The following is a 288358-nucleotide window of genomic DNA, read 5'->3' on the forward strand; positions in this document are numbered from 1 at the left end:
CTGAATTGGAAGAAGGTTACATATTTTTGCAAGATCTGTTAGTACTATACTTTCCCAATCGTCTCTCCTAAAGCTTAGTTAATAGATGCTTATGGATAACTTATTATTTTTTTTCCGGGGCAATTCTAAAAGAATGAGAGGTATTTTGGGGGGGGGGGGGGGGGGGGAAGTGCACCAAGCATAATGTTTAATTAATTTCAAATTTAAACTTTCATCTTTGAGTGTTTTGTTCTATTTCTCTGAGGTTGTTTATGTAGAAAGACTGTAAAAAAAATTAAGTAATGGCAAATATTCAAAATACCGTTTCCCCAGCATTGCCTCATCAGCTTTAAGATTATGTTCTGGTTTCGGCTGGGATAGAGTTAATTTTCTTCCTAGTAGCTGGTACAGTGCTGTGTTTTGGATTTAGTATGAGAACAATGTTGATAACACACCGATGTTTTAGTTGTTGCTAAGCAGTGCTTACACTAGTCAAGGACTTTTCGGCTTCCCATGCTCTACAGACTGAGAAGGCTGGAGGTGCACAAGAAGCTGGGAGGGGGCACAGCCAGGACAGCTGACCCCAACTGGCCAAAGGGACATCCCATACCATGGGACGTCATGCTCAGTACATAAACTGGGGAAAGCTGGCCGGGGGGGGCCGCTGCTCAGGGACTGGCTGGGCATCGGTCAGCGGGTGGTGAGCATTGTGCATCACTTGCTTTGTATATTCTTCTTATCATTATTACTAGTAGTAGTAGTAGTAGTAGTATTTTATTTTATTTCAATTATTAAACTGTTTTTATCTCAACCCACGAGTTTTCTCACTTTTACTCTTCCAATTCTCTCTCCCATCCCACCGGGGCCGGGGGGGGGGAGTGAGTGAGTGGCTGTGTGGTGCTTAGTTGCCGACTGAGGTTAAACCACGACAGATTAGGAAGCACTTCTTGCATTAGTTTCATGTTTCAAAGGAGACAGGTTGTCTTCTTTAGAGCTACTTGTTCAAGAAACAATTGTTTTTACAATTTCTCCATTTTACAGTAAGAACATTATAATACATAGTTAAAGTGCAGCTTGCTGTATTTATACTAACCGGAGAAGAATATATAAAATATTCCATTACTTTTCTGGTGCATCTGCTATCAGATCCAAAATATTCAAGAAATACCCCTCAGTGATACATAGGTGCCACCATCATGAACTTGCTGATGAAACACAACGTTTAACTGTCCAATAAAACTGCTTCCTTTTTTGGAAGCAAGACCCTCAGAATACATAGGTCTCTTCAAGCTTGCGTTTTTGTAGAGATGTTGTCCCCAAGTGAACAAGTAGCCCTCAGGATAGCTGAGATCAGTAACAATTACCTTTATGTTTGCACACCTGATCATGAGAACAGAGTTGAAGTACCCTGCGTAGGCAGGCTGACTCAGTGACACAAGCTGACACGTTAATATCCTAAAAAATGGGAGAAACAGTCTGAAAGAGTGTAACACAATTCGGTACCAAGAAGTTCAAAATACTACACTCTGGCACCAACAATTAACTGCACAAATACAGAATGAGGAACAAGTAGTTGCATAGCAGTGCTTCAACAGAGAATACAGGGCTATAGCAGATCACCAGATGCACATGAACAAAAATGTGACGCTACTCTTGAAGCATAAATAGCAGGAGCAGATGTAATCCCAGCATTGCTCTTGCCCAGCACTTGCAAGATCTCAGCTGGAACACCACGATCAGATTTGGGCATCACTAACCAAATAGAGGAAATACAATGAGGATGTTCTTTCAAATTTTATAGAAGAGATATATATATATTTTTTACTATTCTAATCAGAAATTGGTGTTAAGACTATTTCCCACAGTAGACTGAACTGTTGCTATGAAATGTAGAAAAGAATGCCCAGTACTGCTACGCTTCAGAATACAACTTTTTTTTTTTATGATAGGCTTTTGACAACATGCTTGGCATTTCAAACACTTAACGTAGTGGACAAGTGGAAAAGACAAATAGTGTAACAATATGCCCAGCATTTTGCAAAACACCTGAAAATTTCAGTCATTTCATAAAATGTTGCTTCACAATATGATTAATATATGTGGACACAAAGGTAGTGCATTGCGATACAAAGTTTGATTGAAATCCTCTGTGCTACACAAAAACATATTCCCCTTCTCCAAAAAAAGCATTATAATGAAAAGACAATCAGAGAACAAAATTGTTATGTTAGTAAGATTTGCAAAGATGCTTCTCACATCTATAATGAGGAAATACAGCTGGAGAGAGAAGACAGAGGAAGCCGAAATTCTAAAACATCCAGAGCACCTTTTGTTCCTTTTTGTAAACTCTTTGGGTTCTTTCAAGTCATCTATGTCTACATTAATTGAAATAATTTAAGTATATCTACATGATTATTTTGTCTTCAAAACTGAAGTTTTTAGTACATGTCCTACCATCATGAGTCATGACATGCAATCAACAAAGCACGGTTTTGTTGGTTCAGATGTTGAACATTCCTCTGAATCATCTTTCAAGGACACGTGGTTCAAACAATTTAAATTTCTGTGGTTTTATTTTCATGCCCGCATTTTGGTCCTGCAATCCCTTCCATGCAAAAGAAAAGCACAGTCCACCACATAATCTCTGAACTTTCTTATACTTTTTAGTAGCTAAGGTGAGCAGATATCTCCACAGCTTTCAAGGATGCAATTAAGATGAATGATCTGCACTCCCGGCTTGCAGACTGGGTGTAGGCACTTACTTACACAGCTGTTCATGATTTCATATGCAGCTACCAGCAGACAGACTAGGAGGGTATGAGTATGAATTATTTTAAATTATTATTAGGATTTTCAAAAACAAATGCAAACCAATCTAGATAACAGAAACAGTCCCCCTTTTGTTTTCCTCATCAAAATAATATATCTTCACATTATTCCTCCAAATTATACACAGTTGGTGTGTAAAATATATTGAATACAACTGTGGAACATGTAGATTGCAATAAAAACCATCCTAGGTGTAAATTAACTCAATATTTATCTCATCTAATATGCAAATTAAGACAATGTATTCTCATTAACATCGGCTCCATTTCCTTTAAGCTAAACTAAATCTCCAGCCAGAGCAGAAAGAAAAAGAATATCCGTAGTTCTCTTTGAAGCTAATGAGGGTGTGATTAGCCTCCCGCTTTGTTATGAAGTGGCACGCTCAGGAGAACTTACCCTGGATAAAGCACAACATAAACGTACGCAACCCAAAAACCAAAGACATGCTTAGTATGGTACCATATTATGGACTAATAAAATACAAATCAAGAAAGGGTAAACTCCAGATAGCTTCTGAAATTTAAATGTGCAATAAAATGGAAAAGCATTTTCTCCAGGCACACATTTAACAGAAACAGATATGGCATAGACCTTGCTGACGACCCGGAAAGCAGCAAGAGCACTTTTCAGGAGATAGTGCATCTTATAAGCTCTGAAATATATCACTTACTGCAAACCAGTGTATCTGCTGTGTGGAATCTGTGTTAGTATCAACTTGGTTTAGAAGCATTTAGTTTTCTGTTTAGGTTTTAAAAAAACAAAAGAAAAGAAAAAACCCACAAAAACCCTCATCAGAACTGCACTTCTAATGAATGGTGCTGCCCCCCCCAGCCTCCAAAGATTAATGTGATGACTTGGTTGCTCTGCTAACGAGGACAACATAATGTTATTTATTAAACCAGTTTTAATCCATCATTGTCCATAACGATTGTTTTTGATTAGCAATTTGAATTCTAACACTGGCACACGCTACCTGTATTCAGCTGAAGCAATGAGCTATGTGGCTTCCAGCAGCCTTAGGGGACTGAAAGGTAGAAAATGTTGCAATTCAGGATTGTTCTTAATTTCCATATGTTGCTAAGCACTTCAAGTGTCACCAGCATGGTGAGTTGAGAGCTCCCAAATAAAAATATGCAGGGAAAGCAAGAGGTCACACTACAAAATAAAGAGAAGAAAGTTGGTCACTAAAGTGAAGGGAAACAAAAGAGAAGCTCCACCTCTGAACCAGCTCCTCCAGAGAGATGTGACTGTATCAAATCTGATAGCAGATGAGCCCCTAACAACTTTAAGTGCTATAGATACAGGCAAGGGCTGTATAAACACAGAGGCCGAGGCTTCTGCTGCTGGGCTGTGCGAGGGAAGGGAAATCTGCAGGGAAAGCCTCGCAGGGATGGAGTTCACGTCCCCTCACCCTGCTGCCTTCTCTCCCGCCAGCCGAGAAGCTGCAGGGCTGTCAGCTGGGCTGGCCTGGGAGGAAATAGACAAATCCATCTATTTCAGAAGCGTTCAAAACAGCTTCATGTGCTGTTCACGTGGCAGGATTAGCTAGGTACACAGTAGAGCTGTAGCACCCTGGCAAAGGGCTGGTCCCAGGATTACATTTGCGTGTCGTGACATAGAAGGGGGACTATAACACATCCGGTGTCAGCGGTGGATCTACCACCCTTGTGAGAGATGCTGATGCACTATAGCTGGATCTCCCTTAAAGTTTCAGTCCTAAAAAATAGTAATAAAAGCACTCAACTGTACTGCAATGGCACTAACTGATCTGACTTACCCTAATTCCCATCCCCAGGGTGCAGGGGGTAACCTGGAACTGCCAACACCGCAGACTACAGCCAGCCGTGCTTCCTCTGCGGATGGAGAACACAAGGAAACTCGGTGGGAGACCACCATCACGGACCTTTCTGCCGACAGAGCACAACATTTCCTGTTGATTATGGCTCTCTTCATCCTGCACCACATCAGAAACAACTGCTGCAAAAGGGCAAATCAACTAAGCAGACAGGTTTCATGTTCTTTGGGAGTTACCTTACCAATTTCCCACCACCTGCATCATCATCATCATCATTATTATTATTATTATTATTGACAAAAGTTTGCAGTTCAGGTCCTGGGTTTGTTCATCCCTTATCTCTTCCAGAGTTGAGAAGCTAAGAAAACCTGTCCACAAGAAAAAGATTTAGCCAAATTGTTCCATATTGTCCATGCAATAACAATACCTTCTATATCCTTAACTGGGGCTAGATATTACTGGTCTCTTTTACGACCAAGTCAAGCTGAGTTCCTCCAGACAAACCTGTTCAAGTCACTCCAATATATACCCAAAGAGGGGCACAAAGCCCTTGCAGGGGTGTGGGGCTGATTACTGGCACTCACTGTTTCTTAAGATGTTGTCAGGAACACAGACTAGTTCCAGAAACAGGAAGAACTAAGAAAAAGGTATGAAAGAAGCTATGAAGAACTAAGTAAAAGCCATGTACAGCTTTAAAGCCAGCAGAGAGTACTAGCATTTTAAAAACCCGACAGTGCTTTTATGGTTTATAAATCCATTTTGTTTTATTTTCCTTCATCCTATTTGTGGCAGACTCATGTACTCCTACTAAAAATTCTTTTCAATTCCAATGTTTTGCCTTTGCAGTATAATCTTGGGGGGGGGGGTGTCACTTTTCACATTACTGAAAAGACATCTAGTATGTTTTATACTCTCCAGCACCTGGGATAAAAACATAACAATTGAGTGATATGATATTTTTGGGAGAACATGAAGGCAATCTCTAAATGAGATTTGAGCTCTTAGGCAGCTTTAGCGCACTCTGATACTAAACTGGACCAGATCTCACTTCCAGGAGTGATGTGATTTCAAAGCTTGGGCCATTTTCCAATTAAAATAAGGTAACAGGCTGCTTTTTTCCAGGTAACTAAAGGACATGCACAGGTTCTGACTCTCCACATCAAGCTTTTTACCTGGAAACCTCCATTTAGATCTGTTTTCTCAATGCACTTACTCCAAGTTCCCAGTTCTTCCCCTCACCCCTATAATCCCCAAGGCCCTCTCAGAAATGCTGCGCTCCCAGTGGACGTCTCCCTTCCCTATCACTCTCATAGAGCTGTGGCTTCCTTCCTGAGGTCTTACTGCAAACTCTGTTATCAGCACCGCCACCACGAGTCCTTCGCCAGGCACCTGTCTCAGATTTGGGATGCTGACTAGTAATGCCTGCTGTTTTACCATCCTCAGACATTGTGGAAGATATGTTACTGTGCTTTTTTCAGTCCCCAGAAAACTTCCCTTTCAGGAGTGCAGTGACTCCATAAAGCCCCCAGTCACCATGCAGCTGTCCCCCTGGCTGCTCACACAACACGGCCAGGAACCCAGCCCTGTGTTCTTCTGAGCAGGAGCATGCTACCTTGCCATCTTTGTTCCAGAGAAATAGAAGACTTTCTCATGTGAAAACCTCATCTTTTTTACACCTTGCTTTTGCCTCTGCAAACTCATGAAATGTTAAAGCCAAGCATCTCTGGAGAGGGAGCCTATTATTTGACCAGGGCACTAGTTTCACTTAACAGCCACGTATTAAAAGACACGAGCCTTGAAAAAACAGATGAGCTGAACATAAAAAGCAAACCATGCTTATCTTCAGGAAGACGAAATCCAGCCACACTAACACTAGCATATAGTATTGATATAATGCAAACAGACATCTAAACAACATGTTACAGTAGTTTGGAAGCAGTGTGAAAACAGAGTTTGGTGTCCTGTGGAATGAAGGCAGCATGAGGGGAAAAAAAAAAATAATGAGTTTCCTCAGTTCAGGTCAGTACAAACAAAAACTGGATTTCTTGAGGTACCCAAAATTTTGAAAGTTGTCTTTGTTCTGATGTCAAAGTAAAAACTGGAAATTTGTATTTGTTACAAAGCAACACATCTTGCGTATTTTCTCACATTTTCACAGCATTCAGTTGTATTTGATCTGTGAACTTTGCAGAAGCAAGTACCCCAATACAAATGGCACTTAGATTTGAAGAAAAGGATCGCGAAGTAGAAATTTACTAGAGGAGCATGTATGAACAACCCAGCGCTGTCCTGCTCTCTGCTTACATGGTGCACAAGAGTGAGACAGCATTAGAAAGGAACATTAGAATGAGCACCAAAAAAGCATTTATTTCACTGACTTCCCTTGTACCACATGAAGTTCTAAAACATTAAGCAACAAGCTAGAAATAGGTGCAAAATATCTAGAATATCTAGATACCAAACCTATTTAGATATCCTCATGCAGGTATTAGACTCCATTGTGCTGAAGATGAGCACCCCGGCCCAATTCCAGTGCTCTTTGAAATCCTGGCTGAGCAGGAGGTTTGGCACTGCTCTCATGAGTGGGTGTGTTTTAACTCGGGAGTTTTACCATCTTTCCAAAGTGTGTATTTCCAGAAGCACAACTTCTAATTTACTTTGGAAGTGAGTTTTTTCAAATATTAAAATCAACACTACTGAGTAGCAACAGGCAAACAGGAGTTATCTTTACATAAAACCAGGGTTTTTTTGACAGACATAATGGAAATTAGCAGTTGATATGCATGCAACATTATGTATTTTGGCATTAAGGAAGCCCAAATCAATGTGGAAGTAATAAGCATTTGTATACAAACAACCACACTTGTTGGCTTATAAAAATGACAGGTAAATAACTGAGCGCTCCCTTTTCCTGCCCTTATAAAAATCACAGAGATCTCAGAAGACAATTTCTCTCTTGAATTCTTTTTATTTAATGTATGACTAGAATAATAGCTTGCAAGAAATAGACTGATCAAGCTATTTGCCTTTAAACAAGATTTTCCTGTATAATTAACGGAAGTCTCCTATGCCCAGACATCATCCTATTAAACGTGACATGAAATGTAACCAATAAATAATTAAGTCTCTGATTAGTTATAAATAAAAGATCAACAATATAACATTTTAAGAGCCATACGCAATCGATTATCAGAATTAACTAGTAGTTACTGAAACTTAGCACATTAAAAAATTAAACTAAAAGTGCAAACAGAAAAAAAATCTATTTGGAAAGGGTATAATTAAGGAATTTCTTTCATCTTGTGCAACCGTGTCCTGTATTCCATATATTTCATTCCTATATAAGCATTTGTTTCCTTGGCTAAAATGATTACATGCTGCATGTTATGAATGACATGATGTAAGTGTCAAGTTATTCACATCTCTAAAACCCTTGTTCAAAGAATGCACTTTAGAGTAGTCAACATTTCAGTACACAAAAATATTTTTCAGTAATGCAAGTGGTTCATTTCTTATTAATTGTTCCTGTCACAATAACGCCAACAGCACTGACATGTTTTCCTGAGTAAACACTGTTCGACAGACAGGCTAGAGATATTTTAAATACTCCCTCACTATTGGTCACAAAGGCATTTCATATGTATTTCTAAGCATTCACACTAGCAAGGTTCAGTGTCTAGTGTTTATTTCACTGAGGCAGAGCACATGGAGAAATCTCCAGTGCTGACTGCACACACAGTAGCTAATGCGTTGTATCACACAGCAACTTGTATTCAGTTGTTCTGGAAAACAGAGTTCCAGCATCTATTAACCCAAACAGTATAGATGTTTGCAAGGTGTTAGGTGGAAAAAAAACCCCAACATACCAAAATGGGCATTTTGTTTTGCAAGAAAACTAGCAAAACAATGAGTTAAGTACTTTGGTAACATACTTGTTCAATCTACTGACAAGATACAACAAAAATGTACCTTTAACTTCTATTATTAGATAGCCTATATTAAGGAACCTTATACTAAACAAGGCTGTTTAGATCTGCTTACGATATATTAATTAATACAAAATTACACACACAATTATCACTCTCTCTCCTTCCATACTTCTGCAACCAAAGGGAAAAAAAAAACCCAAAACAATGCAAAAGGAATGCAAAAATACAGTACACGGTGTCAAGCATTCTGATAATCTGCTGAAGGGAGAGGCTGCAGTGCAGACCTCAGGCTGCAGGAAGTGCCTGGACCTCTCTCCTGGGGCAGGGACAGGCAGCAGACCTGCCTGCAAAAGGTGTGCCCAGGTCGAGGACCTCCTGCAGCAGGTGGCTGAGCTGCAGGACGCGGTGAGAAGGCTGCGTAACATCAGGGAGGCGGAGGAGGAGTTAGATAGCTGGTTCCAGGCGGAGAAGGAGTTAGATAGCTGGTTCCAGGTGGAGAAGGAGTTAGATAGCTGGTTCCAAGTGCTGTCTGCAGTGGACCCACAGCCTATGGCCAAACAGCCAAAAACTCCCCCACCGGCACATGCAGAAGGGAGCAGGGGGGGCCAATAATGCAGAAGAATGGACGGTTGCAAAGGCAAGGACCAGCAGGAGGAAGAGGCTTCCCCTGAAGCCTGAGGTGCCCTTGCAGAACCGCTTCACCGCTCTGCAGGCCGAAGAGGAAAGTCCTGTCACACCAGGAGAAGCACTGACGCTGAGTAATGCAGCCTGATCTGCCCCCCGTGTAACAACCAGCACAACTAAGAAAAGGCAACGGGTGATAGTAGTAGGTGACTCTCTTCTGAGCGGTACGAAGGCACCCATTTGCCGACAGGACGCACTCTCCAGAGAGGTGTGCTGCTTACCAGGGGCTCGTATCAGGAATGTCACCGAGAGGCTACCAAGCCTCATACAGTCCACTGACTATTATCCGCTGCTGCTGTTTCACGTGGCACCAGTGACACAGCCAGGAGCAGTCTGAGGACTATCAAGAAGGACTACAGAGCCCTGGGAGCGGCGGTAAGGGACTCTGGAGCGCAGGCAGTTTTTTCATCGGTCCTGCCGGTCAAAGGGAAGGGGTTTGAAAGGGCCAGTCGAATCTGGCGAGTCAACAAATGGTTACAGGACTGGTGCCACAGCCAGGGGTTTGGCTACTTAGACCATGGGACTCGCTTTGAGAAACCTGGTCTACTGGGGGCTGACTGGGTCCATCTGTCAGAGAAGGGGAAGAGCATCTTCAGTCATAGGCTGGCCAAGCTGGTGAAGAGGGCTTTAAACTAGAGATGCCGGGGGAGGGGAACCTCAATCCATCCCACTCCTACCAGTTTGATGCCAGGGCCAGCAATAGATGCCCAGAGCCTGGAGAAGGAACACAGGTCAGCAGGAGAGCGCCTGAAGAGCAGCACAAAGGAACTGCAGCCAGTAAGACAGCTTCATCGGGGGCCCAACTTAAACGCCTCTATGCAAACACAGGTAGCATGGGGAGTAAACAAGAGGAGTTAGAGACGTGCGCACGCCTGCAGGGCTACGACCTTATTGGCATCACGGAGACGTGGTGGGATGGCTCCTATGACTGGAGTGTTGGGATGGAGGGATACGGGCTCTTTAGGAAGGACAGGCAGGGGAGACAAGGAGGGGGTGTCGCCCTCTATGTCAATGACCAGCTGGAGTGCATGGAGCTCTGCCTGGGGATGGATGAGGAGCCAACCGAGAGCTTATGGGTCAGAATTAAAGGGAGGGCAGGGACAGGGGACATTACAGTGGGGGTCTGCTACAGGCCACCTGCCCAGGAAGACAGAGTGGATGAGGCCCTCTGTAGACAGATAGGAGCAGCCTCACGCTCACAAGCCCTGGTCCTCATGGGGGACTTCAACCACCCCGACATCTGTTGGAGGGACGACACGACAGGGCATAAGCAATCCAAGAGGTTCCTGGAATGCGTCGATGAGAACTTCCTTCTCCAAGTGAGAGGGAGGCCAACGAGGAGAGGTGCTACGCTGGACCTTGTTCTCACCAACAAGGAGGGGCTGGTGGGGAATGTGAAGCTCAAGGGCAGCCTGGGCTGCAGTGACCACGAAATGGTGGAGTTCAAGATCCTTAGGGCACCGAGGAGGGCGCACAGCAAGCTCGCTACCCTGGACTTCAGGAGAGCAGGCTTCGGCCTCTTCAGGGATCTGCTTGGCAGAGTATCATGGGACAAAGCCCTGGAGGGAAGAGGGCCCCGAGAAAGCTGGGTAATATTCAAGGATCACCTCCTTCAAGCTCAGGAGCGATGCATCCCAACAAAGAGGAAGTCAGGCAAAAACGCCAGGAGGCCTGCATGGGTGAACAAGGAGCTCCTGGACAAACTCAAACACAAAAAGGAAGCCTACAGAGGGTGGAAGCAAGGACAGGTAGCCTGGGAGGAATACAGAGAAATTGTCCGAGCAGCCAGGGATCAGGTTAGGAAAGCTAAAGCCCTGATAGAATTACATCTGGCCAGGGACATCAAAGGCAACAAGAAAAGATTCTATAGGTACATCGGGGATAAAAGGAAGAGGAGGGCAAATGTGGGCCCTCTCCGGAACAAAACGGGAGACCTGGTTACCCGGGAGACGGAGAAGGTGAAGGTACTCAATGACATTTTTGCCTCGGCCTTCACCGGCAAGTGCTCGAGCCGCACCGCCCAAGCCGCAGAAGGCAAAGGCGGGGACTGGGAGAATGAAGAGCCACCCACTGTGGGAGAAGATCAGGTTCGAGACCATCTAAGGCACCTGAAGGTGCACAAGTCCATGGGACCCGATGAGATCCATCCATGGGACCCGAGGGAACTGGCGGACGAAGTTGCTAAGCCACTATCCATCGTATTTGAGAAGTCGTGGCAGGCCGGTGAAGTTCCCACTGACTGGAAAAGGGGAAACATAACCCCCATTTTTAAAAAGGGAAAAAAGGAAGACCCAGGGAACTACAGGCCAGTCAGTCTCACGTCTGTGCCTGGGAAGATCATGGAACAGATCCTCCTGGAAGCTATGCTAAGGCACATGGAGGACAGGGAGGCAATTCGAGACAGCCAGCATGGCTTCACCAAGGCCAAGTCCTGCCTGACTAACCTAGTGGCCTTCTATGATGGAGTGACTACATCAGTGGACACGGGAAGGGCTACAGATGTTGCCTATCTGGACCTCTGTAAGGCCTTTGACACGGTCCCCCACAACATCCTTCCCTCTAAACAGGAGAGGTATGGATTTGATGGGTGGACTGTCCGGTGGGTGAGGAATTGGTTAGATGGTCGCATCCAGAGGGTAGTGGTCAACGGTGGTCAATGTCCAGATGGGGATTGGTGACAAGTGGCGTCCCGCAGGGGTGCGTATTGGGACCGGTACTGTTTGATATCTTCATCAGTGACATAGACAGTGGGATCGAGTGCACCCTCAGCAAGTTTGCAGATGACACCAAGGTGAGTGGTGCGGTTGACACACCTGAGGGATGGGATGCCATCCAGAGGGACCTGGACAAGCTGGAGAAGTGAGCCTGTGTGAACCTCATGAGGTTCAACAAGGCCAAGTGCGAGGTCCTGCACCTGGGTCGGGGCAACTCCTGCTATCAATACAGGCTGGGGGATGAAGGGATTGAGAGCAGCCCTGCCGAGAAGGACTTGGGGGTACTGGTGGGTGAAAAGCTGGACGTGAGCCAGCAATGTGCGCTCCCAGCCCAGAAGGCCAGTCGTATCCTGCGCTGCATCAAAAGGAGCGTGGCCAGCAGGTCGAGGGAGGTGATTCTGCCCCTCTACTCTGCTCTGGTGAGACCCCACCTGGAGGACTGCGTCCAGCTCTGGAGCCCTCAGCATAAGAAAGACATGGACCTGTTGGAGCAGGTCCAGGGGAGGGCCACAAAAATGATCAGGGGGATGGAACACCTCTCCTCTGAAGAAAGGCTGAGAGAGTTGGGGTTGTTCAGCCTAGAGAAGAGAAGGCTTCGGGGAGACCTTATTGCAGCCTATCAGTACTTAAAGGAGGCTTATAAGAAAGATGGCGGCAGACTTTTTAGCAGGGCCTGTTGCGACAGGACAAGGGGGGATGGCTTTAAACTAAAGGGGGGTTAGATTTAGACTAGATATAAGGAAGAAATTTTTTATGCTGAGGGTGGTGAAGCGCTGGCACAGGTTGCCCAGAGAGGTGGTGGATGCCCCATCCCTGGAAACATTCAAGGTCAGGTTGGACGGGGCTCTGAGCAACCTGATGTAGTTGGAGATGTCCCTGCCCACGGCAGGGGGTTTGGACTAGATGACCTTTAGAGGTCCCTTCCAACCCAAACTATTCCATGATTCTATGATAATTTATTAGGTGGCCTGCCATGTTCCACATCTAAATTGCATGGCATCAAAAAATGATAGGAGCATCAGCCACAAAAGAGGACAGTTTTAAGTTAGATGGCCTATGTGCACATGACTTGAATACTACTTGTATTATTTCTGTATCAACAAGTTTGGTTATTTTCAGGAAGACGAGATTCTTTTCTTTCAGTAGTTGAAGTAAATGCAGGACATCAGCATCTGCAATTATACACGCACATAAATGGACACCATGTATTAATAAGCTACAACATAACTGAAGTGATTTCAGCTGAATCTAATGCACAATAATCAGTATGCCACATAATTATCTAAAATCACAGTATCAAAATCAATGAAGAAGGAACAGTAACTTTTAGACAAAATAAATACACACACACACAACACACACAAAGTGGGGCTCATCATTCTTTCATCTAAGGACATGACCTAATTAATTCCATCTTAACAATAGAAAATATTTCCTGTAAGAAAAAACATCTTTGCATAATCAGATGATGTTAGAATTTCTATTCCTTCTCGCTGACACAAAAATGACCCATGAAGGCAGCTGGAGTTTCAGTGCTGCCATGAATAGTCAACATCCACACTGTTGACTAAATGCAGTCAACTATTTTGACTTAATTTTATTTATTGATCCTGATATTCAAAGGTTATGATGCTATGTATAGTATATGTAAAATATGGTCTTCCTTAGTGCTATTTCTGCACACAACTGTGAAGCAGAACTAATACATTTCACTGATAAATACATCAAAGGGAGCATGTCTAAAGCAATAAACATCTCCTGTGGTGGTGATGTTTATGCACTACAGGAGACATTTTGCTGAGTACGTATGTCCCTTTGATGTAGTTATCATTATTATAATGAAAGCATTAGTTGATTTTATTGCTTTTTAAACACCGCTGTTGTCCACCATAGCTCCATTAAACATAGCTGCGTTCATTAATGAAGTGAATGGAGGGATTTTCATTTAGGTCTGGATGAGTTTGTTGGTAGAATGGCTATCATACCATAAATCCAGCTCTTCTTCATGGCCTCCTTATTCTAAGGTTACCATTGGGAATCAACAGATTTGTGTTTACACAGAGATTCATATACAACTTACATCAGCAGACCGACCTTGAAAGTTCTTGTAATTCTGAAAGATTCACAGAACTGAATTAATCAGTGCACAGAGAAACTCATTCTGGATTCAAATTTTTGTATCTCCCTGAAAGAATTCCCATGAAGTCCCCATTAATTTCTGTTTAGTAAAGCTCACCATAAATACAAGCCTAGTAATAGGTTTCTGATTAACCAGAAATAAACACTGAATGTTGCAAAACAGCCTTACCACAATAATATATGGAGTGTGTGTCCCCAAAAATGCATGCTCACCCATAACATTTTGTGATCAAGTATTTTTGCTCAGACTTCTAAAATTCCTGTACTATGCTCATAGTCAGGACTTCAGGAATGATACCTTCAGCTTCAAAGGAAGGAAATTTAGAGCTAGCAAAGTACACTTCTTTCTGCAATTGGTCCTAAGTTTTTCTTCATGTAAAAGTCCAGAGTGTCAGCGTGAGCAACCTTCTCATTCTGGAAATCAGTTGCATAATGAACACGAGATTCTCTATCCTGAAGGATGCTGATAAACATCAGCACTAGAACAGGTTGTTCAGAAGCTGAACGTTCATCCATGGAAGTTTAAGAGTCAAAGCTAGATAACAGCTGTACCTGACCTGATCTAGTGGCTGTAACAGTTCCCTTTCAAGCAGGAGGTTGGACCAGAGAACTCCAGAGGTCCCTACTGTGACTCTATACTAAAGACATAGCAGTCATCCAGTGCCACCTTCTTTAATGAAAAAAGATTTTCACATGTGCAATAATGTAAGCCAGCTTCAGAGGATGCTCTAGGAATATCTTGATTCTTTTAGATTTTTTTTTTTCAATAGACACATGTGAAACTGTACAGAAAGGCAAACTGCAGAACCAGGGCAACATATAATAGGAAAAGACATAAGTGCAAAATTAAGAAAATCCACCCAAACGGATGCCCTGAGTGCATTCCAGAAAAATCTTGTAAAACCATTTCTTGGGGAGGTCAACTTTGCAGGGACGACTGTAATTTCAGTACATGTCTACAGAGGTAAATATAGTAGAGATAGCATAAGACATTTTTGGCAAAAACAATGCTATCCATCACAGAAGTTTGGAAATTACTGTTACTAGGTTAGAAACAAGCTAGAGTTATAATTAATACTTAATGTTGGAAATTGGTAATCGACTGCAGCTTGGATGGAATTTACTACCACAGAGTTCTAAATACTTAGCATTTCAAAGCAGAGCACCTGACAATATTTAATTTTTTTTTTTTTTAAGAGAAATTAAAACACTCAACAGACAACATAATTAAACATTCTGATGTACAGGTCAAAGTGAATTTACAAGCATGTTTCGTAAAATAAATTCATTATGTAGAATAGCAACACAAATAACTTTGTATTTACAGTAATTGAATTGGAATTCTTTGTAAAGAATTCTAAATATTTCCTGATTAGACACTATATATTAGAGAACTGGGAGGGAAAATTAATGCACTCCAGGCAATATCCTCACAGTCTAGCTTCAAGACATTCCATAGTATACTCCTTTTGTGTGTCCCTGAGAAGCTAATCAGGGCTTTCTTATTACAGTCAATTAGGAAAGCGCTGCTCCAGATAGGTAGTTTTCAAATCAAGTTTGCCAGAAATTCTCTAGACAGCTTCTAACTGCTCTGGAAATGGGAAGAGTGTTAGAAATGCATCAAGTGCCAATATCACATGCTTCCTTGATGCATGCTTTAAACAAACGTCACCACCTGATATTTGCCAGAAAATCTTAGGTCAGTTATGGTGTATCACTCCAGTCCCTAATACCGCCTCTGTTTTCCATTAAGCTATTTCTTGGTGCACATGGAGAATGTCTCATGAAACATATGGGAATTTGAAAAGTTTGTTTTATTTGGAAAACTAGATGAATAGGAACTCAGTTACTGAGTCTTCCTTAAAAAAGGATCCAACTATTTGCAATTGCCTGTGATTTGTGTCCTGCAGATGAAGGAAGTATTAGAGGAAACTACATTAGTCCATGGATCCAATGAAATGCTGCCAGAAGGTACTGGCAGTGAATGAAAATATGTTGTTGGAAAAGGAAGATGTCAAAGGCAAATTAAGCTGTAAATTAGAGTCAAAATAGGGCAAGGTCAGCAATGCAGAAGCAAGCAGGTGTTCAGTATGTGTAAGACATATTATTTAAAATTCAAAAAAGTAAAAGTTTGTATTGTTTTGGTCAGGTTCCAGGCTTGCCCAGGTTTTACAGATAGGTCATAGACTGCCCTCAGGTCCCATGAGATGCAGGAGTTAGATGAATAGGTGGAAGAGAAGTATATGGCCCTAACGATCCCCGTAAGAAAATACTGCAGCGCTATCCATCATGCTCAGATTGCTGAATCAACATTTGAGGAATTCTTACTCACCACAGGGCAGGACCTCGACTATTGCTCAGTAACAACCTCTGCCAGGGGTGTGGGGCACGGTGCCAACAGCAATATGTGAAGGAGCAAAGGGGAGAGATATAAGCATTGGGCATACTTTGAGCCACAACGGCATCTCTCACACTTCAATCTGGGACTTAATCCAAGTTATTTAAAAACTTGACAGAAGAATGGGACAGTTCAGCTTGTGCATGATATGCTATATATCTCCCTGCATTGCTCAGTATCATGGGAAAAAAAAAAAAAACAAAAACCCCAAACCCCAAACTATTTATGAGAAGGAATGTGAATTTTCTTCTTTAATATTTCAGCTGCTTAGTGGGTATTACATATGACCCAAAGAAAAATATATAGGATAAAGCTGGGTGAGCATTCTCCAGAAAAGGAATTCTGTTGGTGAGAAAAAGCCTAGTTGCTTCAGTCAAAATATTTCAGAAGAACATACTGGTTTTGATTACTTTTCTGTCAAAAATGTTTTCCTGCTCCACACTGGATTTTTCAGGAAAAAAACACACCAGTGCTACAGGCATTAACTTCAATCCCAGGAGTAGGATGAGTCTCGCGACGTGATGGCTGTAACCACAGGCAGGCCAGCTCTAAGCAGGTCACATCCTCATACTTTCACAAAAATTCCGACTGGGAGCTGTGTGGACTTGTGCAATGCTGCATTTAAAAATCCATGGCAGGATGTGGTTGCACAATCAGAGTATACTTGCTGGATCCTTTGTTGTGGTGGTTGTTTTAATACATTAATCTTCTCCAGCCAACTGTGATCTTGCATTATCAATCTTTCATTAACATATCCCCTTCTTTCTGAATTTTTTTTTAATACAAAGATTAGTGCAGCTGTGTCTCATCAGACCTCTTGTGTCTTTTTCTGGGGCTTTGTAAGGGACCCTGATTAAAGACTCTCTCAGCTGCTGTTCTCTTCTGCATTTTTCTTTCCATGTTGCCACTGAATATTAAGAATCTTATTGTTCCCTTTTGTAATTATGTTAGCACTTAGGCACTTTAAAGAAAAAAAAAAAGTATTTTTTACTGAATGCTTCCTCCCCACACCTCACCCACCCCCTGCTACATTTTTAACTGAAAGCCATTTGAAAATGCAACAGCATGTTTATAGAAGCCTCAGCAGAGTACATGGTTCTGGGTTCTCCTCTGCTAACATCTGCTGATCTCATTGTTTTCATAGATTAATCTTCCCTAATTGAGTCGTACATTTTAACAGAGCTTCCATTCAGAAAGAAAAAACTGTGCACCTTTTGCTGTGGTGTCTTTTATATCTAGGTGCAAGAGAAGACAAGCTTTCAAGTGCAAACAAATTGTAAGACAAAAGCCGTTATAGTTTCTGCTGATTAATAAAACCACTGGCCAGGTAGATAAAATACAACTTGAAGATAAGCCATCTAAAAAGGTCTGAAAATTATCCTATTCTATTGCAGTCTTATTTTTAACCGAATTGTTGACTTACAGCCTTCACCTACTAAATACAATTATCTAGTAAGCGGAAGGTACTGGAGATACATTAGACTCTTTAAAACTTATTAACTTTTTGGACATGTATATTTTTCTTAATTGGTACTTTCATAATGAAGTACCTCTCAAAATTCAGCAATTTTACGCAGTGAAGTTTTTAAAAGCCTCAGAAGCACCGCAGTTTAGGGATCTTTTTCATTAATATCTACAGACTATCTGGATTGCGCTTGAGAACTACATAACAAAACTTCTCTTTTTTGTAAGTAACTATTTGTAGAATGCAGATATTTTAGTTCAATGTCATTACAGAATGCCTTATAATTATAGGAAAGAAAATTAGAAGATATATTTGTAATACAAACTGCTAACTACTTTCAGCTGGCAACACTATGTCCTTGCATGAAAATTATGCTATTATATTCCATGACTGTGCATGAAGTGTAAAGCTCATGGTTCCTATAAGAGACAAAAGGTGGGGAAAAAAATAAATACAAAAATGATTTGAGTTGCCACAGAAAATACGGCTAACATTTGCTTTCTTTGATCTTTTTGCTCCCCTCTCTACAACAAGGCAGAATGCAAAATTATATTTAGCCTTTGCAGATATTTCTATTTGTCCAACCTCTCTCAGAAATAACAGATGATTCCTAGAAAGGCATTTTAATGTGACAAACCTAAGAACAAGAGATCATGTAAAGAGGGCTAAAAACAGGGTTCATTTTCATTTCAGGGATGAGAACATGTTAATGTCAATGAGCATTTAACAATGCATCTGGTCCTATACAGAAATACCAGTTCCACAGAATTCTAGCCAGGAATTTTATCAATTATGTAGGATCAGAATTTGAATGGAAGGCAACAAACAAATTTTCAATGCTCTAACGTGCTCATGGTATAACATCTCACTTGCTACTTTCTTCCACCATTGTGGCCAGATTACATCCTCAAACACGTGAGAAATATCTAAATTAATTATAAATGAAGATGCACACAACCTTAAGAGTAACGTTTAGCTTCTCCACACAGAAATTATTTGCTCTTTTGATATATACCAAGAATGTCCCTAGAAGAATTTGGCAGCTATTTTGAGCAAGATGATGATTTATGCACTTGTTCTTATCAGGTTAAAAAAAATCCTTTAACATATAAAATTTGCTTTGGAGATTTCTTCTTTGCATATGCCAAACAAGTAATTCTACTTGTAAATGGACAGCGATGCGCCACTATTATGAAATGTATAAGAGAAACTATCAACAAAACAAGACATGATATTAACTAGGAGAGAAGACGGCAGCTGTAATTTTCTGTGCTATTCCTGTAAACAATGAGCCAAGAACAAAACGCCACTGGAAAATAATTTTATTCACTTACATCCCTTCCAACATTCAGTCTTTCTTAGTACACCTTTCTTCATATTTTCCACTAAATAATTACTCTATGGGCCACCTATTGCCCTTGATGTCATAGGGAGTTGTGTGCACAAACTGAAGACAATGTATTGCTCTTCATATCTACAGTTATTTCTTCCAGCTGCATAAGAAGCTATTTTCTAGACTTCACTATAAATTCAAGGAAAAAAACTTGAAATTTACTATCTTGTCCTGAGATACCTATGAAATGTATGATAGTTTTTACAATTCATAAAGTAAAATAAGGATGATTTACAGCATTCTGCAATGGCTGATGACAACGAAGGACATCCGCAGCACGCTGTTCTTGTACAATAGGCCATAAAAAATGCTGCAAGTCATCACTTACTAGCCTGCCTAGCGGTCCTCCCAGGAAGGGAATCAAGCCACCCTAGCATCCCTGTCGTTGTGGGAGCCGTCCCTGGGAGGAGGGGATGGGTTTTAATTTCAGTAGGTATTAGTTTTCCTGCACCTCACAGCTCAAGAGAACTGGCAGACTTTTCACACGTTAAGTGTTTAACTCCTGTTCTCTCTATGCTTCTAAATACTAACACAATTTGGCTGAAGCTACAACTACAGCTGCAGTTTAAGGGTTTTTCTGAGATTACTCAAGAAACGATTCAGAAACTAAGTACTGTTGTCACACTGTTACTGGCAAATTCAAATTCACTGCTAGGTTCAAGAAAAGGGCCCCTACTAGGAGAAGGAACAATCCAATATACTCCCATACATGTCACGAGGGATTTTAAAATTATTACATCTACTGTCTTCACAAAGCTGTATTTCTTTCTTGACATTAGAATGAAGTGTCTACCGTTTTCCTGTAGAAATAATTTGTATGAGGGCACATAGACCAATGGACAGAAATTACTTAGGTTTTATTAGATCTAAACTATCATAATAGGGCACAGTCACATTATTTATATGATCAGGGGAATAAACTCTCTTTTCATCTTTCCATGATGCTACCTCCAGAGCTATGCCAACCATAGCTACCACTGTCTAGGCATTTGTCCCAGCTACCAGAAACAAGACAGAGACTAATCTGACCAGAGACTGAGTTCTGAGAGTCCTCTTCTTCCCATACAGTGTAGCTGGGAAAGAGTCACAAAGCGATACCATCTTTTTCGATGGTTTTGAGAATTTGGCTGCCCATAATGGCAAAAGAAGAGAGCTGCAAGAAGTGTCTCCAGCTTTCTGAGGGATTCCACTGGAGCAGGGCTGCTTCGCAGGGCAACGTCTGGAGGAACAATCAGTCCTACCTTAGGCAAATCATCTTTCACTAGCTGTTCACTAGATACACTACCTACTTACCGCATATTATGTTATTGGTTGGGCCCTCCCCAATGTCTTCAGGACTCTTTCCTCTCCTCTAAGTAGCTATTTCCAATCTTGTAAAGATTCTACATTTAAATTCCTTAAATCCTTTTAAAAAGTTTTACTTTAGACATGCCACAAAATCATTACAAATAACTGATAGTAATTTATAAAGCCAATGGCAAGCCTGTGCCTTAAGAAGTGAATTCACTACATGATCTCAATACAGCTGAGTTTTCAGCAAACAAAAGAATGTGAGAGAAACACCCTGCTAGGAAATACAGACAAGTCCTCATCGTATGGGGACAGTGACAGGGGTAGTAGCAGAGGAAGTCACAGTTACCCCAGGAGCTAGAGCTCACTCTCTCAACCTCACCAAGTGAAACAATTCTTTCTATTCATTGTCTTCCTTCTTGGCTCAAGGGAGGAAGGATCAGCATCTTGAATTATCATCTAGAATTTATTTTAATCGAGATTATCACAGCAGCATATTACCCATATGTATAAAAGGAATTTTCACTGTTATAATTACAAGACTGGAAGCCCAGAACAGCCATATTCCAGTCTTAGCTTTACTACAGACAAAGTGAGTTACCCACCATTTCTCCTCTGTTTCTCCATTTGTAAAAAAATAAAACAAATAGTAAAATAAATAGCCTTCACTTAAAGTCCTCTTGCAAATTAAGTAATGCAAGGGTTAAATAGCTAATATTTTACTGAGCTTTGAAAACAATGTCTGACGATCTAATGCTTTCCTTCCTCGACAGATGGCTTAAAAGAAATCTGGGAAGCCTTACCCATGGAAAAAATTACTAGCCTTAAGAACAATTCATATAACAGATATCTGAACACATGGCTGCCTTTCAACACTTATGCTGAAACTAGGAATAGGATTCAAAAACCAACATCCTCTAGAAACTTCTCTCTTTACAAAGATCCCACATTACATCTTTCTTCTCCCTCTCCTCAAATGCAGTCTTGCCACACTATTTACTAAGCTGTTATTTCTTAAGTGACTTAAACAAAACCAACATCTATATTACTTTAAAATTACCAAGCAGTATTTTAACATTTTATAAAGATAAGAACTTACTAATATGAATGGTCTCAAAGTATTAAGATCCTTAGCAGAGTAGATAAACTTTTTTCAACAAAAACTACTTGGGCAAAAAACATAAGAAAATGCCTCCACTCAATATTTTCAAAAAAGGTCAAACTTTTGCAACTCCTTGAAACTAATATTTCATTCAAAATTAAATTCAGGTATATATTTAAATAAAATTATTTCAATATAAACAGCAGAAAAACACCAAGAAAGATTTCCATTTAATCTCCTTTGTTCAATGTTAAACAAAATCCTTTTTCAATTCTCAAAACTATAAAACAACAATGATGGTAATCTGCCCAAGGATAAAGCATTTGGGCAGGTATTTTCAGTAATCCAAGCCTTATCATTCTCTTATTGCGCTCACCCTTAAATTTTTCCAGTCACTGCCCTGTGCCCAGTCACCAGGTATGGTGCAATCATTCCCATTCCATCTCATGTCCCATACCCCCTATGGATACTTAAATCCCCTTAAAATTACAATAATAAAGCAATCCTATTTGCTATTCATAAAACTGATTGCTATCTTTCCCTACCTGGTCTGCTGATCTTTGATGGTCATATGAGTGGAAAGCATCTTCTTCAGGTGGTCAGGAAACATCCAACACATGGGGACCATCACTGTAAATAACAATCAGTGTCTTAAAGAAACCCACCACTGTTCTGGCAAGAGCATCGAAAGATAGTAAATTTTGATAGGGGTCAGGGCTGTGCCGGAGGCAGTTCAGTACAATCGGCTGTTAAAATCACAGCTAGTTCCAGCTCCTGATGGCCCCAGCAACTCTCTGTACACACTTCCCTGCCTGCACTTAGGCTCTGAGGGCTCCTCAGGCCACTGGCTCTTTGCCCGTTTTCCAGCCTTTTTGAGTTCCTGAAGCCCCAGGCAGGTGCATCAGCCTCTCCATGCCATGGCCTCTGGAGGATCCTGAAGTCCACCTGATCTCTGTCCACTCACCTGCATCAGCAGTGAAGCAAACATCCCTAGTTGACCATGGTGACCTCAGGCCACCCAAGGGAGACCCCCCCGACTCCTGCCAGGTAGTGTCTGGATCTGCCTGCCACACAGCCCAAACCCCAATATCACCATAATCAGAGCAGGACAGACACTCATCTGAATCCACTGTGGGACCCCTGCCATACCCAGCAAGAGGTAAGCACACTGCCAAGTCACCCATCCCATGCATTCATCCCAGCGCCTCATCACACCCACAGCCGTACAGCCTAAACCTTCCCATGCCTGCCGATATCCAGGGACCACTGCACTAGCATATGCTGCAACTTAACTTTCTTCCCAACACCTTCACCTACACATCCCCAAAACATTTACTGGCCTCCTGCCACATACACCATTCCTGTCTTACATAGCCCAGAGCCTTGGATTTTACATACTTGGAAACTCTCAAACTCTGATGTACACTTATGCAGGGCCACCCAAATAAACACAACTCTTGCAACTCCTATCTTACAATACTACTCGTTAGTCAGGAACGCTACAGAGGTGGAGATTTAGGTAAGGAAAGTTAAAGGGATTTTAGTTGCTGTTTTACTCCCCAACAGCATAAGCTTTAGTCAAGTGGATACATTGTCATTTGAAGGGACTTTCTTCCAGGCACAAGAACACAGGGTTGTTTCTAGTGATAGCATAGTCAATAAAATAGGTAGATCTGGGGACAGAGTAAGCTCGTAAGCTTACCTATGCTTTTGATAACACTTCTTTAGAAATAACTGGCCACGTTCTGGACCCAAAGTACATGGGCAACTGATACAATAGCAAATTTATCCACTTAATTATTTACTAAAACAGCACTGTATGACATCCATGTGTTCAGCTTAATGGATAACTTGCCATTCCTTTCCTCATTCTGACCTCGATCCAGTACTACTCCACATCTTCTGCTAGTCATTTCCAGCTGTGGCCGATTATAATTAGGATGAACCTAGCATGCTTGATTTATATTTATTTCCCTCTCTTATCTCTTTCATTCATGTTTTTGCGTTAATCAAAGTGTTGCTATCATTTGGAGACACATCAAATCTTGACTTCTTAAAGACCACCTAAAGTGGTCTGTAGCTCTGCACATCACAATGACTTGAAAGGCAGAGTCTTTTGAGGGGGTATATCATTTGCACTGTCCATTGAGTCTTGTCAGCTAAATGCTTCCAAGAAAGACGAAAATCTTCAGTTTCCTTTAGGAAAAGGGATATTAAGGCACCGGATATAAGACCTCCATGAGCGCTTATGTATGTGTCTGCCTGCAAACGAATTAAATTATGATAAAATTCCTTTAGTGGCTGCTTTACTCCCCCCAGAGCCCTTTCTGATGTGCCAGAAAAATAGGAGATTCCTTTTCAACACTTTGCTTATTCCCTAGCAAGAATAATAATAAACCTTGCAGCAGGTGCTGATTATAATATATGACATGAAAATGATGCATATAGTATAGAGAAGACCCATCAGTATTACTGCTATTGGAAATACTGGTCCTTCTTCCCATGTTCCAAGCAAAAGCAATGCCCGTTGCCTGGGAGTAAAAACTATCTTACTGCATTAGCTTTCCTTTATCTGTGCTTATTCCCTTCTTTTCCTTTCCTTCCTCCTCGCTCTCTGGCATATCAATATGCACTGCCACCTTCTTTTCCATATCCAAGTTCCCAAAAGTTTGGTCTGAGCATAATTTATTTCAATTCCCAAGCACTCTCAGCAAACAGATAACAAGCCAAGGGAGTTACTGCACAGAAGCTAAAGGACAGAAAAAACCTCCATCAAGCCACACTGTACACACAGAACTGAATGACAGTTAAATATGCATTGTAAATAGACTTTTTCCCTTCTGCTACCCTTGCACAGTACGATAAAAACCACCAGGAAACGGCGGAACTAGAAATACATAGTTAACTCTACTTTGAGACATTTCTATTACTAAAAGATATCCAGGCAACATTTTCCCATGATAATTAGTAGCACAAACATCGGTTTGGCCATCATGCCATCCCCTTTGTCTTATCCAAGGCCAAGGTCCCCTTTTTCTTCTTTTTAGTCCTTCAATATTTGACTTTCAGCATTTTTGAGTAGCTTGAGGACACAAAACAACTTCTCAAACAGAAATATTGTAATTGCTATAAGGCTAAACTGTATTGGTGCCTGCTTTGTCAACAGGTGCCAGAAAACACAAAGCTGTTGGTATACAGGGTGCCAAGTCCAAGTGACCTGCAAATGCCTCTTCTGTTAGAGCACCTGTAATTCTCATGCACGTTCAGTCTGGCGAAATGGGCAGATACAAGAGGACCTGATTCCAGCACAAGGAGCAGTGCCTCTGTGGGAGGGGCAGGGGGTTGAAGGGGAAGGTGGGGATGGGTAGGTCTTATCTCTTCACAAATTTTCTAACAGAAATAACCAATGTGAAGTATTTAATGTAACAACTCAACCTGCCACATCACCACCAGCTTTAGAAGGAAAAGCAGCAGAGTGACTTGTTCTGCATTCTTCCGTGATGATCATTTATCAGAAAATTATTCATTGTTATTTTGGTATTTCTAAGTGAAAAAGAATAAAAGGCCAACATCACAAAAGAACAATGACACCATAAAAGGATTGACCAGCATCAAAACTGTAATCCCTGATTTAATTAAGTGAGTCTTATCAAAAGGAATCGTCACTTGTTCCCAATACTGCTATTTCTTCAGATAGCCATGCACAAAAAAAAGGGAAAAGAAGTTCGGCGTGTCAGCTGTGTATGTCCAAGAAACAGAAAACAGACACTACTGTGGGGACTTCTAACAATAAATACCTAATACCAAAGGGAAAAATGGAGGCATATAGATTCAGAGAATAAACAATCCCCTGCCCTTAGATTATTGCCCTAACTGCTCCATATCCAGAAAAATGAATACCCTCTGACATGTGGATTAAATCAGTAGGAATCCCTCAAGTGTAAAACAGGGTATTCACTGCTAATCTCACTGAGATGGACATGCAACATGACATCACTAATCTTCAGGGAAACAAAGCAGCCACTGTATTAAGCCACTGAGGGAGTGCAGAAATCATTCATTTAGCAGACACGGCCTTCTAATAAATGTAAAGCCAAACTGTGTTTAATGTGTTTAGTGTGACCTTTAAAATACAGAGTTGCCTAAGAGTGGTCTATTGCACAGATTTCATTGCAATTAAAAATTTGTACATCATTGGGAATACAGAAAAATACAACTGCTATGCAAAGTCAAGGTATTAAATTCTCTTGTACTAGAAATCACATTATATTTTACATTTATGTGACATATTTCATTCCTTAGCCATATCATAAGCCTATGAAAATCTTCCCATTACATTAATGCTGTACATCTCCTTTACCATGATGTGCCTGATTAAAATACCACTATATATACTTTTTTTTTTCCCTTTTCTTAAAGGCCTAATCCCATAATACTTTATAAAGATCTTATTAGGTAGAGATTGAGCTCTTTTTTCCCCAAACCTTTCATCTTATTCAGTTTGATTAGGGTCATGGGGCCAGGCTCATCCCAAGTATAATTCCACTGTAGTCAAAAGAGCTACACCACTGATCATACCAGACCACATAAGCAAACATTTGGTGCCCTACATTTGGCAATACAAAAGGATAATGTCATATTTATTCAGTTTTCGGTCTGAACCATATTTTGATATATCATTTGAGATGCTAATGAGTCAAACAGCCATTTACAAGAGTAAATATTCCAAATATAACACGCTACTCAAATTAAATCCCTATTCTTCGTACTTTGTCCAAATCTTCCAATCATTTCAGTAAACACTTTGGATATGATGTGCTGCTTAAGCTCTCAGGATGGAAATTATCTCATCCAAGTTATTTTAACCAATCCGTCTGAGACTGTCTCGCTGGAATCTCCCTGTCTGCTTAACAGTCAGTATTCACCAGCATCATCTTAAAGATCTTTACCTTCCTACCACTTATGCAGTAACTTTACAGGAAGTTACAACAAGTTAAAATTGTCTAGTTCTACATGTACCAACCTCTATTATGTGTCATTTGAAACAATGTCATCTAAGGACAAAAAACACTGAGCTACGAAAGATCAACAGTGGGTTTTTTTATCTTCCTGCCCAATAAATCCACAACTCTTACTCATTTGGAATGAAAATGAAAAAAAATGGAAGCTTAAAGGAAGAAGGGATGAGAAAACTGTAAAAGTTCTTGGGGCCATGCTGTTTCTGAACTGCAAATATTTATAATTTTTATCTCATCATATAAAACTTGGACTTCGAGATCCATTCTATTTAATATCCACTTTTAGGAGGTCGATAGTCCCCATTCACTTCACATAGTCCACGTTTACTGCTTTCTCATTCTGTTAATAACAAAAAGGTGCCACAGATAATTAAAAGCAAACTCAGTCCCAGCATTCATTAAGGAAGAAAATATGATCTTCTGAAAAGCTGTCACATATAATAAAGCAGTGTTATCTGCCTGGAGTTACACTGATTTCAAATGGATAAGTCTAGAGGAAGAAATCCACCAAAATGCAGTTAAATTAGTTGCTGTTTTACAAGGGGGAGCTTAAAAATGCAGTAATTAATTGACCCACTGTTCGAGACAATTTCCCTATAGTTAACAATGACTCTTGCAAAAGATGAAAAAGACAGCTCTCTTTCATTTGAAAAAAGGCTAATGAAATCAGTGCAAACTAACATTGCCAGTCTTTCCAGTATATACGAAGCATAAAGCAGAAAAACAAAGAATATTCATGGGCTGGGATAAATTCTGAACTAATTTTTATCTATGCAACTTCACTGCACCTAACAGCATTATTTCAAATTAGGACTGAGGTTCTCCCAATACCCTGACATTTTGAATATTTAGCCCCAGGCCCATAGTTACCTGAGTGGAGAACAGTGTAATTTGAAATTAATTGAAAAAGTCATTTTAGTGCTGGGGATTCAGAAAAATATATGGGTTTATTCACTATAAGAACATTTTACTTATTTATTTATAACTCTGAAACAGATTGTGTAAAAATACCTTGAAACATGGTTTACTAACCTATCTGCAATTGCCTAATTTGTGATGCATAGACTTGCTAATAATTTTAACTATTTCTCAAAAAAATAACAGAAATGGCACGCATATTCCAAAGACGTCTAAAGCCTACAAATACATACAGGCATATTGTATAAATGCTGCCACTACTGCTTGCACAACCTACAAAGCACAACGTGAACATAGATCCATTAGGATTTGAAAGGAGAAACACGTGCATGGCAGTGCCCCACAGAAGGGACCTTGCTCTCACAAGAACAGAAGAGTATCGAATTATGTAAAGGGTACATATAGAAAGGAACACTGCATTCCCAAATGTCATGATTTGAATGACAATGCAGATTTTGGAAAATGGGAAATACACACAGTACACAAGATGTGAGCACACTGAAAGTTTTATGCAATGGCAAAATGGTGCCCTCGATCTTATTTCTTCCCTTCCTGATGATGCCTGACATTTAGTCAGCACTTTTGGCTGCCACTGAATATTGACCCGATAATTTCAGAAAACTTTCAGAAACTCCAATGTATCTCTTTCTAAGCTGTAATTGTTCACTATCAAGTAAGCATAATTTAGACTATTTTCCTCTAGATGCATTACCCAAACTTATACATGCTGAAGTTCATCTGCTACCTTTTTGCCTGCTCAGTTCTGTGAGGTCCTCTGGAGTTTCTTGTCATTAATACCGTATTTGATGACTCAAAAGAGTTTCATGTAATCTACAAAATTGGAGATTTCAGTGTTCACTTCGGTCTCCAGATCATCATCTTGCATAAAATCAGTACCAATCTCTAGCAGCAGAAGACTGACTCTTCTTGAACCAAGAAGTGACCATTAAGATCACTGTTTCTTCTAAGTCAAGGACAACTGATTTTTTTTTTTTTTTTAGCCTTTAGCGTGTAATCTTTTCAAGAACTTTTTTTGAAATGCAAATATATTATATGCCCACTGAATCCTTTTTATTATCATACTTTATTGACATCTTCATGCAACTCCAGCAGACAGCAGAAGAGGATTTCCCCCAAGAGAAGTGGATCTTGTCCTAGCAGACCAAATTTATTCATCTGCTTAGTGATTTTATTCTTTAGATGAACTCTACCATCTCATCATGGACAGAAGTTGTGCTTATCAGTCCAAAGTCCCTCTCTAGTGCTCCACCTAGAGCCTATCTTGCAGCTTCAATGTACATTTCAAAAATATTAGGACTGGAATCAACATGGATGGAAATTCTGACTTTGAGCCAGCCTTGACAGAAAACTTACGAAATACAGGCTTTGCAAAATGCCTCCTGTTATTGAAAAAGAAAGTAGAAGACTAACATTTGTTTAGTGCAATTTTCTTACAGTTTATAAGCACCTAAAGATTTCAGATCAAAAGTAGACCCTAATGAAGAATGCAAATTTCACAGCTCACAGCTGTGAGAAAAATACCAAGTGTGAACAGCTTATAAATTTTGGAGTTCTCTAAAAACTCTGGTTTTCTCCCTTAAAAACGGCCCTACTTCTATGAACAAGAGGATGTACACTGAAAAAAAAAAAATCACAGTTTCTATGAGGCTTTTTAGAGCTATGCTAAGGATTTTTATAATATTCTGATTCAGTGGTCAAGAAAGATCAATATATGTTATTTTGCAATTTATTTCTATAAATTTAAATTATATTGACTGATTAATATCAAATATCATAAAATCCTCCTAAAACAAATGTAATTGGGTTTTTGGTAGGTGTTTGGGGTGGGGTGGGGTTGTTTGTTTTGATTTTTTTGTTTAAGTCAACAAACATACCCAAAACAAAAAAAGGAGTTAAGGCAAATGCCAATACACTAGACTTACATTCTCACGTTTAAATATTCTGTTATTTATTCCCCCCTTCCACACACAGTACACATTTTAAAAATTATGTCAATGGATTTTACTTGAACAGCTTTATTAAAATATGTAGATAACAGTTAATGTCCTTTTGGTGGGAAATAGCTGTGGTATATGCACTGCTGGATCAGATCCTTTAATCAAACAAAAAATCGTCAGAGATTGTTCCAGTTAAGGATTAATTGCGCCAACTTAAGTCAGACAAAATATATTTTGGCATTGCTTCTGACAGATGAAAACAAAACAAACATTAGGGATCAGCTTGCAGCTAACAATATGCAAAATTAAAGAATATACAAATTTTAAACTTTCATGGGAGTGCTGATTAGCTTTTGTTCTAAAAACTGCAAAGAAGAGACTTTGCTGTTAATCTTGTTACGCATCCACTTAGCAAACAGAAACAAGGATCCTTAAAAACCCTGCTATTCAAACAAGATAATAGACACTGAATGAATACTGTTAGTGGCCTATGCAAAAATGGCTTCTTTTTTTTATTGAACAGAAGTAAAACAGTAAAAAACTCAAATTATCTCTAAAGTCATGTATGACTCTGTAAGCTGATTATAATGAAGTATAAGGCCTATACATATTCATTTGAAGGTTAAATTCTCAATTTTTCAGCATGTTGCCATCTCTGCTGAGCGCAGTAAAACAATAGCTTTCATTGTTTGAATTCACATGTTGAATTCAAGACACAGTCAGAGATAATCCAAACATCAATCTGAGTTTTCAGATTTTTTAAATTCTGGTAAAGGAAAAAAGACTTGTTATTCTTGATTACGTTTATTCCACATTTTTCAGACTCATTTATTTTTTTCATGAAAGCAAAAGACTTCAACAGCTGATATCTTAAATGCTCTTCAATAAAATGCATGAAGAATAAACAGAATGCATGTAGAAATATTTTAAATTTGAGTACCTGAATGAACTTTGTATACAAATAATAGGTTTAAAAATATAATCTACTGTAAAACCAGAATTAACTAGCATCCTACTGATGACGAATATTTCAGAATATACTTTTCTTTGTTAAAAGCCACTTCTTGGCACTTTGGAGAGCACAGGTCTTAATTGCTAAACAAAAATTGTTATCAGACTGAACTGTATGCTTTGCAGCCTGGCTCCTCAGTGCCTCACAAGAATGCTGAGAAAATAGCTACCTATCACACCTTTCATAAACTGTTTAGCCAACAAGCCTCCCAAATTGCTTATCTTGTATTGTTATTAAAAAAAATCCAAGTACCTATAAAAATATCTAGATTTTCTCCTACAGATTCTCTCTCCTTCTCACTCTACATTTTGTCTAGGGCAGAAGCAGCTCATGACCATGAGAACTTCACTATGTTGCCTGTCCCTCTCTGTGTTTTTGTTAAGCTAATCTGAACACGTTCTTTGTTTCATAAATGACAAACGAGTTCTTGCATGCAATAACACTTGCATGAAAGCAGCCTTAAAATAGATGTCGGTTCTGTGAAGAAAGATTAAGTTTGAGGAAGCACAAATTCTGATGGAAGCCGTCTGCTCAAGGTCGGAGCCCAGAAGAAAGAAAAGCATCTAACTTAAGTTAAATGTATTACAAAACCAATAAATAGCATTTCCATGGTAGTATATATGGTAGCATAACTAAATTCTTTCACGGACTACAGTTAGAAGTGAGGCAACTTGGAATTTTGTCTTTTATCAGACAGTCAGGAAAAAAAAAGTGACAAAGTTTAGGCCTAAGAATATTATAGCAACGCCTACCACACAGGTGAGCAAGCCCTGCCATCCCTGCCCAGCTTCCTGGGGCTTCCAGGTCCCCTGCTCAGAACAATGCTCACCGATGAAGACACCCTCATCTTCAGAGTACAATGGCACGTGCAGAGAGTACTGTTGGAGTACAGTTCATTAAATGGATTATTTGTCCATTTTTAAGTAAAATTATAGATGAATACACAACAGCCTTCAGTAACAGTTAGACTGTAAAGTACAAAACAGATCACGTTTTAATATATTTAACTTCAAGATATGTAAATTTATATCAGGTCACCAGAGCACATAAGATCAACTGTTACTTATCTCAGAAAGATATTGTGCAAGTAGATAAAAATAGAGAAACTGAGGTACAGAATGCCTTAAGTGATTTGTAGCTGATCAAAATGGAAACCTCTGCCCGAGCAAAGATGTACACGCGGTTCTCTCAAGTTGCAACTCATCATTCCAGTCCACAAACAGTCCCTGAAAGAGCCGTCTGTCCCGCTGTGAACTAAGTCAGCCAAATCTCCACACAGATTAATCTCGACTACCACACTTCAGATGCCAGTGGACATAAAGAAATTACAACAGAAGAAAAAGCAATAAATGAAGTGTACGGGGCTAGTAATTAACGTAGGCTCCCTTTACTTCAGCTACGTTGGGGTTTTAGGGTGGGGTTGGGGTTTTTTTTGGTTGTAAACTACATAATTTCCTTACATTTAGACAACGTGAGTCAAATTCTATTGCTAACTCCCCAGTGTTAATGAAGGAAGACACACTTTTTTGAAGCTGACATCCTTATTATCCCCTTATACTCTGTTTACTCAAATACAGTGATGAAGCAAAAAATCGCAAGAGTATGAAAGAGGGAGGAAAAATCTAGGAGATAAGAAAACATTAATAAGATTGCAAGGCAGTAACAGTGGAAAAAAACACTGAAAACAGTATCATGTGAGATAGGTTTTATGTCCAAAGGTGGATTATAATTTTAGATTTTACATCACTTAAAGATACAGCTTGCTTTTACAATCTACCCGCTTCCCTGTATAGCTATGGAAAGGCTTCTCAATGTCAGACCATTAATCTTATGACCCTTAAAACATTTCTTTGTTTAAAACTATGAAGAAAGACCTTCACTCAAGCACAGTTGCAATCAATAGAGAAAACATTAATCACTTGAGAAGTGGTGTTTTGAGACTCATGAAATTGAAATGAATCACAATATGAAAAATGCAATTATTTTTAAGGGCTTTGTTTTGTTAACATTCAGTCACTCAATCTGCTCTCTTTGCTTATGTGTTCTTTGAGGGGGGAGAAAAGTGTTTAACTGTTGTTTTGGTGCTCAGTACGTGCTCTCTCCATCCCCGGGTCTGCCTCCCCCAGTGCCACATCGCGGCTGCCTCAGACACACCTCACCTAAACCGACAAAAAAAATTGCAGGCTTAACGACACCATGACAGTGGTCTCATTCCCATTGTTATCTTTCAATCCAGCACCTCAGTTTAATCCCACACACAAATAATAATAAAATTTCCCTGTGGCATGACGGTATGATTATCTGCCCTTCTGTGGGGTTTTTTTGTTTGTTTGAAAAGGCTCTGCTTTCATCAGAGGCCTACTAACATGTGCATTCAACCTTGTAATAAGTAAGGAATTTACTTGCTGACTACTTATTGACCTATTAGCTTTGAAAGGCCTGTTTACCTAATAGGTCTGATCCTGCAAGGAACTTAATAAATTAGTGTTCAGAGTAATGTGTCAGTGAATCAGTTCACAAGTACAGTTTGGGACAATGTCGTCGTTTAACCCCAGCTGGGAACTAAGCCCCACACAGCCGCTCGCTCACTCCCCCCCAGTGGGATGGGGGAGAGAATCGGAAGGGTAAAAGTGAGAAAACTCGTGGGTTGAGGTAAAGACAGTTTAATAGGTAAAGCAAAAGCTGCACACACAAGCAAAGCAAACCAAGGCATCCATTCACTCCTTCCCATCGGCAGGCAGGTGTTCAGCCATCTCCAGGAAAGCAGGGCTCCATCACGCATAACGGTGACTTGGGAAGACAAACGCCATCACTCCGAACGTGCCCCCCTTCCTTCTTCTTCCCCAGCTTTATATGCTGAGCATGACGTCATATGGTGTGGGATATCCCTTGGGTCAGTTGGGGTCGGCTGTCCCAGCTGTGTCCCCTCCCGACTTCTTGTGCACCCCCAGCCTGCTCGCTGGTGGGGTGGGGTGTGAGAGGCAGAAAAGGCCTTGACTGTGTGTAAGCACTGCTCAGCAGTAACGAAAACATCCCTGTGTTATCAACACTGTTTCCAGCACAAATCCAAAACACAGCCCCATATTTTCAGAAATTGATCAAATGTTTTACCTATTTTACTTATGGTAGATAACTGAGAATAGTTTTATGCAAAATGAGAAATCAATTCTTTTGATTAAATTATTGTTTTACATTCTGGTAAGTCATGAACTGGTTGGCAAAGTGGTCCAAGAAATGTCTTGGTTTTTATCTAGTGCAGAAACATCAGGTTGTAATCAGGAAGGAAAATTTCACTTTTCTATTGTGACGGTGATTTTGCTTGCAAGAGAAGATGACTACCTGAGTGCCTTTCCCCACAGAGGACAAGATCACATGCATTCCTGGCAGACCAGGGCTTTCCTTTTAGGCAACAGCAAGGCTCTGGGGTCTTTTCTAGGTGGCAGAAGATCTGCCTAAGATTCTTAACATCAGAGGGGATTTCAATGGACAGAGCCTGTCCATACTGAATGAAAATTGTGGTGACACCATCAACTCTAGAAACCACCTTCACTACCTAGGCCACAGAAGTTGTGGTGAAAGGTGGGTTGGTTTTGGTTTTTTCCCCCCTCCCACTATAAGACTTAAAACTGATTGCTTGAAAATAAACATAACAAGTGGCTTAAATTTTATAGCCAAAAATGGAGACTAACATAAACAGTGAGCTCACTAAGGATAATTTGAGAGGAATGCTCTTTCCCGTCTAGTAGAGAATTTCAGCTTTTGATGACAAATATGAAAAACCCCTTGCACTGTAACAAAATTTAGTAACTGGGTGTTTTTAAAGTCTTCTAACAAAATGGCTTTTAAAGCTGTTTACGTACATGTAAAGTTCATTTACGTGAAGAACCCATGTTCTATATAGAAGGACCATTTCAATGAAAATGGAAAAATACATATTTTTTGTTAGTTCTGTTCCTGGCAAGGCCTTCTACCATACAGTGCCTATATTTACCCTCTGCTACAAAATTAATCAAAGAACTTAAGCTGAATCCTATAGTCCTTTCTCATACTAATCTTCTCTGTAGAACTCGCCTAATGACTCAAACTCCAGTACGCCAATTTGAAACTTTCATCTCTAAACACCTATGATTTAACAGTACAGAAATTTGACTGCAAACTCCAAATACAGAGCACCTGTTCTGCTATAGCTGTTTTCAGCTGATGTTTTTCAATTCCATTAATTTCAATATATTTAGATTTCATTTCTCCAGAAGAGGCAAATTCACACACATGCAGCTATGTAAGTATTTTTGCTATAGACGTCAAAGGAATCTTTGCAAAATAATGTACATATTTGTCCCTCATTTTTTGATAAGCATGCCTTTTTTTACATATAGTGCTCAATAAATTCTTAATCTCCTGTGGCTGTACTGCAGAACCCTCCCTTTTATTCAACAGGTCAGTATACAGAACTTAGGATTTTTTTCACTCTTTTGCTGTCAGAGCTTACAATGGATTTATAAAAGAACATGTTACATTGCTACAAAGCTGCATTTTCTAATTTCATTTACACATCAAAAAGTCCCACGTGCTAAAGAGCGTCACAGCTAACTAGAGGCCAAATATGGTCACTGAACTATGTTTATCTTTTGCTAATTATTTTCAAATGACATTTAATGGAAATACTTTATTTGTTTGCCTATTTTTGTCTCATTAGCAACACATGTAATTTCAATTAGGTTAATTAACTAAGTTCCACCAACCAGGCAATCTCAGTCATTTATTCCTTGCAAAATTTCCTTCTTTTTTGACAAGTCAAACAAAGCTTTTGTTTGGAGCAAGTTTGTTGGTGATGGGGAGGGGCTTTAGGTGGGGGATGGTAACAATTGTTGTATTAAACACAGTGATTTGATAAAGCCTGGTGGTGCCAATTCAGTGTACCAGTCATCAAATAAGAAATGCAATTGAGAAGAAGGAAAAGGAAAAAGTTGCCATGAGGTGTAAATAGAAAAAATCCACAGGGGAAGAAATGATGCAAAGGGATCACCGATGAGAGAAAATTTGATCATGGTGTGCTTTGCTGTGTGAAGGATGCTGTTTCTTAGATAAGCTGCAAACGAAAGTTTAGCAAGACATTTTGCTTTATAAGTAGATTGAGGGCAGTGTGGAACACGTAGCACAAACAATTTCAGCTTGGAATTAAAAACAAAAAAAAAATCTTTCATTTGCTTCACCATTTCTCTGTATAATTTATAGTACCTAACACATAGCTATACTGTCCTCTGGACTTGTTAATCAAAGTCACATTTTGTAAGAATTGCTTAATGCATGTGAATACACCAAAGATCAGGTCAGAAGAGAAGCGATGGGCTTCTTTTATCTGCAAGTTTTTAACCTCAACTATAAACCAGAAATAAACATCTCTCACTGTTTTCTATAGAGCTGTGTGAAGCTCAGCATTACTGATATGTGATATTAATCTACATACAGATAAGAAACAAGCACAGAAAATAGCAACAATACTTAGCTAGTGAGTAGATACTTTAGAGATTTATTTTTTTCCAGACTAATACCTAGTATAACTGGGATTTGATATACATTTTATCAAAGCCACATTCAAATAGGGATTTAGACAGAAAAGTCTATTTGTGTTCTTTTCTCTAATGACTAGACAGCAGCAGTTTATGTATTCTAAAGTCACACTTTCATAATGGAAACCTTAAGACAGATCTGAAAGGATCATGTGATTAAAGCAGGATAATAATTTAAAGAATAATAGCCTATTCACTACTCTGGATGAATGCACAAAATTTAGGCTAGGACATAAGCCCTGTACGCTATACAGAAGCCCAGATTGAAGACATTCAAGAACTAAAGTGTATTTCAACAACTGTTCATTGACTGGGTTCCACAATGCATCCCAATTCTGTACAACTCTGCACAAATATATCTAAACCAAAGTTTACTTTTTAAAGAAAACATTAAAACAAAGAGGCATTTGTTTCTTTGGCTCTTTTCTTTCACGCCCAAGGATGTATCCACACAAACATTCAGCTGTCCTTTATTTTTAATGAGCATTTACGTGGGAGCAACTCAGTACAGTTAAAAGTTTTCAGAAAGCTCTTAGAACAGACGGTAGCTTTATGCCTACTTCAACATAGCTAAATACTGTTCTTAATTCTAGTTGCCGTTTTCATGCTAACCAGGTAAATCTGGGTAACACCTGAATAAATTATATTCTACTCAATGACAAACTAGCAGGCCAGCATTCTGCTTTTTTTTCCTGGAGTTTTTATTGATTTCTAACTTGAATAACTTCCATTGAAGACTATGTTTATCTAAGACATTATTAGGATGAGAGGTAAATTCCAGTTTTATCACCTAATCTTGAAGTATAACAGCATCACGGGTGCAATTATTTGCTTTCTTGATGTTAGTTTCTTTTCTGTAATTTGCAGAAGAAAGGGCAGTTGGGTGTTTGTGGCCATGCCTGGAAAGTATTAAACAGTGTTTTAGTAAGTTCAGACACTCAGCAACATGGAACTTAAAATAATGAGGAAAAGTCAGTTATAAAGCTTTGGTGAAGGGGGATATTCTGGAAACATGCCATCCTCTACACGTAGTCTGATCACTCTGTATGCATCTTAACAGAAAAGGATATTAGTGGATAATCCTTTGGTTGGGATCCATTCCAAATTTACAATATCAAGTAACTCAAGTTGGTGCAAAACTGTAGCCTTGGGGATTATCTCAAGAGATTTGATTGAAATTCACTTTTCTAGAGAAACTTCTTAGCACAACAGTCTGGCAATCAAATATAATCCAGCCTTATTTTTAACATCTCTCACCTTGAATTTTTCCATGCTCCTGATAGTCTTGCATTAAATGGTCTACAAAGTAGGAATAGTAACCTATACATATGATCTTTAATTTTACTAATCCTCTGTTACAGCCCAAAAGACCAAAAATGCCTTATTTGATGCCACTGTATCTTTGTTGAGCTTTTTCAAGCACTGTGTGCCACAGCATATACTGGACTTCTAACACATTTGTTAGAGATGCAGTAAATTCCAGTATTTTTCCACTATGTTTTGTGGAAAACAATATTCTAACGGAGGGGTGGTGGTTGTGGTGGTGTATCCTTCTTTCTCCTCCTCCTCCTCACTTCAGTGCACTAAAATGTTACTATGCAACATAGTATGGTATCATAGGATGTGATATCCTATGGTGAATTAATGTGTTTTACTGCACTTCCACAAATGCAGACCAGCCTTTTAATAAACAAATAATATGCCAATACTTACTAAAATATAACTACATATTTTATCAACAAAACAATTAAGTACTACAAAAAACAAGGAAAGCATCAATCTGGAACCATTTGGATCAAAAAGAGTGAGATCTCTACATATATGACGATGCCAATGCAGGATGGTAACAAAGTTATAATGGATCCTTTAAACTATTTTTTTCTATTACTAATGAATTATAAATTAATGCAATATATGAAAGCAATATCTGCTAAGAACATTATTCTCTCCTGAAAACATATCCTAAACTGCATCATTTCTTCATTTCAAAGTCATCCTAACCTAGACTACAAATGCTCGCATTAAGTATAAGGGGACATTTATTCCTTAAACTGATACCGACTAGTTCAGCTGAGTCTTAGATCCGCTAAGCATCTCAAAAGAAGAGTTAGACCCTATAAAAGCTTGTACCAGCTATTATGCATGTAGATAAACAGAGATACACACACAGAAATATACAAACAAGCAAACACTGATCCTCAACTCAAAAGCTCCAAGAATATTTTAACATCTCCTTTAGCTATAAATTTAGATGTTTAACTTTGTAATTCTCCTTCCTCCATTCATGCATTGCTGGTCTCTTCCTTTCAAGAGGACATAGCCCCAGTAGAAGATACTACTGATATATTTTTCCTAACTCCTGTTGTCAAGAATAAACTTGCTCTTTTGACCTCAATTATGCCAGATCTCTGAAATGGCTCTATGAGAAAAATCATTTGACTGGCCTTTATCAAGTGGTCTGAAATCTGCATCTGAATAGAGCTTAAACAATATCTTTCCCTAACCCATGTCATTAAATACTAAGCCATTTTTTCCTCTAGTTACAGAATGTTAATTATTGACATAACAAATACCCCAACCAGAGACGGTCTTCAAGATGCGTCAGGTTTTTTTGACTCATTCAACATTCCTTTCAGTGAGAAATCTTTCAGTGGAATTCTTCATATGATAGGAATTTTAATTATTCTAACTATGAATTTTATTTCAATTGAATGGCAGCTGAACAAAGTGGGTTTGAGTTTTAGTTATACGTATTAGTTGTTAAAGGTTTAATTCTTATGTCAATAAGGCTTAAAACTTTCCCATTCACTAGTGTTCCTACACTAAATTTCTTTAAAATGTTAAATGATTGTAACAATGTCAAATAAATGCATCCTCACAAAAATACACAAAAAAGCAGTAATTTTCAATGGCATTATTATGTAGAAACATCACACTACTCATCAACAACATTTTAAGAGCTCACTGAAATAATAAAGTGGCTACAGTTATTTCCATTAGAAGGTTTATAAATAATATCGGCTGTTTGGTACATTAAGAGAGCACAACTGTGTAATAATTGAAATGTCAATACATCTTCCTTGTGAAAGTTTCTACTTCTAAAATCAGGCAACTGGCTTACTGTAGGAAGAATGTGCAATTCCCACCTCCTCCTCCTGCCTCAACATTTGAACTGTAAAGAAGAAAAGAAAAAAAAGTATTATTACACACTTATTTGTGTACATACAATCTCTTTAAAAAACGCACACACACAAAGTTAGAGCCCTTTGGGCTTATTTTTCTTAACTTTTTCATTTTGAATCAATGGCAACCTAAAAATGGGGAACAAACAAGGCAAAGTATAACTTAGATAATTGTCAAAGTCTGATAAAACTAAGCCGCTCCAACAGCATAATAAGAAATCATGAAGTATCTAGTCCATCAACTCTACTGTTATAAAGAGGATCTTTATTATGCTGAAATCTTTATTTCCAAAGAGTTTTCAGTTACATAAAACACATTTTTCATGAACAATTTGGAAGCTGACATTCTAGGGAAAAATAAGAGCTTTTAGATACTGCTTTCTCTAGCTATTTTACTGATACATCTTATCATTTTAATACTAGCAGATACTCCTTCAGAACCCCTTGGACACTGTATAAAAACTTACTGTTTATGTAACTTAAACAATAATAGTTTTCTGTCAAAGACCCAAATCTTTAGCTCAGGTTAGAAGAATACTGTGCTGAAATTTTCCACAGCAAATCTGAGACACTAGAAAAGAAAAAAGTTCAATCCCATAAAACAGGCTTGCACTGCTATCCCAGTACCTGCTCTTCAGTAGACTCCAGTACCCTTCTGCACCCAGATGACTGGTGGAGATTTTTATGGTAAAAACATGACCTTCATCCTCCTCAGCTCCTCTACTGTGCCCAACTGACACAAGGTACTGTGTACTGCGGTTTATTACTGATGAGTTTATGAGTTCCTATTATTTACCCCTTTCTTCCCGAGCCAAACCTCTCAGGTTCTGATTAGCCAGAGGATGTATTGAAGGAAAGGCAGTGGGATTTTTTTACTGTGAAAACCAGGTCTGATTGAAGTCTTCTTCAATCTCAGATATGCTGAGCAGATAAGGGCATTTTGTTCACTGAAAACTGAAGAGGTTTTTTTTTAAATATGCCAAAATGAAGTACTCTATATTTTTGTGACACCTAATCAAAGTCCCACATCAAAGTTTATGAAGGAGAGGAATAGGTAAGGAGGGGAAAGAAGGTTCATTGTTTAATAGAGTGCTCTGTCATGGTATGAAAGCCTGTTAAGTCATTTTCTACATCCAAAAATCTGTCAGACAGTTTTAAGAGTAAGATCTTATGTAGCTGATGTCCTAATCAAAATTTCAGAATAGCATTTAAACATGAACGTCTGCAACAGTATAATATGAAGATCACACAGATATATATTTTCACTATCTCACTTACCAGTATTATTACTGCTCTTTGTAGGCTCGTTCTCCAAATATGATTCATAACAGGAAAGGTCACAACAGAAAAAATTATCATAACCCAGCATACTGATGTGAGTCCAGTCTTCAGTTCTGTTAAATCTGTTCTATTAATTAGACAAAAATTTGCTTTATTCTTATGCAAATTTCCTCTGCATGAAACAATTTTCAATTAATGTAAATTTGGCATTGTTATCAGTGCAAGTGGTCAGAAATGCATCTTTCCCACCTAGAAAACAAATGGCACCACAATGGCACAAATGAAAATGGAGAAAGAAAAAAAAAAGTCAAGAAAACAAAACAGAGTTTGGCAGAAAACTGGTGATTCAATGACAGGCAGAAGCCACTGGTAAACAGAAAGATGCCTGAGCTTGCTGTTTGATGTTAAGCCATGGTAAAGCACCAAATTTGTGCTGTATTGCAGCCCCAGAACTGAGACTACAAAAGAGCAGCTTACAGATGCTTGTGCATACATCTTGCATATCTTCAGCTACATCCAATACCTCCTTTATCCCACATCTCATTTGCCTGTGCTTCAGGGCTTCCAGTAGCCCTGGAAGGGATCACAGAGCCAGTGCTCTCACACAGGAATAACTTCACACTCCAATAGACCTTGGACAGGACACAAAGGCTAATACTTGCAAAAATACCATCTCTTTAAAGCTAAATATTCAGGAACTGAGTTTTGCATCATCTGGCACATCTGTTTGGATGTATTCTAAAAAGTGATACTTCCTGATTCATACTGACACTTTCTTTGTGCTCACGCAAAGAGTGAAGGGTTCTAACAGAGGGAGCTATATCCAGATCTGAACAAAATTTTAATTAGTCTGACAGCTTTGTATAAATTACAACTGAAAATGTTGGGGCTATCAAGGAAATGATATTCCAACTTTTTATTTTTAAGAAACATACAATATATTTTCATCCTCCAAACTAATTAGGCTGATAGTTCAGACTGCAAAATACAGCTGTTTTCTTGACACCTTTAAGTTCAGCTAACTCTGAACTCCATTTCATTGAACCCTTTCCACGCTTGTTTCAATGGCAACAGACTGCAAACACAGAAAAATACCCACTTTAATTAACTTTTACACCTTTCCAGGGGGTGTTAAAAGAAAACCAAGAGCTATTACAGAGACAAAGCAAATGAGCCTTCCAGGCAGTGAAGGCTATTACATTCAATTATTTGGCAACACTTCTATTCAAGACTAACAATTTCAGAGACTTATGTTCTTAATAGAGCAGACTAAAACTCTTCTGATGAACAATTTTCCATCAGAAACTGCTGATTTTCTGGATCAAAACATTCTACAGGAATGTTTACTCCACTAAAACTTCTGATGGAAACTGGGCAGGCTAGCTAGAGGGCTGGCAGATCAGCTTGAAAGCCTGCCCACCAGCCAGCCAGGCTGGCAGGAAAGCAGGCAGGCTGGCTGCCCAGCATGTCCTCTGCCCAGTTTGCTAGGCCCCCTCCTCTAAGACGTCAGGCAGGTTATGTATTATAATAATATTTATTATTAAATTAGTCAACATTTATAAGAACAAAACACAATACTTCAACCTTATTAAAAAGAAATTCTCCAATAAGGTTGGCATGAAAAGATGTCCCATTTTTTCAGAAAAGTAGTTTAGAAATTTTCTTGTGTGAGGAATATTTTTTTTTTGGTTCTGATTCAAAACAGTAAGAAAAAAAGTGAAACACTGGAATTTCTGCAGAATAGGAGCTCCAGGTTTGAACCATGTTGAGCTATACACAAACAACTCCATATTCTAAAACAGAAGCGATGTATAGCTATGGTGTTTCTACAATAACAGGCAGAATTTGAAGACAGTTCTTGCACAATATTTCCTTTACTTTTCCAATAATGTAAGGAATTTATTAATTTGGCAAAGCTTAAGGACTTACGAAAAGCGTTGCTCTCTTTTCTTATTCATTCTGAACTGATACATTTTTTAAAAAGTGAATTGTTATCTTTATAACCACCACAGGTTACACTGGCAGGACTTGAAAAACACAAATTCAGATAGGGGAGTTAAAACTCCTTTGTTTCTGACAGTCCCTAAAAAGCATCTGGGCTACTTATTCACATGACCAGAAGCACATGTCTGGCAACCAAACACAAGCACCAATTGTCACTACATACACAAACAGAATGAACCATCTGACAAGAATGAACTTAGTACATTGTTTCTTGACAGCAGTTACAGTTCTGATGTCCAGCATGAGTGAAGAAATAAACCAGCATGAGTGGAAAACTGCATATTTTCGTCATGTGAAATGCACATCTAGGACGTGCAGACTCTACATCCCTATAAAAGACACCCCCATTACCTGCCAAAGGGCTAGATATCACTGTTTAACTTAATAATATTCCTTATTTAATTATACTGGCAGGAACAAACTTCTACACTCAAAAATCCTGCTCACACTTAAAATTACAGTAACAACTTAAATTCCTGAAAACTTTGTAGAAATTGTCCCTAGAATAACTGCACATAAAAATTCCAATGATGAATAAAAAGAAGTTACTCCATTATTGCTTACTTCTTTGCAAACTTTCAGGGAAAGTCTGCATTTTGTTTGTTTAGTTCTATGGTGCTGGAGCCATACTGTTATGTAGGTTTTGGACATTCTCTTACACAAGATCTATTTCAGCTTTATTACGTTGTACAGGTGAGAGCCATGAATAAACTAAACGTAACCAAGAGGATTCATAGATATGCTTCCCAAGATACCTTGCACCACTGGTAAACTATTTCTGCCAGAAATATAATGTCTTTTACCAGTTTGATACTACCATTATGATCATCTCTACAAACATTCAGCAGCAGCAGTAGAAGCCTGCATTTAAAGAACTAAAAGTTGACTTGGAAATGACAAAAATCTGTTTTGGTTTTTTTTCTCTGCTGAAAACCTCTTGTTTCCATAATCTTCAGAAGTCAATGCAATCTATGTTCACAGCATTTAAAAATAACTTTGCACTTACCACATCTAGCATTTTTACTCCCTGCATTGCAAACACTATACATAGCATGCATGAACTCACACTGGAAAGTAAAGGTGACACAAGCACAATGACGCAAACAGGACATATAGATTAGGGAGTATTTATAGACCACAAAAAGAAATACCTTGCCAATATTGCTTGACCCATGAGGCAAGGACAAAACTGAAATTTCTTTGCCTACATATTACATACACAGATTGACTGAAATATATTCTACCCCTATAGTACCCAAACACAATGGAAAAAACAAAAGATACTGCTAATATGGTGGTTCTGCCGTGTGCCACATACTAAAAAGATATGGAATAACAGAGAGAAAATACCTTCTTGCAAGTACTAACTTTGCAAGAAGTAGTGTTGGTGATTCACATAGGGAATTATTCACACAGTTCAACTTAGAGCCTTATAAATTACAACAGAAAGAACTCCTAAATTAGGTATTTTAAACCTGCAGCTAAAAAGGTAAATATTTCCTTTAAGTGTCCTTCCTCTGAGTCAATATTGATTCAAGCTTCTCATCACAACTGTATTATTTTTATAAAATAAAGCTAACTCTGGAGTTAATAACAATCAGGCTTCCAGAACCTTAGGAATAAATGTCGTGAACATTTCAAATATCAAGAGATTCCATAAAACTGAGTTTGTACTGGTTTTACTTCACTTAGTAAACCTAATTTACCCAATATGAACTAATGTATAACTTCACTGTGCGCTATTCAACAGCTTCCACTAGATGCAAATACTAAATCTCATGTCACTGTTTTCAGTTGGTACGACGGGGCAGCAGGATGCTCCAGTCGTTCCACCTTGTTACCAGGTGTATGAACCTTGCACAGATGACGAATACCAGCTTCACCCCAGCAGAGGAGCTCCAGAGGGCACTCACGAACCCCACCATGGCTGCCTGGGCAGACAAAAAACAAGTTCCTGTTCAGGAAACCAAAAACCAACCAAGCTGTTCTGAAAAACTTCATGTGAAGCACATTACATTGCTAATGTCTGCTTTGTAAATGAAGTTGAACCAAAGTTACAGGGTGAAGTCTCAAGCTTTCTTTAATGTGAAGTTTTACTTTGTTTTTAACTACAGTACAGAAAGAAGGCACGATAGGGAAGATGGCTTGCCTTCTCACTTGTGAAGTCTTTAGATAAGGCAGATACAGTATTTTTCCAAAGTAACAGAAGGCCAAATCCTCCTTTCTTCACCCATGTGAGTGAAGTCATGACACTTGGGATTTTTTGTGACTGCAGAAAGCAGAATTTACCCAGAGCTATCCATTTCAAAAGCTGTTTAGCTAATAAGGTTTATCTCCTCCCCACTCCATCCCCCAGTACCTTTCTTCACCTAGAGATCTTAAGTTATCTGCAGCAGATCCTCAGGCGATGTAAATCGCCATAGTCCATATAAACTAGTGGGACTTTGACAGTTGATATCAAGTGATCATCAGCTATAAAATGCACCCTAACTTTAAATCTTGCACTGTCAAACCCAGGAAGCATTTGGATAAGTTTGTAAGATCAAGGTCTCTAACAATGGTCCATAAGTTTAAGTCTCTGCTTTTCCAATAGATTTCTAAGCATAAGTAGACTTTCACAGTTAACTTTGGTAAAAAGAGATCATGAAAACTCAATTAATTGGTTGAGTTACCTGACAAATTACATCACTTGCTGTTTTAAAAGTGTGTATGATTTCTGGTCTGGTACATCATTAGTTAAAGTGCTATAGAGCGTATAACTGTTGGGCATGACATGAAGGAAACAAAATCAATCAGATTTAGCACCCAAGGCAGTCCGTGAGGCAGTGCCAGTTATCTGAACTGAAACAATGGAGTTTTGTGATTAGAATTTTACTGATTAAGCTGCATAGGGAGCTCTTGTGGGTTTCTGTCTTTCCTTAATCCAATATAAGTTTTATTGGCTCATTACTGCCAATTAGGAAAGACTTAGCTTTAAAAATTTATTGAATGCTGGTGAAGAACAGCACAAAGTCTTATGAAGTGCAGTATTAATTAGATGTCAGACTCCGAGTAAACTCAGATAATGCATAAACAAGAGTAAATATTCATGTTTTCCATAAACTGTATTATAGCATCATAGCCATAACACAACACTTTGCTTATTATAGAATCATAGAATAGTTTGGGTTGGAAGGGACCTTTAAAGGTCATCTAGTCCAAATCCCCTGCCGTGGGCAGGGACATCTCCAACTAGATCAGGTTGCTCAGAGCCCCGTCCAGCCTGACCTTGAATGTTTCCAGGGATGGGGCATCTACCACCTCTCTGGGCAACCTGTGCCAGTGTTTCACCACCCTCAGCGTAAAAAATTTCTTCCTTCTATCTAGTCTAAATCTAACCCCCCTTTAGTTTAAAGCCATTCCCCCTTGTCCTGTCGCAACAGGCCCTGCTAAAAAGTCTGCCGCCATCTTTCTTATAAGCCCCCTTTAAGTACTGATAGGCTGCAATAAGGTCTCCCCGAAGCCTTCTCTTCTCTAGGCTGAACAACCCCAACTCTCTCAGCCTTTCTTCAGAGGAGAGGTGTTCCATCCCCCGATCATTTTTGTGGCCCTCCTCTGGACCCGCTCCAACAGGTCCATGTCTTTCTTATGCTGAGGGCTCCAGAGCTGGACGCAGTCCTCCAGGTGGGGTCTCACCAGAGCAGAGTAGAGGGGCAGAATCACCTCCCTCGACCTGCTGGCCACGCTCCTTTTGATGCAGCCCAGGATACGATTGGCCTTCTGGGCTGGGAGCACACATTGCTGGCTCCCGTCCAGCTTTTCACCCACCAGTACCCCCAAGTCCTTCTCAGCAGGGCTGCTCTCAATCCCTTCATCCCCCAGCCTGTATTGATAGCAGGGGTTGCCCCGACCCAGGTGCAGGACCTCGCACTTGGCCTTGTTGAACCTCATGAGGTTCAACACAGGCTCACTTCTCCAGCTTGTCCAGGTCCCTCTGAATGGCATCCCATCCCTCAGGCATGTCAACTGCACCACTCAGCTTGGTGTCATCTGCAGACTTGCTGAGGGTGCACTCGATCCCGCTGTCTACGTCATTAAGATGATATTAAACAGTACCAGTCCCAATACGGACCTCTGTGGGACGCCACTCGTCACCGATTTCCATCTGGACATTGACCACCGTTGACCACTACCCTCTGGATGCGACCATCTAACCATCTAACCAATTCCTCACCCATATTACTAAGGAAGCATTTTATTTAATCCCCAGTTTTAGGGCTCTTACCTGAACTCATTTCAGTACAAAGCAAGGAGCACATGGGGGACTCACGGGGGTTCCACCACTGCATTGCTGGAGCCATCCACTTTCAAAAGCAACCTCTAATCAAACCCAGACTAAAGTGACAAACAGGACTTACTGACTGCTGTTCTGTGAGCTAAGTGAACCCAGTAAGTATTTTCAGACCAAGGTCCTAAAGGCTATTACAGAACAACCAAGACAGCTGATGCTAATAAGAACCTTTATAGAGGCTGGTAGCAACACAGAAGTCCATGACTGAATAAGCAGAGATAACCTTCCTTGTCCCACCTCCTCTTAGGGAGCTCATCTTGCCATGACTTATGCCACACCTGATCTATAGATTAGATGACACTATTAATCCTTAAGACTCAGAGAGTCATAATTTATTTTAAAGTTTTCCATCTGAGCTGAATTATCCTGTGTTTCCTCATGCATGCAAGGTGAAACTGGGGGACTAGAGAATGAGTATCTCTCACGTTTGTCTAGCACAGTATGTTTTTCTGATTTTAGATGGCTTGCTTCCCTGTCATAATTCAAAATGCATTTACTTAAAACAAAACTAAAATACTTGTAACCTTAAAATGACTTAAAGCCATTTTTTTCTTCTTTTATATTCACCTGAACAAGCTTCACTGGGACACTACCAGTATTGTTTCATTTTCTAATGATGTTGCTTCCATGGAGGTTTTTTGTTGTTGTTGGGTTTTGGTTTGTGTTTGTTTTGTTTTTAAAGGAGCTCAACAAAAAAAAAAACCAGATACAGTTATGACTAAGTATCAGTAAACTAGTTTTGTATCTAGCATTTAAAGTGTGTAGGTTAACGTAAACTATGACAGAGGTTGAAGTGCATTACATTTGGAGAAAGACCTCCAATGTTCACCACTCTGGCTTTTAACACATACAAATTCTCGACCCCTACATAGAATTATTTTATTTACTCATCAACTAAAACACGTCTTTGGCATATTAGACTGGATTTTATTACTCTCTAATGTACAGTAATAAAGACAATTAACCAGTTAGTTTGTAGCTAATTGGAGAAAAAAATTTTTTTCCCCACCCGAACACCTGTTAATTCCCCCACCCCTCCCCACTCCGTGACCTTTAAGAAGTCCCATTAAATGGAATTGCTCAGGAACTTTCTGATAAACCATTTTCCATTGGGGAAAAAACAAAAAATTAAAAAAAAAATCAATTTGGAAAAAAGCTATCCTAGAAATGTATTTATGGACACCACTTTTATCTGTAAAATTCTTCAGGCTCAAAGGGAATTTCTAGTCAAAAGTCAAAGCCCAAAACAACCAGCAACACAGCAGTTAGGTTATGATATGATCATGCTTCCCAGCAGGAATTAGAATCAGCATGTCTAACATTTGAAGTGTATGTCTCAATCAGTGGGCTTATTGACTTTCTGTGGCTTTTACTATCTGCCTTTTCACTGACAGAGAAATTAAATTAAAGGCTTATTTTATCTTGATGTAGAATAAAAAGAATTTAGAAGTTATCCAAAATCTTGTTTTCTAGCCACCTAGTATTCACTGAATGAAATGCTGACAGGATGGTGTGAATATTACTTATTATCTATATACTTTTTAATATAAACTCTTTCTATGCAAAGATTGAGTAGTAAGTAAATTCCTGCACTTCTCTACTGAAGGAAGACTATTTTGAAAAATTATTAAGAAAATTGGCCAAAAAATTTATTTCGCTTTTTTCTTAGGGTATGGGTCCAAGGAAAAAGAAAAAAAAAGCAAAACAAAATTAAAAAAATCAAACCCCCCCCCCGTGTATATATGCTTAATCTACACACACACATACATCCCCAAATCCTTACTGGGGGGGGGGGGGGGGGAATCTTACTAACTTAGAAAAGTAGTCCCAATAAGGTTAATGAACAAGAACTACACATGTGTATAAGGGCCGCTTGCAAAAGCAAATCCATGTACTGGTCTGTAGTAAGAAGCTTCTTTCCTTTTTACAGTGTCATCCTCTGAATATTAGTGACAAGTAATACAAAGTTTTCTGGATATATTAAAGGGCTTCTCAAAAGCAGACCACAATTTATAACAACATTAAGCATAGCTTTAGAGTGTATATGGAGTGCAAATGCAAATGTCACATATTTCAGTTTGTAGCACCATCTCATGAATTTGCCATATAATACAAACACTCTGTGTTAATGAAAATGAGACGGTGGAAGCTCATAAGTCTTTTATTTGTGTTCTGTCATTAAACTGACTATCAACATTTGTAAAATCCCCAGAAGCACAGCTACTAAGATGTATTTATTATCAAGTAGTGTTATTTGTTCCATAATTTAACACTGAAGCTAGATTTCTAACAATAAACCCCATTTTTTCAGTGGTTGCCTCCTCCACCACAGCTTCCCCTAAAAAGGAATCTGTTTCTCTGAGATGTCACATGCCATACCACAGTCGGAATAAAAACTTTCCTGACATGCTTAGGAAAAAAAGAAAAAAAGAAAAGAAACATTTAAATATCCCTACTTAAAGATTTCTCATCTACATAAAAAAATACACGTGGCCTGAAAAACAGTATGTGTATATACAAATCCTTATATACAACTTGAGTCCTTCTGACAGGTGCACCAGGTCTCCAAGGAAAAAAACTTTCTAATATTGGAATGTTAATGCAGAGAATGTCAGGGGCTGAACAAAACGGGCTGTAAAGAGTAGGGATTAAACTAACCTCAAATACATGGCAGTGGGGAAAGGCTGGTTACCTTGACCATTTCTAGGTTTTTACTATTTTTTTCTTCTCTTTAAAGCAATGACTTTTTCATCATGCAGGTAGCTGGAAATTCAAAAAGTACATCAGAAATAATCTCTTAACGCTGTCTATAGGAACATCCAGGCTCTGGCTGCAGAGGCAGTTGTCCCCACACATTCCCTGGAACCTGTCCTCAGAGGGTCTGTCCAGGCTGTAAATAGCAAAAGCAATATTGTCCTCCAAACCAATTTTAGCTCCAAAATTTTCCACAGCTCCCTGGATACTTTCTGCCTAATCTGCACCCTGTGTCAAACTGGTGATTCAATTCATACCTCCGAGGGTACAGGAAAAAAATCCTGTTGTGAAATCAGAGATGGATATGCATTTCTAAGGAGTTTTATATTAAGAAGGAAAAAATTGTCATCCTTTAGGCCATCCTTTGATCAATTTATTCTCCAAGCACTTCAAGTAAATTTATCTGACCTTCTCGTTAATTTTGTCAAACAATAATTTTGTACGACGATGGCTTCGCTGCTCTTATTATTTCATCCTCTGGAGTCAAATCTTGTGATCTCCATGCAGAAAAGTCTCATACGGGATTCTGAGAGTGTTTGTCCATACAAGTGTTCCAGAATTTTACACAAAATAAAAGAAAAAGCAGCGTCACAAACATTACCATAGAAACAAACTACCACAGACATAGTTATTATAGGAGAATGAAAAGGAAAAGCTAATTTATAAAGACAACTCACAGTCTTCAGTCTGTTTAACAGACACAATGCTAATAGAATAGAAACAGATTTTATTAAGCACTGAACAAATGATCAAAATAGTATTACTACGCACTTTATTTAAACAGGGGCAACTATAATTGATATGAAGATCAAATAAAGAGCCTGATTCTGCAACCTTCATAGACCTTCAGTAACATCCTCCTGCTTAAATTCACCACATCATTTCATATCAGCCTCTGATTTCTTTTTGCCTGTCCTGCAATTTTCTCCATGGCATCCTCTCCATACAATGAAGATGAAAATGTGATTCCAATAAGTCACTAAGACTAGGGGCAACAGACCTTATCTAGAAGTATTTTTCAACAGTGCAGCACTGTGCTCTCTTTGTTTTAATCTCCTTTTATAGATATAAAAATACTACTTTCCTCAAGAAAGAGAAACAACTCTTACAACCTAATTGTCTCAGATATAGACATGTCTAAATTAAGGACACAGTAACAGTGATGAAGGTTTGTCCTTCCCTCTGGCAGCTTGTTATTCCTATCTGCATCTTCAAAGAAAAAATAGCTCCAAGTAAGAACTATAAGGAAGATCCAGACTAAATTCCACTTGTTTCAAGATTGTGCACTGCCTTGAACATCTTCAGAATTCCATAAATTCATCCTAATAATGAACTTGCCACTGAGCCCTTCTGCAAATTCTAGAAAGCTACACACCACACTCCTCTGTGGAGTCTACTTTTTTCCTTCAATGTCCTGACATTGACCTTGATATGCATGTGCTGATAAATTATTTCCAAACCCATTAAATGATGAATTTTTTCTTACAGCTGGGCATTGAAAACTTGAATTTTCACACTAAACTATTATTTTGGTGAGACTAGGATAATGTATTTTTAAAAAAAAAAAAAAAAAACAAACAACAAACTCAAGACAGAGAAATGTTTTACATTACTCTTATTTTCACCAACGAAGTCAATTTTAACTTGGGAATGAATGAACATTTTCAAGAATCTTTAATGGGTCAGGAAGTTCAGTTGTGGATTGTATTTCTCTGAATGCACTCTATAGATTTATCATGTCTTAAGTATTAAATATACTTCAAATACTTGGCAAAAAACATTCAACCTCTCAATAACAGCAGAACTAAAAATACAAATCTCACTGATTTAGCAACTCTGGTGGACCAAATCTTTCTGTTCTCCTCCCACTGTTGAACATATATGTATTCTCTAGTTTTATCACTGGATAAAGGAAAAAAAAAATGAAGAAACCAAGGAGGAGAAAGCAATATGCGCTATTCTCTACTTTTGGAAAAGGTAATATTTAAATCTTGATACATAGGTCCTGTTTCTAAATAAGGCAGTGCTTATATGCAACAGTTAGCCATGAACTGTACAGAATCATGATAAGTAACTGAATGTTATGAAACAGACACACTTTGTTTATATTTTTTAAAAAATTCATGACTCTATACCATTTTGTTTGAGATTTTGTACACTTAGAATTTGCATTTGTACTTAAATCTTTTCCTATAACAGATTCTTTTCAAATAATGCTTGTTTGGTACAAGTAACTTAGAAAATAAGGGTAGAATGAAGACCTATTTATAATGGTTCCAATTTAATCCCAACAACAGATCCTTTCAGCATGTAATTCCTCAAACACTGTAATTTCAATATGCTCATAACTATTAACTAGGAGAGCTACAAGCCATTTTAGTGTATAGACCATTTTGGGCATATCCAAGAAACAAGCAAAGCTAAAGGTAGACATTTAAAATACATACATAAATAAATAAATGGAGATGCAGAAGATGGGTGCATATTCTCCCTGTCAGTCCCCCCATCACATCCTTCCACATACTGCTTGCCTTTCAGTCCCATGTTTTAGATCTGCAGTCTTCTCTTCCTAGACAGAAGCAGTATTGATGAGGTTCAGACATAGTTTCCTCACCTTTGGGAGAGAAGACTTCATGCCATGCTCTTGCTACAGCCTTGGGACACTGTATTCAAGATGCTGAAATCCCAGTGGTCCATTAACTGACGTGCAAGAGATTAGAAGGCGTTTTAGGTATAAATCTTGCACATTATCATCTCTGATAAAGTGATGAGGGGAGAGAACAAGCTTTTAATTGTGTCTCCCTGCCCCCTCCCCAGTCTTATCATCATTCTACCGTAAGACAACACCCAATAAAATACATTTTCCTTTTGGCAGGCTGCAAGTTCAGGTCTTTCTGGAAAAAGAGAGATTACAATTATTCCTCTTTATAGGTAACTGAGGCCTTGATTCTTCATACAGCTTTCTGCAGACTGCCTCCTTTAGTACCTCCTGCTACCTGCAGTTATAAAAAGAGATGAGAATTCCCCAAGCCTCTTATTGTAGCAACACTTCCACAATGATTGGGGGGGGGGGGGGGGGGGGGAGGGGAAATCACAAAAATTACAAAATAAAACACAGATGTGTGATACCCAAATTCTTATATGGTCTTAAAGTGCCTGGGAGTGAAATTTTTATTACTCTCCATAAGATCTTGTATAAAGTTGCTGGTTTCTGCAAAGGACCCAATTAGATCTTTCATCGACTCATGCTGAGAGAACACGGTAATCGAAATCATGAGGGCTGAGACAGATTAACTGCTATGCCCAAACCTTGCTTTCAATTGCACAGATATCTACCTTATTATCAAGTCTCTGGTACTGAAAAAGCATACAGAAAAAATACATGTATGAAAAACGAGAACACGATAAAGGTGATGATTTTGTGATGAAACATATATGTACATGTATGTGTATGAAACAGTACCAAATAATGATTTTTTCTTTTTGCTTCATTACTATGCATATTCAAATATTTAATAAACTTTAAAAAATGAGTAAACTGATGAACAACTGGATAGTTAAAAAGGATCAGTATTCATTGCACAATAAAATTTGTCAGATCTTTGGATATGCTTGAATTGCAACAGACTACTGCAGATACTGGCATCTGACATAGTAAACTGCTCATTGACATAGTAATTTTTTAGATAATTATAGCATGGGTTACCAAGATCTTACATATGCTGAGTTAAATAAATCCCTGTCTTGACAGATGGGTTATAGACTGCTCTCTTTTGAGGCTGAAACGGCCAGTTCTGGACTCCTTGCTGGCGGCGTCTTTGCCCTCTTCCAAGCCTGTGGTGTGGCAATGCTGCACAAAGCACCGCATTGGCAGTGCAGGACCACAGCACCAGCCTCCATTTGAGAAGGGCAAACAGACAAGGGGGGAGGAGGAGAGACATGTTTGAGACCAAAAATTAAACCAGCTATGAAGAACAGATAAAAATGTAAGAATCAATTTCAAGGCCTGCTCTTCATAAACTAGACAGTCCTCCAGTATAACTCTGCTGGTTATGCTTTAACTCCCACTGAAGTCAACAGTTCAGACAGCACTGCTTTCTACGTTTCACATACTTCCTGTTAAAAAAAGAAAGTGGGGAAAGTGAACGTCAAAAAAGCAGCTTACTGATTCCTCAACATACCACCAATGAATTTTTAATGAATAAATTTTGAGTTTGTTCTCCATGCTGCAGAGCTCTCCCAACACTCACCTTTTTTAAAAGAAACAGGAAACAGAATTATATTACTATTTCCTAAGACTTTAAATAATAGAAGAAACCTCTTTCACTTCAAAGTTTTACAAATGCGTATTATATTTTTAACAAAACCCTCACATTTTATACCATTCCTTCTCATTTATATTGTCAGATGCACCGTGGCATTAGGCTTAAAAGCTAGACAGTATTACTGCTCCAAAGGCAGCATAGCAAACAAGAAAAACAATTAAATTTTGTATGTTTACAAGTGAAAGTCTGCTGTAAATAACCATGTCAAGCAGATCTTGCTGTGGGAAGGTGGGATCAGAATATTGATAAGAACTGACTGTGAGAAGGAAGGAATAGCGATCAGCAACAGACTACAGAAGGCAGAGCTGAAACAAGAGAGAAAACTAGATTTAGCCAAGCTATGGGATAAAGAAAAATAAAGGGAAAAAAAAAGTAATAAAAAGTAAAGAAATCCTAGTAAACTGGATTAGGGGTGGCGGAAGGTGATGGGGCAAGAGAATAGATCACAATTCTGTGTTTTTCCTGCTGCTCTGCATTTCCTCTATGGTTTTTGATCTTTCTTCAAATGTTTGATTCCCCATTTATCATCTCATTTGCAGTAGACTGCTTCACACTGCCAGCACTGAATCTGGAATATCCAGACTGGAGGAACTTCCAGCTCTATCAAGCCTTTTAATCTACAATGGGAGAAAAACTATGCATATGACTGCCTGCAAGACCTAAGAAACAAGAACAAAGCCAACCAAGACCATGTCCCACTTTGTATCCTACACTGCTGAATAATTGTCATAGGACTTAAGGAGTATTTCCTCCTTAGGCTACTAATCCAAAGATATTTCTTTTTCTCTGACCATGCCCAATGCTGAAAAGCATGCTAACCTGCCAATATCCACCACTCCAGAAGTGAGAATATATCAAAGTACTTTCAAGTCCTCAGGGAGAAAGTCCCCAGCATAGTTAGCCCAGTGTTATGGTTTAACCTCAGTCGGCAACTGAGCACCACACAGCCACTTGCTCACTCCTCCCCCCGCCCCCGGTGGGATGGGGGAGAGAATTGGAAGAGTAGAAGTGAGAAAAACTCATGGGTTGAGATAAAAACAGTTTAATAATTGAAAAAAAATAATAGCAATAATAATAATATAATAATAATAATACACAAAGCAAGTGATGCGCAGTGTAATTGCTCACCATCCGCTGACCGATGCCCAGCCAGTCCCTGAGCAGCGGCCCCCCCCGGCCAGCTTTCCCCAGTTTATGTACTGAGCATGATGTCCCATGGTATGGAATGTCCCTTTGGCCAGTTGGGGTCAGCTGTCCTGGCTGTGCCCCCTCCCAGCTTCTTGTGCACCTCCAGCCTTCTCAGTCGGTAGAGCATGGGAAGCCGAAAAGTCCTTGACTAGTGTAAGCACTGCTTAGCAACAACTAAAACATCGGTGTGTTATCAACATTGTTCTCATACTAAATCCTAAACACAGCACTGTACCAGCTACTAGGAAGGAAATTAACTCTATCCCTGCCGAAATCAGGACACTCAGTCTTTCTAATGTTCTCATTTCTCTCTCAAGCGTCCTCTCTTCAGAGTAGAGAGCATCGAATCAGTGATGAGTGTGGCCTTATTAAGAGTAAGGAAATGATAAAGTAATAGGAAATAAACAATGCCAAAGAAGAGCCAGACTGCAAGGTTTCCACTTTGTTAGCCTATTCTAGCATTTAGAGATAATACAATAATACAAACAGTAGCATTCATTACTAAATGTTTTGTCAGTAGAGTCATTTAAAATAATCACATTTTACCTTTTTCTTTTTAATACTCATAAGGGCTTTCATAGCATAAAAGAACTCCAGTTCTACTCAAATCTTACACTGTCTGATAAAAAAGCCTCTCACCATGAGAAAGAGCTGGCCATAGCTCATTCTCTAATCATTGTCTGGCATTAAGAGTTATGAGAAATCAATTATAATCACTATTAAATAAGGGGGTCATCATCAATATGCCAGTAGCCTTGACAGAAAAGTGTGTTAAGAGCACAATCACTAAATATCATTTCATACAGATCTCTCTCCTGTGATCCGTATAAATGTGGGAAGCTGAAGGACGAAGGAAAACAAGCACTACATGAAAGACTACAACAATGAATAAAAGCTAAGTTGATTTAACAATACCTAATATGACAGCATCACTACAATTATGATATTCTCCATAAATGAAGAGGAAAGATCACTGGAAGCTATGCAATCATTTTGGTAAGTTTGCAAATCAAAATAATCCAGGAATTTTGATGTCCAGAATTAAACATCAAATGGCAGTGTCTAAAGCATCACACAGCTTTGGCCAGCTAGACTTCATTGAGAAGTTTCAATTTGGTCATTTAAACTTGCATATTTTTTTTCCTAAAGCTTCACTAAAATAGATATTATGTATTATAATCTGTGTGTGTGTATGTATACACACATACATATATCATGTACACACACACATATATAACAACTGCTGCTGAACAAAAAGGGTGACTGGAAAATACAAAACAACTGTGGCCTTTATCTCCCCCACCTGCCCTCCTCACCCACTGTCTCATATTACATTTGCTGCTAAGTTTCTTCATAGAAGCCAGGCACTAAGCTTTTACCCATTCACAATAGAAATCCATATCATTTCACCGGTAAAATCAGTTTTTGTTCATCCTACAGTTCACAAAAACCTTAAATGGCCATTCCAGAATATAAAACTATGCCATGTGCCAACAGTAGCATCTTTAGTAAAATAAATTAGTTTATTTTAATATCAGGCTTATACTTTCACTGATATGCTACTATAAATTTGAAGTCTTGAACCTGTCCCCATCCAAGAATGCACCTTCGGAAGAAAACAATGAAAACCAAGGAATCATAAAGAAATAAAAAACTCAAGGTCTTTATTTCACTTCAACTTTTATTTCCAACATACTGTTCTGAAGTGTTGCTGGATTTTTTGGGTTTGGGTTTTTTTGGTTTGTTTTTTTCATGGGGTTTTTGGTTTTGTTTTCAGAGTTCAAACTACTTATACAGATAATGAACTGAGCAACTAGCAAAAAAAAAAGTCACAACTTTTAAGGAACATTCAATTCCTCTGTATATATGCATGTCAGCTGACCAACAGATACCATGAGAAAGCCTAGATAATAATTGTGATTCCTTTTTCTGCTAGCAGGCCACCACAGTAAATATTTTTCTTCAACATATGACCTAATACAATCATGCTGTTTACCCTCCTCTTGGTATTATACTGATGTGATAGCTAACACATATGTAGCTTCTTCTCAAACTTAAGTCCACCACTTTTCAAAACTTATTCTCTGGAATAAAATCATAGTTCATGACAACCTAAAGGTACTTTCTCATACCCCTAAACAACAGGAATACTTTCTGCAGTTCTGCCAGTAGACTCCTACGTACATTCTTGATGTTATTGTCTTGAGATACAACTTTGTATTTGTAGAAGAAGCCACCCTCAAAAGACAACAATTTAATTGCAAATAGCAGCACTTGTAGTGCCAAACGTCTTCTAAGAAAAGCAGGATTGAACCAACAGGTGCTGTCCTTCTATTTGAATTCTGGCTTTTGAACAATTAGGATCTTAAAGGACTAATTCTTACAAGCTCCTCCTGCACAAAGAAACAGCAAAATACTTCTGTGCTCATTTGAATCTGAAAATGGAAGCATATTTGTTTATATTCAGCAAATGAATGTTACATCCTTAGTATTTGACAACCACTGTAGCAGATTAAATGGTCTGTGCAACAAAATGTACCTGCATTCAAAGTCAGTAGAGGGAAGGATACAGGAAAAAGATAGCCGCAGGATGCAATGACAGCCAGACCTAAAGCACTTTGTTTATTTGAATTTCTTCCCAACCATCTGTATCTTGTCTTTACAGAGTAGAAGTATTGTCTCATTTGCCCTTGACGAGATATAAATTAAGAAATGCTGCTAACACCGTTCTTTTTAAACAATTGCATAGATTCTCATTTCAAAGGACATTTTAAAACCATTCTCCCTTACAAAACATTAGCATATGCTTCTTAAGTGCTCCTGAAATAAAATTTGTATTGATACAGTCACATAGCATTATTCTGTCTACAATAGCTAGTATCAGCTGCCTTGTTGTTAAGACTTGAATCAGAATTTCCTTTCTGCAAATGTTTTCTCTCTAGGGTATATAATTTTACCTCTCAGCCCTCCTGAAAATTATAAGGTAATCTAAAAACATCCTCCACTCCTGTTCCTCGTGAGCATCTCTCTTCCACCAGCCCTCCTTCCAAAAAGGAAATCAGCATTAATTCAATAAACAGATGAAAACAAAATTCCTGGTTTCTTCTCAGTAAGTACAAAGTTTGATTTTTAATCAATCAGCAATGAATTAGCAGAACAAAAATGAAGGCATTATGTACACGTTATAACTTTTTTTTTCACAAGCCCTAGTTAATAACAGTAAATCTTGAAATGTTACTGTGTCTCAACATGCACAACTCCTCACCTTGAATCCTGTAACGTCTATCATGGCCTCACTGTTAGAACTACCATCTCTACAAGCATGTGAGATCTTGCATTTAACCAAGTCAACTGATCAGCACAGCATTGACAATCATTTTGTTTTTAAAATTACCTAGTGTTTCACGTTCCGAGTATACAGTTGGATTGATTAAATAAAGGTATCCATATTCATAATATTAGTTTACAAGGCAGGGATAAAAACAGATATTTACATATTTTTAGACCAACCTCTATTCAACTAAAATTCCTATAATGGCTCATGTTGGCTTGAATTAAACTTCTATTTCCCCGTAAGCTCTGGTCAGAAGGGATTTTGTTTTCATATGTTGCAGAATTATGCACCTATAATTACTTTAAAATCTTACATAAATAGGCTTAATTTCAGAGTCTCAAAAGAAAACAAGAGCGTATTATTTACCACATATTTCAGCAATAAATGGAGGTAAGCGCAGATTCTGCTAATACTGATTTAGGATTTTGGCATTTCTATAAAAAAATAGGATACTCATTTAAAATAGGCAATTTCCCTTGGTTTTTGTGCCAAGCATCAGAATGGAGTGGACCTGCTACAATAAAGGCAATGCTGAGCAGAGATTCCCCTCCCCAAATTTACGTTTAATCATACTTGACTGATTGAAATGAGCAGCCATGCTATTTAAAAGAAATAAGAAGGAGCTGATAAGTACAAGAATAGTTAAGACAATATCCATTTGGGAACAGAAAACCATATTTCTTTAGAACAAAGTGATTTTGTGCTGTAGATTTAACCTGGATGGGAGAGTTATGCAAGACTTAGACTTAATAAACAGGAGTCTTTCATTGGGATGAAGAGACATGGAGTCTTAACAGCACAGGACATGTGAACCGTTCCCCATTATCTACCATACACATCACATACGCCTTTGAATCTGTCACGTAAAGCGAGCTCCTGCATTTCCTGAACTACCCCACTTCTACACAGTGCTAGGGCCATATTGATTAGCGATAAAACTTTGCAAGGACAGCTAGCAGAATGCAGCAAATGTAAATCAAATCAGCAGGACTACTTCTGATCCAGTGGAAAGATTCCTATTGAGCCCATTTTGCAGCTAGTAAGGCCTCATGTGAGCGAGACTCCTCTTTAATTTCATGCTTAGGTGATGTATAAACACACCAAATTCTTTCATTCATGGTGGCACATCTGCTGCCTCAGCAACATGCACACCTTTTCAAAATCAGAATTTGGAATACTGAATTTATCTTCAAACACACTTTTTTCTAAAATATCCGTATTACAAATAGCATCGATGTCTGAAATATCTAATTACCATCACATTGATCCATAAAGTTCACTGGAATACCAAGGCTTAAATTCAAACACATCAGCACAACAGGTGAAAAAGTTTATGCCAAACTTGACTCATGGCATATTTTTGAGAACATTACAAATGGCAGAATAAAGATATCAGAGAACCAGGTCTATTCAAATTTCAAAGTGAATTGAAAGTCTGCAGTTCTCCAGATGAGCACACACATACAAGCCCAGAACACGTGAGGATTCCACCACACTTCACACATGCCCACTCAGAAATACCAAACATCTCTTTCTTTAATGATAATGATCTCAATTCTAGACTATACAGTTATTCCACAAAAAATTAAGCAAGGCACCATACAGAGTAAACAACTGGTCATCTTGCTAGGAACTTAAATGTCTAAAGCTTTGTTTTTCTAATCTAGTTTCACTATTTTGCTGTTGAAAAACTCAGTTTTCATTTTTATAATTTTAGTCCAGATGGATTGCAGGCTTGGATAACAACATAAAACTGGTTAATCAACTTTCATGCCATATTTATGCTGCAACAGGGAGATTTTACTGTTGTCTGCAGTTTACCAGTGCATACTGTGGAATACAGCCAGTGTTTTATGTACCCTTAAAATTGCAAGCTGCAGCCCACTTTGCCGTCAGTGACCCTAAGCCTGCTACTAACAACAATCTCTTGTCTTTGCCGAACATAGATTCAGTTAAATTTAATTAAAAAAAACCATAACACCCCTCCAGCAAGCAGAATTATATTTCAGTCAAATTTATGACTTCACAGTTCTACTGGTTATCTTGTGTCAGAGAGCCCAGTTAAAAGTCAAGAAACATGTATTTCCTAATTAATTTGTTATGGCATCACTATCCCCATTCTTAATGCAAGTTTTTGACCGAATAAAGAAATTCCTTTTACAGAAACTGCAGTGTAACTGTAGCTCTGATTATCATATTTTGACAATAGTGCTGCTTTGGTTTTACTGGAGTTATTTTCCCCAGTATGCTGAAGGACTTATATGGAAAAAACTGTCAAAAGCTGCTATGGCATTCTGTGTTTTATAAATCACTTGTGGACATTTATGGCAGCAAGTAACTTAGTAATTAAAATCAAATTCTATGGCTGCTGAGAAAGTCAAGACTGATAGCAGACAACAATTAACAGCAGATATTTGAACCATACCAATTACATATAGCTTGCAATTAAGATTATTACTCATAAATTATAAAGTATAATGTGTTTTGCCTAATCACATGACCAAGAAGCAGAAGAGTGGGAAATTACTCATATTTCAGCAACTGGCTTTACTGCACCACCATCACTTAAGCATTGCAACCAAGTCAGTTTACCCAAAACTACAAAGGCAATACCAGTGGACTTAGACCAATGCATTCAATTAAAGTTTGCCCTTAATAGCTCATTCCACCTATACATGAAATCTGGGCAACATTAACTTATCCCACATTGTGGTTGGGGTTTTTTGGGGTTGGTTTTGGTTTTGCGGGATATTTTGTATCTTTTTGTTGGGTATTTTGTGGGGTTTTTTGTTTGTTTGTTTTACAATGTAGTGTAGCACAAATCAAGTTCCTATGGAGATTATATGTGGTACATAACATATATTATTTAGACTAATAAAAGTAGAATATTTGAAGGTTTAATGTAATACAGAAATATGCTTTATTTGTCATAAAACAAAGGTAGTTTATTTCATTAGCTTAAAATACAGAGACAATTGATACCTGTCACAGTAGGCACCACAGTTTCTTCTCCCAGTAAGAAGCATTCTACCATTCCCAATGATAAAAAATAAAATTAAAATCTTATTTATAGTTTAAAAGTAGTTGTAACATGGGAGGCTATAAATTCATCAGCAAAGCAGGACTAAGTATTATCTGCAGGTGCCCTGGATTAGTTTGATTTTAAGGAGAATGGAAAGCACAAATAACCTACAACCACGGGGTGGGGGAGGATCATCTGAATTGGCTCAAAATTTGGAAACATTACAGTGAGTTCCAGCAGCAATGGTTTAGCAGAGTACAAATGAAGTGACTAGAAGAAATACCTTCTCAGACAATTACAAACTACTTTAATCACATGGCTCTGAATCTTGAAAGGGATACATTGCTATCTACAAATTGCTTAAACCCCTTCCTACAATAGCAGTTCCTGAAATTTCATTTTCCTGCTCTTTTCCTTCCTCCATGAATCTCTTATGTTGCACTTTCTAAAGCCAGCTGAGGCCAGTTCATAGTCTCTCAATAGCTAATCTGAAATTTGTGATATTTTATCGTCACAACTAATTTTGGCCTTTGAGCTTTCCAAGAAGCTGCATCTGTTTATACAGAAACAGTTATTTTCATAACCCCACTACTTTTATTTTATTACATTATGTTTCAGTTTAATATTTTTAAGTACCATTCAATTAGTTGTCGATAATGCCTTTAAAAAAAATCTTAACTGAAAAAAAAAAATTCTTATTGAATAAACTGCACTCTAAGTAATAAAAAGCTGCTTTAAATTCGGTTTATTTATCATCACATCAGCCACCACAAGCAATATCTAACAATCCTCTAAAGTAATAAAACTATGCTGACCTCTAAAAACCATTCCACACTGTGTTTTCATTCTTTCTATAACAATGCACTCAAATGCACAGCAGCAACAATTACAAACACATCTGGGATTTAGTAACATAAACTGCCCTACCACCTTTGTGAGAGCACAGGCCTATAGTGCAGGTCCAGAACTGACTTTAATGAAACGCAGAAATATGCAGGTTGGTTGGTATCAGTAACACGAAGGAGTTGCAAGTCATTTACCTTCCTTATAAGGTAAATAAGCATGGGAAAAATCAGCTCCTTGCTGATGTGCCTACCTTGTTACTGGTACTCGGGTTGACATGGTATTTATAACTGCTACACTGCAGTCACTTTTGGGACAGTAATACAATGTCTAAATCCTCTGACACAAGCAAGAACTACAGAAAGCTTCAAAAGGATGAAAGTAGTGTTAATTTATCAAGGAGAAAGGTCTGCTTTGCAAAAATATTGTACTGAGCCAAAAGGTGATTTGTTCAAAACAACACAGCCTAGGATACTACTGATAGTGGGCTGAATACATAAGCCCTGATCTGTTTTTTAACAGTGACCTCAAAGAAAGGTACACAAATCCCCATAACAAACACTGAAACTAGTCCGCTTCAGCATGTTTTTGTGATTAGCTAATGACCAAAACAAGAACATTAATCATGCATTTATTATTAAAACAAAACATGTGTTTGTCAGAGTTTGAGTGACGATGCTAGAACAAATTAGAAGCTACTTCCACATAGAATCATAGAATAGCTTGGGTTGGAAGGGACCTCTAAAGGTCATCTAGTCCAAACCCCCTGCCGTGGGCAGGGACATCTCCAACTAGATCAGGTTGCTCAGAGCCCCGTCCAGCCTGACCTTGAATGTTTCCAGGGATGGGGCATCCACCACCTCTCTGGGCAACCTGTGCCAGTGCTTCACCACCCTCAGCGTAAAAAATTTCTTCCTTATATCTAGTCTAAATCTACCCTCTTTTAGTTTAAAACCATTCCCCCTTGTCCTGTCGCAACAGGCCCTGCTAAAAAGTCTGCCGCCATCTTTCTTATAAGCCCCCTTTAAGTACTGATAGGCTGCAATAAGGTCTCCCCGAAGCCTTCTCTTCTCTAGGCTGAACAACCCCAACTCTCTCAGCCTTTCTTTGTAGGAGAGGTGTTCCATCCCCCTGATCATTTTTGTGGCCCTCCTCTGGACCCGCTCCAACAGGTCCATGTCTTTCTTATGCTGAGGGCTCCAGAGCTGGACGCAGTCCTCCAGGTGGGGTCTCACCAGAGCAGAGTAGAGGGGCAGAATCACCTCCCTCGACCTGCTGGCCACGCTTCTTTTGATGCCCATGAAGCAGTACTTTTGTTTCAAAGAGTATGTAGGCCATACCAGTTCAGCACAATTCAGCTCCAAACAGGAACAAAACTAATAAACATTTCCTCAAATCTCTTACGTTTCTCACCAGTCACATTGCACTGCTTTGTTGTATTACAGTCTGTCTCTGCTTGTCTTTTTTCCCCCCATTGGTGTTCCACCATTCTTCCATGTCTCTCCCCTTAAAAATAGAAGAAAAAAGTCTTTCAGTGTTTTGTAATTGAAAGCATGCTATTTTCAGATCATTATAGGACTACACATTACTCTCCTCCTTTTGTCTTATCAGTTGAGATAGCTCCTTGCACTGAGGAACCTAAATTTGTGCAAACTCAGCACAAGACCCTAATCATAGAATCACTGAGGTTGGAAGAGACCTCTAAGATCATCGAGTCCAACCATCGACCCAACACCACCACCCACTACACCATGTCCCTAAGTGCTGCATCTACATGTCTTTTAAATACCTCCAGGGATGGGGACTCCACCACTTCCCTGGGCAGCCTGGTCCTATGTTTAACCACTCTTTCAGTAAAGAAATTTTTCCTCACATCCAATCTAAACCTCCCCTGGCGCAACTTGAGGCCATTTCCTCTTGTCCTATCGCTTGTTACTTGGGAGAAGAGACCCACACCCACCTCGCTACAACCTCCTTTCAGGTAGTTGTAGAGAGCAATGAGGTCTCCCCTGAGTCTCCTTTTCTCCAGGCTAAACAACCCCAGTTCCCTCAGCCGCTCCTCATAAGACTTGTTCTCCAGACCCCTCACCAGCCTCGTTGCCCTTCTCTGGACACGCTCTAACACCTCAACGTCCTTCTTGTAGTGAGGGGCCCAAATCCTAGTGACTATCTAAATGTTATTAGCACACACTTACTAAACTTAGCAGCATAATTGTGGTTCAGTAAAGATTCGCCTTCAACTCCAAAAATAAACTCATTAGATGTATCTTTTCCTTGTCTGTGAAAGTTAAAAAGATCAACTGTATGCTCCTTCTGGAAGTCTTTTTGCTCAATGTTCAATAGCAAGAAGCTGGTGAGAGACTTCCAATTCCAGACGAACGGTATTTCCAAGACTAGGATCTGCAGAATTGTTCAACTTTTGATACAGGGAGGCATCCTTGCTGTCAGTTTTCATTTTTTACTGATCCATTAATACTAAGAAATCCTATTCAAAATAACAGAAGATTCTGCCTTGCAAACACCTGTTCTCTTATGCCCCAACATCCTCATTTCCACAACGGCCTCATTAAATCATTTCATAAGAAATTCTTTACAACCTTCCTGCAAAAAGATTTCTCTGTTCCTCTACAAATGAAACTCCTGGATTTAACTAATATTGAAAAGAATAGGTTCCATCATTACTTGATAAGGAATGAGAAATACTGTTTTTAAAGTTTCAGGAGAGTTTCTACTATGGAGTATGCTTGCTGCCAAAGTTTCAGTCATGAGTAGGGGGAGTATGACTATGACTAGTGCCACACAGATGTGATTGTTACAGCTGGTAAATGGTACAGTATATTAAATCTGGCACTACAGAAAACCAAAAGCCATATCTACAAGGCTTAGTGGAATAAGCTATCTTCCTTCTGCTAAAAATCTCTTTTCTAGAATTAGACCAATAAAATATATCTTAACTTTAGTATTGTGTATATTTTAAACTCATATTGTTTTTGTCTTTTCTTTGTTTTTTTATTATTTCTGCTGAGATATTTCTATAATCATGCAGAATATAATATACTTTGTGTACCTGAATGGTAAGGGAGAGTTAGAGAGCTTACTAAATCATATGTACATCTAAAGCACTCTTGATTTTGTAACAAGAAAAAAATTGATACTGTAATTTTACAGCAGTTTCTCCAGTGATCCTTAATCAGCCTTGTAATATATAACTAGATTCACCAAACAATTAAAACCTAAACTCATATACCCAGGCTCCATTATGATAACTATTTTAAGTGCCCAGATACACAGTATTAAGGGTTGTTTCTCCTCCTTCTGTCTGAGAAAAGGGTCAATCCAAAAAAGCAGCCATACAATTGGGAAACTTAAGGTTTTCAAAGCACGGTTCTTACAGGTACATTATATTAAGCCAAACAACACTACAGGTAGTTTCTTAAAATACCCTCTGAGAGTCTAGGTGCCAAACTTTTCCACTGAAATCACATGAATTCTGCTATAGGTTCAAACTAGATTCAGTACTGAACTTTTTAATGGCAACAAGCATATTACAGGAGCATAATACCTAATGTGATGCTGATTTCATTAATCTGAGCACCAAAAATATGATACTTCAGTATCTAGAGTGGAACATTGATGCACAGTCACATACAGAAGTCTGAAAAGCATTGCTATTTGGTTAAGCAGGTTTAGCAGCTCACATTATAAGGAGAGAGAATTAGAACCAGAAAAGAATATAGGACTCCCTAGCGCTGAGGACTAACCGCAACATTTTGGGTGTTTTATAAAGCAGGGGAATTCATAATTAAACACCTCATAAGGAGGAGAATTAGTTGCTTTAGAGCAGAGGGGCTGCCATGGGAATCACCAAAGAACATTAACATGAAATGCTGAGACATCTCTTAAAATCCCGTAACTCTCTAGAAGCCAAATAATTTATTTTGGGATGCAACAAAGTAATTATTTTCAAAAAAAGAGTCATAATTCTGTCAGAATTTTTTTGCAAAACAATGGTAATAATAACAAATATCAATTCCCTTTTATTAAATAACTCAGGATAAGTGCAGAGTGCATAATATTCATATCCAACTTCCAACAATCTCCCAATTCTAAAGTAGAGTATACTAGACTATGCAGTTACTTGAGTAGCTAAGTTATCAGGTTTTGATGCTGAATATTCTGCTGTTTTATGTAAGCATTTATTGTATTCAATAATCACTGTGAACCAAGTTACTAATGGAAATGTCTTCCTTTTCATGTCAGATTTCTAACTGACCAGCAAGCATTTGCATAACACAAACCAGCTGCAAATGGATCATAGAAGAGCCACATACCAACACAGCTCCCCATATCATCTTTTCCTAGATGAGTATGTCAATATTAATAAACAAAAGAATTTCAACTATTTATAACCACTTATTGTCTAAAACGGTTTCAATAAAAACTATGTTGTTTGAATCAGTGGTTTAAATAAAATAAATTTAGCTAACACTGTTAAATCTGTCTCTAAGTTATTTTACCATGTTTTATAGTCCTTTCCTTGACATCAGTGCCGCTGTCAGGCATTAACTATGTGGTTAGTCTTCTGAGACTACAAAGTTCCCCCCAAATCCCTGTTTTTAATTTTAGCTATTTATTACCAGCTCTTTCTCTTTAGCCTGGGTCCATCTTTGCTGAGAACCTGATACAGCCCTTAAAAAATACTGTGTAAGGTCATTGCTGTTTGCAAGTACAGACGCCGTATTTTAGAAGTTCAGCATATAGGTATGGGGTGGGTTTTCATGCTTTTTTCCTGCTTATGTCTGCAGATGGGTCTCAGTGTGCTGCAGATATCCTAGCCTTCAGTTTCTTTGGAACCATAAGCATATGATAATCTGTGCTATACTTCCATTAACTATCCCCGACATGGTTCAGAGTTAGCAAGCACCAGATTTCTTTCACTGCTTTAACCAACTCAACTTGAAAAGAAAAATTATAGTCTAAACCCCTGCTTCACTGCAAAGTGACGAAACTTTCCAGAGGGTTACAGACTTAGAGCCTATTATAACTGTTCCATTATTGCTCCCGGTATTTCCTTCAGTTGTTTTCCTCCTGGTATGATATACAATTCACAGTAGTGGGACTATTTAAAATGAATGAAACATCTATTCATAGCTGCGGGGTCTCCATAAAGCCAATGGTGACTTTTAGTCCTACTTGCCAATGTCCTATGTTTTTACACATACATCTAGCTAGCTAGCTAACGAGATGGGAAAAATTATATTGGAAAAGGAGTAAAATCCAAAGTTTTAGGATTTAAGCCACCATTAAGTAATAGAAATGAGGAGACAATCTTCCATTCAAGTGGAAAGGCCCATATTACGTATTCTTACAGAAACACTTCTGAAACTGCCCCTAAAGCACAGCTTGTTCTTCTCAGCATCAGACACACCTGATTAGATATCAGAAGACACTTCCAGTGAGCCCTAAATTATGTCAGAATTTTTTACAACCCATCTCTCCTCAACATCAAACACACGAATGTCACAGAAAGAGACCCACAGGTATAAGACATACAGTTTGGGGGGGGAAAAAAAAAAAAAAAAAGAAAAAAAATTGAGGTGGCCAAACCTAAGTTGAGGCAAGACCTAGTTAATTCAGATAGGAAGAAGGATGAACTTACACCAACTTGCCTACAGCTATGGAGGGCATCACCTACCGATTTTTGCCAGACAACTGTGATATTGAGGGGTTTGCGGTTTTTTAGGATCCTAATGTTATTAAAGATTTAATAGCTGTAGTATCACATAATGCCTGCTTCTATTTGTGACTCATCAGAAAAACTTCATTCCTCTGTCAGAAATGGACATAACAAACTTTGGTGTTGATATGTCCATACTGTCCTGATCCACGCTTACACCTCAGGCCATGGGAGATGAATTCTCTAAACACATGGTGTAATGAGGCTGCAATTCAGCCAGGAAACCACCCTCATATTTATTGAAGAATGAGGAATATATTTCTAACAAGTCACACGATATTTTCTCAGATATTGCATTTTTAAGTGTAGACTTTCTACTGGCGTAGTCCACACCTGACATGGTGAAATTAACAGCCATGTACAAATTTAAATTGCACACTCCTTTTAAAGAAACCAAAGAGCTTTGCATAACGCATAAGCATAGTCTCTTCTTATGAAGAAACTAAAATTTAAGATACTTAAGCGCCAAGCAAAACATAACCCATACACTTTCTCCTAAATACACCTTGTGTATCTTTACAAATTATGCTCAAATAAAAGGATATTGTACACTTGCAGGACACGTTACCTCCCAGAGCAGAGCACAGCAGAACAGACACGAGGCCTGGGTTCTTAAACAGCATTCCATCACAAACTCCTTCCATGCCCTGCGGGGAGCAACTTCCAATCTGCCTTAAGCACAAGAATGGAGTCGCTCTGGCTATTCTATATATTATTTTTCCAGCATGCTCGGGCTGTGAATGATTGCTTAATATTTTTCTTTCACCTATCTGTTTAGGAGATATGGCAGTGGGGAAAGGTAAGGAAATTCCGTTTTCACTAGAAGAAATCTATTTCAGGTAGTGTCACCAAGATTCAATCACACAAATTTAATTTTATAAATATTTTTAACATCAGACAGTGTATTCTGCTCATTCCTGTTCTCAACTCAATTAAAAAACAACAACAAAGGCAGAGGGCTAAAAAGCTTCAAAACATGAGTTTCACTGTGGCATGGCATCAGTTCTCCTACCTCTGTAAGAAAACTTACAGAACAACTTTCAGAATATGAGATAACATTCTCTCACCTGTTCTTTTTTTTTTTTTCCCTTAGCTGAAAAGCTTCCATGACAAGCAACCTTAAAATAGGTACTTTAAGAAAGATGCATCTTGGTGTGTGTTCGTAGCTCCATAATCGAGCACAGATTTTCTTTTATCCTGAATGTTAATGATCATGGTAGTGCTGGTAACACTAAGTATACAGCAATGCTTGGGAAGCAGGTCTGCTTGGTAGCTAGCATCTGCTATTAAGTACATGAAGAATTTCTATATGTAGAGAAAGAGTCATAAAAAGACATTCTAAGTCCCAATACCAGAACTATAAAGAACGTACTTAATTTGCTTTAAAGGGACTAGTCATATGAATAAAGCCTAAAACATCTAACTCTACAGAGCTTCTAAAATACTTGTAATCTCTGATCAGTAAATAAAATAATGTGTGAAACCAAACCTCTTCTCAATCTTTTCTTATTTTTCATACATATATGGGATTTATTGGGGAATTTCTTTATTCAGAAGATTGTTCAGCAACTTAAAGGATTTCAGAAATAGGACCATACAAAAAAACACTTTAGTATGAAATCAGCAGCATTTTCAAAAGTAGTCATTCTACTTACATAGCTATGAAGCAAATACAGAAATATTGGCTTTGTGTTCTTATGAAATGCATACAACTGTGCATGAATGAAAAAATCATGCCTTAATTCCACACACTTCCAAACCTACCAGTATAAGCAAATACATTTGCTATTTTGGATATTTGAAAGTAGAAAGTGATCATAAATTATCTGAAAACTGGTTTTAGGAGCACCTAGTTGTCCAGATTTTTGTTTTTTGTAACAGTAGCCTCATTTATTGCAGAAACATACCTCACAATACAATATAGTTCATGTAGCACTCATGATAATTCTGTAATAGAAATCAGCTGCTATGATTTCCTGTAGAAAGCATGATACATTATGGATCAAAACCAACTTAAATACTTTCTGCTTTCAGTTAAATGTTAGAGATTTCTGGCACAAGATGTTAAAATTGATTAGTAGACTGTTTTAGAGCACTTTTAACCCTTCTCCTCAAACCAAAAAGCCCTGAAAACTCAAGATGCCACCTACAAACTTGGTTAAATCTAATAAAAAAATAAGACTATTGGCAATGGAGCTTTCATAGCAAAGTTTCCATTTCATTGAAGGTCCCAACACTAAGAGTTGTGGACTCCTATGGATGGCAAAATATACACTACAAAATTTAACAAGTACTCAGCTACAGAGAGGTTATTTCATCCAGCCAAAAGCAAAATGACAAAATGTAATTATTTGGCAAGGAATACACTTCATTTTTACCTTATGGTACTGAATGTTATTAAAAATGTTTTAAGCATCACATTCACCAGATTGCTTTTGAAAGCAAGCTATATAGCGGTATAAAACCTTTACATTTTTACATTCAGTCAATATTTAGCATTCAATCTGAGGATCTCACACCCCCACACTTGCAAACCAGATATTCAAAACTCTTCCCTGGTCAAAATCCAGTTTAAAACTTGGGACCTCCTCCTCCAACTCCCAGGAAGAAACATGCAGAGTAAGGTGCCGTGAACCCCTCAAAATCTGTCCTATCATTACAGGGTTAGTGAGGAATTTTGCAAGTGGGCCCTCTAAAACGTTATTGCCATGTTACAGATAAGAAAACAAAGACAACGAATTGAGTTGCTGAAGATGAAAGTCCATAGAAGAAAAAAACAACAGATAGAGACCTTTATCTTTCTTACATTGGTTTCTGGTTTTGTTTTTATTCATCGTTGCCAAAACTTCCTTCACAGCAAATAAACACATTCTATTGCTTCAGGTTTCCACAGAAATATGTATGTGTGATCCAAATCTCCCAAGTTTTCATCTACTAAGGACTTAACCCCTACAAACTGAAAATAGCTACTACACATTGGAAGAATTATTTAATTTTTCATGTAGAACTTTCTGGTTCCATAGTTTCTGTATCCCCTTCTATTACTTTAAAAATACATTGTTTTATCTTCTTCAACATTTATGTTTCTTTTTAGTATCAAAGGAAGCTGAAATCTAGGGATTTGTAGGAAAAGATTTTTGTTCTCATACAAGCATCAGTGCAGCCACAGGTTTCAGCTATAGCCCTGCTGCTTTTATTTTTCACATTTGATTAAGAAATAAATATGATACTCTCTCTTTTTGTAGGTGGCAAATCTCTTCTGAAATCTGGAGCCATGCTGATGCAAAAGGAAACAAAAGCACTGTAAGTTTATTGTAAATAGACTCTGATTTCCGATTGGTGAGACAGTTCTCTCAGGTTTTAGAACTGTAATTTAACCCACCGGACTCAATAAACTTTGAATAAGATTACATTACAATGAACAAGTAAAAATACATATGATTTGAAACAGATATTCATCAATCTTGAGAGCCTTCATTTCATCTTATGCTCTGTACCATTTAAAATATACTTAATTGGAAAAACTAAATTCCATTTTTAGTAACCATACAGTAATGTATAAAACACTATTTATAGATGTTTTAAAAGTATTTGGAATTTTTTTTATTTTGGATTTTTTTTATTGTATTTTTAAATACAATAAATACAAAAGAAATAATATCTTCTTATATAAAATAAGTTAAGGCTAACTTTTTTTTGCATCTTCTCTACTTTACATATGTCTTGGATCCTTCTGGATTTGATCAAATGGCAAAAATGTCCAAGAAAACATTTGGATTTGCCCTCATTTTTGAGTTTCACAAAATTAAAATTCCATCTTTAAAATTTGCCAATACCACTCAAAATATTATTTATAGCTCCTTTAAGCAACTTTTCATGCCAAACTTACATGGTATGTAAGTTCGCTGTTCGCAGATTTGGTTTGGGGTTGGCATGCCCTTGTCAAAATCTGACATTCCTAATTTCAAGTATCTATAATCTACAAGAGTTTCTCAATAAAGCCAACTTTTAGTAATCATCAAGGTCTTCCCACTTCAACCACGAAAAAACCAACACATTTCTAAAATTGGCAAGAATTACAAAAACTGGTCTTGAAAAAAAGTATCAAAGTATTTAAGATCGAGACCCAACAGTGTTTTGTGTTTGTGAAAGTGAATCAGAATAGGATTTAGGCCACACAATTTCTATACAAAGAGAAACTTCTTGGCAGCCAGAAGAGGGAGCCAAGTATCTGGCCTAGATTCTCCAAAACCTCAGAAGAGGCATTTCTTAGATGAAGGAATTCCATTATAAGATTCCTTATGTCATAGGCTGAAGACCACTGATAAGCTTTAAATGCTTTAATACTTGGTTTGATTTACACAAATGGATTTCCAGCACAGGTATTAACATCCCCTTAGCTGGATGCAATAATACATTATTATTGACTCTTCTCTCTCTAAACAAAACACATCATCTACTGTTTGGTAGCCACAGCTGTTGAACACCTCTTTGTCAAGAGGTCGCTCATTTGTTGGTAATGGTAGTTGGCCATAAATGACGTGACAGGAAAATGCCTCTGTCTGGTGTCGAGAAATAGACTAAGAGCAACTCTTTTTTATGGTTTAGTTGGTAAACTCTTCGCATTATTCTTTATACGTGAATTTGGATTAGTTTCAAAGTCCCATTTGAAGGCTCCATCTACGTGAAAGAAGCAAACAAATCAGTCAAAAAAACCAAAGCAACATTATTACCTTAATTTTCAAACATTTATGAACATTGATTTTTGGCCTGTACTTCAAAAACTAAATTTTAAAAAAAAGTGTTTTTAGGTACTAAGAGTTATTACTGCTTTGTTAAGGACATTAATGTTTATTTAGGCTATATAGACATGCTGACAGCCTATATACATATCGTAGTGTTTAGAGAGCCTAAGACATTGTAGCAGCATAAATGAAATTAAATTTCTCTTCCTGTGTCTCATAAAAAGACCTTTGTTTATGCCACTATCATCATAATTATTTGTAAGCCATATTACTTGCCCAGAAATAACTACATAAGAAAGAAATGAGTACACATTTACAGAGAAGAGCTTCTAGAAGCTTTATCTTAACATTTCCTCACATCATTTGATATGCTTGGCTGGACCTCTGAGTAAAAATAAATTATCACTTTAAGTTTGAAGCTGTACTTTTGTAGTAGATTAAAATTCATGCATCTTTTCATTTGATGACTGCTTCAGGCTTTCTTTTTAGGCAGCTTCAAAAGGGGGAATATATATACACTTTTTAAACGCTGAGCTGCCTTTTTAAGCTGGACAAATACGAGTTACAATGTGCTCCAAGGGAAACAAAAAAGGAGCATGTTAAAAACTGTCATTTGTATGAAGAAAATAACTCCTGAAATAGACATTTCCACATTTGCAGGACAAATTCATCACTATCACAAGCAGACTTTTTAAATATTCTTATTAAGTTTGCTGGGAAAGTATACCATTTATAGCAAAAAATCCCACCTACATTCAAGTTTAAATATCACTTTGCTAAGCATCTAACTCATTATTAGGATCTAATGATTTATGAAGCCTACATAGTCATCGATTTTATCAACAGAAAATTTATTATTTCATTATGATTCAGCAGAATTACTGAGATATTCAATTTGAAAATGCCTACAACCTTCAACTTTGTTCAGAATGTAATTCTGTGCGTAATATTTAGTCATCTGTGCCTACAGAAATAAATTTGGTCAAGAGAATTGTGACATAGTTTATATAGTTCCTAGGATCTTCATTTATTTTGTTAGTAGTATGATTTTTCACCGTAGTAGTTATATCAGTATAGCTCCTGTTCTGGTTCTGCCCCAGTACCAGAATACAGTTTAGTCCTCTGCATTTACCAGAATATATCACTCCAGCACAAAAACTTTTCTATAGAAATGACTGTATCCTTGAATGGAAAAGATGCTACTTTAATCAGGCTATTATATGAAAGGAACACAGTATATGATGTATAGAACCTTGTCCCTAACCTACAAGTTTTCAATTCGTGTCCCGCAGGGGCACAGAGGATTATGCAAGGCATCTGAGAACCAGGGTCAACGACCAAACTCTCTTGTAACAAAATTAAACCCCACTTTCACAATCAGTTTTTGGAAACATTTGGAAAGGTAGATAGGTCTGATTCAGTAGGGATTCATGCACATTCAGCAAAGTATTAAGGTCTGTGAGGAGCAAAACAGGAGAAAAATTCTGAAGGATTGGACAACTGGTAAATAGATATGGAAGGTAAATTGCCATAACAATTTCTAGGTGAATAAAACTTCCAAAATTCTTTTATGCAATATTATTTTTAATGGCAACTAATAAAAGTATTTTGCTTTTTCAGCAGAACAGATGGAAATTTACCATTAAATTGTTTTACAACACTTTTCAGAAGCAGACTTCAGAATTTTACACCAAACACCATTTTACATCACTAGGAAGAGCTGTTTCTTAGTGTTCTACAAAAAAAGCCCACAAAATTAAAATAAATAAATAAAAATACTATTAACTTCTACCACCACTCAAGACTGGTTTAACTACTGTTCGAGCAGACAGTAGGATTGTCTCTGATTTAAAGAACTCAAAATTTACAAGCTCTTCAGAGGAATCACTAATAGATGGCATAGATATCTTACAAGCACAGCAAGGGGACAGAACTATAACACGATGTAAAAAACCAATGCATTCTGTAACTCTTTGGCAGTTTTGTCTGTTTACTGGTGGGATGTTTCTAGGAAAATATTTAGCAAGACACTGGGGCAGAGGTTCTAAGAGTCTCTTCGCAGCATTTTCCTTTCAGCAGAGCTGACGTGCAACAGCCACACAGTGCAGAAGGCAGAGACCTGTGCAGAATTCCCATTGCTGCACATCTAATAGCAATTATGAACCCCACAATTTAAATGGTTAAAAACCTTAAGAAATTCCCAACAGCAACATTTTAAAAAATAAAATTAAGAAATACCTTTTTAATTACCATGTTTCAATTCTCAGGAAAATAAGCTGCCTTCAACAGAATCACCTGACAGAAATTGCAGTCTACAAGCTCCAACGAAAAAAGATTGTTTACCATGGTCAAGATGCCGGACCCTGTTGTATCTCAGCTGCCAATAGCACACAAAGAGCTCATATAATTTAGCTGAGAGCAATTCTTTGATCTAGCAGGGAATCTCCATGTTACTTTCCCATCGTCTTCACAGATTATGCGTGACCTTTTGTTGTTTCGCTAATAACTACTCATAAAATATAACAACATATAACTTAAATATGCAAACATTTACTACAACAATTATAGGTCTGGCCAAATGAAATTCCCCATGCTGCAGTCATGGAATACATGAGCGGGCGTCATAAACCTAGAATCAATTCTGTATGCTGGGTTGTGCAAATAAGCTCAGAACAAACACAAAATCCTCTGAAATTGAGAGATTCAAAGTAAATGAGGCTTTTGGATAACACTGTAGTAGTTTAATGTTCTGATTTTATAAATGTTGAATAGCAGAACAGGGAGAGAACTTGCTCCTGACTAATACATTATCCCAGGAGTAATGAAACAGAACTGACAGATGTGAAAGAAAATCATGCTGATATTTTCTAAAGATGTATTGTTTTTTTCTTAGTAAAAGAAAAATAACAATGCTTCCAGGGACAAGCCAGTTGCGTACAGCCATATTTTAACAAGGTTCCACAAGGACAAAATATCGATAGGACCCAAAAAACAACAACAAAAAAATCCTAAAGAACTGATAAGACAGGCATCTGAAATGGATAAATTAATTTTACTAGGTACAATAAAATTCTCTGCTCTGTACGTCAGACAGTCATTTAGGGCCTACTCCACTGTAGCTCATTAAAGATTTCTACTGACTTCTGTGATCTTTGGTATAGGAGCTGAGATTTTTCTAACTAGAAAAAGAAATCATTCCAGTTTGCACAGATGCAAATTACAGTACAAGGTAGGGAAAAAAATAAAATCAAGACCCTAACGTATCCTTTCATGGCATAAATAACAATTGAAAAGGTTAATCTAGTAACACGGTGCAGATGACTCTTAAATGAGACATTCTCGGGGTTGCTGAAGTTGAAAAGCACTGTGGAAAATTCCAGGACTTGTCCCTCCGTGCTGGAGGAGATCGCAGTGTCAGATTATAGGACAAACTCCATTTCACTGTCATGGTTTAACCTCAGCCGGCAACTAAGCCCCACACAGCCGCTCGCTCACTCCCCCCCAGTGGGATGGGGGAGAGAATCGGAAGGGTAAAAGTGAGAAAACTCGTGGGTTGAGGTAAAGACAGTTTAATAGGAAAAGCAAAAGCCGCGCACGCAAGCAAAGCAAACCAAGGCATCCATTCACTCCTTCCCATCAGCAGGCAGGTGTTCAGCCATCTCCAGGAAAGCAGGGCTCCATCACGCGTAACGGTGACTTGGGAAGACAAACGCCATCACTCCAAACGTCCCCCCCTTCCTCCTTCTTCCCCCAGCTTTATATGCTGAGCGTGACGTCATATGGTGGGGGATATCCCTTGGGTCAGCTGGGGTCAGCTGTCCCAGCTGTGTCCCTTCCCGACTTCTCGTGCACCCCCAGCCTGCTCGCTGGTGGGGTGGGGTGAGAGGCAGACAAGGCCTTGACTCTGTGTCAGCACTGCTCAGCAGTAACGAAAACATCCCTGTGTTATCAACACTGTTTTCAGCACAAATCCAAAACACAGCCCCATACCAGCTACTACGGAAAAAATTAACTCTATCCCAGCCAAAACCAGGACACACTGGCTCAAAAAGCACTGAACTCCTCTTTTTTGGTATATTACCTTGACAATGGTATCTCTGCAATAAGCTATTTTAACACCCTTGTCATCTCTTTTTTTTATACATACTGTACATATTTAGACCTACGTTAACTCATTTTCTATGCTTCCTGCAAGAGCTAGTTTCAAATTTCTGTTAAGAAGTGCCAACCATATAGTGATGCACCTTTTTCTTATGGTACACAATGAGGTGTAGGCTAGAACTTCACCACAAATCACAGAATCATAAACTCATGTAGGCCAGAAAATAACCCCGGAGGTCACCTAGTCCAGTCTCCTGCTGAAAGAGTGTCCAGTTAGAGCAGCAGCTGACCCACATTTTCCTTAGCCTTTTTCTTTTGCTGTCAATGCGCTTCTATAAGACATTATGGTTGCCTTTCACATCCCTCTTTTTTTTTCAGCTCCAGCTGAGCTTTGAATTTCCTAATTCTATCCCTGCATGCTGAGGCAGTGTCTCTGTATTCCTCCTGGGTAGCCCATTGCTGCTTCCACTTTCTCTGTACCTCCTTCTGGTGTTTGAGCTCAATCAAGAGTTCCTCACTTATCCATGCTGGCCTTCTGCCATGGTTGCTTGACTTTCTAAACATTGCAATAGACTGTTTTTGTGCTTTGAGGAGGTTGTCTTTGAGTATCAACCAGATGTCCTGTGTCCCTTTGACCCTCCAGAGCAGTCTTCCATTAAGCCTGCCAAGAAGATCCCTGAGTAAGCCAAAACCTCCTTTCCTAAAATCCAAGCTTGTGATCTTACTCTTACTTACTATATCTTACATGATTTTAAACTCCACAGTCTCGTGGTTACTGCAGGGAAGGATGCCCTTTGCCCTTTATATCTTTGATCAATTCCTCCTTGTTTTTGAGGAGATGCAGCAGAACATCTCCCCTACTCAGCTCATCATTCATCTGCCTCAAGAAATTATCTTCTGCTTGGACCCAAGCCTATTATGCTTCCAACAGATTTTGAGGCAGCTGAAGTATTCCATGGATACAACAGCCTGTGCCTTCCCTACACATGTGAACATTAAAATTTATTTCACTTTCACCAACATTGCATCTCAGTGTCTGTTGACAATACCACCACTATATCCACTTTCAAAGGTGGCAGTGCTACCACCTTGTCCTGTTTGTCCCCACAACAACTATTCAACTGGAGGATATACTACTACATATGCCATCTCCTGAGAGTTACAGAGGTAAGGTCCTACCATGAGGAATGAGTTGAATGATCAGCATAGCAAAGTGGAGAATTAGTACAGTGCATTTTTATTTCCTGTTGGCTTTCACTGCTTATCTTCCTACTTTGGTTGTTAGATCATAACTATGCTCTGATACAAGATGCTATGGCTAAAAGCCAAAGTACTTTCTCATCAGCTTGACCCTCCAACTCATATCTACACAGAAGTAGGCAAGTTGTCCTATTTCACTGCAGTTACAAAAAGTGTGACAACAATTCAGGAAAATAAATACCATAGGAAATTGCTACCTTTGCTTTTAGAAGCAAGCAAAACATAAACTCCATTTGCTCACAAAATTTTTTTAACAGCATAAACAAGAGGCTTGCAAGCCACATGATCTTTCCCTTTCTTTTCAGCTCAAATAAGGAACATTTTTCACTTCTCACTCCTCTTATCTCTTCATGATATAGTGCCTTTTTCCTCCTTCATGCTTAGGCGGTGGAACTGAATGCTGATGAGACAAAACTAGGTGCAACACTAGACAGTCGCTTTCAGTCAGCTTCCCTGAGCTACTACCCACCCAACTCAGGCTATTTTTAGTAACAGGTAAGCCAGATGTACCAAACTGAAATGAGCTTTATTCATATATGCTAGGTTGATCATATCATTCTGTCATTCTTAACCAGTGATGAATAAACAAACATGATTGTTTTGGGGGGACTGGAAAAATAAAAATTTCCTAATAATTTTGACTAATATGTTTCGTCTTTGTGAAAGAGGTAACAGCAGTCATACAACCAAATCCCACTGAAATTCCCTGTTCAGGAGAAAGACATCTTACCGCCAAAAATACCATGATATTTTCAACTACCTTTACCGGAAAGGTCAACAAATATCTATGACAAATATTTTAAAGCTCCTTATATGATGACATAGGCTTCTTAGCTTTCCAACAAATGATAATATTGACAGATTATCGTCATGCCAATCTAATACAGCAACTCACAATTTATGGATGAAGATTCAGTAGAGGGTAAACATTAGAATCTAGGGTCAGATCCAGCTTTCTCAAAGAGAAAAGAGAAAAGAGAAAAGAGAAAAGAGAAAAGAGAAAAGAGAAAAGAGAAAAGAGAAAAGAGAAAAGAGAAAAGAGAAAAGAGAAAAGAGAAAAGAGAAAAGAGAAAAGAGAAAAGAGAACCCACAAAAAAGCCTCCATTGTCTTGATTTACAAAATCACTGACCACACAAGGTTGGTAAAACTGCTAGAGATTTGCAAAAGAACACAAAGATCAAAGTAAACAAACTTAAAATCTTTGGGATTAGGTTAAAAAGCTAATGCAGCATCTTGATCCAAGTATCCAATCAGTAAAGTGTATCTCATTACTTGATGTTAAATATAGAGCATAAAACCCTTTTTTCATTTTTCCAGTCATTTACATTCATATTTGGATACTGTCACAAAGCTCCCATGATGAGGAACGAAAATGCAGGGATTCAGGGGGTTTTTTTGGAGCCATTTTAATTGTGTTAGCTGACAGACTGAAATTGCACAAACTTATATAGGTAAAATGGCTTAGTATCTAAAATTTTAATTTCCAGTGAAGTATAAATACATTGGGAATATTAAGTTTGATATTTTTTTTTTAAATTCATGTTCCAAAAGTAAGCATTGGAACGACTTTAAATACATCTTCAGCCATGAAGCTGTGAATCTGTTTTTAGCCAAAATGATTGAAATTTCAGTTCTCCACTCTGCCAATCAAGTCAAGTGAGGTTTCATGCATTTTAGAGATAATGCAGCCTAAGGTCTTGTGGGAAGTTAGAGTTGGGAGCACTGCAGGTCCTTTCAGTTCTTGATCTTCTTTCTCAGGCCATTTTCACATGTTTCACAACTAGGGAACAGCCAGGATCTCATTCTCACACGCTCATAGTACAACAAACCAAAATGAATGTAGTAATAGTGGTAATAAGGGACGGATGGAGAAATGGACAGGAGGGTGAAAGTGACACATCAAGGGAAGCACATAGCATACTTTGTAAGGTAGCGCAACTCCCGATTTCACAGTGCTAACACTCCAAGTCATGGTGTTACACGGGCTTTAAAGTCTACCTTTCCATGGCTATATAAGAGACTAAATGGAACAAAATCAAGTCTGCTGCAAAAGAGCAAAGCCCCAAAAATCATACTGTGCTACAATAAGATAAACAAAAATTACAATATGCTCAGCATGTCATGTGATCTTTCTATAAATTTATCAAATACTACTTGAAATACTCTATTTTTTTTTTTTTTTTTATTCAAAGCCAGCATGGAAGGCTATTCCAGAACTTCATTCTTCTAACAGCAATGGAAGCACATTCTAATTTCCAGTCTAAATGCATTTATACTTAATGTATATTAATGTGATCTCATAGAATTATATTTAATTTAAAATAATTTTTCTCCAATATTTACTGCCTACAAATTTTCAGAAACAGCAGTCATTTCCCCCTCAACCTTTATTTTGCTGCACTAAACAAGCCAAGATCTTTTTATCTCCTCCAATAAGACTAGTTCTTCATTCCCCTCATTATACCAGTAGCACTTTTCCACAACTGCTCCTGTTTCCATGCCCATTTCTAAATGGACACACAACTACTACCGATAAATTATTTTCTTACAGAAGTTAATAAAATGTTCCAGTAACATTACAAACAAAACCGAAACAACAAACCACCAGTTCTTTACAGAGCTCATGCATCATATTTGGAAACTACATTCAGACATGTGGATTTTAGTATCATTTTCTAAGCAAATCTCAGAATATCATGGTCATATGATATATGGTCATATATCTATGACCATTTTATGCAAGGTGAACCTACCCAGCATAAATGGTGAACCTACCCAGCATAAATTCCTGCAAGTACATATCAATCACCATGACCTTAATAACTCTTATATATATATGTGTGTATGTGTGTTTCTATGTAGAAATATATAAAGGTGCTCAATAGTCCAATTTCTATTCAAACCCTATCTGGAATTCTCAGTTTTGCAAGTGTCCTGGTTTCAGCAGGGATAGAGTTAATTTTCTTCCTAGTAGCTGGTACAGTGCTGTGTTTTGGATTTAGGGTGAGAACAATGTTGATAACACACTGATGTTTTAGGTGTTGCTAAGCAGTGCTTACACTAGTCAAGGACTTTTCGGCTTCCCATGCTCTACCGACTGAGAAGGCTGGAGGTGCACAAGGAGCTGGGAGGGGGCACAGCCAGGACAGCTGACCCCAACTGGCCAAAGGGACATTCCATACCATGGGACGTCATGCTCAGTACATAAACTGGGGAAAGCTGGCCGGGGGGGGCCGCTGCTCAGGGACTGGCTGGGCATCGGTCGGCGGGTGGTGAGCAACTGCACTGTGCATCACTTGCTTTGTATATTATTATTATTGTTACATTATTATTACTGTTATTATTATTTTATTTCAATTATTAAACTGTTTTTATCTCAACCCACAAGTTTTTCTCACTTCTACTCTTCCAATTCTCTCCCCCATCCCACCAGGGGATGAGGGGAGAGTGAGCGAGTGGCTGTGTGGTGGGTCAGTTGCCAACTGAGGTCAAACCATGACAGCAAGGATCAGTCTTCTATGTATGTATTTGATCCACATTTGGAAATACTTCTTGAAATTTTAGGATGAACCAAACAGCTATCAGAACTTGATTTAAAAAGACCTACGTTAAAAATTTTTTACTAGGGTAAGGTAAAACAGTGCGTATGATCAATAGCACTTTCTTTTTAGAATGTATAGCTTTAGATGTACCCTGTAGCATACCTCCAGGACGTAACTTTCATTACAGCTCCAAGCAAGTCAAGATTTAGAAATGTAATAGCTAGCTCAGAAAGGGGGAAAAGGGAATTAATGAAAGACATTTAATAGGCTTGTGGAAGAAGACTTAAGTCACATTTCTTAAGTGTCCCATATAGAGTTCTGAAAAATAAGTAAAAAAGATACTGTTAATATAAGCCAGCATTAGTCAGGTATGCCACTGACCCCCTAAACACCCACCCCTCCAATGACAGTTCCACCTCACATCCTCCTGCCTATGATATCATACAGCCAATACAGTATTCTTAGTTTGCTGTGGGTGCTATCTGAATCACCTGAGAACAAAAATTATTTTCTTCCTGCTACTGACTGGTTCTGGAAAAATAGTTCCCCATATAATTCCTGGGATCTGGTCTATAGGTCAAGAGTTAAGACGCAGGTTCAAACGTGTGCACAGCTGTTACACATTCTACACAGTTCCCTGTTAAACTACAAGGCAAAGTGATTTTGAGAAAGGCCTCCCCTCAAGATGGGAAATAACATGGATATCCCATTGCTTAACAGAAAAGGACTCTTAAATTTCATGTAAGCCAAGACTCTTAAATTTCATGTAAGACGAGTGTACAATGGTCCCAGTAACAGACTGTGAGGAATAACACTGGTCTTCTACTTGATGAAAATTATTTAGGAATTATGATCTGCACTGTATGAAGTTCTGCCAGATAGTTCCCTGTGAATTAAATTTTAAAAGTTATGCCTTAATTAAGCTACATTCCTTCCAACTGGCCTTCTTCCCATGAACCTTAGACAGGAGGGTATTTGTTTGCCTCTGATCTTGAACCTAGGCCTGAAGCAGCTCAAGATTCTTTACGTACACTGTGTATCTCTTCCATATTTACTACGTATGTATCAGAAGACAGCTGAACAATTTAATCTCCATTTTCAGAAACATTGTATGGCTGCTAAAAACATCTTACAAATGGACTTCCTATTGTTTAACAGCTTGCATGAGTATTAGTAGGTTAAGATTAAGAAAAGGAGCTTGAAGAAAATATATTTTAATTAACTGATTAAAATTTAAGATGTGAAGCAAGAGCATGAATATGAATCACAATTCATATGCAGAAGAATTGTCCTTTGCTAAGTACAAATAACATACACAGAAAAATAGTACAAGAGAAACACATATCACACCTCAGCTATTATACAAAGTTAAGGACATGAAAGTAACCTTTTTGGTTTGTTATGCCTTCCTAATTCAATTAAATGAGAACAAAACTAAGATGAGGATTACATTTGCAAAGACATTTAGCATCGTTAACAGTGTCTGCCAGAGAGCTTTTTTTCCTTTATTTCCTTAAAGAGAAAACAAGAGCATGGCCTTTGAAACTTTCTATTTTTTAAAACAGAACGATAGTACTTAATAGTGAAAGCCTGTACAACAAAATTTTAAACCATAAACAGTTTATGAATTCCATTGATAAGGAACTCATCTAACAGGATACCTGCTTTTTCCACAATGGCGTTAACTCACATTGCCAAAAGAAAAATGAAAACAGCATCAATATTTTTAGTGCAACCATCTAGCAGTGCCACAATTTCTCATTGCCTTTTTTTGTTGTTAAAAAAAAAAAAAACAACTTGCTCTCTTCCAATGATGTGTCCTCAAAAGGACTACAGAATGAAATCCAGATTTACATTAATTTAGGGCAAATTTCAGCCCTTCACAGGTACAACAGACAATGCTCTTAAAACACATGAATATGAGTGCACAATAAACTATTACAAGTACACACAGCAAGTTAGCTACTCCACCATGCGGACACTCCCAAAGAGAGCTAACGCACTTCAATTTGTGCACCAAGGTGAGACATCTACATCATCCCTTCTAGGAAAAAGCAGTATGTGTGAGGAGCAGGCTCACCAAGCGTGCTCAAAAGAAAGCCTGAGATCACAGCACTGAAACAGAGCTGTACTGGTGTCTGTCTGCAAGGAACTGAAATTTTGTGTACCAGTCTCAGACACAGCTCCTCCAAGCATCTAAAGCCAGTTGTGCAAACAAAAAAATGTCTGTGAAATACACTTAGTGTAAACAGAAACTTAAAAAAAAACAACAAAAAAACCACAACCACACAGCACAACATCCACACAACTACTAGTCACTGAAATGAACAATGTAATTTTTACTAGAGAGGAAAGAGCTGATGAAGACTCCAGACAAAAAAAAAAAAAAAAAAAAAAAAAAAAAAGGATAGCTTCTTGATCTCTACCCTTAATAATTAAACTAGTTAAAAGACTGAAATGGAAGCAATATATCTTTATTTACACCATTTTTCTCTTACTGGCTTATCACAGATTCTGCAGAAGAACATCTATCTGCATATCGTGTTAGCAGTACCCAGCACATTGTCTACAGACAGCTTTCCTGAGTGTCAGCCTCCTCACATGAATCCGACGCTAGCTCTCACTTTCCTTTTATTATACTGAATAGCTTAATTTCTACTGTGTTTTTCCCATTTGTTGAAGATTCCTGTAGAAACCATATTTATAACCCAGATACTTCAAATTAAGTGACATTACATTTCCATTCCTAGGGAACAGAGACAAATAAGAAGCATCAAAGAATTTCCTTTCACGTTATTTGCCATTGTCTCTATCTTCATACTGATGCTCAATTCCTACAGAGTAGGTCGCATATTATGTAATAGCTATGTGTATTTGATAATGTTGTAAACAATCTGTAAAAACCTCATAAAACTTGGTCAGGCAAAACTAGTCTTCAGAAGGTTCAGAACTGGGCTGGTGAGACTGCCTCCCTGCCCCCGCCTGAAAAATCTTTGAAAATATCTAATGGATACTCACCCTTATCTTGCCACACTTACATTACAAGCTAAAGAATGCTTTCTTGCTATTTTATATGAAAATACAGTAAACACCGTAACAAAACCATTCCACCTTTTGATTCTCTTTAGACATTTCAACTGACTACAATGTGTATTTTCAGACTTGCCAGGTATTCCTCATTATAGCAATCACTGAATAAAATTTCGTTTCCACCGATAATGAAAATCTGTTACAAACTTCGTATTCCAGTTAGCATTGCCTACAGCATGCACAGAGAAATGTCCGAGCTAAACATAATATATGCAACCTAGGCTCTAGGAAGATGATGTTGTTGTCTGCCTGAAAAGCACTACTCTGTATTGTCCCACACACCCACACACACCCGCTCCCCTCCCTGTCCTTTATTCCTCATTCACTGTAGGCATTTGTCTGCTGAGAAAATAGAGGCTGACAGGGAAGGTCATTGTGACCAATTGTAAGTCTCAGCATACAAATGTGCCTTTTAGCTGTTGGCTCCACAGTGACCGTGTCGTATTATTGATAAATCCTTGAAAAGACTCTAATGTATCTTCATTTCAGAAAACAACTGCCTTCAAGGTTGCTCCGAGAAAATAAGCAGCCAGAATACTGAAGAATTCTCAAAGTTGGCATTCTCCTGAAGATTAAAAGATAATAACACTTCTATTAGAATCACTCTGCTACGCTGTATTGATCTCATCAGGGAGGCCACTGCAGGTCTAATATGAACAGAGCAGTTTTAGAATTAATCACAGGGGTTTTTATTACGGTTCATAGGGCTCCTCATTCAAATGGCATCGTTTGCAATATTTATGGCCTAGATTGGTTGCCATTATTAAGTGCAAGTGTGCCACATGGTGTCTGGCCTGCTGTGTTAAAACACAAAGTCATTCTTCAAAAGTAAATCTTATCTAAACTATGCACAAAAAGCCAATTACTTTTTGATTTACATTTTAATTTCACATTCAGCTTTCCCCTTATATACAAAAACCTTACTTAATCTTTGTTTTGGATTAACTAGCACGGGCATACAAGGTACACTTCGTAGTTTTAAGTAGACCGTTACAGCATATTAATGCACTCTGCTCAGAAAGATATATATTTGGTCAATGACAAGCTATAATTTCTCCGTGAGAGAAGAAAATGAAAAGGTGGAAGAAATACAGCATCTTGGAAAGTGGACTGGCCACTGATCTTCAAGATAAAACTGACTCATTAAGGCTCTCAACTAAGACTGTGCATTTGAAAATGAAAAAAGTGTTCGCCAATGTCATAGCAAGCCCTTACTGACCAGTTCCAGTAGTAATCTGAGGTACAGCTGTTTAATTTCCATGCTCCCTGCTTTTTCTTTTTTTAAATCTTCTTTGCCACTTCACCTATGCTCACTTAGATCATTCCTGTTTACCCCACCTCAACGGTATTTTCTTGCCATGACGGTGACAGAAGTTTGATCTGAACAAAGGTGAGTGAATATATGCACTCCTGATGCTAAGTTAATAAATTACTTGAAGTCCTGTGAAAATGTTTGTGTGTGGTTTTTGTGGGGGGTTTTTTTGGTTTTGGTATGTTCTTTTAAACTGGCAAGAACCTTAGACAGCACTCTCCTTTTCCTCAATGAATGGCAGGATGATCAAGCAAGCTCCAGGAGCCTGCAAGCCAACTAAACAAACAATTAAGCCCTATCAAGCACACTCAATTTGTTTTACATTTATACCCCTATGATAGTGTTAGCTAACTTACTGTCACATTCTTAAAATCATCCCATACAAAAGCCACAGAAAGAGTGCTGCAAACAGTGGGACCAGGAGGCGAGGGAGCCGATTCGGGCTGGTTGTTGTTGGCTGGGGGGGAAGGGCTGTGGTTTTGTCACTGACTTGACGTCTTCTCCAGCACACATAACCTCTGTGACGTAAGCAACACCAGCATAGCAGAACTGCATCTTTCTTTGTGGAAACTACACAAATTAGTAACCTTTGCATAAGCTTCCATGACTGGCAAAGCAAACTCTGCAAAGACTCGATTATAATGAAAGATGAAACATTTCAAAACGCCTCTCTTACCACCACAGCTTCTCCAGGATGAATAATTCTGACATTTCAGCAACCGACTGGCCTACTAACGAGGCAAACAACAACCACACGCACACGCACACACAGAGAAAAGGCCGCACCTTCCTTTATGCAGTAAAGGGCACCTGCCGGAGGCCACCAGAGCCCTGAGGGCAGCCTGAGCCCTCCCCTGCCCTGTGGAGCCCCCCAGCCCCTCAGAGGCACAGGCCAGGCCGTGGCTCCAGCCTGGGCCACAGCACAGCAGTGCCGGCGCCTGGCCTGGGCTCCCTGAGTAACCTCGGGCCCGACTCATCGCCTCGCTTCTGCCCGACTCCCCTGGGGCCAGTAGCACCACAGGGCTGTCAGGACAGGCACCCCCAGCACAGCCGCTGCCTCACTGCGTGGAGCTCCTCGTCCTGACCACGCAGCTGGGATCCAAGGCTGAACTTCCACAAAGACTAATGGTGAATGCGATGCTTTGGTCAAGAAACACACGGAGGGAAGGAGGGGCCCCTTTTGGCTGCATCTCTCGTCAGCGAAGAAGAGAAGCAGGCCTGCTCTTGAGACCACACTTACGGATCAATGTGACTTGTTTACAAACATATTCCCAGGTGCAGATTTAGGCTAAATCAAGTCAGAAATTACATACAAACAGGGTCCTCCTCTGTAACCGAATCCTTTTTGTCCCATAGAAACACATCCACACTACCATCTGATTTTCCTCCTTTGCAGTTTTTACCAGTTTCTCTTTTATTTACTAATCAGAAATCTGACTGAAAACATTTAGCTTTTGGGATGGTTTGATTCTGAAGTTAAGCATTACTGTATAACCCCCCCAACCCCAAAGTTTACATTCATGCTTCCATCACATCCTGGTCACTCTCAAGTGCACAGTGAAACAGGTTTGGAGAACATGGGAACACCTCAGATCTTTCCCCACACAACAGAGTCTTTCACTAACGGCCATCGGCACTAACTGAATACATGGAACTGGCATATCAGGTTTTAATCATTATCATCATTTCACTAAAAAAAAAAAATCCTTCTGGAAAATTAATTATTTAAATAAATTTTGCTGTTCAAAAGGGTTTCCAACATCCCTGGTAAAGTACGTTGATCATTTTTGTCCTAAAGCTCAGAGTCCATTGACTTTTTAGTGACTTTTGGGCAAGAAAACTGCACTGAGCTTTGCAGGGCCACATAAGGAATCTACACTCCAATTTCCCATTAAATCTAATCATTAACCTATAATAAAATGAATAAGAATTGGTTGTCTAAATATATCTGTTGACTTTAAAATCCTTCATTATGACATTCATTTCATTTGAGGGACTAATTATATGTGGTAAGCACAAACCTAAATGCTTTGAAGGATGGAAACACATTTAATGAACTTAGAGAATAATTGTATTTATCTGCTAAGTCAATGCAGAAGAACAGGTATGCTGCTCCATGCTTGGTTTTCCTGAAAGCACGAGGTATGAAGCAGTAATACGGAAAAGACAAAACAAAAATGAATCGGCAAATGCCTCCCAACGCCATTAAGACTGCAAGAGATATATGGTTACAAGCTTTTAATTCTGTAGACAAAACCAACGCCAAGTTCTGCTGAGATGCATCTGCTTTCCAGTCCCAACCTATTCACAGCATTCCCTGTGTCCATTCAGTCCTTCCAGGATTCTGCTGCGAATCATCTTCACATATTTTTGGATTCTTCTAGACTAAATGACCTGAGAAACAAAATAACCTCTGACTTTTACAACAGTATCATATGCTTGAATACACACACACACTTATTTTCATCTTTCACCTATACTGACCCACTCATAACTTCCATAAATAACTCGCACTGTAAACAACTCTCTTAATGGCTACCAATGAATACATTGGTAACAAAGAAATCAACCCATCTGAATTTCAGCCTGATGGCCAACGACAGTGTATCACATGTTATTAAAGCTGTTTGTTTCTGCTTTCTATGTATTTTCCACACTTAGTGGCTTATTCATATCCTTGTTGATCACTGCACTTAAAAGCCAACCATACAGTATATGATATCTCCTAAATATGAACAAAATCAAAACCGAGATTGGAATACAGAGGTCTGAACATCTTTCCTCTCACAACATCCTAAGACATCCACTTATGCTCTTATTTTGATAGCTAGTGAAAAAAAGTTTTTTGTTTTGCTTTGTTTTGTTTTTTAAACAACTACATATTTTCTGTGTAACAGAACTTCTGAAAATAAGCACTTGGATCACAGCACCATCTTATTTACCCATCCTTACCAGCTAGGCTCCTGAAATAACATATCGACTATCATTCTCAACTATGACAACTTCAAACCTAAGACTCCTGGAGTGAAAGATTAGGAAGCTAATCCATTTTGAAACCTTGCTGCAAGATATTAATTCTTTAAAAAACAAAAGCGATGGATGAATATTATTCAGGTTAAATAAAATCAGAGTGCTAAGAAGAGCTAGCCAGTTTTCAGTTCCAACAAACAGTGTATGAAAAAAACAAACCATAAAATAGGGCACCAAATTGAATCACAATGTGAATTTAAACACATATTATTACTAGATGGTGTCCAGTTTAAGGAGATATTATAGTATTAAATCAGTTATAAAGTTATAATACAGTTTTTAATAAGTTTATTCCTTATCTACTATAGCATGTTTTGGGGGAGACAGCTCCGATAACAGCACTGTTTTCAATATCTTTCCATAACATGATTTTCAGTAATTTGCAGCCTCTTCTGCATGTGTATATGTTTCTACACACACAGTGCATACATCTTGATACACACACATATTAATGCAGTACCTTTTCCACCATTAAATCTAGCTTTCTTGTGTATATATATATATATATATATGAAAATACAGCCTTCTGAAAACCTGCAAGTGCCATATTTAATACCTGAAGTTCATATTTCAGGCTCTATTGGAGTTATGCATTTTTTACTGAAATTGCCTATGCAATACTGTTCAAGTGGTTGTCGTTAATTATATACTTGTATTTATGTCATAATTTAGTATGCACTTGAGAACTGTAATTCAGATTCACTTAGATTTAGTTGCCCAGCTAAAGGGAATGAGACTAATTGGTACATGAAAAGCGTGACACTTTGACTGGGTAAGATGGGAACTCCCAAAAGAGATATAACCAGAAAACATCTCCAGAGGATGTCAGGAAAGACTATTTCAGGCTGAATACATGGAAACTATCCAGAGAATATAAAATAGGGCAGCATGCCTTATTGGGGCAAATTACCCAGTTCCACCCAAGATACAAGTATTCTCTGTGCTTTACACATACTTAAGATGTTCGTTAGAGATTTAAGATGTACACTACCTAGGAGCCACTGCTATGCTTCCTGTAGCTTTCTAAAGGAAGAAGGAAAAACAGGGTAGTAAGCAGGCAGGAGTTCCTGAAGAACAGAAAAAGGAAATACAAGACAAAGTTTTTTCTTACACCAAGTTTTAAATAATGCTGCACTGAAACGGAATATATTTTGACAGAATTCTATTAAACAGTAAAGAAGTCAGCAACCAAAAAGCCCAACTGTCGTGGTTTAATCTCAGTCAGCAATTAAGCACCACGCAGCCGCTCGCTCACTCCCCCCCACCCGGTGGGATGGGGGAGAGAATTGGAAGAGCACAAGTTAGAAAGACTCATGGGTTGAGATAAAAACAGTTTAATAATTGAAATAAAATGATAATAATAATAATAATAATACACAAAACAAGTGATGCACAGTACAATTGCTCACCACCCGCTGACCGATGCCCAGCCAGTCCCCGAGCAGCGGCCCCCCCGGCCAGCTTTCCCCAGTTTATGTACTGAGCATGATGTCCCATGGTATGGAATGTCCCTTTGGCCAGTTTGGCTGTGCCCCCTCCCAGCTTCTTGTGCACCTCCAGCCTTCTCAGTCGGTAGAGCATGGGAAGCTGAAAAGTCCTTGGCTAGTGTAAGCATTACCTAGCAACAACTAAAACACCGGTGTGTTATCAACTTTGTTCTCATCCTAAATCCAAAACACTGTACCAGCTACTAGAAAGGAAATTAACTCTATCCCTGCCAAAACCAGGACACCAACTCAGAGTTTAACTCCTAGAAGAGATCTCTCTCTAGGAAGAAGTGAGCCTTGTGAATTAAGAAGGTATGATGGGATGCAAACTCTTGCCGTAAAAGCCAAATTCTCAATGGCCTTGTGCACCCAGACTTTTGCAGATAGTGACCATTAATTTTACTGTTTAGCTCCCAACAGCCTACTAATGCATACCAGCTGTGACACAGCAGTAAGTGTGAATGGCACTCTCTCTAATAGAGAGCTAATTTCCCCATACTGTATATTTGCTTAAGAATCCTTATTAGTGTAAAAAAATTAAGGATAAGCACCAGGAATGTTGTTATAGTTTGTGAAATATGACTCTCTGCCATAAGTAAGGCATTTACTTTGTTGGTTGACCCAGATACTATAACACTATAGAACCAACCTAAAGGACAGGTATGTCACCATTTTTTCTTGAGGTTATTTTATAGATAAAACGGTGAGAAACTGCAGAACAATTATAGATGCACCCCTTCAAAATACTTTCTTAATTTTACCTGTTTTCTATCATACGTACTGCCTTAGAAACTGCACGTGGCTTCCTCAGCTCGAGTAAATCCATATAGCTCTGTTCTCTATAATGATTTTCAAATCACCAACCAAAAATTACTTTTAGGCAGAAGCTGACAGGCAAAAATCAACCCCTCATGGACACATTTTTATTTTACTGTCACTGAAAGAAATAGGAACTTAACAGTAGTAACTGTTGAAATATGGCAGATAAACACAACTTCTCTTGCATCAAGATACCCTAAAACAGCACAAGCTGCTGAATTTCCATCTAGCATAGCCATGACTTACAATAAGTCCACAGGCAACAGCATCATCCTATGAGGAATTACTAACAATACGGTGATGTTTAAGTAGGAACGCATTCAAGATATATTTCTAACTCTGAGCAAACCTTGTTAGCTCAAGCATTGTGGCAGAATAACACAGAATCCCGATCAAAGCTGAGTCACAAGAATTCAGAACAAGTATCTTCCCAGACCTTCTGGTTTTGCAGCCACTCCAGGAGCGAACCTGGGTTTGCTCACTGTTACCAAACACGTTCCCATGGCTCTGAAAATGTAACAGGGAAACGGTTTGAATACTGCAAGTAGCAAAAACTTTCAAAGTATTAGAGCTCTTTGATCCTAGGCACTGTCAAAACACATAATGAAAAGGCAGGGATGAGCAGATCTGCTGAACCATGCTTAAAGATACATGTATATGCCAGTGCAATGATTAGATATTTTACCCGACAGTGTTAGCTACAAGCCAGCTCTGTAGCTCTCAATAGTTCAGGCCTTCCGCGCAACCATCTAAGCAGTTCAGGCATAACAGGTACTATTACAATTAGCCTAGGCCAACAGTGACACATGCACAGTCACTGCTCAGCTGCCTCTGCCCACCCGTAAGCAGCTGGGAAACCAAAGTGCTCTCCAAAGCACCAGTACCACAGCCTAACACTGCTTTGTCTGAACTGGCTATCTGCCTCTTGTGCCATCCTGTCCCCTGCCTCTCTTGGGTGTACTTCAAGATCCCATAACTGAAACACTGTTTGGCAAAACAACAACACCCCCCCACGCACATGAAAATACCCGGAGTTAAGGTTAAATTTCAAATGTGGAGTTAACCCCCAATTTCTTCCCAGCAATACTGTTTCAAGGAAAATATAAAATATTGCACTAAAGAGCATCACATGCATACATCACATTCTTCCATGAGTTATCTAGCTTTGATTTTGGTGAAAAAAAAAAAAAAAAAAAATACAATTGTGGACTTCAAAGTCAATGACCACTTTTAGACATACTTAGAGAAGGAAGAAATCCCCAGAATAAGTCATCTCCAGTCAACTGACAATGCACCATTTCAGAAAAACAGTTTTAAACTGTCAGTGATCTACTTATTAGATGCCTGAATAATTCCTTGAACAGAGGAAAGCCATGCATGACTACATAACAGATATAAAAGGCAGATAATAGACGGACTTCCTTTTGATGGAATCTGATTGCTGGTTTCTATAAATATGAATATATATTTTTGTGATACAAGCAAATGCAAAACGTGACTTAGCCTCCTAGTCTATTCGAAAATGCAAAGGTTTTTCACAATGAGAAAAAGTCTGGACTGTGCCTTGAATGGAATGATGAACTAATGCCTCAAATCCCTATAGTGTAAGTCTGATTATATATTTCTAACTCCAATTCAGGGTTTTAATATGGCAGAGATTCACTGGGAATACATGGACTGAGATTCATTTTCATTTTCCTACTGGGAGGTGTTTACTGCAGAGAAGCTCACTTTTTTTGTATTGTACATTGACATTCTCCCTAATTATTTTTGATTCCCCATGCCCTCATCAAGTCCCTGTGATCTTTGTCTAGGGACCACATCTAAAACCCCAGTCGTCTTAATCTTTTAGATCAAAGTGTGGACTGAATACAATCAAAGTCAAGTTATGGGATAAACTATTTTCAAAGCTAAAATTGTAAATAACAGGCAGGAGCGTGTAGCAGGGGGAGGTTACATAGCACTTTTCACCTGAAGAACATGAGACTTTCTCTGTGTATATTACTCCTTGTTAACAGAGCCATCACTGAAATGTAAAGACCACCTGATTAATCCCACAAATAACAAGTCAGCTTTAGAGAAGGGAGTAGAGATACTTGGAGATGGCTAGAGGTTAATTAGACTTTTTATCTTTGCCAACTCACAGAAAATTTCAAAACAAGACTCAATACCTTGGCTTAGAAATTAGATGCACTTTTATTTAGGCTGACAGCCTGCCTGTTCACCTTCCAATGAAGAAATATACTGACAAAGATATTTTGATGCTTATCAAACTCTTCCCACAGTTTCCATGGCCAGAAGCCGCTAAGAAAACCCAGGTTACTGCAGTACAATGACTATACGATACCTCCCCTGTGGCCCACCACACACATTGCCACAGAGCATCAGTGGGACCCAACACATTTACACTAAGAGTACAGACATTTTCTACTCGAGCTGCTTAGTGGCTTAGAAATCTCTCTCCAGCATGCTCTACTAGACCATGCAGGTGTGCCTAGCATAACTCAGGTTCAATTTATCTGAGGCCACTAAACCCATGGTGTTCATTACCCTGAGTACCTATCATCCAAGCTGAACATTAAGATGTTTCTACATCAAATCAACTCTCAGTCAAGCGCAAAAGGATAAAGTCTCCACTACCTGTAGTAGAGCTACATGATTTCTACCAGATACAGATTTGGTGCTGCTGCTGTAATTATTAGATCTTCTTTATATGCTCCCCAATTCACTCTCAACCTAACCCTACTTCCGAAATCAATTATCACATCCTAACACAAATTTCTAATTAGTAGAGATGGGGAAATTGTTATATTCCATCTACAGTTCCTGACAACAGTACCACACCTACTTAATTTCAGCTGCCCGTATTTCTCTGGTATAATGAAAAGAATTCACACACAAGAAATACTGTGCCTATTCAGTGCCTAGCTGCATATGTCAAATTATCAACTGCCAATTCATACTGGTTGAATTCCTTTCATCAGTGATAATGAATCACTTCTGTTAGCATATGGTTACACACCATGTGTCTGACTATACTTTTGCCCTCTGAAAAATTATCTGAAGAGCTATTTACTGAAGTTTTAGATATGGAGAAATTCAACATTAAAAATTATTGATGCCCACCATTATCTGTTTGCATACACAGTCGGCAGGCTGGGCATGGAATGTTCACATAGCAGCAGTAGATTAGTATTTTTAAACTATTTCTATTATTGATTTAACTACTTGAAGCTGCTGGAAGCAGAGTTCCTGTCACAGCTGTTAATGCAAAAGGCATTAGGGAAAATCCCTGCTGTGAAGGTGTGCAAAAGTGTTCACACATAAAATGGTGAGATTTCACTTTTCATCAGCATCATGTACAACCAAAAATCCCAATTTTTATTCAGTTCAGCTAGATAAGAAACATGAAAGGATAAAAACTACTATTTTCTTTTTCTCATTTACTTTAGTAATACTGACTACCAGATAGTCACATTCCTGGTCAACTACCAGATCCTGCAGTCTACCCGAACTGAGTAGCATTTTTTTTCAAGTTGTTCCATTAAAGCTAATGCAGCTGCTTGCAGAGCAGGACTATTCAAAGAGAGGAAGGGTTATCAGTGTAGCTCTGTATGATCACAAATCCATTAACAAGATCCTTAAAAATGAAGAAAGTAGCTTTGTCAGAAGTTGGAAGGGACCCGACCCTACAACACTGTTACAACAGCTCTTGGCCAATGCAAAGGTGTCCTGATTTTGGCTGGGATAGAATTAATTTTCTTCCTAGCACCTGATACAGTGCTGGGTTTTGGATTTAGCATGAGAATAATGTGATAACACACTGATGTTTTAGTTGTTGCTAAGCAGTGCTTACACTAGTCAAGGACTTTTCAGCTTCCCATGCTCTACAGACTGAGAAGGCTGGAGGTGCACAAGAGCTGGGAGGGGGCACAGCCAGGACAGCTGACCCAAACTGGCCAAAGGGACATCCCATACCATGGGACGTCATGCTCAGTACATAAACTGGGGGAAAGCTGGCCGGGGGGCTGCTGTTCAGGGACTGGCTGGGCATTGGTCAGCGGGTGGTGAGCAATTGCACTGTGCGTCACTTGCTTTGTGTATTCTTCTTTTTTTAATTATTATTATTTTACTTTATTTTATTTCAGTTATTAAACTGTTCTTACTTCAACCCACGAGTTTTCCCACTTTTACTCTTCTGATTCTCTCCCCCATCCCACCGGGGCAGGGGGAGTGAGCAAGTGGCTGTGTGGTACTCAGTTGCCGGCTGGGGTTAAATCATGACAAGAGTGCAAATTAGGTTCTTAATCAAGTTAAATTAAAAATTACTAAGTAAATAAATGACTTCCAGACAATACGAATCAAGAAGAAAAAAAATCCACTTAGTTTTAAGTTTTGTCTTCTCTGCAGCTTAAAATTCATTCTGATTGAGGCTGGATGTAGACACATAGTCTAAAAGCTACTCTAGAATAGTTCCACACTTGGCACGTCTGTCTTTGAATACGCCCTCTCTTAATTAGCTATTCTAAAATAACTCCTGTGTAGACAAGCTCTTACAAGGTTCATGAAGGAAACACTTCCAAAAGTGTAATGATTTTCAAATTCACTGATGGGCATTACGTCTTTCAGTTATTTTTCATGTTAGTGCATCTCTATCCTAAGTGATTATTTCATTGATGCAAACAAAAATTAACATATTGCCATGAATCAACTTCATTCATTGCCTTGACAATGTTGCACTTCAATTCTGTAAACACTTGAAAACTAAAAGTGCAAAAATTTGGAATTTGGGGAAAAAAGTTCCAAAATATAAGCAATAGGCCTAAGTATTAAAAAACAAGTACATACCACTCTCACCACACAAATCCAGACGTATTTCACGTGTTCAAAATAGGAAGGTAATTCTCATATGTAAGTGCATAAACCTGACCTATAACTACTTCAGAATATCCCTGCATACTGGATATTTGTATGTGTTTCTGCACTGTGATTAGCCACTGATTAATGTGCTAAACTACTTCAACTAGTTCACCAACATCTAAGCATCTGTAGCTCTGTTGACTTCAAAGGCATTCAAAGCATCAGTAGTCACACTGGAATGAGGGGCATTTCATTACCTACAGACTTCAAAAATAATACTCTGAAAAGCACAGGGGAAACACTGAAACAAGTTGCCTTTTTAAAACATTACTATTCTATTCTGGTTTTATATACAAAATTCCTATAATAAACTTAATGGTTCCCTACTAAGCTGCTAGCATGCTTTTTTTAAACCCGCTTGGTCTATGGGTCCAACTGATTTGTAAAATGTGTCCATTGCTGCTTTCAAATACATATCTGGCAGAACTGCAAATTTGAGGAGAATGATTTTTTTATTTGAATTGAAAACAGACAAATGACAAGAAAAAAATAAAATTAACCAGAGCAGAAATGAGATAATTGCACAAATTCAGCTACTAATCAGGGAATTTATTATACTGAACTTTGGCCTGTAGAGATCCAAAAGTCTAAGGATACAGCACAAGTTAAACACAAAAATTGTCTGTTTGCATGCAATATTTCAGTGGCGCTGATCAGAAAATACTGCTTCTGAAAAGCAGTATGACTTAGATTTATAGTGCAGGAGAGAGATGCTAACATACCTGCTGAACCCATGGCTCCGTGGGTATGCCACTGTTTGACAGTCCTATTGTTCATTATACTCATTTTCTACTTCAGCAAGCAGCAAAATTTTATGAGATCCACCCCCATAGATGTTTGTTCTCTGACACAATCTGGTCTACAGTTACAGAACTTGCTAAATATGATTATTGGCTGAACAGCAAGGGGAAAACAGAAATATTATAACCAAAATGCTAACCCTAGTGATTCCTCTTCTGTCCCCCCCAACAATAATGTCAGTATAAGGCACTATCATCCAAACCCCACAAACTCTACAAACAGAGAAACAGAAACCAGTAAATTAATGAGTAGAAAGACTGTTTATTTAGTTATATTTGAAGATAGCACATAGATGATATTGTTTTATATCTTTCTCAAACAGTAGTTGGGCTTTTGTCTGTTTTAAGCAAAGGTAAAAATGGTTGTAATTACTTAGCTGTCAAACAGTTGCATGGGTGTAAATGGGGACAGAACTATTCATTCCTGTTGGGACCCAAAGCTTAATACCTGTAATAACAAATGTCTGATAACATACAGAATACAAAATAATTTTTGGTGCAATGCCTTCATTTATTATTTCTGTATATAACGTTTCTGAACAGTCTGGTCTCATCCTGTAAACAAAATTATTCTCTGCTGCTGCTGCTTTGCCCCTCAGAGTAATTTAACTGAAAGCAGAGCACTGTCCCCTCTGTCCTGCTTCCCCCCCCCAGTTACTTTTGATAAATCCGAGGCATTTAACACCCTGGATCAAGCAGGTGTATTTGTCAGTGATCATTCTCCCTGCTGCATTAAACTGCATCCTTTCATCAGCAAACGTTGCCAAACAAAGCAGTACTCTGACAACTTCTCATTCTCCTCTCTAAGCATATTATAAAGGGTTACATCTTAAACCAATTTTACTGTTATAGATTTAGATTGAATCTGCCTCAGTAATGTTGTCCCATTCTGGGCTGATGACGAAACCTGAGCTATCCATATGCTTAATTGCACTCATAAATGGAGCTCTTAACAGTCTGTGGTAGTGATAGCGTTACAGTTGCTGTTTATGGAATTGTTCTCTAATTTCCTTTTTTGTAAACTGAAATATTTTTTCCTAGGACTTGCACACGTTCTGATAGAGAATGGTATTTTTCATGAAATGTACTTGGCCTGCAAACAGCAGCAGAAGGGAAAGGGAAGGCAAATGAGAAATGATGGAATGAGGTAAAGAAAAGGTAACTGTGTACCCAACCCGAGAGGAAATCATTCTAAGTGTGATCTCAGACACAACCAAGATCCACAAAAGGGACATCAAGTTATCCGAGCACCCAAGGAAGCTGTCTGGGTCCATTCATCTTGTGGCAACCTCTTTCCAGACAAACATTACCTGCCAAATTCCCTGCTAGGGCATATCCCAGTGGTAGGAGACAGTACACAAACCACAGAAGAGATCCACACTACACATTGCTCTCAGTATCATGTCAGCAAGGGAAGGATTCAGTTTTGTGAAGAAACATGGAGAGACAAATGTAATGATCTTTGTTCACAAAGTGATTCTTTAAGGCAAATTATTCACATCTGGGATAATTCAATGGGGAAATACACAGATCTATATGGGCACCAAAACTTTCAGACCGTATAATTTATGCTTTCTTAACATTCATTGACATTAAAATCTTTCTTGACTTGTTGCTTGCTTTTTTAATCTTCTCCCTGGTGTACACACAATCTGTAATATCGCCTATGAAATTTCTTAAAACAGCATTTTCACTGACACTTTGAAATTACTTTCCCATTTCAAATGGGACTCAAATAATTTTAAAATGGCAACAAAGGTTCAACAAATAATGAAATAAATGATTCACTTAAGCTAAACCATTATGCCTCAGGTTAACAGAAAACAAAATCGCTAACTGGAAAAACTGTTCTGGTTGCAGAAGGCAATCTTGGAAGATATTATTTCTAACTCACTAAAGTGAGCATGACTGGGTGGCTTAAAACACTTTATGAAAACTTTTTTATAAAACACTCATGTGCAGACAAAGAATTCTAACTCCTGAAAAGCAGTCAAAATCAAAATCTTTACTGAATTGTTTCATCTGATCGAAGTGCTGCTTTCAAACCTTGCAAAAATTAAAAACAACACAAAACAACAAAATAGATCTTTCTCTCTGCTGTATGTACAGCATACATCTGTCCTCTTCCTCCTCACTATACCAATACAGTATTTTATCAATTTGGTTGTAAATACATTCTTTACAGGTGATGATTTTTTACGGCATTAATGATTTTTGGAAGTAAGATCTCTCAAACTATGTCTATGGCATATCTGATTCAGCTACATATCTCACCATAAGTACCACTTGGCCAGAGGTGATCGGCCAGTACTGTTTTGCAAGTATAAACACTAATACTAGCAAAAGTCTACTCTTCATTATATTGCAGCACAGCTGACAGGAAGGTTATCTGCTATTTGCAAACTGGTTAAAGCCCCTCACCCTGTCACTGCAACTGTGAACTGTCAAAAGGATATAATGATAGAAAGACCTTCTGTATGCTGCAGGGAAAGTATTTTAATCATTTATAAGCTGGTCAATGAGGTTTAAAAGCACTCAGACATGCATTAAAATGTGTCTGAGACAGGAGCTTGAAGTCAATTTTCAATTGATTCTGTCTAGCAAATGCTGCTTAAGTAAGAACCTTAGTCTTTTTTTTTTTCCCCCCTCCTTTTTTTCTTCCTCCCTCCAGAAGGCAAAAGCTTAATGAGAAGGATATCATTCCGGTTTACACCCTGCAAAGTATGTAATTGCAATATTTCAATAATCATTTTTACGTGTGTACCATACTTGAAGTAACAAAGAGTTTAATTCCCTAACAAAGAGCTGAGAATTACATAATACAGTGCACAAGCTAGATCATAAAAATCGCAAATTATCATTGTTTCACTTAAGTCTATTTTACCTTGCAGACTTCATGCTCTTCTACTGAGAAAGAACAAGTTAGGCAAAATCAATTTCACAATTTTAATATATAAAGGAAAAAAAAAAAAAGAAATCTGACTACAGCCCAAGAGGTTGAAGTCGTATTGATTGTGCTGTTTTTCACAGGAGTGTAATATCAATTCTGTCTGCAATTATTTTGCATTACTAATCAGCTCATTACAAGCCAGTAAGACAATGTTAGTTTATGGTACAATACACTTGTGGTTCATTTGCCAATACCAATAAAATTTGACAATGTATCAGTTAAAATTTTTTTGTCATTTATGATATCTATAGAGGCTCATTTGCATATCTGCTTTATTGATAATGATACAGCTACCAGAGACGGTAAAACCATGTTGCACATGAGGAAATACGTTTACAAAAGAGGAAATGTCTTTTGGACTGTAAACTAAGCATCTGTAAAGCAACAAGGAATATCCAGTTAAAGGTGCTTAAATTGAATAAATATTCAACTAGTAGCCTAGTTTTAGTATAATACTATATATCTTAATACTGGGTCCATAACATGCAAAACTCAGGCACAGCCACTGGAATTGTTATCTTTAATAGAAATACCAAGATTGTTAGCAATAAAAATATGACCTATGACACTGCAAGAGCCACATGATATGACCCTTCAAGATCCACAAAACTTTCAGAGCATTACATAACAAAACTGTAAGCAGCATCTTAAGATGGTTGGACAAATTTAAAATTTCTTCATAAATGTATAATCTGTACAGTGCAGTTGGGTTTTGAAGCTTCAGGCATACTTCAAATATGCTGAAATTTTCTGTTTTGTTTTTCTGCAGTACTATTTGCTCCATAATAAAGTATGCTATCATTTAGAATACAAAGGAGAAGGAAAAAATGGTATATTGGGTCCCTGTTTATTTCTATAAACCATAAAACTTATTGAACAAAAAAAGCCTCTTGAAATTTATTTCAACTAGTGACACAGAATATGAAATGTAAGGACAAGTAGTCCACCACACAATGCTTATTAGAAAATAAAGCATATTTTTTATTTTTTTTATATTTTATTTATTCTCCCCAAAATATCAGTTATGATTGCAGAGTCATTTTAGCATGAGGTTTGTATTTAGAATTTTCAAGAATTACTCTGAGGCATTAAGACTGACAATAAAACTTAACCTCAGTTCTCTTCCATATATGTTGAAGTTCTCAAATACCTTTTTCAGTATATATTATTTTTTCTTCAGCATTTCAAATTTGGTTCACGGTATGGCTAGCTATCTTTTGAGAAGCAATTACTCTATAATATTTCTCCTTATTGTCTACTCAGGTTTTATTTATTCCACTGTACTCAGATTTGCTTGTAAATGGTCCTCATCACTGTAACACTTTGCAGTTTTCCAAATAATGTATCTTCATAACAATACTCTGAGTCAGGAAGGTAATAGAGAGATATACAGAGATTAATGTAAAAAATGTCTTGGATAGCATAGTCTGGTGTACATGTCAAGTAGGACTGCTATGTGCACTTCACACTGAGTAGAACTACATGTATACCAAGCTCAGTCACAGTAAAGAAGACCCAGCAATATTGCTAGTAATACCCAGAATGTCTCAAGCCAGATATGACCCCAGAAAAACCCCAAACACACACACAAATCTGAAGAGTCTCATGCTTCAGTAGTCAAGTTCCTCTTCTTTTCCAACAGCCTGCCTACACAGCCATTTTGCAATGTCTATTCTGCACTTGAAAGTTTTTTCCTACATTCTGAAATAAGGTCAAGTTTAAGTAGACAGTACTAAGAGTTGCAAAAGCTAGACTCTGGCAAGTTTCAAATCTCTGCTGAAAAGAACAGGGACATGAAAGGCTTTCAAGAAAAGGCCAACAAGCACCTATTTTTTAAAAAAAAAAGTAATCTGTTTTCCTAGCTTGGTCCTAAAAATATGTCTGCATATAAATATGTCCATTCAGCTGAAGTTTTCCAGAATGGTTCGATTCAAAGCTCATTCCCAAGCAGATGAAGACAGATATTTATCATGGGAATTACTTACAGCCTCAGTAAAGGGCATCTTTATCAGTACAGGCTGTGTATTAGGCTTGTTTGAACCAGATTAGCTGTATGTCAATAGTTTTGAACACTCACGTAACAACTTAAGGTTTTATACTAAAATTATACTACTTTCTTCATTCCTTCTTCCATCTCTTTTATTATTTTTTACAAACACCTACTTTATTGCAGCATCCTGCTTGAAAGTGATGTGTAGTGAGGAACACCTTTGGTTTTCCATCAAACTAAGTAATTGGGATGCCAAAAACATTCACCCAAGTTCAAACAAGCATCCCAACTCTTAAAAGAAGATAGAAACCACACCTTTTCAACCTAGCACGTTGCTATTATGGTCTTCAGACAAAGCCATTATTCTTAAGAATATGCCACCAGGCATTTCTTTGGAATTTCTGATCATGTGCCTGCCACTACTAAGGCATACTATTATTGTGCCATGTAAGACTAACTTCATGTTTTACATTATAGTTATATATTTTAATATTGTAAGATTATCTGCTAGATATTATCCTTATTAGATATTAGGCAGTGTATTTATCATACTTAAATACTTCACAGTTACCAACTCTGAATGTATTTTTATCAATATATACAAGTGATAAGCAATACAGAGTACAGCAGAAATTCAATTGAGAACCAACATTACCATCCATTTCAGAGTTCCTAGCATTTTTATCCATTGTGAAAGGTGATTTGCCCTGAAATGAAATGTTTATCTTGGATAGTCTACCTCACAGCAGTAGCCCTTCTAAACACTCCGTGAAAATACTTCCAGATATTATCTCACTCTTATTCCCCCTTCTTCCTTCTTTCCTTCCCCTATTAGATTCTAGGCAGAAATATTTGTTCTTCCTGTTCTGTGCTCGGTGTGGATAGACTGCTGATGTGAAGAATTCCTGTTCTGTATATTATACCATGCAAGAGGCACCCTGATGTTTTTCTAACACTGAACTTCATTCAGCACAGCAGTACCAACAGACTAGCTAAAATACCACTGCTTGACAAGGAAAGTAGGACTACGGTAACAGTTATGTTTAAACTTGTTTATGCTCAATGTTCAGAGAGAGAGAGAGAGATTCAACAATCTAAGGAAGCCTTGTATAGTATCATCTCATTAGCTTCCTTTTAAACAATAGACAGCACCTTCATCTTTGCACAGAACTTAAACATTAAAAAAAACCTGCTGCATTAAAAAAAACGCCTTTCAAGGACTGTTTGCATTGTTGTGAGCAATTGAAATATTACATTTACAGTGTAAATAGATCTAATCACTAAACACATGGCTAGTAACACCCACGCTTACCAACTATGCCAAAAAAGAATTTTTTCCACACAGATTTTCACAGTAAATGATATATTTGTAATTTTCACATTTTACTGACTATCTTGGACCTGATTTCTCTCACTGTCTCCTTTGCACCGTAAATCTTGGAGTACACATCTATAATGTAAAAGGCACAGGGCACACAAATGATCCACGAGAAGGTAATCCTCACTCATCTTGCCATTTAACGTAAATACACCAAGATCCTGTCTGTATTATGTACCTTAGGTCTTTATATAGCACCATGACAATAAAATAGTACAACAAAGAGATCAGAGCAACTAAATTCACTCCAGATCTATGAAAAAGGTCATTTTAACTTGATCATAGTATATCAACTGGAAAGTCAAAGTTGGTCAGGTGCAATGCTAACCAGGCTTCTCTGTGTAGCAACCATAGAAAATTGGCACTCTTTAGACTGGTCTATGATGACGCTAGAAATAATATTTTTCCATAATCAAAATAAAGACTACAGTCTAAACGCAACAAGCAAACTCCCTGGGCAGTGGCATTTACCTTTGCTATAAGCCTACCTTATAATAAAATGGAGAAAAATTAATTTTGTGTTGAGAGGTTTCCATATGGTGATTCAGTTTTAAATAAATTCTAATATCACAATAGCTGCACCAATGTGATTCATCAGTGTGGCCAGCACAGCTGGAGTCAGAAAGAACAGACCAGGCCTATGAACACAGCAAAGCACTGTCATCACTTTTATGAAAGGGTGAAATGTAGACAGGGAAGATCAAGCTGACACTCTCCAAAACATTCAGCCATACCACCCCTAAAGTCTCTTAAAAGAAAACAAATTGTCATGGGATAAGAGAGTCCTCACAGGGCAGGAATAAAGTGATGCATTTTCTAAATGGGAGGAAGAGTGTTACAGCAGTCTGGGCTAGTCAGCAATGTTCACTAGGAAACAGAAAAAAGAACTGGTTAGGTAACAAAGTTCTTGGTAAGTTGCTAAGAAGTTACCAAGGGTAGTGCACACAAAATTGCAGAAAGCCCTCCCAACACCTAGTGACTGTGTGATAAAATGGCAGATGAAATATGAAGTATAAGTAAATGAGGAAAAACCTTAATTTTACACTTAAATTATGGGCTAAGTATGAATACTAAGAAATGAGCACTTGGGGTTAAAACAGATCGAATTCAATGTTCCACAACAATGACAAAAAGATAAATCAAACCTTAGAAATTATAAGGAAAAAAGCTACTAAATATCCATGTGCAGTCATATCCTGAATACTGTTTACTGTTTTGTTCCCCCATCTCTAAAAGACTATAGATTTTCTAGACACACAAAAAGGTACAGAGAAGGGCAGGAAAACTAACTAAAGGTGTGGAACAGTTTCAGTGTGAGGAACAGCTATATGTATATGTGTATGTATGTATGTGCGTGTATGTGTGTGCATGTATGTGCATGCACATATGCTCATATACACACACGCATATAGTAAAGTGTCTTCTGACTAGAAGACAGATAACTGGGGAAGGATACGACAAAGATCAGTGAAACCGTACCTAGTCTGACGAAGCAATGATCAGCAGATCCTATCCCCGCAACTGAAAGACTAGTGGCAACAGGAAAAATTTGGTATGTTCAGCATTAACAAACATATTTAACTGTACATCGTCTGAAGAAGTTAAGTGGCACCTTCTGCCCCTGGATTCTAGGAATGTTGAAGAAATACATATTCAAAAATCCATTAAATCAGCCAAAGGAAAATCTGTCAAAGGCCGTTAAACACACATGCACAGTAAATCTAGTGCAGAAAGTCTCTAAGTCACAACACACGGGCGTCTGGGGGAACACTCTGAGGAATTATCACTACATCTCTATCCTACTCTTCCACAAGCATCCATTGTAAGAGGGCAGGAAGCCTTTGGTATAACACACAGCTGCAAGGCTAGAAATTTAACCAGTTTTCCAAGTTCAGATCCAGACAACCATTACTGTTTCTCCTTAACGCATTTTGTGATAATTCAAGAAAACCACTTCATACAATTAAACATGGTTTCACATTCCATATTCTGTTTTTATTTACAATTCATATGTTCATATATCTGTGCGGGCAGGGCTGCCCACTTCTTACCCAAATAAAGCAGAAAAATGGAAGGTCTAAAGCAATTAGTCAAGCTACACTGCCAGTACTTAAACGAACCATCTGTTCAAAGGTATACAAGACCAGAGTGTTTTTGAGCCATAAGACAGCTCTCTCATTTCTGCAATATCTATCCGTGATTCGGCAATATCCATCCTTGGTTTGGAAAGGTTATGTGTATTGCTGTTTTGTAATTAAACATAAAAAGGGCACTAACGTCATCCTCATGTCACACACATGTAATTTTGTCATAGGTTTCCTCTGGTTTGCAGGGATCTTGTTTTTGGCAGGGTGAGAATGTACATGAACGCTTAAAACAGTGTGGGAAGAGCCACTCAAAAAAACTTTGAGAATGCATTGCGCAAACTGCCATGTAAAAATTAAGGTCAAGACAACAGACTTAACAGTATTTCACCATGGCACAATGAAATTCTTCTTGAATGAAGAAATTTGACCCTGTCTTACCGCTCAACTACAGCTTTTATTTTGGATGGAAAGGGGAAGCAAAGGGTAGGAGATTGCTTTTGTGTCTCCTCAAAAACAGATCTAAAGCATGACTACCTCCAGCATCCAATTCTAGAAGTATTTTGTTAGTACATCACTGACATTTATATATGCCAAGACTGAACATGCTTATTATGACTGTTTATTAGACAAAAGGCTACTAGTAGAATGATAATTAATCAGTTGGCATTGATTGAAATTCTTCATGAAATGAAGCATGAGCTGTTGAAAAATAATTGAATGTAATCATAAAATCCATGAATCATCCATAGAAAGCGCATTTATTAAACCAGAATCCATAACTAAGATATTTTGTCTAGCTTTTTTTTCTCCTCTTTGGATTCTCTCCTGTTGAATAAAAAAGCCAGATGTTCCCACAGCAAATCTGAAAAGAACAGACATCAATTAAATATCCCATGCAATAGTAGAATGAGTTTTGATATGTGACTTATTAATAAACTCAAAGAGCTTTTATAAAGCACAAAACTAAAACCTGGTATTTGCCATCATAGTTCAGGAAAAGCAAAACACTTTTATGTGTTAGTAAAAGTTAGTAAAACAACAGCAGCCTTCAGAAGAAGTGACCGAAATAAGTTTTCATTCTACTCTAACTGAAAAAATTAAAATTAGCTCAGGAAACATCTAGCTATTCTTTCTCAGTACCATTTTCTGATGGAAGAAATACATAAGGCAATGTCACAATTTCAAAAGCATTGACAGAAGTATCCCTTTATATATAGAAATTAAGTTGCTGGTGTGGTTTTTTTTTTAATCTATCATGAACTAAACACTGATACAGCCAAGATGACTAAGACTCCCAGTATTAAAAATTGCAGACCATATTATCATGAAACACGTATTTAAGAATTGGGATTGAGTTTAAAGGTAACCTCATTTTCTGAAGATAACAATCAAGTAATTTATATAAATTCTGCTTTTAGATGTCCTGAGTGAATTGAATTAATTCCCCCTTACACTGATTGATATTCAGGTAAACATGAACTTTGTCCTGACAGAAGCTAAAATATTTGTATTACAAGCAAAATTGTAACCAGTTAATCCTAAATGTAAGATTAGACAAAAATATATCTTTCATCATGTAACTTTATATTAAGCAAACTAAAAAGCTCAATGTTTTAATAGGATTTCAGTAAAAATTTTTGTTTCTGCTCACTATCTAAAATTAAAGTCTTTAAAAAAAAAATACCCACTTTAAATGTGTCATTAATACCATGAAGATGTGAACAAACATAAAAGGTACCAATTTATCTGTTAGATCAAGAAACATGTATCAGAATATTTGAAGTACAGAAATATTTCTGTTGCAGTGGATCACGTATATCAGAAATCTTACTTATATCCTTCTTCTCACGTCCACAGAGAGCAGAGAGTAGTTTAGCAAGTCATAAAAACAATTCTTTCTTCAAACAGCACGTAGTCACAACGTAAAATTGCAGGCGGGACTAACAGGTAAGCAATGACTAAAAACATCTTTCTATTTCCAAATGCATTTCTTCTGGATGAAGAAATATCTTCTTTATGCAACACTAGCACCCATGTTCACTACAGCTAGTGCTACCAATTCCTTAACTGGTATCACTTATTCATGACTAGCCCAAACAGCAAGGCTAAATTATGCAGCATAAGATCTGAACTCTACAAGCATTATTTTAGCATCCATCTGGTAATGCAAACACAGTACTGACCTAGTTCTGCCGAAAAAAACAACTTTGCACAAGTCCCTATGAAAAAAAATATGGTCATTCTAAATGCTTGTTGAATCAGTGGGAAGGAGGGGAAAACACATTGTACAAAAACTTCTTGCAGCATGTGATTCAACAGCCACCACCATCCTCTTCACTATAGGATATCAGCATTGCTCTAAAGGCATTCATCAAGGATGTGTCAAATATGACCAGGAGTAAGATAAACGGGTTACACTATCAGACTTTCAGCCTCCGTTGTCTTCCCAGTACTGTTTTCCCCTGTCAGAAGTACTTATTAAAAAAGTCCTGAGCTTACATGTGCCAAAGGAAACAAATAACAGAGTATGGGGCAGGTTTTAATTATTACATTAAATACAAAAAACACCACAAGAAATTCATTTAAAACACAGCTGAACTCTACTGAGGTAAAATAAAACACAAAGTATCGTATCACTAAATCAACTAAAAAAAGCTTTTAAAGCAAAATTTTCTGCCTTTTTTTTTTTTACAGTATGTCTGTGTTGCTCAGCTGCATACCCTCTTGCATACCCTCTCTATTCTGATGTATACATAAACCTTTAAATAGACAACAAATATTACCATCATGACATTATTTTAATAGGGCACTCAAAAAATATCTAAATTAATACCTAAAATGTGGCACCCATAGAACATAACTAAATTGTTAATTTTTGTTGACATGGATTTTCAATTCCTATGACTTTCTCAAAGAAAGAGTGATTATATTGAACGCAAAGATCTGATTTAAGGCAGACTTGAGGGGAAACTACTGCTTTTGTGCTATTACCAAAACAGCTACAGTGGCAGCAGAAATAGTACAGCAGTTGCTGAAATTTGCTATCATTATGTTATTTAGACATTTCTCTGAGCAGAATGATATGACAGAGTGACTATTGCCACCACTGATAGAGCATCTACAGTAAGATGTAGTACACAATGAGCATAGGCACAGCCTGCATATTACAGATAAAGACAATATAAATGCAAGCTCTAATAATAACCTCTTGTAGAATTTTATCAAATAGACTTTGTTTCTATGCATTATTTATCCACATCTACATTTCAACAAGAATGGCCTCATTCAAATTAATTGAAGCTGTCCTATGGTATATTTGTTAGAAATCAGTATTACACATACCCTGGTTTACGTTATATTCCGGCTTTGTATCATCACAGATATCCAATAATTATAAGTTGAGTTATTTAAAGTAAATAAATAGCAAATAAAGACTTCATTTACTTGTTTAAATCATCAAATAAATGTGGGGGTTTTTGCAGAAGTCTGAGTAACTAATGTACGGCTTTTTTTGGTTCTTTCCCTGCTATTATTTCTGAACCACTGCATTTATTTAAGATGGAGTGTTCTACAATGTTAAAAAATAAAATGACATAGTTCAGAAATTAAAAATTTAACTTGTGGAAGGTGCTGCTATAACTAGAAGCCATGAGGATTTAATGAAAGTCCTCAAAGTTCTTTTAGTATGACAACAGCAATTATTCCTCCTCTTCCTCAGTGATCTCCCCTTTACTTCCACATTCTGTGTATTAAACAAAGCAGCCCAGTCTCGTAAGCAGGTAGGAAAAAAATCCCTACAGGCAACCTCAACACAACCTTAATGGTCCCTATGAAACTCCATTGCTTAGGCCCTCTCACGTTCCCTTCCTGCCCCACCACAAGCAAAAGATTAATGGCTTTTTCCCCCATGCTTTGAGTTTATTCAAGCCAGGCAAATGATGAAGCTGCGAAGTGATTTATTCAATTTCTGACCAACTATACTTGTTGTCCCTCAAGAAAAAAACCTCAGCAATGTCCAACATCACTCAGTTGTTTGGTTGAGCAAATTTGTTAGTCTCTGGTTACGTAGCAGGGGAAAGGAGGCAGCATTGATGGCATTTAAGGAATAGTTCTTATAAAATTAGAACTCCTAAACATCAAATTAAGGACAGACATAAGTAAAAAAAATAAATCCATATTTACAGCTTTTGAAGAACCCATATTAGAATGAAATTATTAAATCATATATGACTTCATACAGTGCCACTGTGCACTACCCTAGATACTGCAGTTGCCTTATGCTTTGCTTGGAAGAGTGAGGGAATCTCTGCGGATATTGCTGCTTAGCTTACCATGTAAGGTACAGCAGCATAGGAGGAGAGCAGGGAACGAGTACTCCTGTGGGTACAGCACAGACAGAGCACGGATGATTACGAGAAGACAAAAGCTGGAACAGGAGAAACAGAGGAGCTGCACCGTGTGCTAAGCAGAGCAGAGAGATGAAGCTCAAAACAGAAGGAGGAAGAGATTTTTATTTGCTGCAGGCTATGTTAGTAGCATGTACATAACCTTTAACTGTAAAACACTAATGTTAGATACATATTGTGTGTGCATGGTTTCACAATAGTATCACAAGTGGGTTAATTTAAGGAAAACAGATTGTGGAGTTTTAAAGGTTTAAGAACACATTGGTAGGAGATGACTACCACACGACTCTTCATAATGCCTGCACATGTGGAAATACTCTGCATTTATTTCCAGTGTTCCCCTCCCTGCAGCAAACATGCTGCCTTTACTTATCTTGCTGCTTTTCCCCTCCTTTCCTGCTCAACTTTTCTATACCCTCCACGACTGGCCTCCCAGTATACAGCATCATTTTCTCCCTCACGTTTCCTCAGGCTGCGCTAAATGGGTGCAGCATACATAGCGCAGGAGGAAGTGCTGCTCTCATTACATTATTTCCAGCCTGACTATAGACATTTGGAACTGAATGGATCTGCTGTAACATCGTACAATACTTTCTAGTCCCAGTACCAGAAAGCCTTATGTATTTCTCTCCAAATAAGACGACAAACTCCTACCGTGTGCTTCCAACACATGAAGGCTAGCAGTCCTAGGCTAGCCCCCTCTGCTTTCACATCAGCCGGAACCATATTGTAACACTGCATCTTCCACACAGAGCAAATATGACCCAAAAGCAGTTTCAATTTTTACACTTCTAAAAGGAATGAATGTCATGATAAATACTACATACACCTCACCATCAACAGTGGCAAAATACAAGCTGTGCTACTTGTGTTTCAAACGGTATCTACACACAGCAGGAGATGAAACAGTAGGAAAGGATGTTTTTCTTTGCTGGTCTGAGAAACCAAAATGGCACATTGGTAACATTGTCCAACTGCAAAAATATCATCCTGTGTTTTATGGAGTGCATCCTGTAGCACTTACTCTGAAACAGCTCTCAGCTGCTTACAGGATGATATGCCCAAACACAAAACATGGGCTTCTGCCACTGATGGTTTTGAATGTAGCCTTAGTAAGGTTTGTCTGCCGTATAATCTTCCCATAGCTGACTTGCTGCACAATCATTCAAGGTAATGAAGGAAGTCCTGACTCCATGCTTACAGCAGTTGTGAAAGCTGCTGCCTCCTAGATAAGGGTATGCCCTCTAGGTGAAGTGGAGGAATTCTGCCTCAAAGCAGCATCAAGGTCCTGCTGATGAAAACAAAGGAATCCTCACTGTTGCTGAAGATTATCTGCCTTCTGCTTAGCTCAAGTGAGGATTTAGTACCATCTTTACAGGTGTCTTACAAACTGGGAAAGAATGTTGTTTTACAGAGCTGATTGTGATCACATTTAAAAATTGTGGGGCAGGGGAGACAAACAAGCAGCCCCTGCATTCAGCAGTGATCATGCACAATGACCAATACTCTTAAAAGACAGTCAAAAGATGGTGTGATGCTAACCTTAGCAATGTCAATGTGGTTACTACTTCTTCCTCCTTTTTATTTTGAAGGCCAGAAATGGAAAATAGTTTTCTTGCAGCCAATGAACTCCGAATCAGAAAAATAAAAATCACATGGTCAATACTATTCATTCAGTTATGCATTTGTCTCAAAAAGTGGAGAATTTATTCCTGACAACAGCAGATCAGATTGTGAAAATAAAAGGCCTAATTCTGAACTTGTTCTCTTTACAAATATATTGCAATAAGAGAACTTTCTCATGTATTTTCCAGTGGTAGCAGTGCTGCTCCCAGCAAAGCAATGAAAGCTGCAATATCAAGCTTGCTGCTTACTCACCAATTTTCATGTCAGAGTCTCATTGGCAAGCGGCCCAGTCACAGAGAACATGCTATTGTAATTAATACTTCTATACCCAAAACAATGTTGACTATTTAATTATTAAAGTACTTCTTCCTAACTAGAAATTTTCAACTAGCGGGCCTGACAGAACTGAGAAAACTCTTCTGTGCACAGGTTTGCTCAAAGAAAGGTTGTTCACTGTCAAATAACTTCAATTCGAACATTTTAAGCTGGCTGTATCCTTAAATACAAATTCACAGTTCCTTTGCCAATAAGAAGCTGATATGAAGCACTGAACTTGTTATCAGGCAATGAGAAAGTTGAAGTCCCGCATCTAGTTCCCAATTTCAGTCATATTTTCTCTCACATTGCATTTTTCATTCCCCAGTTAAACGAAGGAAACAATATTGACAGTATTCATGAACGTTTGGAAAACTGTTTCTGTTCTTGAAAATAAGTATTTGTTTTTGCCTGACAACCCTGTGTGTTTTGGTGATAGCAGGAGAAAAGAGAATTAAATGCAGAAGCAAACTATTAATAGCCAAAAGATTTTGCTTTCAGTGCTTTATGTACCTGCCAGGTAATTTTCAACCTGGGATCCATGCATATAATCAGCATGGAAAGGGAAACGTTTGAGTGGCTAAAAATACCTTAGACCTACTTATGTCCTGCTACCTGTCTAACTGCCAGAAGGTCCTTCTCCCATTCCAGATGGGAGTAAAAGGCCCCTGACTTGCACAGAACCCCCTTGCTATATAGAACAGGATATACAGTCAGGGACCAAAAGCAATCTCCCGTAACAATTTAGCTCAGTGGCAAAAAAACAAGCTAGAATGCCTGTGTAGTATCCAGAATCTTATTTCTTCAGTGCGTTCAAGTATTAAATTAGTTCAGCCTATAAAGGTAGTGGTCACCCGTCACAGTAAAACTGGTGAACAGGTTCAGCAAATGAAGTTGTTCTAATGCAAATAATTCAACTAACTGGCTACTTCTTTACAAGCAAATACATCATTTTAGCAAATTGCACTATTAACCACAGTGCCTCACTCATCCTAATATTAATCTAGAAGAGACTCCTCATTTCAGGTCTCTTTGGATTGAGAAATGCCAGTCACTAACTTAGCTGCCGAACCATTTTGGGTGTTTTTTTCAGCAACAGATAGCCAATGTCCAAAGATCATAGCATTTCAATGATCCTTACTCAGCTCTGCTGCAGCGACAATCAAAGTATGAAATAAAAGTTCTAGATGCTCTTATTAGCACATATATTATACTTACTACATTTGCAAAGGACTTAAACCTACCTAAAACTGTCAACTTCTGCTTTTTGTGTCATTGTGTATTCTGCTGCGCAAGACTATATACAGTTAGGCAGTGTCAGGCACGCAACATCAATTCTAAATAAACAGGAGGTCACAAAGCTCACATTCTCAAAGCTATTATAGAAATTGCAGGCTTCATCCAATCTCAAATCCCAGCGCTCACTTAAAAGCTCTAACCATATAATTAAATGTAGGTCAGCTTAAAAGTGGACAATTCTTTTCAGGCTTTACACAACGCTCTTCAGTAAAGCCTTCAGCAATTCTGTTCTTTTATCTTGGAGAGCTGACAGATCGTTGTCAAAACCAGGGTCTTCCTGGTAAAAAGTTTTAACGCAGAGAAAAAGGTACAACAGTGTAGGAGGAGATGCTTAAAAGAGAATGAATCTCTAGCTTGCTTTCTTCAAAGCTACAATTCTTCCCTTGTCTGAGACATACTGAGGACAAGTTTAACCCAGGGTAATTCTTCTGTAGTCTAATGGCCTTACACCAATGAGTATTTTGACCCAATCTGTCTGAGACATGCCTGGAAAACTAACCTTCTATTTTCCTCATGGTCCTGCTGCACAGAGGGAAATCTTTCTTGTCACTCCCTCCAGCTCTCATGCCTTAAGTTTTGTCCAGAAATTCTCCCCTGACTTTCTTCACCCCTACTAGCCATTCTTCATAAGAGCATGCCACATTAGATTGTCCTTTGCTCTAGTGAATTTTATTCAGATATATACTACTGTAAGTGTTAGAAGAACCTGGCCTTGGTTTTTGGAGTCCTGCTATGGTTTCTTTTCTAATCAGAACAGAGAGAGACTATCGTAATAAATCAATTGCTTGACTTGGGGCAGGTATGCTTGGACAGGTTTTCCACTTTTACTGTGTGTTTTTAAAGCTAAGTAACACAAAATGTACTCAAATTATTTTTCTTAAAGAAAAACCTCTTCATGGGAGATGAAGGAGTATTAGAGACTGGGAAAGCAAAGGAGAACAATGAAACCCTAACATATAGGTAGAAGAAGCCTACTCAGGACAGGAAATATTGTCATGCAGCTTTACAAAGCATAACGCAGCTTGTTTTTCAACTCAGGCTATATTCTTTTTCAAGTTAGATCTATTTTAATCTCAATGGAACTTGGCTCACTGAGGCTTTCATTCACTTAGCACAACTACATCTACTCTAGAATAAATGGAATTATATTCATTGGCCGTACTTCTACATATGAATTGAAGTATGTTTCATACTTTTAGTCATTATACTATTATTGACTTGTTTCAGTGTGAAAATATACTCATTTAAATTCCCTTTCACAGTAACCTATACTTTTTTATCTTTCAAAGAAAAAAAACCAATGTGTTCTTAGTGTTAAGTATTCACAGATATTCATTATCAATCTATTCTAGAAGACATCTAAGCATCTTAATATTTCATTGTGAAATCAATTCATAATTTAATTACTGAAGATTAAAGACTGCCTAATCTAGCTGTGATTTTTTTCAGTCAGTGTAAATAGCAGTGATACACTGCACCATTAAAAAAGAGAATCCAAATCATGGCAATAACTAAGAAACATCATTCAAACCAAAACAACAAAAACCATTTAAATGGACCCCTAAAAACCTCATATTTACACAAATTTTCTAGTTCAGATGTTTTATCACTATGCAATATGAAAAAGCATCTTCTACCCAGTTTAGCATTCAGCTAATTAATATGCCAAGGGAAAAACAAACAAACCAACCAACCCCACACCCAAACCACCAAGGTCCTTTGTACTGGACAATTTTCATTTCCGCAAGGAAGTCCCATGTAATGGCATTATTCAAGATATTTAGAGCCAACAGATTATTCAAGATAAATGAGCTATAACCAAGAAAAGAATCTGGGTTTAAGCACTTCTTTCTCACCCTCCCTTTGCTCCCTCACTTATGTTTTTGCAGGACACGGCTCTCCTTCTCCAACACTAATAATACTGCAGTAAAATTTTCTGCTCTGGATCTAGTGTTATTATAGTGATTAATCCACATTATTTCTGTATTACTCTCTAAACAGATTCTCTGTTTAGAAAACAGAAAACTCTGTTTTCCATGTATATTGGCATGATACAAACCTCTGACATCATCACCAGGATGATTTAACACAGATTCAAACAAACTGCAGCTTAATTTGTTGATTCTTGATATAAATGTCTCTTATTCATTCAAACATACATTATTTTTCCTTAAGTTTTATGTTTTCCACATTTCTTTTCAGGACTTTCCAGAGAGACACGTATACAAGCTTGTATAGGTATACATGCATCATTTATCTCATTCTCATAGTAGCCTGACAATCTGGATCCATCCACAGTATTCCTGAGCATCAAGCTATCACCATGCAAGTACAAACACTCAAAATCCAGCATCACAGTACACGACTGTTAGTAATAGCAGTACAAACACACACTTGGCAAAAGCAAGTATGAATACTAAGAGAGGGGTGAAAATTTTATCCTTCCACTGTAGCAAGTTTTGACAACTTTTATTATTTTAGAATTAGATTCCACCTCCCTCCCCTCCTCATTTTTTCATATTGGTATCAAAATACAATATGGAGCTTTCAGCCATTATGAACTTAGGTACAGCAAGATGTATCGTACAACCTGTGCCATGAGTAAGATACCAGAAGTGACATGTCATGCCTTCAGTCTCTGATATAAAGCTGAGACATTTGGTACAGGTCTTGAACAATGTCTTCTGCTGGCCTCAGAGGAAAAGAGATCAATTACTGGCTCTTCACAAGTTAAAACCCTTCACACCCCACCTCTCCAGCATACTCAAGACAGCTAACATTCTGCTATCTACCATGTCATCCCTTTCCATCCCTCCTTTCCTCAACCACATGTTGAATTGAAAGGATTAAGCTCTCATTTACTTGATTCCCAGCTGGAAAGAAGGTGCTTTCTTCTTCTTAGAAACGTAGAATTGTACATAATTCAAGTCATAATTGTGAGCAGCCCTTTCTGATAAAAAAAGTGTATGAATATTGACATGAAAGACATCTTGTATGTTGAGCTCCAATTCTCCTACTTGCATAGACTCCCACTCACATGAGTGGATGAGAACAGGTTTGCCAAACTGGAGCTGGAACTAAAACAATTCAGTCAGTCCAAAGTGAAATACACAATTATTTATGCTATTACACAACAAATATTTAAATAGTTAGAGGAATATAGGTCAAAAGTACTAATGCTGAACCAATGCATTCTGTTTACTCCTCCATCACAAATTATTAATATAACTTTATGAACAGGTAGTATTATCTATATGCTTAGCAAGCATACTTGTCTACTTGCACAAGTCTTTATTAAAGAAAGCTAGGTCCTCTTTTAATAAAGCAATGAAACAAATTAAAACCATCACCAATTTCTTCCAAGTTATTATTGCCACTGGAAACATAAATGATGAAAAGCTTTCCAATGCTGTTTGTAAATACTGAACTTGAATTTCAAAGTTAGGCACTAATCCATGGAAACAAATCAATGCGGAACAGAAATACTTGTGACATATCCAAACATCATGCAAGTAGCATATGTCTTCTCAACTGCTGTAACATGATTCACAGACTTATAAGAAAAAGCCTTCTTCTATGATGAATATGGGTAACAATTTAAAATATTTGTTATATTACTACTCATGTGCTTTCAATTCTACACTTAAAAGGCCACAGGTACACGTGGAAAAGCTCTGAACACTGAGTATTTGTGAATCCAAAGTTAGCTGAAAGCTGAGTAACTGGCAAGCCAGAGGTAACAGCAGATCTAAATCTTACTTCTGATCCCCAGAGAATTAATACTGAAAAATGTATATTACTAAGAATTGCTAATTTGGGGATTTCTTATTTTCTTTTCTTGGTCCTTCACTATTCTTCATCAAGTATCTTTGGATAAAGACACATTCTTCTTGACAGAATTTAAAAATCTTTCAGCACAGAGCTGAAATTATCACAAGGGCAGTAAATTAAAGTCTTAGATTTTTAAAACCAGAAGGGAAAACCTGAATAGTCAGTAGTGAGATGTACATCTCTTCTTGTGTCCCTCTCCTTTATTTAAGACTGAACAGAATCTACTACAGTCTTTCATGCCTTTTCTATTTACGGAATAGTGTTTGTCTCCTTAGATTCATCCCCTTGGCATTCTCCTTGGGACACACTACATCTGACAAGAAGATAGAAACCTCATTAGTAAAATATTTCAATTTGTGGAAACAAAAAGTCAGGTGCATAGAAAAACGCACATGAGCTGTATCCTTGTATTCTAGCAGCCAAGTAAGCTTCCAGGAAATCTCTGAAACAATTTTTTTTTTTTTTTTTTTTCAGAACTCCTGAGATTCTGTTCAAAGACAAAGCAGCTTTTTTATTTAAACTACTAAATCTTGCATGTGACAACTCTGTTCCCAAGTCTGGCCTTCGTGGTTGAGTACAGTTATGTTTTCCTCTGACTGTTGCTATTACTTACGCTCTTGGAATCTTCTTAAAACTACTGGGAACTTGATGGTATTAGGAAACTGGTTTAGCATTAAGCTTTAACAGTAGAAAAATTAAATTATGATTAGGTAAATATAAACAAATCATAAACTTCACTCCAGCATTAGCTAGTGTGTCTGCCTGCCAATTTGCAATCAATTTTTAAGTAGTCTCACTGGGCCTTTTGCAAGGCACTACAATTTTCCTAATATACACATCGTGTAGGCTGTATGCCTGAGCCTACTAGACAGCACTTGCTTCACTTTCAAGAAGTTGCAAATTTTTTTACTGCTAACATGTATTTGAAAGTGAATTATGAGAGCATTCCCAGATCCCACCATATCTGCATCAGGATGGCATCAAAGCCAGCAACAAACCAAGATAAATAGATAATTGTAGGGTCTCCTAGCACAAGGGTATTATGCAATCCCTTCACATGGACTCAATTTCAGTAGGACATGAGGTGCATTAAAAATGTCTGATTCAGTCTTCAATCCTCAAAAAATAAGAAACACAATTTTGATGGTCTACAAACCAATGAGTGATTTATATTATAAATACACGCTACAAATACAATGGGTGCCACCTGCATTATTGATTTGTATACTTATTCGTATATACGCTCTCTCATCTTAAAAGCTTGAGATCGGTGCATCAAAGGGGAAACACCTTATTTTACATACATCCTAACGTCTATATATTCAATTAACTTGAATTTTCTTAGGGAATGACCAATTATTCTTTCTGAGGACAATCAAAGACTATCAGCAGGGCAGGGCGATGATAACATGAGACAAATATAGCAAGTGGGGAGCCTGTAGCAGAAGCGGAAACTGCCACTCATGGAAGCCTCTCAGGAAAGGCAAAAGAGAAAACTACAGAGATTTCGTGGACCAAAACAACTGGACCGGAAGAACGGATCCATTCTAAAAGGGCACAAAGGTGCGAGGATGATTTACGTATGAGTCTTACTTTAACTTATTTCAGTAGTTCTTTGAAAACATTCTGTGGTCTACTTCCATTACTCTTGCTTAGAATCTGAGACATTTCAGTAGTTTCTGCTTCTCAACATCAAGGAAAAAAATTCTACAATTCTACCTTAAAGTTCTGGTAGATTTGGGTTTCAGCCATCACAGGGAAGAATTTAATTTATTCCCAGGTGTTTTTATAAATACCAAGCTACAATGAGCACAGGATGCACTTAAAGAAGAGTTCAATAAAATGGGGTTCATATTCAGTTCTGCCGGAGTCTATTGATCATTACCAATAAAAGACCATTAACAGAGTCTCCAATTAGTTCTTCAACCCAGCGAAAGCAAATGTTCTTGCCACTGCAAGTGAAGAATTCCTCTGTACCACTCTGTTTGAAGAGCAAAGCACAGAAGTCTAGCTACAAATTATATCATACAGTGTTTGAAGGAGGAAGAAAAGGAAAATACCTGATCTCCAACAGAGAGAAATTTCCATTTTTATTAAAAAATGATTCACCAAATAGTCTGTTACAAGTATTAAAACACCCCAGTATGGACAGTAATAAAATTACTGTTATACAGCAGAGAATTAAAAAAAAAAACCAACCAACTTTTGAAATAACCAGCTATATATAATCAAAACGAAATTATCAGAAATTAAGATTATTTTTTCCAAACTATAAAAAAAAAAAAATTTAAAGAAGTCAAACTAAAGACTCCATTCAGCAGCCCGCAATATTACTGAGGTTTCTGCTTAAATAATGTCTGGGACAGGACTATGGATGCCACCCCCCTGAGAGCTTTAAAAAAACTACCAAATAACCCTGCACAACTCTCTCACACTTAACATTATTCCACGTGTGTATCACCATGGCTAAGCTGAACTCTTTTGTATTTATGAAATGTCAGTCAGTGCTACAAATCAAAAACTTCAATATCCAGCGGACCCTTCCCAGCACAAAACACAACACAGAAATTTAATATAAAGGATCAAAATAGAAAATTAATACTGCTGAATAGTATTGCACACTCCAAATCATTCATCTTTAACACTATGCAATCTCCTTACATTACCTAGGACTGTGATAAAGATTGGACAGTAAAGACAACTGCCACTGTTTTATTTCTGATTTTAAAGAATAAGTTTAATTGAATATTCAGGATAAGAGAAACACTAAAAATGGAACAACCTTCAGTATTTGGTGTTAAGTACTGAGTTTGTCACTTAATATTACTTATCATCTTGTTTCCTGGTCTAATACCAGCATGACTGACATTTTTCCATTTCCATAACATCAAGTCTGTAATGCTTAAAATATCTGGTGAAATACAACACTCAACATTTTCAACTTCTAAGTTATCAGCATAAAGGGAAAATAATGCCTGTGTCATCAGTAACCTTGTATGTCATACAAGGGTAAAACATCCAATAACATATTACCAGGTGATAAGCTGAAAGCCCATTTTCATCCTCCAGAGTCTGGACTTTAGCAACCAGTCCCAGAAACAGAGACCATACAGACCAGTCCTCCTGCCATCATTCCAGCGTTTGCTCCTTGAACTGCTGTCAGTAAACTGTTCAACTTGAGTTTTCTGGTTTGTACTTCAACTGTTAGTTGAATACACTGAGGTATGGCACATTAAACACACAAGACTGACTGGCATCACTCCTTTTTTCATAGCATAATAAGTAAGGTTCCTTTGGAAACTAATAAACATCTTCACCTACTTTTCCCTGGAAAAGGAGCAAGAGTGCCATCCCTGTTAAAGGCTGCTTTCCTATACCTCATCAATCCTCTCCAAGTGGTTTATGGTGCATTTTCCCCTCACCTTATCTCAAGCAGCCTGAAGTAAGCAACTTGTTGGAGGATGCAGATGGCCAGGACAATGGGGGGGGGGGGGGGGAATAAAAGAAAAAGATCATTTTCCTCCCAAAGAATTCTCATTTAACCTTCATGCAGAGGGAAATGCTTGTTGAAGGCTACCGTAGCAGTGTGTTTCACATCCAGCAGCTTATCCTGTAACACAGCCGTGAGCCTGCAGACTGAAAATTTGGTCTCTTGCATGCAAATAGGATCTGGTCCTGAGCAGGGCTGAGTACACTGAACTCCTGGAGACTTCAAATTGCAAATAAGTGAAGCCAGTCTTTTATTTTTTTTTAATATATAGTGCTCCTTAAGGCTTGTTTTCTTGCTAACTCATTTTCACATGAATTCTACTTGTCTGCACTACTATTTGTCATTCAACACCAAATAAGCTGTCTAACCACCTGATACCAGATAACTGCTCCTAAATCTGTTTCAAAACTTTTTTAAAGGGAACAGAAAGCATTTAGAAACTAAAAAGCCTAATAACAGTCTTGTCCTTTGAGTCTACAATCACCTGTGAATGTCCTCCACCTCTACTCCTCCCTGTGTACCTCAAAATGTGCCATTTGTTTCAGAGTAGAAAATTCTGTATAGGAAGGGAGTCTCATGCAGCTTAAAACATGACCGATATGATTCCTTTTTCTCCTTATTCCCCTCCCACCAACTGAGTGTGGCTGGGTGGGTGTCTTAAAAGTGCAAATGTATCAGGAAAAACTATTAGCTAATGCTGTTCACATGAGCTGAGTGAACTTTCACATCAAAGTTTTATTTGTGCCTAACAAAAGAAGTTGAACAAACATTCCTAGCAAAAGCATCTTCTCAGAGTCTACCTCTGAATACCTCAATGCTGTATTATAAAATCTTTATTGTACAGGGATCTTAGTGACACCAATGACTAATTGCCTCCAAGATGAAAGAATATAATGTGACACTGTTCATTTCAGCATACCAAAAAACTCATTTTAGGAAAAAATGGTAGGAAAAGGTGCACCTTGAAACATCATGCTAGAAATTAAATACTCTTCTCCTGGCAGCATTAGGTAAACAAAAATGAAAGCTGAATTTCAACACAACTTAAAAAGAAAGTCAAAATTTATTACTAAGTAATTATTATTACTAAAATAAATAAATAGAAAGGTGTTATGTCTGTTTCAAAGGTCCAGGTGTTCTGTAATCTTTCTCTACTGAAGTCAGACTACTTAAATTTATGTTAGCTGATGACCTAACACAGCTTTAATACTTGTACTGGATTGAAAAAGATTTTTGTAATACACAAAAAAGGCCATTCTGTGTTGATGTGCAGACTCCAGGCATGTTCAGATCAACAGAACTGGCCTTTGTCTGAAACAGGTTTTCATTACTTAATCAGAAATCTGTTAGAATTCACAAACACATAGTAAATCCTCACTACGCCAAAACAAAGGACATTTGTAAAGCGGTCTTCCCTGAGTTCTCCAGCTTTTATACAACAGGTTCCTTCTACTTCATGGTTGTATTTGACAACTCAGTTTCCCACAGTTTTGCTCTTTTATAGATGGTATCCATAATTTCACAACATACGTACAGGTTATAAGGTTTTTTTATAAAGACTTTGCACAGAACCAGGATCCTCTACAAGATACACAGGAATGCACATCTACTCTGCTTTATTGCTTCCAGCCTAGCCAGGGTGAGATTTTATAAGGACTTTAAGAGGAAAGAAGGTGACAAATTGCCAATGAAAGCCAAACAAGATAATATTTTCAGGAATTCCTTCAAAAAAAAAAATCTTCAAAAATATGGGAAGACATTAAACTTTATGATAGGTTTATCATGAAAGCCAGTTTAGTGAACAGGAAAACAAATTGGAGACAAAAAACCCATAGGAAATCCGAACAAAACCTCCTCTCCCAGAGCTAAACAGCTGCCTATCCTCACCCAGGTTATATTTCAGTACTATTTTTAACACTGAATGGCAAAGCAGTAAAAGTCAAACACATATTAACACGTAAACCTAGCTTGCAGCTTTTGGCTTCAGTGACTAAAAAGCTGAAAGTGTTAGAGAAGATGGCCACGTAACGGCAATCAGCATGAATGTAGACTGCAGCTCCTCTCCAATGTGTGCAATAACACAGCATTTCTAAGATACCACTCTGCAGTCATGAAGAAGTGGAAAAATGAGTAAAAATCTTGAAGAGCCTGCGTTGCTGCTGAGCCCCAAAAGCTCATGAAAGCTTCTGTGGCCCAGCAGCTGTGGAGGCCGTTTATCTTATTGAAATGAGTCTCATGGGAGTGCATTTAATTTAAGTCCCTGAAGTTAACAGCATTAGAAGAGACATTTCCTTGATGATTAAAAATTAAATACACAAGTATTTCAAAGCTTTTGAAATAACTTAGAACTAATGAAGGACTAATTGCTTCACTACATGTCTTCATATAATGATGTATAAAAAATTGGTGTCAACTGTCTTATGTCAACTTTTGCATTAGTTACTTACATGTTTTCCATCAGTCACCCCTAGTCACAACTAAAATATGAGAATATCCTTATAATTAGTTTTCTGTTTTAGGGAAAGAGACAAATGAAGGAAGTGTTAAAACTTAGTTGACTTTTTCTGTTACTAAGCTAACACAATTACCACCATCTTCAAAATCAACTCCATGGCTAGTTGGCTAATGGTAGCTATATTGCTGAGGCTTGAGTCACCGTTAGAAAACTCTGGGTTTTAGCAAATATAAGTCCACTAATTTCAATTAGTTCTTGATTATTTTTTGAAATATGATGAGCAACATCTAGTTATTTATCAGAATAATAAATACTGAAGTTTCATTTGAAAAGAAGTCTAACACGTGAAATTAGCAGGCAATCACTAGCCCTGTTTTCATGGAAATAAAGAACAAGCAGGACTAGAGAAAAGGTACCTTTATCACGTCTTTTACATTCCTTACTGATGGGGAAAAGTCTGCATATAGCAAATAGGAAATCAGTATGTAGCAACTGCAGAAATTCCATTTGAGACCTAGTTAATGAGCAAATCCCACGTAAACAGCTGTATCAAATTTTAGTTTCTTACACAAATAATTACCTTAGTTTTAAAAGATATTTTTAAAACAAGCATAAAGAAATTACAACAGCTCTATCTCAGAAGCTTCCCAAATACAAATGAGCAATTACAAGAAAAGACCAGTTTACTAGAAGTAGAGCTGCTGCTCTCTGGCTCCAAACTAACGTTACTACTTCAGCAAGGCTAGGAAGTCAAATCAAGCTGACATTAAACAGATACTGGATAGGCAGACAGAATACCAGGAGCTGTTTCAGAGATAGTCAAGGGGTAGTGCAAGGCAGTATCTCAGGCTTTGAGGCATTCTCTCCCAGCCTTCCAGAGAATGAAATCCTTACAAAAAAACAGCACACAGAACAACAATAGAAAAATCACCACCACCACAACAAATGTATCTGCATATATTAAAAGATAGATGTTTATCTACGGAGCCAAATATATTTTTCTCAGAAATATCTTATTCTAAAATTTTAATTCATTTCTGCAAGGAGACAGTCAGGAACAATACTGAAGTCAGTGAATCTAACTCAAGCCATCTGAAATAAGCAGGAAAACTCCAGACAAAGGCTTCTCCCAAGTGTGTGAGTCCTATGATTTAACCCTGAAAGAGAGGTACCCTGTGGTACTCCAAAATAAACAGTAGATACATTCAAAACATTAGAATTGTTAGAAGTCCCAGAAGTTTATGAGAAACTTAATTTGGTTATTACCCAAGAAAACAGTAGTAATTGGATCCAGCTGTTCCTTAGGCTGCTGAGGTTTATTTTTAGAGCAGAGTCCATGGGGATTACTACAGGTAGTCACATTCCTGGTCAACTACCAGCATAGCCCAGGCAAACACCGTAACTGACAAAAACCAGACACGTAACACCATTTCCACAAGTGATAGGTAGAAAGTTCTCTAAAGGGCACCTGCAGTTGATCACAGAAATGTATGAGGGGAGGGTGTGGTTTTGAGATTAATGGAAACTAGTATCTGGATATCAAAAAACTCCTGACACCTTTAATTTTTTTTTTTTTTTTTAAACAAAACAGCTAGCTTTATTTCTAGTTCTCCAAAAGAGAGTACTGAAGTTTAACTAAGAGCATGATTCCACACAGCAAAGGCATTTCAATGGCAAAGCCAACTCAAGAGTTTTTCAGATCTCTAGCACAAACATTCCTGCCTTTGCTATATTGAAATATGACTTCCACACCTCTCAAATTTCAGTTTGTACATGTCTGAACTACGTCTATGAAATTACCTTTCAAAAAACGAAAGAAAAACCTCATAAAAATATCCTCTCCCTCACCCCCCAACAACACATTGCACTACCTGGAAGATTAACGTGAAAGAAAGGCCTTGAACTGCCAGCCCTGTCAGGCACCATGACCCTGGAGCCTTCAGCATCTCAATACAGGCAGGATTTATAAGACAAACAAACAAGTCAGGCTCCTGCTCCCACACACTTGGCTGCAAGCAGAAGGGCTAGAGCGCAAACCCATCCACTGCTAAGCCACAGCCTTAACCTCCCCTCCAGGAGTATGCAGCCGCATGGCAAGCGTAACCTCAGCCATAGGCAATGAAGATTCCTTCACCCTGTGCCGCTAGCGATGCATCACTCCGGAGCTACACCTATCATTTGCCATATACAGCAGAAGGTCAGTCAAGCACAGCTCTACTTTTGAGTAGAGACAGGTCTAAATGAAACCCTGTTTCTAACAGCATTGAATACATCCTAACCTTCAGTGAGTTAAGATGAGTGCGACGGTACCTCACTTGAAAGAGTCACGGGGCACCTCTCACTTCAGAACGACTTCTTGCCTCTTCAGAGCTTTTACAGATTGCTCCTCAAACTTCTCGAGACTGGATCCTTTTCAACTGCCATTTAATTCCCTGGAATGAAATTGAAATATGATGGAATATGACATGAAAAGGAATAATAAATTACATAATGTGCAATTGCCAAAAGGGATGTGGACACACAGAATCCTGCTGCATAGGTGCTTCTCTTGCATATCTGATCTTGAATCGCAACCTATCCTAGATGGGACACACTCAGTAAGGACAGCCCACCCTGCTCTACAGAATACCTGGATATACTGAAGTCAGCTTTCACAGAAACAGAACACTTTTTCCAAGCTTACAGCAGAGACACTTCTTTCTATAGCGAGAACTTTATTCTCTCAACTAGATGCAAGAACAGAAAATGCTCCATACGTGCACACATACTCCCAGCCGTGTCTAACTGATAAGGCAATAAACATTAGCAAGCAGAGACTGTTTCACTTTTTAACCTATCCCCATTTTATATCAACAGAAAGAAATTTTATTACCATTTGTACATAGAGAAACTTGTGGGCATTAATTTCATTAGACTGTAAGACTTAACCTTTATTGAGATCGTCTTCTCTAAAACATGATATTATTTCACCACCACCTGAAGTACACGAGCTGCTCAGCCGGCATCTTCTGATGATGCTGAATTTGAAACTCTTCAAAAAGGCTGAAAAAAAATGACCAGAGGGTGGGGGGTTGAAGGGTGCCAGGGTCAGGCAGGGGGAAATCCCTGGTGTAGATGACTGAACACATGCCAAGTTTAGACACTTGCATTCCTCAGTCCACTCTTGGTGGTCATTATCTAACATATTTTTGTTGAAGTAAGACTTTAAAAGTCAGAAACCTAATTAGAAAAGCTGTTTTTAGTGCCCCTCTCATCCCTTCCTCATGTACTGAATAAGCTTCCCTGAAAAAAGGGTTTAAGAAAAACATGAAGAAGCTTTAAACACTGAACTCTACCTCTGTTTAGAGCTACAAATCATTCATTTTACCTTCAAATACGATGTACATTCACTGTGAGGGTGCAGTATATAAATCACTAAGAAATACGCTCTTACTTTGCAACTTTGAAATGAAGTCATTTGAATTGCTTTTAGAAAAATATAGTTAGGTTCAGAAGCAAATGCCATTTTAAGATTTGCACGTAAAATAATACTTCTAAGTTAAGGAGCTGAAGTGATTTTCTTTTCTGTTTTGTCTATGTCTTCCTTCTCACAATACACTATTAGCAACCCTGGCCAGGAGCAGCCCATAGCTGCCCATCCCATGGCCCAGTAGGACAGGATGGTGCCAGATATGCACTGTGGACTCTTTGGAGAAAAACTCATAGTTCTTACAGCCAGCAAAGCAGCATATTGGGGCAGTTCAGTTCTTTCAGAAGTAAGTTTAGAAAAAAATCCTTTGAAGTGCAACCTGAGAACTGCATAAAACCACTTCTTGAAAACAACAAAGAACCATAGTTTAGATGTCTCTAAGAGACAGAGCAGCAGTCCCAGCCCTGTCTGCAATTTGTACTTCTCACAGAGCCGGGGAGGGGGGCCGCATGTCAATTCCCTGAGGGGGCACAAGCACTGTCCTCCTTTTGTTTTTTCTATTGAGAATAGGACAATCTAGAACAGAATTTCAGATAAAAGACACTGGTGACAATTCTCTATTGAAAGGAAGTATCTAAATATCAGAAATTTCTTGAATATAAACTCTGATGACTGATGTTGCAACACTGAAGTTGATGAGAGTTTTGACATCTACATTTATGAACCCAAAGTCAGATGCCCCTCCCCCCCCCCTTTTTTTTTAAAGCATGCAAGTCATACAAGTCTTGCCAACAAGAGCTGCCAAAGAACTATGCTGAACCAGTACTGGCTCTACAAAGAGTCCTGGAAACTGTAGATATATTAATCAAAGTGGTTTTCATAAGCTGAGATTACGAAATTGTGGGAGGGGATAATAGGCAAACGGATGTATTTGCTCACTGCTTGACAAGTTAAGAACCTCATAACACCACAGCCAAAATGTCAGAGATTAACCAATCTTTATAAGAAAACCAAGAAAAGGCACTCTTTTGCTCCCTTTTATAAAACTGAAGAGATGTTAATAGCTTATGCCATTAGGATGAAAAGTCAAATTCAACAGATTTAAAAAAAAAACCCCAAAACCAAACATAAACAAGCAAAAAAACATTTCCCTTGTGGCTACCATTTGCTTAGTCAGTAGCAGGTACAATGGAAGCACCATGTTTCATAGGACTCGAAATGACTGATAGCATTTTAAGCTCCACGTCATCTAATGCTGCTCAGAGCTTAGGCTGCATGATGGAAATTGAATGGTTTCCAGTGCCTCATAGTGCCAGTACATCCACAATCACTGCTCATGTAAAAGTGATGAGAAAAGCATTTACTACGTAGCCTGTGCAATAAACCATGTTAAACTGACATACAGTATTTCCACTAGCAAAACTTACTTTCTTATAGTGGAGTGACTTACTCCACCTACTGATATTCAGTAACTTGAATTTTACTACTATATATGAATGAAGGAAGAAACCAATGCATTGAGAGGGATTTAATAAATTAAGCAGGAAACACATCCCCAAAAATAATGCAGTTCACAGATGTTGTAGATGTTGAAAAAAAGGAGAAAATACATTAGTCATTTAACATCATGTATAAGAGTAATGAGATGGAGTTGTGGAAAAATAGATTTAAGATAGATCTTTCAACTAGCCTGCTTAAAAATCACAATAGCCAATACAAGAATTGTCCCAACTTGCTTTGTTTTTAATTAGTAAGTCCTTCCGAGTAAACGGCACCAAATAGGTAATGTAGTTTCACATATATTTCCTCTGAGAACAGTTTCAAAGATCTCTTTATTGTTAAACAATAATTTGGTGACAAAAGATCAAAATACATAACAAAATTATGAATACAGGCTTTTTTCCATTGTGACTAGGTAAAATACAAATACACACCATCTCAAAGTATCCCCCCCCCAAAAAAAAAAAAACAGCAAAGCCCCCCCAAAAAAACAAACTTGCAATATTTTTTCTTTTCATTTATATACCTGAATGCATCTGCTGTCACAATTATTTTTTTTCCCCCCCCCCAAAGAAACATCTGCTCCCTGATGTCTGGAATTATAATCTACAAGTATAAGTACTCACTGTGTCAAGGGACGTAATGTCAAAATCTACAAGTATTACATGATATTTTTTGTGTCCTGCTGTCAAAACCAATAGCTCATCAGTAAATATATCATTTGGATTTTATCAATCCAGCCCTGGTATATCTTTGTCTGCAGATGAGAAAATACTGGCCAAATCCTTGTCCTATGGAATTCATTAAGGACTTTGAGGTTGATTGCAGTGGAAACAAGAGGCCATAGTCTATTTACTCCAGTTTTAGTAACAGTCTTTGCATACACATAATGAGCAAGATTTAGCCTACATTCAAAATTGCCACATTCCACAGTGTTCGCTGAAGTTGATTCATATCTTTACATCTTTCAGGCAAATGAAAAGAGTATTATGCATTTTACCAACTTTTTTGATCCGCAGAAATAAAAAGTGTAATTCCTTATGGAAACAAGGCTACTTTTGTACCATAATTTTAAGAGCTACATGGCCCTGCTGTTAACTAATTCAGGATGCACCCTCATCTGTGTGCCCATACTGGTGTTCTGGCACTTCCTGCAGTAGAAAAGTAACCCCGAGAACAATACACAACTGCAGCTCTGCATTATCCCTCATTCCAGTAATTAAGCCTCATCCTTCCCCTTAATAAATAAATAATGACCTTCAGAAAACTTTAATATGAAATTAAAAGTAAAATGAACACAACCTTAAGGGACATTTCTGCATATACATTTAAAGTTTACTGCAAGACCAAACACAGTAATGTCCAAACACTGGACAATCCCAGTTTATTTGACTAACAAATTATCCTTTTAACAGGAAGGCATATTTGCTTCCAGCAGAGTCACATTTAAGAAAGTCCCAATGTGACATAGTTGTGTGCCCTCAGGTGCAATTTCTTAACCTTTCTGAAGTGCAAAATTTGAATCTAAGATTGTTATTCTGCAATTAAAATATTTCTAAAATAGCTGTCATAATGTATGTGCACAAGGAAGCAACTAAAGGTCACAAGGGCAACCTAAGTTTTTTCTACTTTTTAGCATTTGAGACCTAACTTTTAAAAATCCCGTAAGGATGCAGAGCAGTTTTTTGACCTTGATATTGTGAAGATTTTTCCTAATATGTATTTAGAGTTTGCAAAATACCTATATTCAAGCTATCTTCCACAACACCGATGAGAGGCAAGACTCTCTACATTATTTGAATGCTACTGTATTCTGCAGATAAATGCTGGGAAAAGTGAACAGATCGCATAGCTCCAAGTATCAGATTCATTCCGAGATGAGTACTCTGGAGCAAAATGCCCAAAAGAAGCTGGAACATACCGTGTTGACAAGTGACAGACATTGATCCAGCATACCGGCTCAGAGAGTGGCAATTAAAAGGGCAGACCGACCATCTAGCTGCTACCATTCAGGAGACAGAAGCCTAATTTCCAAAGTTTGGTTTCCAGAACTTCTGCTTCTTAGAAGCATTCAAAACCCTCTTCAATGACTGAAAAGGAGATGTTTTGAGCTTGGCAAGAGACAACAATAATAAGGACAAACTGTGATTCCTGTTCTGCGCGCTCGTGCGGGGACATACGGTTACACAGGGAGCTGCTTTACTCTGCTGAATTCCCTTTCACAGATGACAGTTTGGGGAACGGCAAGGGAGCTGCTACTCGCGCTCTTGCACAGATGGATGGGAAAAGGACACAGCCGACATCCCATACAGCAAACTGAATTAGGAGTTAAACAGAGCCAAGAAGAGGGTTTAATGGTGTTTACTCCCTCCCAGTAAGGGAAAATAGCTGAATTTTAACTCTCAGGCTGAAAATAGCTGAGTGTAATTGAACATTCAATAGCAGTGCTACCAGATAGCTGCCAGGGCTGATTCTCTCCTCAGCCACGCACTCCTGTTTCCCTCGCTGCACTGGGGCTGTGCTGGCATAAAGAGCACAGCCACGCAGAGATCCAGGTTAGGGAAATGATTCGGCAGAAAAACAACTCATCAGCAAAACATTATCAGTTAGTCACCTCCCCGATTTGGCTTAATGTACAACAGTACAAATTCCGTTATCAACAGGAGCGGAAGAAAGTGACAGCATGAGAAAGCAGAAGGGAGAACAGGGGCACGGCTGCTGAAGCCAGAACTTCCATCAGGAGTTATTTGTCCCACTAGGCTTTAAGCTGTACCCTGCTTGGGCCTGCTTGTTTCTGAGCCAGGGGAACTTAATGTGTCTTAACCAGTCACACTGCAAGGCATCACACCCTACCTATCATACACCAAGGCAAAGCACACTTACATGCAACAGAGTATATCCCGTTGGGAGAGGATAGAAGGCTTGCTGGCAGGATGCTGCAGTAACCTCCACCGTTCAGATAAAAAGGACAGGAGACCACCCCTCTTGCAGGGTCCCTTTCATGAACAGGGAAGATTCTGTTTTACAAAGGACAAAAATAAAACAGAAAGACATAACTGCAACCTTGAGATTAAATGGCATGCAAGCTAAGGAATGGCAAAAAACCATGTAGCTATGCTCTAATCATTTCCTACACCACAAGCTCATAAAGATCTGGTAATCCTGTCCAGAATTACTATCTTTCAATAATGCTTCTTGAAGAATGTAACTTTGATGGGTATTTGTCATGATACTCCAGGTCCGTATTCCTGGATGAAAGTTTGCTTTCACCTGTGCTTTTAGATGCCACACTGTGATATTCAAACCTAAACATCCCACAACAGTCAGAAACAAAACACATCACCTTGAACAAAAACTGAGTTTAGGTGATCTTTCCCATCTATATCTACTTAACATCAAGAATTTTTTTTTTTTAATGCTTTGAGCCACCATATGTGTATCAGCTGCATTAATCATACAGTAGTCTTAAAGTTTTAAAAATTGCAATCTGAGCATCCTACGGCTGTGAAAATTAAAGCAATTTCTTAATTCACCTCTCTGACATAATTTCTGTAATTTTTGAAAGTACCTTCTGTTTTGGTAGTTCTGTTCTTGATTTGGTTGTCTGCTGGCAGACCTTGTGCAGATTAGTCTAGTATTACAATACTGGTATTTACACTAGTGCAAACAAATAGCAAAATAGGACCAAGCAGCTGCTTTCTCTTTAGTTCCTATGCAAATGAAAGATAAGAGCTTAGCCATGTTAGGCTCCTTGTTGAATCACACAACCCAGAGTCAGTCTTTTCAAGGTAAAACTGCCTTCAGCTGGCACAAATCCCAGTGCCTTATTCTGGCTTTATGGGGCTTTTCACTGCTACAGCTGTCAAATTAGTGACAGTTCAGTATGGCTTGTTGATGTGCACTCTCGAAAAAGTACGAACAAGGCTGACACCATCTGATCTCATTTTTACTTCTTATACTGTTCTGAACTGTCATACTGGATGTGTGTGTTTCTAACACTTCAGGGTAGTGAGAACTCCACAGTGGGTCTGAGAGGTTCAAGATAAGTTCATTAAGCCAATTTGTTAATCATCTCCACAAATTGTGCTCCCATTTCTTATGAGGCTTCGTGTAATAGATTTTATAAAACCTTAATGAAAATCTAATTAGAGCCAAAGGTCTTTGAAAGATTTCTTCCTTTTTTTTTTTCCTTCTTCCCCCTCCCCCTTTTTTTCCCCCTTTTAATTATGAATAGTAGGAAGAGACAAAAAGGGACAGTAAAGGAAGTGACAGTAACAAAAAACACTTCAGAATAAGCCACAAATTGTCAGCATTTTTCCTTCATATTCATGTGCATCCACAGCAGACAACTTGATAAAATTCTTGATGTTTCTATGTACAGATATTCCACCACAGGAACTGCTATAATGGTAGATACTCGGACAATAGTCACAGCACTAGACTTGCATAGCTCTTCTTCAAACAGGTCAGTCTTCCACACCTGTATGTCTTTAATCCCACAGCTCAATGTATCTTTCTTTGACCAATTATCTCAGTCTTTCCCAGATCCTCATAATTATATATACACACTTGGAGTTAAAGAAGGCAGTACCAATTGAGCTAAACTATCTATAGCTTTTGAAAGGGTTTTTTTCTGGTTTGTTTTGGGTTTTTAAATTATTTTTGGTATCCTGAATACATATATATTTGATACTTTTTGTATTTAAATTACTTCAGAACACGGAAGAAAGCCAGTGAAAACTCAATGGATAAATAAAAATATTACTATTCAAAGATGCATTTCAAGGATGCCACTACATAGCTCTTGCTGTTACTAGCCCCAACAGCTGACAGGACAGCTGAGGATCAGTCCCATTTCAAAGTCATCTTAGTCATTCACCCTTTCCTCCAGCCATAAATTCTGCACCTAGCTTTAGGGTGGATATCTAAGCATGCAAACATATACTGTGGCTCTCAGACTCACTGATGTGGGATACACATCATGTAAGTAATCAAGTTGTTTTTAGGGAGGTTATAAACCACTTGTTAGGTAACTGTCCTATAAGTATATACAGCGCAAAGAGAGTATTTTAATATGGAAAGTACAGTTACACATTTCATCCCCGCCCCCCCAGTTATTCCTCCCACAGCCTATTTGAACAGGTGATTAGCTATCCTGGGAAGAGACAAAGCTGCTGATTGTACCTACAAATTCTCAAGAGATGCCTTCACCTTGCCTCCCCATCAATTTATTAAAAAAAAAAAAAAAAAATTGCAGAGGAATCAACTCAACTCAATTAATTTTACTTCTTAAAGATACAGATTCAGTATCTTTAACATACTGGTTTTGCAAGATACCAGTATTTTGCAATTGATTGAAATATCATCAGCTCAAAACATGAATCACCAATGCACATATGTATGCTATGAATTACGATTACTTCAAATATTTGTAGGTTTCATGTAAAATATGGAGGGGAAAGGGGTTCTATATAACAGAATTCTAACTGCCATCTTACTCAAAAACAGAAGCACAAAGGAATTCTTTTTCAACTCTTACCTCTTTCACTTAATACCTTTGTTTCTAAACATGCAAACATAAAGAGTCTTTAAGAAAACAAATTGGTTTGGGGTTTTTTCATTTGATTTTTTTTTTCCTCCCCCCCAAAAATACACCTGTGTGATACAGGGATTTTGTTTGTTTTCTTTGGAAAGTTTTTTCCCCACCCCCCTGAAAAAGCTATGTTTTTCAGCAGGTTTTAACAATGAAGAAACTAAGCTTGGCTACTAAGTGGACTCTTCAAAATATCCAAATTTGCATTTGTAATACAAATACAGCAGCCTTATTATTAAGTATGAGGAAATAAAGGGAAAAGAGAACTGCAAGCCATTACACCTCACCTAAACAGTATGCAAGATGTCAAAGACCTTGAGGGACTAAAATAATGAAATCAATTTGTACTATGATTCAATAGAAACAAATGACAAATAGTTTCAGCTGAAAAGAACAAACAAATGTACCAACAGGGAACCAAATCCTGAGGTCTTTGTTCAGTCTTAATCTGGTAACTCCCACTGAGATCAACTGACTTTGCTTGAAGATGCGACAAGTTTAAATTGAACAAGGCCGTTAGGATTTTCCCCAAGAATAGACTCTATACAGGAGCATCACAGAGATAGAGCTGTATGTCATACTGGATAATACACTGAATACAAGTTAACAATAAAACACTGTCACATAAAAAGTGAATGCTATTTAGGTCACAGCACTAAGTATGTAAAATAAGCACGATTATCCAAGTCCCATTAGATCTCAGTCAGAGCGCGTGTGTTTTGGAGCAGCATGCTTAGGAGATGGACAGATCAGAGGGAGTTCAGAGAAAAGCATCTAAGATGATAAAAGGTTTGGAAAATAAAGACTGTACTCTGAGAAAACACCACGTTAAGAAAACTTTAGAAAGACAGTAAATGGCAAAAGGAAGTCACTGCAACAAAGTTGTCAAGATTCAACTAGATAAAATTATTTCCTAAACTGTTTCTAGCATAAAAAAGTCACTTGTGCCATGCAGCAAAATATATAACACTAATAACATTCATCTACTGCCAAAACTTTTGCAGTTCAGTGGTAAACTTGTAAATTAAGACTTGGTGTTATTCTTCCCCATCTCACCCAAGCCACCAATACTACAGATTGAGTAATACAACATTTCTCTGGAAATAATGCTACAGAATACCAAGGGTAGCAGATTGGAGCCTACTAACTTCACTTTCTGCCATGCTACCCAGATTTTTAAGATTTATAAAACCTCAGACGTTTAAAACCTCCTTTGAGCATGTTTTTGAAAGTCCAGAATGAACAGACCCATTATGGTAGAATATTATTTGAGTGCCGGAAAACAGAGCCTTACATTTACACTTAACAAGTTCAGTCCATTTATCTCATCAAAAAGGAGTGACTTGGTGTGCTTCGGTGTCGTCACTGTGCAATACGGCACTGCGCCATTAACCCAGGCTAGCTCCAGCTCAACTCCCTAAAGAAACTGCACAGCCATGCCAGCACAGTGCTGGAGCTGAGCTAATTAAACACAGAAAAGGAGGAGGAAGGGACAGAAGACAGACTAATTAGATCAGGAGGAGCATCCCACTGACATATCGATACTGTTTCCTGGACTTTCACAAATCGCTCTGCAGAGAGATGTGCTGCACAGTAAAACAGTAGAGAGGCTCCTTTTCCAGGAATAAAATGATGGGCAATAAGAAAGCTTTCTAATGAGGTAAGAGGAAGCAAACAGGATACCGAATCCAAACAAAAATCAAACTGGATTAAGGCACAGATTTTAAGAGTAAGGGGAAGCAACCAGTGGAGCAAACTACCAAGAGAGATGATTAGAAGACTTCAAGACATGATTTCTCTCCCCCCAAATAGAAATGCAAACTCACATACAAATATCCAGCTGGTCTCAACACAGCTATAACTTACGGACTAAGTCATATAAGAGGTCATAATAGATTTTCTGCACCCTTCTGGCCTTAATACTTACTAACCTAAATTAAAAATGTATTTGATGCTATACTGCAGGTCTGGAAAACATACAATCTTTGTTACGTTGACTACAATCATGGGTGAAGTGACATACTGCTTTTTAAGTGCCCTTTCAACTGAACACAAGAATACAACTTTGTGTGGGAGGAAAATTGAGAACACTGCAATATGCATGACAGGAATAAACAGCAGCTGTCTACACATACACAAAAGCCTATCGCCAAATTACAGCACAGGATACCAGGCTGCCCCCTTTCCTTGCTGTAATTTACTTTCTACGCGTGGTAGCATGAAATGAGGAGGTACTGGAAGACACAATGTTGGCAGTGCACAAGCAAAACACTTATTTCCCTAGGTGCGGATGAAAAATTGTATTATTTATACAGAAGTGATGACACAGAAGGCATTGTGATAATAATAAACTATTTTAGGATATGTGCAACCCAAACAAAACTGCACTACGGCCATACTTTGCTACTTTACTGGAACTTGAGTGGCTGAAGTTTGTTACACCTTTTCTCAGCATTTCAGAAAGTATTCTCTGTTTATTTTGTGTAGACTTATATTGGCACCACCAGTGGGATTTTAATTTGCTGTGCTAAATCAGTCTGCTTGTCAGGTAGCTTTTCAGTCACCAAGCCAAGCAAGCAAAAGACAGAGGAAACTGAGCACCTAACTCCCTCAGGCACGCTAGAAAAAAAAAAAATTCTACTTTTCTGCTTAAGTTAAACAAGGGCTACTACAGGAAGGGCACTGGCCATAAATACAGAGTCCCAAAGCCTGTGCCCTCTCTTTATTACATAAGGTAGGGAAATGCAGTTCTTCCTAATTCTTGACTTGCGTCAAGCAGATGGTTGTACTATGAAAAGAGCAGAACAAACGGTTTTGTTTTCTTAGCAGCATTTTCTTTAACCCACATTCATAAGCGCAAAAGTCGGGAAAGAGCATTCCACACTCCCAAAGGCTGGATCGCTTCTCTCATATTAATCATTCATGTTATTCCTCGTTACTATTTCTAGGTTCAATATTCAGAAGAAATACACTCTTATTGTCTTCTGGAGTAGTTTTGGGGAAAGGTCCAAGTATTTTTGTGGCAATATTTTGTATCCACAAAGGTACAAAACAGAATATCTGCATCATGATTTGTACCTACCGTGTGATAGGCACAAAAAAAACATAGCTTATGTTCCCAAGTGACTGAGTGACAGAATAAGTCCAAGTTTTAAACCTGAACACGATACTCCTAAAGGGAAATCTGTGTTGAAAAATTTCCCATAATCCTGTTCACATAGTATTCAGGATTGGGATTAATTCAGTTTTAAAATTAAATCTGATCTAGGCCTTCTAGTTGCAATTGGTGCTATAGTACACGCATCTTGTGAAACTACTTTCTCAATTTCAGTAAAGGACTGAAGACCTTTTACCAAAAAACAGGTGTTCCGTATTTCTGCGGATGCAAATTAGCAATTTTATGGTTCCTTTAACATTTCAAGTGCAAAACCAAAGGCTTGGATCCAAGGAAATACATATTTTATTAATTTATTTTTACCACTAAATTAAAATATTCCAGATTATTATCCATAAATATCTTTCCTATAATAAAACAGAAGTATAACTAAATCAAGTCCTCCGACAAATCTTGCAAGACCAAAGAAAAATTTCGTTTCAATTATTTTAGGCAAGTGTACAGTACATACCAGATATGCTACACATATATTAAACAAACACAATCAATTTAGAATATGGAATCAGAAGTTTCAGTTTTCCCTAAACAAACAGCCTCGTGGTAAGAAATATAAGCTTTAGAACACTATTAAATATAGCCGTCAAAATACAAAAATAGTAATTCCATTCTCTCAAGTAGGAACTATGTGATTTAGGAAAATAAACACAGACTTAAGTATATGATTTTAGGTACAGACATCCGATTTCTCCAAGATCCATATTTTTAGCATAACCATCTACAGCCTAGAAAATCTACAAGATTCCAGTTGGCACATTTAGGCTAAACCAGCACCACCACAGAGGGCTCAGGCAGCAGTCTACGTAACATTTCATCAAGACATTGGTCTTGAAATTGGACACACAAACTTCTTACTGGCTACAGCTCATTTTCCACTGTACATCATGACTGTTGCCCAAAAAAACCCCTCCACTTCTGACAATACTATTTCCATGTCAATTTTGATCTACATACTGTTGTGCAGTTTCAAAAAAAAAAAAAAAAAACCACAACACACACACCACAAACAAAAACCAAAACCCAAACAACAAACCACATCAAACAAACAAAAAAAACCCAACCCAAACTATTTCCCTTATAGCTAATCCTGTAGGGCAAGATCTGCAACAGCTGGTATTCCTGGGTTTGTTAAAGTCTATAAAGCAAAATAAACCAAAAATCAATACTAAAATGCAGTTTTAAAAGCTGTGGGATAGGAATTTGCCTTTGAATTTATGATGATTACTGTTCCTTTAAAAAAAAAAAAAAAGTGGCAAAATTTTGTTCCTTATAGTTCTGATTTATGTTAAAAGCTGAGAAAAGGCCCAGAATACATATCCAGGCTTTTCTAAGATTCCGAGATGCAGCTTAGATTTGTGCTCTCTTCTGCTAGCAGCACACATTTTCATTTTAATGAAAATCTTACCTATGTGCATTCACATGCATGCATGTATCACGGACAGTTTCCCCTATTTTGATTACATATTTTTCAGTCTTCTGCAAATTAGCAAAATATACACACACAGAGGACCTATATAAAACAGATCCACAAACAGATGAAACTGAAATCTCAGTGAAAATGTGGGAAAAGTTTGACCTGCATTTTCTCCAGACAAAAAAATAATAATTCTCTTCTTATTCTTAGATATAATGTGTACTTATGCAACAGTTTCACTATGATTGCAGTAATTCAGCACTAGAAAGGCAAAGGACCAGCTAATCAGCATTTCTGCTGCTTGCAACTATTCCCAGAAGTAACTTCACACAATGTTATCAGTTGCTACTTTATTAAGTTATTTTAAAGAATACCTGCTGGTACAGTATCTGTCCATTATTCGCAAGATATTTCAAGTAACATATGATGAATATTTCAGTAGCTTTTTTTTTTGCATATCAGAATTTTCATGGAAAGTTTTCTTGACAAATTTTATATACTTTGTAGTATACCATGTATATGCTAAGTACACCTTAAGAAAAAGCTTAGAAATAAACCCAAAAATTTTTTTCAGAAACTCAGTGAAGTGCTTGTTGTACTTCAGGAGCCATAATCTCCATAGGTCATATGAGATGTTATAACAGTCTGAAATGAGCTTCTCAAACTTGATGCGTCATCAAGCTGGAAAACCATTGTTAAGAACAGGGGAAAACACAAAAATGAGCAATCCAGCAGAAAAAGGCATATCCCAAGCTAAACAAAACTAACGTCGTTTGTACCGTTATCAATACTGTATTAAAGCAATGAAGATGTATTAAAACACTGCAAAGGGGGAACAGCAGAAAACTAGATGGACCACAATGGTAAAAGACCGCTACATAGACGTATAGCTGGTGCCAGTTTTTAAAGCCTAGTTTTTAGGTTGCATTGAGCTACAGTCTTACAGATATAGCTCTTACATATGACGGCTGCTCTCTGTAACCATTCAGAAGGTGAGTCACCCCTACACATGAAGAATCAATAAGATCCAGGACTTCACAGCATTATTACATTTTCAATTTCTGTCCGAGTGAAAGTATGTGATCCCATACCCTCTAGATTTTGAAAAGCCATTGCATTAAATCAAAACTCAAAGAAAGCAGATTAAATATAAATAACAAAGTATTTTAACAGAACTTTGAAGGGGGGCAAGAGAGTCTTGAAATTTGTTGGTTTCAGTTGTTCAACCTGTCACTCAAAAGTCTGAGGAGAAATGCAAAACTTACATCAGGGTAGTACTGCAAGTATAGCAACAACACCACAGCAACTACTTAGGTCTGCTAAACAAAACCTGGCAGGAATAAGGAAAGAGAGCACCTTTTAACTGTAAAATGCTATGGAAAGATATAAACCACTTCCACAAGTCAATGTCTCTGGTTAGCAACAATGTTGGTGACTAATACATCAGAATTCTTGGTGGTATTCACTCTGTTACTTTACGAGTTTAGCAAATTTTGCTGCAGTAAGATACTCTTACCCCCATAACAAAATTAGGATCTCATTTTATCTAATTTATCATTTATTTCTTAATTTTCAGGCCAGCTGTTGCAGTTCATAGCAGATAATTCATTGTTCTCTCTGCGTTGTCGAACAAATCATCTTTGGACACTGTTCAACTGTTGCAGCAAAGGCTGCTCATGCTTTAACAGAGTCAGATCTGTTGCACTGATAGAGAATAACCAGATAAAAGGAAGAAACCTGCCTAATGTCTCTGTGCCACTTCAATCCAGCTAGAGAATGGCCAACATGCATCTCTGCAGATTCCTCTGTGGGATGCTTTGAAGCACATTGACTCTTTTAAACATATTCTCTTAATTAGGTGAAACACTACTCCTTATGAGAAATCTCTTTTGAAACCAGGAAGAACTGCTCCTCGTACTCTCACTATAGTGACTGTGTCAGGCTAGTGATCTCCTGTAAGCTCTGCAACACTGGTTTCATCATTTTCTCACTAAAACACTGATTAGGTCTGCATCTGAAGTTGTAATCCATGGGGATCTAGGGAAGGTAGAATAACTGGGAAAAATAAAGAAAGGGAAAAAGTTGACAGAACAAATACTACGGAAAACAGGAGGTGCTCTGCACCCTATGTACAATCTAAAAGCTATACAGAGCTCCAAATTATTTTCACTAGGGTTGATCTCTGAACAATCTTGTGACTGAGCACACATCAAACACAGAGCAACACAAGCATAAAAATATATATTGACAGAATTTTTCTAAGAAAGATATTTCAGGAGGTTGTGGGTTTGGGGGGTTAGGTTTGGGGGGGTGGGGGGGTGGTGTTTAGCAATTCACTTGTCAGGAAGTCTTACACAAGAGATAGTGGTATCACGCATTATATTCTACAATAAAAATTGCCAAAGATTTTTATTTTTAGAGAGGACACCACCTGTTTTGACAAAGAAACCTGAAGGAATGAGAGATTCTGGAGTGCTATATCTATCCCGTCAGAAGTTCTTTTGGGACTAGATTTGAAAGGAGCTTCAGAGAATTAATCTGTAGCATCACCAGATGCTTAGGCAGGAGTACTACTCTGTATGGATGGGAGAACGCACAGGAACAGGATTCCAATACACATAGGTGCTAACATGTCTTTCCTGGGAGTTTTAGACCAGTGAGCCCACAGCAACGCAGCAGATAAAGAGTCTCGTTTAAAATTGCATGAAGGAATTCTGGTAGATAGGAAGAGTCTACAAACCTGACATCCTAATCAACCTGCTCAAGATGTTTTCTATAGCAACTGTTGCAAATAGTAATGAAACAGTATACAAAACAACTGCTGAGCTAATTTCTCCTTTTGCCATGCATCTCGCAGCTGGGAAGATAGCCACACACACAAAGTTACAGCCCTAAGACTGTGCACTACTTCCTCCCTCTCTGCTGCTCCCCTGGCAGATTTCCTTGGGCCTCAGTTCATTTGCTGCCCTTTCACTTCTCCAGCTCCCAGCACCACCTCAGACCCCACGGCTTTCTCTCTGCCGCCTCCCGAGGGCCCCTGACCTCCCAGGTCAGTCCTGCACTCAACCCCTGCCTCTTGTGCGGTTTCTTGCTTGTGTTGTAATTTCCCCAGGGACAACTGACCCACTTATAAACTAAGCTCTCAAAAGGCAAAAGGAAAACTAAACCCACTTAATTTACAGACAAGCTTCTAAAGAGTTTGACAGGAGAGCTGATGAGCGTACGGCACATATTTCTGAACAAACACATTAAACAAGTGATCAGTTCCCATTTCCAGGATATGGTTTCCCTGGTAGGCAGGTAACATGCAGCTGTATCAGTGCTCTCTCGTGCTGCTGGCACTGCAGCAGTGCTAACAGGCTGTATGATATTAAGCAAGGATGGCTGAGAATTTTATGAGATTTAAACCTGAGAAAGACTGAAATGCTACTGATTGGTTCTGGGTGCTTGGTAGGCATAACAACTTCTTTTGTGATTAATTCTAACAATAACTTAGTTTTAGGATCCTCTGACATAAGTGTCTTGGCTGCTACAGTATTAAGTTAGAGATAAATCCAAGGAAGTGTATCTGTTACTAAATCTTTTCTTTTTTAAAAATCATCTTCATAATATTGCTAGATTAAGATCTCAATTTAGAAAGCACTAATGCATCTGGAAATGTTACCATTTTTGTCAGGACACAACAAATGAATTTTATGATTCCTAGAACCAGTTTTGGATAACGGCATACCATATTTTCAGACTGAAATTCTCCAGGTAGTGCACATTAAGGCTGAAATTTTACAGCTGCTTCACAATTTGAGCAAAATTCCAAAAGGGAATTAGCTGTAGCCATCATAACTCAAGACCCTCTTCATCAAGCACAGCCCTTGTGTGCTTGTGCCCATCCTCTCAGATATTCTAATCTGAAAAATCAAAGCTGACCATACAGCTTTGTACCTTCCTTATAGACTTACTGCCCAAGCCATAGCAAAATTATAGCTACAATGAATTCAATGCAAATTATATTATAGGCATCAATGAGGACAGAACTTCAGTCCTGAAATAGACAGAGATTCCTCTAGATCCTGGCTTACTTGTTTTCACCTTTCTACTAGAATTTCTCCCTATATGCATTATCTCTATAACCACCTATATACATTATCTGTATAACCACCAACTATAACAATGCCTTTCCTCCCTTCTGCATGCTGACATCTGGAATTCAACTTTCAAATTAAAAAAGAAAGCGATCAGTGGTTGGGAGAAAACACCCCATATTGAATACAAGAACAGAAGCAAAGATTACTGACTGGAAGCACTATAAATGAAGAGTAAACAAACTTAAGTCTGCATCACTGGAGGCAAAATTAAAACACAGTTGTTTAAGACAGATTCTGGGTGGCACAAACATACTGGCAAAATTCAGCTAGGAGCAAAATATCTGACAGCTTTGACAGGCATTCTCAAGCTGAAGAGGCTGAAGACATTACTAATTGTAGGTGCCCCTGCACCTCTATTGTCATCTAGAGTCCAACTGAATAAAACACCATGAAAACTTGGGAAGCTGAGGCACAAGGGAAGGTTCCTAACTACCACCCTGCAAAGAGGCAGTAAGCTGTCAGTGACTGGCAGAGCTGGTAATTGCCTTTAGATGTTTTAAACCACATCAACGAGACTTCGCAGAGGATACCCATTACAAACCAAGGTAACAGGATCCACATAGGGCAAAGTTAACAGGGGAGAGCACTTTTTCAGTTAAGTTTCTTAAGAACTTACACAATCACACCGCCCGCACCCTCCCTTCCCAGTACCTTCAGAGTCTGCTGGCCAACATTAAATAATCTAACATTACATACCTTAACAAAAGAGATGGTTACGATAAACACTGACGCTTATAACATTTTAAGTGATAAAGATACACCTCTATCTGAACTATCTGCTGTCCTACAGAGATAATAGAACAAAGAGAGAGAACTGGAGAAAAAAGGAAAAAAAAAAATGTATAATTAATAGCTCAAAGCAATTTCTTGTTCAGAGATGGTAAGTGCAGAGGAAGGTTTATTAGGTGAAATTACTGAGGCAGAAACACCATGATGATTAAGGAAATTTTTGGTTTATATCCCATAGTTTAGAGATAACAAGAAATGAAATAGGTAAGGAATGGTTTCTTACATACATTTTCTTACTTATATTTTTATCTATATTTCTTATGTAAAAATAAACAATGCTATTCAAACTTAACATTTGTATTTCTTAACACATACAAGAGATGAGCTGATTTATTATGACAAAGTAGTTAACCGTATTTCAAGGAAAATTAAGTTTCTTCCTTTAGACTCTAATAAGAGGTAACTGAAGTACGAACTGCTGTCAAAACATGCTGACCAAAACATGCTGTCTTTAAATTGTTTTTGCTGCTAAATGCAGGCTTCAAAAGAACTGGACATTCCAAGTACAGACTAGTCTAGTTTGTCCACAAGGTAGAGTGCGATCTAGCCTTTGTTACCTCGAGTTCTGAATAGTCTTCCCCTTCTCCCCAACTGAAATTGGAAACGCGATAGGGATTAAAATAAACAGGCATATTAATTTGATTTCAGTGCAACTACTGAAGTAGGATACTCCTTGTGATACATTTTGGGAAAGGATTAAAAAAAGGCTTTATTTGAAAACAGCAACAAACAGAAACAGTAGTCGCTAACTAACTGCTTTCTCCCTGGCATCCCGGTAAGGTTTAAGTTTCCTGCATTGCACGTTTGTACTTGTCTATGCTCTGACTCCTGCTGTGCCACCCGCACTCAGGGCACAGCAAGCAATGTTAATGTCATCTGTAGAAAGGCTACGTGCTGCCAACATTTAGAGAAGCACTGAAGTCCATGAACAAAACAAACAAACAGGCGGGGGGGGGGGGGGGGGGGCACGAATATCATGTAAAGTAATCGTGAACACACTCTTGAAAAGACAGAACAATAATTATGTGCTACAACCTGTATGAAAAACAGGATCAGTACAGCAAGCCATTACCTATGCATTTAAACCTTCTACTGCCTGAAGTGAGCATGAATGGAACAGGTCATGCCATCGTTTTCAGCAAAATCAGATATTTAAAGTTAAATAAAATTTAGCTTTTTGTTATAACCCAATTCCTTCATGTGCAGAGCAAAGAAAAACTATTTAGAGAAATGAGTGAAGCTTGTGTGATAATGGAGGATCAACTCTGATCACATCTGCCCAACAGTAACAGTCTTATATGAACAGTAGTTCTACAGCAGGAAGATGCTCCTTTCACAATGAAGCAGAAATTGCTAACAGCCTGCTACACCAGTGCTGTACGAGTTAATGCTGCTTACCTGCCAAGTACAAAATCCAATACTTGACGTTCAAAACTGCTAATTTCCAGTTGCGTGAGCACAAAGACATTTCAGTGAGTAGAAGCAAGATGACAGATGTAAGCACATTCTTCTATGGCCTTGGATATTTAGTGGCTCGTTGTGGTTTTTTGCAGGGTATTTGGGGTGGTTTGGGTTTTTCTGGGTTTGTTTGGTTTTTTTGAAAGAACAACTTTGTTAAAAGAACCTCTTTCACTACAGGTTAGATTCACTGACATCCTACAATGTTTGGAGCAGAGCTGAACTACGTTTGGTAGTCAGCTAACACAGTAATGTCAAACGGTCACAGAACCTGACATCAAGCTATGGTCTAACAACGAGAACAGGATTAGCACTGTAGAGGCACACGCAGTCTGTGGGCTCGCTAACAACCCAATTACACATGGATTGCGTGTAATTAGGTTGTGATGGATTCTTTAAGAATATATACATTTGTATCACTAAATGCAAAATAGAAATCCAATTCCATGCATTAAGTGTGTAAAATCCCAGTTATTCATTGACCAGTAGATTATGGCCTTATATGCAAAGTAAGTTATGTTCATCCATTTTTGATGAAGCACAGTAGTCTTTGCACTCTTTCTCTATCCCAGAGAGTGCTGTGGGGCACTGTGTCAAGTCCTGTTAAAAGTCAGTTAGTTAAAAATCAGATTTTTTCTGGTTTTTCTTTCATGTCTGGCTCAGCTTTTTTTTTTAAGGAATGGGTGAAATTTATGCTTGCTATGATTTCTCAGGGAAAGAGATAGTGAACCTTTTCAATGCAAGTAGATGAGGACAGATTAATTACATGGTATAGGCTTCACACTCGCATATTACATGGGGGGAGTTTATCAGCAGGAATCCTTTATTGCAAAGCAGAGATTTCAAAGACCCAACAAAAACTTCTGTTGCCTTAATCGCTGACTTCTGGCAATTGCTTTTTCTCAGATATCAGACAACTGGAGACACAGCACATAAATGAAGCAGAAGAAAACCTCAAAGATCAAGAACTTTTCTATAGATTAGTTGAGAGCCACCAATATTTTAGACTTTATACTTTCTACATTCCTGGCAGGATCCTTTTCTCAGAGTGCAAACACTTCCGCTTTCTCTTCCCAGTGTCGCCAGATGTCATCTTCCCCTGGTTCTCAACTCCTCCTCTTCCTCACAACTGCAGCTTAACTACACCAGCAAATTAATGAATCAAGTGTGTTTCCACCTACTGCTCAAAGCACGTCATCAGACGTAAGGGACTTTTTGAGTGCTATATAAACATTCCCCTTACGAAAAACTGTGAAACACACAACTGTTACTCCAAAGACAGTTAAGGTTTCTAAACAACAGTTACCTACATCATTAATTAAGCATTTAACTAAGAGTAATCGCACCTAAGAATAAATACACTGTTCACACAATGTCTTTCAATTTTTCAGGACAAAAGAGTGCATATGTTACTGTCTTAACTTTAGCCTAAGGAATTATTATATGTGTATGTGCACATACACATTTCCTTTGAAGATACTCTTAAGTTATGATTTGATACCAGGTCTGCACATATCAGATGTGAGGTCAGAAGAGAACAAAAAAATGCTACTTGCTTCTGTACTGTCCCATTGCTCTTCAGTGTGATGTGCACTATATTCTCTTTATTTCACCTGCGGTACTTTCCCTTCACCATACCAGACAGGGCTTTACAAACCTAACATAGTGCTTTTAATGAGTCCTACATGTGATTACAACATGGTCTGTATATAAAGACATTAGCCAAAATTCTGCCTGACTATTTTCATAAAGAGCTAGTCTTTTGTTACGCCTTGTATTTCTAAGCATTTTCCAAACCCTGTGTCTGAAAGCCTCTGGAGACAGAGAAAGCCAACTGTTTAAACACTTGCAAGCATTCATCAATTTGGAAACTGAACATTCCTAAATAGAAATCAATGTGGAAATACCCATTTCCAATCACTATTATTTGTAGCTGAAAGTTGCTTCTGACATCATCTCACCCATCCCTAAATCTTACAAAATTCTGGTGTTAATAGCACAGCACTTTAATGTATTAATCATGTATATACATACGCATGCTTGCCTTAGTTCTTATACATTGGACAGGCAGCCCGCCCTTAGTTGCTGAAGCTACAGAGTGGATTAGCTGGGCAAGAAAATGCATCTAGACTATCTGATCACAGCCTGGATGTGTTGGTGCGTTTCCAAGCACAAGGTAGTTCTAAAACAGTCAAATCTGAATTCCTTAAACACAAGCCAACACCATGCTTTTGAACTGTCACCCAATTAAAATGCAGCTGCTGAAAATTTAATATTGTAGGCAAGCTGTATCACCAAGTGGCTTGACATCGCTGGTCTTGAATTATTTGAAGCAGAGTTAATAGAAGAGGTTTCATATGGTTACACCAGTTCAGCAGAGATCAAATGCCTGTAAATGTATCCCAATTTGCTCAAAGGGCGAGCATTTCCTATCCGCCTGCTGGTTGAGACTGACCACAAGAGAGAACTTCCTCACTTCAGAAGTCACTCCTGCAGTTGCTCGTTTTTATCTTTGCCATATTAAAAACACTTCAGTTCTTTTGACTGTGGAAAAAGAAAAGCACTACCTAGTACTTTAGATAGAACAATAGTTTAAAGAAAAAAAACCTAAAACCCCACAAACCTCAAATATCCCATGACTACATGGGGCCTGAACTTACAACTAACGGCCGGTTTCTGTGCCTCTCTGTACCCCAGGAGCAGCGTGAAGTACTTCAGCACTCTGCACCAAAGACCAACAGCCTGCTGATATCTCACAGAGCAATGCTGGCATGCAGAGAGACAGCCAAACCTGCTTTTTCTGTGGACAAGTCTTAAGTCTTAACAGACTTAATAGCTACAGTATAGAGATCTTTAGAGGCTTGACAAATGTTTGTAGGAATTATGGCACTAACTCTTCCTTTCCGCTTACATCACAGACATCTGTTTAGTTGGAGACTCGTGGCTCGATGACTTTATTATTTCAAATGCATTCAAAAATAGGATAATTGACATTTTACATTGTAACTATGCACCAGTTTGTCATTACTATGCATTTTAATTAACATGAATACCTAAAGCTTGGGATTGAAGAGAGCTAAGTCACATTAAAGTCAATAACTGTCATGTTTCAGTTCAAATTCAGACACAGAACAAAACTAGACATGTCTATCAAAGCTGACATTTCAATAATACTAGTTAAAGAGGATAGTACCAATTCAGTATTTTTAAAGATGCTTGCATCAAATTAAAGAGCAGTGTTCAATATGCCTTAAAAAAAAAAAAAAAATCTTAGGTCAAGTGCAGTACTGGTACACATGAACTAAGTACTGTTAAACTTCACTTAAACAATATAGTCAAGAAGTAAGCACTCCTCTATCCAATTTCAAATCAACCAAAGCTGAAGTCATACAGGGGTTGTAGCTTGGCCATACGTAGCCCTTTCCACACAAGGGGTTCTCCTCTTCCGTAGCAGTGGGGTTAGCTCTGAGCTGCCAGATTTAGATTAAAAATAAAACAAAACAAAAACCCACCACACACACCAACACACCATCTTACGCCTCCTAAAGTGATGCAGGAAGGAATGCTGACTATACGCTTTAGGCACTGTATGTTTACATCTCACCTTTAAGTTGCCCTGACTCAGTGTTCCTTTGGTTAAATCCAAGTACGTCCTTCAGGAAACCCTTTAGCTTTCACTCATGGATAGTGCAATTCCACTCCAGGTAGTTTTTCTCCCTCAATGACATTTTATGAGCACAAATTCACCTCCTACTTACTAAGTTTGACTCTAATTCATGCTCTGTCACAAACGATCTTTAAAGATAACTTGATAACCATGCCAATTAAACATCACAGGAGAAAGACGTATATGCCCTCATTTACTGTTCATTATTTGAAGTTCTATTTGAAAATAGAACTCTTAAAATATAAATTTTAAATAGCAAAATCAAGGAATTTTTTTGTTAAGAGTGTGTTGTGCTATCATTAGGTTTCTCATGAAAATATAACACTATACTGGAGTTAAATTATAAAGCTAAGAAAAGAGAAACATCCAGTGATGGCTGTACGAAATTTTCCATGTAAACCCTATTACGCCTAATAAATTCAGATATAAATTAGATGGTTAGCATGTTATTAAAACATGTAAATGAGTAAATATAACTAAACAAACACCAACTGTGCACTGAACACAACAGGGGAGAAAAGGAGATCAAGGTGGTTCCTTTTAGATTAGGTCTGCAACTTTGTAATGAGACCGAAGAACAATTCTACCTGATATATACTGTCTGGAAAATGTAACAAGCTGTCATCTACCATGCATAAAGTGCCAGCTTCTCTTTTGCCTAGCAAGCTGTAAAGATATAGTCCCGGTACGCACCCCACTAGCTGCATATCCACACAAGATTCCCTCGTATCAGTGCGCTCTTACAGCACACAATTTAGAGAGAACTTTAATGAGCCATTTTGATGCTGGACCTATAAAAGATAATTACAAAAAGAAATAATCCTGAAACATACCAAAATTTAATTCTCTCGTGAGAAGCACAAGAGCGCAGGAGTGCAAGCCAAGAGGGGGTTTATAAAGTAGAAGCAGTATCACAATCCGTATACAGCCACTAACCATATGCTGTTTCACGAGGTTAATAACTGCTCACGCTGTCGATCTTTGCTTATTCCTGTATTTTCTTTCTGCAAATATCTTACCGTATTATCAAAACGAAAAATATTACAGCCAAGTAGTAGTGATGCTGTGATTATGACAGCAGCAGAGGTTCACACTGTGTATTACATTTTCCTCTAATCACTGTTTCTCCACAGTAATAATTGAGGTGTGCTATCTTTTACCATTAAGAAATGGTAAACAGGGTAAACAGATTTCTGTATTAGAGAAAGCAAATGGAAGGGCCCCAGGTATATTTTCCCACCTTTTCTCTTACAGTGAAGATTCATTATCCAATGACATAATCTTAATGCTGTAACTTTCAATAGCCCCAACCTTTTAATGTTCTTTACTTTCTGCTTTAAACTCCAGGTTTGCTGTCCCTGAGCCCAAGTTTTGTTGTGGGGTTTTTTTTGGTTTTTTTGTTTTTTTACTTTCAAGACCACAGAGCATTTTCAGACTTGTTATTATCCATTCTGCTACCTACTTTGTTCAATAAGAGTGCAAATCACTTGCGGGCAGAAAGGTTGGCTGAGAGCAAGATAAAACATGTTCTCCGAGGCTAACTGATTATGGTTTGAAGATATTGTTAATGAGTATCTGACTCTCTGTCCATTGGGTATACTTTAAACATGTTTGCTTCTACCTCTTTCTTAAAATGACAAAATCATCACAGTGCCAGTTAAACACTTACATACTGCAGTGATGGGTGGTACAGAAAACACTTATAAGAGAGATCTGGGAGTTAAGATGTGGATTTTTGTATAGCAGCTATAAAATTCCTTGGTTTTGTATTTCCCAACTGAAGGGAAGTTTGATAACAGCACCAACACATCCTGACAGAAAAATCATGCAACCTTAGCATGAAAATAATTTTAAAAGTAATAACGGAAAGCAAATCCTGCGGGTGGCAAACAGGTGAGGTGTTTTCTTCTAGTCAAACAAACAATGACAAATAACCCACATTTATAAGCACTTCTTAAATAGTTTACCAGGTAATAGCCCTGTGCAATTTGGAGTGCTGCAAATGGAGTTATTCCTCCAAATTCTTCCAGTCAGTCAGTTTAAATCTAAAAACACCTCATGGAGTCCAGATGGAAACCTCACCACCAAGTGACAGCAAAATCTGGGAGTAAAGAGGTTGTCATTGCTGCTTACATCAAGGCCAGGCATAAGGTTAGCAGTTTCCTCACTTCCCAATTAATTTCCTCATAGCCACAGGCTGTCAGGTGGTCTTTGCTTCTTCCTAAGGGAAGACACTCGCTCTCATGGCAATAAGTCTGTGTTCACCGCAAAGCCACGTGTCAGTCACGGATACACCAGAGCTGCCAGGACTGGCAATCCTCTGCTTTCACCAAAGGCTGAAGGAACAGCTTTCCTCCCAAACCAATACTTATTTTCCCTTTTTCTCCAGCTGTTACAAACACATGCTCATTGGGGTATCTGGGCTTACCAGGTGCGCATGTCACCAGCTGGATTAAGTGCCAAGCAACAGTGGGGAGCCTGCTCAGCCACTGCTACCTTAACAAATGCCTCATGCTCAGGCCAAAATCAAATTCTGTTTGATGCATAAAATGGGTGTGTATCAGTGATACAAACTTTTTTTTTCCCTCCATTTAGAAGAATCTAGTCCACTGTTTTGACCTATATATTTTGTTTAATTACATTTACACCATAAGCTTACAATTCCCATAGACAAAATGAAGCTGTAAATTAGCAGCCTACTGTTAATATTCACCATAACTGTGGTGTTCTCTCTTCAGGAAAGGCCTTTAGTTAAAACCCTGTTCATTATGAGTGAAATGTAATCCTAAATCACCAATGGAAATTGAACATTGAATTTTCATTTAATGGTCTTCTAACCTTAGTTGGTAGTTTTCTTTTATGTACACCTAAAACTATAGGTATAGCAGAACACCACCCTCCTAATTAAATATTGGCTTAAAATGCCCTCTACAGTCTTGCATCTTATCAAGACAGACCCTGAGAAAGCCTTACAATGCACAACCTCAGAACCTTTGGGCACCAGAAAGACGCAGTCATTTTCTGTCATGCTATTTTTCACTGGTTCGTTTGCATCACTGTATAATGCAACTCTAAAGAGAGTTAGCTAAATTAACCATCATAACACTATAGATAACTTGTGGAAATGCAACATATTGCCTTCTTTTAAATTAGAATGTTATTTAAAATTAATTGGGTTATAATAGTGACACTGTGCACTGAGTAATTGAGTGAAAATTGCTATTATACAGAGACTGCCATCACTACCTAATTAGTACACTAGCAGCCCCTACTTAAGGCATGAATCTTCTGTCAATGCAAATGCCGGCGTCAGGCAGTTAAAGCGGCCTCTAAAAACCAAGGCAGCACTTCTCCGCTGGCTTACATTTATGCAACAAAACAGGCGCCTTCCTGGTGAAACAAACAGAAAGGGTGGGGTGGAGGGCAGTCAAGTACCAGCAGCTCCGAAGGCCAAGCAGTCAAAGCTGTCTGGGGCGCTCCCCTGCTCTGCCTGCTGCTGTAAGCTCAGCACTCCCAGCTCCGCAGTGCAGCCCTGCCCTGGAGAACTGCCTGCACTTTCTTCCAGCTGCCCACATAACTGTTCTGCCTAAACAGTACCAGTTTTTGACTTAAGCTTGTTTTCTTTAGCCTTGGATCTTCATGCCTGCCCTATGCTATTTCTTATTTTGAAATATCATTTATTCCAAAGAAGTCTGAAGTCCCAAATGAGGATGAAACCACATCATTTAATCTCAGCATTTTTGTTTTGACAAAACACATTAATTCTAATAGCCTGCAAGGAATTTTCAGTGCATCTAGCTCAAAATTATCCAGCTCTGTTTCATTTCAGGGTAGGATAAATCTCCAAGGCATTTAGGTATTTCAGCAAAGCTGGTATTTGTTGGTACTGATCTGGAAATTATTTTTGAGACGCCTGAACTCCTTGGTCTACATAATTGTGCATGAAGCATTAAACGAACTTTCCCTCATCCCACCAAAATCTATCAGTGTTCTCCAATTCAGCTCCCACAGAACTCATTTTAAAGTGACCAATGTTTTCAACAGAAGCAGAATAAGATGCTGGAAAACTCATGTTAGCACAACCTAGGCTCTGCTGGATGTATCAGAGCCCCACAGAGATCAAACCATTTGAATAGCATATTATTATTCTCCAATTTATTTGTGTATTTTCAAAGAGCAGCTTGGACGTTACTTCACATTCATTCCTGCCTGTGCCAAACCAAAATTTTTCCCATCTCAAAAAAAAAAAGCCACAAACTAATTTCATCATCTTGAAGCCAGGGAAAACAAAGTGGAGTGATTTTCACAGGAAGAAAAGCTAATGCATTTTGGAGCATACAGCACTTAATGCCAAAAATACAATACCTCAGATCACTGACCCATTTACTAAGAGTGGTATCAAATTAAATATAAGTACAAAAATAGTCTCATTCCCAAAGCACTTTTTTTTCCAGGTTGATACAGCAGATTAAGCACAAATTCACTTACTCCATTATTCTATCAATATAGCAATTATTATACACAGCAGGAATTTAATCACTCTCATGATATACTCAGGCTGTTCAGACCGCTTGTTGGGTTGACTTCCACGTCGGCTACACACTGAGAAGAGGTCCTGTCACGTCCTTCCACAGGCTGGTCAGTCGGTCGAAAGCAGGGACTGCTCCCACCCCACGCACAGACACCAGCAGCCCCAAAACTAACACGCCTGGCAAACTCATCAGAATGAGTGGCAGCAGGAGGGACAACAGGTTACTGCTAAAACAGCCATGCAGCAAGTTATTTCTCAAGAGACGCGGGGTGACAGAAGGGAACGGTTTCAGGTGACTGACAGGGAGAAGCATGGCTGTCATATAATCGCAGCCTGGCAGGGTGCAGACTGGCCGGCTGCCCTGGGCTGCCTAAAGCATTGCACAGGTCTTCATCCACAGCAAGGATCCTCCTCCGTACCAACACGGCACAAGAGCTGAGCAGGAAGACACACGCTGTGCCTAGCACCACCATGGCCTGCAGCTATTCAATGCACTTCCAGTCACAGACTACCATACTTCAATGTTTTCAGGCAACTCTGTTTTTAAACTATGGAAGAATGTAAAAGCCTGATCCAAGCTGATTAAAAAAAAAAAAAAAAAGCAACAGTCTTACCATCACCTCTTATGTGCTTTCAATCTGCTTATAAAGTACATTAACTCATTTAGATTGCTTGCAGTTTAGTATTTCAACATTCAATTTTTCCCAAAAAATTCTTTGAAGATGCAACCAAGTTTCAACCACAGAAGAATTTTGATCATTTTATAAAGCCCAGTAAAATGAAAGTTTGGTATGGACAAATGCACCCCTGCAGTTAGTGTGGCAAATTTTACTAGCACACAAAGAAAATATAAAAATGAACCCTCGGTCCAAGAATAAGAACAGCGTCATTCAGTTCTTTCATTTTCCCAAGCTTTTCTTTTGTGTTCTCTACACCGAAGAGCAGAAAAATACTAAAAATAAAAAAACCACCCACCCAAAACCACAAACCAAAAAACCACAACCAACCGACCCCACCACACACAAATCAAGTTACACTATTGCAAAAAGAGACAAAAATCTATTCAGTAAACATCCACCTGTAAGTGCAATTAAAATGCCAGATTACTAATTAAAATATGCATCTCAAATAGCTAAATAATTAGTTTTCTGATCTCATTTTCAGAACAGATTTGTTTCCAAAATTTGCTACTGAAACTGCTGCATACCATTCTTCAACAACCAGAAGAGGTTTAGAAAATTCATCTATGTTTTTATGGAGAAAAGATCACTGCCCTTTAAAACCACTGGATGTCTTCTGTGTTAAACCATATGCAAGTATGTCTCATTTTCATCTTCCCCAACACCCTGAGGTCTCCAAACAATCAGAAGAGTTTCAGGGTTTCTAGATGAAGTGTTTCCTATATAGTCAGAAACAGTAAAAAAAAAAAAGTAACTCAGAAAAATGGATTATTAACTTCCAACAAGCTAAATCCTTCATTACATAACAATAAATCATATCATGAGAGTGACAAACAGAATAATTTGTACCTAAAGTATTTATCTACACTAACTCATTTGTTTATCATCACAAAAAAAAGAAAAAAGTTTTATAGCTAATGACTACACAAACTCAACTCAGAACTGTGGGTATGGCACAAATCTTTCTCATAGGAAAAAGACCAGAAACATGAAAACTCACCACGAGGTTTTAAATACACAAACTAGAGTTTTTGCTGGTGTAAATTACTGACTCTAGTGAAGAGCTTCAACAGCAGTATAGCAGACTCAGTGTAATTTCAGTGTAATAAAATTCTGCCAAATGAGACCCACTGAAATGCTAACCAATAGATGTAGATTTATCAAGTCACAGCTGAAGAATTATTATTTTTATCAAAGAGATACTATCAACAGTGATTACATTGATGCTTGATCTTGAAATAGACACCTCTGCTATAAGTACATGCCAATACTGCTTTTATTTTCTAGTCTCGCTGAATATTATCTTCCCCACTGTGCACGCCCCTTGTTTTCAGTTTTGCAGTAGGTTATTTCTGCTCCAGCACAGACCTTAGAAGTCTCTGGTAGCCCCGAAACACTGATCTGCTTGGTTTTGCTATAATAACGTAAGCACCTCTCATCTTATTTACTTGGAAGCTTACTGCAGTATGCTTTATTTCTTCCGGAAATATCATTCTTTTCATTGTTCCTTTTGATCCTACAGGTACGATTAGAATGGTGAAACAGTAGTACATAAAGCGTGCGCGCAACTAAAGAGACTGTCTGCAAAACAGCAGTGCAAAACACCCAGCAACTGCTGCAAGAGTTCTGCAGCAGCTTGCTCTGCTTTTGAACATGGCATTAATTAAAACAACATATTAAGGCTGCTCTAGAGAATCAGTTAATTGATTATAGATATCCTTTCAGAATAAGCTTTAGAGGCTATACTGCATTTCATAATAATGACTGGAAAATGTTAAGGTGCCTATCTGGCAAAAATATGCCTATATATGTATATGTGCATATGAAAACCTTCCTAAGTGCATTACCGTAGCTACTGTTTATAAAACAGGAGCCACGTGGACTGTAAAAGGTAGAATAATGAAAATCCACATGCAAGTCAAGTCTTGTTCTTCTTTATGCAATTCTGAAAGGTCCATCATTAGTGTATCAATCATCCATCTATAAACACTTAAAAATACACATACATAATCAGTAATGATTTGTGGAAATTCTGAAGTAACCCTCCTGAGTGCATCTTTCTTCTGTAACTATGCCTTGGGGCTATGATAATCAGCATGAGAAGCAGAGAACGGATTTAAGAGCTTTCATCTTGAAGCTGATTTGTATTCTTCCACTTACATACAGTTCCTACATAGGTCTGCATCATCCTGCACTGGAGTGCTACTGTAATGCATTTCTCCAGAATTCAAAGCAAATAACCCCACCATCTCCAAGCAAGCCTTCTGAAAAGGTATCGAAGAGCAGAGGACACTGTTGACTTATTTTATCCTCGTTCCCCTGAAAGGTTGCTCTGAGACCATACTCATGTAATTCTTCCACTATACAGGGAGTATTGTTGAGGAAAAAAAAAAACCAAAGTACTGCACAGTAATTTATAATAAATCACTCATGAATCCATCAACTTAATCTTCATTATAATCTATTACTGCAAAGATTTTTACAGTATGACAGAAGACTTACTGGGTATCAAGATTTGCCTGAGGGTTGAATGTAATCAGAAATGGGACAGAATAAAAACACAACTAGCTTGTTAGTACTGCTATATAGAAACATATGAGGAACTCTTAATAATGGTGAAACTCACGGGAAAAGATGGATTTTCTCACTAGCTCTTCTCAGGAAGTCAAGACCTTGCCACATTCAATACATTTTTCAGAGTGATGTTCCCACTGATTTGAGGAAGACATCTGGTTTAGCCTACAGAAAGCTATTTTATTCCCCAAGACCTGCTTTTTGCAAAGTCCAGTGGAATTTAGTACAGTTAATCAGGGAGACTGAAGGACAAGCAAATTGTTTGAAACTGCAAAATTACCTTTTCCTTATTCTTTCAGTAAAAATACCCCTCAAAAAAATCCAGAAACAACAATAGAGGGATAGACACACATGGGTAATCAAGAATGCTAGTGCTTTTGTGAAGCTAGAGTGTCTCTCTTCCTTTCTGCAAGTCACATTCCCTCACAACTGACTAAACCAGGTAGAAACAGTGAAGAACAGAAAACCTCCTTGTTGACACATTATAGATTGGTCCAAAGCAGTACGCTACTTCCCTATCCGATGCCTGAGGACCTACGGTTTTGTGGGATCTTAACATTATTCTCATGTCCTGTTTTTTTAACCTGAACATTTCTTTTGTAGCCCATGCTACATTTGTAGCATGAACTGTCTGCTTATATTGACTAAAGTGATCTAAAAACAAGGAATTACACACACCTACCAAGTCACAGTGGATCCTGATATTTACAAATACCTGGTAAGTGCCATTTGCTGTTGCAAAGTAATTGGGTCATGGATTTCTCCACTTCAACTAAATGCAAAATTAATACACAGATGATGAAGGACAAAGATCAGGGATTCAGCTAGATGGCTGTAACAGTCCATGGCCACCAAAAGGGAAGGTCTGTCTCCTCCATCCCTCGTGGCATCGTGCCTTCCCTAAATCTCAGTGAAGCCCTTTGCCCGACATCAGCACTCTTGCTCACAGCACTCTTCACTGACCTAATTGCACTCATTAACCCAGCAAAAGACTATTTCTTGGGAAACTGTCCCGGTGTGCAGGAGGAAGCATTTGAGGTGAACTGGCTTGCTGAGGGACACTATGGGAGAAATGTCTATAGCACAGGGAGGTAAAAACACACTACCAGAGCATCTCTCAGCCAGGCTGAACCCAAACATCGGCATTCATTCTTGCAAATGAATTACATATAATTTTCAACTAATTTTAATTCTGCAAAAATTAGGTGACTAGTCTTTTGACAATGCATAAAGGGGGATGCAAGCATGGATGAGGCTGAAAACAATCAAAGGAAACAGAAGAATGGGAAATACTGTTTACCACTAGAAAACAGGGAAGAGAAGAAAACAAAATATGACTGACTCAAGAATGAGGATGCCTGAAGCAGACTACCTTTAGTCTAACCTCTTTTAGTTACATGAAGTTCAGAGTTCCCGTTTGTTTTTCTATGCTGATATGCTGCTGACCCAGATGGCCAGAAACACAGCATCAGCTGCAGGTTTGTGGGATAAATTGCAGGCTTATGGCTAAAACATATTCTACAATGTGCTGGAGATTGAGAACTGATGAAGACTTCTCTCTTGCTCATTGCCAAACAGGCCTGGGTTCTCACCTGGTGTTTGTATCAGAAGTGCTAATCACAGAATGGCAGCCAGCATGTTGGAGGTACAGCAGCTATGGGTCGATCTACAGCTGTGATGACAAAGTTTCTTTTCCCCATAGGCTTATAGCTGATTAGTTATTTGCAAATCACTACTCTGTCTGTAATAGTCCGGTACCATTGAGAGAATTTCATTAACCAAAGTATTTTTACTATTTACAAAATAGGCCAATACATTAACATTTCACACATACACTTGAGTCTGCACAAGTATATCCAAACAGATTTTTCATTAGATATAGATCTCTCAAATTCTGTTTCCCTCCCCGCCCCGTTAAATTCTATTGATTTCTTCTTCCACTCTATCTACCACTTCCTGAATGTTTCTGAGCTGTTTTACAGGGAGACATTAAAACCACTGTCAGTTTTCACACATCTGAACCATCTACAACTTCCCTCTTTAGTGTTCAACTTCTTGTTCCTCAAATTTTTATTTTTTTTAAAATCCTCTTGATGTGTACACAGCCTCACCTGTAGATCCCTATCTCTGGGGACAGGCAGGGGTTGTGTCCTTCACTGGCATTCATATCTGCCTCAAGTTTTGTTTAGTTTCCCCCCGCTCCTTCCCCCCAAAACTCATTATATTGCCATGGATTGAGCATTTCTTGGAATACATCACCTCATTCCTATCTGTCAGCCTAGGCTGCCTTCTGCTTAAGACATATGGAGAGGCATTCTTTCTCCTTGAGGGGTGACGAAGCAGACAAGGCCTCTAGTGCAAACTCTCTTCAGAAAAAAATGCTAGGAATTGCATGGCTTCAGAATAAGCTCTGTGGAGCAGAAGTGGATAAAATTGCAAAAGCGCAGACAAAAGCATTTCTCTCCGCTGATCCAAACAATGTTTACTGAAGCCGATGATTGCTATTGCTCCTTAAAACAATTTTTTTTATCATCAATTTTTGCTAATGAAGTTGGCCTGTTGGAGTGGTGAAAGGACAGCCGCTCGGGGCAGTTGACTTCCAATTTGCAGTTGGAACATGTCTCCTCCAGGTATGTGACCAAAGATATCCAAAGTTAAAGAATTCTGCTGCTTTGCCAGCAAACTGATCCAGCCAACTGCTAATCTGTTCTTCAAGATACTATGGTCACATAAGATAACATTCAGAATTCAATTAACCTAGAAGATTTCAACCACTTTTTCCTTCCACCTCACAAATAAAAGTAAACAAGATCAAGTTTTTCCTGACATATTATTCTCACCACATTTGTCGTGTTTCAGGTCTATTTCTTGTCTGAATCATTAAAGTGCCTTGATGCACAACGGATTAAGTACTTAAATAAATAGTTCACTTTTCCTCTAAATTGCAAAAGTGATTTCAATTTTTTAAGCTGTTCACAGAAAACATTTTAAAAAGGTAAACATCCTATTCATTGTGGAAATACAGAATGTATTTTCATGGCCAACTTTCCTAAAAATGTCTATAAATGCCTGTAGTAAAAGACAAAAGTTGTAAAAAAAATTTTTTTTTCTATTCTTGTTTTAAAAGACATAATAACTGTTTCAGATTCAATAGACACAAGCTTGAACTACTCAGAACCACACTGGCAGGTGAGCCAGGTATTTCCAATGACCCCACCAAAAAGGTTTATGCCAGAGTGAACAAGGCCTGCCTGTTTGGACTGTAAACACTCCTGGGAGAAAAAGAGGAGCAGCTCTCACATTTAGTTCATCTGCTGCCTAGAACAAGGAGACCCAGGTAGCAGACTGCCTTACTCCTATTATAACACTCTAATAACAGTCCTTGTCTAGCAGAGTCTGCCTTTAGAAATAATACAGAAATACTTGTTTAGATACTGTTTATTTCAGTATGAAAGATGCTGGCCAAACATTTCCCTTATGTTATTTTTATGCCCCAGGGCAGTCTCCGATGGGGATTGATGTCATTTGCTTGAAATATTTGCTGTAAAATAAAAGATGCTTATTTTTCATCTAGGAAATCCAGCATGAGAAATACAGAGAGGCTGAACTTAGCACTTTCTCCTGTGGCCAGCACATCCTGCTCTCTGACTACACTTCACATGTGGTTTTGCCCTACAGTCTTGCCACAACTTAGAGAGTCACATTCATAATTTCTGAAGTGTCTGGAGCCTAAGTTAGAAGCCTATCACCCTGGGCTCCCTACAGAGCTAACTTAGAGAAACCATCATCTCTAAGAGGCAGTTCAACCCATGGGAGCTACTGACCAACCTTATTTATTTCCACCATCTTCACAGAGCTAGTGGACTCCTAATTTGGGAGGCTTATATAGGTGCTTAATGTTAGACAGAATTAAATCCATGAAGCCAGCCCAAACCAAGTACTAGATAAGTCAACATTAGACCCACTATGACCACAAAGGGATCTCTTCGACACAGTTAAAATAAATCTCAGTGCATAAGTCTGTAAGAACAGTCAATAGGGATCATTGGAAAAAGATCCAATTTCCCCTTTTATAATCCTGACTTGAGTTAAATCTCTTGTTCAAACTTACCCTTTATTGTTCCTGCATTTCCAGCTAATTGTATTATCCCTGGTAAAAGCATCTAGCTCATATCCCCTCCTGGACTGAAAGCAGCACCAGGTCCTCACATCCTTGCACCGGGCACGAGAAGTCCTGGTACATTCCAACACAGGGCTTCCCTTCGGGCCAGGGTCCGAATCAGATGGATGCTTTCAGATGACAGGCTCCATACACAGACAGGCGCTTCATATTTCCAAATAACACAGAAGTGCATCTTGTAATGAATTATAGGTACAGTTCAAGCCTCACAATTACATCTGCATCTGCTCAGTGGTGTTTGCCAACAGTATATCATAAATACTTCATCACTGACTCTAGCAGTCATTTCCACAGTAAAAGTACCTTTGTGCTTTGGGTTGTCCTCATTAGCCAAACTATAGATGAGAACAATCCTTCACCACTTTCTCAAAATATGAGGTTTAAGAAAAAAAAGTTACAAGTCCATTACAATACAAATCCTTACCCATTTGAAAAGGTTGAAATTTTTAAATGCAGTGTCAGTAGCCTAGACCTGCAAGTTTAATTTTAGAAATATCACTAAAATACCAAAAGAAACATTTGTAAGTATTAACATTGAGAGACAGAACCCCTGGAATCAAGTGATGGAGGAAACTTTTTCCCTGATAACCTGAGTAATGAGCTGTCCATGTTGTAGGGAGAAAATGAAACTCCAGGATGGGAAAAGCAAAGTAGATTTGTAAGTGCAATAAAGGAATTCAAAGTCTATTTCAGGTAACAGAACACAAAAAACGATTAGGAAGAAAAAAAAAAAATAGGCCTTGGCTTGAGAATGTGAAATTAGGCAGTGATGTTAGGATACCTCACAGTACATTTTATGTATGTTTCTCTATTTTCAGCTCAGAAATTTCTTAATCCAGGTGTAGCTGGTACATTTCGTGACATCTATAGATCTTCTGAATTTTTTTTTTTTAAATATATATAGCTACCTTTGACAAACATTTCTAAAGTAATTCAGTGCCATTTTTCTCCCTCTAAAACATTAGCTAGAAAAGCAAATACTTTCATAATAACCTCCATCATACTATACAAAAAAACCCGAGGAATTTAATTTGATGAAGACTCACAGGCGTGCAGGGTTGCTTCTCATGCAACTGTCTAGATAGGAGAGACAGGCTATATAACACATATCCAACATGAAGAAGTAGTAACGATACTCCTTACAAAACTGATTCAGTATTTATTGCTGTCATAATACTCCTCAAAGTGAATGACAGGACATAGTTGCTGGTTTTAATAACATTGCCTTACAAGGAAATAATTCCATTACTTCACAAGTATGCTACTTTCTTATTTCTCTTTTCTGCTAGCAAATGGGCAACCTGGAAATGCAGAGGTCTTCTGCAGTAGTAGTAGTAGTACAGAAAAGATCCAGTAACTTGATAAAAAGAAATGAATTAAAGCTAGTATACAGAAAATGGGTAAGTGTATTGTGGTCTAATAGAAACCAATCACTACCTGATAAATCAGTGTGAAAGAAACAAAAAGGTTACACAAACTAAACATAATATGGGAATACAGAGTTATCCTAAAGAACATAAGAGCACTGAAGCGGAACAAGATTATCAGGGATGTAAGGGGAACAACCACCACCAACCCCATGGTAACTGCAGAGGGTATTTTAGAGTTTCAGACAAAAATGAAACAAAGCCAGACATGCAAGGGAGCACACTGATGAAACAAGGGATCCTTACATTTCAGAAGGTACAAAGGCAGCATATTAAGTAAAAATGCAGCTCCAGGAAAATTTCTTCAGTGATATTTCTATAGTATATACAGTATTTCTGTGTTGTTTCTTTTTATTAAAAAGGAAGGAAAAAAAGGGACACCACAGTGATTTGCCCTTAACCCTTTAGAGCCATTAGTGTGTCCTTGGAATACAGTTCTTGGTCTGCATAATACCAGCAATTCAGAGTGATGCTATGCAGGGACCTTTCTCTTATTTCCCCTTCTCTGCTAATTAGACTATTTTTAAAAGCACTTACCAAAATTAATGAAAAGACAAGACACTAACCATAGAGCTATTAAATCTGTACTGAAAAAGCATATACTGTAGCACAGTGGCACAGTCACCTGCTGCACGCTGCTGAGAAGAGATGTGTGCCTTTGCTGTAACTGTACCCAAAACACAAGGAAAAAGTGATTTAGTTTCTCAGAGCCCTGAGCTGATTGTAATATATGGGTTCAGAGAGCTCTGAAAATTCAAGACATTTTCTTAGAGGTCACAATCACATTCATATAACGCAACACAGCTTTTGTTTGTTTAACTTTACTTGTATGTCTTAGATCCCTTGTTTGTCAGCCATAAAAGTTACTTGTGTAACTATAAATTGTAGTTAATATGGCAATTTCCCCAACATCAGACAGGTTTCATTAAATCTACAGGTTTTCTGTAAAATACATAGTGGAAAAGATGATGTTCCACAGTTTGGGGTTTTTTAATGCATAATACACCAAGTACATTGAACTACATTAATTACTCTACAAGCTGTACAGGAATATTAGAGAGGCACTTTTATGAGATACGGTTATTATTAAAACATAACCATATGCATATTAATTACAACTGTTCATTAGAGGACATTCAAAATATTTTTGCTCCAGACCGTGAAACAGTTATCATGGGAAAATGCTTCATTGTTTTTCTAGTCTGCTCTGCCCTAGTGCAGGGGTTACATTTATTTGTTGTCAGAGGCGAGCGCTATTTTCTCTAATGGATTGGCATTTCCAGGTCAGGTGAGGTCAATCTATAACAGCAATGTTTCGGGGGCTGTTACCATGTTATGCAATCAATGCTGGGCTAGTTCACCCTGGAGCCATTCAGGGTTTGGAGACAGAGTTTAGCTGACTGCCAGGAAGAAGAAAGCAAGCTTGCAGAAAGAGATTGATTTCAATAAATGATAAGCTCACACTCACTAAATGCATAACACTTCTAAATCAATTAGAGCAGGGCAGAAATGGAATGATACATGATGTCTGCTAGTAAAGACTTTGAAACTGTTGTTTTCAAAGATTTAATTTCGTTTCTTGATATACTTGGAATAATACTTGCTTCCTCAAAACTAAACCATCCAAGTCCAGGGCAGGAACATTAAGTCACATGAATAGTTTTGACAATTTTCACTGAGACTATTTCTGTGAATGCAAACAAATTTTAGAAGTACACTCAGGCTGTGAGAAAGGTGTTTGCCTTCTTCCCAAATTCTGGTTTCATTTAAAAGAAAAGTAGACACTGTCCAAAGGACTAGGTAGTAGACTCAGAATGCCACAAGTCAATTAAAGTATGACACGACATTCCCTAGATCCAAGCAATTTTATCTCTCCAAAGATCTTCCTTTTACCCCCTGTTCTTATACAGGCTGTGATCGTTGCAGAACTAGGCTAGGAAGTCTTTGTTTTCCTTGAAGGGTGGTTTTGCAACACATGTCTTTCAGATGATGGTTAGGGGTTTTTCCCCTTTTTTTTTCTTTTTGGTAAAGCCTGAACTTTCACACAGACACCAATGCCTAAATGAAATTTCACTACAACTGAAGATGGAAAAGGTTTTCTCCCCTCAAAAGTCCTCAACAAACCAAAAAAAAAAAAGATTTTTCTACCTTTATCTTTGCACAACAGCCAAGACTTCAGGCTGACAACTCTTAGTATATGCTATATAAAGCACCAGCACCCCCATTTCCACCCAATTTCCTCACACTTTTTAAAAAAGGTGTTAAGTAAGATTTTGACCTTCTGTTCACAGTGCTGATAGGCCATGTATCTTCATTCAAATGTATCTCCGTTTATTTCTTAGTCTAAGGAACAAGTTCTTGAGAATAAATGTTAATTTCAGCCCACTTCAAGGGAAGTCAAGGAATTAATAACTTAAATTAAGCCAGAAAGATACTCAGGTCTATATAAAAACTAGATGCCAGAAAAAGATAGAAGCCCCTTCCTGACTCAAAGAAGAATTCATTATTTTCAGCAAAAATCTTTTCAATAATTCCTCTCCTCTAAACATCCTCTATTTTAAATATTTTTGTGCAAAAATCTAGAGACCCAATCCTGTACACACTAAATGACACCTCTCAATCGAGTAGCATTGAAGTGTTGATACCAACTTACCCCGACCTTGTAAAGACTCACATTTTCCATTCTGTTTATAATTCTGCAAGGTAACTTCAATTCCCCAAAGTAAACATCTCAAAGATACATAAATCACTTCTTAACAAACAAATACACTATCATGTACATACAGCTTACTATTTCCTCCATATAGCATTTCCCAGAATGCTTCTGACCTCTGCTTCTTCATCTCGTAAGAGGCCCATAAGAGGCATAAATATTCCTCAAGAAACCAGGGGAGTGTTTAAAACCCTTCAACAGCTACCATGAAAGTAAGAATAAAACAAGCAAAAGATCAGCTGTCAAAATGGTAGAAGACATGACAAGCCAGGCTTTTCATATCAGTCATGAATTTTCTATCAATGAGATACCGCATGAAGTTTACAAAGGTAACCTCAATGCTAAAAAACAAGTTTCAGGCTGACATGACCTAAATGAATTTTTAGGTTTCAGCAGGCACACAATACAATGTGTGCTTCCTCCAGCATGCAAAGGTTAATAAATTCCTCAGTGAACAATCCTAGCATGTTTGCAGAGTGTTAACATGGTGGAAGATGCAGGATATAAGTGATACAAGTACTTTACCTGTTCATCTCACCACTGAGGATCACAGTGTATTTGGAAATATTCTTAGGAGGCTACTAATAAAGCCTGTAATAGTCACAGCACACAACAATGAGGCACTCGTACTCCCTCTTCTTGCTTTGCAGCAATGGAAGCACACTGAACTCATCCGTATTGAAATAAAATGGGGATTTCAGGCTACAGCCTGATCATATCTAGTACAAGTCATTGCACCCTGAAGAAACAGATACAGGCATGAGGAACGAAACGAACTATGGTGCTTGTACCTCTTTAACTGTGCTAACAAACCAAGTGCTACCTCATGCTTCACTGCTGACAAATGTAAATGACACACCTTGGTACAATGTCAAAGTGTGCAAGTCCAAATAATCATAGAATCATAGAATCATTTAGGTTGGAAAAGACCTCTAAGATCATCAAGTCCAACCATTAACCTAGCACTGCCAAGTCCACCACTAAACCATGTCCCTAAGCACCACAGCTACACATCTTTTAAATACCTCCAGGGATGGGGACTCAACCACTTCCCTGGGCAGCCTAGTCCAATGCTTGACAACCCTTTCAGTGAAGAAATTTTCCTAATACCCAATCTAAACATCCCTGGCACAACTTGAGGCCATTTCCTCTCGTCCTATCGCTTGTTACTTGGGAGAAGAGACCCACACCCACCTCGCTACAACCTCCTTTCAGGTAGTTGTAGAGAGCGATGAGGTCTCCCCTCAGCCTCCTTTTCTCCAGGCTAAACAACCCCAGTTCCCTCAGCCGCTCCTCATAAGACTTGTTCTCCAGACCCCTCACCAGCCTCGTTGCCCTTCTTTGGACACACTCCAGCACCTCAACGTCCTTCTTGTAGTGAGGGGCCCAAAACTGAACACAGTATTCGAGGTGCGGCCTCACCAGGGCCGAGTACAGGGGCACGATCACTTCCCTACTCCTGCTGGCCACACTATTTCTGATACAGGCCAGGATGCCATTGGCCTTCTTGGCCGCCTGGGCACACTGCCGGCTCATGTTCAGCCGGCTGTCAACCAGCATCCCCAGGTCCTTTTCCGCCAGGCAGCTTTCCAGCCACTCTTCCCCAAGCCTGTAGCGCTGCATGGGGTTGTTGTTAACCAAGTGCAGGACCCGGCACTTGGCCTTGTTGAACCTCATACAGTTGGCCTGGGCCCATCGATCCAGCCTGTCCAGGTCCCTCTGCAGAGCCTTCCTACCCTCAAGCAGGTCAACGCTCCCGCCCAACTTGGTGTCGTCTGCAAACTTACTGAGGGTGCACTCGATCCCCTCACCCAGATCATTGATAAAGATATTAAACAGAACTGGCCCCAAAACTGAGCCCTGGTGGTTTAGTTCCTTAGTGGAACTAAACCGCCAGGGACCTTCGGGTAATGGACTGTACATATCATCTCCAGGCAACAAGGGCAAGCCATTTTTAAAAAGGAAATTAAAATGCTCACTACAGGTAATTTAAGATTATAGGCTAACACTAAGAAAATTATGATAAGGTTAAACAGCTGATATGACATACTCAGAATTTATCTTCAGAGTTAGTAACTGCATTTTAAAGTGATGCCCCAACACCTGAAAAGATAAAGAAACTATTCCCAAGATTAAAAGGTACAGCCAGAAGGGCGAGCATAAAAAATTTATACCACATAGTTTTGGTGGAGAAAAAAGTGGAAATATGTTAGATTAAGAAAGCAAATGAACACACGAGGGAAAAAATTACTAGTTTTTGCTCTGGACAAATCTGTTTCAACTAAATCTCAGTCTAAAACTTTATCAGCACTGAATATGTGCAAAATTCCACTGAAGACAATAGGACATAGTTACATTTTCAAGTGTTTGTTAGATCAGGGCCTTACCTCCCAGGGAGAACCGTTTGCTCAGCAGTCCAATTGCTTACTGCTGGGTAAGATATTACTTCTTTCCTTTACTGCAGCCGCTACGGTCTCTTTTATACCATTAAGCTTCTGCAAATCTGCTATCACAAATGTTCTGTACCATCCAGCACACAGACGCTGTCATCTCAGTTGGCCAAATTTGGTTTTTAATCAGTACCTCCCAAATACATTCCCTATCATTTTGAAATTAGGAGCAACATTTTTGTTGACAAACACACACACGTGATGACAAATACAAGTTGATGATATAAAATGGTCAATCTGACACCTAGCATAAATCAGCATCACACTGTAAGTCAGTGGAACTAAGGCAAGATAACCAGCTGAAAATCTAGCTTACATGCATATTATGAAAAAAGAACACAATCATAATTCTTCCCTTTCCTGCCCCCCCTCCCCCCCCCCCAATTTGGACTTAAATACAGGAGAAAACTATATTTTTACCACAAGCTTACTGAACAAAATGTTTTCTCTGAAATATATATTCTAGTAAAACTATGTTAGAGTAAACACACTGTAGCATCTTAGAAGAGTTATAGCAGTAGAACAGCTGCCAGATTTCAACTGTATGACCCAGGCAAAACCTTAAGATGCTTTCTTGCACACTGTACCTCGGAGATTTCATAAATTTCGGAATTATTACATTCTTCTTGTGTTTTTCCTGTCTCCCTTGTGCCAGCACTGGCATGTGCATTAGGAAAAAGAAAAACAGAAACCCAAAAAAAAGGTTGCAGTCCTAAAGAACGAAAAACCCACAGTTATAGGGAATGCAAGTAGATTCCAGAAAAGTATCATATATCGAGCCTGGAAATAAGGGGGAGAGGTTCTCAATGTCCATTTATTTTTGTTCTAAAATATGGATATCTGCTGCCACAGAAGTTTCTTAGCTCATTCAGCAGCAAACAAGTAAGGCATCACAGGGGGGGGGAGAAAAAAAAAGCTTATTGTTTGTGCATGTCAACCAAGAACTCACTTCCGAGGGAAGAATGACTTCACGATTAAAACACTGGATGGCGACCCTGGAGACGTGAGTTTAGTTCTTGTCTCTCTCACAGACCCTTAAGCGTGTCCTTAGGCAAGATGCTACCCTGCCTTTTAAATAGAAGCAATATTATCCAGCCTCTCACCCCTAGTCGTCTTCATTTCTGCAGTAGACTCCCAAGGACAGAGAGAGCTCATACTTAGCAGCACTTGGCATGAACATTTCCTGGTGTAGCTTGGGGGACCAGCTCGGGAGCAGTGCAGAAATAAGCCATGTGAACGCACAGTGCTGCTGTAACATCTACCACAGCATCTTCAATCTACCAAAGAAAACCTGGAGGCAGAAGTTTAAGTTACCCAGTTGTGGGAAATCACAGTATCACATGGTGTACATATACAGTTTTGTTTCCTAATCGTGAGTCCTCTTGCTAAGTAACTCTTTTTGATAAAAATTCCTCAGTTACACGAAAAAGATTCAGGAAGGTGGACTGATTATCAAGAGACTCTCTGTCTCTAAGCATGCAGAGAGCTGAGCTTAACTCTGAAGAATATGAATTACCTTATCCATGTAGTGGCCTCGTTAGTCATGCTCACTAAAGATGATTTTCAATAATACAATGAAAATTGAAAAGAGCATAAATAAATTGAATTTCATGTAAGACTGAACACCATAATAGTTGCACTATTAATCTGATCCAACAAAAATGTGAATTTGGATGTGACATCCTGTGTCCATCGCTCAAAAGCAGCAACCATTCATCACTATAAGAAATAGCATCTCTGCTCTAAGTTCAAATTCCAGCAGACTGCCCTGGAAAACTCTGTTTAGTTCTATGCTGAAAATGCGGATTTGCCAAAAAGATGAAGTATTTAATGAAATACATATGCAGTAAGTTATTAGGATCTTCAAGATCTATGTGGAACACATGAAATGCAGGAACACAGTAAATTGATACATTTATCCAGGAAGATTCTTGCTACATCAACCACGTATCAAATTCACTTAAGGGTTAAAAAAAGCCATCTTAAGAAGAGAATATAATAAAATTAATCCTGACCTCATCCTCTACTAACTGCCCTTGTTTTCTCCTATCTTATGGTCTAAACATACGCTCTTATAACTTTATTTACTGTTATTTGAAAAGAAATTTTAAGCCTCTTAAGCTGAGTGCAAAAGAGCACTAAAACTAAATCTTTAAAACTTCAGAAAGAGATTACTATGTAAATATGAAATGTCTTGCTCTAAAATTACATTCTGTCACAGAGCTTATATAAAATGAGATAGGTGTACTATATTTCAAGATTCAAATAAGAATATAATTTCACTTTTAAGGACAGAAAATATATATTGATGTTTTCATATATTATACACATGGGGTGTGTACAGATCCATACCATGTTCAGTGTATTTTGTCAATATAGGACTTATTTTTCAGTGTGTGCTGCTGATCTTTCCGTTAGCATGTTTGAATTCACAAATAAAAATCAAAAGTCAAAGCTGGAACTCTATTCAAACATTGTCAACAAGCTTTGGGGTGATTTAATGTAATGCATACATACAACTAAAGCGTATTATTTGCCATTTAGAGTAAAAGCATTAGAAGAGGATTCATCAGCTTTCCATTAGGAAATAGATTTAATAACCTATCTACCTATAGGATATGTTATAAAATTGCACTAATATCACTGCAACTGCACTGGAAAGAAACACGAGAGAAGGAAAATAGCTGAAGGAAGCTGTTACATCACAGCTTTACTTTTTTATTGTTTTTCATTTGAATTACATACAGTGAAACCAAATGTTTTGGCAAATTTTAAACAGTAAAAAAAAAAATGCTGTGTAATCTTCACATTTTAGTTTTGAATGGGAATGAGCTTTGAAATCCTGAAAATCTCTATAAAATAGAATTTCAGGTCTCTATATAGCTCTGATGATATATATGTTTGTTCAAATTCACAATATCTGAATGGCACTTAGCTGTGTTTTTATTGCAAAAACTTGAGATCTGAGTCACAAGGCACCTTTTTGCAGAGGTGCTGGTTTGGGTTTGGGGTTTTTTTGGTTGATTTTTTTTGTAAATACCATATAATCACTAGCTTTTAAATATTAGGAATAGATTACTTCATTTTCCCTTTAATTTATAGTCTCTAAACTGTACTAAACTGATCTATCCCATAGGAGACCTAAAAGCTAACAAAAAACCTCATTCAGAAGCCGAAGTCCACACAGGAGTGACACAGAGATCCTAAGTAGAAGTGAACTTAGTGAAACTGTTTATGAGTCAATTTCCCAATACTAAAGCTGAGAAAGTGTTTTAGAGGAATTTTAAACCCCCTAATTCATATTTTAGGCTTAAAATATCCCCTTGAAAGAAGGGGTTGGGGGGAAAGGAGAGAGGGAATATTGGTGAGCAAATGACTGCAGCTGCTCAAAAATGGAAAAGCTGTCTTCTCGAACAGTCAGAGTTTCACATTTACTTGACCAAGTTTGAAATACTCTTTCCCATCTCAAAACATTGAGCTGTACCTTCCCCCCCCTCCACTAATGAACTCAATAAAACTAAGAATGACCAGGATTGCCGTTTCCCTTCCCTCTTTCTCTTTCACTCCAAATCCTTGTCATCTGTCTGCATGCGAGCATGCATGCACGTAACCCCCCCGCCCCGTCCCCTCCAGTCTTACACAACTTCAGAAAACATTCCAAAATGATGGAGACAGCGTCTGGGATTTTATTTTGAAAAAGTCATTGAAGCCAAGAAACTGCTGAACTCTTTCTGCAGACGTATTGAAAAAAAAATTTCTACCAAAAATAATAAAATTGTCAAAGCTCACATTTTTGGGAGAAACACTTTCATAAATTCTAACTACAGTACTTGGGAAAATTCCTAGTAGTGTGATGACAAGTTCAGTCAGAAGCTGAAAATACGTTTGGCAACAAAATGTCTCGTAAAGAGCAGACCAGAAAGTTTAACTATCCCTCTTTGCTTCCACGTATTGCATGCCTCAACTCTTGCTCTAAACATCAGTAACCCAACCACACTTCCAATAGTTTGAATAATTTTACATCTGTAATATATCACACACACAAAAAAATAAATCATACAGATGTAAAGAATTTCCTATTAATGACAGGTCATCTTCATAAATACAGTTCTGGAACAACATAAAATCTGAAGTTTCCAAATCTAGGAGATAAAGGACTTCATGGTAACAACTATGACAACCTGCATTTACTGTGTTTCTTTAAGTACAGGCTGTAAATGTACTAGTGAGGATCACCTCAATAGACAAAAGAGGATAAAATACCCTGGTTTTCCTATAACTTTCCATCCTCTTGCCCCTAGTCGTCTTCATTTCTGCAGTAGACGCCTAGGGATAGAGACAGGTCATACTGGACAAGAGGAAGGACTTTATTTCTGTGTTCAGAAATCAGACCTCTCTTAGTGATCTCATTGACAGGGAGCCTCAGAGAGCCAGCCATTGATAGATTTATACAAGCAAATTCAAGAAAGTTCTTATGAAATATAGTCACATGTACATTCATTTTTGCCTTATTTTCAGTGATGGGAAAAAAATGCAAGATCCTTTTATTGCAAAGCCTACTACTATTTCAGATGCAGCTTATTATGGGATTCTTTATTACTAGTTTTTCTGTAGTTGAAGATCAGACTAATTATCTGGAATATATCACTACTCATCTTTACTTTTAATTCTGTTCTTTTTAATGTTTGTTAAATCCTGATTTTAAGTAATCACGTAGGAATGCATCTTTTTTATTATCTTTATAAATACTTTGGATTCAAAAAAACAGAAACAAATTATATTGCATTCTGGGAATTAGGCTAATACTAAGAGAAAATTTGCAATTTAAAATATAATAGTAATTTAAGCTTGTTATTAAAAATTGCTGTAAGAGACAGCTGCACTTCAAGTTGTTTCATAAATTTCATTAAAGCAAGGTGCACAAGTGCTGCACCTAAATCAACCAGATGCTACAGTCATGAGACACAGAAATCTGTTGAACAAACCCCGAATTTGTTGTTCCAGCAGGACTCCCCTTCAGCAGAGCATCCTAAGCTCTGTACTGTTTCATGAGCAATTTGTATAGGTTATTATAAACACGAGCCATTAAGTGAATAAAACGCCTCATTTATTTGTTCATCATGATGATACAATTTCCTCTAGGAAGAATCTTCACAAACAAAACCTGGAATTTTATTTTTGCCTTTTTCTTGAAGCAAAAATAAGGACAAAACAGTGAAGTGGGGGGGGGGGAACAATACCCAATTCAACCACAACAAACATATGTTTTGAAGAATCACCACATGTAAAGGGTTTCCCAACAAATCTAAGTTTTTTAGTTCATTATTCAAATGATATGATGGTCATTCACTACCTCATTTTAGAAATACATATATGCATGTATATAAAAATGAAATTAACACAAAAGCAATGGCATAAAAGGAGATGCATCAATAAAATATGGTACTGACCTACAATCAATTATAAATTTTTTTCCAACTGATTGAAACTTATAAAGCCAGCCTACAAAATATGCGAAACAAGCTACTACAAACCTAGAAACTGCTCAGAGTCAAAAGAATAAGTAACATCCAGCAGGTAGGTAATACACCAATATTAGCAAAAGTAACAGATTTAAAGATGTTTTAGGTACAACATACAGCCCAAAATAGCCAAGTCCAGAGCCCAAGAGTTTACTTGATATGGCTAAAAAAGAAAGAAAAGGGGGGAAAAAAATTAAAAAAAAAAAAAGTCACATTCACCAAGTTATATCTTTCTGAGACTTTTCTTTTTCAAGTCAAACTTTCCAGTCAATGATTAATCAGCTCCAAGCCAGAGAACGCACCTAACTAAAGCACTATCTAAGATGTACCAGTTTGGGGATCAGCGCTTGCTCAGATGATAAAAAATATCTGACACATGCAGAACTGGAAAAATGCCTGAATATTTGTAATATCCTGACAGACTGCATCTACCCCAATACATCAGAATAAAATTGCAACTACAATGTAAGTTTGCACTGAGGAAAACAAAGATTTCTTTTTCCCTTCATTACAGATGCATGCTCTATAAATTCTGGGCTTATCTGTCACCTACAACTCAGTCACAAAAAAACTTGGTTGAGACAAGCTGGTGCAGAGAAGGGCAATTCTAAGCTCCCACCAGCGCATCCCAGAGCTTCAGCTTTGCTAATTCCCCGCCCCCCCCAAGGGTGTAGGCTCTCTTTCCGATGCAGGATACATAGGGTTCATAAGGGTATTGCTTCCTGATCCAAGGAGAAAATGACCTCATCCTTCTGTGCATGGTGATGTACATAGCTGTCATACTGTCTGTCAAATCCCGGCAATTTCATAGTCTCGACAAGAGACAGAAACGCCTTGCAGGCTTGCCAAATGGCCCTCACACAACTCTTACGAGTACTAATTCGATATTAAAGTTTCAGCTAGTTCCAATCTACAGGAAAGGTCATATTTCGAAAACAATTTTATTCTAAATCGGAATGCAAGCTGGAAACGCTGAGGATTCCCCCCCGCCCAGCCACCATCCAGCAAACAGCAGCAATGAAAGGCTATGTTACCCCCAAGAGTTACAAGTCTTGCAAGCTGGACCATTTCACAAAAGTTATTTTGAAGCAGCAGAATTTGAGACACCTTAGCATTGAAGACACAGCACACCATCCTTCCTATTGGTTGGGGGAGGGAGGGAGTAATTATACACTTGTTAAGCATATAAAGGTCAAATAAAAATGTGGATTTTAAGACTGCCATCATACCTGACCATTGCCGCTCATTTGAGACTTCAGGAAAGAACATTTTCTGTAAAATATTGATAAGGCAGACCTTAAAAAAAGCTTAGCAAAAACTCAGTAATATAAGACTAATTATTAAGTATAAATCCAGTAAGGAGAGTGTAGCTTTTTCTCAGAAGCACTGCAGTATGCCTGTGATACTCTTGCCTATTCTGCAACACAAGGGACAACTGCAGCTCAGCTAAACGTATGTTATCTCACATGCTGACAGCACCACAGCTGGAGTAGCAGATTTAGGATCTGTTGGCTAACTAACCACCAGCTAGCAGATCACAGTGAACTTGGTGCTACAAGAACTAAATTTCAAGCACTATCCAAAGCAAGTAACTGAAATTAGTTTGGTGACACCTATAATAGTTATGATCACCCTTCTATTTTTCTGGTAAATAGAGCCTGAGTGGCACTTAAATCTGCTCTATCTTTAAAGTCTTGTCCTAAGGAAAAGACAGAATTTCAGGGCATACAAATAATCTCTACAGATACTCTGGTTACAAATCCTGTGCTCATCAGCCTGGGTGCACACCAGGGTATAGTTACCAACTGCCTAGGAAGATGCTCAATGGAGATGATAGCAGTTACCTCAATTGAATGTAGGTATTCAATGATTTTGTATACAAGACCTCTGTACCTCACTGAAAAAAAGGAAAACACAGATCAAAATGCAAAATTACAATATTCCTAATTAGCAAACATAGCGAATAAAAAAACCCCAAACCCTTGGAATGACATAGGTGTACAGTGAATACTTAGGCAAACCAAAGCGTGTTGTACCAGGGAGGTCAGTCACACAAGCCCAGTTGTCTAGTCTGGCAACTTTTGCAGGAGAGCCTTGATTATCATTATCTGTGTCAGCATGTCAACGGAAAGACCTTTCTATTTTCCAACCACTTTTTGAGATTAGCCTTTTTTCTTAGAGTGTTCCGCTAATTGTTTTTTCTTCACTTGCATCAGCAGCAGACCCAATTATAGCTCTATCTTCAATTTGCAATAACCTCCTTTTTAAATAGCGTAAATCACCTTTTCACCTTTTATTACAGAGATAGCATAAAGGTCCGATAGAGAAATAGTGCAAATCCTAAATTCCACTTTTCAGAAACAGGATTTTATAATTGTTGGTCACTTTCCTTGATTTAATTTAAATCACATTTACATCCTAATATGACCTAGAAGAAACTATTTCACAGTTATAGTTTTCTGTATGTAGTTTTAGGTTTTTAACATTGTATAAACTACCTCCTATTTTTACTGATTAAAATCTTTGGGTTTTTTTTTTTTTCCTCCAGAAGTCCCAGCATCACTGAATCTATCGTCACTCACTGAAAGGTTTTTTTTGGGTTTGTCTGTGGGGTGTTTTTTTTTTTTGTTAAGATAAGTAGGCCATCTATCCTTGGGCATGCAGACTGTCAACCTTGAAAGCTGCTGTATGAGGTTGACTGATACGTATTGGATGCACAGGGATGAACAAACTGGGGCAGTATTTAGTTGGAGTAAACTCCCCAAGACGCTATTAGTTGTGATTTCAAAAAGACAGCTCTCACTTCCACCTGGCAAATGCAATTATGCAACAGAAGCGGAGTTCAACAAAATAAACAACAGCTCAGACCAGCAGTTCACAGAATGACATGCGCTACCTACTTTAAATGTATTTGAGAAACAATGACAATAAATCAAAGGAAAGTGCTTATTCATTTTGGGAACCTGAATCACCAGAAAACCATGCAGTTTTTACTTTAAAAACAATCTTATAACCAGTTAATAACATAACAAACATTTTAAAATACCTTATGTAAGTTGAATCTTGGAGAAAACTGTTAACAATAATTAGTATTATTGAAAAAGAGTTTTGTAAGCTTTGAAGAAAAATGAGCCTTACTGAACTCCACTCAGTACAAACTCTTTCAACTCAAGATAAAAAACCCACTGTACTCACTCGAGAAAAGGAAGGTTAAAAAGGGATAGGACTGAAATCTTTAGGATGCCAGAGGAACTAGCAGGATAGTGCTGCTCTTGCTTTTCAGAGGGTAAATGCTTTGAAGTAATGGTAAACACTAGAAGATGACTAGTAAGGGTAGCACTTCTTCACTGAAGTAAACGAGTTTACACCTGCAGATAATTTGGCTCTAACATGGGAGACTCATTTCTAAAAGCAGTGCATTTTTTAAACTAGTGATAAAAAGCAGCAAGACATTTCATAGCTAGGATTTAGATTGTCTTACAAAAGGCAAAAGTAGTCCTAATGCTTCCCCTTTCCACCTTTGAGCCTTTGTGTCTGACTGAATAGTCTCGACTCCTGCTAGCAAGTCAAAGTCCAAGATCAAGAGACCTGCCAGAGACTGTTCATAGAGCAGGAACTCTCATCCCAAGCTCTGCATTCCCATCTCCGATGGGCTGGGACCCTTTCTGCAATTCAGCCTTCTTGCCCCTCAGAAGCAGAGAGTGCTTCATGCAGCACTTTCTGCTGCCTTCCCTTGGGCCATCAGACAGCTAACCCTGTCTCTACCTGCTGCAGATCTTAGCGGCATCTTTGTAAGAGGAGGACATGGTTGCCAAAGCCTTCTTCAAGTTACACTTTGAATCTGCTGCACTTTCACATCCTTAGGAGGGGAGCATGGCAAATAAAAGCACCTTCAAATAGGTGCACGTTTATAGTAACTAGGAAGAGAAAGATAACAGGAAGAAAAAAAAAGTCTTAAAACCTAGTTTCTGATATTTATCTTGATCTACTAGGAATCACAACTTAATTGCAGCATTAAAACAGTAGCTATGAATAAGTATTTAAATGCATTTTAGAAGAGGAAAGCTAATAGTTCAAACCAAAAAAAAAAAAAACCAAAAAGCTAAACCCACACGTGCTTCCTGGTTTAGCTGGAAAGAAATTAAGCATCTGTCCTGCCACACCTTCTGTTGCAGCCTTACACTCAAAATATGTAGTGACAGATCTGTAGGAGGGAAAATAATCCTGCAGACTCTACCATGAAAGAACTTTATTATTAGAGCCACACCAGGAGTATAACCCATATACACTGAGACTGCTCAAAAGAAAGATTAGTTTAACATTCTAATAACAACTTAAAATATTTCAATTTTGTGAATTGCACTTGGGGGAAGGGGGTGCTTTCTAAGGCATCCTACTCTGTAACAGTTACCTGGATTTCTTCTTCTGTTCCAGGCCAAACGAATGCAAAATTCACCAAGGCAAGGTCTTTAAACCACAGATTTCCCTGATCACTAGTGGGCAGCAGTCACCAGCAGTTTCAATGCAGCCCAGGTTCATGGTAGCAAATATTCCAGGCTCCCTGCTGACTCAGGCAAGCACCAGAGCTCTGGGAACAACCCCTTCATTTTCCTCAGGGGCAGCCAAATACAGAAGGAACTTTTTATTCAACTGCTGTATTGCACCTGTCTTCCTCTCTTTGAAGAGCTTTATTTGTATATGTTATGAAAAGATAAGTTAAACATTATTGGAAATACACTAACAGGAGTATATATTTCTTGTAGCTGAATTGCCTGTACTGGCTATAGGATCTGAAAGCACTAAACGAGATTTCAGAGCACGGTATATGGGAATCAGTTTCTGTGCATGATAAACCAAGATAGATGTTACATTACAACCTGAAAAAAAATATATCATTTTCGCTGCCACTGTCAGTATAATTAATAAATAACACTTACCACACGGTGACATGAAGACAGAAGGGGTCAGCATGGAGAAAGCAACACGAGTGGCAGCAGCACGACGAGGTCTGTCCTCCCGTCTCATACGCGCACACCGCCATCAAGCAGCAGAGAGAGAAAAAAAACAGTTTCTGGGCTATGGTGCCACACTGATTGACTGGCACAGCACACGCACAAGGAACCACAATAAACATTATAATCCAGAGAAAAATCCTGGCCCACTCCATGCCCTCAGGTGTCCTCAAGGAATGACGGCTTCACAGGCATTGCCCTCCTGACGTGGCTATCACTGTGACTGATCTACGTTAACACCTGAGCTGATTAGGACCACAGTTATTACTGACAGGAAGACTTTTGTTGGCAAGTTTCCATACCGGCTTCAGGCAAGAACAGAAACTGTTTTTACCGCCTTTGGAGACACTGAGGTTGCCAGCCGGCAGCAGCGCACGCTGAGAGCCACCTCAGCACCGCAGGTGCGTTCTGGGGAGGCCCAGCCTGGGACCTGCACCAGGGGAGCCACCACCCCACCGAGAGAAACGAGGACCGTGAGGCTGCAGCTCGTCTGACAGGAAGGGCGGGGGCCCCTGCAAACACCTTCATCGAAGGATCACCACAAGTGAAAGGAATTAGGCTTCCCGGCCTTTGGGAGGGACCCAATCTTGCACAGCTGCTAGATAGCACACATGACCCTGACTTGAAATCATGGAGGGAGGGAGGGAGGGAGGGAGGGAGGGAGGGGAGGGGTGGGGTGGGGTGGGGTAGGGTAGGGTAGGGTGGGGTGGGGTGGGGTGGGGTGGGGTGGGGTGGGGTGGGGTAAGAACCCAGCTCTCCCACCATGGCGAAGCAAATGCAAAAGAGGGATTCCAGGCTCAACAAAACAAGGTGTTTAATATAAAAAGCAACAGGTTTGGGATTACTGTCACACCTGCAGTAGCTGTGGCCCAAAGTGAAGTCTGGCTGGGGCTGCGTGGCAGCCTGGCACCTGCACTGGGGGGGCCCCGCCATGCCCTCAGACCCCAGCACCCCTCCTCAGGCGCTGCCGCCTGATGTCCCAGCTGCAACAAGCCATAACAAGAAAAATATCTCCTGTCCACAGGAGCGTGCAAATCACACCAGTCTATCCGTCTGCTATTATTACAAATGCAAACAAAACTGAAGTATTTTGGACATTGCAAAATTTGGGGTAGGTTGCATTTTATTTTGGCCAAATTTGATACAAATTGACAAATATCTTCATCTACCCTTAATCTGTAGTCCTTCAGTAAAATAATTGTTTCTAGTCGGAGAGACATGCTCCAGCTAACACATCCTCCTCTCTTCAGTACACTAGTCAAATAATAACCTAATAATAAGCTAGCGTATATGTATTTGGTTATTTACAGGAAGCACATTCTAAACAGCACATGTCCATAAAATAGACAGCACATTGCTGGTAGCCAGTAAAGACTCCCTCTGTCCAAAAGCCTGCATTTATAGAGAAGACACATCCCCGAGTCATCCCTGTTTCTGTAGTGTTGCAGTAGGATGAAAATCAGTGAAATCCTGATGGCACCTTCTTCACAAAAGCTGTGACAAAAGTAGTTCCTATAACTCTAACGGAGGCTCAGCGCATCTGAAGCAAATAAACTTGGCCATTAGGTAATCATAAATTAGTGGTGACTTTCATAAGTTAGTGATAGCATCGTGGTATATGCAATAAATAGATCAAAAGAGGTGGAAAATCTGAGCCTAAGCAAAGTACTGCATATGCTGTGGAGTCATTGATAGCTGTAGATGAGCTGTGGAGCCAGGTAAGCTTATGGGGTTTTAATGTGTGATTAACTTTTGACTTGTATCAAAAGAAAATTTCTGTCCAAGGAATTTCATCCGTGAATTTTGCACAGAACTGCTTCAGAACTGATGTGTCTGTGTTGTATTTTATTTCCAAAGCTACCTGCACTGTTCCTGTAATTTCAGCTTCCCCTCAGGGGTGCATTTTCTCAGGAGATCTCCCCGGGAGATTTTGGATGGCATAGCGCTCCCATTTTTCCACTTGAGAAATTTGGAAAGACATGTTTGAGTAAATGCAGAGTTTACCATGCACCACGAATAGCACCCTGAGATACACTGCATGACAGCTTTAATTGACATGGCTCAGTTCCTTAGCACACGGAGGTGCATTGCTATCCCTGCATCGCACAACAGTGCACGTGCACAGACAGCGGTTGCCGAGGATGTCTGAAAAGCAGTGTTCCAGGAGGAGGGACTTGCTGAAAATCCAGAAACCACCAGCAGGCCAAGTTCTCAATTTTTTCACTTCCTGGGTCAATGGCGCTCCATTATTTCCCCAGGCCTTATTTATCAGTCTTCAAAACCACTATCCCAGGATGTCTGTCTCTTTCTTTAAACAGCCATCACATCAGAAATGCCAACAGGCAGTAGCTACAGAATGCACAATGTCTAAACAAAAAACTCAGGCCCATAAGGTGAAATCCTAACCGTGATGCTGTCATTCCTGTATTCTTTATCTGAGATTTAGCAGGTGTGCAATCCTCTGTGGTTTTTTTTTTTTAACAGGTGGAAAATGTCATCTTGTCATGAGAGGTTCCATGTAAAACACTCTAATGCTGTATTGCAGTGGTTTATATATCCCAACGTTCATCACCTAACAATGAGATAGAATAGCTTTTTCTATTCTCTGAGCCATAATTTAGTTTGTCAGTTACTGGCAAATATGTTTCAGTGTTGCACCCTGCAAACATGTCAAAATATCAAATGCACTGTATTGTTAATAATATGGTTGCAAGTCATTCACGGCAATTAAACTTGCATTACAATTAAATCTCTTCTGACCATAATGATGTTCCTGTTATGCCATTTTATTATTGCACAGTGAAAAGTACAAATAAATGTATACCTAAAAGAAAATGTAATGAGGTATACTCACTTGTTTTAAGTGCTTTTAAACATTGTCCTTTGGAAATATAAACTAGCATAAAAATATGTGATACAAAGATTTCACACAAAAAAAATATTTCTTTTTTTGTTGTTGTTTATATTTCTCGACCAATATGCCCACTGATTTCCAGTTATATTCCAGTACTAGATATTTTATCTAATAGATATTTTGAGCTTTGGCAGTAAATTTTTAACTGTCATTTCCCAGCTGAGAGAATCAATGAAATTATAGTACTATCAGAATAGCATATCTGAATTCACACACTCAGCTAGCAATACTGCTTTGCAAGTATTATTTAACATTCTGTTGTTTTCGTCTTCATAATCTACTTTCTTCCCGTAATATATTGCTATGTTGCCTACACTAGCAAAAAGCAGGAAATAAATAAAAACTTAGCCAACAAAATTTTGAGACCAAAACTCCTTTTCAGGGGATAAAGAAAACTATTCCTTTCACTGGACCTAATACCAAGCCTTCCTTTCCCATAGTTCTGATACTAGATATGTAGAAATTTCTGGCTAACTCCCATTTGAGAAGGAGGCAAAAGTTACTTTTTTGAGGACTTTTTTTTTTTTACTGGAGTTCTAATGCACTTTACCCCACGTTCTGGAAAGATTAATTCAAACCAAAATAAGCAGAGACAAGGAATACCGGAATGATGGAGGAGATATTGTAGAAAATAAAACCTTTGGCATGCTTAGTCTTAGCAAATCATTTTATTTATTTATAATAAATAAAATGTTATTTATAGAGGGCAGTCATATCCTACTGGAAAAGTGAAACCAAACCCTCCAAATACCATACTTTACAGGTGGAGCTGGAGTCAGTTATGAAAGGAGCTAAGATGTTGTGGCTGCTAGTTATTGTCAGCAAATAGATTTATTGCCCCACAGGGCTTCTTGTAGTTCAGTGTTTGTCCCTTGCCATGATAGTAGAGAGCTGAGTGATGAAGTGGTCATGGTGGGTAACGGAGGGGACTGAGCCAGAATGCAGTTTCAAGGTGAGCTACCTCTGCAGGACAACAGCCAGATGATGTCTTACCTCTCACGTGTAGGTTTCGAACAAAATCTTTTTTTTTTTCCTAAATTGCACTAATTACCCAGTCTTGCCTTGCAGGGAACATTAGTTAGTCATTAAAGCACAGTGGTAGGAATCATAAGGTTGGATTCTCTCTTAACTCTTTCAAAGCTTTATTGTATTTTTTCCTAATCTTCATCTGCACCACTGGAAACAGTATTTTGCTGTCTCTCACGAGGGAGCTAGCAGATAACATGGATTATTGAAATCACTTTCTGAAAACTCTCCAGGCACCTATCTGCATCTGTAGATGTCTAAATGCATTTAAAATCTGGCCTTAAAGTCCTCCAGGTTGGTAAAGCATGGCTAGAGAAGTGCTACAGAGGTGCAAAGTATTATCTCAGTTATTAAGTATACCCGTTTCCTTGGATACAAGTCAGGCTAAATCATGCTCCTTTTTTTGCTATATGCTAATAGGCTTTTGCAAATTAATTAATGAAGGAATTGGGCATACTAAGAGAATTACTTGAATGATGCCTGAAGGATTACGAGTTTTTCAACTTCATTTGCTTGAAAAATTGAAAGTAGGCACAAAATGTCAGGTTGTGTGTCTGAGTCTTTATACTGTACAAAAAAAAAGAAGTAGAAAAAAGCGCCTTTTTTGTTGTACAGAAGCAAGGAGAGTCACCAGAGAGCTTTTCAGCATTCCATGTTACTCCTGTTGCTAAGGAAACTTTCCTTCATCTGTGCTCAGTAAGGCATCCTCAATAATTCCTCCACAGAAGGATGGCATTACAGATCAGTGTCAGAAAAATCAGCTGACAATTAACAAGAAAACTAGTCACTGCAAAGTTTTAATAGGAGAGTTCCCAATTTCTTTTATAAAGCCCAGGATGATTTGTAGTAGTAAGGAGCCTGGAGGAACTATAGCAAGCCTGTATGATTACTCTCATCCCGACAGAATTTCCTTCAAGAAGCAAAATAGAAATGAACAAGAATAAAACTAATCGTTTGGCTTGGATTTTGTTGGCGTTGTCCCGTTAGCTTACATCCTGTACACTCTTGATTGTACTTTCTAAAAGACAAAGCAAAAATCTCCCTCTCAAAAAGACATACGTGTTCTTTACTATCATCTCTACTTAAGACACCTCAAAGAGAGCAGGAAATAAATCATCAAAATTTCTGTACTTTGTACTTTCACTATCTCTACCGCATGTGTCCATTTTCAGTCCATTACACACACACCACCATGGCTTTCAATACCATTACTCACAAAACAAGGTACCACTTATCATGAGAAAGAGAGCAGAGTTGTCTCTTATAGAAATAATAGGTGAGAGTGTGCTACCTAATTTATGTTGTAAGATTTCTTATTCTTTTCCAGCAAAGGTTTACCTGCTTTCATTATATTAGTCTTGAAATGTAAGCCAGCAGCTAACTTTATTATGCCCTTTAATATACATCAAATATTCTAAAAATATTACATTTCCTGGGGGACTTTGGAATCATGATTCTGCCACGTTTCACAATACAGTAAGGAAGGGGGTCTGCCGCTACAGCGGAGCCCAGCACTGTCTAGCTGACCTCCTTTCTCCAGCAGCATTTCATCACAGATACGTCAAGAAGGAGTGCAAGAAATGGGGCTCGTACAGCATGACCCTGCTCTGACATACTTTCCAGAGAAGGCAGCTTCCAGCAATCACTAGTTAGAGAGGATTAAACCTATTGCTTTACCCTGTCCATTTTGTTTAATATTCACTAATGACCTTATGCTCTGTGCTTTTGTCTAATTGCTTTTTAAAGCCATTTGCACTTTGCCTAGTGTTAAAATATGCGTATTATTGGTCCCAGTAGTGTTGCTCTCCTAGAAAATGTGATACAGGAGACAGTAGACCAAATTTTCATTTGATGTATGCTTATGTATGATAAAAATGAGAAAAAGGGAAGACTATGAGACCCTTTCTCTTTCCTTATGGGAAGCAGTGGCTACCTTACATTATGCCACTTGTAGTATTCACTTAGAAAGTACTATGCCTCCTGAAAAGGAGATGAACCTTGTACGCTTTACCCTCCTATTCCTACTCCATGGCATGTCTGTGCTTTATGAGAATTTCTGGTCACACTTCCACCACCTTTGGTAGAAAGTCTATTTCCAGAACAAGTTTTTGTTTTCCTCTTTGAGGCTATTTTTTTTGGCATACAATTCCTACCTGTTCCAGAACTGAGATGAATACAAGTTTCAGCCGAGATATAGTTCACTTCTACCTTAATCACCCAATGTAACCCAACAGTATTCATCCTAGGAGATACACAACTCTAACGCACGCAGAACTGGTCTTTCATCTTCAGATCTGGATGTGGACTCACCTGATGCAACTCAGGAAAAAGGCATACCTTTCCAGTGGCATACTTCCTGAAGAGATTTTACTTCATTTATATAAGGGATTTCGATAATACTATTTTCTTATTCAAACTCCTTTGTTTTCCAGGATCACAAGGTTTTTTCCTTAACAATGTGCATAGCCTTCAGCAGGAAGTCTGTGTATGTGATTTCAAGCCATAAAATGTTCTTTCTTGTTCCTTCTTCATCTCCTGGATGAGAGCCCACAAAACAATCTGGGCACCTCCAGCACCAGTGCGTGACCTATTACACTGGCCTGTTGAAAGTGACCACAACATTACTTCTCTGGAACCAGCCAAAACAAGTCTTACCCAACTGTGGTGTATAAAACTGTAATTCATTCCCTCTTTCCAACAAATTGAGAACCTCAAAGGGAACCATTTCTTTTCAGGTGGCTTAGGTTTTGCTCACAAGACCTTAGTTTTCATCTTGGTTAGCAGTGAATCTGAAGGAATGGAAAACACTAAAGTATTGTGGTATGTCTGGAATATGAAAGATACATTCTGTTGCTTCTTTGATGTCTCATGAAAGAAAACTGAAAGAATACAAATGCAATATCATTAAAACACATTACTAATCCAGCAGGAATGGAGAGGCTTGTGCATTATAAATCTTTGCTCAATACTACTTCAAACTATGATTTGTAATCTATTGAGGAAACTGTCATGAATAATGGGTTTCAAGATGACAATGAATTTTAAACTTCCTTGAATGAAATATGGATGACAATGTTTTACCACCATTTTGAAATACCTTGAAGCGGCAGTTGCTGGTTAGAGAACAAAATCCAAATGGCATGGTTTAGATATACAGAAAAACGGAAGATAATGATGCATGAAATAAACGGAGAAGAATTGAGGAAAATACTGGAAACTGGAAGTGCAGAAAACAGTTTGACCCACCAGTGAGCCTAGTCCTATTTCTATGGAAATGAGCTCATTACTGCTAATTTTTTTTTTTAAGCCCCTAGTTGATTCGTGAAGTGCTTTTTGAATTCCGATAAGGGCTTCGTGAATCACTGAAAAAAAAAAAAAATTTGAACAAAATATCCAGAGTCAAATGATTACCAACTCCCCTACATTAATCAGCTGTCTGAGTACTTTATATAACAGAGCATGCACTAGGAGAGCCAGCTTTTTCCCCTGGTATCATAAGTCTATAATGTTTCGTTCTGCAAAGAAAGGGGATCATGCTTCTGAAATCTAATTCTGGATGGTTACTCCATCCAAGAGCCTATATTAAATAGGAAAGACATCTTTGATTTTTTTTCCCCTGCTGTTTCCATGTTTGATCTGTTTTCAAAATCAGCATCATGAGAATTGGCCATAGAATTGCTTCTCGTTCCTCAGAAATAAAAGCATCTGTGGTATTCATACAAACGATGCTTTCACATTTGCAACCAAGTCAGTATTGGCTGTAGGCACTCCTAAGCAGGCAAGGGAAATGCCGGAGGGCCAAAACACTGGTTCTTCTTAAACCTTCAGGATGCTGAAATAAAAAATCAAATAAAGCAATGGATTTAAATAGCAAGTGAGCTTTATTTGTTTTATAAACGCAGCAATTTTTAAGACTGTCTATAGACATGAACAGATTACGTCTGTGACAGATGTATTTTAACTGAACAATGCTGACTGACTTTACATGTTATACATACAGCATCTACCCTGAACACCTTTTATTAATTCTCTAAACACTTCAGAAAGAAAGCCCTTGGCAAATTCTGTGACTCTCTGCTAATTGGCTTTGTACTAATTTTCAAGGTGTGCATAGGTCATGAGCATTCTCCAGCATGCATCTTGTAACAACGCACTTGCTAGAAATTACACAAAATAAATCTAAGCCTATTGCATGTAAGTGCATTGTGTCTCTTTTCCAAAATCTTTCACATTGTAGAAATGACTCTATATATCATACTTCAAACATGACAAATCGAACAGAAATAACCAGTCCTCATCAGACACGCACAGGCCATGCTGTCCTGCGAATGTGCATTCTGTAAACAGTTATAGGACTCTGCACTGTTAATTGCAAACAATGGGTTAATTGACATTTGAAGTGCAAGTATTTGGATTGGCTTTTAAAAAATATTATCTAGAGATGGATGTACATACACACACCATTCTGCAGTTATGACAGACCTTAGATGATTTTCATTTTAAGACCAACAGGAGGCTGAAAGATAAATTTCATGATAAATTACATGAGGAATTACACTGCTGTAAATAAGAAAAAAATTGACATATATGACTCCACTGAATTGGTACAGATTTATACTGATTTAATTTTTATAGAATTCAGAATTAATTTTGGAAGAAGGTTATAAAGTTATAAAGCATTATGTTATTCAGTTAATAGCATTCTTAATAATGCAAAGACAGTACTTTCATTGTATATATTCCCATACATTTGGGCAGGATGTGAGACACCAAAGCTGCTTTGTTAAAATACTTCCAAGGTTTTCTTTTCGCATCTTGCTTTTCTACATTTCTCAGGGCACCAGAAGCATAAAGAAATCAGCATTTGAAGAAAAACAAAGACAGAGGATTGATGTGGAAAAGGAAAATATCAAAAGCTATTTCTCTTAGCTCTGAAATCTTATGACAAAGTTGTAGAGGTGAATACAACTTTGGAGTAAAAGTTTGTGTGCTCTGCTTATGAAGCACAAAGTGAAGGTCCAAAAGCCCTCTGTTTCTGAGACCTTACACTCCCAGGCTTTTTAACTGCATCTTTATTTTTGACATTATTGAGGTCTCATTTCATTTCCTGTTTCCCTCACAGGAAGGCTATGGTGTAGGATGGAAGAACAAGTTACTATTTCAGGTTATTTAGAAAAAGATAAATAATAACAAAGATTATTTTCTCTTTGTTACTTATTTCCACTTATAGCTGGAAATAATGATACTTCTTCGTATTCAGTTCTTTGAATTCAAGATTATGAAACTCCTATTCAAAAGAAATTACAATATAATAGTATCATTACAGATTAACAGAGATCAGTACTCCCTTAAGCTAGGTGCAAAACAGACCTAGACCAACAGGTAGTTGTCATTCCAAAATTTAAAGGACAGGTAAAGTACAGTAAAATGATAAAAAACAGAAGTATCTTGTTAGTGCTGCCAATCAGAACTGGGAAAAAAATTACTTTTTCTTTATTTTAATTATTTATATGGGGTTATTATAACAGAGACTAAAAGGATATAAAGACAAAGAATTCAAAAAGTGAAAACTGAAATCACTGGGAAGAGAGGGAGATGATCCTGGGAAGCAGATGGAGCGTTTGAGGTGGAAACACTCTAAGGAAGGCTGCTGGAAGCAGTAGTAAGTCAGCACAAGGGAGAATGTCCAGAGAAAAACCAAAAAGTATTGCTGTTACATCTCAAATCAGGCTATGCTCTCTATGCCCTCTCTGATAGTTTTGGTTAGCCCAAACTATCCTCTTTCACAGCTGTGCTTCCTAGCTCCAGATAGACAACTCCATCTCAAGTCAGACTCATCATGGAAGCCCACAAAGTTTTTAAAAAGGTACATGGAGTATTGAGTATTTTAAGTGTTTGTAATATTTAAGCATAAAAAAAATATTGAGCACACTGTATCACTTCATATCGTAAAGATTATGTACAGCATGCAAAGTTGAGTTAGAAGTTTGATTTACAGATTGCACAAATGCTATTTGAGTGACAAAGGTTACCTGTCCTTTCCTTACTGAAGTTCTTTAACTGTAAGTTCTTTGGTATAATTTTGTTTTAAGGCTAAGAACTATGTAATGCAGAAAATTCCAGTTATGCAGCTTCATATAACATATAAGGCTCACTCATTACCATGGAAAACAAGATAGTCCAGTTCTGCTGAAGAAATTTCACCAGCAGAAATCTACTTTGTGGCATCCTACCCAGCACAATACAGTAACTGGAAGAATGGGATCCAAGCACTCTTTGCATGGCTTTTTTTTCTCTAGAAATTTAAGTAGCTGGACCTTATTCTTTTATTTGCCTGCACTTTTCTACTAGTATTATATATTAGTTTGCCTTTTTCAACAAACCGTCATTTGATTGGGTGAGCATCATACTTTTAACCATTTTTGTTTAAGTATTTTAAGAATACTAAATCATTGTCCTGGTTTCAGCAGGGATAGAGTTAATTTCCTTCCTAGTAGCTGGTACAGTGCTGTGTTTTGGATTTAGGATGAGAACAATGTTGATCACACACTGATGTTTTAGTTGTTGCTAAGCAGTGCTTACACTAGTCAAGGACTTTTCAGCTTCCCATGCTCTACAGACTGAGAAGGCTGGAGGTGCACAAGAGCTGGGAGGGGGCACAGCCAGGACAGCTGACCCAAACTGGCCAAAGGGACATTCCATACCATGGGACGTCATGCTCAGCATATAAAGCTGGGGGAAGAAGAAGGAAGGGGGGGACATTCGGAGTGATGGCGTTTGTCTTCCCAAGTCACCGTTATGCGTGATGGAGCCCTGCTTTCCTGGAGATGGCTGAACACCTGCCTGCCGATGGGAAGGAGTGAATGGATGCCTTGCTTTGCTTTGCTTGTGTGCGCGGCTTTTGCTTTCCCTATTAAACTGTCTTTATCTCAACCCACGAGTTTTCTCACTTTTACCCTTCCGATTCTCTCCCCCATCCCACTGCGGGGGAGTGAGCGAGCGGCTGCGTGGGGCTTAGTTGCCGGCTGAGGTTAAACCATAACAATCATAAAAAGTTATATTAAAAAGAAAATGCTTTTGTCTTCTCCTAGTTAAAAGAAATTAAATCATACAGAAACATGAATGGTTCCTAATTCTTTGCCCCTTTTTCTCTCCAGGCTAGAATCTGAACAGGAGGCAAGCTCATATGGGAACCCTCGCTTTGGCCAAACTATAAAGCTGGTTGTGACATGGGCTGAGACTGACATTCTTGTTTAGCTCCCAACAGCGGCACTTAATTTCCTTGAAGGGAGAACGCAGTTGCCATAACGCAGATGTCCAAACCCACAGTTTCCTGATGGCTACAAGTATTCCCTAGTATTATGGCTTACCAATAAACATCTAACTAGCCACACGGCACTAGTTTTGCTTATTTAGAGCTACTAGGTGACATTAAGAGACTTGATGCAAACAGAGTAAATAGCTTCCTAACACCCCTTTTCTAGGAAAGCAAGTGTTTCGTGGGCACTTCATGATTACGACACGTATTGAAAGAGACACGATGCCTGGATAAAGCAACCTTTGTGTTACACTGTGGTTTGTGCTGTAACGTTTGATAGCTCTGCCATCACAGGTCTCAGTAAAGAAGCTTTGGTTGCTTCAAAGAATCATTTAAAAAAAATGTCTGTGCTACATTAACATGCCACAAAAATAAAACAATAGAGCTACTTATTCCCACTGTTAGCCAAGATAACACTACTTATGTATCCATAAAGAGCACCTGCAATGCTTGGCCCATCTGCAACATTCAAGTCTACTACATGCTGTACAATAAGCCAGAAACTCTTTATTAAAAGAAGTATTTCCAGAGATGCCTTAATGGTGTTTCCTTGCTGTATGTATGCAGCATATTATTCTTCCAGACTCCCTTTCCCTCCCCCCCCAGGATAGACACATTCACATTTACATTTTAAAAATCATATAACAATCCATGGCCAGTCAATATAAAACCACCAGAAAAATAGTATCATTGATCCAAATACACAGCCCTGATAAAGTTGGTGCACTGAGTGACTACAGAGACTAAGCAAGCCAGTACTCAAGTGGTTTTCCTTGTAATTGTATTGTGCCTTCTCTATCCTCCTTAAGAACCAAAAAAATACTGCATTGTCAGTCTCTATGCCCTTTCCCTTTGTGGATTAAAAAGCTCTATTGTAGTATATTTACACTTCTTAAACAAGCATGCTGAATTAAGAGCATTTACTCGAAACCTTTTTTCTGTAATACTGATTAACAGTACTTTCATCTAGAAAATTTTAAACACATGTTTTACTTTTCATCATATTAATGTTGACAGACCTCCTTTATCAGTACTTCAATTAACAGCAGGTAAGGGTGGCAAAGTGAGTATGACATGCTATTACTTCTGCTTGATTTAAAGTCTGCTTGTTTCAACTCATAGTTGAAATTGTCTTCTCTCATACATTCCCCGGATTACTGTTTCATGTAAATGTCATTTTTGCTGTCCAAAACATTAAAAAACCCCACACCAATGCTACATAACTACTGTCTCCTTCTGAGAGACATGAGGGAAGCTGTATGCTTTTGATCAAAGACAAGATCCCAACTTCAAAGTAACACCTCATCCGTAAATATATTACACAGTACTCTTAGTAAAGAAAGGGGGACTCCTCGATTTCAAATAACCTAAGGCTAATACTGTGGGATTTACCCACATTCGCAGTTTAATCTTACTCCTCTGAATACTTACAGAAAATTAGACAAAAAGATTTTAACGACCCTGGGTTCTAGTCTCCTCTTATATAAATAAGTCTGATAGACTGTAGTCCAATACTTCATTGGAAGAACACCCGGCTTATTGTGGACTGAGAGAAGAACGTGGAAACATTACAAGTTTCAGAAGCATCAGAGATTTTTTTAAAACCTAAGTCTTCCTTCCTGTGACAGAAAGCAGTGGCTATACGCCTGCAGATGCTCTACCACTAATTTGATTGGGATCTTCTAATATTTTTTTGTATCACCATTAGAGATGTTTTCATTATTTCTTTCATTGCTGCCATCTAGAAAAGCAAAACTAAATTCCAGATTCTCTTCAATGGCTTCATCATTTGAAAATGTCTGGAAAGGACATTAAGTTATTTCATAATATGCTAATCAGCATGGACCACGGTGGTATCAGATCATACAAATAACATTAACTATTTAAGAGCCAGCTACAATGCTAATATTTGCACATGCAAATAAACAGTTTGGAGTGGGCACAGAGGGTTCAGTTTTATCATCAACTGACAGTATAATCAGCAGTGCGAGTGTGCAGATATCACTCTCATCTGCATGTAGTCAAAAGGAAGCAGCCTGAGACACCGAAATCAATGACACTTTTCTGCACAAAACTTTTTTTCTCCAGAAGAAAGAAAAACAACATAATACAGTGATCTAGGTATGCTTTATAAATCCTATTAATTTCATTATGTCTTAAAAAAAAATCCAACTATCTGAAAGAAACAAATTTTGGTTTTCAGAATTTTAAATTCTGAGGTTATTTTAAAATGTCCTGTTGTTTTAGTAAAATTTCTATGTCTCACAAAAGTAGAAACAAAAAATTTCCATTCACCTGAAGTGAATGTTCAATATGACAGAGAACTGTAGAAGCTGTTATTTCTAATTAGGGATTAAAACCTCTTGAACACTCAAGACTGTTAATAAGCTGAAACAAGTCTTTGTTCCTCCCATATTTACTCTCAAGGTGTGCATCTTCTCATTTTCACTAAATGTATTTGCTGCAGTAAATGCATAGCCAAAAGAGCTTGGAGTTCCTTCTCTGGATTTGAAAAGGATCAGTTCCTCCTAGGATTCTAAAGGAATATTTTCACTACCGAGCAAAGTATATTCCTTAGTCAGAAATTTAGCATTACTGCCCATCATCTCCTTCCTTCGCATACCACTTACAAAAGGTTATCATCATGACAGGCAAGAAGGGCAAAGCTCTATATATGGTCTCCAAGGTGTGCTAGGCTTCGTGCATCCACATTGCAGTGCTCAGCTGTCCCCACCTCCCATCATGCGCCCTCACAACCTGCTCTCTAGGAGAGACAGGAACTGAAGCAACTTGCTCGCACTATGTCAGCAGTAATATAATTGCATAATGGATGTTTGGGCTGTACAGTAGAAGATGCAGCCAGGAGTGTACAGCCCCAGCACTTCCTAGCCTCTTCACATCACAAGTAAATGCTTGTTTGTGTTTGCGCTACACATGTGTGTCTGGGCATGGACTTGGGTCCAAACAACAGACCTGTCCAAGGCAAGAGACCTAAGGCAAATTTGACCCAAATAAGGTGGTTCCCCATCCTTTCTGTATCAGCACTGCTAATCCACAGTAAAACTTTCCTCATCATGAAAATGCAGATCGTGTGGCAGCTTTGTTGTTAAAGGTCTGCTGGAAACTAACAGCCACGGAACAAGACAACACAACACAAGCCACTAAGTCCTACAACATTTATATAAAATGTGAACCTACAAAGATGTTCTCAATTTACACAAAACCAGATCAGACACTTTCCAGGACTCGTGCTGTAAAGACCTGACAGTCACTGTGTCATTAGCCCAGAATACGTATCCTTTAATATGCTTGGTTGCATCTTGCCATCTCTATACTATTGTCTTGCAGTGAAACTCCCACAGCTTCTTGACGGGTGAAAAATTAAACAGTATAGCAGGCATAGAGGGAATGTGCAGTTTGTACAAGCTCAGATTTAACTGAAAAGCTAAAGGCATACCTGGAAACACTTTTAAAATATCTAAAATTCATGAATACTTTTCAGTTTGCAGCTGAGACATAAATACATGTAATGAGCATGTAACAGACATCTTACCTCTCCAGCATGGATATATATCTGCTGCTTCACTCTCCCTTGGAAGCAGAGTGATTTAATGTGCTTTGCTTGGCAAGTCACCCTCCAGCAAAATAAATTTAATTTCTGCTGCAATCAAAAGAATTTAAACAAAATCACCTATCAGCTCTCCCTAGGTTCATTTATCCAAACGTCCGTTTCAGTCTTTATTTTCAATATAGAGATATTAAACAAGGTTTGCTTGAGGCAATCTTTATGATTCTCTAAGGATAGGTGTGAAGACTACTCTTAGATGGCCACATCTTTCACATGCATCATATTTCCTGAGTCTATGATTATATGCAGCTCTCTGTGAATAAGTCGCTTTCCCAGTTATGCTCATTTGCATCTCTCTGTCTTCTAAAAGCAAAGGTCTGGCAAAGAAAGGAAAGATAGGGGACTCTCTGTGTTCCCTATGACTCTCCCACCATGCCCTGCACATGCCATAGTCAGAAACTTCCAAATGCATCAGTCTCCAAGTAAACAAGGAATAAGAGTGGCAATGTGCTATGAAGCAAAATCAGCTTTTAAAAGATATATTTTTAATTTTAAGCCTGTAGTTGAAGTTTTAAATAATTGCTCCAGCAAATTTGTAGGCCCAGCCTTGGTGATCATTCGGCGGCAGTGTGGAATTGCACAGGAGCTAGGCATTCTTAATTTCCCTTTCCTTATACTATGGCTCGCTGCTTCATACATCACATATAGTGCATGAAAATCATTGCAAAACACACCCTTTTGCTCAACAAAGTAAGTTTTTAACCATCCTGCTCTTTACACAATATTCAAACCATCAAAGCTCCTGCTACTTAGTTTTGTCATATGATTTATTAACCAATGGAATCTGAATATTTTCCATGAAAGAGAAATTGGAAATCATATTTCTTAATTCAGACACGCATCTTAATTTGTACAAGCAGGATCTGCACACTTATTAATACAGTGTAATAGTGTCATGTGACCATGATTTTTCACTAGTCATTAGTGAAGAAAATTGTCTAGCAACCACTGAATGCTTGCACAGAACAGGTCACGATTATCTTTTCCCATTAATACGCTACTGTCACAATGTTAAAATGCTAAAATCAAGGGCATCTCGATGGATATTTCATAAGAAGAACAAGCTTCTTTTTTCATGTAGATTAACTAAACAAATTATTTATTCCAATCTATTCACATAGATAATTTTAAACAGCATTTCTAATAAATTTTAGACAAATATGTTGAAAATCTTATCTCCTATTTGAAACTGTACAACCTTCAAAACTGCCTAAACTTAGCAGCTCCTATCGTTACACTTGTTCACAAATTTTCAAAAAACCTCACAACAAGGTGCTCAGAAAATACTTATTCAGCAAATGTTTCATGGCACTATCTTAATTTCAGCAAATTTACAACTTCAGGATGCACCATCACATATTTTACTCTAGAAGGAGGGAGGCTGACCTGTCCAGGGAGATCATGTTGTGCAGGTAGCTGGAGGAGGTCAGAGCCCAGCTCTAAAGCAAGGAATTTGAACCTGAAATCTGTCACTGGGATTCTCAGGATCTGGTGTCTGACAACGAATTCAAAAAAAGGTATCATCAAGATCATCAAGGAAATGGGAGGTAAGGCTCTCAGACTTGTAGGATCCTATATCCATAGAAAAAATATCCTCTGAAATCTGGGAAACTGTCTAGGATCTGCAGAAACTGGAGGCTGAGAGAAGTCTGTGAATGCTGAAGTCAGTCAACTCTGTTTCAGTTCAGAAAACGAAAGCTGAAGTAGCCAGGGTTTTGTTTGTATGACTGATTGTTTGGTTGGTTTGGTTTAATACCTATTATTCTAAATGTTCCTCCCACAAAATTCTTAACAATTCCAGGTAACATTGTGAATCATGATGAAAACCTTTCCTAAATTAATTTTCCCCAGAATATATCTACCAAAGTTTGGGATCTCTCCTTCGGAGAGAGACACTATGTTGGAAAAATGAGGTCACTGACTTGTTTTCTAACTGAACATTGGAGAATCATGCTTCCATTGCCTAGGAATTCAATACCAGTCAAGTAATTTTCCCCACCTCTCAAACATCTCATATTCCATCTCGCTGTAACAATGAAATAAGAATGTACCTCACATTTTCCACAAGTATTCTGCATCTGGTTTTATATAATATTTTACCCCCAATTTGGGTTACAATTTAGCTTAATTGTGCCAAATTATCAGCAGGCCATCTTTTGCTTGAAATCTTTTTCTTCTCTCTACTGTCATTTTTACAGGCAGCTCAGCGGATAATTTTATGCTACTGCAGTCACACAAGGCAGATTCTAATATTGATCTGAATTTTCCCCTTGAATATGATTTGCATTCTTAGCCTGATCTATTTTTTTTTCTTCCCATAGAACATGATTTACATTCTTATGTCTGGCTGCTTCATTTTAAAGCCATCTTGAAAAAGTCTCTTTCTAATCATCCTTCTAAATTCATATGGGAATAACTCTTCCTACCAATGCTTAGGAGAGGAAAATCTCAAATAAATTGATGCTATTCTTGCAAACTATAATGACTGGAAACTGTATTTGTTGATGGAAATTAGAGACTTTTTTATAGCTTACTAATAATCTAGCTCTGGGACAGCTAATTACTACGGATTGTCATGTCTGAATACTGAGGAAGTGCATTCAATCTTTCGGCTGGTCTAAATAGGAAAAAAACAGCAAGATCAGCCAAAGACCATCCTTGTGGCATAGTAGTCTCCAGTATAAAAACTTGTTTCGCATAAAGCAAGAGACACGCATTTTCCTCAGATTAAACATAGGTAGGTTGGGGAAAATTAATTTCCCTGTAACCACGGCCTGTTTCTACTTGCCTTCCCTACTCATTGCACATGCGTCAGAGGGGGCACATTCATTCAAGCGTATGAATGTGGCCTCACTCCTTTTGGGCTGTTGGACACCCTCCGGACTTGCTTTTAAGGCTAGCTCCTCTTTCATGAGACACAGAATTGCACCATTCAGATGACACAATCCATTATATCCGACTATCAAAATGAAGGGGGAACCAATAAAATCAAAGTGTTTAAGTCTCATGAATTTTGCCCAAATTTAAAAGTACATCTGGGACAAGAATCATTGACACTTACGTTCTCCGTTGTTCTTCCTAAGTTCGTTCACTCTGCTACCTCAGTTTCTAAAAGCACCTATTTTTTTATTTTTCTTTTAATATGAAAAGAAAGGTGCCTTCTCAAAATTCTTTCTGTTAGGTCTGAGTGACAAAAATTAGTTTACCTTGCTACTACATTGTTATGCCCTTACCGTTATTACATTCATCTTTTTCCACATACTCTTTATTCACTAGAGGTAGTAAATATTATATTTACAGTTCTCAGCTGACATATGACAGTTGTCCAAAAACACTGGAAGAGTAAGAATAGGAAACCACATTTCCCTAGCATTTTTGTAGTAGAAGTATTGTATCACACTGGAAAGACACAATAGGGAGGTTTTGTACTTCACTGTTCTACTTGGTTTTAAGTTTATTATTGCAATGCATCGTATGGAAAAAGGAAACTGTCAGATTTTAGGAAACTCCAGACTCAGGTATACACGCATGTTGCGTGCCTCATCCAACATCAAACATTTGACTGGATCTTGATTACTTAAAAATTCCCCTAAGATGCCAGCATAAGAATTGTAAATATATACTAAAACATCATATTTTGCACCATAAACAATATGATCCTGGGGTTGAAAGCAAAAGACAGTACTAATGACAGAGGTTCATGTTGTTTAAAGTATTACTGGCCAATATACATTTAAGTGACAGGTAAAAAATGGAAAATCTATGGTGTATTTCCTGCTTGTATTAACTGAGTACTACTTTTTCCAAGTCATTTGAAGTTCAATTCATGTTTAAATAAACAAACAAATCATTAGTAAATTTTAATAAGTCTCCCAACTAATTTGAATCATTAACACTCATACAGATGCTTCCACTGAGCTCAATTCCCCATTCATACCTGCCTTTACCCACAAGCAGAAAAGATGGGTGGGCCAGAGAGGAGTTGCAACTCTATACTTTGCAGAAGGAGGGAAATCTGCCCTGGAATAGTGATTTTGTGGGACTGGCAGAATATCTTCTGCATCATCAGAAGCTGCATCTCTATGGTGCTCCTTTCAGTTGTAACCTCTGTCAGGCCTCTCATCCACCAACACTTTGAGTGGTACCATTTGGCAGAGGAACCTGCAAATCCAGAGTGTTTACCTAAATAAGCCACTTTCACTGCAGAACATGCCCCTTAACCAGACCACAAAATTGCAGCACATGTATTTAGGTGGGATTTCTTCATAAAAGAATAACAACTCTGCATTTACAGGACAACTACTTTTGCCATGAAACAAAATATTACACAATGCAAGGTATTCAGAATTTAGTCCATCACTATAATTAATGAGGTGATCTTACACAGCACCGCAATCTACAAATTACACATTTGAACTAAATCACATTTGCCTGTGCTATAATTTATAAGGCTTTGTAACTTCCTAGGCCTTGTATTCGCCCAAACAGAGCTGAAGCCCAAAGTTAATAGCTTAGTGACCTTACACAGTAAGTTAAGAGATGTAGAAAACTTTAGAGGTTGATTCAGATCTATGATAAGACAAATCACTCTCTAGCGAGGCCTGAATTAGCTTCTGGAGATGTCTGTCTCTTCATTGATTATATAGTGAGTGGAGGATGATTAGGCTCCTAACCTGTGCAGTTAGAAGGGACAAACCTCTGGCTGAGCATTCTTGGTCCTTTGCCAAATTGGGCCTTTTAATCTGTAACATATTTTACATCCCCGCTTTATTAATGATCATGTCAATATGCTCAGAGTCTTTACTGAGACAAGAGAAACCAATGCACAATATCAGAGTATGTTCAATGGAGTTTAACTTTTTCTTTTTAAAAGCACAAAAAGAAACATGCAAGTATTTGGCTACAACTACACTACATAACATTTCTCATTGTTTCATATACGTAACTTCTTATTACTGTTGTTCTGATCATTAATCTATTTCTTTGTTGCTGTTATGCTTTTTGACCTGTATTCTCGCTTACGGAAGTCCTTCTGTTCCTTTCTGTTCTTCCGGAGCAGTTTCTTGGTGTTCTTTAAGCTGTAGTAGCCCATTAGTCTGTGCTTTTGTTTCCTGGTTCTGTGCTACCTCTTAGTGGATGGAGGACATACAGATTTTTTTATTTTATTTTATATTTTGAGATGCTTGCTTTCCTCATTATTTTAAGGCGTTAAGTAATTACTCTCCTCTTCTAGCTATCATAACACAATTAATGGGCTGATTTTCTACAAAGGTCAGTCCTTTGAACAGTGTAGTACAATCATGGGAATAGAAATGAGGTAAGTTAGCTACCCTGACTTCTCAGTCTAAAGAAACTGCGTATTTCTGAAAAGGCTTTCAACCTGTTAATCAGATTACCAGAGGGACCTAATCCTCTGAAATACTGATTGCTCCTCGATAGTTCTTTTTTATACTCCATACTGCCCCATTAGTGTCTTTTACTAGAAGTGATGTCATTCAGCATCCTCCATTGTCCAGTAGCACCCTGAAGTAATTGATTCTTTCCTGTGTCCTGTATTTTATCAATGAATATATTACAGAACAGGGTAGAACAGGAACCTAAATATGCACTATTAAAACCAAACAGAAATCCTATCATAAACAGATAACCTTTGGAATTAATTTATTATTAATATAAATATAATATCATCCAAAGTTATATTTTTATTTGTGCCTGTATCATGTAAATATTTGCTATTTGGCACTGGTGTGAAACATTCATTTATTAACAGCTTTTATCAGCTATTTCAGTTCCTTTAAGCATCTCTGGAAGATGCCTGTGCTTTATACAGCTAAGCTCTTTTGTTCATGAGTGAATTCATATGTAATTTTATACATGATTTTTATTTATTTTCTATATCTATATATAAAGATAGATACAAAATACTAAAAGTCCAGCAGCTGCTTACTTTAACCTGGCAATGTAGAATTGCCATTTGTATCGTGTGCATCGGTTTGTTAGGAAATCCAGGGACTCTGGAAGAGCTTTAATCCATGCAGTTGGTAGTCTCAAGTGTCAACACACCTGCATTAGTGGCACACCAATACTTTGCCAAGAATTAAAATACCAAAAGTCTTACAGCACTTCTGAAACCACCACCAACACTGAAGCAACAGATTTGACACTTGAGATTACAATTGCATGAGGGAAAAAACATAAACCTTTTCAAGACCAGCATAATGTAGGAATAATTTCAGAAACAGCTCTTAATTTTATGTGATGCATGCATGATATGCTTACGGATGGAAGATAGGGTCTAAGGCCTCCAATAACTAAATATTCATTTTCAAGATTTTGAAAAGGCTTTCAAATGCTCGAAAGCCTGCTGCCGTTCACCTTGTAGGCTGTATGTAAGCGTCTATGCATTATATAACATGACTATATTAGCAGCCCAAGGGCAGACTAGAAATTGTCAGTTGAAGGAGTGAATTCTCTTCCTCAGGCAAATACATAACTGCTGTTAATATCAGGATTCTCACAAATATGCCACAAGAAAAGGGGTTGACTGGAGAAGGGAGGTGCGAGAGACAAGGCATAGGGTTATCTGTAAGATATGCAGTGATAATTTTGTTCTTGCAAAAAGAGAGAAGAGAGGAGTTAGGAATTACTAGATTAGAAGATGTTTAATAACCTTCAAAGTACGAAAGAGGAGAGTATGTAGAGGATGCCTTCAGTATGAAAAATGAATTAGGTTTGACACATGAAGTGGTTAAGACACTGAAAGATAAGCTATCTTAATTTGGAAAAAGCTATGAACACTGGGTATGTTCCCTAAAAATCATTTTGCTCTGCTCCAATGGTCGCAAACACGCTTCTGGGAGGTGCAGTTAAATCTGTCAGAGCTTCAAATAGTTACCTTCTAGTACTTGGCCTCCTCCTCTCTTACCTTCTCAACGCAGAGCTTGCTTGTTTGCACACATCCCTCACAGAGCAATTTGTTCTGGTTCTGTTCCTAAATTTCATTCATATGACCACAGCCTAAGAATGAGAGGATATTAATTAAACAAGAATATCAGTTCAACCGTTAGTCTAGTACATGAGGTCAAGCAAGGACTCCACATGGGCTTGTATGACCAGAGAAAGACAAAGGAAAAGAAACACCTGGCTTCTGATCTGAAGGAGATTTCCTAAAACCTCAAGAGATTGAAATGAGGTTGGGGGAGCTTATAGCTGAACTGCAACACTGTACTAATGAATGCCATAAAAAATACACAACACAAAGCAGAGGTAGGCACAGAGAGCGTGCAAAGAGATTTTGAAATGTTCTCCAAACAAGCCCCATAATCATGAATACAGAGCAACAGAGAATTTCATATTTAGACTTATTCAAGTTTTCTGAGTCACAAATTAGCACTTTTAAGAGCTTATCTTTTTCCCAATTGACTTTAATCAAGTGTTTCAGAAGCTGGAAAATGTTTTAAGTGAATAGAGCTCTTAAGCAGAGAGCCCAGGGAACAGAATAGCAGCTATTTTGTACTCTCTTTCAATGTTTTTGATTTGCTTTTTTTCTTTGTTGTTGCGTTTTTATGGTTTTCAACACAAGTGAAGCACCACAGCTGTAGGTTTCACAAATAAAAAGAGAGGCACAGGCAGAAAGAGACCCTTGCAGGGACAAGTTCAAGCAAAAATTTAAAATAATTTTCTTGACAGTGTCAAGCTGATCATCTTTTAAGTGTTCACTTTGCTATGATCTCTAATGCACTTCATGTAGACAAGAGACTGATATTTGCCAAATGACAGAATCCCTTTGTTTTCCAATATACTGTATGAAAACACAGTCACTTTTACTTTTTAAATAGTATCTCAGGGAAAAAAAATCAACACACTTCATAATGCATGTCTTAAAAGGGCTTTAGCCAAACAAACTCAGGCAACTCTAGTTAAATTTTAAGGCAAATGGTCTTGGAAAATTTGATTAAAGTCTCCCATGAAACAAACATACCCTGTCTATATCTGTATGGCAACACAGGAGGCAAATCTTGGAGAATATTGCATCATAGCAGGCTCATGAAGTATTTGTTCTCATTATCAAATATATTGAATTGTATCTAAATATGATCTCTTTAACATACTGTCACGAGATCTTTCCCACAGTGCCTTACAGTGCCTATTTAATTATCATCTCACACATCTGTCTACTCTCCCTGTGTCACCTACTGTAAAATAGCACTACCTTCCTCCCCTTTGTTCTGGAGCTGTAAGCCATATGAAGCTGAAGCCATATGAACTGTCTTTCTCACTTTTGCCTCTAAACGTCTGTACAAATTTAATTAATATCAGCAAATAATGGGAAATTAATGCTTGCTACTGATACATAATGTGAGAGCTATCAGCCTACTGTTTGCTCAGTATGATGCTATGTTATGATCCTTCAAACTGAACTAAGCTGATGGGAGCCAGCCTAGGCGCTGATCGGCTGGATGCAAGAAACTGCTCATGGGCTTCTCCGCGCATGTTTCTGTCGGTGTCGTGACGGCCCGCGCTCTCACTCTCTTTAAAATGTGATTCCTCAGAACAACTGAAAACAGCAGCACTGATTGTGCACGTGAGTGCAGCCAGCCCAGCTACTGAATGGAGATCTGGGTCTTGCCTCTGTGCTGCTGCTCGCTCTTCCTCCAGCTGCCTTGTTTCAGAAAGAGCAAAATCCTACCTCCCTTCCTTGGCCTCCTGCACTGACGGCACAGCCACAGGAAGACGGCTTACCCAGAGACGCGGTGCTCACCAATGGCACTCCACATTTATTTCAGAGGCTTTCAGAAGTGTAATATGTGAAGGTGGAGTCTGTCACTTAAGCCAAAATAGACGGTTACAATTTTGGATGAGACGTGACAGGTTTCCACGTGTGCCTAAACGCTCCTCTGTGTGTGCAATCGCTTTCAGCATTTAACACGACAGATCAAGCTCTGCTTGATCAAACTCCCAAACCAAACTCACTCTTTGCCCAGATGGTGTTTTGCCTGACCAAATTATTCAGGATTTTGCCTTAGTCTGCCTCCCACAAAAGCGAGAAAGTTTAGAAAACAGGTTGCATCACGTTTCCACTCATTTTTATGCTACTCGAGCATTACCAGGAAACAACTCCTAAAACTAAGGAACTAATAGTGAAAAATCATTATTATTACAAAACAACGGTCTTCTGCAAACTTACCTGTAAAACTACTTTTGAAAAGGTTACTTTCTCAAAAAATACAGTGTCTTTCATTAACTTCTAGGAATAAAAGTAGGTACAGAGCTGACAAGACTAATGACAAAGCAGTTCAATGCAGTCACAGTGCCCAATGGAGATTAGGTTATCGGAGTTCCAACACTGACTTGAGAAATGTCTTTTGAAGTCATTATGATTTAACAATTAATAGAAAGATTTGTTTGATAGCTAGATGCAGCCAGATTAAAAAAAAGACATTTAGTTCCTATTACCCATTATTTTGACTGTAACAGATTAACAGCATACTTTGAAGCATTTTTATATCCAAACCTGTATAATTGAAAGTGAAAAACTCCAATTCACCAGCTTCACTACATTTAAAAAAGAATACTGAGTTCTCTTTTAATAACAACTGTGCAAATAATCATGACTTTGAACTGAAAGGATGAAAGACACAAATCAAAACCTGGGAATCAGTGATGATCATTTTCTATTTTATCCATTTTAATACTTACACAATATTTCTATGAAGGTTTTCAAATATTTTATATTGCCTGCATTGGTATATATTGAACTAGTTAGTAAATGTTCATCCCACTGAACTCAATGGCAAAAATCTTTTTTCTTTTTGAGAGTTATTCTTTATTAATTGGGTCTCTTGATCCTGACCCTGTTAATTGTTAACAGCAATGGGATCAAGAGACCTGGGACTGTGTCTGATGTGAGTTACAGCTATTGAATGTACTCTGAATATTTCATTATAAGACTTAATTTTGCACCGAGAGACAACTTGAAATAGCTATTAGTTTTTCTTACCTGTACTTCCCATTGAATGTTTAATGCTTCTCTCACTCCTTTCTCCGAAAATGCCTCAAATTCACCCTCCAACTTGTTTTTGAAACTTTTCCTATTTCTGGAAATTTAGAATGGACTGGATATTTTTATTGCACGTTTTGCTTAAAGTGCCATTATTAGATGAGTATTAAAGTTTTTAAAAACTATGGAGATTTTAATATTACAATAATTTATGTATTGGATTTTTCCACTATGCACTCTGTACATATCATTAGATATTTTTCTGGTTTACTACTTTTATTTTCCAAGTGCTTCCCTAGTAGTTGGGAAGCCCAACTCCCTTGTGTTTTTTTAATTATTATTGAAAAAGTAGTTTTGTTGATATGTAATTTGATTGGCTGATTATAGAGGTAGCCTTAATTAACTTTTATCCAAGTTCAACTAGTGAAAGCTAACTTTCCATGGCCCTCAGTAGAAGCTGCACTTTTTTTTCCCCATATAGACCTTGAGAATTACTTTGGTGAATAAGTATGTGCTTTTAAGGAGAAAGAATATGATCTGTGTCTTTGTAGTGGACAGTTTTTCATAAACATCCTAAATATCTGGTAATACGAAGTTGTATATAAATCAGTGTGGGCTGAAAATAATGTCCTGTCTGGCAAGTAGTAGAGGATGTGGAGATACAAACACAAATTTTTCAAATTTTGGAATTGCTTCCCATTAATTAAAATACATTTTTTACTACCTTGTTATTTGTCAACTTGTTAATTATGTTTATATTTTTCTGAGTCAGTCACCACATCTATACATTTCCTTTGAAAGATAAAAGCTGGTCTTTTTTATAAATTTGTTTGCCTCAGGTTTGAAACCTTATAGAAAACATCAAATATTCCAACACTTGACAATAAAATCAGAAGTGGCAGTTTGGAATATTTATTCTAAAATAATCAAAAGAGTTCTTTGATGCATACCTCAATAATTATTTACTACATTTTACTCTTATAAATATGTTTCTTTGCCTTACAGATGCAATGAAAAACTCTTAAAAGATATTTCAAATGAATAATTCAAACAATGGCTGACAATATAATTGTTTATATTTTTTCATGTTGGCACATTCACTTTATTCTTTCAATTTATAAACCAAGTTATCACTCTCTGTGATATTTATAAAAGTTGAATAAATAAAAGAAACTTCGTAAAGATGTCTTGTCTTTTTTTTTTTACACTGTATTTGCTAATCTAGTCCCATTATTTTAGTTCTTTAGTTAAGAGCTTCTGGTACCACTTGTATACCACCTTTGGTGGGATTTTAGCTATACTGAAAAAATACATAAGCACTGGCAATTAAATTGCCTTATCAATTTTCTGCAGCTTATTAAGTTGTTTTATTGTAAAGGAAGATTAGTGTCTTCAGTAGAAACAGGAAAATACCTAAGCAGGAGTCCATGGATTAAAGCTGTGATATCTTGTACGAACCCACCTTCTGAATGAATTCTTAAAGAGATAGAAGTAAATTGAAGTGGGAATGTGAGGAAATGAAATGAAGTAACAAGCTGAACAAACAAGAATTAAAATACTAACATGGAATTGGAAAATCTTTCATATGTGCAGAAGAATCTCTTAGAGAATGAACTAGGTATCTTGTGAAGCAAAACAGTCTTAGAAAAGAAAAATCTTAATAAATCCATAAAAAACAGGACAGCCATAAAGCTACAAAGAGAGATTACAAACTCACTCAGAATAAAAATCTGCTTGGGGCAAAACAAAAAGATATAGGCAGATATAAGAACAAAATAAACAACAGTAGCAAAGGAGCAGCTAGGGAGATAGGAAATGGAGACCAAGACACAGAATTATGGCTCAGAAGGACAGAAAGGACTTTGAAGTCATGAGCTTGGCAGCAGCAGCAGCAGAAGCAGCTCATATAAAAAAGAAAATATGGACGGAGGTGCTTTCACGTCAGCAAAAGCAGCCTCTCCTTTTATCCTTATTTCCCTGTATTGTATTAATGGCTATGGACCAAATTCCATTCAGACTAAAGGGTAATTCCCAAGCCGGGAATGCAGCACACAGCTCCCATAATGTACTTTGCGAGACAAAGCCCACACGACTAGTGCCATCTTAAATTACATTTTGAGTCCGTAACTACTCGAGTTTCCCACAACTATCCCACAGTGCAACACCAGATTTGAGAAATATATGGGCTAGGTTAGCTAGTATGTGTGTGAAGCAGTACAGGCATCCAACAGAAAGATGTGAAGTTATGAATTCATGTTATTCAGAACATAAAAGTAAGATTCAAATTTGACCACTGTAATCATTAAGTGGAAATTTGAATTAGAACAATATCTATGAGAGAGGCTTTTGACAACTGAGTTTTTAACTCAACTGTCACAACAGTGTTACTTGCCTAAAAAAATTTAACAAGTATTTCTGAAGGTACTTTTTCTAAACAAAAGCCTCAGCTTGGAAAAACAGCTTAAGAAAGGCTTAACTCGTTAACTACTGGGAGACAAAGTCATACATTATGGCTATGAAAAAGTTGAATGAATAGTTGAGTTTCAGCAAATCAATTATGATTAAATCAGGATGAAATTTTAAAGGGAAAAAAAAAACCACTACAAAAAAAATTCTCCTGGGATCAATGCCACCTTCCTAGTTTTCAGCCAGACAGTTATGTTTAAAAATATTTTGTTCAGAATTCAGACATCTGCTTTACTGTGTGTTTGTTTTGCAGGTTTTGTGGTAGAGGGACTGGCAAAGGATGAGGTCTGCTGTTTAAAATTCTGGGCTGCCTCTGTCTTCTTTGTTTTCAATTTATTAACTTACTTAACTGATTGAGAAAGATATTTAAAAATTTGCTAAGGTCTCACTGTAATTCCAAATAAAATTAAGTATGTGCTTAAGTACTTAATGGAATGAAAGGAACAGTCACTCTACTATTTGCTTTTTCAGTACAAGTAGACTTGTACTGAACTCAGTTCATTGCTTTTCAAAAAAATACATAGAAAACTTTGTTAATCCAATTAAGGAGCTGAAAGCATGCAATAAGGCAAGGCAAAACATCATCCACAAAATATATAACTTTTTTCTTTTCATTGCAGCAGCACTCCAAGGTGAAAGGACACATGGGCAAAGGTTGGCTATCATTTATAGTACCACTGCATTCTGGGGAAAAGCCTTTTAGACTGTCTTGAGTTCTGAGAGAAAGTAAGTTCAAAGGGCAGAAGGTTGCTTAAATTGATCTCTAACTACTAACACAGGAAAGGAGGAATGTACTGGAGAAAGGGAGAAGTCAAAACAAATCTAAATCAGAGGGATTTATATGTTGGTAGCAAACTAAGCTGCCATAAAACCTTGCCTAGTAAGGGTATTAATGTAAGTGCATGTTGCTCCGTTGGGGAGGAATATGTTCCTCTCTTAAAAGCTAAGAACTTCACAGCATTTACATGTTCTGCTGCTCTCATAAATGATGCTTTGTAGCATTGATTCTGTCAACACTGTTCCTAATCCTGACATTTTCTGACATTTTCCATTTTGTAAAATAAAAAGAGTTTAAAATTTTTAGCTTTGACCTTGACATAATGAACTGATGGATCATAGCAAGGAAATGGAGATAGTATGATCATATTTGTTCCAATCTTTCCTTCTGGTGCTATCAAAACTGCAGATTAAATTACAGTTTTTATCAAAGGTGCCTGGAAAATGGATATTCTTTTCTATGGTGGGGGGGAAAAGTCCCACATACAAATGTTTCATCTTATATTGGGACAGAAGTCCAAATATAAAATAATTCAGGAAGAGTTTCCAGAAGAAAATGCACTTAGGGACAAACAACTGGGTGCATTTTTTTTCAGCTTGCCCAATTTAACTACCTCCCTACAATCTAAATGAATACCCAATTTAAAACCCAGAGAATTTCCTTTGGTGTTATGAATAAACCAAGCTGTTATGCTGTCTCCCGGATAGGCAAGCGCTTGGTACCTTTAATACTTAGAACTTGTTTCCTACTATTGCTAAGCCAAGTCTCATATTAGCTTTGATGTGTTAGAGCAAGTCTTGTGTTGCCAGCAATCACTGTGATCCAGGGCAAGTCACTAGAGTGCTTATGCAGATAATACTTCTCATCAAAAAATAATCATCCAGTTAGGAAGAATTTGGAATAAAATGTTGAGGTATTAAAATGCATACAGTACTAAAAATTGTCTACTCCGTGTGATTCAGGGGCCAATCAAGCCTGATAACAGTCAAAAGGCAGAGGCAAAAACAGTTTCTCTTCTCTCCTTTAGTCCCTCTCTTACTAGTAAAAGCACATCATAAAAAGAGCAGTGACATATAAAAACTTTAAATGAAATCATAAAATGCACAGATGTGATACAGATACTCTTGTTTCTGCCTTCTATTAGTTAAAACAAATGTCATTGCTTGTATTGTAAGACCTGTGATCAATCAGATCATCTTGGCTGACAGCATCACTTCATATAATAGAATCAATTGGCTATGTTATATATGTCTTGTCTTTGGACAATGTCAATAGTAAAAGGTGTAAGTATTGAGAATGGGAAACAAGTTTCTTAACTTGCTTATAATACTGTTTCGTCATCATATTGCTACACATTCTCCTCTTGTTCTGTCTTTACTTCCTCCTTCTTAGAAGATCATCCCAGAAGGGTTTTATGTACTGAAATTTAAGCTTCTGTTATTTTTTAACATATATCATACTGCCTTCACACATTCTACAGATTGAGGAGAACAGTCATGGCCAACACCTAGACAGAACAGGCAGCCAGTCTGTCTCAGTCATCCAGGTTTAAAAGAAGGTAAGGAACCTAAACTGTGTCTGGGGTAGCATCCTTTCTAACAGTATGACAAGCAGTCAGTAACTGAGAGCATAATTTATTCTTTCAAGGCAACATCAGGAACCATAGCAATGGCCAATGATAAACCATCATCCTGTGGGATCTGTACTGCATCTGGTAGCATAGCTTACATATAAATTGGTCATGAGCCACACTTCATCAGAGTAACTTGAAAAAGGTTTTGCAGGGATGTTGATGGACTTACATTTCACCTATAAAAAGGCCTTCCCAAATCACTGTGGCCAAGCTGCCATGAATATCTATTCCCAGTGGGTTTCTGCAGGAAAGAAAAAGGGAATGCTGAAGGCAAAAAGAACTGAATGACAGGGGATGGAGTGGGGAAGGGCAAGAGCTGAGCAAATGGTAAAAAAGAGGAGGTACTACAGGCTAAAAGGTAGGAACGAGCTAGGAAAAGTGGAGGTTAGCAGAGACAGGTGGCTAGTAAGTATGTAACTGGAAATGAGATGGTTGAAAAGGTTTAAAGATTCATGCTGTCATTTTAGCCATTTCGAGTTCTTCCATGGGTTTCTCTCACATCAAAATCTAATTTGGAGGATTAAATCTTGGCTTGGTAACATAGACCTTTCTTTGCTTCTGTGTAAGACTACTTGTCTCCTTCAAATAATTTTAGATAAGTAATGTTTACAGATCCTGTATGCCCAAACAGAAATACACGACTTACGCAGCTTAGGCCAGGCATCCTCTCTCAGTCCCTGTCACCTGCTCCTCCAGCAAGGTGAAAGGAGTGCCCTTCAACTCGGCATGAACCTCGGCATACAGAGCTGAAGGTTGGCAAAGGGTCTGAACAGATGAAAGAGGTATCAGCATTGTAAGTAACTCCCTCCAGAGATGCGTTCCACAAAAACGACCATAACCTTCCAATAATAATAATAATAATCTGAGGCTGAGGTTATCTGTAAGTTCCTTTCATGGAGAAATCTATAGAATTGAAAAACTGAAACAAGGCAAGGATCTTAGAGCCATTTGTCCACTCTCCTACCTCTTCAGACAAGCCCAAGGACAAGTCTGCAAAAGGCTGACAGTGCTGGTTTCAATGTTGCTTATCTTCAGCATGATCCATATTGGCAGTTTAAACTTAAATCTACTGCTTTGTCTTCCAAAGAGGGCCAAGTGCTTTAAATAAATCTCCTCTTCTTGCATTCCGTGTTAGCACTTCATTTTCTCTAAACTGAGTAAAGAATCTATCCTGATTTAACAGACATCTGGGAGAGAAGGGAGTAACAACATTGGTCATGAAATCTTCAGGACTGCTCCAGAATACCTTGTAGCAAATGTCTTAGGTCAGTAGTTTAAACTACATTCAGAACAAAGATAGATTTTTCCATGTTGCATACTGGCCTCTTTGTGTCTTAGTCAAATCTTACTGGAATCAAAGAGAATGACCTGGACTGGACCTTTTGCCTGTCAAAGGCGGCTTCCCCCAGGGAGCGTGAGTGATCTGGAGCACGGCGAACAGGGCGGGCAAACAGGGCGTGGCACGTCAGAAGGGTGTGGCGCAGCAGTTTGCGCGGCAGTTTGCGCAGGCAGGGCGTGCAGGGAAGGCGACCGGGCAAGGCGCAGTCCCCCTCCTGGCTCTAGAGGCCAACTCAACTAGTAGTCGTCGCCCTCCCAGAAGAGGACCAGCTATGGTTTCCACTCAGCTGAAAGCCGTCGCCAGAAGGAATGTGGCGACCCAGACGGAGCCCTCACACAAGCATACAGCTGTCCAGGCCTCCGGCTGCAGGGAGTGCCTGAGCCTGTCACTTGTACCGGAGGGCAGCAGAGGCAACACCTGTATGCGGTGTGACCAGGTGGATGATCTGCTCGGCCTGGTGGCAGAGCTGAAGGAGGAGGTGGAAAGGTTAAGGAGTATCAGGGAGTGTGAGAGGGAGATAGATTGATGGAGCCGCACCCTACCGTCCCTGAGGCAAAGGCAGCAGATGGAGGCTCCACAAGAAGCAGAGGATCCCCTGCCCTCTTGCCACCAGGCAGAAGGAGGGGACCTAAGCAACAGCGGGGAATGGAAACACGTCTCTGCTCGGGGTGCCAGGCGATCCTCCGCCCAGCCTCCCTCACCTTCCCGGTTGCCCTTATAGAACAGATATGGGGCCCTGGAACTTGAGGGCCAGGCAAATGAGGACATAGACGAAGGTCCATCCAGGAGATTGCCTAGGGTGAGGCAGTCAGCCCCACACATTATGACTGCCTCTGCTAAGAAAAAGAGGAGGGTAATTGTCGTAGGCGATTCCCTTCTGAGGGGAACAGAGGGCCCAATATGCTGACCGGACCCATCCCACAGGGAAGTCTGCTGCCTCCCTGGGGCCCGGGTCAGAGACATTACTAGGAAACTCCCTGGTCTGGTATGGCCTTCTGACTACTACCCACTGTTGGTTATACAGGCTGGCAGTGATGAGGTTGCAGAGAGAAGTCCTGCAGTGATCAAAAGGGACTTCAGGGCACTGGGGCGACTGGTTGAAGCATCGGGAGCACAGGTAGTGTTTTCCTCTATCCCTACAGTGGCAGGGAAGGATACTGAAAGGAGCAGGAAAACACACCTGATCAACACGTGGCTCAGGGGCTGGTGCCATTGGAGGAATTTTGGCTTTTTTGATCACGGGGAGGTTTACACGGCACCGGGCCTGCTGGCAGCAGATGGAGTCCAGCTGTCTCACAGGGGGAAAAGGATCATGGCTCATGAATTGGCAGGGCTCATTGAGAGGGCTTTAAACTAGGTTCAAAGGGGGAAGGGGATAAAACCAGGCTCACTAGAGATGAGCCTAGGGGTAGCATGCCAATGCTGGGGGCAAAATAGCCCAGCTCAAGTGCATCTACACCAATGCACGCAGCATGGGCGGCAAACAGGAGGAGCTGGAAGCCGTTGTGCAGCGGGAGAGATATGACTTAGTCGCCATCACAGAAACATGGTGGGGTGACTCTCACAATTGGAATGCTGCAATGGATGGCTATAAACTCTTCAGAAGGGACAGGGGAGGAAGGAGAGGCGGTGGGGTGGCCCTGTATGTTAGGGAGTGTTTCGATTGTATAGAGCTCAACGATCGTGATGATGATACGGTCGAGTGTTTATGGGTAAGGATGAGGGGGAAGGCCAACGAGGCAGATATCCTGCTGGGAGTCTGTTATAGACCACCCAACCAGGACAAAGGGGCGGATGAAGCGTTCTACAAGCGGCTGGCAGAAGTCTCTCAATCGCTAGCCCTTGTTCTTGTGGGGGACTTCAACTTCCCGGACATCTGCTGGAAATACAACACGGCAGAGAGGAAGCAGTCTAGGAGGTTCCTGGAGTGTGTGGAAGACAACTTCCTGACACAGCTGGTAAGTGAGCCTACCAGGGGAGGTGCCTCGCTCGACCTGCTGTTTACGAACAGAGAAGGACTAGTGGGAGATGTGGTGGTCGGAGGCCGTCTTGGGCTTAGCGACCATGAAATGATAGAATTCTCCATTCTTGGTGAAGTAAGGAGGGGGGGCAGCAAAACCACAACCATGGACTTCCGGAGGGCGGACTTTGGCCTGTTCAGGACGCTGGTTGAGAGAGTTCCTTGGGAGACAGTCCTGAAGGGCAAAGGGGTCCAGGAAGGCTGGACGATCTTCAAGAAGGAAGTCTTAAAGGCGCAGGAGCAGGCTGTCCCCGTACGCCGTAAGAAGAACGGGCGGGGAAGACGACCGGCCTGGCTGAACGGGGAGCTCTTGCTGGGACTCAGGAAAAAAAGGAGAGTTTACCACTTGTGGAAGAAGGGGCAGGCGACTCAAGAAGAGTACAGGGATCTCGTTAGGTCATGCAGAGAGGAAATGAGAAAGGCAAAAGCCCAGATAGAACGCAATCTGGCCGCTGTCATTAAAGACAACAAAAAACATTTTTACAAATATATTAATGACAAGAAGAGAGCCAAGGAGAATCTCCATCCCTTATTGGATGCGGGGGGGAACATTGTCACCGAGGATGAGGAAAAGGCTGAGGTACTCAATGCCTTCTTTGCCTCAGTCTTTAACAGGCAGACCAGTTATCCTCAGGGTACTCGGCCCCCTGAGCTGGAAGACGGGGACAGCGAGCAGGATGAACCCCCCATAATCCAAGAGGAAGCAGTCAACGACCTGCTACGCCACCTGGATGCTCACAAGTCTATGGGGCCGGATGGGATCCACCCGAGGGTGCTGAGAGAGCTGGTGGAGGAGCTCGCCAAGCTGCTCTCCATCATCTATCAGCAGTCCTGGCTAACTGGGGAGGTCTCGGATGACTGGAGGCTTGCCAATGTGACGCCCATCTACAAGAAGGGTCAGAAGGAAGATCCGGGGAACTACAGGCCTTTCAGCCTGACCTCGGTGCCGGGGAAGATTATGGAGCGGTTCATCTTGAGGGCGCTCACCAGGCATGTGTGGGACAACCAGGGGATCAGGCCCAGCCAGCACGGGTCCATGAAAGGCAGGTCCTGCTTGACCAACCTGATCTCCTTCTATGACCAGGTGACCCGCCTAGTGGATGAGGGAAAGGCTGTGGATGTGGTCTACCTGGACTTCAGTAAGGCCTTTGACACTGTCTCCCACAGCATTCTCCTAGAGAAGCTGGCGGCTCACGGCTTAGACAGGTGGACTCTGCGCTGGGTCAAAAACTGGCTGGATGGCTGGGCCCAGAGAGTTGTGGTGAATGGAGTTAAATCCAGTTGGCGGCCGGTCACGAGCGGTGTTCCCCAGGGCTCAGTTTTGGGGCCGGTCTTGTTCAAGATCTTGATCAATGATCTGGATGAGGGGATCGAGTGCACCCTCAGTAAGTTTGCAGACGACACCAAGTTGGGCGGGAGTGTTGATCTGCTTGAGGGTAGGAAGGCTCTGCAGAGGGACCTGGACAGGCTGGATCGATGGGCCGAGGCCAACTGTATGAGATTCAACAAGGCCAAGTGCCGGGTCCTGCACTTTGGCCACAACAACCCCATGCAGCGCTACAGGCTTGGGGAAGAGTGGCTGGAAAGCTGCCTGGCGGAAAAGGACCTGGGGGTGCTGGTTGACAGCCGGCTGAACATGAGCCGGCAGTGTGCCCAGGTGGCCAAGAAGGCCAATGGCATCCTGGCCTGTATCAGAAAGAGTGTGGCCAGCAGGAGTAGGGAAGTGATCGTGCCCCTGTACTCGGCCCTGGTGAGGCCGCACCTCGAATACTGTGTTCAGTTTTGGGCCCCTCACTACAAGAAGGATGTTGAGGTGTTAGACCGTGTCCAGAGAAGGGCAACAAAGCTGGTGAGGGGTCTGGAGAACAAGTCTTATGAGGAGTGGCTGAGGGAACTGGGGTTGTTTAGCCTGGAGAAAAGGAGGCTGAGGGGAGACCTCATCGCTCTCTACAGCTACCTGAAAGGAGGTTGTAGCAAGGTGGGTGTGGGTCTCTTCTCCCAAGTAACAAGCGATAGGACGAGAGGAAATGGCCTCAAGTTGTGCCAGGGGAGGTTTAGATTGGATGTGAGGAAAAATGTCTTTACTGAAAGAGTGGTTAAACATTGGACCAGGCTGCCCAGGGAAGTGGTTGAGTCCCCATCCCTGGAGGTGTTTAAAAGACATGTAGATGCGGCACTTAGAGACATGGTTTAGTGGGCATGGTGGTGTTGGGTTGACGGTTGGACTCGATGATCTTAGAGGTCTTTTCCAACCTTAATGATTCTATGATTCTTTCCCATACTTTACAAGCCTCATATTTCTTTCTGGTTCCTAGATGGCAACCAGAAAGTAAAATTTGAGGAAGAGAATTCAAACCAGATTCTACCTGCATTTTCTTAACCAGCTTGGATAGGAAAAACAGTTCTTTAGAGTCATCATATTCCATTTGTAAAAACACAGTATCCAGTGTAATGAAAATCCCTGAGAACTACTTCTCTTTAAAATATATTCTAAGTAAAATTCAATGTCCCACAAAGGAAAAGCGTGTGATTACGTCATGAACATGAGGAAGACAACCACATTGTGTTGTAAACAGCCATGTCAGTGGGAAAAAGCTGTTTGCTTATTTTTATTTTCCCTCTAAAATTGCAACTGTCATGTAAACTCTTTAGTAAAAAGATCAGAGCTAGTCAGTAAAGTGCTAGTCAGAAATGCCAGGCACTGCAGAAATCAGAATTTTAATTTGAGTTTTGAACAGAATGAAGCCTTAACATATCTCTCAAGCTATTTAAATATGGAAAAAATTAGCTGAATGAATGAAAGAAAATAACACAGCTGGTGACTATTTAAAAAGGAAGAGCGAGACTGAGTTTTTGTAAGTTCAAACAGGGATGTTCAGAAATAAGTTCTTATAAACTATGCAAAATCAGATGTTGTACAAATAGAAAACTGTATATCTATTTATCTCTCCAGATCAAGGCTTTGACAATAATTAATCGTAATGAAGGTTTCTCCAAGAAAACTCAAAAATACTTAACTCTGAAAAAGCCTGAAAATGTTTGGTTAAGTTCATATATATATATATATATTTATACACATACATTTGAAAGTAATTTTCTGCAAAGTTCTTCTAGAAGCATCTCTTCTTTCTGTACGATATTTATCTTCACTGAATTATTCTGCAGCGTCTGGGAAGACTAATTTAGGCAAAGAAAATTTCCAGCTAAAACCAACATCCAACTTTTTTGTAGTTTTTGGACTCTAGCAACATAATAGCTACTCAGAAAGTATACACAGCCTGCTCCACCCTCATGCTGGGCTGACTCGCAGCAGCTGTCCAACATATGTCTGTAAGTTCTTGAGTAGTTTATTTTGCCATCAGAACTTTACAAAATGTAAAGTTTTTCCTCTGCAGGCAAAAGACTTAAGTGGGTCAGGATCACCTGACCTGAGCTCCTCAGCATCCTGCACACTTACAATTCTACCTCCCTGAAGAAATGTTTTCCTTTTTATACAGAATCCCAGCATTGTTCAGCAGAATTCATCTGGCAGAAATGATGCATCTAATTTTTAAAAAAAGAGAGAGAAAAAATAAAAAGGAGGTATAATAAACTCAGGAGCTGTGCGGATGAAAAGCTCCAGGCCATTAAGGCACTGATAAAACTGAAAGGCCAACTGATAGTTATGCCTCTGTCCTACTAGCTGTCCTTGCTCCCACTACTGCCAAGACTACCGATAATGCAGTGCCTTTTGTTCTAATAATACACATAATATTTCTCTTTGCTTCATATTTTCACGGCTTGTATAGGTCTGCTTATTTTGATGTCAGAGTCTCTTCTGCAAGCCAAATCATTTCTTTTCATGGTAAACCCTCCAGGCCTTGGCTTGGGATTTTTTTATTAAAAGAACTTCTTTTTTAAGTTTGATAGGTTTGTAAAACTATTTTAATTTCTCTAATTTTCCACTTACTCCTTACAGGTTAGCATGGCCCCACAAAATCCTTTAGTGGTAAACAGTTGGACTAAGTCCACTCTAGATCAGCTAAAAGATGAGGAATGAAGGAGAAAGTTGACTGCTAATTCTCTTCTTCTGCCCCGAGACAGAATTGCAGCCATTCCCTTTCCTGGCACAGGATCTTGCTGGTCCATTGTCCAGAAAGGAAATCAGGACCACACTTGCTGCCTGTCAGCCAAGGACTGCACTTTCCTTTACTGTGGCTGTAGGCCACAGTATATTAACTCATCTTGAAGATGTTAACTCATCTATTCTTTAACAAAGCAGAGGAGTATTACTTAGGAGCCTCCCAAACTAAATGCGAGGTCTACCCAGTCTTCCATTCACCTTCCACGGTGAATGCACGGGTGATTTTATTAAAACCTGTGCACATTTTGAATTCCACCCTGAATGTATTTATCCTTGCCAGTGTTTTTTAAACCTATTCAACAGGTAGAATGTTCCAATACATCACAGCTTTAAAAGCCCAGGTTCCTGTTTTAGACTCTTATTCCTGCAGTATTGAGTCTAATCATTTCCAGTACCACTGAACAACTTAATAGGCTGCAAAAACTTGATAAGACAATGTAATTGCCAGCTTTTATGTATATTCTTAAAATAGCTACGTTCCTCATAGAGGTTGTAAAGGATATAAGTGTTAGCAGAAATAATTAAAGAACTGCAACAATAGAAGCAGATTAGAGAATTATAGCATGCAAAAACTACAAAAAATTCCAAACAAAATGTCCTTTTTCCTTGTCTTGCATAAACAATAATTTCAGATGCTGGCACAAACTACTCAAAACCAGAAAATCTCGTTCACTATGAATAATGAAGATAATATTTACCAGCGCTACAGGAAAAATAGGTATAAAGAACCTTGTATCAGTTCAGGTAATTGAAGCTCCTGAAATGAATGAACTTTATCTTAAACATTTCAGGTATTCAAGCCAGTGGAAAAATACAGTCATTTACTTCCAAATACTGGTGTTCAACACATCATCAGTTAGAAGGTACAATCTTTATTGTAAGTTATTTCCATTCCCAGTGTTAACACCTCAGACAAGACGCCTCCTGTTTGTGTTAAAGACCCAGCCTCTCAATCTAGTGCCATGATTCTGTCTGTAGCAGGTCGAACAGAAACTCATTATTTCAAGTATATCAGATATATCCTCAAAGAAAATGCATGGTAGCTCTCTCACATCTATTTTATACTAGTAATACTATTTGAGTAACTTTAAGGCTCACTTGTATACACCCTTTGGCAGATGCTCCCCTTTCTTATCCAAAGCCAAAAAAGGTCAGCTCCCTTAAATAATACAACTGTGAAAACATAAATAGGATTACAGAACAGTGGTTTTCCTCTAATCTTGACTACTATCAATACAGTATATTTTCTTCTATATATCTCTATCACATTTTAATATATGCTTTGTAGCAATATTGTCAGGAAGTAATATAGGTTAACTTTCAATTATGCATCACATTAAAAAGACAGCAAGGCTTTTTCAGGGCAAACAAAGGGTAAAATAAAAGGATTTGTAGCAAAGTGATTTGGAAGACATTAAATTAATCTTACACTCCAATCAATCTGCAAGTGAAAAGATACTTGACTCAATCTGTCAGCAAAGTCAGGTATCTGATCAACTCAATGGAAATCCTTTTATAAACTCAAGCTATGACGAATACTATAACCTTACTTGAAGAAATGGCATGCCTTATACTCACATGCATGGTAATAGGGATGAAATTTGAAGTCTGAATACCTGATCAAGGCATTTCTTTGTTTCATGAAAGGAATCACTCCATTAAGTGTTTAATCAAACAGCACTGTTCTATCAAAGGATGAGACCTCTAAAATAATGATCTTGAGAACTCCCTGTGGCAGAAAATTTCTAGATTACATGACTAGACAAATTCTGAATATCTGCTCAGTGCAATAAGAAGAAAAATTATCAAATTAGGAGGAGATTTCCGACCAGTATTCCTGCAGATTTCCTGCAGTACAAATTTATGCTGTTGGGATAATCAACATAAAATATTACGCATGTAAGTGCAGCAAAGACAAAGCAAATAGACTACTTTATAGTTCTACCTTTGCTCACCTGAAAGTCCAGGTCAACTTCAAGTTTTTCTAGTACATTTGATAATCAGATCCTTCATTACGTTATGGCTCCAACCGCTACATTACAGAAAGCAATAGGGTCACCTGATACATTAAGGATGTTAAGCTCTTACTTCAATCACATCCAGAGGTTGCAAAACAGCTGCTTCTTAAAAATCAAGCTGTAGACGGAATGACAATACTGCAGTCAAAGCTAGGGCTCAGCTCTATCCATGTTAGCTTTTACTATCAAGTTCAGATACTGCTGAAATCTATTAAAAAGCATCATGAAAAGCAGCAGTCTAGCTGCATGTCTCATTCAAATCCCAAACGGGTTTTCCAGTCCATGCTTTGCTCAGTGGTCCTGCAGTGACTATGGTACTGAATCCCAAGCATTTTCATTTAAAGCTGTCTCAGGTTAGTCCCTCCTGTAGCTATGCTACAAAGTGGGGCAGTGTGACAACAGGGAGCTTCACCATTTTTCCCTTTGAATAATGACATTCCTCCTCTGTAGGAGGGGAAAGCTGGCCCCGAGCCACCGCAGAAGGGTGCGGGGACTCCCAAGGATGCCGCCCTACCGTGTTCCTCCAAGCACCGTGGTGGGTGCTGCCTCTTACAGAGGTGAGAGCCTAACAATCAGCCACTACCAAACACAAAGCCACAACAATGAGGCCGTTTCCTCCACTTCAGCTGCAGCCTAGATGTGCTTCGTTCTGGCAAAGCAGACGTTCACTTCACGTTTGACAATTCTGCTTTTAGCTGGAAGCTGTTCAAAAGACTGCACACAAGAGAAAGCAGAGGCAGGAAAAGCAGCAGGACATAAAAAAAGGTATGGGGACAGAGTTTAAGATAAAGGTTGAGGACATTCTTTCCCACTAAGAATGAGGATGTACTATTCCATATTAAATATATATGCTAAAACATACAACTCATTTGGGAATGAAACCTCACAGAGAGCTCAGGCACTTTAGTGGAAAATGCTCACTGACTCCAGAGCAAAGTTCTGCCTTAGTTATTTTGAACAATAAGGTTAAAAGCCTGACAGGATTAATATTTTGTCAGATGATGTCAATCCCTTGGCTTAGTTTATATTGGAAATTGGGTGAAGAAGGTATGCTAGGGAAATATCACCTTCATTCAATATTAGGAGGTCCTGGAAGCTCACCGAGACACACAAGAGCACAAGCACCTGCTGTGCTTTTCCTGAAAACTTGTCATTTGCCACATGGGAAAAGGAGACAGACAGAGGGAGGGGAGGTGTTGAGTCCTAGCGTGGGTAGTCGTATTGCTGACATTTAGCAACAGTAGGCTGACTTTCATTGCTGAAAATGAGCCAGAAAGGCTCAGAAGAAAGTTTGCAGTATCTGAGAAATACTGCAAAGAGAGAAACTAATATATTAAGCACAACAACACAGCAATTGCTATTTAAATGACAAGCAGATACTGAGTTTGGAACAAGGTAGCTATGGGAACTTCTTCCATTTCTAAGAGATGATTGCAAATCAAGGCCATAGCCCGCTTCTCAGTACTTTTATGAAAATTTGGAGACCAGACTCTCAGCTTGTGTGATGACTTAGTCCTAAGTGAACCCATCTCGATCTACACCATCCAAGAGTGTAGCCTTAGCACATTATTAGATTTACAGAGATAAAAGATATATGTCATGGTGTTAGAAATGTCATTTTATAAAAGTTAAAATGAATAAATAAATCCAATTTCAGAGCAGCTCCTGACCTCTGAAGGGTATTATAGCTGCAGTGATTATGATGGCAAGTAATGATAAAACATGCCAGTAAACACAACAGACATGTCTGAGACTACAAAACAAAAATTCTGTAATTTAAATTCCCCCATTCCATTTTGATACTGTCTACTCATGTCTAAACAGGTGCTCTGGGAAACGATGATACATGAAAGGCCTCTCTGTCTTTGAATATGTGACACACAATGAGACGATATCTTCATGAGCAATTTTTCAGTTCCAGTACTGAAATTTCTATTCCCAGTGCCAGAGAGTCATGCTTACTACAACTAACCACTCTGTTGTCCATCATTTAAAATACAGCTTTGTAGGTATTAAAAACAGACTACCGTTGTTTAGTTTCAAGGCATAATTTACAAAGATTTGTAAACCTGGGTACAGCACAAATGAGTGGCACTCTTCTTGGTTTGATCTAGGTTGATTTATCACGATAACTTTGTTTTCTTTGTTTCAGTTATATGTAGGCTGTTTTATTCATTGTTCATTGTGGACACTGTTCCTGATGTGTGAGCAAAGGTTTCTGAAAAACATCAGAGAGGACCTGAACAGGAAACCTGACAAAATCTGAGATTTTGAAAGCCACGTCTTCCTCGGCTGTAAGGATGCTGCTAGATAAAAACTAGAAAGGGAAGAGCACTTTTTTTTTTAATCTAGCTGGTGAAAAAACACATACACATCTGATGATTGTAGACATTGTAACAGTAACATGGGGTTCCACTGAATTAAAAAAAGACACACAAATAAATCTTTAAATTATTCAAAGAAAGGCACACATAGACTTTAATAAGATACAGCTCTGTTGCTTACAGCCTATGGCTTCCCTCCTCCCCCAAATAAATTTTGGGCTCTTTCTTGTTGAATAGTGGCCATTGTCACAAGAACTCTGCATTAATATTCTCACCATAAGGGCACAACTGTTCTAACAGAGAGCTTGCAGCAGAATAACACAGATCTGCAAAAAAGAGTATCATTATGGGCTCCAATAAGAAAGAAGCAGATGGAAGGATGTTGAAGAAAGAACAGAAAACCGCTGCAAGAAGATAAATTATTTACACAGAATTCCATCTAGGAGCACAAAAATCTTTTTTTTAAAGTCACATTCTTTTAAGCCATTGATTTCAGAAAAGAAACAGAGAGGTGCTGAAAGATAAATGATAGTCTAAAAACTACACACAGTGCACTTAGCAAAATAAGGGAAGAGTAAGGAATATAAACAGTATACAAAAGATCCTAAAATCAACACTCATCTAAGCCATATTTATTGGAATTAGTTTTTCTTCAAAAAATGTACAACTGCTCTTTTATCATAAGCACTTCACATTAATCCAAGCTGTATCTTGGGAGTTTGTTGTGTATGTGCCAACTTTCATATAAGTGAGACATAGTTATTAGGCTTTTAAATAAAATATGCAAAACTCAGAAGATGGTTGAGATCATTTGTGCATTTTAATTGAATGACTACTGGAAAAAAAAAAAGGTATTTTTATCACATCACATCTTAATAGAGCCTCTGGATTAAATACTAATTAATTTACCACCAAAGTTTGCTGTTAATCAGTTGCATGTCAGCATACATTCTGAGTGACATTTAAATTATACAGTGGGATTATATCCAGTCTTGCAAATTACCTCTTTATAAAAGTCAAAGTAAACATTATGTGCTCACTAGAGGTATCATTAGTCTCCTGTTTACTCTCTGTATGGTTCCTTGGATTATAGATTGTCTCAGTCTATAGATATAACACTTAGATCACCTTAGAAAAAAGAAGTTGCAAGTTTTAAGGCTGACCTTTGAAGATCCAACCTCCAATGACCAACCTCATTAACAATTGTCTCATTAGGTTTGTGTGTAGCTGACAGTGTTTCTCCACAGTAGAGACTAAACTGAGCCTCCCACAGAGCACTGAAAATGCTGACGACTCCATCATCAGTACACTGGCCTTGACTCAAGCTCTTAGAAATAGTCTAAAAATTACAGGAAATGACAATCCAGTTGGGAGACGTATGAGTAGAAGCTCACTTTCTATCTTACCTCTGTATGAAAAAATGTCCATCAACTAAAGAGAACAACTGAAGAAAGATATATGAAAACAGATGGACTAATGGGTGGATGAAGCAATTAAAAGAAATAATTTATGTAGTATCTGTAACAGTATCACAAATAGTTACTGTGGTCTTATATTAAAAAAAGTAATAGAAAATCAGTGCAGTAAATAAGCAAACCATTTTGTTGAAAGATGAATAATTGCAACAAGGAAGGAGAGAATTAGTTTTTAGCCTTCCTCATGTTTGAACAGCCTATCAGTATTTTATAAAAATCATAATTGAAGTGTCAGCTCCTTTATGTAATGTAAACTAAGGAAGGAGACTGTATAAGGGGATTGAATCGTCAGACTGATTAAAAAGCCATTCATTGAGACTCAGTGCGTATCATATATAACACCATATATGACAAACATCCATTAAAGCAGAACTTCAACAGTAGAGATAAAGAAGGTCTTCACAGCAAAATTCTAAATTTGTCACAGCACAGAAGAAATAAAATCATAATTTCTACTGAGATAGACAGATTCCAGTGGCCTCAAATTTATCTAACATCTGAAGCAAAAATATGGAAAAATCTTGAAGGATGACTCTCAAAACCTTGACAAATCCTTATTTTTTAGCACAATGAAGAAGAAAACAATGACAGAATATTAGTTCTAAATTACAATTTTCGTCTCATAGTCACACTTTCCAACGATCTTGAACTTGGCCACTAATCTCAAACCAACAACTGACTCTAGGTATAGATTTAGGGTTAGGGTTAGGGTTAGTGTCAAGTGCAATCACAGGGGAAAGGAAAATGTCTCCAGAAGACAAAAACACCCTAAACTTCCTGAGCATCCACATATGTAAGACACATTTTTCATTTATCATGGCAACTGTTAGTATGTAAAACTGCACGCAGATGGAGCAAAAATATCAAGTGTGGAGGAAAGCATGCTGTGTGCAGTATCTTTTCCCAGTTCTTACCTAATTCATGTAATCCTTATACAACCCACAGAGACCCAACCACTTGGAATTTGTGCGGAGGGTTCTCGTGCAGTAGACTCACCTTATTCCTTCTCTTTTGGCTCCACCATCACTGCTCAGCAGAAAGAAGTAATTGTCCTTACACATAGGTGGGAGAGTGAGATAGTTACCAAGGAAACTGGCTTAGTTTGACAGAGATTTGGAAACCCAAACCCAGCTGGAGATGGGAAATCTGAGTATCCTCCCCCAGAAAGCATTTGAAAACTAGATGCAATCTGGCAGCAATTAAAACCCAATTAACTCTTACCTTTCTTCCTTTGTGAATCCATCTTTCATTTTATTAATCTACTTTTTAATAATTCTCTTCTTTGGCTAAGTGGATTCTAAGAAAATAGTAATGAACACACCTGAGAGCCAACATCTAAAAAGGACACACAGATACATCTTTCTATTTAGAAGGATGATTACTCTTCTGTATTCAGGTGAGGAAAGTCCAAGTTGTGCCCCTAGGTACACACGCGGGACTCTCACTTTAAACAAAATTCAATCAACATGACCAAGACCAGAATTTCTCCTAAGGCTGTGTGATGGATGCACTCGACTCTTTAACCAAACTATCAGTAGTTTGGTACAGGCTCCAAAGGCAGTAAAGACCTGAGCCGTGGCCAGGCCAAGAACTTCTCTGGTTCTGATCTGTTCTCTGAGAACCCACAGAGAAGCTGAGCAGCACGGTGAACATCGATGCATATGAGCTTGGAACACCGACCATGTGATTGACACATGAATAGCAGGTGGCTTTTCCAAGACTCATTTATCAAGGAACAAGGAAAGTTGTGGGTACAAGGAGTCTCATGCATACCTTTACCATCGCACGTGATTTGACTACGAGCTAACCACTTTATTCCATAAATACGACAGCCTAAGTGAGCCTTATTTGAGCTCTCCCTGCTAGGCAGCGTGGCTGCATGGAGGTGATCTCCCCTTGAGCTGGGATGCCTCTCAGGGTTGCTCCTGGAGGCAGAGACACCTTTTGGCAATGGCAGGTCATTGGTAAGTGACTGAGAGCATGCTGAATTAATACTAATGAAACATTACTAATCCACGTAGCTATTAAATATTAATTACTATAAATTTTGTATAGATAATTCCATTAGACATAAACCGTTATCCAAGTCTGAGACTAAGATAGGGCCTAGCCGCACCTAAGCTCCATCAGGAGATTAGAAAAGCAAGAGGGTCCCCTCTGAGCCTCGTGACTCAACAGGGGCAGTCTTCCTTACCCTTTTCGTCTCCAGCCTCTGTGTGAATCATTCTAACTTGATTCTAACTCAGTTTTCCTTTGTATGTTTCTTCCATGCAGTAATTAACAGAGTGAACCTTGCCATCAAACTTATCGAACCTTGGCAAACCCCTGTTAAACTTTGTTAAATTCCATCGAATTCATTGAACTCTGTCAAATTATTATTTTGCCTCAATAAAACATATTGCTGCTTCTCTCTTTTGAGTGAGGTGCATTCCACTCATTTGCGACAGGCTGGAACTCAGTACACAGTTCAGTACAGTACATGCCATTGACTACTTGGAGAGGTGCTATAAAAATGATTAAAAGCACCAGGATAGATCCTGAGCTGGTGTAAATCAGTGGCAGTCCCATTGATTTACTCCTAGCCAAAGGAGAGCTAATCTAATTTACACAAGCTAAGGATCTGCGGCCATCACATTTGAAGCGGGTAGCGGAAAATGATACTGCACAGAGGAGTTACATCAGTGGAATGTAAATATAACAACAAAACAAGGATAGGGAGGCAGTTTGAGGTGAAAAATCCAAGAGTAATGGCCGCGAGCTAGACATGAGAAGATCCACTGCAGAAAGTAAAGATGCATTTTAAAGGATGGACTTACAACAGAATCTTTTCCTTGGAGAAAGGACAAACGAATAGTATCTCCAGATGCTTTCCCTAGAAAGTTACAATTGAATCTGAATTTTACCTTAACTCGAATTACCCAAGTTTAAAAGTGATTATAGTTGTGTTTCATGTGGGAATCCATGACTACAATTTCAACTTCACAGAGGGACAGCAGAAAAAAAACCCCATTTTGCACTTATATGGAAATATACACCAGAAAATTAAGGATTTTTTTTTTTTTCAGGACAAGAATCTATGATTTTTTTACCATACTGAGATACAAGAAAGACAATGGAAGTCCCCAGAAAAGTCATTGTTGCAAATGAATAACCAGCACTTTTCACGGTTTAATAATTTTTTGCCTTATTTAAGGAAAAAGAGGTGGTGCAATGAGAGAAAAATGGAGCCATAGCTTTGGTGCAGTGAAACCTTCCCAGCTGAATTCATGAATAGCCTTTCTAAAATCATCTTGAGTGTCACAATTCTACATTTCAGATAATAGTAGATGAAATCTATAAAGGCTTCTAAGCTAAAACCTTCATGAAAACAAACAACAAATTGGTATCATGGAAAAATAAATTAAATTTAATTATTTTAACAGATGCAATTGTCTCTAAAAGGAACTCTGGCTAAACCTTCTGGGATTTCGGTAACATATTATTAAGGTTGTTGAAAACGAAGGTGGTTGTTAGTAACTGCAGTTAACTGATGGGTGAACGTTGCATAATGCCTCCCAGGGATGCCCAAGCCTCGTGCAGAGCAAGCTTGTCCTCTCACACAGCCCTGACCCACCCTCCCCATTGCAGGAGGAAAAGGGCACAATCCAGCCTGAGCCGATGCGGGCAGGCTTCACAAGCTACGGGCTGATTATGCTCAAAGATCCAAAGGAAAACTTTTCCAACAGCCAGATCACAGCACCACACACTCTCTCTGCCAAAGGGACCTACCACATTAAGCACATTAATTTGTTAATCCCCTTTTCCCTAGTGAGCTACTTCACCAGTCACCCTGGACGTGAGGTCTAGCAAGCACTGCTTTTGTGAACCTGTGAGTAACTCAAGTATATTCTGTGGAGCTGCCCTGTTGTGGTAGCAAGAAATCTTTCCCCCTGAGAAATAAAGATAACATCAAATCTGAATTTGCTATGATGCACAGTTTAACCCATCTAGGTGATGACTTGGAGGATGCTTTTTGTATCACTGTGAGTTCTGCTGGAAGTCCAAACTCTCTAGATTTATCTAGTCTCCAGTTATCCAAGATACATAATTTTCCTCTTTAGGAGCATGGGATTTAGAAAGAACATTAATCAGTTTGTTAATAATTATAATTAATAATTATAATTAATAACTATATCTACACATAGTATTTTTCTATTATTTCTCCCCTAGCATTCTGGCAATTCTACAAATATTACTTAAAAGCCTGAAGAAGCCAAGTATCAGGCAGAGTGTCATTCTTCTGAAACTCTTTATTTAGACGGTTCAGTGGTGAGTAAAGGGGAGGCAGAAGAACAGACCTGCATTCCGAATGCCCATCTGAGATTTAGCTCATCAGCCACCCATTGCTGGTGGATCCCAGGAATGGGAAGAAAGAACCTACAGTACGGAGACCAGAGGTCATACTGGCATATACAGTAGCAAAGCCTAAACTATGGCTTTCTACTTGATCTTCTTCTTTTTAATTATTGACTTCCTGTGACAACGATTGTATTTTATCTTTTGTCTGTTCAAATACTTGCAGGTCACTTGCATCTCATTGGAGGAGACTATTTAAATAAATGGCCTATTTAAGTTGAATAGCGTATTATACTTTTGCAGTGTCAGATGCTGTTTCTCCTATTTCTGTATTTCCTTTCTTATTAGACAGTTATTAGTCTGAGTCATATAGGTAGTTAAGATTTTTTTCACATTTCTATAAAGCTATCTATTCATGCATATTCTTATATTATTAATACATTTCTACAGGCTGGCTTGATAAATACAGAAGCCATTTTCTTTGGTTTTTTTCCAAAAGAGTGGCTTGGTTTTTTTCTAGTCAGATTTTGCATTTTGTTTACAGGGTTTACTAGCAGGAAGATAATTTTAAGAGGGTTAACTCTCAACAACTGGAAAGCAGGACTGGAAAAATACAGATACTTTTTTAAAAAAATGTTTCTGTAGAAGCCTGGGCGCAGCAGATTGTACTTCAGTAGACTGAAGCCTGCTTCCATGTATAGCCCAGTAAGTGAATCATATAGAAATAGCACACTTGGCCCTGTTCCTAAATATCAGAGCAATAGCTGACCTATTCCTCCTTCTAGTTCTGCGTATGACTTTCACAGAGGGGTCATTGTTCCTGGTTAACAATTTCTTCCCCTTGGAGATATTTTGTGACTGAATTGAAAAGTCTGATTGACCCAAAAGGATTTTTTCCTCTTCCTGAAAACCAGTGAAGAGGTCTAGAGGTACTACAGAAAGTCTTCTATGAGATGTCAGTAGGAAGCTTTCAGGGTATGACACAAACTGGGACTTGCTAAATAACCAGGGTACCGCTTCCATTTTATCTCAAACTAATGAGTGTTTCACTCTCCTCATTTAGCCATGTTTTCTGACAAGAGTATAATTTGAAGCTGGAATCTGATCTATAATTTGATACATCAACTGTAAATTTTCTTGTTCTTCCCTAAGCCAGCCAGTTAATACTATTTACAGTAATGTCATTGTCTGGCATTGATATACAGCAATATAACACCATGTCATGTAGTTTGACAAATTTTAAATTAAAATTGAGCAGATAGTCCTTTCCCATACCAAGTTCCACTATCATTAATCAGCCACATATTGTTCCTGAAATTTAATTGTTTTAAAACCATGATGTTAATTCAGAGATTTACTGGTGGAGTTTGCCAGCTGGCAAGCACTAGATGAGAAATGACACTGACCTTCAAACGTGTATCTGCCTCAACCCTCTGAGAGACCACCTTTTTCAGATGGAAAAACAAAAAACCCAACTCTTAACTGGGAACAGCCAAAAACCTTGGGAACTGGTCTGGTTCAGTTACCTTTATGAAAAGATCAAATATACTTGTCATACTCCAAGATGATTCTGACTCCAGATTACAAATGAAGACTTCTTTGGTTGGTTCCCAAAGCTAGGCTAAGATGCTTTAGGCTACCCTTTGTCTCAACAGGCTGTGGCACTGCTTCTTTCCTTGACAAATCTGACATGCCTTTCTGGGTACAGGCTCTCTACACATAGAAATGGACCATTGCTGACCTAGACAACACGATTAACGTTGGCCATCTCTTAGGTAATGACAGAAAGTTTTGGAACTGGAGGAGGAATCTCATCTCAAATCAGATGCTGGCCATTAAAAGTTTCAAAAACTGGAAGCTCTGGGATACAGACTTACCAAGAAGTCATGAAAGCCAACATTTCCTACTTAATTTTGAGGTTTGGAGATAGAGACAGAATATTTATTACTATTTGATTCTAATTTTCTGATAGCAACTAGATTTGACTAGCATCCAAGCAAAAGAAAGGTATCTTCCTCGGATCAGGTGAAAAGTACATGGACTATCATATCAATATAAATTTAATAAATCCATTAAGAACTGAAATTATGTGCTGCTATAGTCAAACTGGAAAGACCCTTACTTAAATGAATAGAGTCAATTCATTTATTTAAGGAGGAAATGTGCCTACCATTGCAGTATTAAGTGGGAAATAATTTGTACTCGGGCAGTAGGTTCTAGAATTTACCCACATTCTGGAGTCAGCAACTAGCTTTCAGATTTCCATTCAGTTCCAGTTACTGTACGGTCTTAAGAAAAATATCAATCTTTGGTTTAAATATTTGTTATTATATCATGTTGGAAGTTTAACATTCTTGAAACAGAGAGATGTAATTAGAAACATCTTGAGAAGAGCATTCTTGTTATCAATCATGTCATCTTGAACATGTTTAGAAGCTTGCTGCTGGCACCAGGAATGGATGTTTTATTCAGAAGAATGTATTTAAAGAAAATGACAGCACTTTTCAATTCAACTTTTCTAAAACAAGCAATCTTTCAAGTCTTCCAAGCCATGTGGATTTCAACATTCCAGTGATTAAGGCTATTTTCAATTATACATGCTTTTTCCATTATTTTTTCATAGCTTTAGGGTAGATTTTCCACACTCTGCATGAAGTATTAGACGCACAAATCACTCACAACTATTAATGGAAATTGCACAAACGGTGGAAGAACTGGTACAGAACAAGAAAAACCAACTCAAACCATCAAAAACTTGAGAAAAACCTGTCATGAACTTTGCAGAGTGGATAGATCTGTCTTTCCTGTTTCTCATCTTGCCAAACTGCACACTTCCAACTTCTAGCCCAGGAAGTGAAAATGTCAAACAGCCATAAGAAAATTAGAAATGGTGAGAGTACCTCCGCAGTTTCCTGTCTCCAGGATTTTCAGAAAGCAATCTTTCGGTCTAGATAAACACAGAGATGGATGACCCTGCGTGGTCTACACATGCTGGAGCTTCTGAGTAAGCAACGGTGGGCTCTCCACTTGGAAGAAGAGACAAATATTATGTTCCTGTGTTTCTCTGTTGCCATTTGAAAAAACTACAATTGAACTAGGAGAGAATATGCAACATACTTGTCTGTTTTCATTTGAGTGTTCATTAGAAAAAGAACTGTGATATTTAAACAATGTTTGTATTTTTGTTTTAATCAAGGGAACCGTTAATGAAATCACAGAAACTCACTTCATTACACTTCTCTGTAATCTCTAAACAGATTTCAGTCTAATATTTGTTAGACTTTAATACTGTGAAGAAAGGTGCCATTTTCTTTTAGGTTTATATGACAGCTATAGACAGAGAGATTCCAAGAGTAGAAAGGCTTGAGAAGATGCCATGGAGAATGGTTGAAAGTAAGCCCAAACTCACTACTGCACTCCCCCCCCGATTATTTTTAAGTGCAACAAATGGTGTTTGATTTTGTTGCACCATTCATTTTCTCATAGCATTGTAAATGGACCTTGAGGAATGCTAACCATGTTTGTATGAATTCAGAGTCATCAATCATGCAACAAGCATCTAAGCCAACAATTACGCACCAAGATATTTTGAATTACGATACTGCATTGCGAATCTCTTACTCCCCACATAAGCTCTTTACTGTTGTTTGTAATATGCAGTTTCAAAACTAAGCTCAAATAATTTTGGTTTTGCCCTCAAGCATGTGTGTAGTTCAAAAACATGTAAGCTGTGTTTTGTGACGAAAATTATTCTCCTTTTGAATATTCTCAGCTAGCAAAATATAAAGTACAATTGTTCGGTTTAAGCTGAAGAAATGTATCATTAAGTAATGTACAAACAGCGTTCTTCATTATACTGTCAGAATTTCCTTGAAAGGAATTTCATCACAGTATGATTTGAACAATCTAGCAGAATAATATTAGAGCAATAAACTTTATAAAAGTGTATACAAGTGTATAAAAGTGTACACTTGATAGATAAGTTAGACATCCTGAAAAGTTATTGCCATGTTCTCCACTTAGTATCACAATACCTAACTGCAGCTCGTAATGTTAACTGTTCTGCTGTTTAGTCATTTTTATGGCTCATTGGAAAAATAAAGCTGTCTGGTGTCATTTCAGATGTTTCTGGGTAGTAGTTTGTTACATAGACAAAGACTAAAATATGTAACTTTTATATATACATGATACCATCATTTTTACAACCCAGAGACTTTTAAAGTTAAATTAAGATTCTTGCTCAAGAGCTAGTTTCTGAATCAAACCTAGAACAGCAAAATAGTGAACAAATGGAAAGTTTGCAGCTAGAAGTTATGAATCATACTTCCTTAAAACAGGGTGCATATGTTTCATGATTTATTCTTCTGAAGTTGTCTGTTCTCCGGAATTTTCTTAATTTCTGCGATGTTATTTATTGGCATGGGTTTTTTTCTGCAACCACAAAAATACAGTATTTAAAAACGGTAAGAAAGCCGAGTACTTTGCAACACAACTTATAGACAAAAGGTATTTGGAAAATATTAACCTTTGCCTCTTAAAACACATTACTTTGCTGGCACGTTGGGATTCCCAGGTTCTGCGGGGATAAAGCAAGTGTGCCCGCTTGCAGCCGAGGTATCCAGCTTCTTAGCCCACTCTCTTGAAGGAAACACAGATCCGGAAAGAGCAAGGGAGCCAGCAGCAGGGACACATGGAGCCTTAACAGCAGTCAAAGCTGGAGGAAAGGCTTGACCTAAATTTAATTATTTCAGAGATGACTCAGGGAAGTGAGGAACAGTTTGTGACTTCACAAAATGAAATTTGTCTTACAGCTATAAAAGGTAAATTTAAGACAGGTGTCAAAGACAGTATTCCTTGCCAAGGAGGAGAAAATTTAATTAACTGAGGTCATACGAGGCTGGGGGGGGGGAGAAAAAGAAAAAAGCCCCCAGAACTTTAAAGCAGTCTGGTTTCATACAAGGTGTTTCTAAATAGCTGACCAGTGTTCACTTGGCAGCATTTCTTGGCATAAAAAGATATTTACATGAATCACAAATAATTTATGACTGTAAGTACAGAAAACTCACTAATGTTAAGTGTGCACCTACCTTGCTAGAACTGTAAACGTTTACAAAAACTGCAAAGAAGACATCTGCTAAGCTTAACACATTGGTAGTTTAGTGAAACAGTTTAAAAATTTATACTTACTGCAATTTTTAGTTTATGTTTTTAGTATGATCTTTGCAGGGTTGATTTGTGTTCTTATTTGAGAATTAGGAATATATATATGCTTCATGACATAAGGTCTACTACATAAGAAAATCTTGATAATCACTAAAAAAGAATCTAGATAATATCCTAGCACACACATCTGCTCTTTCCCTTGACACCTCTTGGAATAAGGCTGGCAAAGGAGGTGAGTAACTGCAGCATTCTCGTCTTTGTAACTCGTATGGAGCATAAGCTATAGTTACACTGCAAGTGAACTCTTACTGCATCATATAGTCTCAAAATGAACAGTAATCTCTATTTTTACTTAGGAGAAAACAGACTGTGTATCTCATCTGTTCAGCTATATTTTATTCCCAGCTGCTTTTTATGTCCTTGTTTCAGATAAAAAGATGTTGGAATCTTTCAAGTGCCTTAGAGAGCCCATTTTGTCAACTCTTCTGAAAAGAAGGCTTTCAAAACCGGTGCACTAAAGGGCTAACCTGCATTATGGAGGACAGACAACAGCTCTTAGGTCTGTGCACTACCTCCACACTGACATCTTTCTTGGAAAAAAATTAAAAAATAAAAAATTATAACCATAGCTCATCCCTACAGGTCTTTGAGCATAGGACAAGACATTAATTAAAACTAATCATACAAGAATAAAAGTAGGGCCAATAAGCACATACTGGTTTGAACGTATAAGCTGACCTCAAACAAGATGAGCTAACAGTATCTTAGAAGTATACCTAAAGAAAGTTGTCAGCGCTGACAAGACAGCTGGTAATGATCTGTTTTGGCACAGGTTTACAAAAGCAGTCTAACATGACAGAGGTCTTTGAGAAAGTGCAGATTGCCACCTTCTCAAAAGTTTGCTTTAGTATCACAAAAATTTTCAACACAGACAATTTTCAATGTCATAATGCTATAATACACAGCACCAAACGGCTCTTCCCATTATTATTATTCTGTATTTTAAAATCAAATGTGCAAGAACAGATTTAAAAAATCCATTCCGATGCTAAATAAGCAAACACATTTTTAGAAGTTCAGCTCCCATTCAGCAATGAAGCAAACAGGTTTTGAGCTTCCAACTCCTATTCTCAATTGAAGTTTAGAAATCTTCATTTGTATGCCTAAGCAGGAGCTAAAAATTATCCAGTATCCAGTTATCCAAATATCCAATTCAAAGACCAATTGTAGGTGCCTGCTCATATATGATACATGACTCAAAATTAATCGTGACTTCACGCTTGCCAATTTCAGCCCTCTCTACCATAACACATTCCTCTACCAAATCACTAGCAATTGACAAGAACTAGCAACCTTTTCTTTATAAGAACACATCCATAGTAAACACTATTTTACCCTGACACTGGGGAGCTGGGATTTGCCAGCTAGAAAAGGTATGTTGGTATGCTGTGCCACACAGTATCATGATGCACCTACACAATACTGTGAAACATTTAACGTTTTAAGTAAGTAATTTTGCAGATCAGCATTAAAAAGGAGACGCTCTTATTTTGTCAGAGTTTTGCAGGTTTACCGAAAGGCTACCATAAGCATACTACTTCTAATATGCAAATGTTTTATCTAGGAACCCTTAAGCAAAGATGAACAGTGCTTCTGAGTGGAAACGGACAGTATTAAAGAAAAGGACATGGGGTAACAATATAAGTCACCAAAGGGCAGTCCCTGAAGCTCTGACCCTTCCATTCCTGCACCATTTGGAATTTTTTAATGTATACAGTATGTGCAGACACAATCTCTACAGGCACTTATGAGTACTGCTTTACTTAAAAGCTCTCAGACTCACTAGAATAAACAGGAAATAAAGATTTGACAGTAGGCTTCCTTTTCAATACACACAGAAATTCAACGTAGAGGTTGGGGAAAAAAAAACCCTGTAAGTAGCGTAGGAACAATCGGGTCAGAGGTATCACCTTTAGCTGCAGAATTAAAACTGAGTCTCCAAATATCTGCGCGAGTTAAAAGCCACCTCCTTTTTTATTTTTTCTTTTCTTTTTTTTTGAAAGAAGAAAAGAGAACATTGGCCAAATTGCAGCATGGACATGAACAGATCTAGGATGCACAGAGTATGGTTAGTCATCAGCCTACCACTCAGGAACAAAACCAAGCTTATTAAGAATACTGAATAGCAGAAGAATAAAACAGAAGAAGAAGTGTATTTTTTACATTACTGAAAAAACCTACTTTCCCTCAATGAAAGCTGTCATTAAAAAAATTAGAAATTAAGCATATAAAGATTCCTAGCACCTCCCATGTGTAAAAAGGCTCACTCAGTAATGTACAATATAATCTTTCATTTAGGTCTAGAGTATCATAACAGATGGGGTCCCAGTAGTCAAAAATAAGCATGGTATGATCATTGGCAGCTATTAAACTTATGCTAATAAATAACATTATGAAGTAACATATTATTCCTAACATTGTACAAGTTCATGATGTTAGTTTACACGGAAAAAAATATTGAAAAATTGTACTTTCAGGAACACCAAGAAGGAACAGGATGATGTAACATTTAGGCAAAAGAAATTCCAAGCTCTTTTTAAAATCAGAAAGTTACCATTTGTGCTTACTTCAGAAAAGGCTCTGGATAAGCCAAATGGCACTTTTCTTAATAACCAGCAGCCACCACTCTATATTAATGTGTAAAAAGTGCATTGAGACAAAATAAGGCAGTTATCTTAAAAATAAACCAGCTATCAGTCAGACAAACCCAGGCAGTCGACTTTCTGTCTTCATTTACTTACGAATCTTGTTGTCTCCTTTATTTAACACTAACTGTAGGTCTGCTGACTCACAAGTAAGTTCAAGCTGATCATGCCAGGTGATAGAAGTTTCACGTCTGCTTATTTGGCCTTGGCCCTTATATTCAAGCACACACCTGCTTGAAGATAAGCAATTTGTTTAACATGACTCAAGCTTTATCAAACATTTGAGATTTTCCTTCCCTTCCTATAGTAATTTTCTCAAATAAATATTTATGTTTTGCTGAATAGCTGAGGGCCAGTGCTTATAAATATGTCATTCAAGTGTTCATACAATATTTCTGTATATTTTTGTTATTTTTGTTCTTAATCATTTAATGTGAAAGTTGGTTGGATTTTACTACACATTTTGTAAATGCTTTGTGCTTTACAAAATAGTGATGCAGGCACACTAAAATGTACTTAGTTACAAAGACCACACAAAGTACGGAAGATACACCACCTTTTCTGTTGTCAGTCCAGTTCTTGCTGTCCCTCTGCTTCCTCATGCTCAGTGATGCCATGTGGCTGGGCATAGGTGTTATGCCTTCAGGACCATCCAAGATCTGTTGGTCAGACCGAGCTCTGCCAGAAGACTTAGGACGTGAACATGATAGGGCATTTCCTTTATTATGCAATCAAATCCTGTGGGCTGCATAAAAAGATGCGACTTTATTTTGATTTGAAAAGACAAACCACTTCTCCAGATTCTGACCGCTCTTGGCTGCAGCACACATACAAATAAAACTTGAAGCGAAGGTACATGATTCATGCAGCGAGTCTCTGGAAATGCAGAGGCACTGATTAGTGCTGTGTGCAGGGCCTCCAAAATGCTTAGGACAGGTCCACAATCAGCTGAGCATATTCCTTTAGTAAAATACTACTCACAAGAGTTTAGGAAAGCTGTTGTTACTGCAAGTGCTCGTCATCATGGGACTCATCTAATGACTGCTGAAGTCAGCAGAAATACAGGCCAAGGGCAAGGGATGTTGACTTCATTAAGACTCCCAGTCAACCTTAAAAGATACTCCAAAGATTCTTCTCAGTCTCTTATAATCTTTGTTCAAATAGGTATTTAGTCAATAAATTAGGCTGTCAACTTGCAATCCTTTAGAACGATCACTTCTTTTTCAAACAAATGATACAACAATTTCTTAAAGGCAATTCATACTTGCTTTTATCTCTTGCTACAAGAAGACATGCCATGAATAAAATTAGTTAATTGGAATAATGGAAGGTTGAGATCATTTTTCAGTATTTCTCTCTCTAAGGAAAACACCTTGTAAAAAAGGGTATCCCATATCTTTCTTTTCCTTCCCACTGGAGCAACTTACCAATGATTATAATAAATAATCTGGAAATATAATAAACCCAAACAGTGTGGTGAATGATCACATACCCATTTCAAAGTCTGGTATAGTCTAAACTGTACTGCATCAAACAGGATCATCTAGAAATTATGGAATAAATCCCTGCAGCTCTAGATAATGGTTGAAATTCTGTTGGCAGTAGCAATAGAATATTTTACACTATGTCATGAAACAAACAAGAACACATACAAAAAATATAAGAAACACATCTACAACTGAATTCTTGTTATTCTTGGTTATTCAAAGAAAAGCAACACAATAAAGAAATAGATTTATCCTTAAATAAAGCATTTTACTTCTGAGCTATCCATAATCTTGGAGAATATCACTGTAAGACACATTCAGCACTTGAAGAAACAGAGAAGGAAGCTGGCTGATGAGGTTTAATGATCAATACATCGAAAACTAAGTAAATCCTTCCCATGAAGACAAATTGAAAGCAAGCTAACAACCGGAAATATTGTGGTGTAAGTCTTGAAATCCAAAAAGTGAGCCCAAGTAGTGTTAGACAACCTTATAGGAATACGGAATATTAATCCCCAAACCATCTATAGGCTGAATCAGGACCTGATTTACATCTATGCTAAATCCATTGTTTTCTATAGAATGTTACAGGATTAACCTCAGACTGCATTTTTCCTGGTGAGATATATCTTGGCATTGTATAAGCACATTTTTTAATATAAAAAACCCCCAAAACCCACCAAACTTTTCCTCAGTCTACATGCCCACTTATAAATTTGATCTCTGTTATGTTTCTCATGAAAGCGTACCTCTTTTCAGGGCAGCCTAGCTGACTTCCAGCTTACAGATGTATTTATTGAAAGAAGTACAGCAATAACAACTGTTCTTTTGTCTCTGTGAGAAAAGGCTGCCTAGAGCAAATTATTGTTTATCATTCCAGATACACATTTTATGATCACTGTGTTAAACAAAAAAAAAAGTTTAAGAATAAGGAGCCAATTTAATATCTTCAAGTCCAATCACATCAGAAAGAATCCCTTACTTGTATTTTATGTTGCTCAGTCTAATTGTCAGGTTTTATTAATTTTGCATGCTAAGCTGGAAACGTTAGGCACAGGTTTCTCCTTGGGAGAGCAGCAAAGCTAAAACCAGCACAAGCAACAGAGGAAACCGTGTTTATAATTGCTCTGTTTCTTAGTTGGACTTTGTCAGCTCAACTTGGGTGGCAGAATGACATGGAGAGAAAAAGCTCACTTTGATTTGGAAAAGGTTGTTTGCAGGTGTCAAAACAAAGTCTACTAGGAAACCAAGGGAAAAATTAAATGCTGTGAGCCATTATTGCAGGTGTGTTCTAGTGAAAATTATCATCCTTTTGTTTTTGTCTCAGTAAATATGTTGTGCAGTTGAGGCCAAACGTAGCTTGGAAGGAATTTAAAATACTATAAGCTTACAGTGAAGCTCAAATTTAAATTTCTTGGTCCAAACACACAGATTAGAAATTATTCATCCTTCTCACTGAAGACAGGAATACAATGCAGGCTGATAATGAACAAGCACTGAGGACTAAACATGCAAAAAAAGGCATTTCTGACACTGCATGGATCTAACTTACAGCATTTAATAAAGAGCCACCTTAGAGGCTGTCTGCAAGCAATTAGTGTGCATTGGCAATACATCTCTCCATGCAGAAGAAAACACTTCTGCCATGCTCCAAGGGGCACATCAGTGGCTGCACCTGCTGAAGCCACCCCACAGCAAGCAACTGCCAGGCTCACACTGGCTCCCCTGCCCCAGTGCTGCACGGTCAGGCTCCGAAATGGATGGAGAAGATCACCAGCTTCATGGAGGTGGTCTCTCCGCTGCCCAGCTCAAGTCGGAGCTTAGGTTTGGGACAGAATGACTCTTGCACTGTTTTGATCTAGGACCCATGTTGACTTGAACATGGAAAACAGCTGTTTGCAGGTTTTTTTCAGGGCATTGGCTGGAAGAGTAATTGCTCCTACCATCCCACAGCTAGGCTTTGGATTAGGACAGAGACTGCCTTTTCCTGATAGTTCATTCTCATATGTATACATTTGATGACAACACAGATTTTATCTGAGGAGAAAAAAGATCTTCCAGAGCACTTCAAGATGTGTAATCTAGCCTGAAGTAGTATCCTCTGAAATATCCTGGAATGAGGATTTGGAGTCTTTCATGCAATCAGATTCATATTGATTCAAAAATTATTACATGATGAATGATGAAATTGCTCCTCTGCTCCCTCAGAGCCTGACTTTTTGATAAAATATCCTCATCTAGTAGATCTGTTTTGGGGTTACTGGATGAGGTAGGTGGATTCTTAACAATCTAGGTGACAGTGTGAGAAGTCCATAAAGAAAATAAGGTAACACCGCCGGTCAACTGGACACTAGGTTACCAGTTTGGGGGAAAATAAAACCAATCCAACAACTACTGGAATTATCTTTAGAGAAGAGTATCAGCAGAAATGAGTGCAGAAGGATCAAGGGACATGGCATGAGCATCCTTGGTATGAGTAAGTATGGATTGTCAGTGTTCCTGCAACAGTGATATACTGTAAATGGGGCTGAATGCTAAATGGGGCGCTCTCAACAGAGGAGAGATTTATTAGTCCCTGTGCTGTTGGAAACTATTAATTCTCAAGGAAAATCTGGGAGCATCCATGACTTTAATGAGAAGTGCCCAAGTCCTTTACAATGTCTAGGCTCTAAGAAGGGCCTTTGGAAACTGGAGGAAAAGATGAACTCTACAAAACAAGGCTGACCAAGAAAAAATACTTCTCACAAGGCCAATTCAAAGAAATTGAGCCTATTTACTCTACACAGATATAAAGGGAAGGGAACAGGCTGGTAGGAGCTGAACATGCCAATGAAATATTCTGATGTGAAAAAGCTTCCAGTTTCAAATGTGTATGCCTGTAACCCAAAGTCAGTAAGGGCATGTGTATGCTTCTCAAAGACAGAAGTTATTGTTTCCTCTAGAGTGTTATACTTTGTTCCTACACGTATATAAAAAGTGGTCCAAATGTCATAATATTAAAAATTGTTAATTTAATTTTTTTTCTACGGTGGAAGGCTGGCTATATCATATTTATAACATGCTTTGCCTCAGTAAAGCTCAGACGTCACAAGAATGATTTTATGCTGAGTTGGCTTCCCTAACATCTAGCTGTGGATTGTAATTAAAAAATAAACACAGGCTTCTGTGCATGAAAAATAGAAAATATACTGAATACACTGAGCAACCATTCCCAACAAAGATTAAATACAAGTACACTTTAATAAAATGAAGCATGAGACCTGAATAAACAGGTTCAGAGTTGAATTAAGTTTTAAGTTAAGGTTGTCTTTCTATGTTTGCTTAGCTCAAGATATTTAATTCAGTGCAGCACACATTGACTCTCCAGAGGTATTCATAAGAGCAAATTACTTTAGTTGTCTATAATGCTGAAACTGGAGGAGTTGATATATCACAGGTGTTCCTAAACTCCCTTCCCTAAAGTACACAAAAACTGGAAATCCACTGTCAGCTTCCTTATCTGTACCACAGCCATTGTACTAGCCCAATTCCATAAAGTGTCAACTGACAGCTTTAATTCAAAGTACCTTTTTATAACCTTATTTATAATAAGAATAAAAGAAAATGGTCAGAAAAAAAGAAAACTTCATTTCTGCAACCCACCCTTTCCTTAAAGTAGAAAGAAAACCAGATCAAAGCGTATTAAACAGGTTCATGTCTTTTCTGAACCAGAAACACATGCCAGTGACCAGCAGCCTGTATACTAAACCAATGCAAAACCCTACAACAGCATTTGAAAGGGTATGCAGTGTGATTTCTGCATATTTTGATTAAATTTTTTACTTACTTTTGATATAACAGGGCAAAAATCAAGGTAATCCCCATCATAGCCAGGGCCATTTACTTCAAAAAGCTACATACTTGTAATTATTTTATTTCCTTATATTAACTGGCAGTTTTACATCATATTTTCTACATATCCAGTGATCATTAGGACAGCTGCTAAAGGTTTACTGCTTTCCTAACAGAGTTATCATTTATCTGTTGGTGAGTGACATGTGATTCCTCATTTAGAAAACCCCTGAAATTGTTAATATTGTAGCTGGAAACTCATATGGTACCACCTCAGTGTTGCATTATGGTAGCCACCATAAGCACCACAGCTTATTATCGACGTTACATCTTCAAACACTTTCACTGACATATCAGAAATCACTATCAATAATCTCAGAAAACATAATATTTCTCAGATTACACTGGTACTCTAGCATGTCACTATTAAAACTTTTTTACTTGCACCTGTATTAGAAACATGCATTATGCCCCTATATAGAGAGAACTTGAGACGCCATTTGCTTAGAAAGGATTTTTCTGCCATGCTAATAGCTTTTTGTCATGCAGCACACCAAAGAAAATGATCTATGACAATCGAACCACAGTTACGACAGGTGGACAACCTGTGGCGTATTAAAAAGTGTAGTTGAAATAGCTTTAAAATTTATAGCTTAATTATAAAAACACAATTTAAAGCTCATAAGAGAGAAGCAGAGGTAGGCCCTTGGAAGTTACTTTCAGTTCAGCAAAATTTACTGCAATTAAGATTGCAGAAATAAGCTATAAATAAGTTCAGTAGTACTTTGAGGTCTACATTTATGTCCACTACCTTTATGTATATCTTTACTCATGGCAACTGCCATGAAACTGTAACAGCTCTCTACAGCCTTCTAGGCAGCTGGGCAGTCATTGCCTGCATATAACGGTAGGAAGATGACATTCACCAGGGTTCACTGGTACCCCAGTCACAGAGCGGAGTTGTGGTTGTGCCATGATCCAGCTTTGCAGTAGACTCAGAACAAAAAGGCTTAGTCCTTATGCTTTAAGTTTTTATACCAAATTCTCCACTAAACGCTACAAAAAATGTCATTGTTTATGCAGTATTCATGCAACTGCACAGTATAAACATGAAAGCAGCCAACATCACATTGCAAGACCTAGTTCCCACTGGAGCCTATACTGTTACCAGAAAACGGTTCTGAAAATAGACAAAGCCTTGAATTTTGGGCACCAGCCATGACAGTATATTCCTATCTTCCCATAATGCTCAGGCAAATTAAAACACTGCATAAAATGGTAGATTTCAAACATCCTTACAAATAGAAAGTATTTGAAGTGAAATATCAATAACATTTTCTAAAAAGCAATTGAGTGTCTTGGTTTATGGAGTAGAACCTCGTCATTAGTTAGAGAATCCTCTCATCACTGAGCGTGGGACTTTATGGAGGTTTAGATGAAATCCAAGATAATCTCTGTTGTTTTGCTCCTGAGACATCACAGTTGCTACCATCAGTAGCATTTCAGGACACCAGCATTTTGATGAAAGTGCTTATAACAACATTGAAATGGGCTCTTTTTGCTCAGTAGTAAATACGATGAGGAGATGCAGAATGCAGGAATTAATGTAGGTAAGTTTTTAGGCCAGGGCTCTATAGAGGACAGCACATTGCTTGCACGGAAGAAGAAAGGGGAAAACAGCTACTTATTATGTTATCTGGTTGTTACTTTTTTGTTAAGTTTTTATTTGGTTCCAATTTCAGAAATATAATTAACAGTCCCCAGGCAAAACTGAAGAGGTGGAATACTAATGGCAATTTTAATCTTCAGCATAAGAAATCAAAAACATTTGAATAGCCTACGTACACACATATCCATTATTTAACACTTGAGACTGATCCAAATGTAATATTTTCTTACCACCCAGGTCTCCATTTCTTTCTACAGTAAAATCATTTTAGCAATTCCATTTCTATGCCCACCTGTCCCTCTGAGAGACATTATATTGGTAAGTGTCATGTTTGTAGTGGTTAAGAACAGTAATCTTAAACCTCTGGGGTTGGTTTTTAATAAGTATGGGGCAGGTGGGATATTTCTGTATTAAATTTATTTATTTAGGTTATGGTCCTTACAAGCAAAGTAAAATAATCCTGGAATCCTCATATAAAAGTTCGTGCTGCCTCAAAAAGCTATTTTACTTGCCCTCTTTATTTCTTTCTTTCCAAGGACTGCTCCAAGATTACTACAACTCTTCAATGTTTTCCAGCTATGTTTTATCTTACCTAGCACAGATATTCTGCAAAAACCATCTTAAATATTCTGTGATTTGATGATTCTGTGAATGAACCAGTGAGTCACAGGGAAGGATTAGTTCATGGTATCGTCCCTCATTGGACTCCAGTCATATGCCATATTTTGGAGGATACTATGATATCACATAATAGGTTGTGTATAAAATGGGAGCTCTCCTCTTTAAATTTCACAGCTCGTGATGTGATTTGGGTCTAAGCTATATATATGTGAAAATATACACATACATTTGTATGTATACTTGGTATATTAGCCAGATGCATTTAAACTGATTGCCCAACAGAAAAGTCATCAATTACAGCTAGGATAATGCTCATTTGATAGCTGAGAAAGTACCACTGACCATTTATCCTTCATTTCAGGTTTAAGGGAAGTGTCAAGGGTGACACTGACACCCATCATAGAAGCGAGGGAAGGAGAGGCAGAGAAGATTAAAAAAAAAAAAAAAAGAAACAGGAAAAATGAAGAAGGATAAAAATAGAATAAAGAAAAGAAATGGGAAGTATAACAGCTTCACTGCAGGTGTGAATTGCTGTTCCTTGGTGTTACATCTCAGTAAACAGAATAAATGCTTGGTGGTGTGTGACTGCTTTCCAATCAGTGAGAGCAACGTGCTGTGACTGGTAATGGGTCATCTTTCAGCCTTCCTTTCTATGGGGAAAAAAACCCAATGACAGCAATTATGGTAGACCTGACTGAAAAAAGGACGGCTGGTCCATGCATTAAGTCAGGAAACTCTCTAATTTCATAAGTTAAAATCATCATTACCGTTTAAACTGGGTTTCACAATCGGTGTGACTTGTTTGTAAAAAGTACTATAGACATTAATTAACCCTTTGCCCACATCCTTCAGAGGTAGAAGCACTATCCTTAGCATTCCCCCAAGAGTTTTACTCAGATTGTCATTTATGCCATAATATAATAAAATCTTAGCAGAAACAGTGTGTTTCCTGACAAAGACATGCTAGAGAATCACAGTTAACGATGTCTGCAGGTACTCTATACTCTCAGTAACTATGCAATTTTGCAAAAAAAGGCATTTAAATAGATGAAATTGGCACAAGCATTTACATGCTTTAAAAAACCCTAATATGCACTAACAGTATAAACCATCAGCTACAATAACAAGCATATTGCAGAGGGCCTGATTCCATGGTCCTTGTCCACCACAGATGAGTTTCACTGTCAATATTTTTTATTTCTGGTAACAGCAAATTTATATTTCCTAGTGGAAGGCCACTTCTTTTACCATGGAGAGCTGCATCGTTGCCTACAATAGTTAATGCCATCTCACATTGCCAACAGGTGACAGGAATTCACAAAAAAGAAAATCAGTTTGTGTATTTGATTCCTGCATGAGCCAACTCTGAGGACTCAGAAACTTGAACAGGGATCAAAGGAAGTAGATGTAAGTTTTATCTGAATATTGAACAGTTATGAGCTGTGCTATCATTAGCCATTTCTGATCTGCTCAGAGAGTCCTCACCCCCATTTTTATACTACTTAAGGTAGCAGTTTAATTTCTTCTCTTACAAAAAGAAATTCCAGTTACTGCAGAGTTCTGAATGATATTGAATCAATGTCAAGAGCTCAAGTTCTTTTTCATACATCAGCGTGACAATTGAAAGAAATGGAAATTTCCTTCTTGTGATCTCACCAAATCCTGATCTTGTTCGAGGGCTACAACATTCAATTTTGTGATTTTACTGTTAAGTTTTAAGTCCTTGCTATAGACAAAATAGCATAGCCATTCCCCAAAGCCTACAGAAAACTTGGCAATCACTAGTCTGCTGGTATTAGGGTACTTCTTATCCTGCTGACCAATATTGTCTTACTATTGCTCTCCATTTATGTTTGCTTGTTTTGTTTCTCTGTATCTGTAAAGGTAGACATAGAATTATGTGAAACCAAATGCTATTTTTCCATCATGGTAACTTACTGCCTTAGGTTGCCACCTTAGAGAGAGAAATTGGATTTAAATAATGTCACTTAATGTACCAGATACCATTTATATGCAGTAAAATCCTCCCTTCAGATACTAACTGCCTACTCTCTTTTATAGGCTAACACTTAGCAATTAAGCCACTGAACATCTGGGCTTCCAATCGCTCAGTAATCATTTAAATCAAAAAGAAGATCCACTGAATGCCTCTATGGGTCATAGTGTGGAAGATAAGCCCAAAGCAAAATATCCGTGGCACATACAGAAGGGCATATTTTGAAAACAGCTGATGCCTCTTATTCAAAATTTACTAAAGCAGTGTAGGAAGCTGAGCATCCTGATGATTTATGTGGATAAATAACTTAGTGAGATGCAAAGGTTTGCACATCTTTATTACAATAAAACAACACCTGGTGCCCTTTTGTTACCATCTGCATGTTCAAAATAATTTGGTCAGCATTATTGGCTTGGAAGATAGCCAGCGAGCCAAATTATTCACTAAATGGTGTGTATGAACTGAGGAATTACAAGCAGGTTTTTGAAGTATGCTAACAACAAAACTTTACCACATGTTGCCCTAGCTGACAGCTTAACAGCAGCAGGAACGGAAGGCCTCCATTTATCTATGGAGCTTACTTAATAACTGCTCCTTGATGTACTCACCTACCCAGATTTCCCATAGGAGGAAGAGGACATTGCAGTCAACACTTGTCCCTTATAACTGTATCATCTGTTTGTAAAGCATGTCTATCCCAATAAGGTCTGCATGTCTGCACTTAAGATTCCTAGTCATTTCAGAAAGAAACAAAAAAAAGAAAAAAAAAGTACTAATTAAAGCAACATTTTTTGATGAAGTTTGCTACAGCCAAAACCTGTTCACAGACCTTTACCACGTGGGCAGATCTATTTGGACAGGAGGTTAATGAAATCGCAGTACATCGAATGGAGGACAAGTACTACTCCAAATTCTCATGGAAATTTCTCCAATACTTCTACATTACGAGCAAGCTGGCTAGAACTGAGGGAATCAAATAGCACACCAAGGAGCTACTCATACTAAACAATTTTTCTTCAGAAATTGTGAAAGACATACTTCCTTCTTACAGATGCATTTCAGTCACTTGTTTATTCAGGCATTGGTCTTAATCTAATATGGAAGCTCTTTAGCACTCAGAATTCCACCTATTTGGACTGGACAGATGGAATTTAGGCATTTCTGTTCCTTGGCCACTGTCACTGTCAGAAGCTGTGAGCATTCAGAGGTGCAACTTCAGAAACCACCATCCACGGGCGGTGGTACTGTTCTGCACCTCTCCCTTATGACTGCCGTTTCATTAAATGCAACTTTCAGCAATTTACCAGATTTTCATGGAAATCGAATGCAAAATGGTAGAAAGAGTCCATGAAATGTCATTAGAAACAAAATACTTCACTTGATCTATAAATACTTTATCAATTAGACTGAGGAAAAATCAGGAAGTATACAGAGGTGAGGTGTCCAGTCTGGGATCTGGCATCTGGCTCACCATGGTTGTATTCTCCCTTTTTCCCTACAGGTAAATTAAGTAGCTGTGGAGCAACTCTGACCCTTTCACAACGCAGCCATAGTCAAGCCAGTTTACAGACATTACAGCATCTAAAATTGACTTACCTTTTCTTTTCTAAACACTATTTTTCATGAATTACTGCCCCATCTGCTTCAAAATGCATTGACCTGAAACATGGAATACAAGCTAGTAGCCTAGAAGCAATGTTTCATGTTCATACAAAAAACAGCGTAGTGAGGCTATTTTAGAGTACAGAAAACCAAAAAATCATAATTTGGGTTTCCTTCAAGTGCTCTTCTAGCAATCACTTCATAATAAGAGGTGCATTTTTATATTCAAAATCTAGTCCTGTAGTTCAAAACTTAGTGTTGGCTTATCCCCTGAAGTATTTGAACATAAAAGAGATCTAATATGAAAATTGGCCTCTGTGAATAAAATATAAACAACACTAGATTTTTTTTTTTTGAATTGCTGAAAATCCTACTGAAAAGGAAAGAATGTTGCAATATCTGCCTTTCATAACATGATGTAATTCTAGAAATTTGATGGAATCAGAAATTAGCTTATAGTGAGTGTTTCCCATAACTATGAGCCTTCCTTTATTCATGCAAAAAGGTTATTTACAGTAAATTTAAATGGTAACAGAAGAAGACATAACAACAGAATTCTTGGATATCCTGGGGATAGTTTGCTTACACAGAATTATTTTAATACTCCAACAGGAAGCGAGAAAGGAAGGAAGAAAAAGAGAAATGCTTCTTTATTATTAAAGCATGGCTCCACTACCCAGATGGAGGATGTAATTGAGCAAATCCACAGTTAGCATCATTGTAAGTGGGCTTATTTATACCAGCTGAGGATTGGTACAATAAATAATACATATAAAAGACTTGGATACTGTTGGACTATTCAAATTTCATTGAACTTTTTTTCTTTAGATTTCTAAAAAATACAGAGTGGAAACAAAAGAGCCACAGTCTTTGTTGCCATGATGTTCTGCATAGGAAACTTGTCTCTCTTCCAGTAGCTCCACAGGAATTATATGAAAAAATGCTCAAATCTCTGATCTTCCTTGTTCATTTTCATGAGAACAGACAATGTTGGGGAAATTTGCCAAAGACAGAGTTAGCATTTCCTCTTTTTTGTTGTTTTATTTCATTTTACCCTTTGAAACAAGGGGCAATCTCAAGCAGTGCTCCCTGTCCAACGCTGTTAAATCACGCTGCTAAATACGGTTTGTGCAAGTTTCCAGCGCTGCACTGATCCTGCTGTGCACAGTGCCCACAGGCACTTGCTCTGCTTGGAAATTAAATTCTCTAAACCAGATTAAGGTAAATTTACAAACAGGAATTCACACAACATGAAAGCATATGATTTAGACAACACCAGTCTCTAAACAATTATAAACCCTAATGTGAAATATATAGGCTGAGGAAGAATTCTCAAACTTAAGCAGTTTCAAAATTGCTCAGAAAACATTGCCAGATGTACAAGTAACATTCAGCAGGTGTAACTTGGTCATCTAGGTACAGAATACAGCCCATGTGGGTTCACTTGAGGTTAAGTGGAAAGTCTGGACTCTAGCTTTAGATTAGCGAAAAAAATGTGAGATCTACATTGAAACTGGAAAGGATGTATTTATAATGCTATTTAAAAATCCCCTCCCCCATATTAATTTGTCACATAGCAGTTTTCTGTTTACATCATAGCTACTGACTATTCAAGGCATTTAAAGTTTGGGGTTTTTTAATTGGTCATGTACTGTGTTTTTTTAAAATAACCTTTGGAAAATCACTTTGGAAAGTGGTTTTATGTTTTCATATGAACAACAGTAAAATTTGCTATTATTTCTTTTTTTTCCTATGGTCATTGACATCTGAAGGTTAACTTCACCAAATTTTGTCACTTGGTTTATTGACAGGTCTGGCATGACAGAATTAAAAGCTTGGGTGATTCACTGATGTTTAACATTATCAGACCCAGTGCTGTGTAACAGTAGGGAGCACTTTTTATTCCCATAACAATGACCATGACAACAGCCTGTAGGATGAAGATGAACTGAGAATATGAATGAAGACTTCCAAAAATATTTTTATATGAAAAAGTGTTTGTGTCTTGAAAGCGTACAGTATGTCAAACGACATAGCAAGCACTTCTTAAAACTGACTGTACCTAATACTGGCTTCCACTTTACTCTAAAAAATAAATTTACATTTTCATACTAAAATTGCACCCGATATTCTAAGCACTGCTAGCACTTCATTGCTATCGGTAGGGTTTCTGGCTTCCAGAAAGATTATTTATGGAGATCTTGATAAAATAGGCCCAGGAATCATACAATACCTACTTACTCATGAAAGTAAAGATAATACTATACTCACTAGCATAGGTTTACCTGTGTGAGTAGAAGATGAAGATGTGTTTACAGGATCAAAATCCATAAGCACCTACCACCTACTCGCAAACAGTAAAACCGCTGTGGTTTTTTTCTATTTTAAAATGATAATACCATTCATAAACATATGACTTACATTATAGAACAATGAATCTCTGGTGTCACACTAATTAAAAAGCTAGTATTACATTACTTCCTCAAGGGCTCATTTTATAATTTTTAGGATTATAGCACATTGATTAATTTATACAAGTTTTTAATCCCCTAGTATTTAATGAAGTCTAGGAACTTGGGAGCGTGTGTATAATTTAGATTTGTATAATTTTATTACATAGGAGAAAAGTTAAACTGGTCATGTACTACTTCATGTAGAAAAGTGTCTGAGCACACCAGTTCAACCATCAGCCTATTAACCATTTGCAATGAAAACATTTGAGTCTAAATTAATTCTAGGGTTATTAGATTATTTTTCAGCTTGCTAAGGACTCCAACAAGCATCGCTTGTCTTATGTGCTTGTCATCTGCCTTTTAATTAGCTACTGTGTAACAACTGAGCACAGTGGGAAACTAATATCTGTTCAAGTTATCTTCCACATCATTTAGAGAGCCTTGAAAACGACATTGTCATTATCCTGTACAGCCTCAGATTTACCCATTCTGGCACATCAAGTTAAAATAGCATGCTGCAAATAGAGGTTCATAAATGCATTGCAACTAAACACAATACGAACTAGCAAAATAAATTGTTGAAGACAAAATATTCTACAAAGATAAAATGCTGAATTGTGTTTTAGACTGGTGTCTGGTTCATTTTTACAGCCTCAAAAATGCAGTTCGATCACCTAGGTCAAACTGTTAGACCCCACCACAAATCATAGGCTCACAAACAAAAGAAATTTATTCTAAGTCTTCAGTATATCTTCAGTATACAGTGTAAAAATTCTCAAAAGCTACAGTTTCAGGAAACATAATCCTGAATCTAAAACCAAGCCTTATATATACTTCATGGGGGGAAACAAAACAAACAAACAAAACCAAAAAAAGCCTAGGCACTGAATCTTGAAGTCATGTCTACCCAGACCTTACAGTAGGTCAGGGACAGACTCCAACTCTGGGCATTAATCAAGAAAAATAGAAAATTTCTGGATGCTTAGAGTATATTTTCTGGTCAAGTGATGGCTACAGAGAAACATTACAGAATCTTCAGCCCTCTACAAAGTGTAGATACAAAGGAAGGAAACTGATTATTTAAAGCACTGAAATAAGATTATTACGGAGGTGAAAGGGGCCCACAGTTCTATTTATAATGGCACTTCTAGACTCTGAAATCTTTTCACTTAGGATGCTCCAAGTTGCAAGATATAAAGGGGGGGGGGGGGGGAGAGGAAAAAAGGAGTAAACTTGCACAGTCACAAGTACAAGTTGAGCCTGACCAGTGAATCTTCTTAAAGACAAGATTTATGAACAATCCTTTGACATGTTGCACAAAATTTTTCTTGGTTTTGCCATTTGTTGGTTTTACAGACTAGCCTTTTCAATTTTCTCCTTCTCTTTAATTTGGATTTACTAGATTTAGATGATAATAAGGAATTAAAAAGAGACACATGAATGTTGGTTAAGTAATAACTAGATTTGATAAGCACGTTGGTCTGCACTCTGAGAATTTGGGATTTGCATTCTGCTTCACATCACTTTTCTATTTGCAGCATCTCAACGCTCCCTTTACATAGATGTAACCAACTAAACAAGGCATCTGTCTAGATGGGTATTGACAAAGACATTTTCTGTTGTATTTGTTTTCCAAACAAGTGAGCTAGCATGATATAAACCACTACTTAACACCTTGCACAGATACAACTTAACAACGTTGTTACTCAGGAGAATACCTACAGTAAGATAGGAACAGCTACTGTGTTAGTAAAGGTGGTAAGTTGTCTCTACTATGTGATAAAAGATGTTCCAAAGCCTAATAATTAACCTGGGTTAGCAGACTATTTAAAGAAAATTCCTTTCTGTTCCTATTTTAGAAATATCTAACACTGACAGCAATGCTAAAAATTAGACTTTGGTGCTAAAAAGTACTCAACCATAAAACATTTATCACCTCTTGCAGAGGAAACACCTTTAGATTATTAAATATCTAGGTTTATTTCGATGCATAGTGTAGTGCTAGGCAGAGGTAATTACGCAGCAGGGAGAAGTGTCTCTGTGAAGGCAGTGGGAAGAAAAGGTCTTATTTATTTCAACTCCCCACAATTATATTCATTTTCTAAATGTTTTTGAAAATCTTACTGGCCTGTCATGTTTCCACCTCAGATAGCAGAAAATGGTTAGGAGTATGAGTAAGAGTCATGTTTTTCTTTGACAGTGAGGTACAAGTGTAGAGACAATGGTAATTTTGGGCTCAGTGTCTTGGGGAGCTTAGATACAGCACATGTAACAAGGCTTCCCTGTAACAGCTTTTAATTGTTTTTTAGTACTTTTAACTTGCAATTTTTATATAGATTAAAAATTACATTCTCCAGATATTTTCTCTCTTTTTGCATTTTTCAAATGCAAAATTAAATGCAAATAATTATTTTTCAAAATAATTATTTGTAAGATGGAATATGCAGAAATGATACCTGAGCAATACCGTAAAGCCTTTCATCACCTACACACATTCACAGGAAAGAATCTGTTTCTGTGGTGTAATTTAGCAAATCAGACAGAAGGAGTATCTCCTTGTACACTGCACAAGCTCTCTGATTCAAAAATTATTCAGTATTATTCTTTAGGTTTCCATTAAGAAAGTCCATACATTCTTTTGTAGTGCTATTACCATGACACTTTCAGCATCACTGTAACTCACTATTCTGACTAGTTACCTACCCTTTTGCCTATTTTCCAGCAATGTCCAGTTCATCCCAAATACACAGCACAGTATCTGTTACACATCCTGTCCTAAAAAGCTGTGCAACAGTGTGCTTCATTCCACATGTGCAATCGTTGTAGGATCATTTATTGAACTGAGTGGCTCTAAGTCCACACTGCAGTAATAGCAATAACTAATCCCACGTTCATCAGTTTGAACTAGGTAACCATTTCCCTAAGTGTACGGGACATTACAGTAGCTGACAGTTTCTTTGCTTTAGTATGTGTTACTTAGATTATAACACCTATATAAAGGTAAGTGATACTGGCTCTGATGTTCAGCCAAGACTGCCTAGATACTTTCTGTCATAAGACTCTGCTTTAGTTGCTTACAGGTTTCCACACTTTAATTGCTCTGACTGGCATTTTCCATTCCAGGCTGATGTCTGCCTCAGGCTTTTTTTTTTTTTAAGTTTCAGCAAAAGTGATTCAGCTTTTTTAGAGAATAATTTATGTGGCAAATACATTGTTCTTGCGATGGTAAATTTTGCCATTTTATTGAGAAATTCTAGTACCCTCTGTTTTACAACAGTGGCCTGATGTTTTACATCAAGTAAATGAAGAAGCTGGAATATTTATCCAAATTTAGATAACTTAGGAGTTTGGGGAGAATTGCAGATAGCATGCTTCAAAAAGAGTGAATTGCTAATGCTGCAAATTGAAGCATTCAGAAGTCAGGAGTGGCAGAACTAAGGAATAAGCAGCAGCTTTCCCCTGCATGTAGGCATTGTGCTTACATATCATATAGCCTTGTATTTCATAATTCAGAAGCACAGGTGACTGAATTAAGGTTGCATATCTTGCATTTCCCAAGTTCCAAGGGTTTTGTGTTGGTTGGTTTTTTGCAAACTACCTCATTCTTTTAAACACTGGTTGATTTTGTTTTGTAGTTTGCAATAAAATAGAGCTGAATGCAACATATACTTACTTCAAAATACAAATCTAGGATTCTCTACCTAAACCCTGTTGAAAACACATAAAGGTTTCATGCTAGAAAAACATCTAAAGCAGACACTTGATCAAACAAGCTATTGTTGGGGTGGATTGCCTGGGAGGGCTTGTATAGCTGAGTTTAGTAACATCAGGGATCCTGTCTGAAAGATGTGTTCAGCAGGAGGATCTTTAAATGATTTATGAACAGTTGAATCAATAAGCAACCACTGGTGTTGAAAATGTCTTTTGAAGTAAGGTATCCCAGACTGCTTTTACAGTGTCTGTCTAGAGTCCGAAATAAGGAAGCAGGTTGAAGCAGGAAATCTTTCTTAGTAATTTAACTGCTATTGCCCCTCAGACAAAGGTTCTGTTAGAAGAAAATTGAAGAAAGTGTCATGACAGAAGCTATGGGATCTCTGTAGCACTGGTGGTACAGGAGTTTCCAGTCTGCAGCTGAGAAGTGCTGGTTATTGCTTGTATGGGTGCAAACAGGATTATTTTCAAGAGGAAAATGCCAGCATTTTGAAATGCTTTGATTTTGCAGCATGCATAATTTTTTGCTTAGATTCTGAATAAAGAGTGTTCAACAAAAAACACCACTAAAAACACCAAGAAAACTTCCTTTCCTGTTTCCCATTTAGAAATGCCATAGCCATCAGCTGTGAACTTCAGGGGCTCTTTGGTTGTCCTTGAGATACAGGAGCAAGCTGAGTGCGCTCTCCCCTGAGCCAAGGACTCCCCACATGCACACAATGGCGCAAGAAGCTGAGCAAATTGGTGGAAATCCAAGGCTTTCGGGCTTGTCACTGAGGAGAAGAAAATCTGATGCTTCTAACTTGAGTTAGGTGTCCAAGAGCTGCTGGGTTTACTGTCACAAAGCAGTACACTCAACATGAAGACAAGGCTCTTCAGCATGCAAGATTCCGTATGTGAAACTAGGATCAGGGTCCTAGGCTTCTGGGCTACCAACCTTAGGACTAAGAACCTGGGGCAACCATTATTACAATCTTATCCTTCAGCTGTAAGTTGTGAGAAAGAGGACAGCAAGATCTATCAATGCACATTTCCATCCAGAACAAGGAACTGAAGTCAGAAATTCTTTGTCTTGACGTTCTTCTGCTAAGAACACCCATAAAATCTGCTACCAGAAGTTATATCACTCCACTACCAAGAGTGACAGAATAGCAGCCTTACAGTACTAGCAAATGTGTCATATATTCATGGTTTCAACCAATAAACTGTGACAGACATCCTTCTAATCATTTTCTGAGAAAACACTTGCTCAGTGAAAACTCCTGACCCAACCATAATAATTACATTCAAAGCCATGAGATGTACCAGGTATCTGAACGGACTGTAAAAGTACTGAACCTCACTGACTATCAACTTCACAAATTAAAGATTTTCTCTGATTTTCTTTTTTTTTTTTTTTTTTAAAGGGGGAGATAACACCAGACATCTGGCTGAATTTTAACATTTCTTAGTATGGACTTGACAAGACAACAGATTCACAGTTAATGAATTCAAAGCTTCATGAATATATAACAGCTCCAGCTTTGCAAGTATGAGTGCTACCTCCAGAGAGCTCAGCTACACAGCGGTGATGCTTTGTTTTGTCAGGAAGACTACCCAGCTATGTCACCATAAAGAACCAGCTGATTTCCTTTGGGATCACCACTGGTTCAGAACAGCTCTATCTCGTTAGGATGAAACACACCAAAAACATAAGCAAACAACATAAAGCTGATTATCTTCCCTTTCAATGAAGTTTCAAATTCCTCATGACATGACAGTGATGGATGCAGAGTTTTTAAAAGACCCTGTGGCAAGAATGAAAGCACTCGGAGTATAAAGAGAAAGGAAAAGCTCATCACAGCTTACAGAGGGAAAAAAGCTGGCATACAAAAAAGGGGTCTCTGACTTGATGTCTGAACAATCTACTCCAAATGGCAGATGGATCACTGAAAACAGAGGAGTTTTGTGCTGCCAGCAAGTATTTTTGCTTAAAATACACTAGAATTTGGAAACAATAGGAAATAAACCAGAAGAGCGCAAAATATCATGAATAATGTAGGCTTATGTTATAATTAGGCTGCATGAATACAGCAAAAAGTTACCATAAATATTCACTCTGATATTTATAGACATTTGCTATGGTCACACTGACTCACCTTGCCATTAGCATTCAATAGACTGGCACAAATATTTGTAGAAAGCAATTTAGAGCCATGGAAACAAAACTCCATCTGCCTGGGTATGTTCCCTGAATTGTTCGCAGAACCAGTCATTGTAGAGGATCAGCGCAACTATACACAATACAACACAGACATCTCACTCCTGGTCCTCTGCCACAGACACCACAAGCAGCAAGAGCGCGACCCAACTATGCGTTACCACCATTTGCATTTGTGTTCAGGCAAGTGCCAAAGCATATTGGGACATTGCTATTATGAGATATTCCTAGAAAACTAATTTAAAACAAGTGCGGCAAATTAATAAATGAAGTCAACATGGATTTTGATATCTAGCCTTCACAGAAATTACAATAATAATGTTAATAGCATGGCAGAGTTTAGGACCACCAGATCTAACGGCATTCTTGACATCCCTCTCTCCCCTTTCAGAACAAGGAAAGTGAGAAGGATGGTACCTGCAATACTACTTCTAAATGTCTTCCCTTCAACTGTCCCCTGTAAAGGAGAGATCTTTCACCCAGTACTGTTTATTCTGGACAGCAATGGGTTACACAGGGAGTGAAGGGAGAACCAGATATAGAAGCCCTGTCCCAAAATGTTTAAGCTATCTCTATGTGTACACATCCCTTTACAATGAAAAAATAAAACAGCAACTGTCAACAAGATTATTTTAGAGGAAATCAGATAGCAAAGCATGAGTAATTACCTCACTAAATCAAGTAATCTCTTTTATCTTAAAAGGAAATTTCAAACCTGCCTTTAGCAAGTTTTATTTCAGTTTCCATACCCAATTTAGGTGTAAAAAATGTTTGGTTTTATTTTTAAGAAATGCATAGCAGGACTGAACTCTGAAGACCGTGTCTTGTTGGGTGTGAAGAAATTATTTAAGACAAATTATAGTGCTGTCACACTCATGCCTCATAGTTTAAAATAAATCTTGTCATCTAATTATACAAGAGCTTGAGTTTGTTTAACAAATTTCTCAGAGGTATTTGTGTGGCACTACATTTCCCTTCGCCTTTGATTATAGCCTATCATTTCAGTCTTTTCCCTCTATAGCTTTCTATGTTTTATTGTGGTGTTTAACAGGTTGCATTTATCACATCTCTTCAGCTGGGCTAAAGCAGATAAAACCGTGATGTCTCAGTACAGTTCTTGGCAGTTCACAATTAAAGAATTATTTAAAAACAAAGGCACCTCAAAAAGGGATTTCTGCTCCCAAACTAAGAACTTCAACAGTAAGAAACTGGGTCTCTGAAAACAGTTGTGATGTCCCACCCACAGGTCTACTGAGAAAATTAAGGGAAAAGGAAAATTCCCCTTGTGTTTTAATTCTCATGCTATATTCCCAAAATGTCAGGGCAAACTTGACTAGAATCAGCCAAGTCATGATAATTATTTCAAGAAATTATAGTCTGCAAAAGAATATGTCTCTTCCCTTCTTGCTTATCATTGAAGTCGGATAAGCTCTGAATTGTTCAAGAGTAGTCTTTATTGAGGCAAAAAGATGAAGAGGGGCAAAGAACTGTCAGAAAAAAATTAAGTTAAGCACAGCTCCCTAGGAAGGGCTTAACCAACTTGATGTTATATTATTGAAAGAATTTCATCATCCAAAACATTAAAGACAAGTCTAAAAAATACAGTAACCAGCCTCCATAGGAAATGTGAAGCACTTCAGAAAGTTGGCAAGGGTCTAACTAGGCCTGATTTTGAAAGATGACATCTCATCTCACAGACGTTATTTACTGTAAGCCAAGAATAATATTTATGACTTAATCACCTGATCATCATAATCTGGTTTCTTAGTGACTCATAACTGCAAGTACTTGTGAACATATGATTACGCATCCAAAACTGGAAGGCTGCATAAGGCCATCTTAAAACAGGTCAATTAGAGTTTTCCAGTCCATATATTGCCAAGCTGCAAGATAGGTATTTTCTAGTTCTCTAACCAACCTAACATTACATACCTCTTGAGATCAAACTCTTTCCCACTGGTGGTTCTGGAGATACTGTATCATAGCTTGGTTTATGTGCTCACTAATTAAAGTTACCTTACAAAATGCCTCAGTGTTAAGCTGTGGTTGACATTAACAAGCTGTTAAATTAAATTTTGATGCAGTTTTGAGGCCTCCCCTCAAAACTCAAATGCAAATGTGCCCGTTTCATTAAGCAGTTAGGACCACTGGAGCCTATACGGAAGGGAGTAGCAATTTTAAAAGGGCAATCGTATTTACTTAATTTTTTTCCTCAGTATTTTCTGACTGCTTCTTTTCTCTCCAGTGGAAGAACTGCAGCTGCTTCATCACTTCTTTCAGACAACTATGACACATTCTTATTATTGGATGTATTCTGCAGGTATCACAGTCATGATATCATTGCATTCAACAATATCATTGCTGAATTCTGTAGTTCATTTTATCAGGAATAAACTGACTGTAGTTTTCTTGCTATAAGCTGAAGGCTTCCAGTATTGAAATTTAAACCAAAAATTGAAAAAGAAGAGAGGATATCACAGCCCCACCTGTTTAGTCTGCAGTTTAATATAGCCATCAAAATCAGACTTTGATGGATATATTCACTCTTTCTACTATACAGGATCTAATTCAAGATCTTTTAAAACACCACCTTTATTCCAACACTACTTCAGAATCAGAAGTAACTGCAAACTTTACTTATTACAGTAATTATTAGAACCAGATCCTAGCAACAAAAAAGAGCAAATAAAATCATAAGCAGCAAGCCTTACCATACTACTTCAGGAACTTTGAGCAAAAATAATAAGCAAAGGAAAAGAATATGTGTATTTTCAATAATCAATCATTCCTCAGTAAATTTCTTTAGTTTTTAAAGAAGAATTTCCACTGAAGTCCATCTCCATCTTCTGAAGGAGTGCGAGCCCAGCTAATGACTTTATTTCAGAACAAGAAAGATTTGCCTTTCCACTTTCTGTTCCATGCCGCTCCAAGAGACTTTCTTGTTGTTGGCGGTGATGAAAGAAGCTATTTGCTTGTGACAAGAACAAGAAAATCTTACTGATGAAAAGTGAGGCAGCTTTTTTGTTTGTTTCTCGATTAAATCAATAAAACCCAAAATGTGCCAGTTTCACTTTCCATTTTGAAACACATTGGACAGCTGCAGGGCAGAATGTTATTCCTTCATTATTCTCTCTATTAGTCTTCAAATAATGCTATTTGGGATCAATGATCACCTCAGACATGCTAATATAAACACAATTTGTTTCCATAATAATTGGCATGCTGCTATTTAGTGCATTATAAATGGCTGTATAAATTAATCACAAATTCATACACTGGCTATGTGCACTGCAATTTGTCTTTTCAAAGTTACTACTGTCAGATCAAGTTTTTATCTATTCTTAATTTTAAGCATTTAATTACGTTAGTATTCACACTATAAAACATACAATGAGGTCTTAATTACCATTGCCCTTCATCAGATGAATTAATTTAACTCATAAATCCACTCTCCTGTAGAAAGGAACATCCAAAGAATCACTGTTGAGCTCATGGACTATCTGATGTTTTCTTTCTGTCTAAATGAAATATCCTCACTGTACTCTTACTGGAGTGCACAAAATGTCCATTTGTCATTGCGCTTTTCATTTTTTTCGAGTCAGAGGAATGACCCTTCATCTATTAGTTTATTCAAATGTCACTGAACCTTTTTGGGGATTCTGCCCCATAAGTAATGGTACATATCCTGTAAATCAAACCTGTAAAAACATCTCTGGCCTTCACGTTTTGCTACATTACCCTTTAAAAGGAACCTTTTCTCAAATTATTGCCCTCTGTGTTTCAGCACATTTCACTTCCAGAAGCTGTAACCATGATGGAAAAAAGCAAAGGAAACAACAGAAAGAATTTGGCATTAGCAAATTTTACAAATGGATCTTTGACCCCAAAGTGTCAGACTGCCGGAGTCAGAGCCCAGACCAGACTCTGCACTTTGTCCTTCCCCCAACTGCTGTTCTCTTTTCATCGACTTACTCTACATTCCCATGCACTGACTGACTACGTACAGATTAACCAATTGCAATTTTCACAAGCCACCAGACCATGTTAACACTTCTCTGCATGTTTGTCACTGCTCGTCTGCCTGTGCATTATGAGATGCCTTCACCTTGCACTAAGTTAACATTGCCCACTGCCTTCCTCCGTTCCTTTTAGGCAGCTGCCAAACTTTAGGTGAACTTCCCTTCTGTAAGTGAATATATCCAGGTGCACATTCTCTTCATATACACACCTTCACCTGCCTACTCTTGAGCAGGAGTACCTCGTGATGTCTCCTCCTGTAACAAGGACTGCTGGCCTTCCTGGGCAGGGCTCAGGGCGTACTACTACTCAGTCTTCTGCATCAGCCCAGGCTTAAGAGAAGCTGACTTTTCTAAAGGGACTGATGGAATTATGTCTAAGCTAAGGAAGGGATAAAGATAAGCTTCCTTCTTTTGCGAGCAAAAGAAGAAGAGATGCGTTTCTAATGGAAATAGGGAAAGTTGTGCAAGACCAAACAGAATTGGTGAAATGGATGCAGGAAGGGATTAGGGAGCGCAAAGAAAGGGTAGAGTCTGGAGCTAGCAACATGGTTGCATAACTTCACATATTGGCAGGGAAGCCAAGAGACAATATTGGCAGATAGTGGATGAGAAAGGAAAGAGGATAGGAAAGGACTAATAACTCAAAACTAGCTTATAGTGGCTTAGTCTCCATGCTCAAGATACAGATAGAAATAGTGAACGCAGGTGGCTCAAAAAAGAGCCTTCCATCCAGGTCACAAAAGTGCACTTGTCAGATAGCACAGAAATGTAGAACAAGTATTTCCTCTTGACTTCCTTGTGCAACTCATAAAAAGGATTATCCAATTAATAGAAAGGTTTGTTCACCAACAGGTCTATTCTGCATCACAGACACTCAGCTAATACTCAAAAGCATGTCTAAGAAAGAGGAGAGCAAAATTATTGCCACACAGCTAGAAATCTTGATCTCTGAATGGCGGTTCCATGGCTGCAAGTGAGAGGGCTGCTGAGCCGGGGGAAGTGTGACAGCTTTTCTCCTTGCCTTAGCAGGAGTAATAAAAAAATGTTCAGCAAGCTCTCTGCTCAGTATACATGAGATGTTTTCTCAGTATCACGTGGTTAATCCAGGTGCCTTCATATGAAATGTATTTAAGAGAGACTTTCACTGATGCCCTTACAAAGAACTTCCCTACTTTGAAGTCACCGATCCCATTTCTTCCAAAATCCCTCTAGGCAGCTATTTTGCCTCTACCCTGCTGAGTACTATTAACAGGTTTGCCATTAAGCAAGGGGATTAATTTCTCCCCCAAATAGGAGACATTGATCTAAATTTACACGTAACTTAAGCAGTCAATAAAGAAAGAACGATGTAAACCCGATTCATATTCTGTAAGCCAAATTCATATTCTGCTAGCAAAAGGATTCACTCTCTCTCCAGTGGCTACTGACGGTGCATACGAAAACAAGACTCCTTCAGGTGTCTAAAGTACAGTGATAAGAATCTCCAACCTCAGTACCAAAATCACTTTAAAATTTCAGAGGTAGTTCCTAAATTACTCCAGCAGTCATTATAATCATCCCTTTGCTGTTGGTCTTCAAGAATTTTCAACCTAAGCAAACAAGAAATTCAAGCAACAATAACAAAACCAGTTCACAAATAAAGTAGCCTAGAAATATGTCTCGAATGATCTAATTTTTTTAACTGTGCCAAGTCATTTCCTCATTTACCATTGTTCAGATGCCCTAGCCAGCCATAAGAATGATATAAAGAGAAAGTATCCCCTAGCTATAAACTCCATCCATAGTTAAGTCCTGAAAAGAAAATATGTATACAAATTTTCTCATCATTAAGTCACTAATTACATTGAAAAAAACTGCAACACATTGATTTTTTTTCTTTTGCCCTTGGGGAAAAAGTTTGTGTATAATTACCAGTTCCCTAGCTCTTTACTTGCCCTTTTTTCTTAATAATGAAAGAAACTCTTTCATCTGTTTGCAAAATAGTATCACAATGAGACAGGCTGGAGGAAATATGAAACCCAGTGATGGTTCAGGGCTCTGGAGAAAACAAGCAATATCTATTCCTAACCTCTTATTGATCTATCACTGGCCTTAGACAAACAAGTTAAACATTCAATTAGTAGAAAAGAAATTAACATGCTGTTTATTAATTTGGAAGAGAAAATGCAATGTTGTGCATATTAATTCACCTAATATGCCACGCAACATCTGAACTTCTGTTAGATAAATCCCATCCAGTTTCAGATACTCAGTCCTAAGAGGCAACTTGGGAGCAAAATGTCTTACACACAGGTCTCTGCATATTTGCATTACATAGAAGAAATCTGGAATTAATGATTTCTCAATTTCAATGTCTTGAACCTTGTTTGTTTATCATAGATCGAAGCTGCCTAACTCCTTCATATCTATTAATTTTAACTTGTTTTCCATCCTGTATCTATCTTCCCATACTCCCTCATTCCCTGCTCTTTGCTTTGATCTTTAACTTCTGTCTCTCTTCTGATTTACGCCTGTATTTACAGCCACCGCCTTATAACCCCATTACAAAAAAGCCTCTTCAGCTCAACTACCTATCGAGCTGCCTATCAAACTGCTCTCCTTCTACCCTCAGTCACCAAGTATACTGCCTTACATCAACCGCTCCACATCTCCACTGGGCCACGTCCTCTTCAGTGCAAATGCCACCAGTGCTACCCGTGCCACCTTCCTTCCTATCTCTTACGACAGGCTGGTATCCTTGTAGGGGTGATATGGACTGGATGGGTGGAGTGGACTACAGTGGCTGTAAAACCTGGCTGGATCATTGGGCTCAAAGCATAGCGGTCAGTGGTTTGAAGCCCAGCTGGCAGCTGGTTAGCAGTGGTACTCCACAATGGTCTGATACTGTTCAACATCTTCATCTGGAGCATGGGGCAGAGTGCATCCTCCACCAGTTTGTGAGTGGAACCAAACTGGGGGGAGAGGGCAATATGCTGGAGGACAGGGCTGCTGGGCAGAGGGACCTCAACAAGGTGGACGAATGGGCTGACAAGGACCTTGTGAGGTTCAACAAAGGCAAGTGCAAAGTTTGCCCCCTCCTCCTCTCCATTGCAAGACTAGAAATATAATCTCAATGCATTCTATGCATACTGTAAAAAAAAACCCTACATAAAATTTTCACTCCAAAGAGTGGAACAGACTAAAACTTCTGTAACTGCTATGTAAGCCCCTCGGCATTCTAGCAGCAGTGTTTCACTACTGCTCAATAAAATATGGATATTGCTGATTTGTTATTCTATTGTCTGACCTTGAGAATATCTGATCACCACCCATCCACGCAGCCTGTACACAAATCCTCTTCCAATCTGTTGTGCACTATTGAAGTTAAGAAGTTAAAGCTCAGGCTGGTTAATTGGATGTAAGAAAGAATGGGACATAGAAATCTAAACTCAACATAATTCATTTCTGGAGACAAAGAGGTCAAGCGTGCATTACACTTGAGAGCTTATACAGCTTTTTTGGGTATTTATTCAATATGTTAGTCTGAAGCTTCAATAGGTAGGCAGCATCATCCCATTTCAATGATATGCTAGGAACTGCAGGTACTTCTGGAATTACGCCACAATTCACACTGGACAAAAGACAGTTTTAACACAAATAGCTCTGTCCCACAGTTGGAATTCCAAGTATCTGTCAGCATGAAAGGGAAGCTGAATGAACAATATATGTTTCTTCCCTTGGCCTCCAAGTGGAATTTAAAAAATTATCTAGTTAAAATATATTTATCTGTCTTGCCTAGTTAGTAGCTAGCATTTGAAATATCCCACTTGTTTTTACCCAAATAAGATGTACTACAGGTAGACTAGGCTTGGGGCCCCATTTCACAACACCTTCTCAGTTTTAAATGTTCAAAAAGAGTTCAAGACCGATACTTACAAATGATAAACAAAAGTCAGACTGATTCTGTTAGTCTTTGGTGAAATCCAGCACTCTATTTCATTAGGAAAGTGAGGAAGTATAGAAATCTGACTCCAAAAAGCTAAATACATTCATGTATTGACAAGAACGTTTTTCACAGCAAATGTGGAATCTTTTTACAATGACAGATGTATAATAAAATTTTGTTTGTTCTTTCCTGTTGTTTATAGATGTTCGCTATACTTGTGATCATGCATATTTCACTGCATCACCCTGTTATGAATACTGGGCTGTTTTGAAAAAGATGCATCTGCTCTTCTTAGCCATAAATTGTTGTAACATCCAAGCTTTTTGTTCAGATTTTTTAACTGCAGAACAGCATTTTCCCAGACTCCCAGTTGCGTGTTTCCTTGTAATGTTTTGCTATGCAGCCATTTATTTCATTGCTATGTTGCTAATTCACATTTCCCTTAGGAGGAAGGTCTGAGGACATTTTTGTGAGAATAGATTGTATTAGCTAAATTTGTATTTTTCTCCAGAAGACAAAAAAAGTACTAAAGGTGGTTTTGTGTATACTGTTAATGTTAAGACCATTTTTCTTATGAAGTTCTATTGTTGCAGAGAAGTCGAGTGGTCTTGCCTTAAATTTAGAGACAATGCAGAAACCTGATGGTTTACTCAAAACTGTAATAGTATACACTAGCTGGCAAGGAGGTTTACAGAGTGTCTGTAACAAAGGGCAGCAACATGGAGCTTCAGGAGATCTAAATCTGGAACATTTCAACTTGACATTTCATTTGTTTGTATAATTCACTGTGGAGGATGGTTGAGCACTCAAGTTAAAGCAACACTTAGATTATCACATTCTGAAATAATGAGTAAGAGTAATCAAATTGTCTAAATAATGTGAAGCAGTCTTATTCGGTGCTCTCCTAAAGTAATTGCAGTGCCTAGTTGGTAATTTTCTCAATGTGGTAACCTCACAAGCAACAGAAATCTTTTTTTCATAGTAAAAGCATACATGAAAGGATAACAATAGATATTTTAAAACAAAATCTATTTGCAGGAATATTTATATACTCTCTGTATTACCACCTCCTATTTTTTAGAAGATTGCCTATACAGAACAATTTGGAACAGTTAAATTTCAAAAATCTAACAGTCGTGTTTGCTTTCTGTTTTGCTTTTCATTAGGTTTTGGGGGTTTCATTTCCACAGTTTAAGTCAGTAAGGCTACTTCTGGGTGTAAGAACAAGAAAGAGTTTGAGTGAGTTGGACTCACTATGTGGAAATATCTGCTTGATAGTAATGTCTATAGTACAGGAACTATTAAAAAGAGTTTTGAGAATATTTTATTTACACTTGGGCATGTTCTCTGGGAATCTAACCTTGGGAGCCACTGAAAACCTTGGGAAGGAGGTAAGGAAAGAAAGTTGACCGGTGCAGCTGCTCCACAGCCAGTAGGCACTGGGCTAGCTGGGCTAGAGAGGATGTCAAAGATGACAGCCCATATCCAAGCACTAAAACACAAGGGTGTAATTATTGTCAGAGCATTTTATTGCTACCTCTTATCTTGCACAGACAAAATTACAGTTTGGGAAAATAAGATGGGAGAAAGCAGGAAAGATGAAACTACTTTTGCCTTATGGCAAAATTGACTTTAGTGAAAATGCATTTTTGTCTATGTGATACAAAAAAATAAGGAATAAATGGAAAGTTCAGGTTTTCACAGCTTGGCTGTAGATGAAACACATCTTGTACAGCCATGAAACTATACTGGAATAAGTGCCATTGGGAAGATTAATAACAGAAACAAGTGATCGCATGAGCACTGGAACTAGTGAACCCTGGTTTTTATAGATTTAAATTGTGTGCTTGGATTCTCTGGTGTTTAATAAAGCAGAAGCTTTGCTAGCTTACCTGAAGCCCTGCCTGCTTCAGCCTTTCCCTCCATGGTGGCATTAAACAGGCTTCTCAACTACTCCCTGCCTACATTCATGACATCTTTGGAACTTGCTATTTTTTAGAATCTTATTATTTTGTTAAATTTAGTTCAAGCAGCAGACTGGATAGACAGCCTTCCCTACCCCTGCCCCATACTCAGGCTGAGACATTGTAAGACTTGATTCCTTAAGAAGCAAGACTAAAAAATACCCGCAAGCGTCTTACCATTCTACCACAATTGAGAGGAGCTTCCGTAAACATCTGCCCAAGTAATGTATTATCCCCCTTCAAAACCTGCTTTAACATGCATCTTTTCTACGATGCTGACAAAAAAACCCGACAACGATTAGTTTGCTAGTGTCCTGAGACCATCGCTTATCTCACAGACCAAAAGTGCCTCATTTTTTCCCGTAGTTTTCAGTTTGCCTGTCTGTCCACTGCCTCGTCTTGGTTGGATTTAGACTGCAAATCCTTTGATGGAGAGATCACCCTTTTACTCCATTTGTTTCTGCAGCAAGAACACAATCATCCACGTCTATGACCAAGATACCAGAATACTGTATTCATTTAATTAATAGACAATAATTATATTAATAAACTGACAATTGAGCAGGATACTTGTTAGAATCATACAGTACTCATCACACTGACCTGCTATCATTGATAAGGGACTGCCAGTTGTTCTAATGCACTGAATGAGATATTATTCATATGACAAAAGAATCTATCAAATGACTTTACCAGCCTGCCCAAATTCTAAGAGTGTTTATCCAAAGCAAACCACTGCTTAAAGTTGGCAGACTCATTATTTTTCATATTAATATGTGTACAAACTTGAGGGTTACTACTAAACTATTCTAGGCCTCCCTCTACAGATGGATTGATGATTGCACTTTGATTTATGGCTCATCACGAGGACATTATTCACAAGGCCTTGATAACTCATTTATATCGGTCAGCATGTGCATTTGACTTGACAGAATCATTATCCACATTATCACCAGAACTCACACATGGACCTCTGCCTTTGCTCTGGAATTGATATTGGATTTGAAATCACTAAACACCATTCAATCCATTCCCCCTCAGAGCCATGCCGTGCTGCTCACATTACACTGTAGTCACATAGTATCTAATGCCCACCACATTCTTTTTTACACATCCAATTTATGAACAACACTAACTTCTTACGTCTGTTCTACATTACCTGATATTTGAGATGTTGCATCTGTGTTTAAAGTGTCCAATGGTAAAAGACAAAACCTTGACATTATTAAGCTCTGCCATGCTATCTTTATGTGTAGTGAATTTAAACTTAGAATCATAGAATCATAGAATCATTGAGGTTGGAAAAGACCTCTAAGATCATCGAGTCCAACTTCTATTGCACCTTCAGGGCAAATTGTATTTTTGCATTATTTTATGCAGACCACCACACTCTATGAACTCATACGTAGTCAAACCTTTCCAAATCAGAATAAACATCATTTCTGAAAACCAAATTTCTTACAATCCAGAAAAACCCGAGTTCTACTCTAGCCTGTGAGACTTTGGCTTCCACACTCATAAACACTTCAAACAGTTAAACACTGAAATGGAGAGGGAACAAAGAGGATGAAGGTTGTCCCTCTTCTGCTATTTAACGGATTGCCTTACTGCTTTAGACCACAGGAAAGAACCAGGCATTATAAATAGGGGCTCATAAGCATATATATTTGTTGTTCATGCATTTCATCAGAGAGCCTAGTAAAGGTAATGTTATCTTTAAGCAGTTAGCAGCAAGAAATAACTAGACATACTTATTTCCCTTTCAGGCATTATTCACATTCTGTTACCAGCTATTCAGTGCTTAAACAGGAATACAATCAATAAAGATTCGAGAGATCATGTGAGAAATTACCTTCAGCTGAACAACTAATTCTAAGTGCTCATTTGCACAACCAGAATGGTCACTTTTCTATTGCTTTAGTCCTTCCTCCTGTTGCCTCTTTCAGTGATACAAAAAGTGGTGAGAGAGCGCCAAGTTCATTATTTGTCATTCTGAATGTCACAAGATCATTTCCAAAATTCAGATTATCACATCATCACTTCAGCTTCTAGAAACTCATTTATTTCTGACCTGTTTTGCTATTTATGCAAAAAGATGAATACTGTTACCTGAGCTACCACTGCTTCTGTGTATCTGTGCATAATATATATTTCAGTTTCAATTTATTATCATAAGCCCTAGGATTATAAAGATTTTGTTTCATGTGACAAGTTTTGAACCCATATATTTTTATTTATTGTGGAAGTTAAACTATACAGGGACTTAACTAACTATACATATAGTTTCATGAAATAACCATGGCAACTGAGCATACCCCACACTGAACATATCCATCTCTTGAACACCATCTCCCACTAGATCTTCTTTAGCTAACTCAAACGTCACCACGACATTTTCAGTGTGCAAATAAACTATGTATCATGTTAGTATATATTCTTAAAGTTCTAAGATAGAAAAATGTAAAAGCTAGTTTCAAGTTGCAATCATACAGGTATCTAAACATTCATTCCAATATGTTTAAGAATCAGGACTTCATCGTGGTAACAGCTCAGTCTAAAATAAAGATACGTGAAAATTACAGCGAAAGGATTTATAGAATATCTGTGTTGTTATTTAGCAGCACAAACCAAAAATGCCATAAGATGGTCTTGCCAGATGTTATAAAAGATAAAAATGTAATACATGTCAAACATTGTTTACTTCTTTTATCGAGAGAAATTTAGATTTTAAATGTCTAACTCTTCTAATTATTTTACTAGTGACTGCTAGGAGAGTCCATCTAAAGCTATTAAGATTCAAAAGATGTATTCATCACAGGGCACTTCAGCAGCAACCTGAATCAGCCACGCAAGACAAAGCCTCTGCTCATTTTTGGAAAATTGTAATAATGGGAAGTAATTGTTTTTTCAAATAATGTTGATGTAAACAATCCTGACTATAAGTGACTAGAGTGACTCTTTTTGCTTTTATTTTTTTGTGAGATTCAAGACAGGCTCAGAAGCAAAACCCCTCATGATAATGATAAAAATTCCAATGCTACCTTCATATCAACCTGTTTTTTACAAGACTGAAAGGGCTTTTCTCTTGCACAAGGTTATGTCCCTATATCTGGCAAAACCAAAAGAGAGTTGTTTTCCAGCAGGTTGAGCCATTAGGATGAAAATCCCATCTTTTGAACAGGGTTGATACATAATCTTTATCACTGTATTGATTGAAAAGGGTTGTGAGATTTACCCATAGTCAGTTTAGTTGCCTGACAGACAAAACAGAAGAGGGAGAAATCTATGCCAATCAAACATTTCTTATGAAAAAAATTAATCTGAAATTAAAAAATAAAACACAATATTTTGGTTGTCTAGAGAGAGGTAGAAATCCTGAAAAGTTCATTTTAGGAACTAGCAGGAAATTAAATGCCAGAATTGTCAAGTTAGTGGTCTTTGTTAGTCCCCAGCTCAGCAGTTCACACCCTCAGGATATAGACTCAGGACCAATTTCTATGACAGGGTGATCTGCTAAAGAACTAGTAGGGGAGTGGGAAAAACGGTCTTTTCACATTTGTGTTTCAGCCTGAAACATCCCTATTATCTTAACACTATGTCAGTCTGAGAAACAGCTAGGTAGACTGGTTTGGTAATTAGCTGAAAAGACAAAAGTTAAAGGTCAATTGGCCTAGGAGGCAAAGGCTAACTGCACACTTGTCTTTGGGAGACCAGCTGGGAAAAGTTAGAGCCAATGGCCAGTCAGAACTGCTCCTCCAAAGTCTGAGAGGGGATTTAGCATGAGGAAGAGGAAGAAAGAAGTGGGAGTTACTGCTGGGTTTCTTTTTTCCTACTTGTAGAGTTGAGTTACACTGGGAGTTGAAAAAAGCATGACTCATCTTGAAGGATTATTTTAAAATGAGACCGATTCACAGCTCAAACCAATCTTACGACAATTCCTTTCTCTGCCTGAGGAGACTGAATCCCGAATGCCTGAGGAGAGCTTCCACCTGCACAAAAGTGTTCTAATCATCATTTTTGCTCATTTAAGGGATTATAATCTTTCCATTTTTTCTTAGGCAATCAAACATTTACTGGAGCAGAAACTATAAATTGAGTATTCCACTTCTTAGGTGAGAACTCTCACTATGTACCTGCAAGATTCATTCTCTGGATCCAGACAAACACAAGTGGTTCATGCAAAGTAGACCAGGTTCTACTTGAGGAAGAATTAACTAAAACACCATGGGGATGGGAAGCAGGTCCCAGAACTCTGCTTGTTCATTTATAGTGAAATTGATACAGTGAAACCGTTTCAACAGAAGAGTTTAAGAGTACTGAAAGCCAATATCCTGTATGGTTTAGTGGGTTAAGCAATAAGCGTTGGAGTGCCCTAAATGCTGACTTGTTGGATTCTTCCTTTAATCTTGACTTCAACATCTTTTCCCAGCTGAATTTATTTGGCAGGCTCAAGTAGTCTCAAGCTGAACAATACTTCATTTTTCTAGGAATTTGCTATTCAATGCACTTAAACTTATTTTGCCCCGCTGTATTCCATAGACTACTTTTCCGTAGTTTCTAAATGTTTAACTTGCCTGTCAGGCCTCAGACGTCAGCAGAACAGTGCAGTCGTTTCCACAAGAACACACTCTTCTATTGAGGATAGCACTGTCTAGATACCCAGGGAAGAGGGCATTATCAGATGAAGGTCTCTGCTTAGTTTTGTGGGTGGGTTTGTTTTTTTTTAAGGCTTCACCTGCATGGTTTTGCATCAAAACTGGGTCTCTCTGTTGGCATCATCAACACCATTCCTTTTCCTGTTAAAGAAGTAGAAGATATTTTAATAGGGATTCTTGGTCACCAAGATTTTCCTTGTACTGTGTGAAGAACAGATTATATATGTAGCTATTGTACATTAGAATCAATGAGCTTCCATGTCTTCAGTTTTGTCTACTGAAAGTTTTGATCAGTTCAACATTAAGCACAGTCATAGAATCACAGAATGGTTGAGGTTGGAAGGGACCTCTGGAGTTAATAGTAAGGAAAAAATGTACTGTAAGACCTGCCAGGTTTCCCCTTCCCTTCTTTTACTGTATGATTAGCAAAGTTCAGTGCCTCCAAACTGGCATGAAGGTGTTTAATGTCAGAGCTTAATAATACAGCATACATTAAAAATATAAATACAACATTTTTGCAGCTTAGAGAAAATATTTGCCCAAGACAAGTTAAAACTATATAGCCGTATCTTCCAGTGTTTTGCTGGATATAAAATGACCCTTTAAAGCCTTCTGACATTCTCCTCGAAGCTGAGGATTGAGGCTATGACCTTTTCAAAGCCTTCCACAGAGCTTCACAATCAACCAACTCTTATAGAGAAAGTTTCATTAGAAGTCAAAGGCTTTTTGATAAACGTCATTGCACAGTTGCCCTCTCTCATGAAAAACGGGCAAAATCAGTTCTTGCTGTTTGAAGAACAAACAGCTGTTGGTGCTGAATGAGTTCAGAAGACTTGTTTTGTAATTTGAATCCAACCTCCAACAGAGGAAGTTTTGATTAAATGCAAGGGGGGGGAAAATTACCATAAGGGGCCCAGGGAGGCTGTGGAGTGTCCACCCCTGGAGTTACTAAAACACGACTGGAGGAGCCCTGAGCAACCTTTTCTGGTTGGACCCACTTCTAGTAAGAGTTGGACTAGGTGACCTCTAGAGGTCCCTACCAACCTAAATTAAACCACTAGCTGAAGTCAGCATCCTTCTTCCTCTGTATTTGTAACGCTAGGAAGGGAAAAGACTACTCGTAGCTGTTGAGTTGCTAAGGATGACTGAACTGCAGTAAAGGAATCTTATCAAAAATAGGATAGGACAGGACAGGATTGGATAGATCTGAAATCTGAAACTTGACACTACAGATGTCATCTGTCAAAAAGGGAGGGGTTTCCACCCAAGTGAAAATAGAACAGGGTGATGTGGCTACTACTATGTTCTAGTACAGATATAGCAGAAAGGCTATCAGCCACCAGAGTAATGGGTAGCTTTGACTATATGCTGTCACTCCCAATGTACCATCCTGTTTTGCCAGTACTTACAGAATTTTTTTAACTGCTATTTGCATAAGACCAGGAATAAATTGCTATCACACTGGAAGCAAAAGGAAACACAGGAAGGAAACTGAGTCCAAATCTCTATATGATGGGTTTGTTGCAGTGAAATTTACAGCCATCTTCTGCTCAGATCCATCCTAAAGGCATGAACTCATCTATTCTAAATACACAACAGATAGTTACTCACATCTACGGTGGTATCACATCTTGTGGTTATTGAATAAGGAAAAGAAGTTACCACGTGTTGCCAGTTAAAGAAATGAACATAGTCATTCTCCTACATACAGGGATTTAAACTTCCTCCCTATGTTTATCATTAGCATTGGCTAAAGCATTGCCCAAAACCAGAGCCCTACAATGGGCAAAAAGGGAACCAGATCATTCTGAACAAGAGCTGTTGAAAGCCTCAAGCACTGAATCTACAAAGTAGCTTCAATGCTTTAGAAGGCATTCCTGTGGGCTGCTTGCTTAAATATCAAAATAAACCACTTCTCAAGAAGAAATGAAACAATCTATTTGGTAAAGGACAGCATTCAGTAAATAAACTTATACAATAACACAGCAAATAATCTGGAAGATCATGACGTAAATACCTGTTCTTGTTCTGTTTATTTTCTCTTGCTTTCTGAGATCTCTTTTCCTCTTCTGAAGACTTTTTTCCATTCTTTAGTATGCATCAGACAAAGCCTTAGATCCCTAGGCTTTTACAGAGAAGCCACAGTCTCATTTTTCTATTAACAGTATCATTTTTGTTTTTGTCAGCCCTTCAGTCCTGAAGATGCCAGACCAGAGCCATTCATTTTTGCAAAGTCATTTGTGGCGGCACAGACCAGCCCACTGGGCACAGTGCGCAGCGTTTGCATGCTAATGGCATTTCGCAGGTATGCTGCTGTGGCTGCCATTGGTGGCGATGCCATTTCAGAATCCCCTTCTTTTATTCTCTACAGCTTTGTCGATCAAAGCAGTCCATTCTGTGCCATGATACTGAGTGCCAATCTGCCTGGTTTGTTAGAAACCTGGCCAGCAGTCACCTCAGTGACATTTCTTGCGCTACCATCCTAGAGAGACTTCTCCTCCTTGCCTCACTGACAGGCTGCCAACCCTAATTCCTTTTCTTCGTGCAGGATAGGAATCTAAAGGTTTTCCCTCATCATTTTTTAGAAGACGTGCTTTTATCAGTAGGACACTGTCATTAGTGATAGTATCTATCTGTATCCAAGTGTAATTTCCCCAGGTAGGAAACATTTTCCAGCTGGGGACTGCTGGAATATCACACATTATAGCTGCTTCTTGCATATCCAGAGGCCCCTATGTTGATGGTGGAAATAGATTACTACAGTGCTGCTCCCACTGACACTAACAGCATAGACTCAGGATAATACATATTCACTTCTTTTTATTGGTATTGCTAATTGTGAAAGGGAGTTGATTAAGCAGACAGTTTTGCTCTCTATGTTAGTTCAACCCTTAATAAATCTAGTGAGAGTGGCAAAGCAAGCACCAATTCATGCACGTTATAATAATTTCACAACTACTGTCTTCTAGAAAGAGGATCGCGGCTACTCAGGGGAAGAAACCGTCATGGTAATTTTTGTTCGATGTAATGGCTATGGAAAATGCAGCTACAAATGATCATTTTCACTCTGTGACTAGCTACATCAGTCTTCACAATAGCACTCTGCCCATCGCTGGGGCAGGCAGGGGCAGTGAGCTCTCAACTCTGCTCGGACTTACTGCTCACAAAGAGCTTTGAAGATTGACCGCTTCCACAACAGAAAAATACCTGTCATATGAACATCTTAGAGGTCTAACCAAAGAAAATCATTGAAAAAGAAACCTAATATGAAAACATTTCTGTGAGAAAAGAATTTAAACACAGAGAGGGCTTCTGTGTTTATTAATAGGCCTTGTTTTATCTCCCTGTTTAAATAATCTCCTTTACATGTTTCAAAAATGCTCTTCCAAGAAAGATTATAAGATGGGACTGCTCCGGTAGAGCAAATTACCAGTCCTAGTAGGGTAAAACTTTGGAGACAAACAGAAGGGGTTCCATCAAAAGAAAAATATGGTGCTTAGTAGCACTGCATAAGGTCTGAGTGCAAAAGTGCATGACTGCCCTCAAGCACATCCAGTGGTCTCCTGTGACTCACAGAGACTAAAAAAAGAGTAGATTCAACTTCTGAAGAAGGTTGTTTGAATCACTTAATCCCTGTTCCCAGGTTCATGATCAATGGGGACTAACAAGAACAACTCAGGCAGTGTCAGGGAGTTTACGAAGTTTGGGGTATTTTATGGCAGTTGATTCCTTGCTGGCAAACCAACTGTGAGATGACAGAAACATTTTATGGCTTCTTTTCTCACTTAAGCACAGAACCTATCAACATTCTGGCTCTCTCCGCATTGCTTTGTCGTCTGTCAAGAACAGGGAGGTTCCCAGGAGATTTTCTTCCTACACAGCAATGGATGAAATGGTCTCATAGCAGTGCAAAGGCAGGGTTAGGAAGTTTGAAATGTTTGCTGAGGTCTTTAGGACTGGTCTGATCCTGACAGGCCCACTCTTAAGACCACTCAACTCTTTTGCTTTGTTCATATGATCACTGGAACCAGATTTAACTGGAGTAGGGAAAAAAGAATAGGAACATTTCAAAAGGTTTTGAACAGTCCAGGGTTCATTGATCTTTTTTTTTCCCCAGACTTTAGTAGTATGGGAAGAAATTTCTGTAAACAAGAGAGAGAGATGGCAGATTCAGTCAAAATTTTTTGTTGTTGTTTTTAAACTTATGAAAGTTTTACAACAAAGGAGAGTGGTGCATAACTCTGAGCTGCTGGCTGGCACTGAACCCTGGGACATTGATCCCTAAATCCCAGACTCTCAGACCGCCACAGAGAGCAGAAATGCCCTCCTGCGGAGACTGACACAGAGGGGACTGAGAACTTCCCTTCACCTAAGTTTCCAGTACCCAAAACCAGCTCCTTTATAGATGCATGCATATCTCTGTATTGCAGTCTGCACTTTAAATATACCCTAAAGGCAAATTTAATCTCTTTGATTTAGCTTTCCCTCAATAATTTAGTCACACACATCCTTACACAGCACATCCACTCTCTCACACACATAAACAAACAAATGAAGGAATGAAAACCTATGAATTAATCAACCTATTTCCCTGAAGACTCTGAAAGAAGAAAGCAAGAGAAATTGTAAATGATATTTCTATTTGGGAGGCAGCTGGATTTTATCACGATGGGCCATCCAAACTTATAAATATCTGAGATGAGAAGGAGGAAGATGAAATGAAATGGATGAAAACATTTGTGCTGTCAGTAAGATGAAAGAATAAAGTTGTGGGTGCAACAGAAAACGATTCTTTAAATTAGACCCATATCCTCAGCATCATATTTAATATCCTTTCCACTAACCTGCCCAGAAACTATTCCTGCTGTTCTCAAACTTGAATCTGAGCTTCTCTTTTCTACAGCAACACTGCTTCAATGCATAATAAATGTGTTACACCCAACAGTTAACTGATGTGCTTGACAGCAGCCTAAGGTGAAGCTAGTCTTGCATTTCATTTGTTATTTGACAGCACTGCCCACTTGAACATTGATATAGCTATTTACTGACCATTAAAATGGTTATATATATATTTTAATTATAAGCCCGTGGCTTCAAATTGTATTTGTAAAAAAGACATTCATTTCTATTCTATATATGACCAAATTCAGTCCTAGAATGAAGCTACAGGCAGTTACCTCATTGAAGCACAATAGGATTCTGATTCTTTAACTCAGACCTGTCTCATTTTATCAATATTCTCTAAATGGTTATTTTCTGCCCCCTACACTGTTAAATTACAGGTACACAATGAATGTTTAAAATAAGCTAACAGGAGACTGAACTTGTTTTTCTAGTAAAGCATTTCCTGAAGAAAGAACAGTAATCATTTCAAATTATTCCCAGGAAGTTAAACTAAAAAAAAAAAAAAAAAAAAAAGAAGAAAAAATAACTGTTCTCTTAGAATTTTTCCAGAATGCAAAATTCACAAAATATCTCAGAAAAACAGATTTGGGAAAAAAAAAATCCCAAAGAATTATAGCAGTTTTGTAAGTGACGGTGAGTGTGACATAGACAATTTATGGCATATGCTTTGGAAAAAACCCTTTTTCCAAAAAAAAACCCTTTTTTGACCAAGGCAATTACAGACTTTTCCAGCAACAGAAACAGACACTTCATCAGAAAGGCAGATTTCTCGTAGGTAGGTAGAAGACATAATTTCAAAACTGACATCCAAATGGGGTATAAAATTTGAGTGAGCCTTCTAAAGGAGCCAATATTGTGATGTCCACCGACCACCCATTGTCTAATGTAGAAATACATTCACAAATGTATTCAATTTCTGCCTGCAGAAAAAAACAAGCATTTGGAATTTATCACAATTTACAAATAGGCCCCCAAATATTTAGTCTAAGATTGTATTAGTTACTTGTTTATTGTTAAACAAACATGAGCCAAATTACCCTAACCGTTCCATTAATTTTATTCTGCTTCTACTAGACTACAGAAGTGGGCAAAGGTTAGAGTGCTCTGCATCTGAATGCTTATAAGTTTGATTATGGAAATAAGACAAAATGCTAACAATCATGAGGTAAGTTCAAACCTTTAAAAAAGATAACGCTCACTTATCTCTTTATTGTGCATGCCTCTTTTTATCTCTTCACAGTCCTTTCCCTCTGTGATCTGCAGAGGTGATCTTTTCACCCTGTTAAATCATCCTTATCAAGTCTCCTGAATGCAATAACCTCCTTGGCACATTACCCATCTTTTAGGATTTGTATTTAATATATTGTGTTCTTCTTTCTTTTTTTTTTCCCCTAGCAGGTTACTCCAGAGCTCAGAATTGTTGGATTACTGATTGATTTCACAATTACTTTGTGCTATGGGTTGTTTTCATCTATGTGACACTCTCTGTTGCAAAATGAACACAAAACATTCAAAAAGTAAAAAGAGAGGAAAAATATCCCTTTCTCTCTCTCTCTCTCACACACATCTAGATGGAGTTTATTTAATTAAAGCACACATTATTTCAGATTGGAAAAAACTCAGCTTCCTAGATATTTTTATAAAACAGAAGAGAATTCTGCACATACCAGATTCATCACCAGACAAATGACCTTAAATCCTCTCTCCGTCCATCATCCATTTTGTTACAGTGTTGTAGGATAAGTTTTGTCTACTATTTGTAGAATTAAGACTGTCTACACCAAGCCCTAACAATAAGCTGTACATTTATGAAGTACAAAAACGATGCTAAAAACTGTAGTGGTGGTAGAGTACACCCTTGAAAAGTGAACCCTCCCGTACTGTAGTGCTATCGTTTTATATGTGCGGTTATCAGGAAAATATGTCCCCGTTTTCATTAATGCTCAATCCACTTTACAAGTCTTCTCTTCTCTTGGCTTGGTGCAGGTTTACAAAAAAAAGAAAAACCTAATGTCAGTCTGGGATTAGTATGGCAGAACTCCAGGAGCGTCGGGGGTGTGTCCAGTGTCTCATTACGCTCTGCCTCTGCACTGTTCATTATAAACAGAGCTAAGGAGGGATGCTGTGGTGTTAGAGAGCGAAGGTCAATGTGACTTCCCCTGATGAATACAGGAATCAATACCTAGCTGGGTGAGATGAAAAGTTGGTTCTCTGCAAAAACAAGATTTCAGACTGCAACTAGTTACTCAAAATTGCTATTGAATGTTTCCAGCAAGAACATTTTCTTGTTATTTTTAAACACTTAATTGGCAGTTATACCATCAAAAACATCAAAGTTTTTATTTGGATTCTTACATGGGGAAAAATAGGTACTGGCTTTTAATAAAAAAATCCTTTTCACCAAAACCTGATTGTATTTTCAAACTATTAGCATGAAACAGCTAAAATAAGCAATATAGAAACAGGTGAGCAATATATCTAGCTACACTTTCTTTTTTTAATATATAAAACTCGTTCTTTACCCTTCCCTTCTTTATAGGACTGATTTTGGACTACAGCATTATTTTAAAGACTTGATTGTCAGTTGAGCATCTGTCTTTACAAGAGCACCATCCCAGCAGACTAATTTGTTTCCAGTTAAAAAAAGACACTTAATAATAATACACCGCACAAAATCTCCCAATACGGTATGATTGGCACAGGCTTTTAGTGAGTGGATCAAAGCTATTCTTTATAGAGCAGTGACTCAACATGGCTTGCATGTGTGAAACCCTCCACTGGAGGGAACCAGTTCTGTGCTTGTGATAGTAAATTTATGCCGGTCAGAAGAGCCATACTTTTAGACCACAATTATTCCTATTGTTATTGACATCTACAAAAAACATACAGTAAATTTAGCTGTAGAGAATTAAGGATCATTTTAATACAAAGCCTGCTTCATTGTAGACGGGTCAAGTAAAGAGTTAACTGAAACATCAGGTATACAGAATAACTGCTATAAAAGAATTTTTGTTACTATCTCTAGTTCCCAAATTTAAGAAAGCTTGCAAAAAAAAAAAAACCCAAACCACCCAAGGAATGTTTATTAAAAAACAGAATTTCTGAAAAAATCACATATTTGGGTGGAAAAAGAAGAGGGATACTGGGAATAAAAAAATATTGTTAACACTTGAATCATTTTTCTGTATCAAATTTGTTCACTCCTACAGGCAAAATGGGGCCTCTACACCTGAAGATAAAGATGGTCACAGTCTTTGAGCCTACAAACGAGCACTCCAGAACACCAGAACACTCCAGCCATCCGGGCCCACTTCCAGGAACAGGACTTGACTTAATAAAACACACCTTAAGGCACTTGCTAGCTCTGATGCAGCAGCTTTCGTTCAGTGGAGCACTAGTCCTGGCTGATCCGCACGCTGCCTTTCATTACCCACTCACCGGTGATAATACCCAAATGTTTAGGAACTCTCTAAAATTATAAGTTACTTTGTATAGATTTAGTTAGTCCTTCTACGCATTGGAGAGATTTTGCCCCTGATCACAGCCTCATAATGGCACCAGAATTAATGTGACATCTGAGATTTGGGGACTTTATCTGACCCCATGTATGGAATACAAAAGCAGGAGAGAGGCCAAAACTCACGCACTTGAACCATATGAATAGTCTCATTGACTTCAATAAATAAACCGGTATGAAAAGAAATACTAAGAATTTGGCTCAATACATGGAATTTCCATCCAATATATTAGGTTTTCTTGTTCTTTTAAAATAAAAAAGCACTTTGGATTTCCTTAGTATTTACGATAATATAAGCAAAGGCTCAACAGCTCACCAGAAGAAATGAATTCTTTATCTTTACATCCAGAATGCTATAATTAGTGCTTTTTTAATTCATAGACAGGCTTCCTATGTGATTAATTAATAGCATTAAGAAATAGAATTTTGGTATTTTTACCATTTTTGTGTCATGTTCTACAGTGAACTGTAGGGTGGTAATACAAGAATAATTTAGAGATAAATTAGCATAATAATTAGAAGCCTAGAAGTCTTTATAGTGTTTTTAATATTTATGCTTGATAAATATTGCTCTATTTGTCAGTTTATGCAGTATAAAGTGAAACTTAACGTAAGAAGGTTTTTAGCATAAAATTAGCATAATGAGTAAAAAGCAAAACACAAAGGTAATCAAAAATAACAGAGGTTGTTTCCTCTTGCCTCTCTCAAAGGACATACTTTACACCCAAAAATCTGTGTTATGGAAAACAAATTTCATTTAAATTAATTATGAGGTTCTATTATAGCTGTGAAAAACGGATATCTTCTAACAGTTCTTCCAGAAACTGCTTTTTTGTCTCTTTCAAACTTCTTCCACACAGTCTAGCCACTCAAAGAATGAGAACATTTTGGTCACGTTGCTTAGGAAAAATGAATTTTAAAACAGGACATTTGTCCAATGTAGCAAGACCATTTAGCTCTGAGTTAGGGGTGATGTGAAAATGTTGTATGAAACCAAAGAGACAGACCACAGATTCATACCTTTAGACACTAACAAAAAATGGCAAACAGCAATAGGCAAATGATAGTGTTATCTGTATGGAGAGAACTATCAGCCAAATAATTACTTCTGGACTTCTAAAGTTTTAGGTGAACATAATATTTGAAGCCTGAAGTTGCATTCTTCAAAGTTCATGGAGCGCAACTCTGATACCAGGTACCTGACACTTATTTTTGTTGACTTGTACAGCTTCCTAGTGATATTCAAATCCCCTTTCCAATCTCCTTTGACGACAGTTTCCAAAAGTTTGTCCTGTAGTAATGAAACCCATAGCTTTATAACCACCTCTTTGAGACAAGGGCAATGACCTAGCAGGGATGAGAGCTTGCAGAGATGAGAGAGAATGGAAAGACTCCAAACCATTCCTTAAGCTCCTCTGATATGACCCGCATCAGATTTATGAGGGAAAATGTTATGAGACTGGTTAAACCCGGCTAAAAGGGGTTTCAAAACTATTAAGCCATTATTCCTTGGGAATAAATGTAAGAAGCATTAAAGCTTCTTTCTGATATCAGAAGCTGAAACAACAGCAAACATCTACCCAGAATATACATCAATACTCAGAATTAAGGCCTGAGAATGGAAGAGCATCACTTGGATGGGTTTTGAGAAGATTTGTTTATCTATGAAAGACAAAAGAGGGGAGAAGCTGTGCAGACAGACATCTTTAGGCCCACACATTTAATTCTCCAAGGGACACAGGTTGCTTGAACTCACTCTGGTACAGCAGTGTCACCCCTACACCCTCTTTTCGTCTTGCCTACCAAGTTAGAAACCAGGGAGCAGTCCATGAGAATCACTACAGCAGTTCTGTGGTGTTTGGAGATTTCTCAAAGCATTCTGGCAATTTCTCCACTTTTTTGATGCCTTGTGCAAAAACTGATACAAACATATGCTTGTGTAAAGCGCTATTCTGGGGATGTGTGTCCACTTGCTACTCATCATGTGCACATCGAATCATAGAATCATGGAATCATTGAGATTGGAAAAGACCTCTAAGATCATCGAGTCCAACCGTCAACCCAACACCACCATGCCCACTAAACCATGTCCCTAAGCACCTCATCTGCACGTCTTTTAAATACTTCCAGGGATGGGGACTCAACCACTTCCCTGGGCAGCCTGGTCCAATGCTTGACAACCCTTTCAGTAAAGAAATTTTTCCTCACGTCCAATCTAAACCTCCCCTGGCACAACTTGAGGCCATTTCCTCTCGTCCTATCGCTAGTTACTTGGGAGAAAAGACCCACACCCACCTCGCTACAACCTCCTTTCAGGTAGTTGTAGAGCGCGATAAGGTTTCCCTTCAACCTCCTTTTCTCCAGGCTAAACAGTCCCAGTTCCCTCAGCCACTCCTCATAAGACTTGTTCTCCAGACCCTTCACCAGCTTCCTTGCCCTTCTCTGGACACGCTCCAGCACCTCAACGTCCTTCTTGTAGTGAGGGGCCCAAAACTGAACACAGTATTCGAGGTGCGGCCTCACCAGGGCCGAGTACAGGGGCACGATCACTCCCCTACTCCTGCTGGCCACACTATTTCTGATACAGGCCAGGATGCCATTGGCCTTCTTGGCTGCCTGGGCACACTGCCGGCTCATGTTCAGCCGGCTGTCAACCAGCACCCCCAGGTCCTTTTCCGACAGGCTTGCAAAAGACCACAAAGTGCAAAGCAAGAAAGCCATGTTGGAACACTCAATGACTTCACCCCCTACCATCATCTTCTGCAACTCGATCCTTCCTATTGCTTAAAAAGAGCAACTAGCACAAGTACTCACCTACAGCTGAAAAGTCAGCAGCCTTCTTTAACCCTCTCCTCAATCTCCAGCGATGAGAATACAGGTATAACAAGGTGAATTTGCACACATGAAATTTTTTTCTAACTGAAAAAAATTATCACATTCTTGACATTTCTGCTGTAGTTGGTACAAGGAGTCCAGGTCCTAAAGTCACTCACAAAGCCAGACCTCCTTGGCAACATATACAGTAAAACACAGCTTAGAATTATTGCTTTTTTCTAATACTATTATTTTTATGATACCCACTGTAGTATTAGTCATCAAAAGGCAATTCTTGGCTTACGCTAAAAATTTATGATCCTTTTCACTCCACCAGTATTTGTAAGATATACTAATTACCAATGTAAGGATTTGTGGAAGAGGTCTGGAAATAATAGAAGTAAGCCTTTTAACAGGCACAGTAATTATGCAGACACAACAGATGCTAATAACAATTTTCATTTCTGTGGAAAAATGATTAAGGTTTAAAAGTACAATAACAAAGAGGCATAAGAAGAGTACAAGGGGGTGTAGATGACACGAGACAATGTATGTGTGATCACAATTGCTAATTTAAAAAGAACTTTCACACTGGAATAATCTCAAAACCATCTCCTCAACAGCAATCTGTTTGCCTTTCATGCCATTTTTCTACTTCCTGTTAACCCAGTTCAGCTATTTACCAAAGTCATTTCAATCTCCACTTCTGTTTTCTGTCATAAGTAAAATGTCAGACCAGGTGTAAAACCAGATTCTTGAATATCTGCTTACTAATAACTCTCCCAGAACCTTTCCTAATGCTTTAAATATTTGTCTCTAGCATCATGGGAAACTCGAGTAATTGCATATCAATTTTTTTTAACCGCTTCATATGGGTAGGGTGTTGTTTTTCACCTAGTGTCCTAAACAGCTCTGTGTGATGTGTTAAGTTCCAGTGTGGAAGTGGTTATATACCAGTAACGCCTAAGTAGACTCCTGTAAAAATACACATACGTAGAACAAGAGCCAAGTCTTCGAATTACCACCAAGCTCCGTGTTTAATATAACAAGTGGTGGAATTAAAGTTCATAGCTCCACTTGTGTTAGTGGTAGACTTCCTGTTAAGTCCAATAAAATTGTTCATTAAGATAATTATAGTTCTGGGCCATCTCACCCATCAATCAGTCTTTCTTCTGAGCACTTAACAGTTACTGCAGAATAGACTCTGAAATAACCCATTAACTCAGCACAGGTTTGCCAGAAATTATAGGTGCTTTGAGATCGCTAGGAATGAAAGGTGGCATATAAATCAAAGGCATTGTCATCATTTGATGCTCCTAAAGTCTGCACTGAAGTTACCTTAATCATTAAGGGTTGGTATTGCAGCTATTTGCATTGGAAGTCGGTACTACAATTTAATTCCAAGATCAAAAAGGGAGGTGAACTGGCTGCGGAGGTGATGAATCTGACATTACAGCAGAGATCCTGGCAAGGGATCCGAGAGACAGAAGTATTTATGGAGCTGTCCTTCAGAACAAAGCAGAGAGTAATAAACCTGTTAAAGATACTTTCAAATCAAACCATTTCTTCCCCAAATGTCCACACAAAAAATAGCTTTGCAAATTCCATTGCGCTGTGGAGGAAAGATGTGCTCTCTATGCATGCAACATTTTTTGAGAATGATGCATGCTTCCTCTTCAAGCAATACGCCCCAAAAGCTACCGAAAAAAAAATGACTCAGTCCACACTGTATTTAAGTGTGCTAGGTGTTTTGTCAATTATTTAATGAAACAGTGGGTATGCAGGCATGACAGCATACAAGACTTAGCTTTAAAATAGGCACTGCCAGCAATGTGGCTATGGTAGTTTTGAATTTAGTATGAACTAGCCTCTTGATAATTTTTTTTCAGCTTCCTAGGTGAAATTTGCAACTAAAGGGAATTCTTTTCATCACAGCTGCCCTGGTAATGCAGACAAGGTTCTCCAGCACAAAGTTGATTTGAATAGAGATGTACAAGCAATGCCACAATCCAGATGCCACTTCATGGTAAAATTTCACAACAATTTAAGGAGTGCTGTGTTCGGTCATACCTGCTTGTGGACTAACCCTGGGAGGGCAGATGAAGTCCCCGAGTGCTCTCATATTGCGACTTTCCCACCATCTAGTGGCTAAAGAGTTACAGATAATAAAAACTCTTAACAGTCCTGTACCTCACAGAGATTTTTTTTTTTAATTTTTTTTTTTTTATTAGTAAGGCTCCTTGGTTTTTAAGGAAAGGATCAAACAAGGCTACTTTACAGCAGCCATTTTCTGCTTCAGCATCTAAGTTTTCATGTTAAAAAAAATTTCTTACTCCTAACACAACATTTACAGTAGATAGGACCCCAGAATAAACCCTTGCAGTAATATTTGCCAGCAAAGGAAAACAAGAGTTTACCCCCAATGGGGTATCAGCCTCAACAACTTACAATACTTTAAATTAAGGAATTGGTACCTAAATCACTGCTGCCTGTTACACTCAAGAAAGAGGATGAACATCACAGCAGGCAGATCATATTAGAAATATCCCAGTTTGACAAGACTTTGGGAGATGTTAAGGTAGGTTTGAGAGTGTGTCACTGTCTGCTGGGCCCTCCCCTGTTATATTACAGGCTATGGGACAACACTTGGACATGCAGGGGTAAGCCGGAAGCTGTGGCTTTCTGCACAGTTTGCTGTTAACATAGCCAGAGATATTTATGGAATCAGAAGTTCAATCACTGCTCAGTACTTCCAGAAATGTGTTCTAGAGATGTCAAAAAGGACACTTTTAACTTATGGCAAATGCTCACTTTATATATTATCCTTCAAATATGTGCCCTAAATCTGTTCTGTGAGCATATACAAAGACTAGATATTAGCATTTCTGGTATTTACTGAGATTAATTTGGAGAGTGTTTACAGACAGTGATGAAAAATAAGACACTGATCTAGCTTTCTGTTGTTCTCTGGCAAACTTAGCAAGAGCAACACATGAAATGTTCGCTCATCTTTTCTGTGACAGATTTTTGGAGGAGTTAAAAAGTACAAAAACCAGTTGTTTTTCAAAAATGTTTCAGTAGGTTGTAATGTAAGAAACAACCAGTGTGAGTAAATACCCCCTTTCATTTGTATTTCCAGGTAAACAGCATCACACTATTCACTCTCAGCTGCATGCTTGTGGTGGAAGAAGCAATATGAGGAGAACACATTTTTCATGGGTCATATCACCTAGAAAGGCTAACGCTACCTAAGTGCTCACCCCAAGAAAAGTTACTGAATGGCTGAGACTGTTTAAGAAGCCAGAGCAGTATTACACATAAATAATGTGTAATACTTTGCTACATTATGCTACATACATATATGTAGCCCTCTGCTACATATATGCTATCCACGTTAGAAAAAAAAAAAACCAACTTTAAATTGGGTTCTGTAATTTAACTCTTCTTATAGGATAAAAACATTTAACCACCTTAACAGTAAAAAAGCAAAAGTTTTGCTAACCCTATAGGATACATCTGCATCTCCCATCTAAAGCATAACAGGTAAAATTGTACAGTGCTGTTCAAACACATACCCCACCAGTTTAGGGAAAAGTTTGGATAACTCCATTTTAAGTATATTCCCCCACTTGCCACCAATACATATGTACTCTGGCCATCATTTTCAAGTTCAAAAGTAACACAAGATCCTCCTTTTCTACTTGAATATAGAGGAGTATTTAAGGGTACATGCCAAAAGCAGTTCTGAGGAGTTTGAGCTGCTATAAACTCCCTCAGTAGAAGTCACAAGACTATTTCCTGTGGTCAAACCTAACATTGAAAAACTACAATTAAATATCCATTTGTCCCTTTCTCCTGCAGATTTTTTCCAAGTCCATACTGTAACTTGTCTGCTTTGCCAATGGAATCACTTGTACTTTTAATTTTCTACTTTAGAATTCTCAAAACATCAGTATCTACCCTTACATTCAACTGAACATATGTGGATTCCCAGCTCCTCCTGCCTTTCTTCCCATCTATGACACTTCCATTTACTTTAATCTATGTTTTCTTTCACTGCAATGCCCTACACTAACAGTTTTTTGGCAGTGGTTTTGATGTAAACCCCAGTCTAAAAGTGAGAATCGGGCAAGGAAACACATTCACTTTCTTAGAGAGACAAGGGAAGAAGAGAACAGCCAAAGAGGGTCCTTGATTTAAGATGATGAGGGCCACATTTAGTACTATTTTGATTTATTTGCAATAAAAGATTTTAAGCATTCTCCTCCAATAGCTATGGGGATGTGAAGAAAAGGAATATCAGAAATTATTGCAAATTAAATATTATAGATAACCGACATAAGGCAATCTCCTACAGACAGATCTTGGTATCTTACACGCTGTGTATCATAACATGAACACTTCCTATGGTAAAAATAACTCAGGATATCAAACCCTTCTGTAGCTATAAACCAACACAGAGATATAACTGAAACACTTCCACAAAGCTATTAAAAAAATCATTGAAAGAACAGATCAGCTTTGAGGTACCTCTTGAGAACTAGCCTATATAAATATTTTTTTTTTTTACTGCTTTGTGCTGTGTATTTGTTTCTTTCTTTTCAGAGTTTTGGCATTAACTGGCAATACATGGCAGGGAACTGCATGCCTCAGAGAGATTTACTGCAACCTCAGCATAATAATACCGGGTGAAGAATGCAGCATCTGGTGGGTACAGGCAGGGACCTCAGTACTGCAGCACACCGGCACTTGCTAAACATGCATCAAGACTGTGGCTACACTTTGGAACAGTCCAGTTGTATGTTTACTCTGACTGTCCCAAGGTTAGCATGAGGTGGTTTTCTTGCAAAAGCCAAAAATCCACAGTGGTACTCATGAAGGGTCCATCTTTCATGAAATATGCAGAAAGTGATCTTAAAGCTTATAGCTTTAAACTTAAAGGCTGTTTGCTTTCCCTTGCCAATCCCAAGCAAGAGATATCATTGACAGCATGTTCAAAGACGGCCCCATTTTGTTCTCCCTCCCAGTACTGGCAGTTTTGTCACTGGGGCTGAGAAAAAAGAGAATCCGATCTAGAACCATCAAATACCAAAAATTCACAGACAGCACCGAGGTGAGTATTCACACAAAAACTTCTAATCTGGGAAGCTGCCACGCGACTCACCACCCCATCTCCACTCCCTCTCCAGGTTTTCAAAATAGCAAATGCTAGATACGAACGGCTTTTGTAACTCATGTTCTTGTCAGCAGATGAGGAATTATTCAGCAGTATTCACTGATTTTAAATAATGAATAAAGAACCCAGCAAGTTGTTACAGATCATAAACAAAAAAGTGGCAGAGCTCATTTAATAAATTATTCATTCTGAATTATTTTGCTAAATCTAATATACAGTACCTATACATATGGAAGGGAAAGAGAGAACATTAACAGCTTTTAGACATATTTTAGAAATGTTCATGTCAATTGTATATAATTTTCAAGGTTAATGGCTTTTTGATACATAATAATGGAACTCCCATTTATTGTACATATCCTACTTGCAAAACCTGTTTCATTTGCATGATCATAAATTGCAGTTGAGCAATCCTCAGCATGTGGTTATTCATTTGATGAAAATGTAAATTTCAATTTTATTTTTGTTCAATTGTATACACACTGCATTTACTGCATATGAGAAAAAGCATTTTAATTTAACCAATGAATTCAGCTCATTACAACATACTAAGAAAGTTGAGTAGCCCAGAATTTTGTAAAAAATGCATTTTTAAGCAATGATTTTCAATTAACTTATCTTTTTATTTTATGTTTTAACACCTAGAAGAAGTTACTGTGTTTATTTTTATACAGATAAATTCCCTTTAGAATGTAAGATTGCTCCGCCATTTTAGATACAAAATTAGTGTAGTAACATTCAAAAGAAAGGCATTCAATTAAAAAATTAATTAAAGGGAGATATTTAAAGCTAACATTGAGTGAAATCTCGGGGGGGGGGGGGGAGGGATGGTTTCTTGTGCTTGGGACCTAGAAGAGACTCTAAGGTAAAAATGAATACTCAGATCAACTGATCTGCTTACACAAGCTGAGAATCTAGGCCTGGCTGTGTTGGAAGAGTAGCTAAATATATGTCTTTTTTCACTCGTAAACTGGATATATTACATAGAGGCATTCCCGAGAGACAACAGTCATAAACTATCTTGTAAAAGTCTTGCATACAAACCTGGTTCAAGAGCCTTAAATTACCTCTTTTGAAGTCAAGAAACTTTGGAGATACAGAGAAACATGGAGGAATGGACCTGTTGGAGCAGGTCCAGAGAAGGGCCACGAAAATGGTCAGGGGGATGGAACACCTCTCCTGTGAAGAAAGGCTGAGAGAGTTGGGGTTCAGCCTAGAGAAGAGAAGGCTTCGCGGAGACCTTATTGCAGCCTATCAGTACTTAAAGGGGGCTTATAAAAAAGATGGCGGCAGACTTTTTAGCAGGGCCTGTTGTGACAGGACAAGGGGGAATGGCTTTAAACTAAAGGGGGGTAGATTTCAACTAGATATAAGGAAGAAATTTTTTACGCTGAGGGTGGTGAAGCACTGGCACAGGTTGCCCAGAGAGGTGGTGGATGCCCCATCCCTAGAAACATTCAAGGTCGGGTTGGACGGGGCTCTGAGCAACCTGATCTAGTTGAAGATGTCCCTGCCCACGGCAGGGGGGTTGGACTAGATGACCTTTAGAGGTCCCTTCCAACCCAAACTATTCTATGATTCTATGATTCTATAAATGAAACATGTGTCCTGCCTCCTTCAGTGATGTTACAAGTCTCTATTACTGATATTAGTGTTCACTGTGATTGAGCCAGCAGAGCAACTCTCATCATGTAGTTAATGAGAGCTCACTCCTCATCAGAGCGTGGGTATTTCCAAGCTACAGATGAGAGCAACAGGTGGAGACTGTGATCCTCAAAGGGACCGTTTAGCTGACTGAAATTAATTTGCTCTGACATTATAACTACCACTTCTAATTAAGCCAAGTTCATGATCTTCATAGAAGAGAAGTAAAGCTTAGAAAGATGAACAAGTCCAAACATTTTGAGATAATATAAGTAAAATTTCTACTGAAGCAACTTTGGACTTAATTAAAAATGTATCCGATAATCACAGTAATGGGCCTTATTTTAATAAATAATTTTTATTACATATCTTGTGAAGATTAACCTGGATTCCATTTCTCTTCAGAGGTAGCACAAGTATAAGTAATTAAACTTTACAAATTGATAAAATCTAGCATTAGAATTCCATGCTTGCGTTGCTTCCTCCTCTCTCCCCCTCCAAAAAACAAGCATATTCCTCTGCATTGTTTAGCTGCAGTCATTGCTTTCTTCTGACTTTAGAGCAGATTATGTCTAGAAACAACTCTACAACAGCCTTAGACATGTAGACATACTCCTCCTTTTCACCCAGAAATCCTGATTGGATAGAAAAAGAAGATTTGGGACACTTGTCCATGATGTCTCGATGTCCCACAGCTCAGTCAGGCAAGTAACTGGAACATCTAGAAACACCAGAAACATGTAGTGCACACACATAGATCCACTCGATGGTGATAAAGGTGTGTGAGTTTGCAGTAACCTTATCTATTCATCACACACTGGATTTGATGTAACACAGTATATGTCCAAAGCTTTCCGGGCACGCAGGATCTGCTGTCTATGTGCTCCATCTGTGACCCACACGTATGTCCAACACAACAGGAAAATGTTTGACTTCCCATGCATGCTTTGCAAACCAAAGGTCATCACAAAACTACAACATTATGAGGCAACTGTAGCCTTTGTTATAACTGGTCTGGTAATTTCTGGTATCAATGAGCTGAGACATTTGGATTACAGCATATGCTACAAGCCAATACTCGTAACGGGACCAAGTACTCCTGCCAATTGCTTGGACGAATGAAAAACATTCAAAAAAGGAGAGTGAAATATGTACTTTGTTATGCCTTCGCTCCAAAACTGAGGAGATTCACAGTCATAAAACCTTGTGGTAGCTTGTGGTTTCCTTTGGGCAACTCATTGCTGAATTTCATTTTCCTGACCTATCTCATGAAATTCTGAGGTATATTTCTGGCAAAACCAATGGATTTTGATGACTGCTGTACAATACAAATACTGATTGCATACATTTTCCTGGTAGAAAAAGTATTTTCTTTTTACTTATAAGTGACAGTTATAAGCAGAATGCAATGAATTTAGAAAGTCAAAATCATTACTCAACTTGTCTACAGTATCTTTATATATATGTGTATATATATAAATAGACATATATTTAGCTACAGGATTCAAAATCCTAATCTACTATGTAGTATGGTGAGTTCCCTTATTTTCTAATCACCTAAAGTAAATTGAGAAGAGATACTAAATATGCAATGGGCAAATTTCTAGGAAGAGGGATCCCTCCTAGAAAAGAGAGAGGTGAACAGCTCAGCCAGCTAGCATTTCTCTCAAATGATCTGGCATAGTACCTATGCTAGCTAATTTTCATGGCCCTGGTTGAGGTCTTTGCTGGGCATTCTCCAGGCTGCTGTGCTAAGCCTCACACTAGACTGCAGGGCTCCCTTCCATCAACGTGGTCCCTGGCTCTCAAAGCCATGGCACACTTTTGGACACAACCTCCCTTCAGAAGCAGAGCCATGCTTTGTCAAGAATTTAATGCCTTGAGACCAAGTTGGCAGTAGCACCGTAGTAAGCAGGTAAACTGAGTGGCACCTAAAACCAGAGTGATTTTCTATGTGCTTAACACCGAATTTTCCTGTAGAGAGTTGAATTGCTAAATTTCACAGAAAACAGTAAGGTGAAACAAAAAGAATAGTTCATAAAACCTACTAACCTATCACTTTGGAGGACGGCATAATTTGGCAGACCAAATTAAGAGCTCTGAGTTCAGCTCCTTATGTTCTAACTCTAAGCACCTCCTTGTCTGATTAAGATAAGTCAATTAATTTGTATTTGTCCCAGTTTCTCCTATGTATGAAATGACAGTATTATTATTATGGACAAAATGGCACAACATAAAAACATGGATTAGAGAGAAAATGAGAACTATATAAAAATAATGTAACATTGTTGATGTCAATACCAAAAATGAAACAAACAAAAATATTATCTTGGTGTTTGCATTAGCAGCTTCAACTATCGCTAGGGAATTAAACAACGTACGGTAGGACTAATTCAACCAGTGGTTCAACAACTTAATTGAGCAAACATGTTTAATGCTTATTTTTTTCCATCTCATGAAATAAATACACATTTCCAAGCCAGCAAAGCCTCCCACATGCCCAACTGAGAAGTCATGCTGTTACTGCCATCCGCTCCTGCTGGACCACACCCTCACGCGCTGTGCCCCGAAGGCAGTGGTTTTGCTCCATATGTCACTGGGTTTAAGCCATCCTATTTGCTTGCATGGCACTATTTGTATCAAATCTGTTTTTTGATGTACTGCATGATAATGACATAACAAAACCAAACCAAACCCCTGACCATTAATTGCTGCATTTCTGACAAACCTGACTAGGAAATTCAGTGTGTGCAGCTATAGCTGCAAACTGAGAGCTACCTAATGAAACAAAATGTAATTGCTTGAGTGAAAATGGAGGCAGCATTCTCACGTAAGACCACCATGAAATGTTCCAGCATTTACACACATAATACATCCAAAGTGAAGTTTTGTCTTTGTACTTTCAAATGACCACGGATTCTATTTAATTATGTACATAAATAATGGATAGTATTCCTTTTCTTGTACTCCATTACTGTTATTTCTTTGTTTGTTTATAAATTATTTGCCAAGTTCATTCTGGAAAGAAAAAGGATGGCCCCTCCTCCAGGAAGTTTAGAAACTAAGAAAGACAGAAATAGAAAAAGGGGGGAAACTCTATTCCAGTTTTAGTATTTTGAGTCCAAATCCAACAGAAAAAGAGGACCAGGGTATAAAATTTGTTCCAAAATTGAAAGGCAGATCCTCAGCTGGTACAAAATGCAGCTATGCCAATGGACCAGATCCAACTGATGATATAGCCCTGAATTTTCATACATCCTATCAAATGCTGTCAGCAAATTCATTACACTAAAAAAAAAACAAACCAAAAAAAACCAAAAAACCACCAAACCAAAACCCCATAAGTAGTAAATTACCAATGAAATAAAATAGAATACTAAATCCCATATAATATATCACCTACACATTTTTGTCTTTGAGTGCAAAGTCAGGCACCAATTCTGCCGTTAACAGCAGTTCTAACTTCCTCCCTGCAAAGCCCTGAAAATGTTCTAGGTTGATATAGTCCTTGTTAACTATGTCTTGAAATATCACAGACATAAAT

The 288358-nt window shown here is 38.3% G+C and overlaps 1 long non-coding RNA gene across 1 annotated transcript; it reads right to left on the minus strand.

Moving 5' to 3' along the window:
• Positions 1 to 63736: 63736 nt before the first annotated feature.
• On the minus strand, positions 63737 to 177560 carry LOC143165426 (uncharacterized). The gene is made up of 4 exons (XR_012996253.1): positions 177286 to 177560; positions 130920 to 131053; positions 125438 to 125559; positions 63737 to 63962 (listed from the first exon to the last, which is right to left on the minus strand). It is a non-coding gene; the product is annotated as an uncharacterized LOC143165426 (long non-coding RNA).
• Positions 177561 to 288358: the final 110798 nt, after the last annotated feature.

Source organism: Aptenodytes patagonicus, chromosome 11 (genome assembly GCF_965638725.1).
Source record: "Aptenodytes patagonicus chromosome 11, bAptPat1.pri.cur, whole genome shotgun sequence".
Taxonomy (NCBI): Eukaryota; Metazoa; Chordata; class Aves; order Sphenisciformes; family Spheniscidae; genus Aptenodytes; species Aptenodytes patagonicus.